Source organism: Watersipora subatra, chromosome 6 (genome assembly GCF_963576615.1).
Source record: "Watersipora subatra chromosome 6, tzWatSuba1.1, whole genome shotgun sequence".
Taxonomy (NCBI): domain Eukaryota; kingdom Metazoa; phylum Bryozoa; class Gymnolaemata; order Cheilostomatida; family Watersiporidae; genus Watersipora; species Watersipora subatra.
Genome location: NC_088713.1, coordinates 33,785,057 through 34,042,044, shown reverse-complemented (window position 1 = coordinate 34,042,044; position 256,988 = coordinate 33,785,057). Strand labels below are relative to the sequence as shown.

The window sequence follows — 256,988 nt, the reverse complement described above, 5'->3', positions numbered from 1 at the left end:
GAGTTGAAATACATATAGCGACTATGTTATGCGCAATGTCGCTAAGGCTTGTGCTTACTGCTTTTCTTGGTGAGTTTAGCGATACGTATAGCTACTACATGTAGCTTACTCAAGTTAGCCAGTGGAAACTACACCCATTGTTCATAAGCTGTTTTTAATACCCGTGCAATGCGGGCATTCAACTAGTATATATATATCCACTAACCTGTATATAATATTTTCAATTACCAATATAGCTGTATATCCAATGATCTATACCTCCAACGACCCATATAATATATTCACACAACCTACATATAATATATCCATAACACCAATATTATGCTTGACAATGCTTCTGTCAAGCTTGTAATCTTGAGATAGTTGTAATGGCTGCACACTTTGGCTTCCCCTCAATTTATTCATCTCATAATGCATTGCGTGGATAAAGCATTCTGTGTTGCAAATAGTATGTCGGCAATGCGTGGGTTATGAGTGTTGGTCTCTCTGCACTATGTAGAGGCTTGTTGATCTATGAATGCTAGTTGAGAATAGACAGAGCCACTTGCCTGTGAGTCTATCATATGCCTCATGCATTTCTCTTATATATCATACTCTTATTGTATATATATCTTGTATATCATACACTTATTGTATATATGTTTTATATACTATACATCTATTTTATATGCACCATACATCTATTGTATATGCACCATACATCTATTTTATATGCACCATACATCTATATATCTATAATACATAAAAGTATTTGGGTAAAGTTTTTTCAATTTTTTGCTACAACCATTGGTTTCATACAGCCAGCGAGCTATCTGCAATCGTCAGGTAGTGTGAATGTGTACAGAGCAGTTGTTTTCATCACTAAATGTTAGGAGGATTAAAAGGATTAACAAGCTAAAAGCTTGAAACTCAAAGTTGGAATTGCTCTCCATAGAGGTATAATTGGCCATTTTGTGTTCTCAAGTAAATATTTGTTTCTGTGTCTACATGATGACATGAGTTCTGATCGTTTATTTAAAGTTGCCTGCTCGGGTCTGAATATAATGTAAAGTTTCTCTGTCTGGCATACGTTACATGTCTTGGTTACGTTGGAGTACGACTGCGCTTTGGTGACAATGTTTCATGATGTTGTATATTTTATATTGTTGCTCTATTGATGCTTAACCCATTATCTTTAAAAGTTTTGCATATTTCTTTTTTATTCTCTCTGTTTGTTGTGGTGTGGTATTAAGTGCCACAAGCCCATCGTCTCTATAAAGTTTGATGGTTTTTCCAAATTTTTTTAGTTAGAGTGCTTAAGAGGAAACTTCCGACCACTTCACAGGTCTCGGCTCCGTCATAAGAACCCATAGTCACGTCAAATTGTTTTTCTGCTGTTTTTTTTTTGCACCATGGTTCGTTATTGTGGAATAACATGGAGCGTTTTGCGTGCATTATAATGTTGCGCTCTTCTTTTGTGATCGTACAATGTTTAGAGGCAAAGTCCAGGGCTTTGTTGAGGAGTTTTTCAGTTATTGATGGGTAGTAGTTCACAATGTCGAAACAGATGAAGTTGAGAGATTTCTTATCTCTGTCGACAGCCTGCACAGTGCCCGTTAAATGGAAAATGCCTTGAGAGCAGCGTCATCTACCAATGCAATGTAACATTTAACAACAAGACAGAAAGCTATATAGCACTCACTGAAGGAAGCGTCAAGACACGATTCTCCAACCAAAAATCATCCTTCACGCACGCAAAAAACCAAAACGCTACTGAGCTGAGCAAATACATATGGCACCTACAGAGCAACAATATAATATATACAACATCATGAAACATTGTCACCAAAGCGCAGTCGTACTCCAACGTAACCAAGACATGTAACTTATGCCAGACAGAGAAACTTTACATTATATTCAGACCCGAGCAGGCAACTTTAAATAAACGATCAGAACTCATGTCATCATGTAGACACAGAAACAAATATTTACTTGAGAACACAAAATGGCCAATTATACCTCTATGGAGAGCAATTCCAACTTTGAGTTTCAAGCTTTTAGCTTGTTAATCCTTTTAATCCTCCTAACATTTAGTGATGAAAACAACTGTTCTGTACACATTCACACTACCTGACGATTGCAGCTAGCTCGCTGGCTGTATGAAACCAATGGTTGTAGTAATAAATTGAATAAACTTTACCCAAATACTTTTATGTATTTTAGCTCTATTTTATATTGAGCACTCTTAGTGTACATATATGAAACAAAGTATACATGCATATATCTATAATATATATATATATATACCATACACCTATAACTGTATGAACTGTTTATAGTTCTGTCTCATTCTTACAGGCGAACATCTCGAAGAGCAGGCTTGGAGGAGGATTTGGAGCATGTCTAGCTCAGATGTCGGAGATGCCGAAGCAGTGGTAGCACCAGATTCATCTCTCCTCATTGGTGGATTATCATTACAATCTTGGCAGATAGTCATATGGGTTGTGGCAGCAGCAGTTTTCTGTGGAGTTCTTCTCGCCCTTGTAGCAGCTTATATCAACTGTGAGTGTGGAGTTGTTTTCCCATTACAGTATTTGTATGATTACCACTGTCATCAACAAGAAAAGTTTGAAATGGATAAGCAGCCTTGACAGTGTCTGAAATTAGCATAGAAAACAGCTGATTCCTAATAGCTATTATGGTTGTTATTATTATGTTATTATTAAAAAGGGTGTGTTAGTAACGCCGGCGTAAAGGTGATGATTATGAACACTGTATGATGAGGTGAACCTATTATTGTCACATGTGTTTTAACTCTGACCAATCAGTGAGATCCTAAAGTTTGCTATAAAACCTTATAGTTATTTTGTCAGCACTGCTGCTTGTTTGATTGCTCACTCACCTTGACTAAGTTTCGATACAGTGATAGTGTAGCAATACACTCCCTTATAGTGTAGCAACACACCCCCTTCTAGTGTAGCAACACACCCCCTTCCAATGTAGCAACACGCCCCTTTCTAGAGTAGCAATACACCCCCTTATATTGTAGCAACACAGCCCCTTCTAGTGTAGCAACACATCCCCTTATAGTGTAGCGACACACCCCCTTATAGTGTAGCGACACACCCCCTTCTAGTGTAGCAACACACCCCCTTATAGTGTAGGGACACACCCCCTTCTAGTGTAGCAACACACCCCCTTCTAGTGTAGCAACACACCCCCTTCCAATGTAGCAACACGCCCCTTTCTAGAGTAGCAATACACCCCCTTATAGTGTAGCGACGCACCCCCTTCCAGTGTAACAATACACCCCTTTATAGTGTAGCGACACACCCCTTATAGTGTAGCAACACACCCCTTCTAGTGTAGCAATACACCCCCTTATAGTGTAGCGACAGACCCCCTTATAATGTAGGGACACACCCCTTTCTAGTGTAGCAACACACCCCTTTTTAGTGTAGCAATACACCCCTTTCTAGAGTAGCAATACACCCCTTTATAGTGTAGCGACACACCCCCTTATAGTGTAGCAACACACCCCTTCTAGTGTAGCAATACACCCCCTTATAGTGTAGCGACAGACCCCCTTATGATGTAGGGACACACCTCTTTCTAGTGTAGCAACACACCCCTTTCTAGTGTAGCAATACACTAAAGATATCCCACTTACCTGTATATAATCAAAGGTTTGATGGCAATTTGATTTTAATAGCAAAAAAACATTAGTTTTGTAGAAACATGTTAAAAAAGCTCTATAGCAAAATATAGCAGATTTACCCTTAAACTACATACTGTTCTTGTTTGTGTAGGACATTGTCCACAAACTTAGTAAGACTTTTGTTGTACAAAACGAAGGTGTTTAATTTTAGATAAAAAATCTCTCAGCCGAGTGTTACCAGAGCCGACTTATCGCAAGTCATCCTTAGCGATACAAAGGGAGGAAATCCTATCAATTGTAAGAGATATCGATAAAGCGTCTGAACTAGCCAACGATCAGCGGAGGACATCAACAACTAGGCAGCAATTCTTGGAAGGGAAGAGAGCGGGTCGGCGGAAAGCCATTGGAGGCTCATCTATAGATGCTGTGGTGAGTTTCTTAATCACTGTCTTTCCAGGCTTTAAATGAGTTTAGAGTTGCTTCTCCTCCAAATCGAAGAAACAAAAAAATCCAAACGCATTTCACATGATTTTGCTTTGCAAAATTAGTGGGAACGCATTAGCTGTGAGCGTATTATTCGGCATCATAGAAATGCTCACTGCTGATGGATCTGAATCGATAATACTATGCGAGGCTCTCCCCTGTGGAGGTAAAATAGTTTTAGCACACTTTAGCACGCAGCCATGCGGGTTCTCTTCTACTGCTACTCACTGCTGTTTCTGCTTGACTTTTTGTGACCTCTGAAGAAAGACGTGTATTCTAAGTGGTATATTCTGTTGATATCTTGTAATATAGAGCACAGTAATAATGAACACAAAAATAAAATTGCGATTCGGCATCCTGGCTTAGTTAGTGCAACTAGTTGATTACGCTTGAATTACAAAATGATCTTGACCCAAAAGAGAGTCTACTTTAACAAGTTTTGTTTCGAGGAAATCGCAAATCGTGAAAGGTTCTGTCGTCCAACTTCGAACCGTTAAAACGGAAGAGTGTGAATTCGTCAGCTTTGGGCAACTTCAAACTGGAAACACGGTGAATATTCTATTTAAAACATTTGAAATATCAGAAAGTAAGTTTCTGCAAGGTTTATCGTTATGTTTGACACACAAGCCGTGTCATGTTTCAAAAGAACAATCGTAGACACTTTAATATTTCTTGTTCTGCATGTCTTTGTCTCTGTGCATCGATTGTCCACTTATTGGCTGATGTTCTCCTAAACCTTGCTACCTGAACAATGAGGGATTACAGCTGCTCTGTAACCATGGTTATGCCAGGCACTGAATTGTATTTAGTGTTTTTCTAACAAATGTTCACAATCAACGCCAAATGAATAGCCATCAAACACTACTCAAAGAATTTTTTTATACTGAGCAAGAAAAAAGTTTACAAAAAAAGGAAGTTAAAACAGAAAAGCTTTTAATACTACTCAGCTTTGTTACCACCCTGGCATGACAATATTGGAGTTTTCAGGAGTCTGAGAGTTTAACCCTTTGATAGATTTACGTGGCCTACATTTTTCAACAGGTGTTTTCACATAATCCATGGGTGTATCTAGTCATTATACAATGTGGAGCAGCTGAAAGGAATGTAAATGTTTTTTCTAGCCACAGGCGGTTAACATGTACAGCTACTGGTGGTCAATTTAGAATAGATCTTTTTGATACCCTATGGTATGCTTTAGACTAAGTTCTACATAGACATACCCTATGGTATGCTTTAGACTAAGTTCTACATAGACATACCCTATGGTATGCATTAGACTAAGTTCTACATAGACATACCCTATGGTATGCATTAGACTAAGTTCTACATAGACAGTGTTATTTATAATGGTTGATACCCTATGGTATGCTTTAGACTAAGTTCTACATAGACATAGTGTTATTTATAATGGTTGTTATAAAAATTTGTTGAAGTATCACTGCAAATTTGTATGCAATGGATTTGAATGCTCCCAGATTTCTGAATAATTTTTGATTTGACCCTTTTCATGCTTCAGCTTTATTGGAAATAAGAATACAATTTATTGTTGTTATAGTTAATTTGTTAAGTTTAATGAGAATACAATTGTTATAAATCTGTTTGTCTACCATTCTTACAAGCAATTCTTACAAGCAACGGTCAAGTTTGATGATTATGGGCATGTGAAACCGGCATCATGACTGTTTTACTTTTTTGTTTTAAGCATTTTAAAAGTTTAAAGGTTATATTTTTGAAGTTTTATGTATCTCATCCAATTATATGTTTTTTTATAATTGTAAAAAGGAGTAAAGGGAGTTATGATCATGACAACAGTTCATGACAACCTATTAAGTTGTAAATTCGAAAAGTTGATCAGAGTTTTGACATTAGTTACCCTAGTAAAACCCAGACTATTCATAAAACTAATACAAATTCCTATTGATGAACTGGTGCTATTGATAGAACTAATGAAGTGCATGCTTTGTTGCTTTCAAAGACAAGCTATGGGCTTCATCAAAATGGTTATTCTATTGATAAAACCATTTGAATCATCGGCTAGTTCTTCCGTTTTTAAAGGCTGGTTCATACCGCGACCCCAACCTTGGATCTGTGCGCTCTGGTGTCACAAACGTTTCAACCCCAAATATTATAGACAAGAAAACAGATCTTTTTAAACTGGACCGAAGACACTGGAATTCTACAGACTCTCTATTTGTTGAGGTATGACAACTCCTTGTTGAGGTATGACAACTCCTGGGTCATGTTATCAGCTTATTTCAATCCGCTTCACCAGGGAATAGAGTTTTTCACACAAGAAACTTTAAATTTGTGAAATTCAAAAAAAATGTTCAGTGTGGGCATATATACAATTTGAATATTTTATTTCGTTTTTATTTCTGCCAAAAAGCAGTTTGAAGCATTTTTTGTGTGTAGACATACCAATAGTTATAATCTTACTGCTGCCTTGTCACTGCCTTAGTTGTCAATTCATCTGAGCTGGAGGTTATTTAATTATGCGAGTAATTTACATGTATAAATCTCAGTGTTTGTCATTCCACCCGTTTGTTGGTCTGTCTGTCTGTCTGTCTGTCCAGTTATACCGATAAAGTTTTAGGAATGAAAAATCCAGTTTTTATTGTAATCCAGGACCTGAACTCAAAACCTTGAGGTCCGCAGACAGGCATGCTAAACCCCTGGCCTATGTGTCCAAATGGCTATAGCGATGAATAATTGTGAACATACTTGTGCACCTGCCAATCTTTAATTCCGATTGGTTAAAATACTCACGCTTGAGCATCACGTTTAAAGATCATGACGCAATCTTTTTCCTAACGCTGGCCTAAGTTGTAATAACAGTTATAAGTTATAATAAAGGTTATAAGTTGTAATAAAGGTTATAAGTTATAATAACGGTTATAAGTTATAATAACGGTTATAAGTTGTAATAAAGGTTATAAGTTATAATAACGGTTATAAGCTGTAATAACGGTTATAAGTTGTAATAATGGTTATAAGTTGTAATAAAGGTTATAAGTTATAATAACGGTTATAAGCTGTAAAAACAGTTATAAGTTATAATAACGGTTATAAGTTATAATAACGGTTATAAGTTGTAAAAACAGTTATAAGTTATAATAACGGTTATAAGTTATAATAACGGTTATAAGTTATAATAACAGTTATAAGTTATAATAATGGATCTTATTATAGTTCTAGCTTAAGTTACTCAAATTCATAGAGTAAAGAAACTTTGCCAATTGAAAATAAATTTCTAATGCAAGATCTTTCTATATTACCTGTGCAATGTCGGGTATTCAGCAGTATATGTATATACATGTATATTAGATGAATGCCCGGTGTTGCCCGGGTAATAAAAGTCTTGGCACAGAAAATTTATTTGTATTTAACATATAGCAACAGTTACTATTCTAACTTTTAAACTTTGTACCATGAGAGAAGTGTTTTGTGCAGTTTAAATAAATTTAAAGAAAAAGTAAACTAACTGTAAAAGTTTTTCGAACTTTGTCAAACAATTTTAACTTTCCAACTTCATATCATGAGGAAAATGTGTTGTGTAGGTCAAATAAATTGAGAAACAAAATAAAGCAACTATAAAAGTGTTTAATGGTTATATACAAATGAGAAATAATTAGCAGGTAATAGCTAAATTAAGTATGTTTTGCTACGATTACAATATGAACTAAAAAAAAACAAAATAAAAGTCCTAAATATGTTGAACTAATAATAAAAAATTCATGCTTTGAAGTGTGTGGGTATAAAAAAAGGTTACTGTTCCACCAGAAGCTATCCATCAAAACTTTGAATATGGCGATACTGGTATCTCTCGATACCGGTACAAATGTAAAAATGAGATATCGGGCTGTCTTTGTCTGACCGAACAGAGCGAGAATGTAGAGGCCATTTCTAACCGGAGAATACAATTGTCTGTATAAAAAGCCTTGACCTCGATTTAGCAATTGAACCTTAGGAAAAACCAGAAATAGAAGTTCACGAAAATACGAAAAAGCATCATGTTTCATAGAATTAAAAGAGTTCATAGAATTTCAATTAATACGTCATTTTGTGAGAGAAAACGGAAAAGGGGTATACGTTGATATAATAAGAGCTATAAATTGTAAGAGCACTTGTAGTCTCGTGGTTAGAGAGTTGGATTACAAACCTGCAGTTGCAATCTTCTCGAGGTTAAGTTTAGCAGAGCGTGAAATTTTAACTCCAAAATTTTAATAGCTGGACATACCGAAGGACGGACAGCTGACAAACTATGAGATTTATATATATAAAATCAAGATTATGTATGTATAAACATAGAAATCTCAATAAAATGTGCTGCAGACCAGTTTTGAACTTGAAACCTCAGATTCTGCAGGCATTTATTCAATACACTGCGCTGTTTAACTGGAGATACTATGGAATAAATTGGGCACATACTTAGAACGTATGCCAATCTTTTATGGCTTTTGGCTTCTGCAGCTAGTGTTATGCGTGAAGCCATACCAAAAGAAAAACTCATGCCCATACAAGAAGAAAAATGCTTAGACTTGCAGTAGCCATCAAGACTATTGCAATTGGTATAGATCTGTGGTAGACTCTGCCATAGAGTTATCTCCCCCTAGAGTGATAACTACAAGTGAGTTTCCGGTGCCAACAAGGAGCGTTTAGGCCACGCCCCTTTTTTGTGCTAGTCAGCCGTAGTGATTGACTAGATCAATAACATCAGCCATGAGAATGATCATAAATTTCCAGTTAAGATAGTAATTAATGCTCATATTAAAGAAATGATGATTATAGTTTATTACTCTAATATATGCTTATCATTTAAAGCAATTCAATACCTACATGCCTTGCAAAGGCACTGAATAGATAGTGTTAAGTAAGTGAGTTAATGCAATCAGTTACTCAAAGGATATACAGCCCCCACACATGGGGAGCTGTATATCATTGGTTACTCATAGATAAGATAGATAGTCATACTGGGGTTGTATTACATTGGTGTGATGGGAAGCCAATCAACTGCCATCAACTGAAAGTATTGACATTGTATGATGATAGAGTGATTCATTGACACCACAGTTCACAAACATCCCTTGCATGTAATATTAGATTTCAATACATATCAATCAAATACATAGACTAGCTTGAAGCAAAGATGTCCACTAGTTAGTGGACATCTTTGCTTGATGTAAGCAAGCAAAAAGCTTGAAAGAGTGGCAAATGTTGTTATATGTTAGATAAAAATAAATTATACTAAATTATAATTATTTAAAAATAAAATATACTTTTTTATTACTTTATTTATTAAATAATTTCTTATTGTAATCATAGTTAAACAGATTACATTTAGCCATTACTTGCTAATTATTTCACATTTACATTTGATCACATTTGCAGTTTCATTTTTCTTCCCAACTCATTTCAACAAAATCTTCTTTCATGATATGAAATTTAAAAGTTGTAGTTGTTTGAAAAAGCTTGAAAACATTTACGGTTGTTTTTATTTTTTCTCTTCTCTTCATTTATTTCAACTACACAAAACACTTCTCATAATATGTAGTTTGAAAGTTAAAGTGGCAAATGTTGTTATATGTTAAATAAAAATAAATTATACTTAATTATACTAAATTATAATTATATGAAAATAAAATTGACTTTTTTATTACCTTATTTATTTAATAATTTTTCATTGTAATCATAGCTAAACAGATTATATTTAGCCATTTATAATTATTTCACATTTACATTTAAACACATTATTTTGCAGTTTCATTTTTCTTCCTAACTGATTTCAATAAAAATCTTCTTTTATGATATGAAATTTAAAAGTTGTAGTTGTTTGAAGAAGCTTGAAAACTTTTACAGTTGCTTTCTTTTTCCTCCTAATTCATTTGAACTGCTTAAAAATATAGTATTTTTTCATGATATGAAGTTTAAAAGTTAAAATGGTAAATGTTATATAAAAATAAATTTTCTGTCCAAAGACTTTTTTATTACTCGGGCAACTCAGGTAGTACAGCTCATAGTTGATGGCAGTCAATTAGCTTCCCATCGCACTAATGTAATACAATCCCAGTATGACTATCTATCTTATCTATGAGTAACTGATTGAATTAACTCACTTAACACTATCTATTCAGTGGCTTTGAAAGTCATGTACAGTAGGTATTAGGGATTACGTGTATGTCACAATTTCCATTTCAATAATTAATTTCCATATTATTTCCATTTCCATAACATTTCTTTACTTCATTTCCATATTAATTCCATTTCCATAACATTTCCATATTATTTCCATTTCCATAACATTGCCATAATTCATTTTGATAACATTTCCAAATTAATTCCATTTCCATAACATTTCCATAATTCATTCAATACCTATTACTTCCATTTCCATAATTTATTTCCATACTAAGTCCATATCCATAACATTTCCATAATTCATTTCGATAACATTTCCAAATTAATTCCATTTCCATAACATTTCCATAATTCATTCCATACCTATTACTTCCATTTCCATAATTTATTTCCATATTAATTTCATTTCCATAACATTTCCATATTATTTCCATTTCCATAACATTTCCATAATTCATTTCGATAACATTTCCAAATTAATTCCATTTCCATAACATTTCCATAATTCATTTCCATATTATTTCCATTTCCATAACATTTCCCTACTTCTGCTCCATATTATTGCCATTTCCATAGCATTTCCATAATTCATTTCTATATTATTTCCATTTCCATACCATTTCCATATTTCTAAAATAAAATTTCCATATCCATTTCCCTAAAATTATGGAAATATTTATGTTTATGGAAATGGATATGGAAAAGTAAACATTTCCATAATATGTTTAGCGATTCTTGGTAGGTATTGAATTGCTTTAAATAATAAGCATATATTAGAGTGATAAACTATAATCATCATTTCTTTAATATGAGCATTAATTACTATCTTAACTGGAAATTCATGATCCTTGTTTAACCCTTCTCATGGCTGATGTTATTGATCTAGTCAATCACTACGACTGACTAGCACAAAAAGGGGCGTGGCCTAAACGCTCCTTGTTGGCACCGGAAACGCACATGTAGTTATCACTCTAGGGAGAGATAACTCTATGGTCCCATATATAAACCCCCAATGATTAGTAGTCGCATATATAAACCTCCAATGATTAGTAGTCCCATATATAAACCCCTAATGGTTAGTAGTCCCATATATAAACCCCCAATGATTAGTAGTCCCATATATAAACCTCTAAGGATTAGTAGTCCCATATATAAACCCCCAATGATTAGTAGTCCCATATATAAACCTCTAATGATTAGTAGTCCCATATATAAACCCCTAATGATTAGTAGTCCCATATATAAACCCCCAATGATTAGTAGTCCCATATATAAACCTCTAAGGATTAGTAGTCCCATATATAAACCCCCAATGATTAGTACAGTTCACCCTCGAGATACGATTACCCTGATATACGATTTTTTCACCTTACGAAGTCAAACATTGTGATATCTTCACCTCGCTATACGAATTTTATTTCACCATACGAATTTGATAAAAGTTTCGCCCGAGTTAAAATTTGGCCGTCGGTGTGCTCATAACACACGTCGAAATAAAAAAGACACCGAAATATGGTTTCCCGAAAACATTCTTAGAACGTTTAGAAGAGACACGATGATCGACTTCTCTCATATCCGCGTGGAAAATTTCGTGTAAAATGCACAAGCGAGAGCAAATATTCATTTGTAGCGTTATTATACCTTTTACTATAAACTTTCAAGTCAGCATACGTATATAACTACAAGTATCTACGTTTAATTCGTTATCTATGGAATCTGAGACCGATACAAACGTTACAAAACGAAGGAAAATTGATTTCTATGTCAACAAAGTTGAATGTCGTAAATAAGAAGAAGGGACCCGTATTATCAACATTGTCAAGGAATATGATCGCAACCAATCAGCATTTGCAATTATTATTAAAACAAGAACTCCATTAAAGCAAGCACAAGAAAGAGCTTCCGACTGAAGATTTGAATGAGCTAGGTCATGCACGCGATCAGCATTCAAAAGGAGCAACCATTTAGTAAAGGCGAGGATGTAGAAGATACAGGAAACCCGCATTCGCAGAAATATTTTATGTGTTTAATTTACTGATGTGGACTGGTACATTAAAACAATGCATGTATAATATATATTATTTATCTCTTGTGTGGCATGTTTTTCATATTTTATTTGTTTCCTTTTGATTTTATGTTTTATTCTCTTGTTTAACCATGTCTTTGCATATGGGCTTGTTATCTTCTACGTGAATACAATTCATCGTATGGAATTATTTTTATGTAACGCATATAACTAGCGGCTCAGGATAGTTGACGCATCCACATTACTTTCTGAAACTTGCTAAAGCCCTGTCCCCCCATAGGGTATAAATACGTACAAACTTTGTACGTATGGTTACATTGATTATTGTGCACATTTCATACAAGACAAACTACTGTACCACATTCTCTGGATCCTTTTACAAGCGCTAGCTAGCAATTTTCTCGTTGAAAAGGTAGAAGAATTGGACAGGAATGGACAACTTCTTTTAGCCTGCTAAAAAATTCCAATTCATTACGTTTTAAATTTATTTTCAAGTGTGCAGCACCATAATTAGCATTGTTACGCTTTTGCCTCATCTCTTTTACTCGCTACATGTACCAGCTAAAGCCACGTTACTCCAAAGGTATGTACGTCCTGTATAGAAAATAACATTTCATTTTTCTTTTCGGTAGCCATTAAATGGTCAAGTGTGTGAGGTGCCGCTTTCTATAACTGCATCGCTCGGCCTTATTGATTTAGGTTGAAAAAGGTTCCAAACAGATAGGCTAAAGTTTATAGTGAAAGTGAAGATAAGAACTGCTGAAGGATAAAATTTCGTGATAAAAAGTTGATACATACTAAAACTTAGTTTTAGGTTTAGCAAGCTAAACTTACTTGAAGTGAATTCAAAGTTTATGTTATGCGTACCTTTTGAAGGCAAGAACTCCTTACCGTACGTACTGCATTTGGTACACACATTATAATTTTGCGTTTTATTGCAGATCATAACCATTAAAATACACTAAATACAATACAGTTACTGTAGGTAACTATAATTACTAAAGTTAACATACTATTTTGTTGCTAATTGTCAATATGTACACATTTTTGTAAAAAAAATTGACGATTTTGACCAGGGGGTGTTTGCATTGTTTAATTACAACGGTCTCTATACCCCGATATACGAATTTTTCACTATACGATGCCAACCCTGGAACGAATTAACATCGTATCTCGAGGGTGCACTGTAGTTGAAATATGGTAAAACAAATTCCAAGGAATAGCTGAGGAATCCTAGATAGCTAATATGTAAAAAGGTTGTATCACAGTGTACTGTGCACATTTTGAAGTAAGACGGTAACTTTTTATGCAAAAACATAAAAACTAAACTTAAAACTAAACATAAAAGTAAACGTAAAAGTAAACAGACCTAAAAAAGTTTTTATACCGTATACATATATACGTAGCTTGATCAATAGTCAGGCTACAGCGTGTCTAGTGTCTAGTAAAATTATTGGTAAGTTATTATTAATAATTTGTTGTAAGTTATTGATAAAAATAGCTGAAGATGAGATATACCGTATTCGTAAAATACACAGCCTTATAGTGTAGCAACACACCCCCTTCTAGTGTAGCAACACAACCCCTTTCACATATTTACATTCAACTGACTTTAGGTAGACACTATTTATTAATGATGTAATTGTGAAAAAGCTTATATGTACTGACTTTCCTTAGTTACCGGTATTTGTCAAATGTCAAGCAGCATACAACTCCAAATTATCGCAGTTAAGCAGTCCTTAAACCACTATGATTTCATAGATAATCATTTGTTTCAGCTTGGAGACATCGACACCAGTCCAGATTCAGTTAGATCCGGTGTGAGTGAAATTCGGACCCCACAAGGAAGCTTCTAGAATAGTTATTAACTCTAGTCATACAGGTGTCGACCTATATAGACTGTAGGGCCAACAAGAGCTGACGAATCACACTTACGGCACATTTATAGTTATCAGTGGCATCAAGTATCATTCACCCAAATAAATAGAATATTTTATGCTATCGTCTGTCTTTGCATGCAATATATATGATATTTACTATAATAAGAGCCGTGTCTGTCCATCGGCTTGTCCAAAACCACGGTAGGAGGTTAGGAAAAATATTACCTTTGTACAGGATTTGAACTTACACCTTTTGGCATAATAGACTAACACACTAACAACCCGACCGATTGACTGCCTTGTGTGTTTCCAGAGTTATCCTGTGCTTGTATAGTTATTACAAATAAAAATCTTTTACGGCTTGCCAGAGTGCTACAATAGTTTATGTGATAGCCAGGTTTTCAACTCTTAATCTTTACCATAATAAGAGCAAGTCATTCCGTCCTCACAGCTAGCCATTTAGAAAAAAAGCATGCAATGCGTACGAGCTCCATACTTTCAGCATAGGAATCAAGCATGCTAACTTGTGCATCATTTGACCAGCCATTTGCACAGCAGAATAGCTGTATGTAAGTTGTTACGCTTATCTCTTACTGCACATAATATTGCCGCGTAAGGTTTTCCTATCATCAACATGAACGCTGTACACGGTTGGAAAACTACCACACTCTACTTTGTAAAGAGGTGTGCGCGCTGCTTAACCAATATTTCAAGAGAGTTGACAGGTTTATCATTTGCCGTTACGCTTGAAGATATTTAATACAATGACCACATTAGAGTTGTCTCAACCTCGCTAGGGGCCTGTGCTAACATGCCAGGTAGTGGAGGATAACTCCTTAGTCTAGAGAAAAAGGTGATTACATTGGATATTCAAACCTGCGAAGCCCCTTATGTTAAATTTAACACATCAAACTTGTTGAAATTATAAATGGCTTTCATATGCACCAATTAATTTGCTAACTCTTTATTATCCCTTGAAGCCCAATGTGTTGTCTTTACCACAAAATTCAAGAAGTTTGATCGGTTGGTTGCTAATGGTGGTTTCCTGTTGATTGGCTTATGGCTTCAAACTGTATGGCATACACGGTGTAAAATAGCTTGATATGTGCCAAATTTTGGAAGGTTACAGGGTTAGTAAAAGTTACACAATCATGGAATTACACAAACAGAACATTCAATGTTCACATTATTGTCAACAGATTTGTGGCAAATACTTGAACAACGCGTTATTCAACTCAGTATATTTGTGTGTTATAAATAGCACAATGGGTCTCAGTGGAATGTCATTGTCATTGAATAGTGAACAGGATTTTCTTTTAGAAGTGCAATAATAATGCTTTACTAGTAATAGTAACTGGCCACCAACTAGTTTATTTTTGAAATTCATTTTTTTAAACTAAACCACAAATGAGGTTCAAATATCTATACCCACAACATAATGGCAGTACGCTTTTCTGAAAACCGGGCTGTTTCTATGCTTTCTACCATGACTAGAATTGAGCCACTTGCTGAAGCAATGCGTTGGAACAAAAACGAAAAGAACACGCGCCTGTATCAATGCCAGCGATCATCAAAAACTAAAATACTAATATGGGATGTGGATTAGCTTGATTTTTTTGGGAGGACTTAGATTTCTCATGAGACCACGGAGGTAGTACATCTTTTGGAATTTTGTAACAGTCGCTGTCGTCATTGCCTGGCTACTCTACCGCCGTGATTGCCGATCACTGGCAATACCAACAAAAGAGGTTATGAGCAGATGTCGTTTCAAGTCAATTGTCGCCAACAACCTCATCAAAGCTGATGCCAGAAAGACATGTAGAGGGCGGCTTTCTACTACTGGAGGTGCCGCATATGATGAGCCAGCTGTAGCAGTTCCACGTAAGCATGCCAACGAGGCACCATGCAAAGACATGAAGCAGGACAGCTATCATCACTGGCCTATAATGGCTGAGAAAAGAGGACAGCGCAATCAGTGTACTGAAAGGCAAAGTTATGGAGCCTTACACTGCCCCTGGTTTGCAATTGCAACCCGAGTTGATAAACCGAGTTATATTTACAAACTCGAGTTTGTAAAAATAAGGTGCAATATACTGGCATTACGGTAGCATAACCATAGATCTGGTTATATTAACAATGGTACACCGACAGGCACCTGTTAGTAGAAATTAAACTATGTATGTACAGTAAAATTAGAACTTATGGCGGATTAGAATGCCCTGGATTTGCAAACCGAATCGATAAACCGATAAACAAAAAATAGATAATATTATATACAATTAAAATGGACGTGTTTATTTTGATTGTTCATGTTTGGCAATGTCGACTGGCGAAATCTTCCATAATCAAGATTTTATTGAGTGGTTGGCGTGTTTGTTTTAAGCCAGGGCTGGGCAAAGTGCGGCTCTATAGCCGCATGTGGCTCTATAGCCGCATGTGACTCTATAGCCGCATGTGCCTCTATAGCCGCATGTGGCTCTATAGCCGCAGGTGGCTCTATAGCCGCATGTGGCTCTATAGCCGCAGGTGGCTCTATAGCCGCATGTGGCTCTATAGCCGCATGTGGCTCTATAGCCGCATGTGGCTCTATAGCCGCATGTGGCTCTTTGCAAATTTTGTTGCGGCTCTTTCAACTCCGTGAAAATTCAAATTCTTTTGACGTATATAAAAATATCCTTATAATATACTGTACAAAACTACATGCATTGTGACATATTAGGCTTATCTAAAAGTGCACTATTACTGCGTTATATATATTACCTACACATGCATCATGAGTCACAATTCATGACATCATGTACATGTAGTTTTTCTGATGTAATAACGTTCATTGCTGACCTAATGAGGATAAAAATAGAATGCTCCAGAAAGGTTCATCAGGAAATCATTTCATCATGATTTCATAATGCTGGCTTATACATAAGATGCTGTGCCTTAGTCGAACATGTCATTTGCAATTGAGCCAATTAATGCAGTGGGGGTAGCAATAGCGTCTTCAACAAAACGAACCATTCCCCAAAGTTACAATGGGAACCTCTCAAAGTAAACAAAATAGAAACAAATCTACAAGAGAATTCCAAGATGAGTGGAACCTGGAAGATGCATTCATTTTTAGGCATGGCAAACCGCAATGTCAATTGTGCCAGAAAACGATCTCCGCTAACAAGAAGACGAACATCAAACGGCATCATGCGACGAAGCACAGAGAGTTTACTGCAACATTTCCACTGGGATCTGTAGCTAAACATCAAAAGCTTGATAAACTTCAAAAATCATTAACTTCTTTAGAAAATATGCTAGTTTCTTTTACAGCTACTGATAAACGCACTACAGAAGCTTCTCTACGAGTCTCAAAGATTCTAGTAAAAGCAATGCTTCCCTATTCTCATGCTGAGATTGTAAAAGAATGCATGGTTGAGGCTATGGAAACACTTTTTCCAGATAAGCGTGATGTGATTGGTAAAGTCAAGGCAATACCACTTTCTAGGAAAACCGCCACTAGTAGAATTGAAAGCATTAATGATCATCTCAGAATGACTTTGCTAACCCATATAAACCAGGCGGATCACTTTTCAATCGCTATTGATGAATCTACTGATATTATGGAAGTAGCTCAATTAGCAGTCTTCATAAGGTATGTAGACTACTGTGTGTACACTAACTACTGGTAATCATTTTTACCATGCATTTGCAAGCTGAAGTCATACAAATGCATTTTAAAAGACAGTAAAGGGAGAACACAACTCTAAGCAGAAAATGTTGCACTTATTTTATGATATTTGTTTCAAAGTGACTAACCCACACATTTATACTACATGCTTCTTTATGAAGCATCAGTATGTTTCTTTATGAAGCATATAGTATTATGCTTTAGTCATATACCCTGTGTTGCAGATTCTTTGATGGTGAAAAAATGAAGGAGGAGCTTCTTACTTTGGTTGGATTAGAAGGAGAAACCACCGGTCAGGCTACCTATGATGCCCTCGTTAAAAGACTTGACAAGATAAAGATACCTCTCCACAAATGCATATCTGTAACAACAGATGGCGCACCAGCCATGGTTGGCAGAGATCAAAGGCTCATAGCTAGATTGAAGAAGGATATGCCATTAATGCTAGCATTCCATTGCATCACCAAACTGTTTTATGCACAAAACTAAATGATCACTTTTAACAACTAATGCGTAAGGCTATGAAGATGATCAACTTCCTCAGAACTCAATCAGCTCTCAGACACGGAAACTTAAGGAAGTTTCTCAAAGAAAGCGATGCCGCTTGTGAAGATTTACTAACATACGATAACATTAGATGGCTAAGTAAGGGAAATTCTCTGTCGAGGTTGTGGAGTATTTGTCAGGAGCTAACCTCAACCTTCTAAATACATGCACAAGCCTGAATGCAAAACAGTTTCAAGAGATGATGAGCTCTTTAAAAGATATGAGTGACCTTGCTTTCCTTGTTGACACCTGTGGCCATTTGAATCTCAAGCTTCAAGAACAAGACTATAATTAATACACTACCAGCTGTTCAAGCTTTCTCCCATAGGTTGGAGTTGTTCATGGTGGATGTGCAAGGTGATACGCTTCACTTTCCTACTCTAAAAGCATTTTTAGATGATGATGAAGAAATGGCGCCTTGTACAGCTGAGTACACTCACTCTTTAGAAAAGCTGCAACAAGAGTTTAGCAATCGATTTAGTCAGTTTCAATCTTTGAAATATATCATACTACTCATAAAAGCACCTCAGAAGGCAAAGCCTAATAGAGAGTGGGTTACTCAGTTGCCATTGAAAAGTGTTAATGTCTCATCTCTACAACTGGAGTTGTGTAACCTAAAAGGTACAGATATAGATGAAATTGAGGAGGGGGTTCTACTTGAAAGCTTCAAGAAAGGCTGAATATCCACAGTTTGCCAACTAGGAAGATGGTTGTACACCGTGTTTGCTGCCACATATATATGTGAATCAGCATTTTCATACACGAATAATATCAAGAGCAAGTTGAGATCCACTTTGACCCAAGATCACTTGTGTCAGCTCCTAAGCATAGCATGCTGCAGTAGAGAGCCAGATTAGCAAGAGATAATGAGCAGCCATAAACAATTCCACGTACCTCACTAAACTGTAAGTTATACAAAGCCCTTTAGGCTCACTTCAACATTATTCAATTTTATTGTAAAAGTATTTTAATAAATAACTTTAATTACAATACCACTACCAAACTTGTATTTTCAGTATGAAATGTTATTCTGATACACATATTATGCGGCTCCCAAAAATCTTGCAACTTTGAAATTTGGCTCTTTGAGAAAAAACTTTGCCCACCCCTGTTTTAAGCATTTGGCAATAATTTTCTCGAGTGCTTGGGTTGACAGTATCTGCAAACATCTGCGGCGCTGGTCTCCTGATGTCAGACAGCTGTAGACGCCATAAAGGTTAGTGTTAGTCGAGTTAACACCTGACCAGGGCTATAATACTGTCATCTGTTGTCATGATGTTCATTCATGTATAAACAAAGAAAGAAACTGCTTTGTAACTTATTGAATAATTTTATTTGAACAATTACTGTATTTCAGCCCTAATTGTTACTATAATTATTTTGTTTGTTACATTCTTGTTAACTTTGTCAATATATTATTAAAATAATATAAATTGAATCCTCTTTAGCCCAACATTTTAAAAAGTCATTGAAAATCTAAAATTAAAATTGAAAATTTTTTCTGACAGCATAAACAAACCAAAACCTGCAGGAAAATTTTTTCACTCACTTCACCTTCACCTTTGGGCTCTGCAGGGTTAACATCCTTATCTACCTGTAACATCTAAATGCGTAGTATTTTTCAAAAAGCTGGTTGGTATATAAATTTTGTGTCGTGTCGAGAATCAGCCTGAATTCTAGCTTCTCTTTATCCTGCAAGCATTCGCTTTACTCGCTCAAATAGATTCAGTCAAAAACTCAGTATTTTAGTTCAGGGATTGCCAGTTGATATCACTTTAAAGGAAATAAAGGTAAGTCTAATAAAGCCATATATGTTCATATAAAAGCCTTGAGATCAATTTTCTCCAATAATCTACATAACTAAGTATTTTAGATCAGGGTACCATATCTCTGACACGTATCAATTATAGGCAAGCAAATACCAAATGAGCAGTTCACTTAGCTAGAGAGGAAGCGTCTTTGAAGGTCGAAAGGGGCGGCATTTAATTTCTGAACAGTATTGTTTATAAACCCAGTAAAGTCTAAAAATATAGCTTGATATGGTATGCCTAATATAGCAGTCAATCAGCTGATAGTGTTATTGTATAAGGAAATGTTCGACTTATGTGGGAACTACATTTATTATTATATCTCCTAAAAAAAATGTGCAGCAAACTTGTAGACAACCAGTTTTATCCTAAAATTCTCTCCTATACTAGATGAGCTCACTTGTAAATGTTCAGAGACATTCTCAAACAGTTTGAGAGAGTAGTTTGTTGTGAAGTAAAAGGGAATGCAGCCTTCTGTTGAGGATATAATTTATAGTTACTGTTTTGAATCTTGAATTTGCTTTCAGGGGTCCATAGGCCAAAGGTCAGACGGATTAGAGCCCACACTATAAGTGACAAGGTAAGACTTCGTTGTATAAATCATAGTAAATAATCACAGCACGCTTTGGATGACATAAACACAGCCCTCGGTCAAGGTGGCCCTCGGCCACCTTCACTGAGGGATGTGTTTATTAATTGACTTAATTATATTGACTTAATAATTGACTCTTGACTTAATTATATTTCACAAAACACAACTGGAGACTGAAATGACTATCTATTTTGCAAAATTTTTCCTTACTATTTCTTCACTGTAAGAGGCTAGATTTCTGTGAACAAGTTTGCCTTTGCTCAGTTATTCCCATTGCGTGCATGTCATATAGCTCACAATGACATCCATTTGGAAACACCTGGATGGAGAGATTATTGATTGTGGCTCATATATTTTATGCCTGGTTTGTTGTAGATTTACTATGTATCACTGGCCATACAACAAGCATCAGCTTGAGAATGACTATCATAGAATAGCATATCTATGGTTCAGTGCAGTACTTGCGACAAGTGATACCACAGGAGATGTATAGCTCTCAAGCTAACAGATATCATCCCCTTTTTACTAACAAATTAACTGATGATTATTGCTGTAGCCCATATTGACAGGGACGGGTGCTTGCAGTAACTGTTTTCATTTCATTTGGCAGATTTCTTATGTCATTTCTAATCTATACTTTTATGCCTGTCTTCTTGTTGAAACAGATTACATATACTCTGTCTTATATACCCACTGATAATAAGTTTCCATTGTGTTCTATATCTACTGTAAATGGTGATGACATACTCCGTGTTGTGCATGCACACCTATTGTGAACAGGTATCAGATACCCTGTGTTGTAGACATGCTGTCAATTGCTACAAGTATTACTTTGCGTTACACATACAGTGTTATTTTGCATCGATACGGACAATGAACATATATCACATACTCTGTTTTGTTGTACATCTACTGTTATTAATGAGTATCACATAGTATTTTTGCGTTACAAAATGCTGCTTTTGTGTGTTGAAACACAATTGTGAATAGTTATCACATACTTTGTATTGTTTTACACCTACTACCGTTTAGTAATAAGTTACCAACTGCTGCAGTAAATACTACATACATAATAGTTTTGTTACAAAATAAAGGGAGCTCCTTTACTTTCAGAAACCTGTCAAACTTATTGTTTAGCCCAGTACATGGAGCCCGGCACATATTTTTGGTTTAATTTTCAAACATCTGTTTTTAAAATTAAAAGTCGTAACAAGAATAGTGTCCGCTATAAGAAAACAACAATCAATTAACACCATAAGACAATATTAGTAACGGTGAATTTCAATTCAGCTCACGTTTTTGCGGTGATAGTGTTTACATGTATCTATAACAACGAGGATGACCAGCGACTCAACTACGGAACCGTTGTAACAGGAAACGTGTTTTTTCCATTACGAACTAGACTCTTCCGTTCCTCATTATCTCCCCTATAAATGGAAAATGGCGCACCGGTCTGCGATAGTATACCGAAAAATTAATGTGTACCTAAAGCACGCGTGATTGAGCTGATAACTTCTCACATACAATAATAGCAGAACTGATAACTCCTCACATTCAATAATAGCAGAGCTGATAGCTGCTCGCATATACAATAATAGCCGAGCTGATAACTCCTCACATACACAATAATAGCAGAGCTGATAACTCCTCACATGTACAATAATAGCAGGTATCATGTAGAGATGCCCCAATTCTAATTTCACCAGCCGATTCAGATACCGATTCGATATACCGATTCTCATTGAAAAATAATCCGATTCAGATTATTTGGGTTGCATAGATAATTGTTTATTTTATTATGTAAATTTAATGCAAAGAAAATATAAATACTGATGTATTATTTGTTTGTATTTATGGAAAAAAGACATACATGTATATACATTCACATACTGCCATACCGTGCGTCTAGTAACAAAACAGTCCATGGTTCTTGAAATCTGTTATTAATAATGGTAATTACTGTTAGTGGTACAGCTTTATCTGTGATAATTAAGTCTTTCTTCTATTGCTGAACGAACTGCTGCGCCTGTACTGTTTAGAGCAAATCATTGTTTCGTTTAATTACCATTAGTGATTCAATTATCTCAGTGAGACGTCTTTATCTTCTATCACTATCGATGTAGCCAGAAGTACTGAAGGACCCACTTGCCACAGATGATGGAGGACAGACTAAATACCGATAAGCCACCGAAGTTATTTTATGCGATACAAACGAGACATCACATCGTCAGGATCAAGAAAGAGATAGATAACTTTGTGCATCGGCTACTCAAATTACTTTCGTAATGCTAGTATATAGAAACATTGCACCGCATTCTTGTTTCTCATGATTGTTCTTTTGTTCGTGATTGGCTGCAATAAATCATAGCACTGTAATTGGGAAATACCGCATTTTGTGATTACGTCGTGACTAAAGCCAAAATATTCCTCAGTTGTGTGTATGTTTATTACGCTATAGACATGAAATAGATTATGTGACAGGCTCGGAATTCATTAGGTAAAAAGAAGGAACTTGTAGCTGATGATTCGTTATTAGTGCAGCAGGCTAAAGTACGGTTTTCTGCTAAATAGTTGACCTGTATAAAGTATCTGAAGTTTTCGATTCTTTTAAAAAAAGATTGGCTGATACCGATTCAGATACTTAACACCCATATCGGCACCAATACCGATTCCGATATTAGAATCGGGGCAACTCTAGTATCATGTATGAATTAATAAATATACCTTGAAGATCTGCTAGTAATTCATAATAAAAAGCAGATAAGTACGTACATAAGTCAGCAACTAGTATATACTATCTGTGTATGTCATCATGGTGTAAGCAAGAGTTAGATTGGAAATTTTATTCCAAAAATTATGAACAAATACAAATTAAATATGTATTACTAGAGCCACGTAACAATAAATTTAAATGCAATAGCTAGTTTGAATAATAAGAGAAACAGGAAGCCGACAATTTACATCATTTTGGGATCGCCTTGTTTTTTTCATGTTGACTGCGAACAAGTTTTGTCGATTTTAGTCTCCAAACATTTTGGCAGTCAGATCACCAACAACGAACAAAATATCAAATATGTAAAAAAAATTCTATATGAATAAAATCTACTAAAATTTGGCATAATCGCATCTTTAATAGCTAATATTGGGTCTGGTTGTTTCATCAGCACAACTCTTTAATGTTATAGATGCATACATAACCTAGTAGGGGTAAGGTACAGACTTCAGATTGCTCCGTATCTAGCATGGCAGAATTGATAACAAACTTAATCATGGAATTGGAAGTGCCAGTGCTTCCTTTGGAAGGCTTCAGAATTGTTTGTGGAGGAACAAACTTGTTGTTGTATAGAAGTATTAGCAAAAGCAGATAGCGTTATGGAGAAACGACTAAACATGGAGACATGCAATATTGCAATGAACATGATACGTAATACATTAGAGGACCAGCAATAAAACAGTCATCATATACTTATCTAGAACCAGCTTATAAACCTCATGTGGAAGTAGCTCATGAGGAAAGGAACATCAATTGATGTGCCAGAAAACCATTAAAAGATGTCAGGCCTGTACCAGACACGACCAAGCCAATCAGAGTTAGTCATCATTTCCAATCAATTCACTTCAATACACTTCCATGACGGACTTGAAACAAGTTCACTCAATTGCTAACCCTCTGCAACATAAAGAACCAAACCGGAGCTCCCCAACACTTTCTCACAGGTTAAAAGAGAATAGCTCCAACGACTCACTCTAGCTACCAGATCGATCAATCTATCTCTCTCTCTTAGTAACCTGCTGAGGCTTCCTCTGCCTGCCGAGGTACATTTCTCTGCCTATGGAGCCTCCTCCAACATCAGCTGATCCTCTTCTACTTCCCTATCTCAACTACAAAGCCTATACATATAGGCATATACATAGGACTGCCATGACTCTCATCGGACTATCGAAACTCTCAGCTGTACAAGACTGAGCAAGCAAACATGGATGACCGTTCGAGTAAGAGTGTAACTTTTGGTGGCTATTTTACCTTTTTTGTCATTAATATTATTGTTTAGAAATTTGTTCGTTGTGTATTTTTTGATTGTTGGATTTATAGAATAAAGAAGTAATATTAACTGGTAAATATCAGTATTGCTAAAAACAGCTCAACACCTCAATAGTACCAGTAATAATCAAATCAGTTCCCACAAGCTAAGCAAAAGTACACAAACTAAACATAGTCAAAATAGAATAATATGACAAAGCAAATTCAACACTGATGTTGTGTGTAGATTTGGATTAGTTATGCGTAACATAATTTCTCCCTAACCACCCATAACAATGTAATCATCCGAGCTAGGTGTAAGGTCTAACAGCCCTATTATATGAAACATAGACCTAGAACTGAGAGTTATTGATAAAGTCTAAACCATAAGACAGTCATTGATAAAGTCTAAACCATTAGACAGTCATTGATAGTCTAAACCATAAGACAGTCATTGGTAAAGTCTAAACCATTAGACAGTCATTGATAAAGTCTAAATCGTAAGACAATCCTTGATAAAGTCTAACGTGCTGTTTGTTTGCGAATGTATCATTGACTTGCTCGTTGCGGGTAATTTAGACCACGAGCCTCTCACAGTCAAACTTACTCTTTTCATAGTAGTGAAGACCCAAAAGCATCTTTTAGTGATCGGTAAACTGCACTGGTGTATCCTGATGGGTTACTACTGCATTCAATGGTATATTTTATTTGACTTTTTATTTAATATAACAATCAGTCAATAGTAGTTATTTGTTCAGCTGTTACTTTGAGTGATAGCCTAGCTCGTCATTCATCTCAAACTGCTCCAATCACAAATCCAGTCACAGTAAAGACAGAACTGTCGTGTCACAGTAAAGACGAAACTGTCGTGTCACAGTAAAGACAGAACTGTCGTGTTCCAGTAAAGACAGAACTGTGGTGTCACAGTAAAGACAGAACTGTCGTGTCACAGTAAAGACGAAACTGTCGTGTCACAGTAAAGACAGAACTGTGGTGTCACAGTAAAGACAGAACTGTAGTGTCACAGTAAAGACAGAACTGTTGTGTCACAGTAAAGATAGAGCTGTCGTGTCACAGTAAAGACAGAACTGTCATGTCACAGTAAAGACAGAACTGCCATGTCACAGTAAAGACAGAACTGTCATGTCACAGTAAAGACAGAGCTGTCATGTCACAGTAAAGACAGAACTGTCATGTCACAGTAAAGACAGAACTGTCATACCACAGTAAAGACAGAGCTGTCATGTCACAGTAAAGACAGAGCTGTCATGTCACAGTGAAGACAGAACTGTCGTGTCACAGTACAGATGGAACCATTGTGCCACAGTAAAGACGGAACCGCCGAATCACAGTAAAGATGGGATTTCCGCATCGCAGTGAGGACAGAAATTTCGTCTCTTGGATTGATGACAGACATAAAACATGTTATCAAGGCACACATATATTCACATGTTATCAAGGCACACATATATTCACATGTTATCAAAGCACACATATATTCACATGTTATCAAGGCACACATATATTCACGATAAGACAGTGCAAAGAATTATATAAAACTAGAGTTGATAAATAATAACAAAGCGCTACCACGGCTCCATGTTGAACTTTGACCTCAAGTAGCTATCGTCATGTTGACATGCTTTCTTTGAGTACGGCCACTTGCTCAGGTAATGCAATATGGGGTGCTGACTGACTCTTACAAGGCTGTTTGACAGATGTTGTAGACTGAGTACAGAGAGAAGCATCAGACTGGCTGACAGTGATGGACGTGGATGAAATCGCCCCATCTTCCTCAGGGGACACAGTTTTCTTAGAAATAGTGGATGATTCATCATCCGACTCAGGGTTACGACCCTGCAATGAGATGCATGACCTTTCATGAACACATTATAGCTATGTCAAGGCTGCTTCACACTATACTACAGTATGTCGGTGTTGAGCAGACAATACTTCGGTGATCGTCTGTGATAACAATGCTCACACTATCACATAGCTATCTGCATTTATATCAAAAAAAGCCCGCGACATAGCGTTCTTGTTACATAACACACTCACGGAAATAAAAAAATACTAGTCTCGCAGCAACTGTCATGGAAGAAAATATAGATCAAGCTATCCGTAACATTGCAAAGGCTGTTGTGGGTGTTCAGCAAATTGTCGAGAAAGTTTGACAGCTGCAATCTTTCCTGTCGTATCCGCCATGGCTCCACGATGTCATCAATTTATGGTGCACATGGTTGAGAGGACAACTCTGCCACACAGTGATACAGCGTAAACCAGCCTTTAGTTAACAACTTGATGATATGGGAATGATGACATAATAATAATAATATATGCTAATCACGCGAAGGCACCCAAAGTCAGCCTTTTACACTATTAGCATAGGAGCATACCATCTTCATGAGTCTGTATGCTGTGAGCAGCTAACTCCAAATTTGATTAGACCTAGCTGACAGGCTTCAAGTAAAGTCAATGCTTGCAAGGAAAAAGAAGGTAGGATTTACGCTGATCCTACACACGAGCATTACAAAATTTGTATATCAGTTTATGCTCAATTAGGGACATTTAAATTCAGCCACTTTCTTCTACATTGAATAAGACAAGCCAAACAACAAAATAAACAAAATACAATTTGTTATCAGAAACATAAATAAAGACATTTTCTTCAAACATCTATGCACTAGTTGAACAAACTAACTGTTGATGCAAATTGTTTGTATCACCTTTCAAAATGACAATACAGTATATCACAATGGCATCTGCTAGCAATTTTGGCTTATTTTAAGTCCTCCGTAGGCTAGTAACAGTGGCTAGTAACAGTGGCTAGTAACAGTGGCTAGTAACAGTGGCTAGTAACAGTGGCTAGTAACAGAGGCTAGTAACAGTGGCTAGTAACAGTGGCTAGTAACAGTGGCTAGTAACAGAGGCTGGTAACAGAGGCTAGTAACAGTGGCTAGTAACAGTGGCTAGTAACAGTGGCTAGTAACAGTGGCTAGTAACAGTGGCTAGTAACAGGTCGTGTTTAAACTACCAAGGTAAATCAAAATTTAAGACAAATTGTATATTCTGTTCACTTGGAATCAGGAGAATTGAATTCTCATTTGATGGTTTGCGAAGAGCACTGCTAGTGAACTGCTAGTGAACAGCTAGTGAACTGCTAGTGAACTGCTGGTAAACTGCTAGTGAACTGCTAGTAAACTGCTAGTGAACTGCTAGTAATAACATAGGATTTGCTCTAAACAAGATGAATAAGACTACTAAGTAAATTTAGCTTCTCTATTTCTAATATGCGAAAAAACAGCTTTTTATGTCTCTAGCCGAGTCAGTGGAAACACAGTGTATGTCTCTAACCGAGTCAGTGGAAACACAGTGCATGTCTCTAACCGAGTCAGTGGAAACACAGTGTATGTCTCTAACCGAGTCAGTGGAGACACAGTGTATATTTCTAGCCGAGTCAGTGGAGACACAGTGTATGTCTCTAACCGAGTCAGTGGAAACACAGTGTATATCTCTAGCCGAGTCAGTGGAAACACAGTGTATGTCTCTAGCCGAGTCAGTGGAGACACAGTGTATGTCTCTAACCGAGTCAGTGGAGACGCAGTGCATGTCTCTAGCCGAGTCAGTGGAAACACAGTGTATGTCTCTAGCCGAGTCAGTGGAAACACAGTGTATGTCTCTAACCGAGTCGGTGGAAACACAGTGCATGTCTCTAACCGAGTCAGTGGAGACACAGTGTATGTCTCTAGCCGAGTCAGTGGAGACACAGTGTATGTCTCTAACCGAGTCAGTGGAGACACAGTGTATGTCTCTAGCCGAGTCAGTGGAGACACAGTGTATGTCTCTAACCGAGTCAGTGGAGACACAGTGCATGTCTCTAGCCGAGTCAGTGGAGACACAGTGTATGTCTCTAACCGAGTCAGTGGAGACACAGTGTATATCTCTAGCCGAGTCAGTGGAAACACAGTGCATGTCTCTAGCCGAGTCAGTGGAGACGCAGTGCATGTCTCTAACCGAGTCAGTGGAGACACAGTGCATGTCTCTAGCCGAGTCAGTGGAGACACAGTGCATGTATCTAGCCGAGTCAGTGGAGACACAGTGTATGTCTCTAGCCGAGTCAGTGGAAACACAGTGTATGTCTCTAACCGAGTCGGTGGAAACACAGTGCTTGTCTCTAGCCGAGTCAGTGGAGACACAGTGTATGTATCTAGCCGAGTCAGTGGAGACACAGTGTATGTCTCTAGCCGAGTCAGTGGAAACACAGTGTATGTCTCTAACCGAGTCGGTGGAAACACAGTGCATGTCTCTAGCCGAGTCAGTGGAGACACAGTGTATGTCTCTAACCGAGTCAGTGGAGACACAGTGCATGTCTCTAGCCGAGTCAGTGGAAACACAGTGCATGTCTCTAGCCGAGTCAGTGGAGACACAGTGTATGTCTCTAACCGAGTCGGTGGAAACACAGTGTATGTCTCTAGCCGAGTCGGTGGAAACACAGTGCATGTATCTAGCCGAGTCAGTGGAGACACAGTGTATGTCTCTAGCCGAGTCAGTGGAGACACAGTGCATGTCTCTAGCCGAGTCAGTGGAGACACAGTGCATGTCTCTAGCCGAGTCAGTGGAGACACAGTGCATGTCTCTAGCCGAGTCAGTGGAGACACAGTGTATGTCTCTAGCCGAGTCAGTGGAGACACAGTGCATGTCTCTAGCCGAGTCAGTGGAGACACAGTGTATGTCTCTAGCCGAGTCAGTGGAGACACAGTGTATGTCTCTAACCGAGTCGGTGGAGACACAGTGCATGTCTCTAACCGAGTCAGTGGAGACACAGTGTATGTCTCTAGCCGAGTCAGTGGAGACACAGTGTATGTCTCTAGCCGAGTCAGTGGAGACACAGTGTATGTCTCTAGCCGAGTCAGTGGAGACACAGTGTATGTCTCTAACCGAGTCAGTGGAGACACAGTGCATGTCTCTAACCGAGCCAGTGGAGACACAGTGTATGTCTCTAGCCGAGTCGGTGGAGACACAGTGTATGTCTCTAGCCGAGTCAGTGGAGACACAGTGTATGTCTCTAACCGAGTCGGTGGAAACACAGTGCATGTCTCTAGCCGAGTCAGTGGAGACACAGTGCATGTCTCTAGCCGAGTCAGTGGAGACACAGTGCATGTATCTAGCCGAGTCAGTGGAAACACAGTGTATGTCTCTAACCGAGTCAGTGGAGACACAGTGTATGTCTCTAAGAACCGAGTCGGTGGAAACACAGTGCATGTCTCTAACCGAGTCAGTGGAGACACAGTGTATGTCTCTAGCCGAGTCAGTGGAGACACAGTGTATGTCTCTAACCGAGTCGGCGGAAACACAGTGCATGTCTCTAGCCGAGTCAGTGGAGACACAGTGTATGTCTCTAACCGAGTCGGTGGAAACACAGTGTATGTCTCTAACCGAGTCAGTGGAAACACAGTGTATGTCTCTAGCCGAGTCAGTGGAGACACAGTGTATGTCTCTAGCCGAGTCAGTGGAAACACAGTGTATGTCTCTAACCGAGTCAGTGGAGACACAGTGCATGTCTCTAGCCGAGTCAGTGGAGACACAGTGCATGTCTCTAGCCGAGTCAGTGGAGACACAGTGTATGTCTCTAGCTGAGTCAGTGGAGACACAGTGTATGTCTCTAGCTGAGTCAGTGGAAACACAGTGTATGTCTCTAGCCGAGTCAGTGGAGACACAGTGCATGTCTCTAGCCGAGTCAGTGGAGACACAGTGCATGTCTCTAGCCGAGTCAGTGGAGACACAGTGCATGTCTCTAGCCGAGTCAGTGGAGACACAGTGTATGTCTCTAGCCGAGTCAGTGGAAACACAGTGTATGTCTCTAGCCGAGTCAGTGGAGACACGGTGTATGTCTCTAGCCGAGTCAGTGGAGACACAGTGTATGTCTCTAGCCGAGTCAGTGGAGACACAGTGTATGTCTCTAACCGAGTCAGTGGAGACACAGTGCATGTCTCTAGCCGAGTCAGTGGAAACACAGTGCATGTCTCTAGCTGAGTCAGTGGAGACACAGTGTATGTCTCTAGCTGAGTCAGTGGAGACACAGTGTATGTCTCTAGCCGAGTCAGTGGAAACACAGTGTATGTCTCTAACCGAGTCGGTGGAAACACAGTGCATGTCTCTAGCCGAGTCAGTGGAGACACAGTGTATGTCTCTAGCTGAGTCAGTGGAGACACAGTGTATGTCTCTAGCCGAGTCAGTGGAAACACAGTGTATGTCTCTAGCCGAGTCAGTGGAGACACAGTGTATGTCTCTAGCTGAGTCAGTGGAGACACAGTGTATGTCTCTAACCGAGTCAGTGGAGACACAGTGCATGTCTCTAGCCGAGTCAGTGGAGACACAGTGCATGTCTCTAGCCGAGTCAGTGGAGACACAGTGCATGTCTCTAACCGAGTCAGTGGAGACACAGTGTATGTCTCTAACCGAGTCAGTGGAGACACAGTGTATGTCTCTAACCGAGTCAGTGGAGACACAGTGCATGTCTCTAGCCGAGTCAGTGGAGACACAGTGCATGTATCTAGCCGAGTCAGTGGAAACACAGTGTATGTCTCTAGCCGAGTCAGTGGAGACACAGTGCATGTCTCTAACCGAGTCAGTGGAGACACAGTGTATGTCTCTAACCGAGTCGGTGGAAACACAGTGCATGTCTCTAGCCGAGTCAGTGGAGACACAGTGTATGTCTCTAACCGAGTCGGTGGAAACACAGTGTATGTCTCTAACCGAGTCAGTGGAAACACAGTGTATGTCTCTAGCCGAGTCAGTGGAGACACAGTGTATATCTCTAGCCGAGTCAGTGGAAACACAGTGTATGTCTCTAGCCGAGTCAGTGGAGACACAGTGTATGTCTCTAACCGAGTCAGTGGAGACGCAGTGCATGTCTCTAGCCGAGTCAGTGGAAACACAGTGTATGTCTCTAGCCGAGTCAGTGGAAACACAGTGTATGTCTCTAACCGAGTCGGTGGAAACACAGTGCATGTCTCTAGCCGAGTCAGTGGAAACACAGTGCATGTCTCTAACCGAGTCGGTGGAAACACAGTGCATGTCTCTAGCCGAGTCAGTGGAGACACAGTGTATGTCTCTAACCGAGTCAGTGGAAACACAGTGTATGTCTCTAGCCGAGTCAGTGGAAACATTCAATTTAACCAAAATAGTAATCAACTAACAGCTGCTGTCGATGTGATTTTGAGAATGCAGTTGACACTGTTTCCATTACGGGAATCATGTGGATTTGGAGTTGTGCACACATTGAGTTACCGTTCGATAACTCGATGTTTCAATGGAAATTCGCGTGTTGCGTTGCGATTAACACGGGTGCTTTGTTAAAAACATGAGATATTTCAAGCTAAAGGTCATAGCGACGGCTATTCGGAACTGCTCAAATCGAAACAAGAATGACTGAAGTGATAAAAACGTTTAAAATGGAATGGCTTGCGCGGCGTTTCTTGCGCATCACTCGCAAGTGCTGCTTCCATCTTTCGCAAGCATAAAACATTGGTTAAGAATGTTTGCAGACTTGCCATTTTCATGTTGCGGATGCAAACTTGATGCGTAGTGATTGAAAGTCATCAAAGACTTTGTATACAATTGGACCAGATTTGAAAGTAACCGGCACTTACAGAGCTGATAATAGCTTCAGGACCTCCGCCATATGTTTCCTTTAAGAAACGCCATGTCGGCCCATTGACCGAGTAGGAATACTGCTGCCTGCCCCTCCTGATGTCGACAGCCTTCTGTGCCGCTATGCTCTTGTTGTCTATCGGGCCGGGTGGTATGCTCACTTGGCCCTACAGTAAATAAACACTCACACTAAAGGTGAAAACACACTAGACGATATTTAGCGCGATATCGCGCTGCGTGGCGGTAATCTGCGCTAGAACTCGCTCATGCAGAGCAATAACGCTAGACTTTCTCTATACAGCTTTATTACTAGCGAGATGCATTTCGATTGGTTGGTTTTCCCCAGAAGACAATTTTATGGCGGGTTATTAATTTTTATCGATGTTCACCAACGTACAGCAGCGATAATTTGCTATTCTGATACTATTGAAACATCATCAAAACGAACACTGAATAGTTCATAAATTTAATAATAGCACTTCCAGTCTTGTACACCATAACAAACAAAAACTACAAATAATCCGAGTTGAAAACTAACATTTGGAGTCAATCGTTGCGCAGGTTGACCATCTTGAGAATGGTAAATATTTAATATAGTAAGTATAAAAAATTACTATAGAATATATACATAAATCGTAAATTATTAGTTAAAAATACAAAAATCGTTTTTTTCTTATTTCTACTTGTAGTGTACAATCCGTGAAAGTGAGAAATTTTAATAACAAAAGCGGCAGTTGTTTACGCTGTTGCCTAGACGGCGCCATATTGACTTACCTAAATTTATTAACTCCGAAGAAACTAATGATACGGTATTTTATTGGCAGTTTGTGAGCGTACCCAAGTTTGCCGGTGAATCGTTCCATGTGTGTTTAGGCAGACGCCAGCGATATCTCCACCTTCCTCATAATGCTCGCGATAAAATCGCCTAGTGTGTTTGGACCATGAGACTTGTTTAAAGTACTAGACTACCTTGAAGGGCACCTTGACTAACTCTAAAGCAAATTCCTTTGCGTGGTAGAATCTAGGGAGACTAGCAGCGGCCACCTTGTTAACCTTTAAACCACTTTGAGTCAACTTTGAATCAACCTGAATACCTCCTGACACTGTCACCAAAACATGCTTATACAACTGTATTAAAATTCACAAACAAATACCATAAATTCCCATGTACAAGCCGCAGCAGCGAACCAAAAATTTTGTTTAAGATTTTAAGCTGCGGCATATACACATATTCTACAAACTATATATATATATGTATAATTATATATATAATTTATATAATATATTATATATATAAATATATATATAATATATATATAAATATATATATATATTTGTTTACTTTTCACTACATTTGAGGTTACGGTACCTTTTTGAATGCGCAAACGCTAAAAATAATTTATTCAACAATAAGATTCTAGGAAATACGCAGTAAGTGTAGTCACGTAATGGGCTTTGTAGTTTTCAAAGCTACATTCACCACTTTCCATTTAAACCCGGCCGGCACACTATTATACCCTTCTTGAAGACATGGGTGACAAAATTTGTTCTCTGATTTGATCATTTGATTTGTTAATTGTTTCCTGTGGTGTGCTGAAGGCGTAAAACATTCTATTCAAAGGCGAGAACACCATTGGTCGATTGCCACTTTGTCTGCCAACGCATACGCGTGGCAGACAGAAATGACAGACTTGGTGAATGACTAACTTAAGGCTAAATTAAGTGTGTTAAATTAGTGAAAAGTAGAAAATCGAAAGAGGGGCTTCTATGTGTTGTACGCTTGTAACTCAAAAACAACTTTCATAACGGCGTATACACGAGGAGTTACAGTAATCATACCGGCTTATACACGAGGAGTTACAGTAATCATAACGGCGTATACATGAAAAGTTACAGTAATCATAACGGCTTATACAGGAGGAGTTACAGTAATCATAACGGCTTATACATGAGAAGTTACAGTAATCATAACGGCTTATACAGGAGGAGTTACAGTAATCATAACGGCTTATACATGAGGAGTTACAGTAATCATACTGGCTTATACACGAGAAGTTACAGTAATCATATAAACAACTAACAGGCCGCAACCTAGTCACTAGTGAGTAAAAAGCCACCATCTTTTAAGTGCATGACTTGAGCAAACTTCTACATTTTAATGCTACTACTGTTGTTCATTATGAATCACATAAAGGTTTGAATTGCAGCACCAAAACAAGAATAACTGTTTATTTATACAGCGAGTCAGCAGCCGAGTTGTTTCCCAAAAAATTTCACTACCACCAGAATAGGAGTTGTCTACACCAGAGTAGGAGTTGTTTACTTGTTTAAGGCTGTTCATGATTTTTGTACTTGTTGAGCTGATTTAACATGACTAAAACTGTGTGGAAAGTCAGTAGCAGACCTACCGTAGCATATCTCAGTAGCAGACCTACCGTAGCATATCTTAGTAGCAGACCTACCGTAGCATATCTCAGTAGCAGACCTACCGTAGCATATCTTAGTAGCAGACCTACCGTAGCATATCTTTCCCACCTCATGAGCCACCTCGCATCTACTGCATATATATGATTCGCCGTGCGATTATAAAGCATACGATATGTGTCGTACTCTTGCCTCTGCCTTCTTGTATTTTCATCGATATTAGCCTGACACGTGGCACATTTGGTAAGGCTGTTGACAGGCGGGCCCCCACCATACCTAATAACATACCACAGCGCTTTTGTCTACATTCTGTGAGCAAATGGAACGCTGAAAGACTGAGAAATTAAACAACTCACTACTTTTGGATGTTAACTAATTGCAGATAACACTTACTATTCATCTCACTACAAATAACACTTACTACTCATTGATGTGAGCTCACTGCAGATAACACTTACTACTCATTGATGTGAGCTCACTGCAGATAACACTTACTACTCATTGATGTGAGCTCACTGCAGATAACACTTACTACTCATTGATGTGAGCTCACTGCAGATAACACTTACTACTCATTGATGTGAGCTCACTGCAGATAACACTTACAGTACTATATCAAATCAAGCAATTCACTACGAAGATATAATCTAGAACCCTTTAACAGATGACACAGACGGACAAAATATGTACTTACCTTATGTAGAGTGACTCCCAATTTTCAGCCGAAAGAGCAACGACCCTTTCATAAACCATACTGTACTCAGTTGGCCGAACAAAGCCGTGCACACATAAAAAATCTGAGCAGTTACTGATTGGCCCTGGATCGACCAATGAGAAGAATTTTAAGAGCCAGAGTTTTGAGATGTAGAACTGGAGAAGGTGGTCGTTCTGGCTGACCTGGAGTTGAGCAAGAAGTCTGAAACAGACCAGAGCATCGCATCATCGAATGCCAGATTATGAGTAGAGAAGTTGAATGTCTAAAACTACAAATCAAGGAGAAACTCATTTTTTAAAATTTCACGGCCATTACGAAGCTCTCCAGTCTCAGACTGCAGTTATCCAGCAAAGAGAAGAAATTCTGGAAGAAAAAATGGTAACCTGTGAATAATTTAAAAGTCACTTCATCTCTAAAATTTGAAGATATCATTCGTAGGAGTCATTATTCCTTGAGAGAAACGAATACAGGTCTACTTCCTGTCTACATAGAATTATGAGACTGCGTGTTATTGAGTGTTATTGAGTGTGTATTATTAATATTGTTAGTGTTATTGAGTTCTATAAGCTTAGAGCTTCAAAATGATATTCAGTTGAAAAGGAATCATGTTATCCTAAGTGCTTTCATAATCGATAAAAAGTAGTTAATAAGGCCTATAATCATGGGACATAAATAGACGACTAGGTTTGAAAGTTTTACTAGACAAAATATTGTCTCACCAAACTGACAAACTGAAGTTGGACGATTTCCTGTCCGCGTACAGACTGAGCTGCATGAGTTCATTTAGCAAAAAGGTCAGTTTAAGGTCAGATGCTTCAAAGTGTTAAACCGCAATATGGCAACCCTAGGCCTTTGTTAGCGTGCATATGACATGACAACTCACTGGTTTCTGAAGGATACACACATAGACGCGTCTTTGCTGTAGAAAAGCACGTAAGCCTCACAGCCCTTAACGACCTGCGACGAGACTTCACATACATACTGGTCGTCGTACTCATACCAGGCCTGATTAGCTGGATGCCTCGCATACGCCTTGTAGTGTCCACCTGAATGAAAAATTCATATGGAGGCTTACATATACATGTACATTGAGATAACTGCAACAGATCGACATAAAATAACTCATAACTTGAGGCACTGACCGGCGAAGGATCCAAGGTGACAGATGACGCCAGTGAGACGGTAGCGGCCATCACAATATGGTTCAGTATCTACAATCAGCACAGATAACATTGCTAGTATTTACAGCACAGGTAACATCGCTAGTATTTACAGCACAGTTAACATCACTAGTATTTACAGCGCAGGTAACATCACTAGTATTTACAGCGCAGGTAACATCGCTAGTATTAACAGCGCAGGTAACATTGCTAGTATTTACAGCACAGGTAACATTGCTAGTATTTACAGTGCAGGTAAAATTGCTAGTATTAACAACACAGGTAACATCGCTAGTATTTACAGCACAGGTAACATTGCTAGTATTTACAGCGCGGGTAACATTGCTAGTATTAACAGCGCAGGTAACATTGCTAGTATTAACAGCGCGGGTAACATTGCTAGTATTTACAGCGCAGGTAACATTGCTAGTATTAACAGCGCAGGTAACATTGCTAGTATTTACAGTGCAGGTAACATTGCTAGTATTTACAGCGCAGGTAACATTGCTAGTATTTACAGCGAAGGTAACATTGCTAGTATTAACAGCGCAGGTAACATTGCTAGTATTAACAACACAGGTAACATCGCTAGTATTTACAGCACAGGTAACATTGCTAGTATTTACAGCGCGGGTAACATTGCTAGTATTAACAGCGCAGGTAACATTGCTAGTATTAACAGCGCGGGTAACATTGCTAGTATTTACAGCGCAGGTAACATTGCTAGTATTAACAGCGCAGGTAACATTGCTAGTATTTACAGTGCAGGTAACATTGCTAGTATTTACAGCGAAGGTAACATTGCTAGTATTAAAAACACATGTAACATCGCTAGTATTTACAGCGCAGGTAACATCGCTAGTATTTACAGCGCAGGTAACATCGCTAGTATTAACAGCGCAGATAACATTGCTAGTATTAACAGCACAGGTAACATTGCTAGTATTAACAGCGCAGGTAACATTGCTAGTATTAACAACACAGGTAACATCGCTAGTATTTGCAGCGCAGGTAACATCGCTAGTATTTACAACGCAGGTAACATCGCTAGTATTAACAGCGCAGGTAACATTGCTAGTATTAACAGCGCAGATAACATTGCTAGTATTAACAGCGCAGGAAACATTGCTAGTATTTACAGCACAGGTAACATTGCTAGTATTTACAGTGCAGGTAACATTGCTAGTATTAACAACACAGGTAACATCGCTAGTATTTACAGTGCGGGTAACATTGCTAGTATTAACAGCGCGGGTAACATTGCTAGTATTAACAACACAGGTAACATCGCTAGTATTTACAGCACAGGTAACATTGCTAGTATTAACAGTGCAGGTAACATTGCTAGTATTAACAACACAGGTAACATCGCTAGTATTTACAGCGCAGGTAACATTGCTAGTATTTACAGCACAGGTAACATTGCTAGTATTTACAGCGCAGGTAACATTGCTAGTATTTACAGTGCAGGTAACATTGCCAGTATTAACAGCGCAGGTAACATCGCTAGTATTTACAGCGCAGGTAACATTGCTAGTATTAACAGCGCAGATAACATTGCTAGTATTAACAGCGCGGGTAACATTGCTAGTATTTACAGCGCAGGTAACATTGCTAGTATTTACAGCGCAGGTAACATTGCTAGTATTAACAGCGCAGGTAACATTGCTAGTATTAACAGCGCGGGTAACATTGCTAGTATTTACAGCGCAGGTAACATTGCTAGTATTAACAGCGCAGGTAACATGGCTAGTATTTACAGTGCAGGTAACATTGCTAATATTAACAACACAGGTAACATTGCTAGTATTAACAGCGCAGGTAACATTGCTAGTACAGTAATCCTCCACTTTTCGCGGTTAATGAAGACCGGCCTCCCCGTGATATGTGAAAAGCCACGAAATAGAAACTAATTTTTAAGGTACATGTATGAGCCAGATTGTAACACCGGAACACTTGAATTGTTTTCTAAACATAATGTATTTACTTCTTATGTAATAAGTAAGTAAATTGAAGTTATCTTGACTGACTTCCAGTTTATATTTCAACTTAGTTCCAGTATTTAAAGCCAGAGAATGCACTTAAGTAGTACAGAATTAGTTTGGACTTCATCTGGCCTGAATACTTGTACTGTGTATACTGTGAATACTGAGTGCTTGTGATCAACTGGGTGGAAAAGGAAGTCACATGTTTGTAAATGTATTCCCTGTATATAATAGCTAAATGCCCGCGTTGCCCGGCGTAATAAAAGTCTTTGCACAGATAATTTATTGTTAATTAACATATAATAAGGTAAGTGTGGAGTTACCATACATATAATAACAGTTACCACTCCAAACTTACCACAGAACCTTCCGTTCCCCCTCAGGTTTTCAAACTTAGTCAAACAACTCTTTCACAACACAAGTCAACTTTCAAACTTCCATATCATAAGGAAAATGTTTTGTGCAAGTCAAATAAATTGAAAAACAAAATAAAACAACTATAAAGGGTTTAGATGTAAATGTGAAATAATTAGCAAGTAATAGCTGAATTGAGTCTGTTTTGCTACGATTACAATATGAGATGATTCGGTAATGATACAATTAATATGAACTGAGAAAACAAAATAAAATTCTGAATACGTTGAATTAATAATAACAATTCGTGCATAGAAATGTGTATATAAAAAAGGTTACTGTTCCACCAGAAGCTGGACTGTGTTTGTCTGGTACATTGCCTGGGGAATGGAGAGAGAATGTAGAGGCTGTTCCTACTCGAGATAACACAATTGTCCGCGTAGAAAGTATTAGCCTGTACTGATTTAGCAATTGAACCTTACGAAAAAATGGAAATAGAAGTGTAACGCACATTTGAAATTGAAATGGCACATTTAAAAATTACAAATTAAAAAAATAGGTAATAGTAGCGAAAATTATTTTTTAAGCAATTTCAAACAACAACATTACTGAGAGCGGTGTACAGGTGGGATGTAGTACTGAGAGCGGAGTACAGGTGGGATGAAACACTCAGAATATCAACGCTGTAAGAATGCCGGCGCAAGTAGCAATTGCATCCGTAACTGATAACTTAAAACCGTTCTCTAGAAATTTCATAGATGTTTTCTGTTAAAGGTTTACTTGCAACAAAATTCACATTACAGTTATTGGGTAACAAAAGGTTCGCCATGTCTTAGTCTGCTGTGTTGAAGGTTCAAAATATGTGGACATGTGATTACAAGCTCTTGAAAGCTTTATTTTGATGACATACTCAACTCGATGTGGTTATTGTATCAAAGGCTCAATATAACACTTCTCGTAGCACTAGTTTATGACAAACACTTCGAGTTCTACAGGAAAGCCCTTATCAAATATAGATGCTCGCTACTTAACAGTTTCGTTTCAGCTTGGTCTAATCATGTAGCTGTAATCTGATCGTGCAAAAAATAATTTTCGCCAAATGGCACGAACAATTTCTGCAGCATTTTCCAACCATCACAGGTGCCCAACAGGCTCCTCGTGTTCATCAAAGGATGATATGCACCCCCCTCGAGCTAAAGTTAAAAAATTAAACTGATTTTTAGGCTAGGTTTTGAGATATCAGTGCTCAAAGTGACAGCATTACAATGATAATGAAATAGATGTGTGAGGACAATAGACATGGTTTTATTGAATGCGTGAAGTTTATTTGTGAAAATATTTCGACGAATGAGGTTGCGTGAAAGTGTAAACAGAAGCCATCGTGTGCAACTATGTCCCATTTGAGCCATTTTGAGAGATTCTGTGACGGCTGCGATTAAATGTTCGTTATTGAGCTTTTAAGAGCTTGTAATCACATTTCCACATATTTTGAACCTACAACACAACAGAGCAAGATATGATGAATCTTTTGATCCAAATAACTGTAATGTAAACTTTGTTGCAAGTCAACCTTTAAAGAACTGTTTACACACAAATGGAGTGTATATATCCTTAATATCTATATATATATAACATCCTTAATATCTAGCCGATATTAAGGATGTTAATACCATATACTAGAAATTCCCTGTCATACAGCCCACGACCCACTTATAATGGAATAAGTGATAACGGAAAAAAGAAATGGCAGTGCTGGTTGTTGAAAAAGTAGTTGTCAGCAGGAATTGGCAGAGTATAGTGTAAATGAAAGTTGTTCGAGATGACATAAAATAAGTTTGAGGGAGCACGACTTCACAAAGGTGCAAATAGCAATTTCAACAAATATAGAAAAGTTAGATAATTTCAGCGTTCTATTAAAGGTCATGCAGTCTAGTCTCCTCTCTTTTACGTTGTAAGATTTGGTCATTGATAGCTAATCGAGTGATGCGCTCCCTAGCGAAGTTGTTATCAAATAAATCATTAATGTTTTGAACTCGAGAGAGAGCAACAGACGATATCCCAGCAGTCATTTCGTGGTGTCCTATATCAATGACAGCCTTAGCCATGGTAAGACCTTGACTCGTTCTCTATGTTGACGTTGACTATGTTCTCGTCATAAAGGGGTATTGTAGTTCAGCCCTAGCTTGTACATAAGTTGGAAAGAATTTCGGCTAACGTTTTAAATAATTTAATGAAACCTTCGGTGAATGGACAAAAAAACATAGGCTGATAAACTGTGTACCACAATTTCTTACCTGTAAATCGGTCTACGCCTCAAACGGTCTATGTTCATTACAGAAACCTTCCGATAAATTCGATTACAAGTAAACAATACCATAGACTAGTGAAATGAGCACGGTTTTCTCATGAAATGCGCACTGCTAAATAGTTCTACTATCTGTCGCACGACTTTATTGGCGTATCGTAGGCCGGTCTTAACTTTTATTAAACCAAGCTTTTCAAGCGTTTTGTGGCGATTTTCGGCCAAATGAATCTGTCTATTTGTGTATATTCCGATCAGATGGGTAAGTTTTAAGATACTGTCGACAATTTACAAAGATTTGGTAACATCTTTAAATAGGCTTATATGTGTTTTGTATCGTTATTATACTTTAACGACTCTACAAAACGATGGTAAAATTTGTTGAAGAGATTTCGAAACAAGGGTTTGCGACGTTGTTGATGAATAATTTTTGTAAGTTGTGTGCACATGCATTTATCATAGAAACTCTCAAACTTCGCTCCGCTCGTTTGGTCGTGGGATTAACGTTGGGCACTGAACACGGTAGCAGCTGTAGTTCTGTAGCCTGTGGCTCAGTGGTTTGGGCATTAGTTTATGGTCAGTAGGCCAGTGAAATGGGTCACATAAGGACCATTGAGGTCTTTGGAAGGGCATCCAACCACAATTGCTCCTGTACTTAGTCGGGTTGTCGGTGACTAAACCTACTCTCCTTATCTGCGCTCTAGAGTGGACGAGAAGAGAGGCTAGAAGCCCTGCAGGACTAAAAACAAAACCTGACAAAGGGCAGAGAAGCTCCTCTGCGAGCCAACAGCCAGCTAGCTAGAGATGGTGCTTCACTAAAAACGCAATGACAATTGTGTTGTATAAAAAGGCAATGGCAAACCACTGTTGAAACCTGCCTAGGAAAGTCATGGTTATAGGAAGTGAGAGAGAACCAAGAGCGCAGTTCTCACACGACATGATACTTAAAGAGACGAGCATATACTGTCACCCGACTGAACACACATTTCTTTGAAATACTAACAATAAGGACACCAACAAATAAATTTGTGACACAGGAACTTAGCGATGACTGCACTGATTGACTCTGAATAATGAAATATACCTTGACTGATTTCAAATTTAAATTATGTCTGAAGTGATACAATCCTAACCACCAGACTCAAAAGTATCCCGATATCAAGTCCCATACTATAATATACAGTAGATGCCTGTCTAACATAAACCCTTTATTATGTCAACTCCACATAACGTAAAGAATTCTATATAACGTAAAGAATTTTATATAATATAAAGAATTCTATATAATGTAAAGAATTCTATATAACGTAAAGCATTCTATATAACGTAAAGAATTTTATATAATGTAAAGAATTCTATATAACGTAAAGAATTCTATATAACGTAAAGAATTCTATATAACGTAAAGAATTCTATGTAGCGTAAAGAATTCTATATAACGTAAAGAATTCTATATAACGTAAAGAATTCTACATAACGTAAAGAATTCTATATAACATAAAGAATTCTATATAATGTAAAGAAATCTATATATAACATAAAGAATTCTATATAACGTAAAGAATTCTATATAACGTAAAGAATTCTATATAACGTAAAGAATTCTATATAACGTAAAGAAATTATGTAAAGTTTTTGTTTTGTATTACATAAGAGATTCCAAGTAACGTAAAGTGTGAAGTCAGTGCAAGTTCTCAAATTCCATTATTAAAATTTAAATTCAAATACTCAAATTCCATTATTCAAATTCAAATACTCAAATTCCATTATTGAAATTCCAATTCAAATACTCAAATTCCATTATTAAAATTCAAATACACAAATTCCGTTATTCAAATTTGATTTGAGTAAGAATCTCATAGTTAGCCTTAAAAGTATCACTTTTACTCACTGCCGCACCTTTACCTCTCTTGGAAGAGAAAAACAACATGTAGGGTATCTTTTAATCTTAATCATTTCATTGTAACATAAACCTCGTAGCCTAGAAACAAAGTGAAACCTCGTGGCCTAGAAACAAAGTGAAACCTCGCGGCCTAGAAACAAAGTGAAACCTCGCGGCCTAGAAACAAAGTGAAACCTCGCGGCCTAGAAACAAAGTGAAACCTCGCGGCCTAGAAACAAAGTGAAACCTCGCGGCCTAGAAACAAAGTGAAAACTCGATTTAAATTGACACGGATGGTGTGGAGCACTCATCAATTTGACATAAAATTACTGTAACTATGAGCTCTAAACTTTATGACAAAAAGGTACAAAAAGGAGAAAAGTTGTCGATACAAATCAATAATACCACAGTTATTGTACGAACAGTTATTGTACGTACAGTTATTGTACGTACAGTTATTGTACGTACAGTTATTGTACGTTACGTACAGTTATTGTACGTACAGTTATTGTACGTACAGTTATTGTACGTTACGTACAGTTATTGTACGTACAGTTATTGTACGTACAGTCATTGTACGTACAGTTATTGTACGTACAGTTATTGTACGTACAGTCATTGTACGTACAGTTATTGTACGTACAGTTATTGTACGTACATTTATTGTACGTACAGTCATTGAATGAAAAGGTTAAGTTTAGTTCTTCCCCATTTGAAGTGCTAAAGGGGCTAAAGGTTTGGAAATATCTTAAAATAGATCATGCAATTTACATGTATTTTCCTGTTCGTATAACGTAAAATCCCTATAACAGTAAATGTTCATGGAAGAGATTAATTGTGTTGTAGGACTGTCTACTGTATATTACAAAACACAATCGACTAGCACAAGTGCCACACCAGATACTCACCTTTTTTGATGTAGGGGGACAGGTCAAGACCCTCAAGGGGAAACGAGACGTGAGTTGTGATTTTGCTCGAGTGCAGGACGTCATGTCGAAATCGTTTAAGGTGGATGCATAGTACCTCGGGCAGAGAGACAATGCTCACTTCTTTTTTACCATTGCGCAGCATTTTACAATTGTCGCAGCTGTACATGTTGTCACCTGCAGTAAAAATACACAAAAATGAGGAAAAAATGATGAAAAATGTAAGAGAAAAGAAGAGATAAAAAGGTGAAAATGATAGCCATTGTGAAGAGAAGAAACAGTGGAAACATGACCCCAATAGTTTGGTCAGGATTACACCATTTTTAACCTACGTCGGTGATATATAGTCATACCCCAACATATGAGTGTCCCAACATAGGAGTGTCCCAACATAGGAGTGTCCCAACATATGAGTGTCCCAACATATGAGTGTCCCAACATATGAGTGTCCCAACATATGAGTGTCCCAACATATGAGTGTCCAAACATATGAGTGTCCAAACAAATGAGTGTCCAAACATATGAGTGTCCCAACACATGAGTGTCCCAACATAGGAGTGTCCCAACATAGGAGTGTCCCAACATAGGAGTGTCCCAACATAGGAGTGTCCCAACATAGGAGTGTCCCAACATATGGGTGTCCCAACATATGAGTGTCCCAACATATGAGTGTCCCAACATATGAGTGTCTCAACATATGAGTGTCTCAACATATGAGTGTCCCAACATATGAGTGTTCCAACATATGAGTGTCTCAACATATGAGTGTCCCAACATATGAGTGTCCCAACATATGAGTGTCCCAACATATGAGTGTTCCAACATATGAGTGACTCAACATATGAGTGTCCCAACATATGAGTGTTCCAACATATGAGTGTCTCAACATATGAGTGTCCCAACATATGAGTGTTCCAACATATGAGTGTTTCAACATATGAGTGTCCCAACAGATGAGGACTTTGAGGTACGATGAATATTTCAAGCAAATCTTTGCCTTAAACCATAACTGTCACGAACAACTTTTATCGTAATTACTAGGTAAATCAGACATGCCGATTCCGATTTTGTACTCAAAATAAAGATTAGTCCACTAACTTTCAGAGTAATGAAGGCTTTTTTACAGCGTTTTAATATCGGTCTCGAAACCAACACGATCTGCCCAACAAGCTCCACCCATAAATACATGACGTAACCTAGCTTTTTAGGAACAGAAGTTACGTAGGGATGTTTAGACCGATTTAGAATAATAGAGATGGGTGTTTTAAAATCCATTAATATCTAAATTCAGCTTTAAAAATAATCTCAGTTTTTTCTTAAAGGTAGATAAGCTATTTAGCATTGCATGTTTAAAAAAGCGCGATAACAACGCTAGCTTGTGATAAAACCGTGCTTTTTGAGCTCATTTTTCTCAGCGTTCAGCCCATTTAAACATCATGTAACAAGCTACGAGCGATTTTAAATAGTTTATATACCTTTCATAAAAAACTGAGATTATTTGACAGGCTGAATTTAGATAACAATGGGTTTTAAGACACCCATCTCTATTATTCTAAATCGGACTAAACATTCCTAACTTCTGTTCCTGAAAAGGTAGGTTTCATCACATATTTATGGGTGGAGCTTGTAATGTGGACTGTGTTGTTTTCGAAACGGATATTGAAACGCTATAAAAAAGCCTAAATGACTTTGAAGGTCAGTAGACCAATCTTTATTTTGAGTACAAAATCGGAATCAGCGTGGCTGATTTACCTAGAATATACGATAAAAGTTGTGCGTGACAGTTATGGTTTAAGGTATGAGGCAAAATTGTGATACGAGCATACGAGACGGTTGTCGATGCTGGCACAAGGTGGTGAGTATGCGAAAGGATGCTTACCAGAACAAAACAGCATCGCTTGGTCGGTTTTGTCAGACCAAGTTGAAAAAGATTTTAAAAGGCCAAAAATGAAGGTGAAAGCAAAAAGAGCCAAAAGATGAAGAAAAGTAAAAACTGGAAATGAAATCAGAATTATGTTTAGCAGACCTAATGTGTGTACAGTAGGTTTAGCAGACCTAATGTGTGTACAGTAGGTTAAGCAGACCTAATGTGTGTACAGTAGGTTAAGCAGACCTAATGTGTGTACAGTAGGTTAAGCTAATTTAAATCAAACTTAGAGTTTATGTTATGTAATATTCATGTTATGTAATATTTATGTTATGTAATGTCACACAAGTGAAGCTTATTACGTGCTGTCATCAAGTCCCTCTGACACCGCCATTAGCAGCTACAATCTGCCTCTAAAGTAAGCTTTATACTGTACATAATAACACTGTACATAATAATGTACATTTTAATGCAAATTATAACTACTAGATAGGTATTTGCTATTTTGTGAGCGTTGAACAATTAAAAACACATTTTCCATTGTAATAACATGTTTTAGGTGGTTTCTTAGAAGAACATATTAATTTGTATTTAGTTGTTTTATATAAGAAAAATTGATTTGAGATACGAGAGAATTAACACATGAGCTCCCGGAAGGCATCAAGTTCAAATGTCAAGGTATGAATGTCCAGTCGATCATCAAAACATTCATTATTACGTACTAACCATGAGATGGAGTATACTAGTAGTAACGGGTAACAACAATTCACTAGATTACGTACTAACCATGAGATGGAGTATACTAGTAATAACGGGTAATAACAATTCAAATAATTCACTATTACTGACTAACCATGAGATGGAGTATACTAGTAATAACGGGTAACAACAATTCACTATTACATACTAACCATGAGATGGAATATACTAGTAGTAACGGGTAACAACAATTCAATATTACATACTACCCATGAGATGGAGTATACTAGTAATAACTGGTAACAACAATTCACTATTACGTACTAACCATGAGATGGAGTATACTAGTAATAACGGGTAACAACAATTCACTATTACATACTAACCATGAGATGGAGTATACTAGTAGTAACGGGTAACAACAATTCAATATTACATATTAACCATGAGATGGAGTATACTAGTAATAACTGGTAACAAAAATTCACTATTACGCACTTACCATGGGATGAAGTATACTAGTAATAACAATTAACAACAATTCACTATTGCACATGAAAATGTAAAAAGACAACTTCTCACCTTTTAGATCATCGACGGAAAATAAAGCGGAAAGACAGTCCTCAAGGGTAACTGTTTCAGAGCTGAGCCAATTCCACCTGAACATATAATTAGTCTATAATTCGTCCACTGCCTACTAACAGGCCTCATGAACACCAGTTACTAGGTACTAGTAGGTACTAGTAGGTACCAGCAAGTAAGTCACAGTAGATAAGTGTGACAAGCAAAAGAGCATTAATTCACGAACACGCAGGCGAGTGATACCTTGATATACTAGTGATACCTCGATATACTAGTGATACCTCGATACACGAGTGATACCTCGATATACGAATGATACCTTGATATACTAGTGATACCTCGATATACTAGTGATACCTCGATATACGAGTGATACCTCGATATACGAGTGATACCTCGATATACGAATGATACCTTGATATACGAATGATATCTCGATATACGAGTGATACCTCGATATACGAGTGATATCTCGATATACGAGTGATACCTCGATATACTAGTGATACCTCGATACACGAGTGATACCTCGATATACGAATGATACCTTGATATACTAGTGATACCTCGATATACTAGTGATACCTCGATATACGAGTGATACCTCGATATACGAGTGATACCTTGATATACGAATGATACCTTGATATACGAGTGATACCTCGATATACGAATGATACCTCGATATACGAGTGATACCTCGATATACGAGTGATACCTCGATATACGAATGATACCTTGATATACGAGTGATACCTCGATATACTAGTGATACCTCGATATACGAGTGATACCTCGATATACGAGTGATATCTCGATATACGAGTGATACCTCGATATACGAGTGATACCTCGATATACGAGTGATACCTCGATATACGAGTGATACCTCGATATACGAGTGATACCTCGATATACGAATGATACCTCGATATACGAGTGATACCTTGATATACGAGTGATACCTCGATATACGAGTGATACCTCGATATACGAGTGATACCTCGATATACGAGTGATACCTCGATATACGAGTGATACCTTGATATACGAGTGATACCTTGATATACGAGTGATACCTCGATATACGAGTGATACCTCGATATACGAGTGATACCTCGATATACGAGTGATACCTCGATATACGAGTGATACCTCGATATACGAGTGATACCTCGATATACGAATGATACCTTGATATACGAGTGATACCTCGATATACTAGTGATACCTCGATATACGAGTGATACCTCGATATACGAGTGATATCTCGATATACGAGTGATACCTCGATATACGAGTGATACCTCGATATACGAGTGATACCTCGATATACGAGTGATACCTCGATATACGAGTGATACCTCGATATACGAATGATACCTCGATATACGAGTGATACCTTGATATACGAGTGATACCTCGATATACGAGTGATACCTCGATATACGAGTGATACCTCGATATACGAGTGATACCTCGATATACGAGTGATACCTTGATATACGAGTGATACCTTGATATACGAGTGATACCTCGATATGCGAGTGATACCTCGATATACGAGTGATACCTCGATATAGGAGTGATACCTTGATATACGAGTGATACCTCGATATACGAATGATACCTCGATATACGAGTGATACCTTGATATACGAGTGATACCTCGATATACGAGTGATACCTCGATATACGAGTGATACCTCGATATACGAGTGATACCTCGATATACTAGTGATACCTCGATACACGAGTGATACCTCGATATACGAGTGATATCTCGATATACGAGTGATACCTCGATATACGAGTGATATCTCGATATACGAGTGATACCTCGATATACGAGTGATACCTTGATATACGAGTGATACTTCGATATACTAGTGATACCTCGATATACGATTGATACCTCGATATACGAGTGATACCTCGATATACGAGTGATACCTCGATATACGAGTGATACCTTGATATACGAGTGATACCTCGATATACGAATGATACCTCGATATACGAGTGATACCTCGATATACGAGTGATACCTCGATATACGAGTGATACCTCGATATACGAGTGATACCTCGATACACGAGTGATACCTCGATATACGAGTGATACCTCGATATACGAGTGATACCTCGATATACTAGTGATACCTCGATATACGAGTGATATCTCGATATACGAGTGATACCTCGATATACGAGTGATACCTTGATATACGAGTGATACCTCGATATACGAGTGATATCTCGATATACGAGTGATACCTCGATATACGAGTGATATCTCGATATACGAGTGATACCTCGATATACGAGTGATACCTCGATATACGAGTGATACCTCGATATACGAGTGATACCTCGATATACTAGTGATACCTTGATATACGAGTGATACCTCGATATACGAGTGATACCTCGATATACGAGTGATACCTCGATATACGAGTGATACCTCGATAGACGAGTGTCCTAACATACGAACAATTTGAAATACAATGACAATACCGAGCAAATTATTGTTTTTGAGATTTAAGACAAATTTGAGATACAAGTATACAAGACGGTTCTCAACGCGGCCGCTAGGTGGCAAGTATGCGAGAGGCCGTTTACGGAAACAGCATCACTAAGTTTTTCTTGTCAATCATTTTGGAAAAGTTTTAAACAGGCCAGTTAAATTATTAAGACGAAAGCAAGTCAAAAAGCAAATCAAAAGGAGCCGAAAGAAGGAAGGTAATAAAATGAAATGATAATTAAGTCTAGTGTAAAAATGAATTTTAATTTTGAGTATGTGTATAGTATGCTAAGTTAATTTAAATTAAATTCAAAGTTTATGTTGCGCAGTGTCAGAAATTTTTTGTGTACCAAATGTGTTGCTGTCGAGTCACTCTCACTTGTTAGCCACTACATTTGTCTCGAAGGTCAGAACTCCACACAGTACTGTACATAGTAATGTTACAATTTATTGCAGATCATAACCATTAAATAGGTATTTGTTACTTTGTGACCGTAGGCGGTGAATTAGAATAGTTAAAATCAAATTTTCCATTGTAATCTTTTTTTCAAATGTTTTAATTAATTTGTATTTAGTTATTTTATATAAAACAATTCGACTTGAGATACGAGTAGATTGACATGAGGTCTTCGAACGTGATAAGCGGCTTGTATCTCAAGGTATTACTGTAGAGCAGTGGTTCCCAACCTAGGGGAATTCCGGGGGGGGGGGGGGGAATTTTAGTTTTTATAATTTCTCATTTTTCGAACGCGCTTTTAAGCCTTAACAAAATTCTAGATGTGTTTTCTCTTCTTATTCCTCTTCTATTACATGTATATTCTGGCTGGGGTAGTAGACCAAGTACCTTTTACTGCACATTCACTGTAATACAGTTTGCATGTAGGTACTGTAAATGCAATAATCTTTGCCAACAATTTGGAAAAAATCCAATAAGCCAGCTTGACCATAATTAATGACCTTAGTAACTAAGGTCAAACTAAGGCTTAGTTTGACATTGTGGTGCTCACAGTGCACATGTATTTGACACAAGGAAACACTCACTTATCAACTACTGCATCACATATAAAAGAAAAAAAATCTGTAAGATTCTTTGTAAAAGTATAATAACATATATGCTCACATTGTTTCCTATTATCACTCATACTATGTCTCACTTGCTTTTCTGCAAATAAGTCACATAATCATGCATCTATTATAGTAATAGATCAAAAAAATATTAATACAGTCCAGATGATTATTATTGTACAAACAGATACTAGGTCATTTATAATATTTTTCAGCCGCCGCTTTATTTTTACAACTATTAATTAGTGCAAGATGTCAAAGGCCAAAAAACGAACCTACACTGAGAGTTACTTGGATTATGGGTTTTCGTATCTTATGAAAAACGGTCTTCGGCTTCCGCAATGTGTGATATGCCTGAAAACTTTGTCAAATGACTCCATGAAACCCTTTCAGTTGAAGCAACACTCACAAAAAATTCACCCCACACTAGCTGAGAATGACCGGGATTACTTTTAGTCCAAAGAGCGGCAAGTAAAGAGAAGTCGACTTGATGCAAGTGGAGATCTCTATGCTCATAGTAATGCAATTATTACAGCTTCATGCGCTGTTTCCTACCATATTACTCAATGTAAAAAGCCACATACAATAAGAGAGACTCTGATCAAGCCATGTATGTTAGACTGCGCATCAATAGTACTTGGAAAACCAGCTGGGCAAAAATTTCAAGATCTCCCACCATCCACCAACACTGTGAAGCGACGCATTGATGATATTGCAGCAAATGTTGAAGAGAAAGTAGTTGCTAAGATTAAAGTATCCCCATTTTGGGCCATACAACTTGATGAGTCAACTGATGTTGCCGGTCTTTCCCAGCTATTGGTGTATGATAGATGTTTGCATGACACATCCATTGAAGAGGAGTTTGTTTTGTCAGCCCTTGCTTAGAACAACTTCAGCAAAAGAAGTGTTAAAAATTTCCTTGAAAAGGCCAAGTTAGGTTGGGAGAAGTTAATAAGTGTATGCACTGATGGAGCACCTGCTATGTTAGGATTTAGATCAGACTTTGTAAGACAGATCAAGCACAAGAACCCTGATATAGAAGGAGTGCATTGCTTCATTCACCGTGAAGCATTAGCATCAAAAACTCTTCTACAAGCGTTGAAATCAAACTTGGATGTGAACATAAAAGTTGTGAATTACACCAAAGCATCAGCACTAAATACCAGATTGTTCTCAGCACTATGTTCTGAAGGTGCTGTCGTGTTTACAACTTTGTTATTTCATACTGAAGTGAGGTGGTTGCCCAAGGGAAACATGTTAGGCAGGCTCTTTGAGCTACGTCCAAGGTTATGAAGTTTCTTGAAAGTAAAGGCCAGCATGAACTTTTAACAGCCATGAAAGCTGATAACTATGTATTTGAGACTGCATACCTGGTTGATAGAATTGCCTTGCTAAGTAAGTTGAACTTGAAGTTACAATGAGCAATCATCATTTCCTTGCCTTTCATGACAGCATTGATGCTTTCAAAGCAAAGCTGGTACTGTGGCATACACGAACCTGAACTAGGAACACCGTATTCTTTTCCCACACTCATTGAATTATTGGAACACAAAACCTGCTCCTGGTAGTCTAGTGGCAACCATTACTGAACACCTGTCCGATTTCATAACAAAATTTGGATGCTACTTCCCCTGAGCTACCTTCAGAAAAAAAGAAGATTCTCAACATCACACGAAATCCATTTAAACGTACTGTTGAAGAAATTCCAGAGGATCTACAATAGGAGTCTGTTGAGTTGGTTAAAGGTTGACTTGCAACAAAATTCACATTACAGTTATTTGGTATCAAAAGATTCACCATGTCTTACTCTGTTGTGTTGTAGGTGCCAAATATGTGGAAATGTGATTACAAGCTCTTAAAAGCTCAAAAACGAAAAGCCGCCGTAGATTGAAATCTCTTTATTTCGATGACATAGCCACGAAATTTGGTTATCGTCTTGTCACATATGTTCTCACGTGAATTGAAAGGCCAATACAAAGCTCAATATAAAACTTATTGTAGTACTAGTTTATGATAAACACTTCAGGTTTTACCGAAGACCCCGTATCAAATATAAATGCTCGCTACTTTACAGTTTTGTTTCGGTTTGGTCTAATCGTCAAATCGTAATCTGATCATGTGACCCAATACTTCGCAAATAATTTTTGCAGCATTTTTCGAATATCACAGGTGACCAACAGGCTCGTCATGATTATCAGACAATGATATGTACTCCTTCGAGCTAAGGTTAAAAAGTTTAATGATTTTTTACGGTAAGTTATAAGATATCAGTTCTAAAAGTGACAGCATTACAATGACGATAAAACAGATACGTAAGAACAATAGACATAGGTTTATTGAATGCGTGAAGTATATTTGTGAAAATATTTCGTCGAATAAGGTTGCAAGAAAGTGTAAACAAAAACCATCTCTCACAACTACATCACATTTGAGCCGTTTTGGTAAGGGAATCCAAACTACGGCGGTCTCGTGTGGCTGCGATTTTCTGTTCGTTTTTGAGCTTTTAAGAGCTTGTAATCACCTTTCCACATATTTTGCACCTACAACACAACAGAGTAAGACATGGTGAATCTTTTCATATCAAATAACGGTAATGTGAATTTTGTTGCAAGTCAACCTTTAACATTTCTGCACTGAAAGATGATCTCAGATCAATGTCTATTGACCAGTTTTGGCTTTCAGCAAGAAACATTTCTCCACTCATTGCTGAAAAAGCAAAGATTTTGATGCCATATAGCTGTACCTACCTACGCGAAGTAGGATTTTCATCAATGCTGCACATTGAAAATGAGAAAATGAATTGACTTGACCTTGAGAGCGACTTGAGATGTGCATTATAAAAAACAAAGCCTGATTTGTGTAAACTTGCACAGAGGCATCAGCAGGAGCGGTCGCATTAAAATTCATAATCTCACCCCACACCCATTGAGTGTACCGAAATAACCATAATGTTGACGTGATTTATTACTATATATGCTACTCTCAGTTATTTAACAAATAAATGTCTATATGCTGCTGACCTACATATATGTACCTGTGTAGCCCTTTCAGTGAATACACTATCATATAGGTTAACACTCCACATTTTCCAGGGGGGGAATTTGTATTTGAAAATTTTGCAAAGGGGTAAAAGCAAAAAAAAAGGTTGGGAACCACTGCTGTAGAGTATTTGAGAGAAGGTTACTTTATATATTACCTGCTCTCTTCTGAAAATGATTGGGAAGAATTTTTTCCGCCTGTTTTTGTGAAGATAATCTAGCCAGGTTTTAAATTGAGACAAACTGATTGGTTGATTCCCTATAGCTTCAAATTTCATCACTACAGAGTATTTCAACTTCGTTTTCACTTTTCCGTTTTACAATTATCTTCATGCTTTTTCCTTAACATCGCTAGCAACTTTGGGATCAATTTTGACTGACAAAGATTCATACAGAATAAACACGATGCAACCATCCGCTGTGACTCCGAAAGCCTGGTTCCCATATAAGTCGCAAAGCACCGGCGTCAGCACCGCAGGCTATTAGCGGTGAAATGGGAACCTACCGCCGGTAGTTGCCGACGACATCGCAATAATTTAGCGCTGTTCAAATTTCGCAAAAAGCCACAGGCAAAACCTTCCCGAAATGCACTGTACGGGTGAAGGTCACCATTATAGAAACGGCGTGGCTAGCGAACATTTTATTTGATTACGCGATTATGTTTAGCGATGCAGCTTATATGTGAACATATGCCGCCGAGCCTAACGTCGCAAAAGTTTTGCTGCGCAAGTTACCGCCGGAGTATCGCAATCGATATGGGAACCAGGCTTTACTTAGCTCACTGTAAACAACAGAGTCTCTCAGATCTCTCTCAGGTCTTGTGGGCAAAGTTCGGCCAATAGTGTATCAGCATCTTAGTGACGCCAACCAAAAGTACGGCATCATAATGACGTATGAAGTGGCGATTGGCGGGTAGTCACACGCACAACTGCCCTGTTTGAATTTTGCAATTTTTGGGCCACAAACCATAAGGCAAGACTAATACCGTCACCATGGTGCAGGAAAAACATCATATTCCTCATCTTAACCTGAAAAACCAAATCCTAGAGCCACCTTATATGGTAGCTCTACTGCATAGAACCAGCTTAGTGTTGCTAGAAATATTTATCGAACTTCTGTAAAAACTACTCATGCTGACAACAAAATCTTACTGTAGGACAATGCGTATGGACAAAACTATAAACAGAGTTCAACAGGTCTTTTTGTTAGGTTTTTCCCCTCCCTTGCACCTAGCATATCTGAAGAAGTTAGTCCTGAAGTGTTAACTTAACGTGGACTTACTTGCTTGCAAAGTTCCAGATATATGATAGCGAGGAGAGGAGTAGCCAGGATAAAAGGCCTTGATTCGTGTCAACAGGTGGGGAGGCAGGTTGAACCACCTCTTTTGACTTGTTGTGCAGCTTCGACAGCTGATCACCGGATGGAATGGGTAGACTGAGATCTTGAAATGCTTCTTTTGTTACTGAAACCTAAAAAAGTGAGTGAGCAACACTGCAAAATTGAGGTCTAAATACCTTTAGGATTCATTTACAGTTATGTTAATGAAGATATTGATGAGTGAAAAATATGCATAAAATAACAATATTTTTCCATAGAGGTATTTTAAGATAGCTTTTTGATTTCCTTGGATGTGCGTTTGGATATTCTCCCTACTACTATAGTATTCCTATACAGTAAACACCTATACAGTGAACGCCTACACAGTAAACATTTATATAGTAAACAACTATACAGTAAACACCTATACAGTAAACACCTATACAGTAAACACCTATACAGCAAACACCTATACAGTAAACCCCTATATAATAAACACCTATACAGTAAACACCTATACAGTAAACACCTATACAGTAAACACCTATACACTAAACATCTATACAGTAAACTCCTATACAGTAAACACCTATACAGTAAACAGCTAGACAGTAGACACCTATACAGCAAACACCTATACAGTAAACACCTATACAGCAAACACCCATATACTGTAAGCTTCTTATAACGATAATTCCACATAACGTAAAGATTTTATGCAAAGTTTTTGTTACGTATTACGTATGAAATTCCATATAAATCGTCAAAATGGTGCTGTCAAGTTCTCAAATTCCATTTGAATAACAAGAATCCTATAGCTAGCCTTAAATATATCATTCCTTCTCTTGCCACACTTGGGAGAGAAAATGGCACACAGGGTTAATGTTGTGTAGGGTAGGGTTGTATGTCTATTATATATACAAATAGCCTTAGGGTTATTATATATACAAATAGCCTGCAGTCTAGCATTTTGGTTGTTTGTGAGAGAGATCATCAGGTGTGCCGCCACAGTTAGTAGCTGCACAACTACTACAGTTAGTAGCTGCACAATTACTACAGTTAGTAGCTACAACTACTACAGTTAGTAGCTGCACAATTACTACAGTTAGTAGCTACAACTACTACAGTTAGTAGCTACAACTACTACAGTTAGTAGCTGCACAACTACTACAGTTAGTAGCTACAACTACTACAGTTAGTAGCTGCACAATTACTACAGTTAGTAGCTACAACTACTACAGTTAGTAGCTGCACAACTACTACAGTTAGTAGCTGCACAACTACTACAGTTAGTAGCTACAACTACTACAGTTAGTAGCTGCACACAGTAGAGTGTCAAGAGTGTCAAGAGTGTCAAGAGTGTTGAGAGTGTTAAGAGTGCCGGTTCACTAATATGAATGTCATGAATTGGAGTCTCGTTGAAATGAATCTTTTATCTCACCTCTAACCCTGGCTTTAGAAAAATGAATGGACAGACAGGCACCACTCTTATGATAGTAAATATATACATATCTTTGTTTGACTTTATTTTAAACATATAAAACACTCATATGTCCATCATAGACCTTGTTGTCCAAAAAAATTAATAAAAATCAAAGTGAAGGTGGGATCTCCCCTTAACATGATGTACTCATGAACCCCTTAATGTAATCATGAACCCCTTAATGTAATCATGAACCCCTTAATGTAATCATGAACCCCTTAATGTACTCATGAACCCCTTAATGTAATCATGAACCCCTTAATGTAATCATGAACCTTTTGATGTAATCATGAACCCCTTAATGTAATCATGAAACCCTTAATGTAATCATGAACCCCTTAATGTAATCATGAACCTTTTGATGTAATCATGAACCCCTTAATGTAATCATGAAACCCTTAATGTAATCATGAACCCCTTAATGTAATCATGAACCCCTTAATATAATCATGAACCCCTTAATGTAATCATGAACCCCTTAATGTAATCATGAACCTTTTGATGTAATCATGAACCCCTTAATGTACTCATGAACCCCTTAATGTAATCATGAACCCCTTAATGTAATCATGAACCTTTTGATGTAATCATGAACCCCTTAATGTAATCATGAAACCCTTAATGTAATCATGAACCCCTTAATGTAATCATGAACCCCTTAATATAATCATGAACCCCTTAATGTAATCATGAACCCTTTAATGTAATCATGAACCCCTTAATATAATCATGAACCCCTTAATGTAATCATGAACCCCTTAATGTAATCATGAACCCCTTAATGTAATCATGAACCCCTTAATGTAATCATGAACCCCTTAATGTAATCATGAACCCCTTAATGTAATCATGAACCCCTTAATGTAATCATGAACCCCTTAATATAATCATGAACCCCTTAATGTAATCATGAACCCCTTAATGTAATCATGAACCCCTTAATGTAATCATGAACCCCTTAATGTAATCATGAACCCCTTAATGTAATCATGAACCCCTTAATGTAATCATGAACCCCTTAATATAATCATGAATCCTGAACCAAGCGAAATTGATAAGAAAAAAGTGAGGTTGTTGATACAAACCAATAATACGATAGTTACTGTACAGTTATTAAATCACTTAAAGGTTGGCTTGCAATAAAATTCACATTACAGTTATTTGGTATGAAAAGATTCACCATGTCTTACTCTGTTGTGTTGTAGGTGCCAAATATGTGGAAATGTGATTACAAGCTCTTTAAAGCTCAAAAGCGAACAGAAAATCACAGCCACACGAGACCGTCGTAGTTTGGATTCTCTTTCCAAAACGGCTCAAATGTGACGTAGTTGTGAAAGATGAAGCGAGTAATGAAGGTTTTGGTTCACCCGAATATCTGGGCATCATTACAGCAAAAAACACGGAGACATTACCAACCTACCCAATATGGTGTACTCTCTGCTCGATGGAAAGCGTGACCGCAGAGACATTATGTCAACAATTAAGTTCATATCATTTCAGAAAAGCTTGGCTGTGTTACACATACCTAGTCGTATCTAGTCAGATACAAGTGGAAAATGTCATACCTTGTCACAGTGGAGACACCGAACACTGCTTTTGATGAGACCATTAAATATGTCAGCTATAATACTGCTGTAGAGTATGGAACGTTGTTCGGACTGGTTCGGGTCGATAGTAGTGTGATAGGGAGGGTCGTAAGTTATCTCTCTTTTTAACTCTTCATGTAATTGGTCAATGAGACAGCGCAGCAGTTCTTGAGTATCCTAGATAAAAGATGACATGAAGATACTATATGAAACAGGAGTTTGGAAACAGAAGACGAGTGTAACACTGTAAAATATGGGCACAGTTGGAAGTACCTGTTGCATATAGCCAGCAAATGTAGAGTTGACCCTCTGTATAGCCCTAAGGAACTCAATAGGGACTGACACCGGCACAGGGTCAGAGCTCCAGAGCTCCTAATGAAAAAAGGTACAATAGCATATATGAAAATTATGAACATGCACAAACCTCTAATTACAATCACCCTAATATATGAATATTATGAACCAGTATTTATTAAGGAGTTACTAATCCGTGACAGTCTAATCTGCTGCGAGAGAGTCTTTCTGCGCTTCATCAACTGCGCTGATGAAGCACAGAAAATATGTAGCTGCACAAATAATTCTGAAATATCGATATGTTATGGCGTCAGTGTACCCAACTGAAGGTCATCCCTCTGAAAGCGATGTTTCTATCCTAACCTCTGATAACTGGCTTCAGACAGACTGACAGACACGACCCTTATTATAGTAAAGACGAGTACCCTGCCAAGCTGGTGGGCATAAAAAGACTGTCAGGTGTAATAACTAACTACACAACTACTCCAAAATGCAGCAAGGCCGTCGATTGATCGAAAGTCATGACTTGGAACTCCGTTGAAGCAAAATTCTATACTAACCTCTGAAACCTGACTTCTATCCACCAGAATGCCTTGAATGCAGTTATTGCACTCACGGCATTCTTTTCGATAACACCAAACAGTGGCTTCCAACAGATGGACAGACACAGGTCTCATTATACTAAAGATATTGTAGAAACATAATAATATTAATCATATATTAAGATGTTAGATATTAGCATATTTAATAACATATAATACAGCTACTTATACTCACTACAAGGATGAATAGAGAGATCTCTGTTAGTTACACCTACTTATACTCACTACAAGGATGAATAGAAAGATCTCTGTTAGTTACACCTACTTATACTCACTACAAGGATGAATAGAAAGATCTCTGTTAGTTACACCTACTTATACTCACTACAAGGATGAATAGAAAGATCTCAGTTACTTACACCTACTTATAGTCACTACAAGCATGAATAGAGAGATCTCTGTTAGTTACACCTACTTATACTTACTACAAGGATGAATAGAGAGATCTCTGTTAGTTACACCTACTTATACTCACTACAAGGATGAATAGAAAGATCTCTGTTAGTTACACCTACTTATACTCACTACAAGGATGAATAGAAAGATCTCAGTTACTTACACCTACTTATAGTCACTACAAGCATGAATAGAGAGATCTCTGTTAGTTACACCTACTTATACTTACTACAAGGATGAATAGAGAGATCTCTGTTAGTTACACCTACTTATACTCACTACAAGGATGAATAGAAAGATCTCAGTTACTTACACCTACTTATAGTCACTACAAGCATGAATAGAGAGATCTCTGTTAGTTACACCTACTTATACTTACTACAAGGATGAATAGAGAGATCTCTGTTAGTTACACCTACTTATACTTACAACAAGGATGAATAGAGAGATCTCTGTTACTTACACCTACTTATACTCACTAACACGATGAATAGAGAGATCTCTGTTAGTTACACCTACTTATACTCACTACAACGATGAATAGAGAGATCTCTGTTACTTACACCTACTTATACTCACTATGAGGATGAATAGAGAGATCTCTGTTAGTTACACCTACTTATACTCACTACAAGGATGAATAGAGAGATCTCTGTTACTTACATCTACTTAAACTCACTACAAGGATGAACAGAGAGATCTCTGTTAGTTACACCTACTTATACACACTACAAGGATGAATAGAGAGATCTCTGTTAGTTACACCTACTTATACTCACTACAAGGATGAATAGAAAGATCTCAGTTACTTACACCTACTTATAGTCACTACAAGCATGAATAGAGAGATCTCTGTTAGTTACACCTACTTATACTTACTACAAGGATGAATAGAGAGATCTCTGTTAGTTACACCTACTTATACTTACTACAAGGATGAATAGAGAGATCTCTGTTACTTACACCTACTTATACTCACTACAACGATGAATAGAGAGATCTCTGTTAGTTACACCTACTTATACTCACTACAACGATGAATAGAGAGATCTCTGTTACTTACACCTACTTATACTCACTATGAGGATGAATAGAGAGATCTCTGTTAGTTACATCTACTTATACTCGCTACAAGGATGAATAGAGAGATCTCTGTTAGTTACACCTACTTATACTCACTACAAGGATGAATAGAGAGATCTCTGTTAGTTACACCTACTTATACTCACTACAAGGATGAATAGAGAGATCTCTGTTACTTACACCTACTTATACTCACTACAACGATGAATAGAGAGATCTCTGTTAGTTACACCTACTTATACTTACTACAAGGATGAATAGAGAGATCTCTGTTACTTACACCTACTTATACTCACTACAAGGATGAATAGAGAGATCTCTGTTAGTTACACCTACTTATACTCACTACAACGATGAATAGAGAGACCTCTGTTACTTACTCCTACTTATACACACACTACAAGGATGAATAGAAAGATCTCTGTTAGTTACACCTACTTATACTCATTACAAGGAAGAATAGAGAGATCTCTGTTAGTTACACCTACTTAAACTCACTACAAGGATGAATAGAAAGATCTCTGTTACTTACACCTACTTATACTCACTACAAGGATGAATAGAGAGATCTCTGTTAGTTACACCTACTTATACTCACTACATGGATGAATAGAGAGATCTCTGTTACTTACACCTACTTAAACTCACTACAAGGATGAACAGAGAGATCTCTGTTAGTTACACCTACTTATACACACTACAAGGATGAATAGAGAGATCTCTGTTAGTTACACCTACTTATACTCACTACAAGGATGAACAAAGAGATCTCTGTTAGTTACACCTACTTATACTCACTACAACGATGAATAGAGAGACCTCTGTTACTTACTCCTACTTATACACACACTACAAGGATAAATAGAGAGATCTCTGTTACTTACACCTACTTATACTCACTACAAAGATGAATAGAAACATATTTGTTAGTTACACCTACATATACTCACTACAAGGATGAATAGAGAGATCTCTGTTAGTTACACCTACTTATAATAATAACAAGGATGAATAGAGGGATAGCATAAGTTGTTAATGCATCCTCAGAATCTTTTCATATAATAGTTTGTTACAATAATTTGAAGTGTTAAAAGCCGTTATTTCCTCTCCACACTGCTATTTGCAATGTGCAATGATTTCAAACTTCTACTCAACCTGGTACGAGGTTAAGTAGAAGTGAGTGACCTACCTTGATTAGGTATTTGTATGCACCTGCAAGCTTCGCTTTCCTGGGGTCAGAAATGTGAGAGTCAACCAAAGTGAGAAAGTATAAGGTCATGGCAGGGCTGAAAAAGGAGGACGAGAAGCTAATAACTAACTACTGTCAAATTTTTGAGCCTTAGAAATGTAGAAAAAACTAGGTGAATTACCGGCGTTGCACAGATGATAAAAAGTATTTGGACTACAATTTTATTTTCATTTAATATATACAACATTTACCATTTTAAATTCTAAACTTCGTATCATGAGAAAAATGTTTTTTGTGATGTTCAAAGGAGTATAGCGAGACAGGAATGCGGCATCCTATTTCACGTCATCGCCCGCGTTGATCCGCAACAGATGTACGTCCAGTAAAACACTTTTCGTATGGTACCTCAATGAGTTCACAATTCCGAGCCCGCATCATTCGCTAAAAACGTAGATACGTTAGAGAGTGACTCGAACCGTGATATATCAGTTTCATGACTCATCAGGTGATCCTTGTCAAGATAACCTAAGTTCAAAACAGCAATGGGCTTGGTTTGGTGCACAACATTTAGGCTACTGAGAAGAGTTACACTCACATGATTTCATATTTAAGAGTTGTATTCCCACGAAAACTTGTGGCAGACACCCTTCCTCAGGCCTACCACACCGAATATTAAATTGTGCAATCATTAAAATTCAAATAATAGACAAAATCTTTTATTTGCCAAAGCGACATACAGGCTATGGTTTGAAAAAAAACAATTTATAAAACCGAGATAGTTACCAGTTGTTGAGACATTGAAAGGAGGCAATTACCAGTTGCTGAGACATTGAAGGGAGACAATTACCAGTTGCTGAGACATTGAAGGGAGACAATTACCAGTCGCTGAGACATTGAAGGGAGACAAATACCAGTCGCTGAGACATTGAAGGGAGACAATTACCAGTTGCTGAGACATTTAAGGGAGACAGTTACCAGTTGCTGAGACATTGAAGGGAGACAATTACCAGTTGCTGAGACATTGAAGGGAGACAATTACCAGTTGCTGAGACATTAAAGGGAGACAATTACCAGTTGCTGAGACATTAAAGGGAGACAATTACCAGTTGCTGAGACATTGAAGGGAGACAATTACCAGTCGCTGAGACATTGAAGGGAGACAATTACCAGTTGCTGAGACATTTAAGGGAGACAGTTACCAGTTGCTGAGACATTGAAGGGAGACAATTACCAGTTGCTGAGACATTGAAGGGAGACAATTACCAGTTGCTGAGACATTGAAGGGAGACAATTACCAGTTGCTGAGATATTGAAGGGAGACAATTACCAGTTGCTGAGACATTGAAGGGAGACAATTACCAGTTGCTGAGACATTGAAGGGCGCTGTTCATATAACATGTATTGCCTAGGTTCCGCAGACCTGTGCGTCCTCTCGGTTTCAGGGCACTCCCAAACATGCTCGTCCCAGCTATAGTATCCCAGTCTACATGCATCATCTGCTGTTTAGGTAGTCTATAAAGGAACTGCTACATTAATTACCCATCAACCCTCTGTAAACCATTTTCAGTGTTAGAATTGCCCTCTCTACAAACTCGCATCTCGTTCAAATATAATAAAGAGAGGAATATGCCTGACTAGTTTGTGGAATGAATAGCGAAAGTTACCATAGAATTTACCATGACACTCTAATAGAGTGTCAATATAAGTCCGTCTGCGCTGGATAATTAAAATAAACCATACTCATGTGCTACAATAGAATACTTCCTACGACTTACATACGCTAAATTGTAAGGGTGATAAGAAAGAAAAAAAAAGATTGTGGCACACTAGACCTAGCCCTAGAGAAGACACTTAGGTCTATACAAGAGTTGAGATAATATTCACACAGAGTTTTTCAGTAAGCAATTGGACAGGTTTGTATGCATCTAAATATTAATCTCAGTGTTTGTCCGCCTGTCTGTCTAGTTATACATGTAGATAGCAATAAAGTTATGGTAATGAAAAACCGCTTCATATTAGCATTGAACTAGAGGAACAGGTCATTAGATAAGCGTGCTATCCACTAGGCCAAGCGGCTGCATTGCTATACAATGAAATAATTATGGTCATACTTATTACACTGGTTAAAATATGCACCCGCGTATTTGAACCAGTAATGAAGTGCTTGCGAAACTACTATTGGTTATATTACTAGCACGCTTGAAGATCATAATTGCCTAAGAGATGATGATGCGTAATCTAATAATTATAAGCTGGCTTCATGACTCTTATTGTAGTGAAGATGTAAACTAACTTAAAGGTTGACTTGCAGCAAAATTCACATTATAATTATTTGGCATCAAAAGGTTCACAATGTCTTACTCTGCTGTGTTGTACGTAGGTGCAAAAAATGTGGAAATGTGATTACAAACTCTTAAAAGCTCAAAAACGAACAGTTATAAAAACGGCCAAAGTTTGGAATCCCTTTATTTTGATGACGTACTTAACTCGACGTGGTTATTGTTTTGACACGTAATGCTATCCCATGAAATAAAAGGCCAATCAAAGGGTTAATATAAATCGTCTCGTAGCACTAGTTTATGACAAACACTTCGGGTTTTACCGGAAAGCCCTTATCAAATATAGGTACTTTACAGTTTCATTTCAGTTATGTCTAATCATTTGGTAATAATCTGATTATGTGGCCCATATTTCTTGCTGAATGACGCGAACAATTTCTGCAGCATTTTTCGACCATCACAGGCGCCCAACAAGCTCCTCGTGTTTATCAGAAAATGATATGCACTCCTCGAGCTAAGGTTAAAATATTAAACTAATTTTTAGGCTAGGTGTTTAGATATCAATGCTTAAAGGTTGACTTGCAACAAAATTCACATTACAGTTATTTGATATGAAAAGATTCACCATGTCTTACTCTGTTGAGTTGTAGGTGCCAAATATGTGGAAATGTGATTACAAGCTCTTAAAAGGTAAAAAACGAACAGTTAATCGCAGCCACACGAGACCACCGTAGTTTGGATTCTCTTTCCAAAACGGCTCAAATGTGACGTAGCTGTGGTAGATGGTTTCTGTTTACACTTTCGTGCAACCGTATTCGTCGAAATATTTTCACAAATGTACTTCACGCATTCAATAAAACCATGTCTATTGTTCTTACGCGTCTGTTTTATCGTCATCGTAATGCTGTCACTTAGCAGTGTTATCCTATAATTTACCGTAAAAATTCATTTAATTTTTTAGCCTTAGCTTGAAGGAGTACATATCATTGTCTGATAATCATGACGAGCCTGTAGGTCACTTGTGGTAATCGAAAAGTGCTGCAGAAATTATTTGTGAAGTATTGGGTCACATGATCAGATTACGACTTGCCGATTAGACCAAACCAAAACAAAACTGTAAAGTAGCGAGCATCTATATTTGATACGGGGTCTTCGGTAAAACCTGAAGTGTTTGTCATAAACTAGTGCTACGATAAGTTTTATATCGAGCTTTTTATTGGCCTTTCAATTCACGTGAGAACATCACATGACAAGACAATATCCAAATTTATTGGCTATGTTATTGAAATAAAGAGATTCCAATCTTCGGAAGCATTTCGTTTTTGAGCTTTTAAGAGCTTGTAATCACTTTTCCACACATTTGGTACCTACAACACAACAGAGCAAGACATGGTGAATCTTTTGATACCAAATAACTGTAATGTGAATTTTGTTGCAAGTCAACCTTTAAAGTGACAGCATTACAATGATAATGAAATAGACGCGTAAGGACAATAGACATGATTTTATTAAATGCGTGAAGTGTACTTGTGAAAATATTTTGAGGAATTCAGTCACTAGCTTGAGTTACTCAAATTCATTGAATAATTATTTTATTTCCCATGCAATGCCAAAGCTGGGCATTCATGTAGTAAATGGGCATTCACGGTACTTCAAGGAATTAAGTCACAATCATTTATAGATTTAGTTCTACGGTCCAGGATAGGGCCTCCCTTGGTCCCCCAACACAGTACTTCTCAGTTAGGTGTAAGTAGTACCTGGTTCTCCCTACACAGTATGTCAGTCAGTGTATAGAGTCCTCACAGCACACCTGACCATCTCTCACAAGCACACCTAATCATGTCTCACAGCACGCCTAACCATCTCTCACAGCACACCTGACCATCTCTCACAGCACCCCTGACAATCTCTCACAGCACCCCTGACAATCTCTCACAGCACCCCTGACCATCTCTCACCGCACACCTAACCATCTCCCACAGCACACTTGACCATCTCTCACAGCACACCTGAACATCTCTCACAGGACACCTGACCATCTCTCACCGCACACCTAACCATCTCTCACAGCACACCTGACCATCTCTCACAGGACAGCTAACCATCTCTCACAGCACACCTGAACATCTCTCACAGCACACCTGACCATCTCTCACAGCAAACCTGACCATCTCTCACAGCACACCTGATCATCTCTCACAGCACACCTGACCATCTCTCACTGCACACCGGACCATCTCTCACAGCACACCTGAACATCTCTCACAGCACACCTGACCATCTCTCACAGCACACCTGACCATCTCTCACAGCACACTTGACCATCTCTCACAGCACACCTGACCATCTCTCACAGCACCCCTGACAATCTCTCACAGCACCCCTGACAATCTCTCACAGCACCCCTGACAATCTCTCACAGCACCCCTGACCATCTCTCACAAGCACACCTGATCATGTCTCACAGCACACCTAACCATCTCTCACAGCACACCTGACCATCTCTCACAGTAAACCTGACCATCTCTCACAGCACACCTGATCATCTCTCACAGCACACCTGACCATCTCTCACTGCACACCGAACCATCTCTCACAGCACACCTGAACATCTCTCACAGGACACCTAACCATCTCTCACAGCACACCTGACCCATCTCTCACAGCACACCTGACCCATCTCTCACAGCACACCTGATCATCTCTCACAGCACACCTGACCATCTCTCACTGCACACCTGACCATCTCTCACAGCACACCTGAACATCTCTCACAGCACACCTGACCATCTCTCACAGCAGCACACCTAACCATCACTCACAGCACACCTAACCATCTTTCACAGCACACCTGACCATCTCTCACAGGACACCTAACCATCTCTCACAGCACACCTGACCATCTCTCACAGCACACTTGACCATCTCTCACAGCACACCTGACCATCTCTCACAGCACCCCTGACAATCTCTCACAGCACCCCTGACAATCTCTCACAGCACCCCTGACAATCTCTCACAGCACCCCTGACCATCTCTCACAAGCACACCTGATCATGTCTCACAGCACACCTAACCATCTCTCACAGCACACCTGACCATCTCTCACAGTAAACCTGACCATCTCTCACAGCACACCTGATCATCTCTCACAGCACACCTGACCATCTCTCACTGCACACCGAACCATCTCTCACAGCACACCTGAACATCTCTCACAGGACACCTAACCATCTCTCACAGCACACCTGACCCATCTCTCACAGCACACCTGACCCATCTCTCACAGCACACCTGATCATCTCTCACAGCACACCTGACCATCTCTCACTGCACACCTGACCATCTCTCACAGCACACCTGAACATCTCTCACAGCACACCTGACCATCTCTCACAGCAGCACACCTAACCATCACTCACAGCACACCTAACCATCTTTCACAGCACACCTGACCATCTCTCACAGGACACCTAACCATCTCTCACAGCACACTAGACTGTGCGGGTCCTAGTTATTATTGGGTAGGTCATTACTTGACAATAATCTGCGTTTGTCATTGTCAAACGATAAGTAGTAAATGATCATGATTAAAATCATCAATTTACGCTGTTTAGAATTATCAACCATTCCTAAAATTAAAAATAATGTTTGTGACGCAAGCTGAAACTTGTCAAGGTTGCACACAGAAGGAAACTAAACTCGTGCAAAATCAAATGCAGAGACAGTAATTCCTCACTTTTCACGGTTAATGAAGACTGACCTCTCCCGTGCCTCACTTTTCACGGTTAATGAAGACTGACCTCCTCCGTGATATGTGAAAATCCGTGAAATAGAAACTAATTTTTAAAGTACATGTACGAGCCAGATTGTAACACCGAAACACTTGAATTGCTTTCTAAAAATAATGTATTCACTACTTATGTAATAAGTAAGTAAATTGAAGCTATCTTGACTGACTTCCAGTTTATACTTAAACTTCAAACCAGAGAATGAACATATGTAGTACAGGCATAAGTTGAATTTCATCTGGTCTGAATTTCGTACTTGTGATCAAGTGGGTTGGTTGTGAGAAGCGTGTGACATGTGTGAGACTCATGTCTTTTACGGATGTATATTTATGTATAGTAAGTTTTTAATTAATTTCCTTTAATTTTGTAAAGAACATTTTCGAACCACAGACTACTGTAACTTCGAAAGACCACGAGGTATTATTGTAATTCATGAGAGTTATATGAACCCTCTCAGTACCTGAATTCTGGGTAATTGTCCCTGCCTTGATAGACCTCACCCCCACAGCTGTGGCACCAGAATCGTCCAGTCTTTGTGTTGACGGCGAGCTGATGATCGCACTCTTGAACATGCTTAATAGAATGGTCTTTATCACCATGGTCTGTATCACCATGGTCACCATGGCAGGAAAGGCAGGTAGCGCAGAGCCAAATATCCTTAGACGGGTGACTGCATGTGTGACACAGCGACTGCATGAGATTGTAAACAGTGTAAACAGTGAAAACAGGAACGCATAAAAGGATTAGCTTATATGAGCAGTAAAAAGAAAGAGAACCCTAAACTAATGCTTCTCAACACTTGAAACTGTTTTGCACACTTTTTGTTTTACTTTCGCTTTGATTTCCGCACGTTCTGTTTACGTAGGATTATGAAGATTCGGTCGCTTCATGCGTAATGCGTAACCGCCTCATGGTTTCCTGTCGAACTCTGAAGTTTCAAATCGATTGCACTAATAGTTCTTGAGATAGTAACCATATAGTATAGATACAGTAACCATATAGTATAGATATAGTAACCATATAGTATAGATACAGTAACCATATAGTATAGATATAGTAACCATATAGTATAGATATAGTAACCATATAGTATAGATACAGTAACCATATAGTATAGATATAGTAACCATATAGTATAGATATAGTAACCATATAGTATAGATATAGTAACCATATAGTATAGATATAGTAACCATATAGTATAGATATAGTAACAATATAGTAGAGAAATAGTAACCATATAGTATAGATATAGTAACAATATAGTAGAGAAATAGTAACAATATAGTATAGATATAGTAACAATATAGTATAGAAATAGTAACAATGTAGTATAGATATAGTAACTATATAGTATAGATATAGTAACCATATAGTATAGATATAGTAACCATATAGTATAGATATAGTAACCATATAGTATAGATATAGTAACCATATAGTATAGATTTGACCTGAAATATTAGTTAATATCAGCAGTCTGAACTTTATATGAAACCCTGTGGACTGTTTACATGGGAATTAAGCATGCCTTAATCTAACGGAAAGTATCAATATTTTTTATCATTTGCGATTGTTTTTGACATTTGAGAGGATCGCTGCCAGGATGTTTCAAGATTAAAATCAACTAAACTTGATCGTGATTTAATGCCCAAATCAAGCGATGGTGCGATTATGAGCTACATAGAGACTGCTGAAAAAGGGACATGTAATGCAACTTGAACGCAAGTTGAACAAGAACGAACTTGAACACTGATATCAACTAACTGATAACTAACTCAGTGTACTACAACCATTACATTACTATCAACTAACTGATAACTAACTCAGTGTACTACAACCATTACGTTACTATCAACTAACTGATAACTAACTCAGTGTACTACAACCATTACGTTACTATCAACTAACTGATAACTAACTCAGCGTACTACAACCATTACGTTACTATCAACTAACTGATAACTAACTCAGTGTACTACAACCATTACGTTACTATCAACTAACTGATAACTAACTCAGTGTACTACAACCATTACGTTACTATCAACTAACTGATAACTAACTCAGTGTACTACAACCATTACGTTACTTCAATTACCTCTAAAACATCAATTTTTTAAAAGTATGTGAAAAAAATGTACTCTACTCGATTTCTGTTTTTTCATCGAATTCTGCAAGCTTGGGACTTGAATATCATATTCAGTTCAAGCTTGGTAGGTACTTGAATATCATATTCAGTTCAAGCTTGGGACTTGAATATCATATTCAGTTCAAAATGACTTGTGCTATTCTAAGTAGTTTCATGGTCAATGAAAAGTTGTCAATACGGTCTAGAATCCAGAGATCGGCTTCGATATACCATCTTGATTATGTTTCAAAGTGTTAAGTATAACAATTCTGCAAACTAAACTAACACTTATAGTAAGGCACGTAAAGATACTTTTCATGAATATTAAAAGGCTAAAATGATAACAGTTAGTGTGTCCATAGCAAAACCATAATCCTAATGTATCATTCAACTTCAAACTCTTTTGACAGCAACTAACATAGAACATAGTAGCAACTAGTATAGAACATAGTAGTAACTAGTATAGAACATAGTAGCAACTAGTATAAAACATAATAATAACTAGTATAGAACATAGTAGCAACTAGTATAGAACATAATAGTAACTAGTATAGAACATAGTAGTAACTAGTATAGAACATAATAGTAACTAGTATAGAACATAGTAGTAACTAGTATAGAACATAGTAGTAACTAGTATAGAACATAATAGTAACTAGTATAGAACATAATAGTAACTAGTATAGAACATAATAGTAACTAGTATAGAACATAGTAGCAACTAGTATAGAACATAGTAGCAACTAGTATAGAACATAGTAGCAACTAGTATAGAACATAGTAGTAACTAGTATAGAACATAATAGTAACTAGTATAGAACATAGTAGCAACTAGTATAGAACATAATAGTAACTAGTATAGAACATAATAGTAACTAGTATAGAACATAATAGTAACTAGTATAGAACATAGTAGTAACTAGTATAGAACATAGTAGTAACTAGTATAGAACATAGTAGTAACTAGTATAGAACATAGTAGTAACTAGTATAGAACATAGTAGTAACTAGTATAGAACATAGTAGCAACTAGTATAGAACATAGTAGTAACTAGTATAGAACATAGTAGTAACTAGTATAGAACATAGTAGTAACTAGTATAGAACATAGTAGTAACTAGTATAGAACATAGTAGTAACTAGTATAGAACATAGTAGCAACTAGTATAGAACATAGTAGTAACTAGTATAGAACATAGTAGTAACTAGTATAGAACATAATAGTAACTAGTATAGAACATAGTAGTAACTAGTATAGAACATAATAGTAACTAGTATAGAACATAATAGTAACTAGTATAGAACATAGTAGCAACTAGTATAGAACATAGTAGTAACTAGTATAGAACATAGTAGTAACTAGTATAGAACATAGTAGTAACTAGTATAGAACATAATAGTAACTAGTATAGAACATAGTAGTAACTAGTATAAAACATAGTAGTAACTAGTATAGAACATAGTAGCAACTAGTATAGAACATAGTAGTAACTAGTATAGAACATAGTAGTAACTAGTATAGAACATAATAGTAACTAGTATAGAACATAGTAGTAACTAGTATAGAACATAATAGTAACTAGTATAGAACATAATAGTAACTAGTATAGAACATAGTAGCAACTAGTATAGAACATAGTAGTAACTAGTATAGAACATAGTAGTAACTAGTATAGAACATAGTAGTAACTAGTATAGAACATAGTAGCAACTAGTATAGAACATAGTAGTAACTAGTATAGAACATAGTAGTAACTAGTATAGAACATAATAGTAACTAGTATAGAACATAGTAGCAACTAGTATAGAACATAATAGTAACTAGTATAGAACATAATAGTAACTAGTATAGAACATAGTAGCAACTAGTATAGAACATAATAGTAACTAGTATAGAACATAGTAGTAACTAGTATAGAACATAGTAGTAACTAGTATAGAACATAGTAGTAACTAGTATAGAACATAGTAGTAACTAGTATAGAACATAGTAGTAACTAGTATAGAACATAGTAGTAACTAGTATAGAACATAATAGTAACTAGTATAGAACATAGTAGTAACTAGTATAGAACATAGTAGCAACTAGTATAGAACATAGTAGCAACTAGTATAGAACATAGTAGTAACTAGTATAGAACATAGTAGTAACTAGTATAGAACATAATAGTAACTAGTATAGAACATAGTAGTAACTAGTATAGAACATAGTAGCAACTAGTGGAAATGAAAACAAAGCCTTAGAAATTCGAAAAGGAAATGACAACAACAAACCTCGCGCTTGGAAAGGATGAAATTCCAAGAGAGGGAGTGATGACAGTTTGTGACGTGTGGGCAAGAACTAGTCTTCTTTCGCCGGCCAGGCATCGTTATCAGTCGCGCATAGCAGGACACTTCAGCTAAAATATAGAATTATCGGGAACTACCTGATAAATATTTACAGTAGCCAGGGGCAACGACAGACATTACTAGTAAATTAATTGTTGGTTTAAAACCGCATTAATAATTATATCATTAATTTTGGTTTTATGAACTTGCATTAATAATTCAATTAATAGACAAACTAGTATAGTTCAATTATTTATTGACCTATTTATTGACCTGGTTATTAGTGGAGCTCAGAAAGCTTTCTGCTCAATACTGAATGATAAATTGCCGAAAATCATTCTACACAGAGAAACTATTTTTAAATTATTTACTTCATAAAGACGGTTTGTAGTACAGGATCATATGCAGTATTCATGCTACTACACTTGCTATTGTTATTACAGTACATATCTCCATAATACGTTTGTTTATTTCTAAGTTGAACTTTAAATAAAAAGCAGTATGAACCCCATTTAAAATAATTTTTCATAAGCCAATAATTAAAGTGGTGCGCAAAATTCGTTGGACCTCTGATTGGCAAACTATAATTCTTATTTATAACATTTTGACTCACTGTGAATTTAGTCAATAAATATACTAAATTAATCCTCATTCTCCATTTTGGCCTTATCTCTAAATATGTAAACCAAACAGTTGTCAAATTATGTTTTTCTGAATGATTATGTAGGCCAATTCTGAACATGTTATTTTTTAACGATTTTGTTATCTTCAAACATTCTTTTAATGGTTGAAGATAACAATCTGTACGGATATATATATATATAACACACAACCATACATGGCTATTTGCTTACTTCAAGTCATACATAGCAAATACATAGGACTGTTTGAGATCGTAGAAAATAATAGAGAATAAACTAAAGATAAAACAAAGAATAATCCTTCTTCCATCCACTTTTTTTCAAGTGTAAACTTTAAAGTTCCTCTGCTTTTAGAATTTTGATAATTGTTTTTTTTTAATAATAACACTCGACAATGCGGTTTTAAAACAGAATAGTCACGATCTTGCCCTGCTCTACGATCTTCACTGGTTTTGGTTAACAAAAGCAAACAGTTAATCTATATACAAAAAATTTGAATATTTGCAAAGGACTAGAAGGAACAGCTTGACTTTGAACGATTCGGTGCTTTCAGTACTTTCAGTACAGTGACAAAGAAAAAATAAAATACTATCTTAGAGGCTAAACTTTCGACGGATTTAAAATATGCTCACAAGCGTGAATTCATCCATATCTATCATATCATCCATATTCATCCATATTCATCCATGCCTCTCTTACGAATAGTCTAGTTAAACACTGTCCAACACTAAAAGGTATATAATAAACTACTATTGAACATCGTATGCTATTGATCAACATCTGATCAATTTTCAACCGTGCTTAATAAATCAACCCACACTGCTTAGGGAGATCTGTATAAAAAGACAAGAACGATTTTAGGCACGCAGTAAAATTGGAGCAATAGACATTTTTGACAGTAGTGGTAGCAATTTGAAAGTATTCGGAAAAAGTCATTATCAGTGTTGTAGGTTTAATTAAATGCTCAGTTCATAATTTTTATTCCATCTGAACTTAGTTTTCTGAGTTCCATTATTTGAAGTGACAGCGGTTGACAGCGGTTTTATATTTACTGAGTTGTAAATATATATACGATGATATATACAAGATGATCCATTACACCCGTAAGCATTACATTAAGCATTACATGGATATTTACTAAAATAAAAATAGATAAATCAAATGAAAAAATATAGTTTTCTTTTTGGCCTGTCGTTTTCCCAATAAAATCAAACAAAAGATTATTTGCAATTTACTTGATGACGCTTGCACCAGTTCATCGAATAAATCTCAGAGTTCGTCTGTATGTCTGTACTTCAGGATGTCCAGCTATAGCTATTAAAATTTTAGGAATTAAATAGACGCTTCATGCTGGATTTGAACTCAGGGAGATTGCAACGGCAAGTTTCAAACCACACATTTAACCATTGAGCTATACAGTCATTAGCATTCCATAGCTCTTATCACATACCATATGCACCTGCTAAATGTGCACTTTTGATTATAAACTAATATTACATGTTGCATTTGTTATTTTTGAATTTGTTTAAAAACTATCTTTTACTACTACTGTCTATTTTTTTAATTTGTAGTTTTTAAATGTGCTGTTTCAATTTCAAATTTGCCGTTACACATCTATTTCCGGATGTTCGTAAGGTTCGACCCATAAAGGCTAATACTTTTTACGTGGATAATTGTATTATCTCGAGTAGGAATGGCCTCTACATTCTCTCTCCGTTTGGTCAGACAAAGTACCAGACAAAGAAAGTCTGTTATGTGATTTTTACATTTGTACCAGATTTTTAAATTTGTGGTATAGAAACCCATAGCAATTATTTAATACAATCACTTCCTAATTCTATTATAAAATGAGAACTTGAATTGATCCAAGCGAAAACAAGAAACGAGAGTGCCTTTTCAGATAGAATATGATTTATTAATTTACATAAAATTAATCATTTATGTCAATATCATATTGGCCAAATTCAACCTTTTCAATAAATTATTTCATCCAACTCCTGTCGACAAGCCTCAATTGTATCTATCGCATGTTCTTTCATACAGCTAGTGACAACTTTCTGATTGCCCTAGTCTAAAAATTCATCTATTGGCACACCTCTGGATTGTTCCTAGCATATCTATTGAGGACTTATTATATGGCGACCAGACCTGACAGGCGTCTTCAAGAATTGGCTTCCCGGCTGTTTTATAAGCAACCAGTTTGGTCAGAGAGGAAATGTTAAAAAGATTTCTGCTTATTAAGCCCAGGGTTTTGTTACTTTTCTTGGCAACTTGTGATGTGTTCATGCCTATAAAATGTGTTCCATATTTTCCATGTGCCTATAAAAGCGCCAAAATATCTTACACTGTTGGCTTGTGGAATAGGATTGCTATTCAGCTCTCAAGTAGAACTGGGAACTGCTACATGTTGTAGCTGTATGTCTATGTGCGTAGTCACAGACTTCATGGTATTGCTTCTACCGCGGTGCTACGCACGTGTTATTGTTTTGCTTTTTGGCCACACCCAATATAAATATAAGAGTCACGCAGGCGCGGCTTTTGGTTTCCTGCTTGGTGACAAAACATGGCCCCCAAAATACTGTCCGAAGGGTAATGTTCAAAATCCTGTTGGTCAGCCTTTAGCTAGTAAGCAACCATAAACCCAAACGCGTTATAGGAACGTCCTTTCTAACCTTCATATGAACACATTTGGTAGGGTTAAAAATCATGCCCCATTGTTCAGATCCGTCATACAGCTTAGGTTATGTTATCTTGAAGACCAGCACTCCGTAATATATATGGTGTTATCTGCATAAAATCGGCAGAATGCGGTGCCCTTAACAGCCAGAATCATGTTGTTCACAAAAGCAATAATAGCAGAGACCCAAAAACTGATCCCTGCGGGGCTCCAGTGGAAACACCAAACAACTCTGACCTTATGCCATTAACAGTAACAAACGAAGTTCGGTTCCTCAATCACATCTCAACCTACTGTCCTATATGAACGCTTAATCCACAAGCCTTGATTTTACTGACAAATACATGATGAGGCACGTTATCAAAAGCCTTGACGAAGTCGAAAATGCTTAGCAATTCTAAAAGTTGAAGCTAAAAATATTTCTTATGAAAACCTTGCTAGACTGCACCTTATACAATGTTTGGGGACGGTGGGGGAAATGAAACGAACGAGTTCAACTAGGAAACTTCAGCTATCGTACGTCCCCGAGTTCCATCCTAGCTCTGGGGTAATTCCTACCTTCAATCGACATTGAACTGTTGCAAAAGGAAAACTTTCTCATGCTTTCATATTTTTATTACATATATTTTGATACATTTAAATTTAAAAATTAATTAATAAATTTAAATTGTGATAATTTTTTATGTTTGTCAACCGATTGTTTTTGAATTGTTTAGGAGTTCATCTTTATAGTTTAACCTATATTCTTTCTTCTTTAACTCGTGCACGGTTGAAAAATGGCAACACAAGCTAAAGTACCGCGAACGGAAAATACTGAAGCTGGTTGGTATTATATGAATGAGTCAATTAGTTATATGGTAGTTTTGTACTTGTTTTGATCATTTGTTAATGTTTATCTATCTGTGGTACACTTATAAGCCATTGTAACAATAAACTGCGTTATGTTAATTTTAGCAGGATGATTCATTCATTTGTCCGCCATGGATGCTCTCACGTCATGCAAAAATTGCCACTGATTAGTGCAATCTAATGTGGTCCTATTTTATGATCTATTTCGTCGATTATTAGTTTTATTGGTGATGTTATAACATTTAACTTCAAAAAAGGATCATTTGCCATCATCTCATGGACAAAAAGAGATGTCATTCACGTTTATTACCTGCATTCGTTGTAGTTGATTGCTGTGTGTACAAATATCAGATAGTTTAAAGATAATATAGCCAGAAATCATATGTGTATACATGCATATTAGCTATAAAGACAATCATAACGCATGTAATGATTAGGTTACAAGTGAATAGTAAAATTCAAGCACCCCGTAGTTATGAACAAAAATCAAATAACCAAGAAAACAACATCTATTAGTCACGGGCTAGCCAACGAAAACAACAGGGTAGACCCACTTTTCGCGGTCTTCCGCACGAATATTAAAAAATACTAACATATGTCAATTCTATCGGCCAAACACAACGTACTAATGGATGAGCAACCTATTAATGTATCTGGATACCTCATATAAAATAAGCCAACCAAGTTACATAATGGTTAATACCCATTTTATCTCTGGAAGTATGCCAGCCCGCGGTTTTTGGCCAAGAATAACCAGGGTTCATTACACACTAAAATGTCTCTCACTGGTTCCGGAGGTTTTATGACATTGCCAAATATAAGCGGATACCATGTGCTAAATGTATTTTTTGGGGGAATTTGTAGCAACCAAGATTTGAGACTAGTTTTTCTCAAAGTACTATCAAGGCTAAACATTTGCGCGAGCCAGTTCTCACTCTTTAAATTCTTACAATGCTACACAATATACACATATATACACATCAGAAATATATTGCATAGGAGAAGCATATTGCGCAGCTGGAAGAACTGAAACCTATTATGGATACACATTACACTATCCGTTCAACACACATGGACCGCATATACAAAAAACATTGTTGCTTATAAGTATCAATGTCATCAATTTTGCTTTATATCTATTGAATATTGAATCTTTATCTGCTTTGCCTACTTCATGCTTTGCCTACTTCTACTTGGTCGCAGCTGCATTTGGTCTTTCATCATCAAAGACTAAAAACTCTACATAGATGGTCATACACGTTTTCATCAATATTCGATAATGTAGTAAAACTGGTCTCCGCCGCTTTTCAAACAGCTTTTACATTCCTATCTTCCTCGAAGCTTGAGTGGAATTGTTTTTAATGATTTAGCCAAGATGTAATAAATAACCTTTTATTTTTTTTGGTTTTTTTAAATCATGTTAAGATACCTTCTGAAAGTGTAGACCTTTTTATCTAGTCTATTGTACCTCGGTCTATCACATTTGTCTGTTATACCTGATATAATAGACATTGCATTAGGAGGAAGAACTTCAGCAATAAAGTTTTGGTGTCTCAGTAAGAAGTTATTAAGATGTTTAGCTATAGAATGCTGGAAACATGGTTAAAACATTTTTAAGACTTTCTTGCAACAAGGACTTAGTCTCTTAGCCAGTTTAATACCTATGGTTTGTTGAAGTATGTGCAATGCTGGGCGGTGCTTTACACTGTGAAGTTAGCCTTAGTATCGAGCAGTAATGCCAAGCATCACATTTTTTAAAATGAACAATAACTAGATTTTTAGGAAGAAATCTAAAAATGTAATAAAAATGCCAATTGGTGCCGTGGTTGTAATCAACCAATTAGATCAGAAATTGTAATCAGAAATTAAACTTTTTCGCTATGGAAAACCTTAATTGTGGTGGTATTTCCTCTTCATTCTGCCGGAAAGCTTTTATAACGACTTGCTTTAGTACTTACACAAAAGCATGGATCACAGAGTTGATAAATTCACCCAAAATTTTGCTACAATAAATTAAGAATGTTGGGTTATCATTTTGTCAAAAAAGCAAACCATTTAGTTTTATTCTTACTCCGGAATTCTCAGCATAATATCACGTTTTCCAAAATATTTTATTTGGGGTGAATAACAAAAAAAATCGTAAACAGCGACCTATATATATATTTCTGCTAGCGAAATTCTGTAACGTTTGGCCTCAAATATTTTTGATAATTATATTTTATATTAGAGAATGAAGGTTTGCATTTTGTATAAGCTGCAGAAATGATAGCATTTTTCTTTTGCAGCCAGTTTTACTACTAAAAACTGAATGTGGCTTCTGTTTGGCAAATGCCACATTTTGTGGCTTTTCTGCTGCCGATTGTCTGCTGATTCCAAACATGTTATATTACATCATTCGCACCCGACTTATTTCCAGGCGATTAGCCACAAATACCGCTCATTTTTCAGAAAGTTGTCATAATTCAAATTGCTACTACAAAAGACAGACTGAAATTATTTACTCATTCAAGTTTCACAATAACCAGCCAAGTCTCCTTTTTTAAATGATATTATATTTATATATATAACTCATATCCCTTTCATGTAGATCTGTGTCTCAAAGAAGGTAGTTTCAGAAAATTTCCGATTTTGAAAAAAATTGTTATTTGCTAAAACAAAGTTAGACTTGCACCATAAAAGTTGCAAAATATACGAAGTTTATACAGTTAGTCATGAACATGAAAATCACGCATCCTCCAAACCAAAACATAGCTAATCTACATGCCAATATAACTCAGATAAACTGTCATAAACATGTTTCAAATAATAAAAATATGTTGAATAACTCTGTTCTTGACTTTTCAGACTTCATCAGACAGCTCTAAGAATCAATATGATCCTATCGAAAGTGAATGATAACTTCAGACTAATTCCGGCTAACTGCCTACAAAGTGCATTTTTATTCGAGCATGGCGATTAAAATTGGCAAACCTGAAATTAATGAAAACTTTAAAACATTAAAACTAATGTTTTAAGTTGATTTATGCAGTTTTTCGCTGTCTTTCCACTTCTGAATCTGAAATTGATCGTGAACGATAAAAGTCGCAACGATGATTTACTGTTCAGGTAGGCCTCGATATGGGTCTAGTATTTTAGTTATAACTTTTTGCCAGAGATATCAATGAGGCATATTTGCAGATTTTACTGATTGACCAGAAAAGTTTTTTTTGAGTAATCAAAGCTCGACTTTTATAATTTAAAAATAACGATACAAGGAGTAGGTAAAGTTCAGAGTCGTGATAATTGGCCTTGGGTGCCTAGCAACGTAATAAATACTCGTCGGGTGCGAATGAGTTAAGGCTATATGACACAAACTCTAGCTTTTACAGCAAAAATACCAAATGTATATCAGCGGAGATTTTTCAGTATGAATTAATTCTGCCAGAACGAGCAAAAGCTCCATGGTGAAAGAGTTGACAGTTATTGCTTGTTCAGTTCACTATTCAGTTTACAATGTCTGTTTTCGTTGCCTACTAAATCACCCATTAAATAAATATACAGTCAAACATGGATAACTCGAACTTCACGGGACCGAGCAAAAGTGTTCGAATTATCAGAGCGTTCAAGTTATCAGAGCACTGTCACAAGTCCATGTATTTACTTATTTATTAGTAGATACATGTACATATGCAAACTATAATATAAATCAAAAGCACAAATGGCTTGTTTCAAATTAAATGCTTCTAATGTAAAGTTTAAAACGTTTTTATCAAAAAGTATAGAGATTTTTCTATCACTTGAGATTGGTTTGTTGTTTGAGGTGATGTTATTGCCAGGACGTTTTTTTAGACTGACATTGGAAAAACTTGATCGTTGTTGAAATGCTCAAAAGAAAAGACATCTTTTTCTTTTGAGCGTTTTACCCACGATCAATTTTGCCGTTTTTTCTTGAAGTTTATGCAAAGATTATCTTACTTTACCTGAGATTCGTTAAGAGCAACACTCCGAGGCAGTTCAATTAAAAGTTTTACGAGGTTTAACGGTACATTGTATATCACTCACGCTTTTTGAATGGATACTTATTGAATGTACACACGTATTCTGTGTTTAGGTCAAACGATGAATAGTTTTTTTTAGCTAAGACAATGTATATGTTTAATAAAAACAATTTTTAAGACGTTTTAAACATTCAACATTCCGACGTTGATTCAACACGGAATCAACGTCGGAAAACTATTCGTCACGGGCTAGCCGGGTCACGCACTCAAGGATTTTCGCCACGCACATACAAAACAACATGCTGTTTTTGTTTTGTATGTGCGTGGCGAAAATCCTTGCGCGCATGAGCCGGCAAGCCCGTGCTATTAATCGTATAGAAGTATAAATCAAATTTGACCAAACCTTTAGAAAAGTCGTTGACAAAATTATTTTGCCGATGGTGGTAATAACAACGCTTATGAATTACGAAAAGATGAGGTTTACCTCTATGGCTTTGAATAAAGTGATTTTCTAAAGCGATAACAACCGTTGGGCAAAAAAACAGTTCGAATTAACAGTGTTGAGTTCGAGTTATCTATAGCAATTTATCATTACGTGGGAACGGACCAAAGAAACCGTTTGAATTAACCATGTGTTCGAGCTATCCGTGGACGAGTTATCCATGTTTGACTGTATAAAAGTTTTGATTGTTTCAAAGCTAATTTTGGGATGGTCTTCATTTTGTTGGTCATGTCTATTTGTTGGTTATAGCAGACCTAGCTGAACAGGAGGCAATAGAAAAAATAGATGATGTACAAAATGAAATAGACAGACTAAATGAGCAGGCCAGCGAAGAAATACTAAAAGTAAGTATCACACCTGAAATCAACACACATCAGCAATGCAAAAAAACGAGGTAAACAGCAAATATCTAAATCCAATTGTTTGTGTATGCTTTTGTCACATTTAACACATTAAATGCAAGTTTCACTGCTCACTCCACGACTAATGTTGTCAAGTATACAATACATCTACAATGGTCTACAATAAACTGGACACTTTTGTTGAAAAACTAAAATTCTTATTTACAGCATTATTACTCATTGGCAATTTAGCCAATAGCCATGTTTATATTAATCCTTATTTTGTCCTTACATCCTTTCAAGTATGTAAACCGAATGGTTATGTAGGATAAATGATAAATTCTAAGCATTTTAATGGTGGAATATAATGATCTGTACAGATATGATCATACCACATTTTTGTATGCTTGTTATGAACATTTGCCCAACGTTTTAAGCAATGTCAACACAATGAGCTTTTTCAATTTGCATTCGTAGCTTGTGTTTCAGGCTACACTGGCTGAAGTATTATTTTGTAGCATAGCAGCATGTGAGTCATCAGTGACTGAAGCGATATGATCATTTCACAACCGCTACAATAATAACTTTTCATATTTTGATAATTACTTTCGGGTTTGCGTCCTTTGGTCTATGCTTAATTAGACAGTCTGCTTATTTGTTCCTGATTACAGTTTAACTGTTGCCTGTGCTGCATCTCATGCGTGCCTATAGAGCAAATTTTATAACAGATTGGTTCATCTAATATTTTTAGAGCTGGTAAAAGTGTAGTATTTTGTATTTAAGCAAGTGTGGTAAAAAACTATAAAAATTAGTGATGAAAATCCATCGTTTGTTTTGACGTCATCAAGCTGTTTGTACATGCGCTCATTCACGAAAAAACTGCGATATTTGTAGAAAACAGTCGTTTTTTAATAGTATTTTTCAGTGTTGTTTTAATGCTATAATAAAAAATTTGTAAACAAAAGCATCGTTTTCAAAAGTTCATTGCAAAAGCTTCATGTTTTTAACGATAAAATTGTCTTATAAAGATGGCCGACAATGATAAAATGACGTCACGGAAAATGAAGGATACATAGCAAGATACAGCTGCCAAAGACTTGTACTCTTTACCGATGCACTCCTGAACAATTGAATGCAATGTAAAGGCAGGCATCATTTTTGTGGTAGATTAGTTTTTGTGATGACTATTAACCCTTTGGCAGGGGAAACGACCAGAATGTCGTTTACCGGTTGCGTGGGGAAACGACATTTATGTCTATTTCGGTAGACGTTTATAAAGCTGTCGCCTAGTAACGTTGAACAAAGGATATGAACACTAGTAAGCTTTAAATATCATCAACAAGATATCGGTCAATGATTTACAATAGGAAACGATTATCTGAAAGGCGTTGCTTTGTGCTAAAAGCTAAACAAATCGCGATTCATTGGAAAAGATTAAAAGTTGGAAAAACCAGTCAACATCGGCTCGACTTTCAAAATGGTAAAATAAAAGATTATTTTATCCTGCGATCATTAGTGATTTTTTGTCTGATCAGAATAAAAATAATTCAAATGATAGTAGTGATGTAAACTTTTTGGACTTTTAATATACTTGGAATATGCAGAGAAAACAATCGTTATGGTGGCTCGCACGGCTACGTTATAGCGTTTGACTCTACCGAAAAAATGCTTCCAAGCATTTCATACAGGGACAATTGCACTTGGTTGTAATTTTTTTTTGAGTAGTAGATATGTGAATGAATGTATATGTACAAAAAATTTTGTTCATACAAATAAATTTAAGATTTGAGCTATGCATGTTCATCAAATATCGATTTTATTGAATTTTCGAAAATAAATTACATGAGTTTCGGTTGTTTTTGGGGGAACTTATACCTGGTCAAAGGGTTAAGCTGACTATAATTATAAGAGAAAATAAATTAACATCGTAATAGTTTTTTGTCTGCAACATTGGCTGTGTTAGTTTGCTCAGTGATCGTCAGTCACATAACCATAGTACTTTAATTAGTGCTTTCACAACACAACTTGTGACATGTGTTAGTTTTCGACTTTCATTTCTGCCTATGTGCATTTGCGTCAGACAATGAGAGGTTATACCTATCATTCGCGTTGCTCCTGTTTACATTGAAGTTGCCTGCTCCATAATGTATTTTGCAAAATTTTCAGATTAGCATCTTTGAAGGTATTTGAAGGTTTGACTGTATGCTTATCGGCTGTAGTTGATAACCGAACTGAAACATGTGACGGTATGTTGGATCATAAAGCAATGTTTGTAATATGTCTGGAAGGAAACAAACAAATATTCTAGGCATGGTTTATGCAGGATTTTAAAGCCTGTAACACAAATGCAGAACTGAGAAAGTTTGAGATGATCCAATATGTTAACAGTATAAACAGCAAGATAGCTGAAATGCTATCTTGCTGAAAGCTTCATGTTTTTAACGATAAAATTGTCTTATAAAGATGGCCGACAATGATTAAATGACGTCACAGAAAATGAAGGATACATAGCAAGATACAGCTGCCAAAGACTTGCCATTTGCTTGTAAACAGTTCTTTAATGATCTATATTAGATTTTAAATCTTATTGTGATTATAGGTCGGAAAAAAACGATTTACAGTTGAGGTTATGGAATATCGTTTCAGATTTGATATATGTTCTTATCCAAATGATTATTGCGCTTTTCACTTTTCAAGTACACTAGCTTTGTTCGCATTTTTAATAATTGATTGCCCTCTGCATGGGGACATCATGCCGATGTCCCCATGTAGAGGGTAAACTAGGTGACTTAATGATCTTACTTGTAAGTATACTTATTAAAGGTTGACTTGCAACAAAACTCACATTACCATTATTTGATATGAAACTATTCACCATGTCTTACTCTGTTGTGTTGAAGGTACAAAATATGTGGAAAGGTGATTACAAGCTCTTAAAAGCTCACAAACGAAAAGAAAATCGCAGCCACACAAGACCGCCGTAGTGTGGATTCCCTTTCCAAAACGGCTCAAATGTGATGTAGTTGTGAGAGATAGTTTCTGTTTACACTTTCTTACAACCTTATTCGTCGAAATATTTTCACAAATGTACTTCACGCATTCAATAAAACCATGTCTATTGTTCTTACGTGTCTGTTTTATCGTCATCATAATGCTGTCACTTTTAGCCCTGATATCTTATAACTTACCGTAAAAAATCGTTAAACTTTTTAACCTTAGCTCGAAGGAGTACATATCATTGTCTGATAATCATGGCGAGCCTGTTGGTCACCTGTAATAATCGAAAAATGCTGCAAAAATTATTTGCGAAGTATTTGGTCACATGATCAGATTACGACTTGACGATTAGACCAAACCGAAACAAAAATGTAAAGTAGTGAGCATCTATATTTGATAGGGGTCTTCTGTAAAACCCGAAGTGTTTGTCATAAACTAGTACTACGATAAGTTTTATATTGAGCTTTGTATTGGCCTTTCAATTCACGTTAGAACATCACGTGACAAGACAATAACTAAATTTCATTGCTACGTCATCGAAATAAGGAGATTCCAATGTACGGCGGCTTTTCGTTTTTGAGCTTTTAAGAGCTTGTAATCACATTTCCGCATATTTGGCCCTTACAGCACAACAGAGTAAGACATGGTGAATCTTTTGATACCAAATAACTGTAATGTGAATTTTATTGCAAGTCAACCTTTAAATAATGTTCAAAAAAATGTTTGAATTGACTTGATTCAAACCCAACAAAATCTCCAAATAATGTGATTTCTTTTGACTGGCTTATAACAACCTTATTTGTGTAAATTTGTGAATTTTGTTGCAAGTCAACCTTTAACACTGTTAAACCATTGGCATAATATACCTATGTTTTGGTAACAAGTATGAAGGAAGCTATTTTAGCAACAGCAAGCTAGCATGGATAACTAGGTGCAAACCAATGCAGCAAACCAATGCAGCAAACCAATGCAGCAAACCAATGCAGCACCTTGTTATTTCATGTACAGATCAAGATTTCTTCAAGACCAACTTCTACATTTAATGTTTGCCTTTGAGGCCTCTTCAAGTCTTCATGGATATAGCAGTATAATAGCACAATTAAAAGGTTACTGCGAATTGTAATCTCTTGAATTGAGTAGGCATGTCTGTAGGAATTAAGTAGGCATGTCTGTAGGAATTGAGTAGGCAATGTCTGTAGGAATTGAGTAGGCATGTCTGTAGGCATGAGTGGGTGTTCTTGGTATGCGGTGTATCTGTACCACATTAATTAGCATAGTTACCTTTACCTCAAGAACTTTGTCTCTAATCTTGCATCACTGCAAAGATCTAGTGCATTCAAGTTTTAAAGCGTGCGCCATTTTTTCGTTTATCACCTAGGGGTGTACCTAGGGGTGTACCAGGCTGGATCGTACCATGTAAAAATCATTCTTAAGACATTTTCCTCGGGTGTACTACTAGTGGGTCACTAAATGTGATGAAAGGCAAAGGGTGCACCCTGCTGCGCATTAATTTGTAAGGCAGATTTTTGCCATGAGTCTGAAGTTACTTTTTTTAATGCGCTGTTCTATTCAAATTCATCATGTTGCAAGCTACAATGTAACATGTGTATCTTCAGTAGGAACTTAATTTTGATGTTATATACCACACAAACTTACTCAAGTGACTAACAACCATTGCATTCTATTTCATAATACCTGATCAACATTGACGTAGATGTTTGTCTATCTCGGCATGAAATGTTCAAAATTTAAATTCACAGTGTTCTCTTAGCAGGGGAATGGTTCCCTAGAATTATTGTAAGATGGTTGCATTTGTTAGTCTTTTCATGACTTCATGGGGTACTTAAAACATGGTTCTCAGGCTTATTCATTCTCTTACAACTCTTGCAGGTTGAACAGAAATACAACAAGCTGAGGCTTCCACATTTCTCTACTAGAAACGAACTCATATCACAGATTCCTGACTTTTGGCTGAACGTCTTTGTTAATCACCCTCAGCTTTCAACCCTACTGACAGAACAAGATGAAGAGGTGTTTACCCCATCTTTGACTTTATTCGTCTTTTAGGCTCCTCTGGCAGTCCTGACAGCCCTTTTGATATAACACTTTTCCTTTTAGGAAACTTGTTATGATTTTAATGACTGCGAGTACTGTTAACTAACTAATGACTGCGAGTACTGTTAACTAACTAATGACTGCGAGTACTGTTAACTAACTATACTTTTTATGTTTGTATGTATTTGGCAAAGTTCTTGAAACTGTGTAGGGTAAAGATTGAATTTACATGCTTCACAAAATTACCAGTCGAAAGAAGACAACCGTGGAGGAATGTGCTATTTACTGACCATGAATTAAGATTTCACTCGTACTAAGCAGTGCTTTGCATGTAGACCTTCGTTGCTTTGGGAAAATGTTTGTATTTGGTCATCATTTGCACTGTATTGTATGAATATTGTATGAATGATCTGTGTCCTGTGAAGTACCTCTTGTCGGCTTGTCGGTTGAGTATTAATGAGGTTTGAGGCTCTCACTGCTTTAGTCGATGTTCCAATATTCTTACATTGTACTTGATCAATTTTGTAGGTTTTACATTACTTGTCGAAAGTGGAGGTTGAGGAATTTGAAGATATAAAATCTGGTTTTTCCGTCACATTGGTAAGCTATAGCATTGTAAAGTTGTCTTTCCTTGCAGCGATGATCAGACAATCGCTAGCTCTAAACTAAATGCTTTTGTTTCGTGAAAAACAGTGAAACTTAAACTTACAATATTAATTGTTCCGGGAGTCTGCCGAGTTTGTCCATCCAGATATGACATCCAGATATGACAGCAAATAGTTCTATAAGAATATAGACTGATTTCCTTTGGTTTATTCCATAGTTTATTTAACACTTCATAATCCTTAATAAATGCTTGTTGGCAGTAGAGCATTACACCCAATCTATATATTTCTCAAAGTGTTTCCCTCCTGCTATAGCTATTAAAATTCTGCAATCTGATGGATTTGAACTCACGAAAAATGTGTCGACAAATTTCCTATCCGGACGTTCCACCACTGAGCTAGAACGACATATTGATCTGAGATGTTTTCATATACCGCATCCTCCAAGAGCTTGGTAATTATTTTAGCAATGTGCCCACGCGTTGCGATGCCCCTGTTAAGAAATATTTTTCGTAAGGTTCAATTACTATACCTTGGGTCAAAGCCAATTCTTCTCATGCGGACAAGTATATCGTCCTCGTATGGTCGTATTCAAAGTTTTGATGGATAGCTTCTGGTAAACAGTAGGCCTAAACTTTTTTTATACGCACTTCTATGCAAGAATTGTTATTATTAATTCCACATATTCAAGATATTTATTTTGTTTTCTCAATTCGTATTAATTGTATCATTACAGTATAATCTTTTATTGTAATCGTAACAAAACTGACTTAATTTAGCTTTCACCTGCTATTTATTTCCTATTTACATCTAAACATTTTTAAAGTCGTTTTATCTTATTGTTTTAATTTATTTGACTTGCACAAAACATTTTCCTCATGATATGAAGTTTTTAAGTTGCTTGACAAAGTTTGAAAACCTTCACAGTTTTATTTTTCTCTTAATTTATTTCAACTACACAAAACACTTTTCTCGTGATGTATAGTTTGAAAGTTAAAAGGGCAAATGTTATATGTTAAATACTAATCAATTTTCTGACCAAAGACTTTTTTATTACCCGGGCAACGCTGAGTCGTACGCCACCGTAAATAGTCACATAGCTAGCAAGTAGTAAAAAATTGTTTCTTTTCGTTAAAATATTATATCTTTGCAGTTTATTATCGCTCAGTTTGTTATTAAGTATCTCACTCCTCACTTGTATCCCACTCCTCATTTGCCCTTCAAAACATGCAGTGTTTCCCGAAAATATAACTTCATATTTTAGAAATTTACACTTTAACAATTATTATGTGTGTTGAACGTTTATCTCTTTGACTGTACATGTTTTTGCAGGTTGTCACACCTAATTTTGCCTTTTATTTTTCAATGGCTGAGATGGTTTACTTGTCAATTATTATTGCTGCCATCACTCGCTTTATTAGGCTAAAATGTTAAAATGCTGCTGAGATGGTCTTTCATTCAAACTTATGCTGTACGTCACTCAAACAATATTGTAGCATTTCAACAAGAACCCCTACTTTGAGAATGCATTCTTGAAGAAGGAATTCCATCTTAATGAATCGGGTGAGCCTTCAGCTAACGCGTCTGGTATACAGTGGAAGGAAGGTGGGTGTCTTATTCGTCTTCTCTCTACTCTCTATATTGTCTTAGTAGAGTTTGTATCCTCCTATTCAGTAACATGCCTTCATAATCCGACACACCGAATGCTCATAGAATACAGAAATATCAGTTGTTATTATCTGTTGTTAAATGCTAGTAATTAATCTGTAATTAAAACAAAACAACTGATCGATCTTGTCTGCATCTTTGCGTTTAATAAAACTTAATGGACTATGTTGTATGACTCGTGTGGAGCAGTGATATTAAGTATGAGCAGTGATATTAAGCACGAGACAGTCCATCATTAGTACTGCCTTTACTACTGATCACATCTGTGATAGCTGTGATAGTTCACCTTTCAGTGCTTCGGTGTCGGAACTGATTGTCTTAAATCATTGCATCAATGACTGTTTCTTCCAATCTCAGTATTTCCTTGTGTCTTGCAGGGTTGGAAAAGCCCGAATAAACCAGGATTTTTTCGTTTTAAACCGGTTTTAAGGTTTATATAATTTGACCAAGGTTTTTGCAATTTCAAGTTTAATTAACATCACTTACTACAGCTGCATGATTGAGTATTGAACATACATACAGTATGTGGAATCATCTATTAAAGATGGTACTGTGGGAGTTGTTATGGAAAAAAAGGAGAGAAAACATGGAAATTTCAGAATGAACCGTTAATCAAACATGAATGAAGAGATACGGAGCATAAATCTCATCACGTAAAGCAAATATATTACATACAGCTATGTGTATAAATAGGAATTTTAATCGTAGTGATTAATTGTGTGGTAGTGAAGAACAGAGCATAATGATCTACAATTGCTAAAATTGATGCAAATTTCTGTAATTGAAGCAAAAATTGGTAATATTGTAGTAGATACAATATGTGAGTGAATATGTACTTAGGTATTGGTCATACCATAAATAAATACAGGTTTCTCAACTTTCTCTGTGCCCAGTCTATTTCTGACTTTTGAATGGATAAATCCAAATGTTAGGAATAATGGCTCAATGTTAGCGCTAACGTTGATTTTTCGAATCACAGTTATAAATTTCTAATTATAAGCAATCCTCTCTCACTGGCCAGACTTGAGAAAGTGTTCATTCATTATTAGAGATGATGATGGAATTAGTATATGTATTTCACATGGTTTCATATTTCACAGGTAAAATAGTCATCATATCATTTGATAAAAGCGATTCAGAGTGAAATTCATTAATTCATAGTTAAGTTGGGATTTCATGTAGTTTCAACTTGAGCTCTACCACCACCTTACTACTATGTGCTAAATTAACTTACTACTAAATCCTTACTACTAAGGGCTAAATAAACTTCTAAAGCTAAATAAATAAACTTCCACATCTGATAACTACATAGAGATGCATTGGTACCAAACAGGAACCACTAGGAGCTGAAATATTATGTTTTTCGCAAAGTATGATTGAAAAAGCCATAAAACAGGTTTTTCTGCTGGTTTTTTTGCAGGACTTGGTTTAAACCCTGGTTTAAATCGAGCCAACCCTATTATCGAGCTTAACATATTGTGTTTTTCACGCAAAAACTAATAAAAGCAACTATGAAAATCGGATTTTTTTTTGGCTGATTTAAACCGAGCTAATCAATCTTGTGTATATATATATACACAAGATTGATTAGCTATATATATCTTGTGTGTATATATATACAGTCAAACATGGATAACTCGAACTTCAAGGGACCGAGCAAAAGTGTTCGAATTATCAGAGCATTTAAGTTATCAGAGCGCTGTCACAAGTCCATATATTTACTTATTTATTAGTAGATACATGTACATATACAAACTATAATATAGATCAAAAGCACAAATGGCTTGTTTCAAATTAAATGCTTCTAATGTAAAGTTTAAAACGTTTTCATGAAAAAGTATAGATTTTTCTATCACTTGAGATTGGTTTGTTGTTTGAGGTGATGTTATTGCCAGGACGTTTTTCAGATTGACATTGGCAAAACTTGATCGTTGTTGAAATGCTCAAAAGAAAAGACATTTTTTTCTTTTGGGGTTTTACCCACGATCAATTTTGCCGTTTTTTCTTAAAGTTTATGCAGATTACCTTACTTTACCTGGGATTCGTTAAGAGCAACACTCCGAGGCAGTTCAATTAGAAGTTTTACGAGGTTTCACGGTACATTTTATATCACTCACGCTTTTTTAATAGATACTTATTGAATGTACACACGTATTCTGTGTTTAGGTCAAACGATGAATAGTTTTTTGTAGCTCAGACAACGTATACTTTTAATTACAACATTTTTTAAGACGTTTTAAACATTCAACATTCCGACGTTGATTCAACACGGAATCAACGTCGGAAAACTATTCATCACGGGCTAGCCGAGTCACGCACTCAAGGATTTTCGCCACGCACATACAAAACAACATGCGATTTTTGTTTTGTATGTGCGTGGCGAAAATTCTTGCGCGCGTGACCCGGCTAGCCTGTGCTATTCATCGTATCGCAGTATAAATCAAATTTCACCAAACTTTTAGAAAAGTCGTTGACAAAAATATTTTGCCGATGGTGGTAATAACGACGCTTATGAATTACGAAAAGATGAAGTTTACCTCTATGGCTTTGAATAAAGTGATTTTCTAAAGCGAAAACAACCGTTTCGGTAGCTGTTGGGCAAAAAAACAGTTCGAATTAACAGTGTTGAGTTCGAGTTATCTATAGCAATTTATCATTACGTGGGAACGGACCAAAGGAAATGTTCGAATTAACCATGTGTTCGAGCTATCCGTGGACGAGTTATCCATGTTTGACTGTATATATACACAAGATATATATATATATATATATACATATATATATATCTTGTGTGTGTATATATATACACACAAGATAAAAATAAATAAAATAACATATATATAAAGTTTAAAAACTTTAACAGTTGTTCTTATTTTCTCTCAAATTATTTCAACTACACGGACACACTTCTCTCATGATATGTAGTTTGAAATTTAGAATGGGAAATGTTGTTATATGTCAAATACAAATCAATTTTCTGTCCAAATAATTTTTTATTACCCGGGCAATGTCGGGTAGCGCAGCTAGTTATTATATATTGGTGATCATTATGAGTAACAAGAGTTAGTGCAAATATGAGCTAGTAACAAACGCATGTCTAATATAATAGTACTCCGCAGCGACTTGTATCCTCTGCAGGTTGTATAGCCTTGAGAGACACGTACAGTGCACCCTCGAGATACGATGTTAATTCGTTCCAGGGTTGGCATTGTATGGTGAAAAAAGCGTATATCCGGGGTATAGAGATCATTGTAATTATACAATGCAAACACCCCCTGGTAAAAATCGTCAATTTTTTTTATAAAAATTTTTACATATTGACAATTAGCAACAAAATAGTATGTTAACTTTAGTAATTATAGTTACCTACAGTAACTGTATTGTATTTAGTGTATTTTAATGGTTATGATCTGCAATAAAACGCAAAATTATAATGTGTGTACCAAATGTAGTACGTACGGTAAGGAGTTCTTGCCTTCAAAAGGTACGCATAACATAAACTTTGAATTCACTTCAAGTAAGTTTAGCTTGCTAAGCCTACACTTAAAACTAAGTTTTAGTATGTATTTTGAACTATTTTACTTAATTTCAAATTTTTATCACGAAATTTTATCCTTCAGCAGTTCCTATCTTCACTTTCACTATCAACTTTAGCCTATCTGGTTGAAACCTTTTTCAACCTAAATCAATAAGGCCGAGCGATGCAGTTATAGAAAGCGGCCTCTCGCACACTTGACCGTTTAATGGCTACCGAAAAGAAAAATAAAATTATATTTTCTATACTGGACGTACATACCTTTAGAGTAACGTGGCTCTAGCTGGTACATGTAACGGGTAAAGCAGAGAGGAGGCAAAAACGTATCCATGCTAATTATGGTGCTGTACACTTGTAAATAAATTTAAAACGTAATGAATTGGAATTTTTTAGCAGGCTAAAATAAGTTGTCCATTCCTGTCCAATTTTTTTACTTTTTCTACAAAAAAATTGATGGTGCAATGCAGAAAATTGCTAGCTAGCTCTTGTAAAAGGATCCAGAGAATGTGGTACAGTAGTTTGTCTTGTATGAAATGTGCACAAGAATCAATGTAACCATACATACAAAGTTTGTACTTATTTATACCCTATGGGGGGGACATGGCTTTAGCAAGTTTCAGAAAGTAGTGCGGATGCGTCAACTATCTTGAGTAGCTAGTTATATGAGTTACATACATACGATGAATTGTATTCACGTAGAAGATAACAAGCCCATATGCAAAGACATGGTTAAACAAGAAAATATAACATAAAATCAAAAGGAAACAAATAAAATATGACAAACGTGCCACACAAGAGATGAATAATATATATTATACATGCATTGTTTTAATGTACCAGTCCACATCAGTAAATTAAACACTTGAAATATTTCTGCGAATGTGGGATTTTCTGTATCTTCTACATCCTCGCCTTTACTAAATGGTTGCTCCTTTTGAATGCTGATCGCGTGCATGACCTAGCTCATTCAAATCTTCAGTCGGAAGCTCTTTCTTGTGCTTGCTTTAATGGAGTTCTTGTTTTAATAATAATTGCAAATGTTGATTGGTTGCGATCATATTCCTTGACAATGTTAATAATACGGGTCCCTTCTTCTTATTTACGACATCCAACTTTGTTGACATAGAAATCATTGTTTCTTCGTTTTGTAACGTTTGTATCGGTCTCAGATTCCATAGATAACGAATTAAATGTAGATAGTTGTAGTTATATACGTATGCTGACTTGAAAGTTTATAGTAAAAGCTATAATAACGCTACAAATGAATATTTGCTCTCGTTTGCGTATTTTACACGAAATTTTCCATGCGGACATGAGAGAAGTCGATCATCGTGTCTCTTCTAAACGTTCTAAGAATGTTTTCGGCAAACTATATTTCGGTGTCTTTTTTATTTCGGCGTGTGTTATGAGCACACCGACGGCCAAATTTTAACTCGGGCAAAACTTTTCTCAAATTCGTATGGTGAAATAAAATTCGTATAGCGAGGTGAAGATATCACAATGTTTGACTTCGTAAGGTGAAAAGATCGTATATCAGAATAATCGTATCTCAAGGGTGCACTGTACAAGCTTCTTGACAATGGCAAAACTATCTTAATCTTTTAGTTGTACATAGCTAGTGACAGCACGTTTGCACAAATGTGGTTTTGTTGTGTCCAGTTTATGAAACTCGTGGCATGTCTAGTAAGTTTGATGATTTGCAGGCAAGGATCTCACAAAGCAAGCGAATGGAGAAAGCAGGAAACGCACCCTCGATTCAGAGTCATTCTTCACCTGGTTTAGCGACACAACCGATGCTGGTGCCGACGAGCTCGGAGAGGTGATGAAGGATGATATCTGGCCAAACCCGTTGCAATACTACCTCTCAAGCGAGCTTGACCCAGTCTCGGGGCAACTCGAAGAGGACGAAGAAGATGACGAGGATTTTGAAGAAGAGGATGATGAAGAAATCCTTGATGAAGAGGTGAGTGTCGTTACTGCATATTCCTGTTGTTGCTGCTTGTATGTCATATTACCTCCAGCCGTAGAGGTTTCATTTCTGTAGTGCAAGCTAATGAGAGAGAATAACTTTGCTTGGTTCAGAGTCTTTGTTATAGTTCAAGCAGCATTTTGGGAGACAAGATTTCTGAACATCAGTACAAAGTAGTTGCTCTGTAATCTTGACAACCTTGAGCAAGTTTAAATAAACAAGCACATCATTTCTGCATATTCCACTGCATCCATTTGGTCTCTCAAATGTTTCTCTGTAGCCCGATGATGGTGAAGAGGAGCCTGAAGACGGAGAAGAAGAAGAAAACTGACTGCCATTCCTCTCTACACACTCAACTGCATAGGTTCTCAGGCTACCTGACAGTCCTAGGCTATAGATTGATTAGTTGTGCACTCTTCATATCCTCTGACAGGATATTTCTAACTTGTTGTCGTCTCCCTTGTAATCTCGGCTCTCAACTCTGTACATACGCAATATCTTTAGACTTTTGTGCCTCCGACGCTGGGTGAAAAATGTTGCCAGGGGAGCTGAGGCTATGAGATGGCAGACACTGGCCAAGTATGCATTTTCTTACAGACACTTTACATATGTTTGCATATATTGTAATATAGGCCTCCAACTTCATGCATAGCCTTTTGTCTTTTCATCTTCGTCTTTGTTGCCTTTCAGCAAGCCATCATAATACACTGACAACAACATCTTTATCCATCTTTAGCATATGACTGGATTTGTTGATGTTTGGTTCCTTGAGCCCAGGATTTTTCACCATAGATGTCATTCACAGAGATTTGTGGTATCATCCATGTTCGACATATCATTGGTATCTATATATTGGTATCTATATATTGGTATCTATATATTGGGATCTATATATTGGTATCTATATATTGGTATCTATATATTGGTATCATAATGGTTGAAACGCTCCTCGTTATACACAATAGTCTTTACATCCGAGTTTTCTTCTGCTTGTCTGTGGCTACTTGAACATCATGGTTGATCTAACTGCAAATTCTTTTTAACAATCATATATTTTGCCAAGTTGATTATCCGTTCAAGCATGTCGTTGCGGGTCGTGGTGCTTGTGCAACATGGACGAGTGCTAAATCACTTACTGATGAGTTTCACTGTTTTAGCTATACATTTTAAAACTACCATAAAAAACCTCCAGAAGTATAAAAATGGCCAAATTCCAACTTTGATATATTTTAAAAACTAAAGTCCGGTCAGTTTTAGTAAAAATCAATCACCTGAAAGATGAATGACGATCAAGGCGCCACATAGAGTAGTAGCGCCACTGAGTAGTAGATCACAGAAAAAATGCTTAAAAATTGTGTCATGGAGACTGACAGCTTGTGCTCTATGAGCTTGTGCCTTGACAGCCTGTGTTCTATGAGCACTGCCTCCTCGTGTTGAATATCAACCACCTCATCCGCAGAACTGACCACCATTACTCTGCAGGTCTGACAAGTTCTGTGAACTGTATCCGGTAATAAAAGGGCCAAGCTAGTTTATACAGATGGTTGAGAGTCCTCAGAGGCTGCCATTGAATCTCCCCGAATATGCAATGGAGAAAAATTTCCTCAAGTCATTAGACAAGACTTTAGTCTGAACATGCATATCAATAAGTATAGATAGTATAATTGCATAAATTTATAGGGATGGGCATATTTAAGCTAATATTTAAGTTTTGATATTGTCTATTCACTGGAAGTGACTTATTGTATCATGCATTTTTTGAGATATCACAAATTTGAAAATTAGTCATTTTCTCATGGTTGAAAATAAGCTTTATTAGCGATGTGCTGTAAGTTATTTGTGCTTGAGAAAATTCAAAGACTGGGTAGTAAATTGCCATCATGTTAGTCACATGAGTCAGTCTAATGCAGACATTAGTTGATATTGCAGTCAGAGTTAGTAAAACTGGCAATATGCCGTATAACTGAAATATCCACTTACTGGCCAAAAGAAGTGATGCAGCCATTGGTCTATATAAATAAAAAGTTGTGTTCGGAATAACTGCTCCAGTATGTGTTGGATAATTTGCAGCTACTGCCAATAGTATAAACTGCAAACAATTTCAGTTTACTGAGCCTAAGCATTGCTAATGATGCTGTGTTGTAGGTAGCCCGTCTTCGCAAAATGTTGTTTATGCGGAGTTGTCCCTCCGTTGAGCGGACGAGGAAAACTCCGCAAAAAACCAACAGTTTATCGAGACAGGCTATGCTGTGGGCTATTGTTACAATAGTAGACAATGAAAAGACAACTTTTTGAAGCAAATTAGTAAAGATTCCCAACATTTTATTGTGAATGCATTCAGCAGTCATGCATACAGTTCAACAGTTATGCATGAAGCACACCGAAGGGATAGAATATTGTCAAGTGAAAAATCTAATCTTTAACCATCAAATAAGTATGTACTAAAAACTAGCGAATGAAGAAATACATAGAAACGCTAAATTTTTGGAAAAGAATGTCACAGTGAAGTTAGAGAAAAAATGAACCAATCCTTGAGGTTGGTGAATACTTTGTGACAGAAATTACAGTTACAGATATCTTGTAATTGTTGGGAAGATAAGGTAGAGCACATGTCCTAGAAGGAGGGCATTGCAGAGGAAGGATACCATCCAAAAAATGCTACGGAACGGCTACAAGAGAGAGCAGTAGGAATTTACTTATTGCAATAAACAATCAGCTGGACAGTAATAAAAAAAGGTTTACTTGTTGCACATTTTAAAACAAGATGCACTACCTTGCTGCAACAATATGTACCTTATTGCAATAAGATTTAATTAATTATCTGATATCCTAGTACAACCTTGAATTTCTCACCTGCAGTTTGAAGTAGTAGGCGAACGTGAAGAGAAGACGACTGAGAGAGAAAGTTATAAAGATGGCCTTAGCATAGAATTGATTAAACTCTGGAGAGCCAACCAGACAGAACACCATGCCGATGAAGTAGAATGGTACAATATTCTCCAAATCGTTAGCGACAATTCTGAAATGAATGGTATAGCAAAACAAGACAAATATAGACAAAACAAGCTGAATCCAAAGCTTATACTGTTGTTTAATTTGTTTAATTACTATGAAAGCTGGCGGGTTGAGAATACAGTATTATCACCATTGCTATTAGCAAATGTTTAAGTATTAATTGGGAAGTTAATTTGCCATAAATCGGAAATATTATTAAAATTTATTACATGTTAAAATGTTATATTTTGTGTTTAATCTTCTACCTAATTATTTTAAAAATTACATTTATTTCAAGATGCATGATGGCAACCAAACCAAAATATATGTAGTTGAGTTGCCAATGCATTATTGTATCAACAAACTTTGTTTTAATTCGGAGTCATCTACTCATGTAACAATCTCATAATTAAACATGTTGATGGTCTGATATTATTACAATGCCTTGTGTACCTTTATAGAGCCTCATTAACTGGTACTAGACATCCTAAATTCTAGATCAAAATTTAAGGCTCTCACCAAGTTACAGCTGAAATGTTGTAAGCAATTCAGGCTTCTTATGGTTTTTGCCAGAGTTATAATCCAAGCAGCTAATTCAGTTTTCATTATTTCCAATCAAACATGCTCAAATATTACACAAAACAAACAACGTCCAGTTTTGAGCACGCCAATTTTTTGTCATAGAGGTCGATACAAACACATTCGAAGAATACAAACACAGCGAAATTTTACTCTGTATGCCACTCACGAAACAAAATACTAGCGAAATATAAGTGTCCTAGGGTATACTTGTACCAAATATATGGATACCAAAAACTTGAAATCTTGCGTACCCTTTTATCTGAGAGGGAAGGGAATAAACAGTATCATCAATGTTTGTGAAAGTCTTTGAGACTGTTTCCAATAAGTCCTATCAGTTCTTTTCCATAAATTAAGACAATTCCCCGAATGCTTTTTAGAAATGTGCTAAATTCTGGCTCTTCAACAAGTGTCCCTAAAGAGCCTCATAGCACTACATCACTGTCTGTTCAAAAGTTCTAGTTTTATTCATCATTCTAACAGACCATCAGTTTGTTTAATAAAATAAACTAGTATTTATTCAACTATTATTATTTATTTACAGTAAAAGGGTGACATTCCCATCAAATGTCAATTATTCGTCAAGGTGTCAGACATATGTTACGAAATACCAATTAGTAGTGAAAGTGTCAAATACCTGTTACAGCGAGCCACCTCCTCATGCTCATTATCATATTTCATTTTCATCACCTCAGCATCTTCAGGGTTAGGGGCAGCCTAAATGTAATGACAACAGATGAGAAGCAGCAACTTCAGGGTTAGGGGCAGCCTAAATGTAATGACAACAGATGAAAAGCAGCAACTTCAGGGTTAGGGGCAGCCTAAATGTAATGACAACAGATGAAAAGCAGCAACTTCAGGGTTAGGGGCAGCCTAAATGTAATGACAACAGATGAGAAGCAGCAACTTCAGGGTTAGGGAGCGGCCTAAATGTAATGACAACAGATGAGAAGCAGCAACTTCAGGGTTAGGGGCAGCCTAAATGTAATGACAACAGATGAGAAACAGCAACTTCAGGGTTAGGGGCAGCCTAAATGTAATGACAACAGATGAAAAGCAGCAACTTCAGGGTTAGGGCAGCCTAAATGTAATGACAACAGATGAGAAGCAGCAACTTCAGGGTTAGGGGCAGCCTAAATGTAATGACAACAGATGAGAAGCAGCAACTTCAGGGTTAGGGGCAGCCTAAATGTAATGACAACAGATGAGAAGCAGCAACTTCAGGGTTAGGGGCAGCCTAAATGTAATAACAACAGATGAGAAGCAGCAACTTCAGGGTTAGGGGCAGCCTAAATGTAATGACAACAGATGAGAAGCAGCAACTTCAGGGTTAGGGGCAGCCTAAATGTAATGACAACAGATGAGAAACAGCAACTTCAGGGTTAGGGGCAGCCTAAATGTAATGACAACAGATGAAAAGCAGCAACTTCAGGGTTAGGGCAGCCTAAATGTAATGACAACAGATGAGAAGCAGCAACTTCAGGGTTAGGGGCAGCCTAAATGTAATGACAACAGATGAGAAGCAGCAACTTCAGGGTTAGGGGCAGCCTAAATGTAATGACAACAGATGAGAAGCAGCAACTTCAGGGTTAGGGGCAGCCTAAATGTAATGACAACAGATGAGAAACAGCAACTTCAGGGTTAGGGGCAGCCTAAATGTAATGACAACAGATGAAAAGCAGCAACTTCAGGGTTAGGGCAGCCTAAATGTAATGACAACAGATGAGAAGCAGCAACTTCAGGGTTAGGGGCAGCCTAAATGTAATGACAACAGATGAAAAGCAGCAACTTCAGGGTTAGGGGCAGCCTAAATGTAATGACAACAGATGAGAAGCAGCAACTTCAGGGTTAGGGAGCGGCCTAAATGTAATGACAACAGATGAGAAGCAGCAACTTCAGGGTTAGGGGCAGCCTAAATGTAATGACAACAGATGAGAAACAGCAACTTCAGGGTTAGGGGCAGCCTAAATGTAATGACAACAGATGAAAAGCAGCAACTTCAGGGTTAGGGCAGCCTAAATGTAATGACAACAGATGAGAAGCAGCAACTTCAGGGTTAGGGGCAGCCTAAATGTAATGACAACAGATGAGAAGCAGCAACTTCAGGGTTAGGGGCAGCCTAAATGTAATGACAACAGATGAGAAGCAGCAACTTCAGGGTTAGGGGCAGCCTAAATGTAATAACAACAGATGAGAAGCAGCAACTTCAGGGTTAGGGGCAGCCTAAATGTAATGACAACAGATGAGAAGCAGCAACTTCAGGGTTAGGGGCAGCCTAAATGTAATGACAACAGATGAGAAACAGCAACTTCAGGGTTAGGGGCAGCCTAAATGTAATGACAACAGATGAAAAGCAGCAACTTCAGGGTTAGGGCAGCCTAAATGTAATGACAACAGATGAGAAGCAGCAACTTCAGGGTTAGGGGCAGCCTAAATGTAATGACAACAGATGAAAAGCAGCAACTTCAGGGTTAGGGGCAGCCTAAATGTAATGACAACAGATGAGAAGCAGCAACTTCAGGGTTAGGGGCAGCCTAAATGTAATGACAACAGATGAGAAACAGCAACTTCAGGGTTAGGGGCAGCCTAAATGTAATGACAACAGATGAAAAGCAGCAACTTCAGGGTTAGGGCAGCCTAAATGTAATGACAACAGATGAGAAGCAGCAACTTCAGGGTTAGGGGCAGCCTAAATGTAATGACAACAGATCAGGGACAGCAACTTCAGGGTTAGGGGCAGCCTAAATGTAATGACAACAGATCAGGGACAGTAAAAACGAATGAGCTGAGAATCGATAGATAAAATGGAAGATGTAATGCTACTCTACAAAGTGTTTCATCATGTGTAGACATGCAAGCTAAACTAATAAAACTGGAAAATAAGCGTCTCACCTTGTGACTCATCCGAACCCTCGTCACTGTGATAATACTCAACAAGACTTTTAGAGACAAAAGAGCTGCGCATATAAAGTACGTGTCCATAACACTCTGCTCGACTTGCTCAAGTAGTTGAAATTGATTCTGTAAAGATCAAGACAAGAAGTATAAGCTAGAAATTCCCCTGTCATACAGCCCACAACCAAAGTGATATTGGAAAAATAAAGGGTACCGCCGGTTGAGAAATGCAATATTAACAGTCAAATGGCACTGCAGTGCAGTAGGAGAACTGCAATGGTAGCTGCAATGGTAGCTGTAATGTACTGGGTGTTATTATGTACAACAAACAGCAATGATGAAAGGAAAAGATTATATGTTTATATCTCTTCCCTGCAATAAAAGAAATGAAATATTACAAGTAAAATGGCAAGCTGATGTGTAATATACACAGGCAGGGGGAGCTGTATATCATTGGTCATAGCAACCAATATCAAGAAGTTGTGACATTTCTCAAGATTTCCGTATTTATATCTAAAAAATTATGCTGAATTTAAAAATCTAAACAGATTTTACCTGGTTGTCATAGAAATAGATGTATATCTAGAAGAAAATGTAGGCCTATTACTTAATTTTGCAGACATTAAAAACGTCTTGGCAGTACCGCGATATTGGGTACAGCCAAATCATCAACAAAATCTTTAGAAAAATAATAACAGTAACATATTGCACACCATCGGCCACTATATACTTCGATCTTGTAAATTCGAATGACTATTCTTTTAATTAACTCTTATAAAATCGAATAATTATTCTTACAATTAAATATTATAATAATCTTCTAAGAATCGTTAGAAAAATATCGTCGTCATTTCCTTTACTTTCACTGCTTTGGACATCAGTTGGAATACCAAAGTACTCATTATAAGTGTCCAAAATGTCAAAGCCCGGTAGAATCGGCAAAAAAGAAACGATTACTTTTCAGTACTTTGACGTTAATTACAGAAACCTTCGGCAATTGGACAATGTCATAGACTGGTGAACTTTGTACGTTTTTCTCATGAAAGGTGCCTCACTTAATGGTTCTACTCTTTGTCACACGGCCTCATTAGCGTTTCGCTGTCCGGTCTCAATTGTGATTAGAAAAAGCTTGTCAAGTTTTTATCGCGATTTTAGGCCAAATTAATCTGTCTACTTATGTATAATCCGATCAGATGGGTTAGTTTTAGGATATTGCAAAAACTTTTCGAAGACTTGGTAACATATTTAAATATTTTTATGTGTTTTGTATCATTATTAAACTTAAACGACTCTACACAAAAGTGGTTAAATTTGTTGATGAGATTTCGGTACAAGGGTTTGGTCACCGCCGTTAACAAATAATTTTTCGGGAGTTGTGTGCACATATGCATTTATAATAAATCTCCCAAACAATCGCTTCGCTCGTGTTTGGTCATGGAATAAACCATTATTTTATTAGTAAGTCATTATTGTAGCTTACCGACGCAAAACATAAACAATCTCCCTTCTTGCCTTGTTGAAGCATTCATTTAATATCATTAGCCTTTATATTAAGAATTTAGAAAACATATTGCAATATATAAATATATATTGCTAAGTTGAAAATTTAAAATTTTTCGATATAAGCGTTAAATGTATGACTCATAAAAAAGAGAAATCAGAAAGTCAATGAATTCAAACAAACTCTATTCCCCAGAATTATGAGCCTTTTTGTCTACCCACTAGTTTATTAGTAAAATAAGTACACAACTTTTTTGTGTGCCAACGTTTTTCTTCATAATCTTTGCGTTATTACTATGAATTATTTTGCTATACCTGAAAAGAGAGCATCTGTAATGTAGTGACGTAGAGTCTGGCTTTTCAAGAACAGCGCGATTGGACATCGCGCTGATGTCTTGAAATTAGACATTCCAAGACATCCGATTAGGCGATTACCAAAAAGCCCACTGATTGTGGCAGGAAAAATATAGTTAGTGATCTGTATTTATGGAAAATAAATTGCCTTTTTTGTAGGCACAATAAAATTACAACATAAAATAAAATTATAATGTACATTTACATGTATAATTATATATTTATATGATTTATACAATACTTACCACTTACTGGCCACTTACCCCCCAGCCATATACCCCCGGACATTTACCCCCTGGTCACATACCCGCCTAGGCTATATACCCCCAGGTCAATTACCCCCAGGTCAATTACCCCCACGTAACACATAATGCAGTTTAATTAAATCAGTTAATTTTTGGTTTAAATCACATGAACCACTTGCTAATTTGTCATGGTTTAATTAGTAGTTAATAATGAATAATTAGAAAGACACTTAAAAATAAATGCATTTATTTACAAACTAATCACGAAATTGTATTTTAATCCAAACAGGCAGTAATTTACATGTATTTGCAAAACATGTACATGTATGGACATTTATTTTTAGACCATCATAAAGTTACACTTGAATATTGTGTGCTATACTACGTGAGAATTCAAGAATTAATCTATTATCATTGTCCGCAACTATTGTTCGTAGTCTCTGCCATATAGCTCGATATTTTGGTCTTTGTGTTGGTGCTGGTTCACCAGCTATCATTTGGGTGATGGCAACTTCCTTTAGTGCTCGCTCTCTATGAAGTATGATCAAGAAATGCCACAAGTTGGGATGGTGGGCACTGATGTTTGCTTACATGTGTCTGTGCCATCCTTAAAAATTACTGTTTGTGCGAGGCAAGGATAAGTGGCCAGGGAGTAAGTGACCTGATACCATTGATATGTATAAACTGAGTATTTAAGATATTGTCTATGATTTACTATAATAACAGAAAAATATTTCAACATAAGCTTCTATAAATACATTCGAAGCGGATCTGCTAAAAATAAGAAAAGTAAAGAGGGCTTTAAAAAGGATAAGACAGAGATATAAACTACCAACAGTTAGAAAATCTAGCTTAACCGGTTCAATTCTAGTAAATTGTGAAGTTCAGCTGCAATAACAATAGAAGCATGAAGGACTTTAAGCTGTGTTAACTGTTTTTTATTTAAACTCGTCTAATAAAAACACAATGAATAAATTAATACTAATTTCAAAATTTATGTTTAAATTTTAAAATTATTTCGAGATTTTCATTAGCTTATTTTCATTAGCGAGAAAATAATTTAAACTTGGAATAAAGTCACTGGTTTGTTGAAATATTACTTAAAATGCACCTGGTAAGCCATTGGGAGCATTTTAATGACGATCTGGCATGAGTTTAGCCAACACGCGTGTACATAACCACAAACCCGGAGTGTGTGTGGTTATGTACTCTGTTAGCAACAGTGGAAATAGCAACAATGTCAGACATATTTACATATAGAAATCAGTCTAAAGCAAAATAACTCATTTATAGATGTGGTTAAGTTAGTTTTATTACTCATTGTACAGATAGCTCCTGTTATTCTTTTGTATTTTATTAAAGTAATTTTGTGTATGTTTTGTGATCGGGTGTTTAGGGCACCTTTAGATACACCATTTATCAACGGTAATAGGTTATGACCTCATTCTAATCACCCATCTTCTCTAATGTAGGAAAATGTAAGCATCCTACCAAATATTTCATAACTCTTTTATTCATATATAATAATGATACAATAATAAAACACAATAATAATAAAATACAATAATAATATACTGTGATAATATGAAAGTATCTAATGATAGCTGCGTGAAAGTTAAGCTGGCAAATTGCTCGATCTTACGGTTGCTTTACTAGTCATTTTTCTTCTTTTGTCCTAGCTTAATGTTTGCTAAATCGTAAGGCTGAGCAAAGCTTTGTCAAATAGACGCCCAAAATGCTCTTCACTTAGCAGAGTATCTACTCATGCTCCTCTATAAATCCATATTCCTAGTCGGCATCCTTTTAGTTCCCGGCCGCGAGAGGAAATTAGCATCCCAAATGAGAACGCGTGCGGGAGGTAGGAATAATGGGTTGTTGGGTTTACCTGCCAGCCAAGTACGCTCATTATCGCCGTTTCTTTAGCAGCTGACGTTTCCGGCGCGAAATTCAGTAAACTCCCGTAAACGCGTTCTAAACTCGTACACTAAACTTGCATCTTCCCCATCTTGGAGAAAAGATTCTTTCAGCAAGCTTGAATCAGACACCTATCATACCATGAGCACTGACCACACATATCATTGTGAAAAACCAGCAGCCAGTCACCAAGAAGTGGGAGTATCAGAATGGGACAGCATTTGTAAAGTAAGGCATAACATGAGCTGAAAATAAGACTCAAGAGACTGTCCTGTGTGGTCTGTCTGTCAGTTCTTTGGTCTTCAGTTAAGTCAGGGGAAGAGTAGAGCAGAGATATAGCAATTTGATTTTTAATTTTGTTTAGAACTACATTGTAACAAAATCAATCACAAACTACTTACTCTACTTGCACTTTGTGTTATCTAACTGAATACTGAACTCGATTTTGCTTGCTCATACCAAGGACAAGCCAAAGAAAATCTCTTCTCATACAATTGCTTTACAGAATAAATATCATATGCCTGCCAAGTACATGTAGTTGCTTCATCATTACTAGTTTGACCAATGTAGTGAGTAGCTGGCGGCAAATGCCCACCAACCTCCCCCAAAATAATGTAATGGGGCAAATGAAATGCATGAATTTTGGGGGATTTTGACAAACCAGGTGTCATATTAAAGCGAAGTACGTTCTAAAAGATGAGCTCATTTATGAAGCGCCGCATGTAATTTGGACAAAGTAGGCTTGACTTAAAAGACTGATTCATAATATAGTGTATCTTTGCTATCAATCATGGTCTGAGTATGATTGTGATGTGTTCACCAATGAAGGTATTTGATGATACTTTTTGTTCTTAGAATATCCTACCTGAAGGTTTTGCCTACCACCTTCTGTAAAGTTCTTCCCAAAAATATGGGAGACCTTTATGTGTGTTTGATTTGACCTGGTTTTAGGAATTGCCTGCTCTGATCACTTGTGAGATTTAATTGGCAAGAAGGAGGTAATTAAGAAGGTTATTTTACACGCACTAATCAGAGTTATTTATTTAATCCAAATGTTAATAATCACAAGGTTAATATCACTAAAAGTTCACAATAGCTGACACAAAATAAAACAAAAGAACAGTAAAAGGATACTTGACCTTAGGTGAGGTCGTATGTAAGAGTAAAATAGCAAAGAAGAAAATATAGAGTAGATACTGCTCTGGAGCTCCATAAACTAATGACACGAAAGAACAACAGACTGAAGAGGGTAGAAGCTATATATATATATATATATATAATGTAAAACCAAAACCAATTAAGCTTTAATATCTATGAAATAACTTTATGGTCAAGTCAGACTAACTTGGAAAACGGATAGCCAAAATGGGTAGAGTTAATTTACTTTGGTTAAATAATTTTGACATAGTCATGACACCCTAGGTAGAATATGTAAATGTTCGTGAGAATTCTTGATGTCCAGGTGTGTTTTCTTACTAAATGTCTTTCTTTTGGTGGAGGGTGTGTCATTGTGTGTGTTCTTCTTTAATATATGTGGGTAAATGTTATGATGAATGTCATGATGAAATGGAATTAGTTAGTTTTGACCATGAGAACCTCAGGCCGTGAGAACCTCACGCTTCTAAAGCACGAGATGGTCCGAATAACCTCCAAGACGAACTTTGTCTTCTCTGTGAAGGAACTAAAATCAAAATCCGATATCTTGGCTTGGAAGGCCTCGTTTCAGGCAAACAACAGATGGCGCACAAAGGAAATCAGGAAGCCTACAGAAAGACTCCTGTTTCGTGTAAGTTAGCACAAGTATAATAGGATTGAAAATACTCTAGTGTTGTTAAACCAGGTTTATCACCAGCCTACAATGTATAACCAGAAGTGCTGGTTGTGACTCAAAAATAGATTCAATCGTTTTCTAACCTCAGCACACTCGAAAGACACAAGACGGGCACAAGACCCGAGTCCGACACACTATACAGTTGTGAAAGAAGAACCTCAAGGGCATTGGATTGGTGCAAGTATAATATACACTGTCATGTTTGTACTCTGTGGATCTAATATATTACTTACCTTTTTCAGCTTAGAGCTGTTTGTCAGCATCAAACACAGTATCAAAACAAGCATAGCTGCAAAAATAAGCAGAAGAGGAAGCGAAAATATTCCAACATAAAAAACACTGGATGCCCAGCCACGCTCACAATAAATTTGAAGCCAAAAAATTATATGCCTCTAAAAGAATTTTGTAACTTGTTAAGCGAATGTTGGACTGAATTCATCAGATTAGTTAATAGAAATAAATATTTTCTGTTTCAAGGGGATCTAGTGAAGCAGTGGTTAAGCTCAATTTAGCCCACAACCACCAAACAGCTTCTGCTGCTTCATATGGAATGAATCGTGTCTCTGAAGAAACCACTAGAGCACTAGAACAGCTTTTTGTTGATGGACATTCTCCGATCTCAGCTCATTTGAAAATGACTGTTGAAGAGGATGTTGTCAAACTTGCGGACAGGTCAATCATCCCATCATCCAAGTTCTGCTCAAGGTATATAATTTGTGTGAAGTAAAGGCCGGTTGAACATTGTTTATACGCTCTGCGTACATTGTCTGACCCATAAATTATTTGATAACCATTCAAATTGCTAGCAATTCTCATATTTTGCTTTTTAGACTTTATAGCAAACTGAAAAAAATCAAATATGGTGAATTTCAAAAGACAACCGCAGAGATGAGAGAGGCTCTGCAAACAAAATTGGAGAATGAGGATGTCCAGTTTTTGACAGATTTCACAGAGAGCAGCCAAATGGTTGTTTCTCTGATAACTCCACTGATGGAGCGTTCACACAATTTAAGGTCAGCTTCTAAACATCACTGTGGCTTTACATAGGTTTAGTCTATGTACAGCATGCACTTACTAGATAGGACATAGTGACCCCAACCACTGATTATATTCCTCTATTAATTGTCATTCAGTGTCATTTATTGTTATTTATCATTTAAATGCGCCTTTATGTTCAAACTGGCAGTGAAAATAACATGCATGGCACATAATCTGTTGCAGAGAGTCTGCAGAGATAGTGTTTTTACATGCCAGTGGTGGAATGGACGGTCACCAGACCCGCCTCTTTCTACTTCTAACCCACTGCCATGGAGGAGTTGTCTAACCCACTGCCATGGAGGAGTTGTCTAACCCACTGCCATGGAGGAGTTGTCTAACCCACTGCCATGGAGGAGTTGTTGTCCCTTTAGGTATGAATAAAATTTAAGTACAATGTAATTCTTCATGCACTAATAACAACCTGATTTGATGTTGTTGTTCAAGACAATGCATGCTATAGTTGCAAAAAGCCATGAAGGTTTTGAAATGCTAGAACATCGAAAAACCCAAACTAAACATATCGTGATTTTATTGCAGGTGCATTTCTGACCACAAGTGAAAGTGAAGATGCCATCACCATGGGGTTAGACCAGATCAAACAGCTTGCTGACAGTTCTGGCTTCTATAACAGAGGTTTGTCATTATTATTTTTTTAAAGATAAGTCATCTGAAACTATAATTCATTGAATGCTGGTACTCGGAAAACAATTTAGGCTGAGAGACAGGTGAAAAAATCCCCACTCTGCTTAGTGGTTAATGAGTGAACTTGGTAGTGCCCAGAACAATGCATTTCACAAATTACGTAAAAACTTCTCTTGGCAATCAGTGTTTTGGCGACAAGGAACCCATCTCTGCCCTTCTTCTTGTTTGGTATGATCAACACCCATCGTTCAACAATTTTAGGCCTAGTTGGACCCAGGTTGTTTATGGTTGATGACTCAAAGGCAGAACATGCGGCCATTAACACTGTGTTTCCAGAAAGTCGAGTGCTGCTTTGCACATTCCACATACAGCAAACGATGTGGAGATGGCTGTGGAACAGCCACAACAAGATCCATTTGAGAGATCGTAACACATGCATGGAACTGTTCCGTAGGCTTCTCTACAGCGATATTGAATCTGAATACATGGAAATGTGTAAGTATAGTTTCTAATGCTATGTATTTGATATTTGTATTATTCAGAAAGTAATTTTCATATACTTACTGATGTTTTGGAGCGAGAGTACTAAATGGAGCAGCAATGATTACCCTGTATTATGGATAATGAAAATAATAAAAGCAGAATATCAGCACCAATCCTTGGTGTTGTTATGTAGATGTTACAGTGCTTATTTGGTGTAATTTTAGCCCAACTATTATTCCCAAAACCACAGGGGGGTTGGGGACTAATAGTTAGGCTAGGTGTAATTCTTTGTAATTTATCTGGCATACTTTAAATGTATATTTGATGATTTGAAACGCAGCCATTAACAGCTTCTTTAATGATTTATGGCTATGAGAGTGACCATTCGTGTCTGGCAAAATATCCAAATTATGCCAATTATCTTGGCAGTTACATGGCAGGCGAAGTCTTTGGGCTTTGTGCCGTCGCCAGTCTCACAAGAGGTGGCTATTAAAATAAGCTTGTTGCATGCAATTCACTGTTCTTGCTTCTGCTCTTCACCTTCTTAGCTGTTTAGGTATATACATGTGCTATGGTCAATTGAATGTGGTTTTGCATTGCATGTCATACATATAGTGTATACCACAAAGTTCAATGCTTGGCATGAGTCTGCAATTGATATTATGTAGAAGAAATTGCATGAAATGTTATTGTCCTTTCATTTGTCTAGTTTATACTCATTTAAGCCTGAATTTTATGGCCTTATAGCTTTATTATATATTGCCTCTTGTATGATTTTATGTGGGCCTGTGCTACCAAATTATTTATTTTATACTTAACATCTATGTTCAATCTTTAAGGTAACAACACCAACAATTTTGTGGAGGCAGCGTTCAGACTTCTCAAGGACACAGTTCTTCATCGAGCTAGAGCGTTTAACCAATGATGTATAAAGCCCCCCCCCCCCCAGGACAGCCGACGGCGCTCATATGGGCGGGGTTTAATGATGGAGCTCTGTTGGGATTAACCCGAACACGGCACCCGAACAAACAAATATGCTGAATAAAGCACCTTGTAAATTTACAAATATTATGAACTATAGTGGTTATTTTAATTATCTGTTGAATTTATTTTGTTGTCAAATAAATATAGTATCCCGATATTGTCACCATTATGATCAGTCCGTTGCCATTCGCAAGCATTCGTGGTATTAATAGTCACAATCGTAAAATAGCTCAAATTCGGTTTTGTATTTAGATTTTGAGTATGAAAACTACACTGCACAGCTTTGCCTGCTGTCCCATCTTATTGGCAAGGTAAAACAATGCATTAACGATGAAAGACTGTCATTTTATATTAGGGGTGGCAAAATATTAATCAAAAACTAGAAAAAAATGCCATTGTTCGGGTAATTATATTCAACTTTAGGCATATACTACGATCTTTACCAATTTTAAAATTACTTAAGGTAGGTAATTTGAAATGTTTTATTTTGCATGGATCCATTATTTTGGTTAGGTATCACCCCTACATTGTAGAAATTCAAGGTTTGCTATTGTGAACCGCGGGGCCTACTGACTGAATGAGCTGATGAAACGATAACAGCGAGTCGTGTTTTCTAAAACAACAAGGCAACGCGACCGCCCCGCGAGAGTTGTGTTTGCTCCGAAACCCAGACTAGCACAATCCTAACGGAGCTCCATCATTAAACCCCGCCCATATGATAGCTGTCGGCTATCCTTGGGGGGCTGTATATCATTGGTTTAACTGTGTCCATTTGACTCAGTATCTGATCACAAAATTTGAGAATTCAATTTGTAACAGACTTCTTGATATTGCCCATGGCAGGACAGAGCTGAGACACAGGAAACGACCTGCAACTTCATCAGCAATAATAAAGCATGTAAGTAGCAAGTGGTACATGAGGTGGATTAGTTCAATTTCTGTTATTGGATGTAATTTTAGAGTAGGGTAAGTTGAGTTACATGGGAGATGTCTTGTGTCGGATTTCTTGATATTCCCATTAAGCGTTCTTCAAGTATAGTAAGTTCTGTTGCAATAATCACCTTACGGTTTTTTATGTATATATAACTTACTTGGTCTTTGCAAAATGTTGGTGACCAGTACGAGGTTGTCATAGGGAAGACCAAGAGACTCGTCCAAGCTGACTTAGGTTTGTGTAGCTGCACTTATGGCAACACAGGAAACCTCTGTAAGCACCTGTGGGCTGTGATGGAGAGTGCATTTGAACGTGGAACAAATGAACACCACTATAAGCCACTCCAGCACCAAAGGTAGGATTTGTTTTGGCTTTCAACAGGTAATACCATAGGTCTAATCACTGCTTAAAATGATAAGAAGTGAACTAGTTTGCTTAGCCTTGTTAGATGTAAAGTTTGACTATTCACAGTGAACTCTCATAAAACATCCTAAACTATTTTACAGGTCAGAAAGCACAGAAAGGCTGGTTGGAGCCGCTCCACCACAATACTTTTATAGATAACAAAATGATTGATACAGAAGGAGAAGTAGAAGAACATCTTGAATATGAAGAGATTGTTAAAAAGTACTGGCCTAGTATTAACCATCAACGCTTCATAAAATGGAGTGGTCAGGTATGACTAACAAAAGTCAGCCATAAAGCTTACTATTACTAAAGATTGGAATTTTTTGAGACCAAGAATTCATTGCAGTACAAAAGTATAAATAATCTTTTTCAACTAGAACCTACTGTACTTGTGTTATACTATATAAAGTTTGGTCATATGTGGGTATGATTACTCAAACACTAAAATTCATTAGGTGGCTTGATATGTTACATTTTGTGTACAATTGTTTTGTTTTTATCATTCTAGCGAGAACAGTTATTCAGAAGTGTATGTGATACCAAAGGTTTCTGAACTACAGCGCCAGAAATGGTAGGCCACGAGACAAGGCATATGATCATCATATTTATACATGTTTTTCATTTATAAGCTATTTTGGCACACATGCCTGTTATGACATGTCAGCAATCATCATGGCATAACATACCTGATGTATATTATTTGCCACTGTGGTGATTGATTTGATAAAATCATGTCAGAAGCCCCTTGTCCTATGTTCTCTGTTCAACAAACTTACCACCTTCTGCTTCTTGCTTCATTGCTCCAGTGGTGTGTTTACTCTCCTGCTCAGTTCATTCAGTAATGATTTCTGCTTCTCAAATTTCTTGTACATTTTATGATTCATGCCGAAGTACATACTCTGTGTGAACAATGATGTTTCAATAGTTGAAAGACAAGATTACATAACACTGGGAGATATTACTGTTTATAATATGCGCATCATGTACATATTATTGAGTTTTTTTTTAAGGCAAGCAGCTATTGATGCATTCCACAAGGACATGTCGGATAAACTCGAAAACTACTATGAGGGGGCTATGTATGGTCCGGCCTTTGAGACCTTGATCGAACGGTGGAAGGCCCAAATAGCAAGTCAGAAAATCACTCTCCTGAACACACCATTGTCTTTAGGAGAAGGATACAGTTTTATGCAAAAGAGGTGAATTTTAGGGTAATTTGGCAGGGTGTAGTATTACCATAGTTTAGGTAACAAGTCAGTCAGTTATACATTAATGTCCAAGCATGCCTCACATGGTATTCAATATTGATAGCCGTTTGATACATGCCTAACTATTAGGCCCCCCCAGCGGTTTTGGGACTAATGGTTTGGCTGGTGTCAGACACTCCTCATCAGATATTCTGGATAAAGTTTTGTGGTTAATCGAGGTATCATCAGATTTATACCATGTAAGACAACGCAAAACATATTTTACATAAAAAGAACAAATATCATAATAATTACAGGACTAAAATTGGAGTGCCGCCTTCAGCAGTGGCCAGAAGAAAAAGGCCACTCGGCACAACAACGAGTCAATGTGGAGGTTCTTGTAGGAAGGCTGCTGAACATGCCTATGGGAAGGAAACCGAGAAGAACCACCCTGCCCCACATAGTTTATCATTCTTTGTGGAAAGAAGGCAAAACTCACTCCAAGAAATGATACCGGTATGTTTATAGGTATAGTCTATGGCTGTGACTTGCGCTTTTAATTAACTGTACTCACCAGAATTTATAAATGATGATGTCTTATGAATGATAATGGTTTCTTGTTTACACGTCCAAAGCTCTGTGAGAATGTCAGCAGGCCATGCATTTTTATTCACAGCTGTCCGATCCACATGTTTGAATGGAACATAGGTGTAAAATATTATAAATCTAAAAAACCATCTCCTTAAATCTTTTATCATTCAATCAATTTTATTGATCAGTTTTAGGAATTACTTTTCATTATTGTTGATAAGATGCATGTGAGTACATTTCGAGTCTCATTTGTTAGTTAACACTTTTGTATACTTTCTGTTAGTAACACTTTCTTTTGTTATTATTGTAGTAAATCTTATGACACACTGAATGATGATCAGTTGCCAGTGGCTCAAGAAGATACCATTACTACATCAGAAAATGTTCCAGCATCTCCTAAATGTGACATTGAAGCTCACCCCTTTGCATTATTTTGTTTTATTATTTTAGGTGTGTTAGGTGTGAGACTTCATCCTCATACAGTCTGAATAGCATCTTACTGAGTATTTCCAAATAAGGTTTTTATATATTAAAACTTATTGAAAGAATACAATGAACATTCCGGATATACATTGTGTTTTCAAACTTAATCTCACATTTTATCCCCTAATCCGCCACATCATAAAGCGGACATGATTCCTGGATGAGGCACAAACATGAGTCTTTTTAATGGTTAACATCAGACATTGTTAGTCAAATTCTACTAATTTATGCTGTAGCAATAGTAAGGATTACGACGCTTTTGGGATTTGTAAAAAGATATAAAGACACAGCCTGGCCAATTGTCCAACTTACTATATTTATTGTACAGCTTGATGATAAAACTGAGCCTCTTGATGAGTTGATGCCTGCATTTATGCCAAGAATTGTCTATATAAGTCACAGCTGACTTGATTTGATCAAGAATTATTGGTTTGATATTGTTACTATTACAACTGATCTGTTTCAAAAGTCACATGATGAAATGTGGATGTGTAAGTGAGTTGAGGCTTGTAAAAATTCTGCACCGGTTGTATAGCAGCAGTGCTATTCATCACTGTAAATAAATCCTTATTAGATCAGCCAAGCCAAAGGCGTTTTTATAGCTTACCACCCAAAGTGAGTATAAGTTCACTCCATTCAATGGTACACACAAAAACTGAGTTAACTTTTGTTCTTGGCGTTGAGAAAAAAGATGATCAGTTCCCAAAATTTACATAATCTGCAGCGACATTGCATTTTTCTATCAAGTGTGTCTACCCTGTTGTTTTTGTTTTGTATGTGCGTGGCGAAAATCTTGCGTGACCCGGCTAGCCCGTGGGAAACAGTATACGTTAGGGTCATGAAATTTGTTACTTGTTCTCAGACGTGACGAAAATGAAAGGGAGTATATGTTAAGGGTTGAGAAACTTAGCAGGAATTTAAACTTTGGTGGTGATGATAACAGGAAAGATTTTGCTTTTGCGATAGCTGTTAATGGACTTAAGGAGTCAACGTTACGTAGGCAATTGATGCAGGAAAGGAATTTAAATTGGACAAGGTTATGTGACATTCTCAGAGCTAGACAACTTGCTCGTGATTCAGAAGCAGTAATAAAAAATGCTAAGGCGAAAGCTAGTGGCACAGAGATTTCAGAAATAGCGGCCATTGTTTCTAGGCAATCTAAAAATAAAACTAGAAGCACTAGTCGCTACACTAGCGAAGGTTTAGAAGTTCATAGAATTTCTAGGAAGGAGTGTTAAGACTATTATGATAATAGGTCCATGCCTAGGTACTCCAAGGTTGGGTGTAGATCTTTAGGTCATGAGTCTACAAGAAATGAATGTAAAAGCCGACATAGAAGCTCTAGTCAGCCTTCTAGGGATTCTAGTGCTGATAGAGATAATTGGCATACTAGATCTAAGGGTTACTTTTCACCTAAGAGTGATAAATGTTACAACTGTGGTAGTTGGCAGCACCGGCTTCGTGGTTGTCCTGATGCTAAGTGATTTACTTGCAATATGAAAGGCCATACTAGTATTGACTGTGCTAGGAATGGTTATGAGGACTCTTGGAGACAAGATCTTAACAGGTATCGCTATGATAGAAGTAGCAGTGGCGAAAGTGACAGGAATATGAACAGAGGTTCAGGTAGAAGAGACAGGGACTACACATGTTCCCGTCATCTTAGTAAGAGTGTAAGGCTTTCTTCATCTGGTCCTAAACGACTAGATGATAAGATAGTAAGAACTTTGAAGGTAAACGATATTGAGGTTGATTTTGTTCTCGACACAGGGGCTGAAGTTTCAGTAATTACCGAAAAAACGGCCAACAGGTTAGATTTACAGTTAAGAGCACCATCAACTGTTTTGACTGCAATAGACGGTTCCGAGTTAAAGGTGGTGGGTAAAGCGGGGGTTCAGTTGAGAAGTAGACACAGGTCTATAGTCACTTAGGTTCATGTTATAAAAGGATTGAGCAAAAACTTCTTGGGCATAAATGAGTTTAGGCAGCTGAAATTGTTGGCTGTTTTAAATGCATTGTGTACAAAAGGTTTTAAGCCAGTTACATCGTTGCCTCCTAGACCTATTACTGCTGGTCTATGTTGGCATCTTTCAGATGATGGCAAGTTGGAAAACTTGACAAATCAATCAAAAGAAAAAAAAAATGGTTAAGGTCCCAGAGATGGGGAAGATAAAGTTCTAGAAGATGTTAGGCTACCTACCTGCTATCCAGGCTAAGGTAAAGTCACTTACAGACAACCAGCTGTCTGTCGGCGGGGAGGCTTTTTCAACCCCCTACACCTCAAATCAGGGAGGTGCAGAGGATGCTGTCTTGACAGCAACCTGTACTAGCCGTGAGATTAGCCATGCCGAAACAGGTGGCATGGTAACCCAAGAAAGGACTTCTTGGGCTGAAGGGATAGAGATACAAAAGGCCAGGATAGAAGGTAAGCCACACTCTGAGGAAGAGTTCAGGATCCAACCTCTGTATGGCTCGGATGACCCGAAGAAGTCTGTAAAAAGAGAGAATAATCAGGACGCTTAGTCAAGGCACGGGAACGGGTAAAAACAGGGGCAGGTATGTACTTGGAACTCGAAGGTTCGAGCCCAACACAACAGGTTAGGGTAGCGAGAGCTGCTATGACCCGAAGAGTAAGTATGGGAAGAGAATGACCCACCCCATACAGGTAAGGCCAATTTCGATTTTAGTACAAGGTTGACATCTGGTTCACAGGCTAGCTCTATGCTCATGTATGTTTACTAGGCTTCCATATAGCACCTTTGGTAAGCTTGCTAACTTATTCCGCTCCCATTGTGACTAACACTTGGCGAGCTCATGATAACTGCAGGCTTTACTAGTGTGCTAGCAGATAGTATACATGCGTGTCAGACTCCGTGTCTGAAGCTTGCTGCTTAACATGATTTCTGGTGGTGGTGAAACCTTTATCCGAGCCCCGATAGTTCCAGTGTCCATGTTCAGGGCCCAAAGAAAAAGAGGGGGTATGTTATATATGCGTCTATGCATACTACAGGTTCCGAGGCTATTATAGAGACTCGCCAATACCGAATCAGGATTAGGACGTCATAAGACGTAAAAGAGCTAGATCGCTGGTGCATACATATATATGGGGATCGCAGACGAGAACACATTATTCAAATCTTCTTCTTACTGGTAAGTGACCAGTAGGAATATAACACCTCTCTGTGTACAATAATCTTATGCAAGATTCTGCAACTATTTATGCACATTTTTGCATAATATCTTATCTTATATTTCTTAACAGTATTGGGTTATTAGTAGTGGGTTATTGCAATATTGCTGTGATAGAATATAGCATTGTGGCCAGTGTCTAATATTAATCATGATTAAATGCAACTGGGCAAGTGCAAGACATGTGACAAAAACAGAAAATTCCTCCGTCAAGTGACCAGGTTCTGAGCCACTCCAGTTATACTCGTCCGAGTGACTGACAGTATGAGCTATAAAAGTGAACAGAAAAGAACCCTAATCCTTGCTAAGATACTTGCGTAGATCCTACTGCATGTATATTATCAACGGGCTCTTGCGCAACGCCCCATTCAAATTAGCTCCGCCTACAATGTTAACTAGTGTAAGAGGAAAGAAAAATTGAATACATGCGTAATCTCAAATTTTCTATAAAGCTGTCTCCAAACAAGTTTTGGTAATTTCTGCTATAATGACATTTTTTGTCTTCTGTCTGATTTAAAATGATTCCTACACATTTTTCAGATGTTAAAATAGGAAATCAGATCTAGTTTGCATGCTTATCTGATTGCAACGCCATCAAGGATTAGGGTACTTTATTCACCCTGTCCCTGGATTCTTCTACTGCTACTACTATTAGTAGAACTAGTAGTAGTGGTAGTCTACTACTAGTAGCACTAGTAGTTTTACCAAAAAGGATAACTATATTGCTTTTTATATGGTATCTGTGCAAACCTGTAATCCTTGCATATTGCACTGCTATACTGTGCAGGATTAGGGTCATATCTGGTACCTGGACAAATCTCTAAGCTTTGCATATGGTATGGCCATACTGCGCAGGATTAGGCTCATATCTGGTACCTATACAGACCTCTAATCTTTGCATATGGTATGGCTATACTGGTCAGGATTATAGTCATATCTATTACCTGTACAAACCTCTAATCCTTGCCTATGGTATGGCCATACTGTGCAGGAATAGGGTCATATCTGGTACCTGTGCAAATCTCTAATCTTTGCATATGGTATGGCTATACTGGGCAGGATTAGGGTCATATCTGGTACCTGTGCAAATCTCTAATCCTTGCCTATGGTATGGCCATACTGTGCAGGATTAGGGTCATATCTGGTACCTGTGCAAATCTCTAATCTTTGCATATGGTATGGCTATACTGGGCAGGATTATAGTCATATTTATTACCTGTACAAACCTCTCATCCTTGCCTATGGTATGGCCATACTGCGCAGGAATAGGTTCATATCTGGTACCTATACAGACCTCTAATCTTTGCATATGGTATGGCTATACTGGGCAGGATTATAGTCATATCTATTACCTGTACAAACCTCTAATTCTTGCCTATGGTATGGCCATACTGTGCAGGAATAGGGTCATATCTGGTACCTGTACAAACCTGTAATCCTTGCATATTGCACGGCTATACTGTGCAGGATTAGGGTTATATCTGGTACCGGTACTGAGCAGGATTATAATAATATACAATAACACTAATAATACGATATCTGTATGTTTTAGTTGAAACATTCAATATGAAGAGCGCTTCACGAAATTTCTGTGTAATGCGGGTCACTACTTCATTCACATTAGGTAACAGCGGGAATGAACGCATATTATTTCCCTTTACTTGTTTTGGTTAACAGTGTAATCTTCATGTACCTGTACATAATTGCCTGAGTTAACCGCATTATTTTTATATACATTTATTTGTGTTTGTTGCACAAAAACATAGCCCATATACATGTGTACTTCATATTTGTTACAGAAACAATCCCAACGAAAGACCAAAGCACTCACAAGGTCCCATAGAAGAAGTTTGAACAGTCTTTTGAAGCGGGTATGTATGGTGGTTTTTAACTATTTAATTTAATATTTGCCAATGTTTGATTTTCCATTTAATTGTATACGATTTTCCGCTGTCATTCTAAACTGGTGACTGGTAACTGGTGACTGGTCTCACCAACATGGCATGCAGCAAATTCTTAGCTGGGTAATTTGCCATATAAGTGACATTGCTCAAGTACAAGGTCTTACTCAATGCACAATATGCCACTAAGATTATGTTAACAAATATTCTAAAAAAGAGAACAGGAGAGCTTGTGTACATGAGTTTGTAAAAATAATAGGTTGCATATAAATAACAAGATAAGATAAATAATCTAATAGCGTGTTCTACCTTCAATTGATTACGTGATTTCCTCTTATATAGGGTGAGAAGTTGGCAGAAAAAGGAGTAGAGGGTCTTGTGGTGGTCCGTCTCAGAAACAAGTTGGTGAAAGTCTGTATGTTTATTTTTAAATATTTAGCATGTCTTTATTTTTAGAAAATAAAACAACAAAGTTGTCAAACTCTACACTGTTTGATATACTTGATAAGATGGCACATATTAGTTAACACCTGGTGGGCATGCATTCTCCGGTGAACTCCAAAAAACAATTTTGCCGGTCATTAATGCAGGCACCCTATAATCAATAACAAAAGATAAACTAGATGTCATGTCCTTCATTTACCTTTATTAGTTTGGCAGAGTCCCAAACTAGTGGCAGCGACCAACTGAGCAGCATTCAGTTTCAAAATATTGAGAAGTTGAGCACCTGTGACATTGATGTCACGACACTAGACAATAAACGAGCTCTCATCAGCTCGTTTGTGAATAAAACTAGTAAGTCATGGAGTTACGTCTGTCTCTTAGAATACTGCTAGGTTTTTTAATGAACAAATTTCAAGAATAATATATTACTCATTTTAAAAATTGCTAGGTGGAAAGCATTTTATAACGGGTGAAATTTTAGTAGATATTATTGAGCTCTTCTATTATATAGGGTTTTCCCATTTATTATATGTTGTCTTCCTATTTTTCTGTGTAAAGGTCATAACCTTAGGAGGCGAAGCATTAGAGTCTGCATATAAGGCAGCACACAAAACATTTTGATTCATTCTTATACTCAGCTAGGTTATATTTTCAACAATAAATAATATAAACGACATAAACTATGAAGCGTTTTATTAATTAATCCTTAATTAACATGGAATTACTAATCGTTTTTGTATATCATGGAATAACCATTCAAGGATTTTATAATATTGTTTGAAGCTTGGTTCCTGAGTCTTGGTTGAGCTACAGTCTTTCTGCAGGCCCAGTGTGAGAACTGGTACCATGGTTATGGAGGCTACGCACTTTCAGAGACAACTCAAGGCTGTCTATATCTGGAACAAATTTCACCTCATTGCTTTCTGGTCAGGACAGAAGTCCTGTGTAATCTATACGCCAAAATTAGCATTTGTTTTTGAGCTCGCATGTTACTGCCACTTACCTTTGTTCGTAGGATCTACAGGCTTAAGAAGCACATGAGCTTTTTAGACAGTCGGCCACCATGGTGGCCGGAAGAAGTACCTTTTGTTGCACCCAACAAGTGGTACGGTAAGTACAAATTTGTGGATGTTAAGTTTATAAATTGACATGTTGGTGTTAGGTTTATAAATTGCATTCAAAAACAAAGCGCTATGTCGTAGTGTAGCGCTAGTGTAGTCGTAGTGTAGCGCTAGTGTAGTGTAGTCGTAGTGTACACCAAAATTGGATCATATACATTTTCCTTTGCAGACAGTATTTTTTTTGCTGGACTCTATTATTTACTTGCCTTACCTATAATTGTGAGATCTTTATTCATTTCAGTTGTAAATGGGAAGACGGTAGCTGTCCACAACAGTGGGACTCTGGCGATAGTGATAAAAGCCTATTACAGACATATAGTAAGTTTACGTACTATACTATCACAAACATTGTACCAAATTGTTAGATTTTAAACATTGTTTATGCATATGTTTAACCAACTACATGCATATAAGTATGATTTGGTATTAGGTTAACAAAGAGATACTGTAAGTATTATTATAACATATAGTTTCTACGTCTCTAACCTATTTCTTCTGCTTGCTAACCGAAACAAGCACTTGAAATAGAAAAAACTCTGCCATGGTGTTGTTTTACTTTTCTATTTTACTGTGACTATGGTAATTAGACCTACATAGCCTTTATTTATCCTCTGGTGTGTGTGATGCTTACACGTATTACTTTCCTCTATATTTTTACGTTGTAAATGAATCAACTTCTAAAATATTTGCTTTGGTTAGATTCAGTGCAGATATTATGACAAAATTATGTTATTTTAAAAACAATTTGCATTGTAGGACTGTTTAGAGGAAAAGGAAATAGTGATACAGCAGAACCATCTAATGACAGACCACTTTTCAGAACTATAACTTGTTTTAGTTCTTGCAAATGAGTTATTCGGCAAGGCCTTTGATAATTTTATCTAAAATTCATACCGGTGAAGATTATTACAGTACAGACGGACGGACACGGCTCTTATTATAGTAAAGATTATTACAGTACAGACAGATGGACACGGCTCTTATTATAGTAAAGATTATTACAGTACAGACAGATGGACACGGCTCTTATTATAGTAAAGATTATTACAGTACAGACAGATGGGCACGGCTCTTATTATAGTAAAGATTATTACAGTGCAGACAGATGGACACTGCTCTTATTATAGTAAAGATTATTCCAGTACAGAAAGATGGACACTGCTTTTATTATAGTAAAGATTATTACAGTACAGACAGATGGACACGGCTCTTATTATAGTAAAGATTATTACAGTACAGACAGATGAGCACGGCTCTTATTATAGTAAAGATTATTACAGTGCAGACAGATGGACACGGCTCTTATTATAGTAAAGATTATTACAGTACAGACAGATGGACACAGCTCTTATTATAGTAAAGATTATCACAGTACAGACAGGTGGACACGGCTCTTACTATGGTAAAGATTATTACAGTGCAGACGGATGGACACGGCTCTTATTATAGTAAAGATTATTACAGTACAGACAGATGGACACAGCTCTTATTATAGTAAAGATTATTACAGTACAGACAGATGGGCACGGCTCTTATTATATTAAAGATTATTACAGTACAGACAGATGGACACGGCTCTTATTATAGTAAAGATTATTACAGTACAGACGGATGGACACTGCTCTTATTATAGTAAAGATTATTACAGTACAGACAGATGGGCACGGCTCTTATTATATTAAAGATTATTACAGTACAGACAGATGGACACGGCTCTTATTATAGTAAAGATTATTACAGTACAGACGGATGGACACTGCTCTTATTATAGTAAAGATTATTACAGTACAGACAGATGGACACAGCTCTTATTATAGTAAAGATTATTACAGTACAGACAGATGGGCATGGCTCTTATTATATTAAAGATTATTACAGTACAGACAGATGGACACGGCTCTTATTATAGTAAAGATTATTACAGTACAGACGGATGGACACTGCTCTTATTATAGTAAAGATTATTACAGTACAGACAGATGGACACGGCTCTTATTATAGTAAAGACTATTACAGTGCAGACATATGGACACTGCTCTTACTATAGTAAAGATTATTACAGTGCAGACAGATGGACACGGCTGTTATTATAGTAAAGATTATTACAGTACAGACAGATGGACACGGCTCTTATTATAGTAAAGATTATTACAGTGCAGACAGATGGACACGGCTCTTATCATAGTAAAGACTGTTCCAGTGCAGACAGATGGACACTGCTCTTATTATAGTAAAGATTGTTACAGTGCAGACAGATGGACACTGCTCTTATTATAGTAAAGATTATTACAGTACAGACGGATGGACACGGCTCTTATTATAGTAAAGACTATTACAGTACAGACAGATGGACACAGCTCTTATTATAGTAAAGATTATTACGGTACAGACAGATGGACACAGCTCTTATTATAGTAAAGACTATTCCAGTGCAGACAGAAGTGCTCAAGTACGCTAGCCATGACATAATTTTATGCACATACAGTACCGAGTGTTAGGTTAATATCAGCTGTAGTTAAAGCATTATAAAAAGACTAATGGTACGTCCTAATACTAAACCAAATGAGAAACATCAAGAAAGTAAAATAACGAATAGATAAAAATACTTAGCCGCTGCCATAATGTATGTTATGGCAGCCTCTAATCTGTTTACCCGTTGGTGTAGGCGCAAAACCTAATTGGAAAAATAAAAAAATTAAAATCTAATTTACTTATTAAAAGCTTATTTTCATTATTAAAAAGGGCACTAGAGAGTAGAGAAAGAGGAAAGGTGAGGAAGTACATCACAAGGTAAACTAGAAATTCCACTGTCATACAGCCCATGACCAAAGTGATATCGGAAAAAAAGAAAGGGTACTGATGTTTGAGAAATGCAATATTAGCAGTCAAATGGCACTGCAGTGCAATAGGATAACTGCAATGGTAGCTGTAATGTACTGGGTGTGGGTGTTGTTATATACAACAAATAGCAATAACGAAAGGAAAAGATTATACGTTTACATCTCTCCCCTGCAATAAGAGAAATGCAATATTGGCCATTGTTAGAAGTAAAATGCGCTGATATTATTAGAATAACCAATATTATTAATATAGTAATAATATAAAAACCAATGCACAATTTTGTTTACATTTCAAAACGTCACAGCTAACAATATCACAAGGTTGCGATATTTATATAGATTTTTAGAAAATCTGTACTACGTAGTTATTTTTCTGTAGTCATCCAAACTTATAATTAATTATTGTAATAATCTCATAAGAACCGTTAAAAATATCATCGTCATTTTCTTTACTTACACTGCGTTGGACATCAGTTAGAATACCAAAGTACTCAAAATTGTCAAAAATGTCAGTTAATTTGAAATCGGCAAAAATGAAACGATTTCAGTACTCCTAACTTAATTACAGAAACCTTCAGCAATTCAACGATGCTATAGACTGGTGAAATGTGCACGTTATTTTTTTCGTGAAATGCGCACGACTGAATTGTGCTATTCTCTGTCGCTCGGCGTTTTAATTTCCAGTCTCAACTTTGATAAAAGGGAGGCTTAGCAAGTTTTAATAACGATTTTCGGCCAAATAAATCTGTCTACTTATGTATAATCCGATCAGATGGGTTAGTTTTAGGAATTTGCGGTAACCTTTCAAAGGCTTGGTAACATATTTAAATAGGTTTATATGCATTTTGTATCATAACATAAACTTAAACGACTTTACAGAAAAATAGTTAAATTTGTTGATAAGATTTCGTTACAAGGGTTTGGTGACGGCCGTTAATGGATAATTTTTCGGGAGTTGTGTGCACATGTGCATTTATTATAAATCTCCCAAACCAATCGCTTCGCTCGTGTTTGGTCTTGGGATTACAGAACCCTTCGGCAATTCGACAATGCTACAGACATGATTCAGTGTCGCTGTTTGAAAGTTGAACATCTTATGTGCCATCTTTATGCCAGGAAACGGGCTTAGCAACCAACGGCGCTGCACTTGTGCATGCGCATGGGTCTTGTTTTCCTGTTGCTTCATACGCAGACACATTCCTTGACATAGGGAGTCACAGGACCATCGCTCGTAATAATAGTAATAAGATGACTGAATAACTGTGTTATGTAACTTGTGTATTGTTAAACTAAAACAAAATTAAAGTATGTCTAGATTGTGTATATCAGCTCATCAACTTGTATATTCTCTGTTGAAAAAGTTGTTAGCTGGTCTTCTTAATCGTTTTTTCAAAGCTGAGTCAGTGCCTGGTTGCAGAAAGCTTGGCTGAGCCAATGCCTGGTTACACAAAGCTTGGCTGAGCCAGTGCCTGGTTACACAAAGCTTGGCCGAGCCAGTGCCTGGTTACACAAATCTTGGCTGAGCCAGTGCCTAGTTACACAAAGCTTGGCCGAGCCAGTGCCTGGTTACACAAATCTTGGCTGAGCCAGTGCCTGGTTACACAAAGCTTGGCTGAGCCAGTGCCTGAATACACAAATCTTGGCCGAGCCAGTGCCTAGTTACACAAATCTTGGCTGAGCCAGTGCCTGGTTACACAAAGCTTGGCTGAGTCAGTGCCTGGTTGCAGAAAGCTTGGCTGAGCCAATGCCTGGTTACACAAAGCTTGGCTGAGCCAGTGCCTGGTTACACAAAGCTTGGCCGAGCCAGTGCCTGGTTACACAAATCTTGGCTGAGCCAGTGCCTAGTTACACAAAGCTTGGCCGAGCCAGTGCCTGGTTACACAAATCTTGGCTGAGCCAGTGCCTGGTTACACAAAGCTTGGCTGAGCCAGTGCCTGAATACACAAATCTTGGCCGAGCCAGTGCCTAGTTACACAAATCTTGGCTGAGCCAGTGCCTGGTTACACAAAGCTTGGCTGAGCCAGTGCCTGGTTGCAGAAAGCTTGGCTGAGCCAGTGCCTGGTTACACAAATCTTGGCTGAGCCAGTGCCTGGTTACACAAAGCTTGGCTGAGCCAGTGCCTGGTTACACAAATCTTGGCTGAGCCAGCGCCTGGTTACACAAAGCTCGGCTGAGCCAGTGCCTGGTTATACAAAGCTTGGCTGAGCCAGTGCCTGGTTACACAAATCTTGGCTGAGCCAGTGCCTGGTTACACAAATCTTGGCTGAGCCAGTGCCTGGTTACACAAAGCTTGGCTGAGCCAGTGCCTGGTTACACAAATCTTGGCCGAGCCAGTGCCTGGTTACACAAAGCTTGGCTGAGCCAGTGCCTGGTTACACAAAGCTTGGCTGAGCCAGTGCCTGGTTACACAAATCTCAGCTGAGCCAGCGCCTGGTTACACAAAGCTCGGCTGAGCCAGTGCCTGGTTACACAAAGCTTGGCTGAGCCAGTGCCTGGTTACACAAAGCTTGGCTGAGCCAGTGCCTGGTTACACAAAGCTTGGCTGAGCCAGTGCCTGGTTACACAAATCTTGGCTGAGCCAGTGCCTGGTTACACAAACTTTTTCTCCTGCACTAAAAAGGGTGTTTTTTCAAGTACACTTATAATCTGTGGAGACTTCTAGTGTGGAAGAAAATTGTTTCACAGGGATTGACTTAAAACTTCATGTTTACTTGTTTTCTTCATAACGGCACCCATCGGCATGCAAATCATCAAATACATGCTGTAATTTGAATCATAATAAGGGCTAATGCTGCCCAAGACAAGACTCTTGTCTCGAATGTTTGAGAATGTCTTAGACACGGTCTAGTTGATATCTCGTCTAAACAATAAATCGAGACGGCACAGTATAGTTTATTTGAAAGTTTGTTTCAAATCATCTAGCTGCAAGGTTAGCAAAGGATTACCTTTCATGATTTCCTACTTTACTGAAGCAGTAGAGCCACAGTTATGGCCACTTACTTCGGAGTTTGTCTGGGAATTATGTTTAGTCTGCTATAAGGGTGCTTCCCTCCAGCTGATTCTGTAAAAGAACTGTCAGCCCTTAGGGACTCTATTGTTTAGAAGTCATTAGCTAAAAACATGGGAGCCTCGAGAAGGCAGAATGGACGGAGGAGAATAGCACAATACAGATAGATAATTGTTTAATAGGACTCAGTTCAAGCGGGGAGAAACCAATTACTCGTAATTTAATTCAGATCTCAGAGTGTTTTTTGTGGCCTCCTGCAAAGTTGACATCAAATTAACGGCTATTATAATCTAGTGCCATTTCCACACAGATTCCCACCTTTACACACGCACACTTCTTTTGCTCTCGCTCGGAGGATTGCAGTTGCCAGTGAAAAATGAGCTGTCATACTTCGTACGGCAGGTAAGTTTATCTACTTTTAGATGTCTTAGTTTACGGTTTGTCTAAGTTTATTGATGTTACAGAGTTATTTATGCTTCACCTTCACAAAGGTCCGAATAAAGTTTTCATTTAATTCTATGTGAAATGCACATAAATGGTTTATTAGTCATATTATTATATTATTACAGTATATTATTATTGTATTTTATTATTATGTTTTATTATTGTATCATTAATATACATGAATAAAAGAGTTATGAAATATTTGGATGCTTACATTTTCCTACAGAGAAGATGGGTGATTAGAATGAGGTCATAACCTATTACCGTTGATAAATGGTGTATCTAAAGGTGCCCTAAACACCCGATCACAGAACATCCGCAAAATTACTTTAATAAAAGAATAACAGGAGTTGTCTGGACAATTAGTAATAAAACTAACTTAACCACATCTATAAATGAATTATTTTGCTTCAGACTGATTTTTATATGTAAATATGTTTGACACTGTTGCTACTTCCACAGTTGCTGACTGATTGCATAACCACATGGGAACCACATACACTTTCATACCGCGTCTAATGATGAAACTGCCAATAACTTACCTTTGTAGCTAAATAAAACTGCTCATTGCTCAAGGAGAGAATCAGATAGCAAAAACTGCTTTACAAGCCAACTGGACCACATTTTATTTCTCGATTTTGAGCGATTCACCTAAAAACTTGCTCATGGAATGCCTAAAAAAGTTCTTTTTATACAAAGCATTTGGTGGAGCAACCCTGATACGTCAGAGCGGTTCATGTAACAAAGCTAAATAAGGTATAGCCGACACTGCAACGGTTTGTCAATGGGCTGTCCTACTGACTCAAGTCTACACTCTATATTTGATGCCGAGTAAAAAAGTTCATCTTGAACTAAAACTAGCGGGTGGAGTGGAGTCTTGATGGAGTGGATTACCTGCTGTCCCAGTCACTCCTGATCTCATCATAGTAATTAGAGAGGTCATGATGTCACCTACGAGCCAGTCAGAACTGGATAGTGATTCAAGGTTTTGGTAATTTTTTTCGAAAGGAACAATTCAATAAGTCATAATATTGTAATCTGAAGTTGTCTTCTCAATCTTACTGGAACTTTTTGTTTCTTTAGAATTAATGAACGAGTACAAGCGCAGGATTTCACTTTATACATACTGTTAAAACTAGGTTTCACTTTATACACACTGTTAAAACTAGGTTTCACCTTATACATACTGTTAAGACTAGGTTTCACTTTATACATACTGTTAAGACTAGATTTCACTTTATACATACTGTTAAGACTAAGTTTCACTTTATACATACTGTTAAGACTAGATTTCACTGTATACATACTGTTAAGACTAGATTTTACTTTATACACACTGTTAAGACTAGGTTTCACTTTATACACACTGTTAAGACTAGGTTTCACTTTGTACATACTATTAAGACTAGGTTTCACTTTATACACACTGTTAAGACTAGGTTTCACTTTGTACATACTATTAAGACTAGGTTTCACTTTATACACACTGTTAAAACTAGGTTTCACTTTATACACACTGTTAAGACTAGGTTTTACTTTATACATACTGTTAAGACTAGGTTTCACTTTATACATACTGTTAAAACTAAGTTTCGCTTTATACATACTGTTAAAACTAGGTTTCACTTTATACATACTGTTAAGACTAGATTTCACTTTATACACACAGTTAAGACTAGATTTCACTTTATACACACTGTTAAGACTAGGTTTCACTTTATACACACTGTTAAGACTAGGTTTCACTTTGTACATACTATTAAGACTAGGTTTCACTTTATACACACTGTTAAGACTAGGTTTCACTTTGTACATACTATTAAGACTAGGTTTCACTTTATACACACTGTTAAAACTAGGTTTCACTTTATACACACTGTTAAGACTAGGTTTTACTTTATACATACTGTTAAGACTAGGTTTCACTTTATACATACTGTTAAAACTAAGTTTCGCTTTATACATACTGTTAAAACTAGGTTTCACTTTATACATACTGTTAAGACTAGATTTCACTTTATACACACAGTTAAGACTAGATTTCACTTTATACATACAGTTAATGTGAATGTAGATGTGTAGATGTAAGTAGATGTGAAATCATTAGCAAGTAATGGCTAAATATAGTCTGTATTGCTACAATTACAATAAAAATTATTTGATATGCATTTATATGATTTTATCTAGAGCTATAATGAAAGCTATCAGCTAGAGCTATAATAAGGGCTATCTGCTAGAGCTATAATAAGAGCTATCAGCTAGAGCTATAATAAAAGCTGTCAGCTAGAGCTATAATAAGAGCTATCAGCTAGAGCTATAATAAGGGCTATCAGCTGGAGCTATAATAAGGGCTATCTGCTAGAGCTATAATAAGAGCTATCAGCTAGAGCTATAATAAAAGCTGTCAGCTAGAGCTATAATAAGAGCTATCAGCTAGAGCTATAATAAGGGCTATCAGCTGGAGCTATAATAAGAGCTATCAGATAGAGCTATAATAAGCGCTATCAGCGAGAGCTATAATAAGTGCTATTAGCTAGAGCTATAATAAGAGCTATCAGCTAGAGCTATAACAAGAACCGGGTCTGTTTATCCATCTGTCCAAAGCCACAGTTGAGTTCAGTGTGTTGTATGAATGGTGAAGTTCAGTGTGTTGTATGAATGGTTAAGTTTACTGTGTTGTATGAATGGTTAAGTTCAGTGTGTTGTATGAATGGTTAAGTTCAGTGTGTTGTATGAATGGTTAAGTTCAGTGTGTTGTATGAATGGTTAAGTTCAGTGTGTTGTATGAATGGTTAAGTTCAGTGTGTTGTATGAATGGTTAAGTTCAGTGTGTTATATGAATGGTTAAGTTCAGTGTGTTGTATGAATGGTTAAGTTCAGTGTGTTGTATGAATGGTTAAGTTCAGTGTGTTGTATGAATGGTTAAGTTCAGTGTGTTGTATGAACGGTTAAGTTCAGTGTGTTGTATGAATAGTTAAGTTCAGTGTGTTGTATGAATGGTTAAGTTCAGTGTGTTGTATGAATGGTTAAGTTCAGTGTGTTGTATGAATGGTTAAGTTCAGTGTGTTGTATGAATGGTTAAGTTCAGTGTGTTGTATGAATAGTTAAGTTCAGTGTGTTGTATGAATGGTTAAGTTCAGTGTGTTGTATGAATGGTTAAGTTCAGTGTGTTGTATGAATGGTTAAGTTCAGTGTGTTGTATGAACGGTTAAGTTCAGTGTGTTGTATGAATAGTTAAGTTCAGTGTGTTGTATGAATGGTTAAGTTCAGTGTGTTGTATGAATAGTTAAGTTCAGTGTGTTGTATGAATGGTTAAGTTCAGTGTGTTGTATGAATGGTTAAGTTTAGTGTGTTCTATGAATGGTTAAGTTCAGTGTGTTGTATGAATGGTTAAGTTCAGTGTGTTGTATGAATGGTTAAGTTCAGTGTGTTGTATGAATGGTTAAGTTCAGTGTTTTGTATGAATGGTTAAGTTTAGTGTGTTCTATGAATGGTTAAGTTCAGTGTGTTGTATGAATGGTTAAGTTCAGTGTGTTGTATGAATGGTTAAGTTCAGTGTGTTGTATGAATGGTTACGTTCAGTGTGTTGTATGAATGGTTAAGTTCAGTGTGTTGTATGAATGGTTAAGTTCAGTGTGTTGTATGAATGGTTAAGTTCAGTGTGTTGTATGAATGGTTAAGTTCAGTGTTTTGTATGAATGGTTAAGTTTAGTGTGTTCTATGAATGGTTAAGTTCAGTGTGTTGTATGAATGGTTAAGTTCAGTGTGTTGTATGAATGGTTAAGTTCAGTGTGTTGTATGAATGGTTAAGTTCAGTGTGTTGTATGAATGGTTAAGTTCAGTGTGTTGTATGAATGGTTAAGTTCAGTGTGTTGTATGAATGGTTAAGTTCAGTGTGTTGTATGAATGGTTAAGTTCAGTGTGTTATATGAATGGTTAAGTTCAGTGTGTTGTATGAATGGTTAAGTTTACTGTGTTGTATGAATGGTTAAGTTCAGTGTGTTGTATGAATGGTTAAGTTCAGTGTGTTGTATGAATGGTTAAGTTCAGTGTGTTGTATGAATGGTGAAGTTCAGTGTGTTGTTTGAATGGTTAAGCTCAAAGCGTTGTATGAATGGTTAAGGTCAGTGTGTTGTATGAATGGTTAAGTTTAGTGTGTTGTATGAATGGTGAAGTTCAGTGTGTTGTATGAATGGTTAGGTTCAGTGTGTTGTATGAATGATAAAGTTTAGTGTGTTGTATGAATGATAAAGTTTAGTGTGTTGTATGAATGGTGAAGTTCAGTGTGTTGTATGAATGGTGAAGTTCAGTATGTTGTATGAATGGTTAAGTTCAGTGTGTTGTATGAATGGTTAAGTTCAGTGTGTTGTATGAATGGTTAAGTTTAGTGTGTTGTATGAATGGTTAAGTTCAGTGTGTTGTATGAATTGAAAAACGGTGGGTGTGGTTTATAAACACTTTACCTGTAACTCAAAAAACTACCTTCAAAGTTTGGGGTGCGGTCTATATATAGTGGCGACTTATAAATGAGGATTTACAGTAATAAACAGTGAGCTGAAGTCTCAGCTTTAGTTGTATTTGCAGTAAAGTTGTAACATGCATGTCTCATTCATTACCTGTACATAAAGTTATATCTAAATTTTCGACCATCATCCGTTTCATAAGACCATCGAATAGCAATTTGTTTAAAATCTGTGACAACTTTTTTTCAAGATAATTAATGTAAATAAGTTTAATCTGTTCTAATTCTAAACAACAACTTTTTAAAGCATTATTCACTATTTTACTTATGTAATAAGAGAACAGGTAATCATATGTAATAAGAGAACAGGTAATCATATGTAATAAGAGAACAGGTAATCATATGTAATAAGAGAACAGGCAATCATATGTAATAAGAGAACAGGTCATTATATGTAATAAGAGAACAGGTGATTATATGTAATAAGAGAACAGGTAATCATATGTAATAAGAGAACAGGTCATTATATGTAATAAGAGAACAGGTGATCATATGTAATAAGAGAACAGGTAATCATATGTAATAAGAGAACAGGTAATCATATGTAATAAGAGAACAGGTAATCATATGTAATAAGAGAACAGGTAATCATATTTAATAAGAGACCGGGTAATCATATGTAATAAGAGAACAGGTAATTATATGTAATAAGAGAACAGGTGATCATATGTAATAAGAGAACAGGTAATCATTTGTAATAAGAGAACAGGTAATCATATGTAATAAGAGAACAGGTGATCATATGTAATAAGAGAACAGGTAATCATATGTAATAAGAGAACAGGCAATCATATGTAATAAGAGAACAGGTCATTATATGTAATAAGAGAACCGGTGATCATATGTAATAAGAGAACAGGTAATCATATGTAATAAGAGAACAGGTAATCATATGTAATAAGAGAACAGGTAATATGTAAAATACAGTGACTGCCACAAGCAATAGATGTGTGTCTGTTAATAGACTAGGTTTTGGAATATGCTGCACAGCTGTATCTGTAGCGACTCATACCACAGCCTCATCCCCTCCCCCTCCCCCCCCCCCCCCCCGTACTCAAGTCTTGTGCACTGTTTACTATATACCATAAACAAAAAAGTGTAAAAATAGACTGTGTTTTATTTTAATAAAATACATCTTATGTAAGATCATGAAAAAAGCATAAAAATGTCGCATGATTTGTTTTTACTAATCTATATGAATCTCAAGTCTGTTATGTGTATGTACAGTTATAGTTACAGTTACACTACTCTGGCACCTTTGTGCTTCTTAATCGCATAATTCTCCCATATACTGATTACTAATGACTATCTCTCGTTGCGGGGAGGGGAGGGGGAGGGGAGGAGGGGGGACTGACAAGCATGCCAGTATAGTATAATTTGACTTAGTATAATATATAGTATATTATATATAGTACATGTATATATATTATATATATATTATATAGTATATGAAGTATATATATTATAATACTATAGTATAATATAACTTACTACTGTATACTGAATGTACTAAAATATAATGTAGGCAGTATTACAATAACTACATTAATAAATCCCACATTTTCTGATTGATTTTATCCAAACTTTCTATGCATGTTCCGTGCTTTCGGCTGCTAAAAATATTTGATTTTAAAACTCTGTCTGTTTCTTGAGAACCTCCCAACCTAATTAAAAAAGAAAGAAACCCGAGCTATCACCAGGCATCACCGAGCCTACCGCTAGTAATATAAAATATAAATAACATATTTATTAATGTAATGTATTATAGTATAACACAACCTAATATAATAATAAAATCCGATGCAATACGATGCAATACAGTGTCTGTTTAATGATATAGTGAAATGCAAGGTGTTATATAGTTAAAGTTTATAATACAATGTGCTGCAATATAATAATAAAATATAAAAAATAGTAAAATATATTATAATATAATACTTGCTGAACTTACAAACACTCTCCTTGTTAAAAAGCCATATTGTTCGTTTGTCGAGTTGATGGTTTTTAATCATAATTTCAATTCTAGTGGCAGCTGAGTTCAGTTGATTAGTAAAAAATTTGCAGTTTAATTTGCAGTTTTTGAATTTTTCAGATAATTTTATCCTGAGTCATCTGTCATCTTATTTGTATATTCTTGTTTTAGTGTGAGAACCAAGTTCCGTTAATCAGGATTATATTGGCGCTTGGTACCTATATGATGACCTTTGTATGACATTAGAAAGCATGTGCTTTGACCTTGCATGACCTTATGTCATGACTAAGATTTGGAAAAATGCCTTTCATTGGATAGCGGAATAAATAGACAGTATAGCAAATCTACTTTGAACATGATAACATTATTGAATTATCGCACTATTTTTGAAATTAATGAGTGGATGAGATCTTTATAGCTTGTCACTAGTGACCTGTTATAATTTACAACCGATAGCTTGTTGTCCTTTTCTTCCAGTAGCATTGTCCAGAATAACTATATTTCGCGCTGACTAGCTTAGTATGGCTTATATGACGAGGTTACAACTGACTAAAGATATCATTCAGGTATTATTGCATCTTCAGGCAGCTACAAAAACTCCATAACCTGTAAGTAGCAGTCAGTTTAGAGTAGCTAACACGAGATACTTATGCCACCTGTCTGCGAGTGTCTCATAACATTCGACATAGCGATGCATTAGCATGATATGACAAGTCATGACAAGTAGTATTCTACAATGCTAAATTTATGTGTATGTGAAAATTAAAAACATGTAAAATGCGGTGAGAGTGTTATGTGAAGATGTGACTGTAACTCACTGACTGTAACTCACTGACTGTAACTCACTGACTGTAACTCACTGATGAGACGTGTGGGTCAAATCTTGATCTACACAACTTACAAACTCCGAGTTAATAAATTCCTTACTGTTTCAATCAGTTATGGCGTATAAAATATTTAATCTTCAAACATCTTCAATCCTCGAGTATAATGCATGCTCATGTTTTTAAGTATTTTTGTTGTACAAACAATGACTCTGTGATCTTGAATGGACATCTCTGAGTCCGGTGGCTAGGAACCCTCGACGACTGGAGACATGTCCAGTTGCGGAAAGAAAGTTGAAAATTCAAATCATTCCTGTCGCCATGGATAGCTTTTTTGAGAGTTGAACCCCAACCTGGTGTTTACAAATCCGTCATTCTAGAGTACAGTTCACTGCTCTAGGGATTATTAGCTCTTAGACGCTGATACATAGACGCTGATACATAGACGCTGATACATAGACACCGAAACGTAGACACCGATGCATAGACACCGATACAGACACCGGTACATAGACACCGATACATAGACACCGATACATAGACACCGATACATAGACACCGATACATGGGCACCGATACATGGACACCGATGCATAGACACCGATACATAGACACCGATGCATAGACACCGATACATAGACACCGATACATAGACACCGACACATGGACATCGATACATGGACACCGATACATAGACACCGACACATGGACAACGATACATGGACACCGATACATAGACCGTGCATATATATGGTGTTTTCTTGTGTGCCGTTGTCCCAGCATTAATGGTATTGCTTTTATCTCGCTGGTGGGAGCAGACAGCAGGTTGACTAGCAACAAAATTCACATTACAGTTATTTGGTATCAAAAGATTCACCATGTCTTACTCTGTTGTGTTGTAGGTGCCAAATACATGGAAATGTGATTACAAGCTCTTAAAAGCTCAAAAACGAAAAGCCGCCGTAGATTGGAATCTTTTTATTTCTCTGACGTAGTCATTACATTTGGTTATCGTCTTGACACGTAATGTTCTCACTGAATTGAAAACACAATAAAAAATTCAATATAAAACATCGTAGCACCAGTTTATGACAAACACTTCGGGTTTTACCGAAGACCCCGTATCAAATATAGATGCTCGCTACTTTACAGTTTTGTTTCGGCATTATTCAATCGTCAAGTCGTAATCTGATCACGTGACCCAATACTTCGCAAATAATTTTGCAGCACTTTTTGAATATCACAGGTGACCAACACCCTCGTCATTATTATCAGACAATGATATGTACTCCTTCGAGCTAAGGTTAAAAAGTTTAACGAGTTTCTACGGTAAGTTATAAGATATCAGTGCTAAAAATGACACCATTACAATGACGATAAAACAGACGCGTAAGAACAATAGACATGGTTTTGAATGCGTGAAGTATATTTGTGACAATATTTCGACGAATGAGGTTGCATGAAAGTGTAAATAGAAACCATCCTGTAACAACTACGTCCCATTTGAGCCGTTTTGGAGAGCGAAACTATGGCGGTCTCGTGTGGCTGCGATTAACTGTTCGTTTTTTATCTTGTAAGAGCGTGTAATCACATTCCCATATATTTCACACCTAGAACACAACTGAGTACGACATGTTGAGTCTTATGATACCATATAACTGTAATGTGAATTTTATTGCAAGTCAACCTTTTTAAATTAAGGGTAGCCTTAGCACAAGTTTCGACAACCAATAATTAAAATTCAACTTTTCATAGAATCACTCGGGGTACTCAATCTATGTTTAAACCAAAGTTACAAGTTAAAATAGCTGAGTTAACTTGTTACGTGACGGGACAACCCAGAGTACCCATAGAGCGATCATTAGCGCTTAAAAAACTGCTTCCTATTCCGTGTTTGCTTTTTCAGAATATCGACTTCTTTGTTGGTATATCAATTTCTCTAACATTTTAGAGTGTCGGGCACAGATTCCAGAATAGAAAGTGACAAACTGAAATTTTTCGAAATGGATGACAACATTCAAAAGATCAAGTTTGAGTGAGTTGCAAAAGTGTTAGATTCTTCCCAACTGATCACACTTCATATCACACTCGGCTAGTTTACTATAGACTACACTCACTAGTTTACTATAATAGACTACACTCGCTAGTTTACTATAATAGACTACACTCGCTAGTTTACTATAATAGACTACACTCACTAGTTTAATATAATAGACTACACTCGCTAGTTTACTATAATAGACTACACTCACTAGTTTACTATAATAGACTACACTCACTAGTTTACTATAATAGACTACACTCACTAGTTTACTATAATAGACTACACTCACTAGTTTACTATAATAGACTACACTCACTAGTTTACTATAATAGACTACACTCGCTAGTTTACTATAGACTACACTCACTAGTTTACTATAATAGACTACACTCACTAGTTTACTATAATAGACTACACTCACTAGTTTACTATAATAGACTACACTCGCTAGTTTACTATAATAGACTACACTCGCTAGTTTACTATAATAGACTACACTCACTAGTTTACTATAATAGACTACACTCGCTAGTTTACTATAATAGACTACACTCGCTAGTTTACTATAATAGACTACACTCACTAGTTTAATATAATAGACTACATTCACTAGTTTACTATAATAGACTACACTCACTAGTTTACTATAATAGTCTACACTCACTAGTTTAATATAATAGACTACACTCGCTAGTTTACTATAATAGACTACACTCACTAGTTTACTATAATAGACTACACTCACTAGTTTACTATAATAGACTACACTCACTAGTTTACTATAATAGACTACACTCACTAGTTTACTATAATGGACTACACTCACTAGTTTAATATAATAGACTACATTCACTAGTTTGCTATAATATATTACACTCACTAGTTTACTATAACAGACTACACTCACTAGTTTAATATAATAGACTACACTCACTAGTTTACTATAATAGACTACACTCACTAGTTTACTATAATATATTACACTCCCTAGTTTACTATAATGGACTATACTCACTAGTTTACTATAATGGACTACACTCACTAGTTTACTATAATAGACTACACTCACTAGTTTACTATAATAGATTGTCTAGACTCAATAGTCTTGTCTAATGAAAGCTTTTTAGCACTTTCTGAAGATGGTTTTGCTTGGCAAGTTTTGGAACTAGGAGCACAATAGTACTAGCAAAACTAATAGTAGTAGTAGTAGTTATAGCAGCAGTAGTAGTAGTTGTAGTAGTAGTAGTCGTATTAGTAGTCGTATTAGCAGTCGTATTAGTAGTCGTATTAGTAGTCGTATTAGTAGTCGTATTAGTAGTCGTATTAGTAGTCGTATTAGTAGTCGTATTAGTAGTCGTATTAGTAGTCATATTAGTAGTCATATTAGTAGTCGTATTAGTAGTCATATTAGTAGTCATATTAGCAGTAGTAGTAGTAGTTGTAGTAGTAGTAGTAGTTATAGTAGTAGTAGTAGTAGTAGTTATAGTAGTAGTAGTTATAGTAGTAGTAGTAGTAGTTGTAGTAGTAGTTATAGTAGTAGTAGTAGTTATAGTAGTAGTAGTAATAATAGTAGTAGTTGTAGTAGTTGTAGTAGTAGTAGTTATAGTAGTAGTAGTAGTAGTTGTAGTAGTAGTTATAGTAGTAGTAGTAGTAGTTATAGTAGTAGTAGTAGTTATAGTAGTAGTTGTAGTAGTTGTAGTAGTAGTAGTTAAAGTAGTAGTAGTAGTAGTTATAGTAATAGTAGTAGTTATAGTAGTAGTAGTAGTTATAGTAGTAGTTGTAGTAGTAGTAGTAGTTATAGTAATAGTAGTTATAGTAGTAGTAACAACCATTTCAGGTCTGTAGAATGAAGGTCTGTAGTTACAGTAAAAGTGAAGGCTTTTCAAGTCGATTTATTATCATGTGTTTTTCCTTAAAAAAGGTTGACTTGCAACAAAATTCACATTACAGTTATTTGATATCAAAAGATTCACCATGTCTTACTCTGTTGTGTTGTAGGTGCCAAATATGTAGGAATGCGATTATAAGCTCTTAAAAGCTCAAAAACGAACAATTAATTGCAGCCACACGAGACCGCCATAGTTTGGGTTCACTTTCCAAAACGGCTCAAATGTGACGTAGCTGTGTTAGATGGTTTCTGTTTACACTTTCATGCAAACTTATTCGTCGAAATATTTCACAAATATACTTCACGCGTTCAATAAAACCATGTCTAATGTTCTTACGCATCTGTTTTATCGTCATTTTAATGCTGTCACTTTTAGCAGTGATATCTTATAACTTACCGTAAAAATTCGTTTAATTTTTTAGCCTTCGCTTGAAGGAGTACATATCATTGTCTGATAATCATCACGAGCCTGTTGGTCACCTGTGATAATCGAAATGTGCTGCAGAAATTATTTGCGAAGTATTGGGTCACAGGATTACAACCTGCCCATTAGACCAAACCGAAACAAAAATGTAAAGTAGCGAGCATCTATATTTGATACGGGGTCTTCGGTAAAACCCCAAGTGTTTGTCATAAACTAGTGCTACGATAAGTTTTATATTGAGCTTTTTATTGCCCTTTCAATACACGGGAGAACATCACGTGACAAGACGATAACCAAATTTCATGGCTGCGTCAGAGAAATAAAGAGATTCCAATCTACGGCGGCTTTTCATTTTTGAGCTTTTAAGAGCTTGCAATCACATTTCCACATATTTTGCACCTTCAACACAACAGAGTAAGACATGGTGAATCTTTTGATACCAAATAACTGTAATGTGAATTTTGTTGCAAGTCAACCTTTAAACTATCTGGAATTGAAGGACCATTTTAAGGGTGAGAGTTCTGCCTTGCTCACTATGATATTCAGTCAATATATTTAAGTTAGTTTTGTGAGTTCAAATAAAACAGTTTTAGTCTATCCAAAGAATTGAGATTAAGAGATTGAGATAGAGATTAACTCAATTACCATTAGATTAAGGTAAGATTACCATGAGGTAAGATTTACTGCATGCGTGGCAGCAGTAAGACTGAAACTCACCAGCTGCTTCAAATTCAATACTAATGTGGAAAATTATAGATATGAGAGAGGAGGATTAATTACGGTTGTTTGATGCTCTTGTACAATGAATGTCAACGTCTCGCACCGGTAACAGGTGCTCATGCTAACGGCATGTCAAGGCAGCATTTATATTCAATGTTTCATTTTCTTTTGCTCAAAAATGTAGATTTGCTCCAATTCCATAAAAGTAATCAGACAAAATTCCGATTGAAAGTTTTTTAATAAATTTATGATACAGACTTTATTAGCTGCTCAACTTCCTCAAGACATGGTCTATAGAAACTCTTGCCATCTGTCGCAGGTGGAGGCGAAGATGGCAGTTCGTTCTACCGACCTGCCTTAGCCTACTGGCTGTTCTTATTTCATTAGCTGCCTTGATTGTGGCGCTCTCACTCTGGCACCACCATAACCAACACACAGGAGGAACAGGTGTTGGTAAGCCTACGAACCTTGGCACAACATCATCATTACAAATACGCAAAGGGCCACCCTTCTCACCCAGCCTTGACAAGTATGTTCTCTCACCATCTTGTGGTCAGTTTCAGACATTCACCCCATCAATATGTCTTTCTAAGGAAAAGCAATGTGCTTTTTTTGCGGGTTACGGGCAAAATTCTCACCGACTCTTCGTATTTTCATTGTTTCAGGAATTATCCATCATATCCAACCAGACAAACTAATACAAATGTTTAACCAGTATCTGTCAGTTCGATTGTCTGTCCATACCATTAAAATTACTGTTTTTGATCATAACAGCATTAGGCTGTTTCTCAGGTAATTCTCCTTTAATTATTGCTATTATTATCATTACTAGTAGCTGAAAGTTCCGTGCCATGTGAGATATCATCATGTGGAATAAATATGGACACAATTATGCTTAGCTACAGCAAGGTATCCAGTGGTGTATATGATAGCATGCTTGCTTGGGAATGTGAATGTGCAAGCTCGATCCCCAGGTAGTGTAATCCTTTTTCCTGACACTCCTGAAGTGGTTTTTGACAGATGGAGAAATGGATACGGCTCTTATTATAGTAAAGATTAGAGCCATCATAGCAAAGGGTTGACCAAGGCGCCTAGCAGTAACTAGTAAGAACATTTGAGCAAAATGTTTTGACCTGGCACTAGGGCTATGATATGAGATAAGGCTAAAATTTGTTCTCTAACTAACCTTGAACAAAACATTTGTTTAAAATAAATTCTTTATTAAAACATTTGTGAAGTAAAAATAAATATACTTCTGTAACAGTATGTTGCAGTTGCCCCAATAATAAATGCACCAGTGTCTTAACTCATTCGCAACCATCGCGAGTTAACTCGCCTTGAAAATTTACCCATTCCATGTACCGTTATTTCTAAGTTATAGAAGAAAATCTTTGATTGGTTATGAAGAGAAGTTTCTGGCCAATCAGAAAAACTCACAAATATGTCTCGATGATATCTCTGGAATAGTTATAACCTAAATAGTAAACCTATATCGGCGTCTACCTTAACCGAAAATCATCATGGCAACTTAAAATTTTATCGCTCGCGCATCAATTTTTTTCAACCCAAGAAGGGATGCAGATTCAGACGTGGTAAGACAATAAAAGACAATAAAAGGCAAAAATTAAATTAAAACATTATTTTAAATGTTTCAAAGTTTTTGTTCACTTTTAATTTTGCCAATTTGAATCGTTATGCTCGAATAAAAATACACTTTTTAGGTAGTCAGCCGTAATCAGAATAAAGTTATCATTCACCTTCGATAAGATCATATTAATTCTTAGAGCCCTCTATGAAGTCTGAAAAGTCGAGAACAAAGCTATTGAATATATTTTTGTTATTTGAAACATGTTTGTGACAGTTTATTTGAGTTATATTGGCATGTAGATTTGCTATGTTTTGGTTTGAAGGATGATACTCTCGAGAAAAAGTTCGAAATTAAAGTTTCATGGTTTTTACGTACATGACTAACTGTTATATATAAAAATATTATTTATAACTTTGCATTGTAGCTAAACAATAATTTTAGGTAGACCTTTATTGTAAAATTCTAACTTTTATAGTATCTTTTTGAAAAATGACTGGTATTTGAAGTATATCGTATGAAAGTTGGTCGATTGTAATATGTATGATCATATGTGAGTATAATATGTATGATCATATGTGAGTACAATATGTATGATCATATATTAGTGTAATATGTATGATCATATGTGAGTGTAATACATATGATCATATATTAGTGTAATATGTATGATCATATGTGAGTGTAATATGTATGATCGTATGTGAGTGTAATATATATGATCATGTGATCAAGTATTGATAAAGTATGAACTTGGAATCACCAGTTAAATCTTCAAATATGTATGTTTATATGCTGTTGTCTAAGAAATTCTTTGGAGTTAAGTGCCTCAACCCCATTAATATATATATCATTTGAAAGGGAAAATTCTGAAGAACAAGATGATGCCAAATATTCAAAAATATTCTCAGATTTTTATCGCTGGGGTGGATCTACCGAAAGGCAGACTTATTGCAGGCTATGAATGTTGTTAGTGAAAATTGATAAAATAGGATACAAACAAACTCTTTTATACAAATTGGTGGCCCTGAAAAGGGCCGTTGGGTTATTGTTGGTCTTCAGAAGGACTGGTAAGGTGTCTTGAGCTGAGCATTAGTATTTTATTGGCCAGCCTTTGTTCTTGATCACCATCTGACACCGTCGAGGCATGCTGTTTACCAACTTTCTGAGCTCTTTAATAGCATCTCAGCATCTCCACGGATTAATATAAATCACTCAGAAATGATTGTGTTAAATCAATCAATGCATTGTTTGAAAGCACATCTTCTGCTGATCAGATTGATATATAATATCTGGCATGGCATCATAATTGGCGAGAAAATAGAAAGCAAATGGAAGATCCATTCGATATAGAGTGAACAAAACAATGTGATTCCAAGTTTATGCACACCACTGTAAATCACTCAGAAATGATTGTGTTAAATCAATCAATGCATTGTTGGAAAGCACATCTTCTGCTGATCAGATTGATATATAATATCTGGCATGGCATCATAATTGGCGAGAAAATAGAAAGCAAATGGAAGATCCATTCGATATAGCGTGAACAAAACAATGTGATTCCAAGTTTATGCACACCACTGTATCTATATATATATTTCTCAAAGTATGTGGATATGTGTGTATGTATGTGTGTTCCTCCAGCTATAGCTATTATTAGAGTAGCCGAGCTGGACAATGCTGATGTAAGGTCATGGAGTGCCTTCGTTAAAAGCCTAGCAGTATGAACTAGCTTAGTGGAATTTTCCATTGGCAATGTGCCAGGCTAATAGCCTGAAAGTTACAGTTGTTTGACAAAGTTTTAAAATCTTGGCATTTGTTTTTATTTTTTTCTTAATTTATTTCAACTACACGACACACTTCTCTCATGATATGTAGTTTGAAAGTTAGAATCAACGACACACTTCTCTCATGATATGTAGTTTGAAAGTTAGAATGGGAAATGTTGTTATATATTAAATACAAATCAACTTTCTGTCCAAAGACTTTTTTTATTACCCGGGCACCGCCGGTAGCACAGCTAGCTGTTGACTATTCTCTCCAGTTTCTAAGATAATGCTTATAGATGTATCAACCTTAGTATTTACATGTATGTTAGCTCTATTTATACTTGAAATATGTCAGGTCATTTTCATTTTGGCAAATGTAAGATCTAATGTGCAAGCCAAACACTTGGAGGACACAACTCTCCAAGACTTAATACTATGCGCAGATTGGTACAGAGCTGAAGTTGTATGTGCCAATTGTAAGTGTATGTGGTTATGCGCCAATTTGGGTTTCTATTGCAGTATTTATTCACAATTAAATACAAAAACTTTCCCTGTAATTAATACCAAGTACAATTCATGATTGAAAGTCAGTTATGCACAGTAGAGCCTTAGAGCTGGAACATCCATGCACTGACGTCTCGCCCAGCTGGATGGCTGTGATTCCATGAACTAAGTCTTTCCAAAGACTGTTTATTTCAGTTCATTACTTCAGCCAGAAATAACACTGTGGTCAAGTTCTAAGAAATTTGATTGCGGTGTTTTGATGATGGCTTTCCTGGCTGAGCAGAGGACAGCTACCTATGTGGTCATGCATACCGCTCGGTGGCATTTTATGAAGGTCTTTCAGCTCACACACCTCATAAATAAACACCATACTAGCTAATAACATTGTGAGATTAACCGATTCATAGAGAGTAACTGCAAAAACATAATGATTATAGTCGAGTCTAATAGAAATATCTAAATATCTGTTCTGAATATAATAGGTTCTGGACTAATAGTTTTAGTGTGAAGCTCTTGTTGCTGAGGAGATGAGACTTTCTGCTTTTGTCTATTTTTGATCCTCCATTACCAAGAATTTCAGTCTGAGTGTCACTAGAAACTTATGTTCTATCAACAACCATTTTTCATTTCTTGTTCATTACGAAATTCTCCGGTATTTGGAAATACCTCAATAACTATCAAGCCAATCAACTCGCTTCACTGCTTGACACAAAAAATGCAATGCTTGTAAATCAAACCAAAATATAGTTTGACTTTTCCAATTTCAGAATGAGCAATTTCAACAACAGCTGATCGTTTATTATGAGCACTTTCTAGATTCCCTGTGTGCACCCTGAAAGGGTGCGTGTGATAGAATATCGAGCAACCATTTCAATTGTAATTGATTGTCTAAGAGCATCTGAGAACAGAACTGTTGACGTGAAAAAGGTACAATGGCAGGGATAACGATATAACGATTGCCCCATAGATAGCTCTGCCCGATGCGAGAGTTTCCTCGTAGTCAACTTCCTGTTTATAGTGTTTGATATTCTCGCTAGCGATAGCTATAAGTTTGTTGTTAATATCCATGCTGATCACACAACTAGGAGTGAAGTCTCTTGCAATCATCAAAGTCACATGCCCTGAAAAAGGGCTGTTAAAATCAAAACGGTCTAGTCAAAAGTCTTCAGTTACCAGAAGTGTTGAGTTACCTAAATATGCAGCAAATTTTAGTAACAAGTCAAAACCTTTACGCATGAATTTTGTCCATTCCTGAACCTATTTCTATGTTCAAACAGTCAAACATTTCATCGATTATTCCTATAGGAATGCACCATAACTTGATTCGGATGTTTTCAAAAGATGTACGTTTGAAGGATTGCTAGAAGAAGGTGATTTGAGGTATATTTGCTAGTGCTGGAAGTCCTGTGCGCCGTGAGGAATCGTCATGCGCCATAACTACCTTAAAACCATCTCAAATAGAACGCCGCTGCAAGAGAAAGGTTGAAACATACAGCGCCATCCTTTAATTGAACGCCACCTCTATTTGACCACCACTTTGATATTGTTTGGTCTTCATGAACTCATAATAGAAAGTAACCAGTAAAGTGACCAATTAATGACTCGGTTTTTCGACTTAATAATGGCTTAATTTCGATACAATTGAAATAATTAATAACTAATATTAATATTAATTTATATATATTAATAACTGTGTCCGAGTAATATATTTTCAGTCAAAGTAGTTCCTTGTTTAACTCAGTCTGATACTTTGACTGTAAATCAAAAACAGTCTAGCAAAAATGCTGAGGCTGAAGGCATTAATGTCGCTCTGTGCGAAGTAGAGTACAAGATATAGGCGATATCAGCGTCGCTTCACCAGTTGTTGTTTGGAATTCATCCTTACGAAATTGTGACGAGCTAGTCGAAAAATACAACTGCCACCTCTAATAAAACATCGCTATAGAGAAAGGAGTGAAAAATAGAGCGTCATGGAATTACACTAGAGGTTTTACAGTATGTGCACAGTTATTCCATGGTATTCCATGTTGCTTCAAGGAGGTGGTGCAGTTGATAGTCTGCCTAGATGAATGGTGGTGGTAAACTGAATACCCGAGTTTGATACCCAAAGGATGCCTTTTTTTAATAACAGATGGATGAACACGGCTCTTATTATAGTAAAAATTACGAGCACTTTTAGATTCTCTGTGCGTACCCTGGAGGGGTATACGTGACAGAATATCGGAAAAAATTCCTGGAATGCAGTAGATGATAAACATTTATTTGTTACTATGCATATCCCGTAAACTTGAAGTTGACCTCTTCATGACCTCTACACGCAGCCTCGCTCTATTGATGACCCATGAGCAAATCAAATGAACCATCAGATAATGACAAATATGCTTGTTATAAGGCTGCATTCGGGTGTCACAGACTAAACCTTTTAAATATCTATAATGAGCTCAGGCTATGGGGTTCTATTGAAGCGTCACCATGTTCCATGCATGCGCTTATCCACTGTCAACTAATGTACTTGAATCGTTTATTGCACATATACATGTACCTGAATTATATATTGCACATATACATGTACCTGAATCATATATTGCACATATACATGTACCTGAATCATATATTACACATATACATGTACCTGAATCATCTATTGCACATATACATGTACCTGAATCATTTATTACACATATGCATGTACCTGAATCATATATTGCACATATACATGTACCTGAATTGTCTATTGCACATATACATGTACCTGAATCATCTATTGCACATATACATGTACCTGAATCATATATTGCACATATACATGTACCTGAATCGTCTATTGCACATATACATGTACCTGAATCATATATTGCACATATACATGTACCTGAATCATTTATTGCACATATACATGTACCTGAATCATCTATTGCACATATACATGTACCTGAATTGTCTATTGCACATATACATGTACCTGAATCGTTTATTGCACATATACATGTACCTGAATCATCTATTGCACATATACATGTACCTGAATCGTCTATTGCACATATACATGTACCTGAATCGTTTATTGCACATATACATGTACCTGAATCATCTATTGCACATATACATGTACCTGAATCATCTATTGCACATATACATGTACGTGAATCATCTATTGCACATATACATGTACCTGAAGCGTCTATTGCACAGATACATGTACCTGAATCATCTATTGCACATATACATGTACCTGAATCGTCTATTGCACATATACATGTACCTGAATCGTTTATTGCACATATACATGTACCTGAATCATCTATTGCACATATACATGTACCTGAATCATCTATTGCACATATACATGTACATGAATCATCTATTGCACATATACATGTACCTAAAGCGTCTATTGCACAGATACATGTACCTGAATCGTCTATTGCACATATACATGTACCTGAATCATCTGTTACACATATGCATGTACCTGAATCATCTATTGCACATATACATGTACCTGAATCGTCTATTGCACATATACATGTACCTGAATCGTCTATTGCACATATACATGTACCTGAATCGTTTATTGCACAGATACATGTACCTGAATCATTTATTACACATATGCATGTACCTGAATCATCTATTGCACATATACATGTACCTGAATCATTTATTGCACATATACATGTACCTGAATCATCTATTGCACATATACATGTACCTGAATCATTTATTGCACATATACATGTACCTGAATCATCTATTGCACATATACATGTACCTGAATCGTCTATTGCACATATACATGTACCTGAATCGTTTATTGCACATATACATGTACCTGAATCATCTATTGCACATATACATGTACCTGAATCATCTGTTACACATATGCATGTACCTGAATCATCTATTGCACATATACATGTACCTGAATCATCTATTGCACATATACATGTACGTGAATCATCTATTGCACATATACATGTACCTGAAGCGTCTATTGCACAGATACATGTACCTGAATCATCTATTGCACATATACATGTACCTGAATCGTCTATTGCACATATACGTACCTGAATCGTCTATTGCACATATACATGTACCTGAATCATCTATTGCACATATACATGTACCTGAATCATCTATTGCACATATACATGTACGTGAATCATCTATTGCACATATACATGTACCTGAATTGTCTATTGCACATATACATGTACCTGAATCGTTTATTGCACATATACATGTACCTGAATCATCTATTGCACATATACATGTACCTGAATCGTCTATTGCACATATACATGTACCTGAATCGTTTATTGCACATATACATGTACCTGAATCATCTATTGCACATATACATGTACCTGAATCATCTATTGCACATATACATGTACGTGAATCATCTATTGCACATATACATGTACCTGAAGCGTCTATTGCACAGATACATGTACCTGAATCATCTATTGCACATATACATGTACCTGAATCGTCTATTGCACATATACATGTACCTGAATCGTTTATTGCACATATACATGTACCTGAATCATCTATTGCACATATACATGTACCTGAATCATCTATTGCACATATACATGTACATGAATCATCTATTGCACATATACATGTACCTAAAGCGTCTATTGCACAGATACATGTACCTGAATCGTCTATTGCACATATACATGTACCTGAATCATCTGTTACACATATGCATGTACCTGAATCATCTATTGCACATATACATGTACCTGAATCGTCTATTGCACATATACATGTACCTGAATCGTCTATTGCACATATACATGTACCTGAATCGTTTATTGCACAGATACATGTACCTGAATCATTTATTACACATATGCATGTACCTGAATCATCTATTGCACATATACATGTACCTGAATCATTTATTGCACATATACATGTACCTGAATCATCTATTGCACATATACATGTACCTGAATCATTTATTGCACATATACATGTACCTGAATCATCTATTGCACATATACATGTACCTGAATCGTCTATTGCACATATACATGTACCTGAATCGTTTATTGCACATATACATGTACCTGAATCATCTATTGCACATATACATGTACCTGAATCATCTGTTACACATATGCATGTACCTGAATCATCTATTGCACATATACATGTACCTGAATCATCTATTGCACATATACATGTACGTGAATCATCTATTGCACATATACATGTACCTGAAGCGTCTATTGCACAGATACATGTACCTGAATCATCTATTGCACATATACATGTACCTGAATCGTCTATTGCACATATACGTACCTGAATCGTCTATTGCACATATACATGTACCTGAATCATCTATTGCACATATACATGTACCTGAATCATCTATTGCACATATACATGTACGTGAATCATCTATTGCACATATACATGTACCTAAAGCGTCTATTGCACAGATACATGTACCTGAATCGTCTATTGCACATATACATGTACCTGAATCATCTGTTACACATATGCATGTACCTGAATCATCTATTGCACATATACATGTACCTGAATCGTCTATTGCACATATACATGTACCTGAATCGTCTATTGCACATATACATGTACCTGAATCGTTTATTGCACAGATACATGTACCTGAATCATTTATTACACATATGCATGTACCTGAATCATCTATTGCACATATACATGTACCTGAATCATTTATTGCACATATACATGTACCTGAATCATCTATTGCACATATACATGTACCTGAATCATTTATTGCACATATACATGTACCTGAATCATCTATTGCACATATACATGTACCTGAATCGTCTATTGCACATATACATGTACCTGAATCGTTTATTGCACATATACATGTACCTGAATCATCTATTGCACATATACATGTACCTGAATCATCTGTTACACATATGCATGTACCTGAATCATCTATTGCACATATACATGTACCTGAATCGTCTATTGCACATATACATGTACCTGAATCATCTATTGCACATATACATGTACCTAAAGCGTCTATTGCACATATACATGTACCTGAATCGTTTATTGCACATATACATGTACCTGAATCATCTATTGCACATATACATGTACCTGAATCATCTATTGCACATATACATGTACGTGAATCATCTATTGCACATATACATGTACCTGAATCGTCTATTGCACATATACATGTACCTGAATCGTCTATTGCACATATACATGTACCTGAATCGTTTATTGCACAGATACATGTACCTGAATCATTTATTACACATATGCATGTACCTGAATCATCTATTGCACATATACATGTACCTGAATCATTTATTGCACATATACATGTACCTGAATCATCTATTGCACATATACATGTACCTGAATCATTTATTGCACATATACATGTACCTGAATCATCTATTGCACATATACATGTACCTGAATCGTCTATTGCACATATACATGTACCTGAATCGTTTATTGCACATATACATGTACCTGAATCATCTATTGCACATATACATGTACCTGAATCATCTGTTACACATATGCATGTACCTGAATCATCTATTGCACATATACATGTACCTGAATCATCTATTGCACATATACATGTACGTGAATCATCTATTGCACATATACATGTACCTGAAGCGTCTATTGCACAGATACATGTACCTGAATCATCTATTGCACATATACATGTACCTGAATCGTCTATTGCACATATACGTACCTGAATCGTTTATTGCACATATACATGTACCTGAATCATCTATTGCACATATACATGTACCTGAATCATCTATTGCACATATACATGTACGTGAATCATCTATTGCACATATACATGTACCTAAAGCGTCTATTGCACAGATACATGTACCTGAATCGTCTATTGCACATATACATGTACCTGAATCATCTGTTACACATATGCATGTACCTGAATCATCTATTGCACATATACATGTACCTGAATCGTCTATTGCACATATACATGTACCTGAATCGTCTATTGCACATATACATGTACCTGAATCGTTTATTGCACAGATACATGTACCTGAATCATTTATTACACATATGCATGTACCTGAATCATCTATTGCACATATACATGTACCTGAATCATTTATTGCACATATACATGTACCTGAATCATCTATTGCACATATACATGTACCTGAATCATTTATTGCACATATACATGTACCTGAATCATCTATTGCACATATACATGTACCTGACTCGTTTATTGCACATATACATGTACCTGAATCGTTTATTGCACATATACATGTACCTGAATCATTTATTGCACATATACATGTACCTGAATCATCTATTGCACATATACATGTACCTGACTCGTTTATTGCACATATACATGTACCTGAATCATCTATTGCACATATACATGTACCTGAATCGTTTATTGCACATATACATGTACCTGAATCATCTATTGCACATATACATGTACCTGAATCATATATTGCACATATACATCTACCTGAATCATCTGTTACACATATGCATGTACCTGAATCATCTATTGCACATATACATGTACTTGAATCGTTTATTGCACATATACATGTACCTGAATCATCTATTGCACATATACATGTACCTGAATCATATATTGCACATATACATGTACCTGAATCATCTGTTACACATATGCATGTACCTGAATCATCTATTGCACATATACATGTACCTGAATCGTCTATTGCACATATACATGTGCCTGAATCGTCTATTGCACATATACATGTACCTGAATCGTTTATTGCACAGATACATGTACCTGAATCATTTATTACACATATGCATGTACCTGAATCATCTATTGCACATATACATGTACCTGAATCATCTATTGCACATATACATGTACCTGAATCGTTTATTGCACATATACATGTACCTGAATTATCTATTGCACATATACATGTACCTGAATCATTTATTGCACATATACATGTACCTGAATCATCTATTGCACATATACATGTAGCTAAATCATCTATTGCACATATACATGTACCTGAATCATCTGTTACACATATACATGTACCTGAATCATCTATTGCACATATACATGTACCTGAATCATCTGTTACACATATACATGTACCTGAATCATCTATTGCACATATACATGTACCTGAATCATTTATTGCACATATACATGTACCTGAATTATCTATTGCACATATACATGTACCTGAATCATCTATTGCACATATACATGTACCTGAATCGTTTATTGCACATATACATGTACCTGAATCGTCTATTGCACATATACATGTACCTGAATCGTCTATTGCACATATACATGTACCTGAATCATCTATTGCACATATACATGTACCTGACTCGTTTATTGCACATATACATGTACCTGAATCGTTTATTGCACATATACATGTACCTGAATCATTTATTGCACATATACATATACCTGAATCGTCTATTGCACATATACATGTACCTGAATCGTTTATTGCACATATACATGTACCCTGAACAAAATAAAATTTACCATTTTCTCCAAACATGATAAGGTGAAGATGTTTGGAATGCATATGCGTCACGCATAGGGAATTTAAAAGCTAGTATTACGCATAATCCTTGAATGGTACTGTTTGAGGCACAGATGCCTCGCGTAGAGATTTGCGCGTTCCAAAAATCACACGACAATTCGATATTACAAAATTTTCAATATCAAATTGAATTGCGATATATTACTATTTACTATTACTATATTACGTAAAAAACATGCAAACTTTTCTTTATATTTTTGGTATTTTTCAACTTAAAAAGTAACTGTTTTGTTTGCGGGATAATTAGAAACATTTATTTCATGTATGCCTGTGGGCATGGAGGGCCATGGGATGAGCATATTATAAGACTAAAAGGCCCATGTGTTTTAGTTCCAGCTTACTCTGAAATTCGTCAGGCATGAGATAAATCATGACATGAAAGCACATAAAGCCATCACTCTGACAATCATTAGTTGTGAGATAAATCGCCATTTATTGATTATATCATTTATACGTTTGGCAATACGCCTTTAAAGGGTGGCAACTTTTAAATCGTCCTTCAAAATGCTAACCAATCAAATTACCATTGCGAAGCTCTAGCCTCGTGCCCTTACCAGTAGATTCTCTTTGGCAAAAAAAGCATTTTTATCTGCTAATAATGTATAGATAGTTATGCTGTATTCATGAACCTATACGGCTAATTGTGTGTAGGTTTATATCACAATCCCTCACATAGACTGTGATGGTTGGAAGTGGTAGCATGCAGGGTAGCTATGTAACTATGTAGCATGCAGGGTAGTTATGTAGCATGCAGAGTAGCTATGTAGCATGCAGAGTAGCTATGTAGCATGCAGGGTAGCTATGTAGAATGCAGGGTAGCTATGTAGAATGCAGGGAAGCTATGTAGCATGCAGAGTAGCTATGTAGCATGCAGGGTAGCTATGTAGAATGCAGGGTAGCTATGTAGAATGCAGGGTAGCTATGTAGCATGCAGAGTAGCTATGTAGCATGCAGGGTAGCTATGTAGCATGCAGAGTAGTTATGTAGCATGCAGGGTAGCTATGTAGAATGCAGGGTAGCTATGATGAAAGTTGTGAGTTCGAGTTTCATTGAAAACAGGTTTTTCTAACCTCCAGGCGTTACTTCAGACAGACGCTTATAGTAAAGATTTTGTAACATTTTGTAATTTTGATAAAATTTGCTAATTACCCTAGGACACTTATATTTCGCTAGTATTTAGTTTCGTGAGTAGCACACAGAGTAAAATTTCGCTGCAACTTATTTTCGCAGCTCTGATGAGTGCGAAAATATAGTGATGTGAAAATAAATACAGTGGAACAAACAAATTAGATTCCTCAGGTCCGGTCCTCTAGTAAAAAAAGTTTTTATATTTGCGACTAGTTTGTATTTGTAACCCGCAGGTATAAATGTATGGCAGAAATCGATAATTCAACGTGATCGCTTGCTGCCATTTGTTTCTTGGACTATCAATGACGTCTCGGTCCTTTCCGTCGTGACCGATATAGTACCAATATTAGATCTCAAGTATTTATAGCAAGCGATGGCCATGGCACGTTTTGAGTTCACAATATTTCAAATTTAAAAAAAAATCAAATACAGTACATGTCTCATAAAAAAGAAAATAGATAACAACCAACATCACAACCAGAACTGTATAACATGGTTGGACCTGGTGAGGGTTGTTATCGTTTTTGGTTGGCAGTAAAATTCATCACTACAATAAGTATTATTTAATTGTATGACTTCACCTACCAGACTTTCATCCTCATCAGTTACAAATTCGGTGACTAAACTGATATCATCATCTTCTTCGTTTGTCTTGGCTTTTCCAAAAAAAATTGTTATCTTAATTTGCTTTGCCATGCTGCTCATTCGGTGTACTAACGAATTTACTAGAAATTTCCCAATGAGCTCAATCACACACAAAATTATCTGCATTTCTAATATCACGATTTTGTTGTGGATATCAATGAACTACAGGGTCGTATTCCCTTGGACAGCTGGCCGGCTAAGACGCCCCAACTTTTTAGGAATTTCATAGTCCAACGGCTATAGAAAGGTTTTTATCGCTGTAGAATATCACTTTATTCGAAGCCATAGATACAAACATCAACTTTTAGTAGTTCTTAGGCGTCATTATTATCTTCATTAGCGGCAAAATATTCTTGTTAACGACTTTTATAAAGGTTTGCAAAATATCAAGTTTTAGCAAACATCTGCTTGCCCATATCCTACTTAATGAACTTGAAATAAAATCGGCAAAAATGATCTTTGTTAAAACGCTTAAAAGAAAAAGATGTCTTCTTTCTGAGCTTTTTAACTGCATACAAGTTTTGCCTGTTTTAATTTTAAAACGTTTTGTCAGTCACATCAGCTAAAACAAAGCAAATCTTGCCAATAAAATTTTTTAAAACTTCACGTGAGAGGCCCGGCTGAGGCCTTACATAAGAGAAACCTGTTGGGAGCTTACAGCACCCCCCCCCTCCTTCTCCACACCCCAGATGTTCATAACTAGTCGTCTAACATTAGCCCCCCAACTTGCAACCAGTGAATACAGGCCTGTGTAGAACATAGCTATTTAATTTCGAATTTTCGCTAGTTCGTTATGATAGTTTAGTTTCGCGCATGAATTTTTCGCGTGATGATGACTCCGCGAAAACGCGAAAGTTAGATGCCGCGAATACTTAAGTGTCCTAGGGTACCGTGTTTATTACTATGCTACTTTTTGGCATTTTTGACATCTATCCTTAGGGACGACTTTCTTAGGGACTATACTTAGGGAATACTTTGGGACGATACTGTACCAGTGATTACTGGTACAGTATCAGTTCATTACAGTGAAAGCCCATTACTGGTACAGTATCAGTTCATTACAGTGAAAGTTCATTACTGGTACAGTATCAGTCCATTACAGTAAAAGCCCATTTCTGGTACAGTAATAGTCCATTGTTGGTACAGTAACAGTCCATTACAATAAAAGCCCATTACTGGTACAGTATCAGTTCATTACAGTGAAAGTCCATTGTTGGTACAGTAACAGTCCATTACAATAAAAGCCCATTACTGGTACAGTATCAGTTCATTACAGTGAAAGCCCATTACTGGTACAGTATCAGTTCATTACAGTGAAAGTTCATTACTGGTACAGTATCAGTCCATTACAGTAAAAGCCCATTTCTGGTACAGTAATAGTCCATTGTTGGTACAGTAACAGTCCATTACAATAAAAGCCCATTACTGGTACAGTATCAGTTCATTACAGTGAAAGTCCATTGCTGGTACAGTATCAGTCCATTACAATAAAAGCCCATTACTGGTACAGTATCAGTTCATTACAGTGAAAGTCCATTGTTGGTACAGTAACAGTCCATTACAATAAAAGCCCATTACTGGTACAGTATCAGTTCATTACAGTGAAAGTCCATTGCTGGTACAGTATCAGTCAATTACTGCACTTTTACTGGTCTTCTGTCTCAACCTTTTGCCAAGCAAGTTTGTGCCATGAATGGAGGTTCAATGAAAATAGGCCTCCTAAAAAGCTGTAGCAATTACTTTTCATGCCTCAATCATTAAGAACTTAATCTAGACATTCTGTTGGTAAGCTTTTTTCAATGATGAAAACAGCAGGTGTCCTGCCAGCTATTATAATTTATACTATTTTATAGCCAAAAAATACCTCAGTGAAGACTAGTTAATATGTATTCAGCATTCAGCCAAATATTCTTTTATTACTGTCTCAAATTTTGCCAATCTAGTGAGAGAGTGCACAGAAAAACAACATTGAATCAAGTCCATTTTAGCATGAAAATGTCATTCTAACAGTAATCTGGCAAATAACAATGAATGAGCTTTTTAAATTTATTAAATTTAACTCATTGTGCATCGTGAGCCGATTGATGCCGACTTGAGTAGACTTGGCAGACCTGGGTATACTTGGCGGACTTGAGTAGACTTAGCAGACTACTTGCAGACTTAGCAGACTTGAGTAGACTTATCACACTTCAGTAGAGTTAGCAGACTTGAGTAGACTTATCACACTTCAGTAGAGTTAGCAGACTTCAGTAGACCTATCTTATAAGACTTGAGTAAACTTATCAGACTTGAGTAGACTTAGCAGACTTGAGTAGACTTTTCAGACTTCAGTAGAGTTAGCAGACTCGAGTAGACTTATCAGACTTGAATAGACTTAGCATACTTGAGTAGACTTAGCAGACTTGAGTAGACTTATCAAACTTGAGTAGACTTAGCATACTTGAGTAGACTTATCAGACTTGAGTAGACTTAGCATACTTGAGTAGACTTAGCAGACTTGAGTAGACTTAGCAGACTTGAGTAGACTTAGCATACTTGAGTAGACTTAGCATACTTGAGTAGACTTAGCAGACTTGAGTAGACTTAGCAGACTTGAGTAGACTTAGCATACTTGAGTAGACTTAGCATACTTGAGTAGACTTAGCATACTTGAGTAAACTTAGCATACTTGAGTAGACTTAGCAGACTTGAGTAGACTTATCAGACTTGAGTAGACTTATCAGACTTGAGTAGACTTAGCAGAAAGGCTTTTGATTAGTAATTTATTAATTAGCTTTTTGTTTCAGCGCTAAAGCAAAATGAAGCAAACATCGGCTTACATTGAGCCAATAGAAAACATGTTTACAGCCCACTCTGAGCTGAGCTTTGACTTAACAAAAACATTCAATTTTGATTGTAACTTCTTCTTTGCAATACCCAGCCGTGACAGAAACATTACAGCTGCTCGAGCTTCACTTATTGTAAATACTGATATGCTTCTAATGATTCTCTACTGGGTCTAATAACAGAGATTGTTTTACTTTCAACAACAACAACAATAACAGCAACAACAACGACAATAATAATAATTCTGTTAGCTAAAGTAATAATGGTAAGTCGGAGCTCAAGTTGTTGGTAAAGGAAGGTGCTAAGAAAGTGTTTGAGCTCATTTTGCACAAGCTTTTCTAGACTTGTTTTAATATCGCGTGCTATAAAACTGATGCTTATTAATTTGGCAATCAAACCTTTTTCATAGACCTCATAGCTCAAAAATTATAAACAGTTATGACTATTGTCAAATATTAGGTTTTATGGAATATTTATTTATGTCCCAGTTAAACAGAGTAGAAAAAGAAAGTTAAGAAACTATCATTCATTCATCAAGAACCTCATCAAACTTTACAAAGTTGGAATGTATTTTTGTTTTTATTTCAAATAGGATTCTGGGTAATCTTTTTTCCATGTTTTAATAACCAGGAAAAATGCAGCTCTAATTTTGATGTCACCGGTTCAACAATGGCTAAAGTCATTTTCATAAAATTTTCAACTAGTTGCACCAATGTTTTTACCTCTACTATCTGAGTATTATTGATTCGAATCCATCAGCAATGAGTGTTTTTATAACGTCAATTCGTACGCTCACGTTAGGTGCCTTCACACTAATTTAGCGCAAAGAAATGTCGTCGAATACGTTCGGAATTTACTTTTTTTATTTGAAATAGAAGCATTTTCAAACCAAGCAAAGAAACAGTTATTCATTTTTTTATCAAAAGATACAGAAACCATTTTACAAAATTTTCTGATTCCTGCAAGAAAACAGAGCTATTAAACAACAAATATAAATAAAGAGATATTTCCACTGTTGTACTTCAATCACTTATGAGAAACTTTAGGAATCTGCAAAGTTCAAACTCAATGCAGTAAAAAACCATAAGCAGGGTGGTGATAACTCCGGTGCTGAATGGTCAATAGGAAACCTTTCGACTATATGTTGTCTGGAAATTGGACTATCAAAAAAAGCTTCCTAATAGTTTATATAGAAACAATAATAATAATGATCTTTACAATAATAAGAGCAGTAACAATAATGTCCATTCATTTGCTCGTCATCCGGAGCCACTGCTGGAAGCTAGGAAAAAAGGGCATTGTGCAGGATTTGATCCTGCAAGTTTACACTCTGCCCCATGGCACGCTACCACCTGACCATCTCTTAGAGCACAGTAGACCTCTACTAGTACCTCTCTAGGTACTAGTATATCTATAATAGACATTAGCCAATTTGTGTTGCTGGTTATTACTCCTGGTATTCTTTTAGTGCAGAGTTGTCCTCCCGCTTAGAGAAACTTTGGAGTGAAGTTGCAATGCTTACATCAGTAGTATCCACTTTAGAGCCTTCGATCATGGCTGACTTGAGTAACTCATCAATTCGATTCGAGAGAGGCAGCACTTATGTGCACTGGGGTCGCAGCGAATGCAATGGAGATGCTGAATTGGTCTACTCAGGTAAAATATAGCACTATTTGCCTTAAAGTACGTCAATTACACTGTTCTTTAAAAATATGCTATAAAAATTTTTTTTTGAAAACATTAACTCTTAGGACTCTGCATGAACCTTTCTGATCTCTCTGAGCTGCTCCTGCTCCATGTTGCTTAACATGGAAAATATTCACTGTGATACGAAAAATCTTTACTATATTATGAGTCGTGTCTCCCTGTACGGCTGAAACCACGATAAGATCATTAAAAAAAGGTTTCCTCAAACAAGTATTGAGCTCACATATTCCAATTTGCAAGCAAGCGCACTACCAACCGCACCACTTGACCACCATTAAACAACTACACAGCTCGCATACTAATTGTAAACATGACAGTCTCTCAGCCTACTGCCATCATACTAGTGAGTTGTCATATATGAACCATGTTGTCCGTCTAATGTCTTGCTAAGAGCAGTGAGAAGAAAGTTTGGCCCATGTGGGAATTGTTTGTTTGTTTTATTTACATTAAATCATAACATAACAAGATGATAGAAAAGGTGCAATGAAGGCTCAAATGCGCAGTAGCGCGGCTATTCGAGGCGCGGAGCCCGAGTTAACGATTGAGATTGTTTATGAAGAAAACATGGTTGTCTAAAAAAAAGAATCGAAACAAATCTATTCTAAAGAGTCCAGTAAGTACTGCTTCAAAGCAGCCCTAAAACCATCATGACTATCAATTTTTCATAGCTAAATTGGCAAGGAATTTCATGCTGATGACAAGCATGGCCAGCAGTAAGGAGGATGGAAGAGGTATTGAAAATATGGAATGACGATTGACAATGTGTTGACAAGTTAGTTTGAGATTTAAATTGAGTAAAAGCTAAAAGACATTCTTAGTTAGTATAGGCAAAACATAAGATTTTTTAAGCAAAGGAGTTGATGAAAATAGGAGTTTTTATGATATACTATTATAAGCAATTGCTTCTGGATGGCCAAAGCATTTCTCCATGCTTCCAAGCGAGAAGCTATTTTAGTGTTGAATAGAGTATTATGTAAAAGCGAAAGAGGCGTTTCTGGTAAGATCAATTAGGCCTAGTAAATAAGTTACAAGCTTTGGCGGAGTTGTTTTTTCAATAATTCTACATGCCTTGACCAGTTTAGTGTAATATCTATTGTAATGCCTAAAAATTTTATGCTATCCATCATTTGTATGTTTGTATGTTTGTCCATTCATGGAAACGTTTTTTGGTAACCAGCAGGCCCGTATTCCCAGGGGCGGCTGGCCGGATGAGCCGCCCAAACTTTTTAGGAATTTTCCACGGCTAAGTACAGTCAAACCCGGATAACTCGCCCTCGCATAAAATGTAACATTTCATCCCGAACACGAGGTTAACTCGAACGGATTTGTTTGGTCCGTTCCCACGCAATGATGAATTGCTTTAGATAACTCCAGCTCAACATCATTTACTCGAACAGTTATTTGCTCATCAGCTTTAGAGACGGTTTTTATCGTTGTAAAATATCACTTTATTCAAAGCCATGGAGACAAACATCAACTTTTAGTAGTTCTTAGACGTCATTATTATCATCATCAGTGGCAAAATATTCTTGTTAGCGACCTTTATAAAGGTTTGCAAAAGGTCAAGTTTTACCAAACATCTGCTTGGCCATGTCCCATCGAAAGCGTGGAAACCTCCGTGTAAACTTAAAATGAAATTGGCAAAATTGATCTTTGTTAAATTGCTCAAAAGAAAAAGATCTCGTTTTTCTGAGCCTTTTAACTGCGGTCAAGTTTTGCCTAATTTAATCTAAAAACGTTCCGGCAGTCACATCACCAAAAACAAAACAAATCTCAAAAGATAGAAAAATGTTCATACTTTCTGATAAATTTGTTTAAAACTTCACATGAGAGGCGCCGCTGGAGGCCCCCCATAAGAGAAACCTGTTGGGGGACTTACGCCGCCCCCTCCACACCTCCAGGTGTTCATAACTAGTCGCCTAACATTAGCCGCCCCAACTTGCAGCCAGTGAATACAGGCTTGGTAATCAGAATTGATTTTGTAGATTTTGAATAACTATGAAATTAGTCTTGTCAACATTCAATGTTAGTTTGTTTTGGTCACACCAATTAGCTATCGCGTCTAATTCTCTGTTTTTTGTAGCTATATCTTTATTCAAGTTTTTAGCGGTATAAAATAAGTTAGTATCATCAGCAAACAAAACAGTCTTAAAGTTATTAGTACTTTTTACAAAATCATTTATATATAACAAAAATAGTGTTGATCCAAGAATGGCTTTTTGTGGCACTCTACATTTAATTACTAAAAGTTGGGATATTTTCTGTGCATTTTAAAAACGATTTGATAGATAATTTTGAATTAATTATAAACACGAATGAAAAAAATTTAATTGCTTAAGCTTATTAATGAAATAGAGTGATCTATTGTATCAAAAACCTTTGAGAAGTCAATGGATATAAAACAGATAGGCTATTATTTAAAGCTGCAACAGTGGCATCACTGTTGTATGAGGCCACTGTTGCACGGTATCATACAACAGTGATGCCATATGTTGTGTAACTCCCACAATACAACAGTGATGCCATATGTTGTGTTACTCCCACAATACAACAGTGATGCCATATGTTGATGTTACTCCCACAATACAACAGTGATGCCATATGTTGTGTTACTCCCACAATACAACAGTGATGCCATATGTTGTGTTACTCCCACAATACAACAGTGATGCCATATGTTGTGTTACTCCGACAATACAACAGTGATGCCATATGTTGTGTTACTGCCACAATACAACAGTGATACCATATGTTGTGTTACTGCCACAATACAACAGTGATGCCATATGTTGTGTTACTCCCACAATACAACAGTGATGCCATATGTTGGGTTACTCCCACAATACAACAGTGATGCCATATGTTGTGTTACTCCCACAATACAACAGTGATGCCATATGTTGTGTTACTCCCACAATACAACAGTGATGCCATATGTTGTGTTACTCCCACAATACAACAGGGATGCCATATGTTGTGTTACTCCCACAATACAACAGGGATGCCATATGTTGATGTTACTCCCGCAATACAACAGTGATGCCATATGTTGTGTTACTCCCACAATACAACAGTAATGCCATATGTTGTGTTACTCCCACAATACAACAGGGATGCCATATGTTGATGTTACTCCCACAATACAACAGTGATGCCATATGTTGTGTTACTCCCACAATACAACAGGGATGCCATATGTTGTGTTACTCCCACAATACAACAGTGATGCCATGCGCAGACTGCCATGAATGCACAGCGAAATATTAGATAACTTTCACAGCTGCAATCTTTCCCGGCATACCCCGTTGCCTCTATGATGCACATGGTTGCCTCTATGGTGCACATGGTTGACGAATAATCACTGAGAGGACAACCCCGACAACAGCGATACAGTGTAAACCATTCTTTAAGCGTGAGCCAATGCCAAGTGTTCATGCAGGGCTATTGGCACTGTCACTGTATGACTCATCATTGCTTACTGTCACTGTGAACTCTTAGTAATACTCTCTGCCCATAGTTGCTAGTTGCTGGAAGTACATCTCTAGTTTTTTCTTATCTGCTCAGGTTTTGCTGCCGGCTCTCCGACAGCAACAGAGAGGATGTCAGGTGGAGGTGTGCAGTACCTGTGTTTACCGAATCAACCTGAATATAACAGATTTGACATGTCCAATGATACTCTGGCCTTTGGCTGGGTAAGTCGCATGGGATCTAACTGGAGATGAAACTTTTGTAGGCAGTATTTATAAGAAAACCTGTAACGCGATTCGCACCACTTTTAATGTGAATAGAGTTAATAACAATGGAAGGCAGGGAAAATATTTATTATAATAAGATCCGTGTCTCTTCATCCATTCGTCTGTCTGTTCGTCTGTATGAAGCCAAACTTACAGCATAAGAAAAAAGATTGCGTTCAACAGGATGTAACCACGGGACTTTTGGATTGGTAGACCAACACTCTACCACCTGCACTAATCAGCCACGTTTCCAAATTGTGGTACAATTGTGCAGCTACTTACTACACCTAACCATAGATATAACTAACCCATAAATAATAAATAGATATATAATAGGATTTATTATATCTATGCACCTGATAATCTCTCACAACACACTGCCAGGGTATTAGTTCATACAAAGCTTGGTTATATATTAGGAAAATATGTTGCATCATACAGGATTTGAACTCAGAACATTCATCTTAGTGGACTCACACGCTAACGGTATAAAAGCTTTCACATGGTAGCGGACTGTCAGGGTGGGAGTACTAGTAACTTATATATAGGTATACGAGCTCTCACATGGTAGCAGACTGTCAGGGTGGGAGTACTAGTAACTTATATATGGGTATAAGAGCTCTCACATGGCAGCGGACTGTCACGGTAGGAGTACTAGTAACTTATATATGGGTATAAGAGCTCTCACATGGCAGCGGACTGTCACGGTAAAAGTACTAGGAACTAGTAAACTAGTAAGCACGAGATTGCTGTGACCATCTTGTCAAAATTCAAAATTTAAAAATTTCAAACTTTATATAGCACAACCACGAGGCGTGAGTGTAAACCTCCCCATCTTGTTGGTGGCTCACAGTCTAGCTAAGAATCTGTTAACAGGTAATAAACTAGTTCTGACATTTTAGATTTATGGAGCTGAATACATGTCGAGCAAAACAAAGATTTTTCCTGATGAAATGCATGGACAGAATGTGCCCTGCGGGGTGTGTCACTCTCCCCGATCTGCTCATGTAAGTTATCGGGCTAATAATAACTTTGCGTCTACACACTAGCAGTATTTGTTACAATTTTAAGCTTGTTCCTAACACAATCTCGGGCTATAGTGCTAACACAATCTTGGGCTATAGTGCTAACTGTAAGTTTAGACAAGTGAAAGGATTTTAGAGGTATCTAGATTCGGATGTCGGCTAGAACCAAGCTTGTAATTGCCTCCCTTGACACTTTATTTGCACTGTTCATATGTAAGCTTGCGTAAAGAGGTAAATAAAAATTTTTGAATGTGTAGATATCTATAAGATAACTATAACAAAATTTTTTTATTCTTTTTTAAATAGGTGATTTAAAACTTAAAAGTTGGGTAAAGATAAAATTTTCTATTTTTCAACAACAAAGCAGCGAGTTGAGCTGCTCTGAGTTGTATCACTTTGCAAAATCGGTAATTTGTTTGCACACTTTTTTTTTTCGCAATAACCAGCTATTTTTCGCAATAACCAGGCTTCACAAATCAATGGATGAAGATGGTTTCTTGAGTAGCAATAATAGTGACAGCAATTATTCTATTCTTAGCAGTGATAATAATAATGATATGAGCTATAATAATAAGATAATGAGATAATAATAATGATAATGATAGTAAAAGTGCACACTCTTCTGGCTCACAACATGCTCAACTTGTTGTGGGATGTGCTGAAAAAGTGTCCGCGCTCATCTGCAACCTTGTTTTTATGGCATCAGTTAATGTAAAATTTTATGCTGATTAATTTGGTACCAGAATATTTTCCATAGACATTGAGGTTTAAAAGTTGTGAAAACTCATATGCACTCTTTATGTCAAATATTATGCTTTACTGAATATTTAATTATATCACGGTAAAAATAATACTTGGGAAGAGAAAGAGTTAGATCTGACAAAAAAGTGATTTGAGCACAGCTTCGTGGTTTAGTACTCAGAGACAAGCGAACCAATAAAATCTACAATTACAAATATACATGAGATAATTGACACATTATTTTATCTATACACATCTAGATGTTGCTACCTGCGAGGCGAACCTGCCCAGACACTTGGACTATGGAATATGAAGGCTACCTTATGTCCAGCTATATCACAAATCAAAGAGCAACATTCGAATGTGTCGACCATATGCCCGAAGGAATAAATGGTAAATTCTGCCTGATGAATCTATGCTCAAATTATTTGGTAGTTGTTTGCTCATGAATTTTTATAATTTTAGCCTTAAAAGTTGTTCATTGTGCAGTTAGATGAGTTTCACTTAAGGATTAAATTTTCAAGTAACTTTCATAGAGACATCTTCATGTACGTTAGAGTCTGCGGACAGTGTTACCTATAGGAAGTGAAAAGCTGTAATGTCGATAGCTCTATGAAGACAACTCTATGCTTTAGGTACGGAGGGTATAGATGGCGGAGCGCTGTTTTATCACATAGCAGGATACTGCCAAGGACCAGGCAGTCTGCAGCGCTGCCCACCATATGTTCATGCGAGAGAGCTAACTTGCGCCATATGCACCAAATAACCCTCCACCATGTCTAGTCAGGAATGACATCTGTATTTGAACACTCTCTGATAACTGCCAAAAGCTACGTCTCTGGCTCAAATGCAAAACGTTTCACAAACTATTGTGTGTGGAGCACCCATGATGCAGTATTATCCATAGACAGAATTACATATTTGATTTAATCTTAAGATTAATTTTTGCATGGTGTTTGAATGACGCTCTGGTAAAGTAATAGTGAGAATCCGAATCCTGCTTTTACCGATATTTTATAATTTAAAATGTATTCATGGCTGAAGAGTATCATATAGCAGACTAGAGGATGGGAACTTCAAATACTATGATTAGCGCCATTAGAACTCCTCCCTAAAGAACTTATTGTGTCAGAGGATGATTCACTCACTGAAGCTCTTGCCATCTGTGCGATGCACTTCCTTATACCTGAAAATTTCAAGGCTGGGCTATGACCAGTGTCAGTGTGTACAACTGGTCTTGATTCCCTTCAAATTTTATACAATAACTTGAAATGCTAGACAGCCTTCTAGAAGCTTCTGGCACTGATTAATCTCAGTACTGCGTGCTTAAATATTATACCTGGACGACTCCCTTCTTGGAATATAAATGAAGACACAGCAAAGCTTGACCTAACCATCAAAGAGTGTTATAACGGCCATCTGTATCTATCCACTCGCGGCCATCTATGTCTATCAACTCGCATAGTTTTTTATATTTGTCTGACGATGATGCTGGAAAGTGTTTCACAGCTGATTAGTGCCCTATGTTTGTGTTTGGTTTATTTTTATTTTGGTTACTTCGATACCAGTTTATGTATGCCTGTTGCTATTCAATAAATTTGTGTATACTCATTTTTCTTTTGTAAAGCCTTAATGATTATTCAATACCAAGGAAAAACAACTCTTATCCCATTCCAGATCAGTAAGCCCTAGGTCCACCATTGCTCTTGTAAACTTTCATCACGAAGAATAGGATTTAGTACAGACTTAACTTCAAATGAAACTCTAAACTAGTGACTAGTGAAAAAATGTTGGAGGACATATATAAATATATAATCAAATATATAAATGTATTTACATATTCGCATATATAATTCAAGAATGTAAATTTATTTATAAAAAAATCTAAGCAAAGATATGTCCATGAACTATTCTCAAGGTTTGCATAGATTTTGGATGAGATAGTAGTTAGACTCCTAGTATTTTACCGCTGATATAGCAAGGAAAGATAACAAGACAATTGAGAAGACAACTTCAACAGTTTGTATTTCTGTACAAATGATGTCAAATAATTAGTTGATAAATTTGCTAAGTGAAAACTATTCTGCATTTGAAGCGTAATAAAGTAACATGAGACTTAAGCATACTATTGCCGGTTTAAAGTCAGGATGACTGACTACAACATATTCAAACAGGATCAAATGAAGAAAATATTATTTTTAAACACAAAAAAATATCTAAACATACTCCTGGTGCAAAATATGATGAAAAGCTTATATTAGGACCAGCCAACAGTTGAACTGTTAAAAAAACTCACAAATGTTAACAAATACCAGATATCAGTTTTTCTCTTTATTTGCTGGTAATAAATAATAAAAACACACAAGTGCAAATGTATAACTAGTACGTATTTCTGTAGCATTACACTATAGCATTAGTATGTATTAATATAAGATAAATAATACTAACATAAAAATGCTTGCTAACCCGCTGTTTCTTTAGTCTCATTTCAACAATGAAAACTCGAGCTACAACGAAAGCTCGCTTGTCTAGAGTTTTCGTCTATCCCAATAAGGAGCCTACATTAGAAATCCTGGCAACCTGCAATGCAGTAGGTAGGAATTATGCAAATTCAAAGAATCATGATAGATGCATCAGATGTATATACATTATATATAAAATATATACTATATATATGATATATATATAATATTACATATTCATTACGTATATTATATTGCATATAATATAAATATATTATATGTAATGCATAAATAAATATAAATGATATACATGTACCCTAAAACCTCTATTTGAATGCAACCTTGTTAGAGCGCTACCTCTAATAGAACACCACTACATGAGAAAGGTTGCAAAATACAACCTTGAACGCTTCAAAGTCGGAATTAATTTTTATTTTTGAGCAATTTAACAATTTTTAAAAGTCGACAGGACAGGATCAAATTTAATCTTTTTCAACTTGAGAAGTAATCAATATTTCTTTAAACTGAAAAGTCCATCCTATTCAGCAAAATCTTACTAATGATATATAGAATAGCTAAATACTAAATTCTTCCGTTGCATAAAAAAACTGGGAAAAAATTGTTTGGAAAAATAATTTCTTAATCAATCAACTTCTGAAACCAAAAGTTGGGTGCGAGTAAGTTACCAGTCAGATCGATTGATCAAAAGCTTGGCTAAAACACTTTTGAATGGTTGCAGAAGAACCAGAAACTTCTGGAAATTTCACATAACAAAATTCACGCTGATTATGTTAACTGTTTTATGGCAATGAAATAATTAAACTGGATACTAGGTTCTCGCAATTTAGCTTTCGTTTTTTATTGCCGACTATAAAAAATAACCAGTTAATTTTCAGGTATAAAATTTCAAAGACTGTTTCTTGTAAAGGATTTTACAGAAAATTTTGTGGAAAGCAAAGATTTTTTATTTTAGTCATATTAAAATATTTTGCAATATTTTTTCAGACAGCAGAATAGATCTTGCTGTCTAGAAAAAGATGTGAAGAAAAAGAAAACAATGAAAAGCATCAACGCAAATTAACATTTGAGGTGTTGAGATGTGCGCTATTACGTATTACTATTACGTATTACGTATATATATATTGGTACCTAGTCAATCTAGTTCACCTGTCAGATATTGTCAGTTGTGCCGACAAAGCGCAGAAAATAAATAGCAGATTCATAAATGTATGTGATTAAAGTTGATCAGTTGCAGCAGACGTTGAAGTCTTCAGACATCTAGAGTTCTTCTATCGGATATCGAATTATTGATGTTATCGAATTATCAAACTGAATGTCACGAGTCAAAATGTCAAGTCATATCAAGTCAAATGTTTATATGTCAAAAGCTATATTTTATCCTAATCTTGAACACTGCTCTTAACAGTACAGATACACTTTTGCTTTATGTATTTGATTTTTGCCATAAAAAATATTTTGCAATAATTTTCTTTGCAGATCTTGCTGTCTAGGAAAGGACGGATGCAGATTAACATTATGGGAAATTAACTTATTGGGTATGGGAAATTAACTTGTACCTTAATTATGAACCACAAACATGAACCATACACCGAGTGAAATTGATAATGTAAAATCCCTACAACGTTAACGTTCCCGGAAAGGATTAGTTATGCTATAGCAGCGTCTATGTATATATATAATATATTATATATTTAATACAATATATTATAAATATATTATACCGTAAATTCTGGTGCACCAGTCAACTGGCGTATAAGTCGAGGTCTAAAAATAGGTTTGAAAATCCTTGTTTTGATATATACCTACCATATGCGTCTCCTTTCTAAGTTATTTCTGACTCAAATCGTTTGTTTGCTAATAGTTCAGTCGGCATCTATGGGTGGGCAATGCGTAGCAGAAAAAATGGCATTCAAAATGCCATTAGCAAAAACGCCTGTGTTTTTTTTGTGCCGTCGGCAATACTTACAACAATTAACAAAAAAACGAGCGATTACACTTGTGGCGAAAAACAATACTCAACGATCGTATTGGCACGCCTCAACAACAGAACTAAACTGTCTCATTTGATAATATGTACGTTTTAACAATATCAAGTAAATTACCTAAGTGTAGGCTTGTAGGCAGATACTACGTAAAAAACATTAAAATTATTCCAGAAGAGAATTCTAGCGATGACAATTTGAATGGTGAAGAGATGACACTTCTAGTGAAAACCACAAGGCGCAAAAAACAATCGCTTGCTGCCATTTGTTTCTTAGACTATCAATGACTGCAAGGTCCCTCCGGCCGTGACTCATGCAGTACCAATATGAGATCTCAAGTATTTATAGCACGCGGTGGCCATGGCTCCGGGTTGTTATTGTTTTTGGTTGGTAATAAAATTCATCACTACAATAATTATTATTAAATTTTATGACTTTCCCTACCAGACTTTCATCCTCATCAGTTACAAATTCAGTTACTAAACTAATATCATCATCTTCCTCATTTGTCTAGGCTTTTCCAAAAAAAACCTGTTATCGTAATTTGCTTTGCCATGCTGCTCAATCGGTGTATTAGCTATAACGAGTTTAGCAAAAATTGCCCAATGAGCCGACCACACACGAAAAATGCCTGCATTTCTAATACGTATGATGATTTTATTGTGAATATTAATGACCAAAGCTATTTAATTTCGTGTTTTCGCTCGTTCGTTATGATAGTTTAGTTTCGCTCATGAAAATTTCACGAAAGGATGACTCCGCAAAAAGGCGAAAGTTAGATGAGGCGAATATATAGGTGTCCTAGGATATAAATTAAGTAATTAGTCTGTAATGAGACAAGTTATCTTCAATAGATCAGCTTAAAATGAAAGTTGGTATAAATGATGTGAATTCAAAATAACAAATGTACAAAGAAGCGCTTATGCTATTCCTTCCATTAAGCAATTTGGAAACGTTACCCATATAGTCATCCACACAGACATCCTACACTACTCGCCCGTCATATTTGTATGTGTATGTCAATGTTATAATATGTGTATGATGGTGTTTGAAACGGGAATTTACTAGAATTCGTGTTATGAAAAACGTAAGTATAAGTCGAGGATGGACTTTAAAGCTTGAAACTTGGTCTCAAATTTTCAACTTATACAGACGGTTCCCAACCTACGAACGAGTTACGCTCCGAACGATTGTTCGTAAGGTGAATTTGTTTGTAAGTTGCTCAGTGCTATATTTTGTATTATAATTTATGTTTAAGGCCTATATAAGTATATTGAAGGTTTATATAAGTATGTTTAAGGCTTGTACAGTATAAGTAACCCATATTGGTTTGTACTGAAAAAAAATTTAATAAAATGGAAATAATACTTTGGTGGACGCCGGGTCATGACACTGCATTTCTTATTTATTGTATGTTTTGTCCTTTTTATTACATTGTAGTTTTAATCGTTACGCTATCACTTATCGTTGTTGTCTTATTTTTTTGTATGTGTTGTCCGTTTATTATATCATTGTTTCACTCGTTATGCTATTGTTATATCTGATATACCGTCATAACACTATCACTTATCGTCACTTATATTGTTGTCCTACCAATGCGCTAGCGGTCCTATTTATTCACCTTGTTAGCCGGTGTTCTTACCATTTGCCGTTAGCTGGAGCAGTTGATATTGTATATATCTATATATAGCAGTTGATATTATTGTATATATCTATATATAGCAGTTGATATTGTATATATCTATATATAGCAGTTGATATTATTGTATATATCTATATATAGCAGTTGATATTGTATATATCTATATATAGCAGTTGATATTGTATATATCTATATATAGCAGTTGATATTGTATATATCTATATATAGCAGTTGATATTGTATATATCTATATATAGCAGTTGATATTATTGTATATATCTATATATAGCAGTTGATATTGTATATATCTATATATAGCAGTTGATATTATTGTATATAAAGGAGTGCGCTCAGTTAGTTGAACAGAGCAGATAGCTGTACACTCATCGGCTAGTGAAATTTCCTTTGCTAATTAAAAGCTGAATGAAACTACACGCACTCTCTTCTCTTTATTTATTAGTCTAGATCGTGCCAAATAAAGGCTGGCAAATCCCTTTACAATACGTACAGTAAAAATAAAAAAGTTCTTTGCGCACTAGAGGTGCGCACGTTCACGCACCTATGCAGTGCAACGAACTGGGCGGAGAAAGTTAGATGCTGGGTGGTGCTTCTGAGTAGTGCCTATGCGCAGACCTGTTCGTATGTACCGTTGTTCGTAACTCGAATGTTCGTAAGTAGGGAACCGTCTGTACGCTGCAATTTACGATATATTTAATATGTATAATATATATTAGATATATATATTACTGTAAAATCTTTAACCAAACACCACCTTTATTTGAAAGCTACCTCTATTTGACCGCCACTATAAGACAAAGGCTGAAAAATTGAGTGTCGTCAGGTAGTCGGCAGATGTCGTCACAAAAGGTTAATGCACGACCACTAGCCAACTTGTCCGAATGTCTATTTTTATAGTTTTGCTAAATAGCACCGGCCTTTCATATATATATAGCATCGTTTCAGTTATGCTGTCACCGGCCAATTGTTTATCCAATGCCTGAGCAGTCTCTCCATCAGATAAGATCGCTGCGCCGTTTAGAAACTACGGCCAGTCCTTTTGCATACTAAATGCCCTGAATATCGGCTGAATATAATCCTTCGATTTGATAATTGTGGATGTATTTCTGTCATATTGCTCAGCTAGCTCAATCACGCATACACATTTTGCATATTTTTCAATAATTTTCCGTTTAATATCAACTGTTATCATTCGCTTTTTCTTTGCATTATCTTTCATTTTACTGGCAAACTTTCGGTCAACGCAGAGTACTTTTAATTCACATAATTCTGCACTGAAAATCGCACAAAAAACATTGCTTGGTAAACAAGCATCAGTCACCACCAACAACCGAACAGAGATGACATATGTCGGCTTGACTCAAAATACTTTCAAAACTAGATACACCAACCATAAGGCTTCATTCAACCATACATCAAAAAGGAATGCCACTGAGCTAAGCAAATATATATGGCAACTAAAGGATAGCGGATTAGACTACAACATCAAATGGTCAATCTTAAAAACTGTTAGACCTTATAGCCCTATCACTAAGAGATGCGAGCTTTGTATATCACTGCGTTTCCATGACCCGCATAATTCGCAAATTAGAGCCAATCCGCAAGATAACCGCGTCATGGAAACGGCATAAATCCGCAAGCTATCCGCATAAATTCGCAAGCTAAGCCAGTTTTGCGATCCGCAAAACTTTATCGAATCCATCGTGCTTGCGAATCATGGAAACGGTACTTGCTATTAATGCGCATTTGATTATCGTTGGCTATTACATTAAAAACATTTTCACGCTTCAGTCGTTTTTATTTCGATTTCAGCAGTCTCAATGCGCCAACGTTCCGAACGATCGCTGCTAAGCTAAGCGTGACAAGACTGCTTAGCTATTTATAGAGTCATTAATTAGGCTAATACTTGACCTACGGGGTCAAGTACTGGTGTTAAATCCACATCGCCAGGTGTTCATTGAAACGCTCGATTGCTAAGTAACTCAACTTGCGGATCGTTCGAATTATGGGAATCATGCGGATTAAGCGAGTCATGGAAACATAGTGTATGGGAGAAGTATTACATAATATGCAAGCCTCAATTAGCCACCTTGAATAAGCGCAACGAAATTTTATCCAGTTGCCGTCATGCCAATAAATTTCTGCTAAGAAACAGTGTCACTCTAGCTTTTAGCGCTTATACAGCTTTACTGCTAGTAGAATATTTTTTTTGACATTTTATCTGAAGAGTGCAAGCCTACCGCACGAAACTTTAAGTAATAAAATGTTTTAATTAAACTTGTAGTTTTTTTAGTACGCATAGTTTTATATCAGCTCTGTTTTTACTCTAAACATTGAGCACTCTTTTTACTAATGTGTATCAATATAACTTTTATATATATATATACATATATATAAATAGGCTAATACTTGGCACCTAAAGTAGCCTATGTGTGCAATACAGTAGCACCAAGTAAAATGTTTACCAATGCAAGCTCGCTAGAAAAAGGGAGTTTATTTAATGATAGAATCATTTAATGACCTTTGACCTTTAACGGGCCTTCAAAATGTCACATTAGAGATAACTTGTATTTTGGTAGATTTTTTTAGAAAGTATCGGTGTTTTTTTTAATCATTTGTGATTGCTTTTTGTATTTAAGGTGATCTGACTGTCAAGCTGTTTCCCGATTAAAATCCACATAACTTGATCGCGGTTAAAATGCTCAGATGAAACAATTTGCGAAATACGTGCGAAATATTTCTAGTCACTGTCATTACTATCATATCAGCTATTGCATTCAAGTTGCAGCCCTATGCCTCTCGAGTATGGTAAAAATATAAAGAGGCAGCATATTATTCTTAATCCATAAAAGGTATTTAGTACTGCACCAACCTGTCTTCAACCTGTTAGTGTCTGCCTTTATCAAAGGATCTCCGTCTGGTTTCAACAACGGGCCAATTCATTCTGACAGTTGACCAGAGCAATTCTGGCAAGAGATACAACTTCTCCTGTCTGTTGAGCGCTGTTGCTTATTAAATTTTCAAGCGCAGCCATTCCTCCTTCATTCTTTAGGAGATGGCAGTATCTTGTGGCTGCGCAATTAGCAGAACACAAGGTAAATGGGACCAACGATACTAGATAATAGAGAGACAGCAGGACACGCACTACGAATATGTGGTAAATTGTAAACTCGGCTCTAGCCTGAGATCCATGAGATAAGAAGGTAAACAGACATACGCTGAATAGTAGTCAGACTGCAGAGAACCCAACAAGCCCACTGCCTCACTTCAACCGTGTGTTCACATTTTAGGAGCTTCAGGATGGGAGCGAACGACCTGCAAGGAACACGTTTATACAATAAACCTCATTATATTTCTTATTTTTTCCATTTGATTCTGAACTGCAAACTAAACAAGACAGTCTCCCAAAATACCGTTGATAGAATATGAGTCACCGAATACAAAGTACAAGCAAAAAAGTATTCATGTTGCTGTCGGGATGTCGGTATGTTAGTGCTGGTGATATAACTGTCTATCTACTTTGATACTTCTATACTCGGGCTGGTACCACTGCCATTGCCCAGAGGTCCTCGTATCTTAGAAATTTCAAGTCATAACAGCTCAAGGAACAGTAGAACTCATGAATATCTTAGATAACGATACAAGCTTTATCATAAGCAGGAAGCTTGCCCAGTACAGGTAGTTGATGCACCTGTAGTTGATGCAGCGCTCAGAATCCAAGTCCCACCTCGCCATAGCCTCGACAAGCGATGCTCGGATCTGAGACCTGGCTCTTGACTCTTCCTCCAGGTCCACTGCAGGTGTGCTCTTGACATCCACTGCAGTAAGTAACCAATATTTAATAGCAAACATTTTCCATTTTTTTAGACTTATTAGACGATTTCGAGATTTGTTTAAAAAGCAGGATTAAGGGCATCACAGTCACAGTGTGCTTGTACACTGACTCACGTAACCAAATATAGCAAACTGCGATATTATAATCATATTATTATTATAATCATGTTATTATTATAATCATGGTATTATTATCATAAACATGTTATTATTATAATCATGTTATCATTATAATCATATCATTATTATAATCATGTTATTATTATAATCATGTTGTTATTATTATAATCATGTTATTATTATTATTATAATCATGTTATTATTATAATCATATTATTATTATAATCATGTTATTATTATAATCATGGTATTATTATCATAAACATGTTATTATTATAATCATGCTATTATTATAATCATGTTATTATTATTATAATCATGTTATTATTATAATCATGTTATTATTATAATCATGTTATTATTATAATCATGTTATTATTATAATCATGTCATTATTATAATCATGTCATTATTATAATCATGGTATTATTATCATAAACATGTTATTATTATAATCATGCTATTATTATAATCATGGTATTATTATGATAAACATGTTATTATTATAATCATGCTATTATTATTATAACCATGTTATAACAATTGTTCTTTTACTCAGCAAAGATGTTGATTTGTGGAATGAGAGGAGTTATGGAATTATTAGCTGATAAACTGAATATCTGGGTTTGATTCCCATGTGGGACCGTCGGTGGGACCGTCGGTGGGACCGTCGGTGGGACATCTTAACGCTTTTAGCTTTTAGCCTGGCTTCTGATGAATGCACGGTTGCACGCGGCTCATATTATAGTAATGAACACTTATGACCACGCAAAGTGCTGAAGCTTAAAGCACATAAATTTCATAATTTTTTTATTGTAGATTTCAATACATCAGAGTCTTGGCTTTCGAATGAGCTATTGTTTGCCATGGTGAGACAGACATTGGGTGGTGTTTATAGGATTTCCCTAGAGCTCAACCGCGAAAATGTTTACTGGCATAGTCTCGAAAATTGTGACGTCACAATTCTCATATTCGTTGTGGTGTGCTCTTACTGCTTATTTATCAACTACAAAAGTGACGATAATGACCCTAGTGGCAGGTGAAGGTAGGACATCTCCAGAGAACGAATGAAAATGACAAAGGAATCAGTGTCATTAGTTGTCTATGTACATATTATTTCTATGATAAGTAACTCAGACTCCAAGAACCATACTATATTTTCCCGATGATATTATGCACTAGCTCTTTATTTTTAATGCGATGTTAAGGGTGCCGACTGAGACTAATTAATTTCAAGCATTGCGTGCAGACCTGTCAACCTGGTGCTATGCAAATGAAGGAGGAATTAGTGTCTAAAGCCTCGCACCAGTGGACAAGTTGTTAAATGGGGACCAGGCAGGTTAACATTAGATTTCAGCTCTACAATTATGCTTAACTCACACCCCAACTACCCTTAGTGCTTGATGTAATGAGGGCAGGACTGTATCTACCTGTTTGAAAATAGTATTGCGGGGAGAGTCCGAGAGGGGTGCCAAGCGCCCCTCTCGGCGGGGAAGGGAGTCCGGGGGTTCTCCCCCGGGAAATTTTATAGTGTAACTAGTCAAAATGGTGCAAATCTAGCACACTTGGCTCCCGATGGGGCCCATGTTCTAACAGCAAATTTGACATTATAAACCGGTTTTCTAAATATAAAACTTTTTATTAAGATTGTCTTTAACAACACTTATTAAAAATATAATGTCAATGAAAGCTGTTAAAGGGGTTGGCCACAGCTAGCATGAGGTAGAATTATCACCAGGTACAATGCTGAATGGTGTAGGAGACGAGTAGTCACCTATGAAATGATCTTCAAACCAAAGCATAGCATATCTACATGCCAATATAACTCACACTGTCATAAACATGTTTCACATAATAAAAATATGTTCAGTAACTCTGTTCTTGACGTTTCAGACTTCATAGTCAGGTCTAAGAATCCATATGATCTAATCAAGATTGAATGACAGCTTTAGTCTGACTACGGCTGACAGCCTAAAAAGTGCATTTTCATTCGAGCATAACGATTCAAACTGACAAAATTAAAAGTTAATATGAACTTTGAAACATTAAAAATAATGTTTTGATTTGATTTATGCAGTTTTTCAGTGTCTTACCCTTTCTGAATCTGCATATTTACTTCTGAAGTTGAAAATATTGATAGCGAACGATAAAATTTAAAGTGACCGCGATGATTTCCGGTTTAGCTAGATGTCAAAAAAAGTGTAGTATTTTAGTTATAACTTTTGCCAAAGACATCATTGAGGCATATTTGTACGTTTGTTTGATTAGCCGGAAATTCTTTTTCTAACTAATCGAAAATATTCTTCTGTAATTTAAAAATAACAATACAAGGAATAGATAAAATTCAAAGTCAAGATAACTCACGTTGGGTGCCTAGCAACGTTATAAATACAGGAGTTAACTCCGTCGGGTGCGAATGAGTTGAGCTCTTGCGGGCCACATAAAATGACGTGGTGGGACACATGTGGCCCGCGAGCCCGTGATTGACACTTGTGTTCTAGAGCACAAAACATAAATCCGGGAATTTAACGGGAGGTTTTATTTTTGCGGGAGGGTAATCTCAATTCCGGGAGGGTCCCGTGAAACCCACGCAACCCGCAGGTCATAATTTAATCGATGTGATTTCATAACCTTTATCAACGACAGTACATTTATTGAAGCATAATTAATTAACCCAGAACATGTGTTTGTATTGGTCGGCGTTAGCTCGATCGCTGGCATTGTTGATTATCTAGAATCTTAGTTTATTATTAGCACTCTCCGGGATTAACAGCACAGATTGTCACAGAAAAACGCAGCCTCAATGGCAGCTAAAGGGATCGACGAGCTAAGGCTAAATGAGAATTATGACGCCACATTTTGAGTACCTGAACCAAGTGTCTTTTTTTGCAGGACGTACTTTTGACACCCCATTTTTCATAGATCTATTATTCTTTGTGTATTGAATATAGGCTCATTCGAAAGCCAAGACTGATGTATTGAAATATATAATAAAAAATTATGTAATTTATGTGCTTTAACTGAATGTTATGGTGACAGATAGCAACTTTACTACTCATAAATTCAGTCTGGTGCGAAAGAAGCGAGCGAGTACACTCCCATTTCATCACATAGTCATACTGCCTGCTAGTTTGTATTTTGATTGCCAGTTCAACCGACAGCGCCAAACTAAGAAATTTAAACCTACTACGCTAGAATAAAAACTGACTCACAGTTCTCTAGCCCTTCCGAATCGCTGCCCTCAGAAGAACTGTCCATCATATGACGGGGAGGCTCATCAACCTCATGGATACGCCGAAGTCGTTCACCTGTCTCGTCACCTCCCTCCTGTGAGCTCGAGCTCGTTGAACATTTACTCCAGATAGCCTGAGTATCATTGCCATCAAAGAGAATGTGACAGATGATACCAGCAGAGTGATAATTTACCTCCATACCTTTTTCAGCAGATTCCAGCACCTCCCTGAAATATTTACCAACAACTCCATTAGGACAATAAGGACCATAAGTTCTTTTAAGGATGAACTCACACAGAATTTTATTAGATTTTATCATAAAGCATCGGCATTTTTTATTATCCGCGATTGTTGTGGATTTTTGCGGTGACCTGACTGCCAGGATGTTTCAAGATTAAAACCGACAAAACTTGAGCGCGGTTAAAATGCTCAGAAAAAAGATACGTATAGAATAAGTTCACTAGTTGCTACCATATAGCTAGTTGCTACAGCTGATATCAACTATTGCATTCAAGTTGCAGCGTTAACTGTCGACAGTCGTTAGTCTTGTTGTCCCACAGTATACAGTGCACCCTCAGGATACGATTAGCCTGATATACAGGGCACCCTCAGGATACGATCACCTGATATACAGTGCACCCTCAGGATACTATCACCTGATATACAGTGCACCCTCAGAATACGATTACCTGACATACAGGGCACCCTCAGGATACGATTACCTGATATACAGTGCACCCTCAGGATACGATTACCCTGATATACAGGGCACCCTCAGGATACGATTACCCTGACATACAGTGCACCCTCAGGATACTATCACCCTGATATACAGTGCACCCTCAGAATACGATTACCCTGACATACAGGGCACCCTCAGGATACGATTAACCTGATATACAGTGCACCCTCAGAATACGATTACCCTGACATACAGGGCACCCTCAGAATACGATTACCCTGATATACAGTGCACCCTCAGGATACGATTAGCCTGATATACAGGGCACCCTCAGGATACGATCACCTGATATACAGTGCACCCTCAGGATACTATCACTCTAATATACAGTGCACCCTGAGAATACGATTACCTGATATAAAGGGCACCCTCAGAATACGATTACCTGACATACAGGGCACCCTCAGGATACGATTACCTGATATACAGTGCACCCTCAGGATACGATTACCCTGATATACAGGGCACCCTCAGGATACGATTACCCTGATATACAGTGCACCCTCAGGATACTATCACCCTGATATACAGTGCACCCTCAGAATACGATTACCCTGACATACAGGGCACCCTCAGGATACGATTAACCTGATATACAGTGCACCCTCAGAATACGATTACCCTGACATACAGGGCACCCTCAGAATACGATTACCCTGATATACAGTGCACCCTCAGGATACGATCACCTGATATACAGTGCACCCTCAGGATACTATCACCCTGATATACAGTGCACCCTCAGAATACGATTACCCTGACATACAGGGCACCCTCAGGATACGATTAACCTGATATACAGTGCACCCTCAGAATACGATTACCCTGTTATCCGATTTTTTCACCTTACAAAATGGAACATGATAATTTTTTTACCTCACCGTACGAATCTTATTTCACCATAATTTAACAAAATTTTCGCTCGAGTTCAAATTTGGCAGTCGGTGTGCTTATTGCCAACCTTGGAATGGATTAAAATCGTATTTGAGGGTGAATTATTATATTATATACTATTTGAGGGTGCATCATTATATTATATATTATTTGAGGGTGCATTATTATATTATATATTATTTGAGGGTGCATCATTATATTATATATTATTTGAGGGTGCATCATTATATTATACATTATATTATTTGAGGGTGCATCATTATATTATATATTATATTATTTGAGGGTGCATTATTATATTATATATTATATTATTTGAGGGTGCATCATTATATTATATATTATTTGAGGGTGCATTACTATATTATATATTATATTATTTGAGGGTGCATCATTATATTATATATTATTAGAGGGTGCATTATTATATTATATATTAATTGAGGGTGTATTATTATATTATATATTATTTGAGGGTGCAATATTATATTATATATTATTTGAGGGTGCATCATTATATTATATATTATTTGAGGGTGCATTATTATATTATATATTATATTATTTGAGGATGCATTATTATATTATATCATTTGAGGGTGCATTATTATATTACATATTATTTGAGGGTGCATGATTATATTATATATTATATTATTTGAGGATGCATTATTATATTATATATTATACTATTTGAGGGTGCATTATCATATTATATATTATTTGAGGGTGCATTATTATATTATATTATTTGAGGGTGCATTATGATATTATATTATTTGAGGGTGCATTATTATATTATATATTATACTATTTGAGGGTGCATTATTATATTATATATTATTTGAGGATGCATTATTATATTATATATTATACTATTTGAGGGTGCATTATTATATTATATATTATTTGAGGGTGCATTATTATATTATATTATTTGAGGGTGCATTATGATATTATATTATTTGAGGGTGCATTATTATATTATGTATTATATTATTTGAGGGTGCATTATTATATTATATATTATTTGAGGGTGCATTATTATATTATATTATTTGAGGGTAAATTATTACATTATATTATTTGAGGGTGTATTATTATATCATATTATTTGAGGGTACATATTATATTAATTGAGGGTGCACTGTATTATAATGTTTGATAGACAACTGGGAGCAAGCTTACCAAAGGAGGGAGAGCAGAGCTGGCTGACAGAGACGAAGCCTTAGCGCTTGTACCTCGGCCACATTTCCCTGTGAATGGATAATATATCAACTATAGTATATCAGCTTACCTACATTACATACAATAAAGTGCATAACGATTCTATCCAACTTGGTGTGTGGTTCCTATCAATTTCTATTTAAAGATCATGAAATATTAGAATAGGTCATCAAGTAGAAAGATATAAGCAGTATATCTGTCTAGAAAATGTTCCAACAACCCAAGTATGTTTCTAATGCTGCAGTAGACATATTACAGACATATCCACAACCCAAGTATGTTTCTAATGCTGCAGTAGACATATTACAGACATATCAACAACCCAAGTATGTTTCTAATGCTGCAGTAGACATATTACGGAAATATCAACAACCCAAATATGTTTCTGGTGATATGTTTGACCTATATTACAGACATATCAACAACCCAAGTATGTTTTTCGTGATATGTTTGACCTATATTACAGACATATCAACAACCCAAGTATGTTTCTAATGCTGCAGTAGACATATTACAGACTTATCAACAACCCAAGTATGTTTCTAATGCTGCAGTAGACATATTACAGACATATCAACAACCCAAGTATGTTTCTAATGCTGCAGTAGACATATTACGGAAATATCAACAACCCAAGTATGTTTCTCGTGATATGTTTGACCTATATTACAAACATATCAACAACCCAAATATGTTTCTCATGATATGTTTGACCTATATTACAGACATATCAACAACCCAAGTATGTTTCTCGTGATATGTTTGACCTATATTACAGACATATCAACAACCCAAGTATGTTTCTAATGCTGCAGTAGACATATTACAGACTTATCAACAACCCAAGTATGTTTCTAATGCTGCAGTAGACATATTACAGACATATCAACAACCCAAGTATGTTTCTAATGCTGCAGTAGACATATTACAGACATATCAACAACCCAAGTATGTTTCTTGTGATATGTTTGACCTATATTACAGACATATCAACAACCCAAGTATGTTTCTAATGCTGCAGTAGACATATTACAAACATATCAACAACCCAAGTATGTTTCTAATGCTGCAGTAGACATATTACAGAAATATCAACAACCCAAGTATGTTTTTAATGCTGCGGTAGACATATTACGGACATATCAACAACCCAAGTATGTTTCTAATGCTGCAGTAGACATATTACGGACATATCAACAACCCAAGTATGTTTCTAATGCTGCAGTAGACATATTACAGACATATCAACAACCCAAGTATGTTTCTAATGCTGCAGTAGACATATTACAGACTTATCAACAACCCAAGTATGTTTCTAATGCTGCAGTAGACATATTACAGACATATCAACAACCCAAGTATGTTTCTAATGCTGCAGTAGACATATTACAGACATATCAACAACCCAAGTATGTTTCTTGTGATATGTTTGACCTATATTACAGACATATCAACAACCCAAGTATGTTTCTAATGCTGCAGTAGACATATTACAAACATATCAACAACCCAAGTATGTTTCTAATGCTGCAGTAGACATATTACAGAAATATCAACAACCCAAGTATGTTTTTAATGCTGCGGTAGACATATTACGGACATATCAACAACCCAAGTATGTTTCTAATGCTGCAGTAGACATATTACGGACATATCAACAACCCAAGTATGTTTCTAATGCTGCAGTAGACATATTACAGACATATCAACAACCCAAGTATGTTTCTAATGCTGCAGTAGACATATTACAGACATATCAACAGCCCAAGTATGTTTCTAATGCTGCAGTAGACATATTACGGACATATCAACAACCCAAGTATGTTTCTAATGCTGCAGCAGACATATTACGGACATATCAACAACCCAAGTATGTTTCTAATGCTGCAGTAGACATATTACGGACATATCAACAACCCAAGTATGTTTCTCGTGATATGTTTGACCTATATTACAGACATATCAACAACGTAAGTATGTTTCTCGTGATATGTTTGACCTATATTACAGACATATCAACAACCCAAGTATGTTTCTCGTGATATGTTTGACCTATATTACAGACATATCAACAACCCAAATATGTTTCTCGTGATATGTTTGACCTATATTACAGACATATCAACAACCCAAGTATGTTTCTTGTGATATGTTTGACCTATATTACAGACATATCAACAACCCAAGTATGTTTCTAATGCTGCAGTAGACATATTACAAACATATCAACAACCCAAGTATGTTTCTAATGCTGCAGTAGACATATTACAGAAATATCAACAACCCAAGTATGTTTTTAATGCTGCGGTAGACATATTACGGACATATCAACAACCCAAGTATGTTTCTAATGCTGCAGTAGACATATTACGGACATATCAACAACCCAAGTATGTTTCTAATGCTGCAGTAGACATATTACAGACATATCAACAACCCAAGTATGTTTCTAATGCTGCAGTAGACATATTACAGACGTATCAACAGCCCAAGTATGTTTCTAATGCTGCAGTAGACATATTACGGACATATCAACAACCCAAGTATGTTTCTAATGCTGCAGTAGACATATTACGGACATATCAACAACCCAAGTATGTTTCTAATGCTGCAGTAGACATATTACGGACATATCAACAACCCAAGTATGTTTCTCGTGATATGTTTGACCTATATTACAGACATATCAACAACGTAAGTATGTTTCTCGTGATATGTTTGACCTATATTACAGACATATCAACAACCCAAGTATGTTTCTCGTGATATGTTTGACCTATATTACAGACATATCAACAACCCAAGTATGTTTCTCGTGATATGTTTGACCTATATTACAGCCATATCAACAACCCAAGTATGTTTCTCGTGATATGTTTGACCTATATTACAGACATATTAACAACCCAAGTATGTTTCTCGTGATATGTTTGACCTATATTACAGACATACCAATGAGCCGAGCATGTTTCTGAGAAGTTCTTCTCTCAGATCCCTCTCACTCTCTCGGGCAGACAAACAAAATGTGTAATAGCAGTCAAGGAAGAGATCTATACCTCCGCAATCAATAAACTGTCTACAATTGTCGGATGTTTCATCTGCAATAAATATGTTTTTTGGGTGAATAGTGAATATTCAAAAATTCAAACATAATTCCGGCCATTTTTGTTATTCCTTTTATAAATCACATATTTCAAAAGATGGGATAATTATCATATCCGTCCAAAACTCATCCAAAGTTATAAGTTATAACAATAGAATTCTGCTGCTATCTGCTGCCATCTGCGGCTATGAGGTTATTCAGCTCTCAGAATTCCATTCTGAAACATTCTACCCGTCACATCGCATAAAGTTAATCTAATAACTCCATAGAGCTATTTACGGCATCCTACCTGTTACATTCCATAGAGCTGTCCAAGATAGGTTCAATTGATTGTCAGGCGAATCATTTCGAAGTTTTGCCCGTATCAAATTACACAGCACCTGAAAGTTAAGCAAGAGGCACACTGTAAACCATCAAACATGATCCCATCAGCTCGGAAAAGGATTTGTCTCCCAACATTTCTGTAGCAGCTGTCGCGGTGAGTCATTTATTCTTCGAAACTTTGAAAGCTGGTCTTATATAGCAGCGGAACCCTGATCCTAGACAGCAGTACAAACTTACCATCGACTGTCAAAGCACTCAGAATAGCATAATCTATTCTGAGGTGTTGTGAGCTGAGTATCATTTTGAAGCTCTATTTTTGTAGAATACAATTAGGAAAACTCTGAGTAAATAGTTTTTATTGCACACTCTCAAAAGTGTCAGATGTTTCGGAGGTAATAGAAAAAACTAATAAACCACCTTCATTGTCCTCTGTCCACAAATAAGTCAAGGTGATGTATAAAGTGAGTGTATTTTGTGACATGTATTTTAAAAAATTTGTTATGAGCAAACCTCCAAGCATAACCAGTGTTATTATAATAGTTATAGATGGTCACGAATTATCTTGGGTCTAGGCTTCAAAGAGTTCAAACATATATACATACTAGATGAATGCCCGGTGTTGCCTGGGTAATAAAAAAGTCTGCACAAAAAATTTATTTTTACTTAGCATACAATTTGTATAACAATATTTACCATTCAAACTTTCAAACTTCATATTATGAGAAAAGTGTTTTGTGTAGTTCAAATAAATAATAATCATGAATTTGTTGAATTAACGATAACAATGGAGTATATAGTAATAGTATAGTAATAGTATATAAGAGTGTGTGTATAAAAAGGTTACAGTTCCACCAGAAGCTATCCATCAAAACTTTGAATACGACAATACTGGTACCTCTCGATACTGGTACAGATGCATAACAGGGAAGGACACGAGGGTACAAGTTGGACCAAACCAAAAGGCAATTCCTACACAACAAAAAACTTTATGCGGGAAGTTTTCAGTCTTTACAGTTTTAGTGGAAATTGAAGGAAATTGATGGCGTTGTAAAATTTGAAATAGACACGGCACATTTAAAGATGACAAATCCAAAATAGGTAATAATGGTATAAAATAGGTATAAATATGAAATTATTAATAAAAAAATTAATTATTATTACATGGGTATTAATAAAAAATTATATTTTAAAAAATTGTTTAAAGAAAAACAAATGCAAAAAGTAATATTAATAATAAAAAGTACATATTTAGCAATCATGCAATCGCGAAAAAGATAAATAAGATAGTTGAAAACGATAAGAACGGGTTACCATAGGGGTTACGTTACGCGCGGTTACGTTACGCGTGGTTGTTTGTAGACTTGTGATTTGAATGCCACAAGTTCAATTCCAGTGCGAAACGATTTCAATCTCTATAACTATACTTAGCGACGACGTATATATACATATAGGTCACGATCACAGAAATCATGGTTAAGTCGCAAATCACGAAGTTGAATTTTCTGACTTTGACGCTGCACTAACTGAAGTTATAATATTGGTAACGATTTTTGTAACACGTGCATCTGGACCAATCAAAGAGCGATCTTTCTAAATCTGAAGTCAGTTTAGCCAATAGAAGTATTTAACTCTCAGAAAAAACCTTAAAACCGTTGCTATGCTAAACAGGAAATACTGAAAAATGGCATCCGATAAAAGTAATCGTTTCTTTTTTGCCGATTTTAAAAATATTTCTGACATTTGGGCACTTACAATGAGTACTTTGATATTCCAATTGATGTCAAAAACAGTGAAAGTAAATCGAATGACGATGATATTTTCCTAATGATTCTTACAAGATTACTACAGTATTTAATTATAAGAATAATTATTCGATTTTATAAGTTTATTATAAGATTTAATTATAAGAATAATTATTCGAATTTACAAAATCAAAGTATATAGTGACCGATATTGGGCAATATGTTACTGTTATTATTTTTCTAAAGATTTTGTTGATGGTGCTACGGCTGTGCTCAATATTGCGGTACTGCCAAGCCGTTTTTAATATCTGCAAAATTAAGTTATAGGCCTACATTTTCTTATAGATATACAGCTATTCCCATGAAAACCAACTAAAATCTGTTTAGATTTTTAAAATCAGCATAATCTTTTGCAAATAAATACAGAAATCTAGATAAATATCACAACTTCTTGATATTGGTTGCTACGACGTTTTGAAATGTAAACAAAATTGTGCATTGGTTTTCGTTTCTCAAACTTTAACACCAGTTTTCTCAGAACTATGTTTCCACACTAATGGTAAACATGCATTCAGTTTATTGATCATAAAATCTGCTGTAATTAAGCTAAAATCAAATTTTTGTGTGTAAAATAACTGAGAATTTTCTCTTTCTGCTAGTGTAGATAATTCCAGATCTCACACACCAACTGAACCATGGTTTCTGAGAACATGGCCCATATGTATACATATATACACTGTATATACATACATACATATCTATACCGTACAGGATGAAAATATTCGCGGAGATAAATTTCGTGCAAACAGCCTTTTTCATGCAATCAAAATCACTGTCTATTAAGAGTTAACTATATTGCAGCTAGCAATAGAGTTAACCTTTCACGTGCGTAAACCACGTGTTTAGGTTTCTATTTAACTGACAACTACGAGTCGATCATGGAAATTAATTGGTTAATTATGGAAAAACGTATCTGCACTGCAAATCAAATACGTACTAATGTCCAGATCATTATCATCCTTAACTTCGGTATTAGAGGTGTTAGAGATGTAGTCGACTTCAATGTAAATGTAAAAGCGATTTTTGCGATGACAACGCCATGCCGAATAACTTGTGACAACCTTGAATAACTTTGTAAGTGTGATGCATTGGCAATGAGGTTGACTCAGAACCCCTGCGATGATTTTAAAAAAATTTGCAAATCAGCTACGTTTAGTATTTATGCCTGGCGGCTAGTTTTCAATTTGAGGCAGTAGTTATTCTCCCTTGTGTTTAAAAATAGAACTAACTATTCGCGGAATTTAATAATTCGCGGAGAAGACTGTTCATGAAATCGCGAATCATTAAATCCATCGAATATTTTCATCCTGTAGGGTACATATAAATATATATAGTATACATACGTAGCATACATATGTATACTATACAAGTATATATACATAACTAGAGTGTTAGAATAGGCTATCTGTACTTATCGTCAGGTGAATGCAAAAGCACAAAACAGAACTGTAGTGACTCCAGAGAGAACACTAACAATATAAGCACGGTTAACCTATTGACATCAAACTATTGATATCAACCTCGTCTTGTCATCAACTAAATGCATGCAATAATCTTTTATCCATGTACACAGATATTATACACACTGAATTTTTCCTATCTTTCCATTTTCTCTTATCATCCGACGTTCACATTCTTAGTGGCTTAAACCACCGAGCAGCAAATTTATATTTTGCTGCTAATAGTCAGTCTAATATGTTCAGTAAATCATGTTCTAATAAAGTCAGTCTAATATGTATTATCTAAAGTAGTCCCTTGTCTAACTCAGTCTGCTAATCTGTCAGTCTAATATGTATTATCTAAAGTAGTCTCTTGTCTAACTCGGTCTGATAATCTGTCAGTCTAATATGTATTATCTAAAGTAGTCCCTTGTCTAACTTGGTCTGATAATCTGTCAGTCTAATATGTATTATCTAAAGTAGTCCCTTGTCTAACTCAGTCTGATAATCAGTCAGTCTATTATGTATTATCTAAAGTAGTTCCTTGTCTAACTCAGTCTGATAATCAGTCAGTCTAATATGTATTATCTAAAGTAGTCCCTTGTCTAACTCGGTCTGATAATCTGTCAGTCTAATATGTATTATTTAAAGTAGTCCCTTGTCTAACTCGGTCTGATAATCAGTCAGTCTAATATGTATTATCTAAAGTAGTCCCATGTCTAACTCAGTCTGATAATCCGTCAGTCTAATATGTATTATCTAAAGTAGTCTCTTGTCTAACTCAGTCTGATAATCAGTCAGTCTAATATGTATTATCTAAAGTAGTCCCTTGTCTAACTCAGACTGATAATCAGTCAGTCTAATATGTATTATCTAAAGTAGTCCCTTGTCTAACTCAGTCTGATAATCTGTCAGTCTAATATGTATTATCTAAAGTAGTCCCTTGTCTAACTCGGTCTGATAATCAGTCAGTCTAATATGTATTATCTAAAGTAGTCCCTTGTCTAACTCAGTCTGATAATCAGTCAGTCTAATATGTATTATCTAAAGTAGTTCCTTGTCTAACTCAGTCTGATAATCAGTCAGTCTAATATGTATTATCTAAAGTAGTCCCTTGTCTCACTCAGTCTGATAATCTGTCAGTCTAATATGTATTATCTAAAGTAGTCCCTTGTCCAACTCAGTCTGATAATCTGTCAGTCTAATATGTATTATCTAAAGTAGTCTCTTGTCTAACTCAGTCTGATAATCTGTCAGTCTAATATGTATTATCTAAAGTAGTCCCTTGTCTAACTCAGTCTGATAATCAGTCAGTCTAATATGTATTATCTAAAGTAGTCCCTTGTCCAACTCGGTCTGATAATCTGTCAGTCTAATATGTATTATGTAAAGTAGTGTCTTGTCTAACTCAGTCTGATAATCTGTCAGTCTAATATGTATTATGTAAAGTAGTCTCTTGTCTAACTCGGTCTGATAAATTCCAATGTATACATAAATGATGACGCTGATGTCATTAATGTTGCTCTGCCTGTGGGAGAGTCTAAAAAGTAGGCAACATAAATGACACTACGCCCGTCAAGGTGTTAAATCTTTCGCTACGGATAATAATAACTCGCCTCAGTACTGATACACAGATTACAGAGATAAAAGAACCACCTAACAATTTGACCAAATAAATTTAGGATTCTGGGCTATTATGTCGCCAAAACCAGTTAGCTTTATTTTCACTCAAAATTTGAGAGCAAATATCAGTTTCAAAATTTTGTTACTTTCCGTTGAGGACGGATGAAAAGAAACATCCGGCCTGTAAACATACGACAGATGTAAACAGTGGCCTAAATGTAAACATACGACAGATGTAAACAGTGGCCTAAATGTATTTTTGCTAGTGAAACTCTCCAACATTGGGCAGTAGATATTTCTGATAACTATATTTTTATATTAGATTGATATGAGAGAATGAGGGTCCGCATTTTGGTCAGACTGCAAAAACAATAGCAGTTTTCGATAGCAATTTTACTAATTTAAAAAACTAAACATGGCTTTTGGGTCAAAAGAATTGATTCCTGTGCAGTATTTTCTATTGATTTCAAAAAACTTTTGATAAAAGTTATACGAAAGGAGCTAGGTTTTAAAGCAAAAACTCTGAGTGTATGTCAGCAAATATTTCGTAATAAAAAAGTAAATATATCAAAAGAGATTTGTGATTAAAAGAGAAGTGCTACCTCAATGACAGCGAGCTCTCCAAGCAGCTTCTTGCCAGAATCGTCTCCCCTGAGCATTTTATTGAGAAAGGCAAGGGCAAGCCTTACCAAGAACTCATCGTCCTCAAGATCAGGGCTACGGATGATTTCAAGAAGGGTCTCTGACAGACTTCTGTATATGAACCGCTATAACAATGCGAGTCATCATGTAAGGGAAGACACTTTGCAATAAGGCAGATGGTTGGATTCCAACAATCTAGGTATAAAACAATCAGATGACCTTGATTAAATGAGAGATGCATGAAACAACTGGTCTAATCATAAGAGAGGACTCGTAATTCATAATGAATAGACAGACAGCTATTGTGTTAGTCCATTTAACAAAGTAAGAGAGGACAACTTGCAGTTTGTCAGGTCAAACACAAATAGTATGTGTAATGACCCGTGTTTTGCCCAAAAGCATTGTAGCAAATGAAGCTACCGCTTTTATATGCCAGCGAGGAGTTGAGGCTATTTGATTCAAGCTAAAAGCACCACCAGTTTCCTTAAACGTAACGTAAGGACTGCGCAAGATTAAATGTCAAGAGGACATTCTTTGAGGAATGAGGTATGCTCCATAAACTTGGAGTTATCATCTATACGCGCATGTGTTGAAGAATATAGGATTGACACTATAATTACGCTATCTGTGACCAATAAAGCATTTCAACATAAATTTCAACACATTTGTTCTAAAACAAAGCTTAGATTATCCTAGACTAAAACATAAAAGAGGCAAGCCTTGTGCGTATTTTGGGCGGCATATTTCAATACAAGTCCTGCATGTATCGTCTGACCTCAATGGTTTTGATTACAATATGCTGTTATAAAGGCTGTTGTAAAGTGATTGCGACAGAAATCAAGTTGTTTGAAAACATTTTTACAATATTTACACCATAAATTGTAAACTGAAAATCAGGTAATATATAAAGCACCATAAATATATCACAAATACTCTATCCATACTATATACAAATAATATCTATAGAAATAACTGGGAATTTAATGCAAATTCTACCTAAATAAGCCTCATGTCCTTTGATGTGAATCGAGAACATGGAAAAACGGAATTTGAATTTAAAATATTTCTAAAAAGAGTTGAATTTTTCGAAGAGAGAGAAAGTGAGAGGGACCGCGGAGAGAAAGTGAGAGGGACCGCGGAGAGAAAGTGAGAGGGACCGCGGAGAGAAAGTGAGAGGGACCGCGGAGAGAAAGTGAGAGGGACCGCGGAGAGAAAGTGAGAGGGACCGCGGAGAGAAAGTGAGAGGGACCGCGGAGAGAAAGTGAGAGAGACCGCGGGGAGAAAGTGAGAGGGACCGCGGAGAGAAAGTGAGAGGGACCGCGGGGAGAAAGTGAGAGGGACCGCGGAGAGAAAGTGAGAGGGACCGCGGAGAGAAAGTGAGAGGGACCGCGGAGAGAAAGTGAGAGGGACCGCGGAGAGAAAGTGAGAGAGACCGCGGGGAGAAAGTGAGAGGGACCGCGGGGAGAAAGTGAGAGGGACCGCGGGGAGAAAGTGAGAGGGACCGCGGAGAGAAAGTGAGAGGGACCGCGGAGAGAAAGTGAGAGGGACCGCGGAGAGAAAGTGAGAGGGACCGCGGAGAGAAAGTGAGAGGGACCGCGGAGAGAAAGTGAGAGGGACCGCGGAGAGAAAGTGAGAGAGACCGCGGGGAGAAAGTGAGAGGGACCGCGGGGAGAAAGTGAGAGGGACCGCGGGGAGAAAGTGAGAGGGACCGCGGAGAGAAAGTGAGAGGGACCGCGGAGAGAAAGTGAGAGGGACCGCGGAGAGAAAGTGAGAGGGACCGCGGAGAGAAAGTGAGAGGGACCGCGGAGAGAAAGTGAGAGGGACCGCGGGGAGAAAGTGAGAGGGACCGCGGAGAGAAAGTGAGAGGGACCGCGGAGAGAAAGTGAGAGGGACCGCGGGGAGAAAGTGAGAGGGACCGCGGGGAGAAAGTGAGAGGGACCGCGGAGAGAAAGTGAGAGGGACCGCGGAGAGAAAGTGAGAGAGACCGCGGGGAGAAAGTGAGAGGGACCGCGGGGAGAAAGTGAGAGGGACCGCGGAGAGAAAGTGAGAGGGACCGTGGAGAGAAAGTGAGAGGGACCGCGGAGAGAAAGTGAGAGGGACCGCGGAGAGAAAGTGAGAGGGACCGCGGAGAGAAAGTGAGAGGGACCGCGGGGAGAAAGTGAGAGGGACCGCGGAGAGAAAGTGAGAGGGACCGCAGGGAGAAAGTGAGAGGGACCGCGGAGAGAAAGTGAGAGGGACCGCGGAGAGAAAGTGAGAGGGACCGCGGAGAGAAAGTGAGAGGGACCGCGGAGAGAAAGTGAGAGGGACCGCAGGGAGAAAGTGAGAGGGACCGTGGGAAGAAAGTGAGAGGGACCGCGGAGAGAAAATGAGAGAGACCGCGGAGAGAAAGTGAGAGGGACCGCGGAGAGAAAATGAGAGGGACCGCGAAGAGAAAGTGAGAGGGACCGCGAAGAGAAAGTGAGAGGGACCGCGGAGAGAAAGTGAGAGGGACCGCGGAGAGAAAGTGAGAGGGACCGCGGAGAGAAAGGAGAAGGACCGCGGAGAGAAAGTGAGAGGGACCGCGGGGAGAAAGTGAGAGGGACCGTGGAGGGAAAGTGAGAGGGACCGCGGGGAGAAAGTGAGAGGGACCGCGGGAAGAAAGTGAGAGGGACCGTGGGGAGAAAGTAAAAATGAGTGCAGGAGAGTGAAGAAAGAAGAAGAGAAGGAGAAAAAATAGAGGGATGTGAGAGAGAAAAGACAAAAAAAGAGACAGAAAGAGGAAGCTGAAGGTTAATGAGCTTTGTTGGAGTTATCCCGACTCATCTAGTAGATGTTCTGATAACTCAAATGTTTCAAATTATAGTCCAGCATCTGAAGCAAAACATCTCAAATTCTTTGTTTAAATTCTAATTTGTTCGTAATTTGAAACGTTCAAAAATAAAGAATGAACTCTACTTAAAAATCTAAAACTGCACCAGCCTCTCAAGGCACCCAACTGAGGCATTCAACGGCAGCATGAGATACAATAAGTCAGCAGCAATATTCTGACTTCCTGAATGTAATTAACATCCAACAACCAACACACTCGTACACACAGCCTGATGGCTTGGAGAGATTGCTGATACCTACACGCAAGGAGAGACAACTCACCACATCTTTTGGAATATCCAGGTAGTATAATGCCAAAAGCGCATGCTTTGTGAGCTGTCAATTAAGAAAAGAATGTAACGATGAAGGTAACCACAGAAGTAAACAAGATAAAATTATTAGAGTATTATCTATGAAATTACTAAAGGATCTGAATGATAGATCAAACGTATAAAATCGTATCATAGACAAGAGAACTGCCTGACTCTGGAGGTACCAGAAGGTCAGAAGTAAAGGTCTAGTGTAGGTGTAGCTGAGTAGTTAGTCTAGTTGTAGTCTAGCTACTACACTCAGCAAAAACATAAATTTAAAAGCAAGTATGATATAAAATGATGACATAAACCAAGTTTGCTACCAGTTTACAAGTTAGCTTTGATTACCAGGTGCTGCATCTGATTTCACCAATTTATATTTCATTCATATATATTTTTCGCAGATAAAAGAAGTTTAGCTATAAAAATGGAAAGTATTTACAAACTGCACAATTATGCAAACTGGAGAATACTGATTATTCCTAAAACTGGACATTAACATCAAGTATTGTAGATTCTTGCATATAGACTGATCCTAGAAAAACAGCCCTAAAATGGTGAATTTTATAACAAATAATGCATATAAGCCTTGCAAACCGTAACAGGTGGTAAACACTCATCACTGCAAAAAGGTCGCAGAAAAAATTTAAGACATTGCGTACCACGATTGGCGTCAACAAAGCGTTTGCATATCACCAAGAGCCGCCCGGATCAGTCTTTGCAGGATATGTTTCTGGTTAATGAGTGGTTGGTTAACTAGTAGTTGGTTAACTAGTAGTTGGTTAACTAGTAGTTGGTTAACTAGTAGTTGGTTAACTAGTAGTTGGTTAACTAGTAGTTGGTTAACTAGTAGTTGGTTAACTAGTAGTTGGTTAACTAGTAGTTGGTTAACTAGTAGTTGGTTAACTAGTAGTTGGTTAACTAGTAGTTGGTTAACTAGTAGTTGGTTAACTAGTAGTTGGTTAACTAGTAGTTGGTTAACTAGTAGTTGGTTAACTAGTAGTTGGTTAACTAGTAGTTGGTTAACTAGTAGTTGGTTAACTAGTAGTTGGTTAACTAGTAGTTGGTTAACTAGTAGTTGGTTGTATCGTGTCTGCATTTAAACAAAATAAATAACCATCGGTCTGCACTGAGCTAATAGAAAATGTATTTACAGTTCACGCTGAGCATAGTTTGGCTTCGCAGAAACTCCATTTTTTGTCACAATTTTTTCTTCGTGATGACCAGCCGTGTCAGACACATTACAGTTACGCAGCTTTCACTAGTTGTAAATAAAGGGGCTCCTGATGATTATCTATTGAGCGATAGTACTTCTGTTAATTTATTTTTACAGTAATAATACTGCCTCAAGTAATAACTCGCCAGGCTAGGAACTTGTTAACCATGGTAGTAGTAAAAAGGCATAAAGGTTCAGCTTGTAGTTTGAGTTGTAGTTGCTGGAACTAAGTTAGCATGTCATTTCATTTGAGTGCGATCTGAGTTATACTTGTATAAGCCAACCCGAAACTAAAAAAACTATTGAAAAACACAGTTTTAAGGTTTAATTTGTCATCAGAATCCATAGATGACAAACTAATGTGTCTAGGAAATAGATTGCACGATTCTCACAGCGCTCTGAGCATAAAATCTGAATATCATTGTCTTTGTTTAGCAATTTATAATATGCAGAGAGAAAGTGAAACGCACTAGAGACAAAATCAGACGATACTACGCTGAAACAAAAAAAATAGAGTTAACCATAGAGGTAACATACATTGCTATTTTCTAAACCTTGGAGCAGTGTATTGTGTAGGACTCTAACAGTTTTACGCAAAATTCTGGCTGAAATATATTGATGTGCTTTAACATCAGGGTGCTGTCGGCTCTCTGGATATATTAGGTAACACATGGTGGCACTGCAAAACAAACACGATAGAGTAACACATCTATGAGTTTGGGCGTCCCAAGCAATAAACAAATAGTTCAAACATACAAATATACCCTTAGGATACGATTACCCTGATATATGATTCTTTTATCTCATGAAGTGGAACATGATGATTTTTTCACCTCACCATACGGACCTTATTTCACCGTATGAATTCAACTAAATTTTCGCCCGAGTTCAAATTTGCCAGTCGGTGCGCTTATTACCTACATTAGATAACAAAGACCCCAAAATCCAACGAAAATATTTTTACAACACTTGAAAAAAACATGATGATCGATTTCTCTCCTTTCAGCAACTCTCGTATATAAAATGGTAATATTTTCCTTTTAAAACCAAGAACAAAGTTGGAGTTGCAATCCCTTCGAGCAGAAGGTCAGTGGTCAGACAATTTCTCTTAACCTGCTAACAAAGATCTACTTCATTACGCAAACAGCATCATTCGGGCTTTTTTGACGAATTAGGTTGAAAGATGTTTTAAACAAGTTCACTAAAAGTTGATGTGAAAAAGAAGACAGAAACGGATGTGATAAAATTTTAGTGATAAAAAGTTGAAATCCAGTAAAATAGTTGAAAATACATACTAAAACTTAGCTTTAAGTGTGTGTGTTTAGTAAGCTAAATTCATCCAAGGTGAAGTCAAAGTTTATGTTATATGTAAGTACTACGTACTACCTTACTAACTATGCACGTACATAGTTACTACGGTTGACATACTATTTTGTTACTAATTTATAATATGTACAACACTTATATAAAAATTTGACAATTTTTACCAGGGGATGTTTGCATTATATAATTACTATGGTTTCTATACCCATACATATGATTTTTTCACCATACGTTTCCAACACTGGAACGGATCAGGATCATATACTGAGAGTGCACTGTAAAAACTATCAGTAACTATCATACAACCATCAGTAACAATCATACGACTATCAGTAACAATCATACGACTATCAGTAACTATCATACAACTATCAGTAACTATCATACAACTATCAGTAACTATCATACAACTATCAGTAACTATCATACAACTACCATACAGACCTTGCTATAAGCAACAGGCCTAAGTCATGTTGGTGCATTCTGAGCAACTCGGCAATGATGGACACAAGTTCTGGATAGTAGTTCAGCTCCACACTTTTGAGCTTGAGAAGGTCGTGAAGAGACTGTAGGGACCAGATCAAATAAAGCCGTCTGTGTCTGTAGGCACGCAGTGATTCGAGAATCTGTTTGATGTCACTGTCTCCTGACACCTATAAGCGCAACGAATGAAACACCGTCATTGGTTTGAACGCATACCTCCATTTCCCAATGTACATATGCCAATTAAAACGAATAATATGAAAATGAACAATTTAGTTGATGTTTAGCTAGCAATTTAAACTTCGCAAATATTTAAGCACTCCAAATAGCGCAATTAGTCTTTTCAATTCATTACTAAACCAGGGCAATATCAATTCAAGATATTGGTTGGCAGAGACTATTTTTTATGTTATATGTTTATTTAATTTATGTTATATGTTTATTTATTTTATTTTATATGTTTATTTATTTTATTTTATATGTTTATTTAATTTATTTTATATGTTTATTTAATTTATTTTATATGTTTATTTAACCCACTCAGGACTGTTCCCGAATACATCGGGAAGAGTTGTGCTCTCCAGGGCCCATTCCCGAAGTACTCGGGTTAAACTTTGATTTGCTCTATTGCTTAGCTGTTTAGGTACATCGGTTTTATTCATTCACCAAACAAAGTTTAAGAGTCTGGGCATCATTTTGATACCAAATATGTGATTGGACAAGAAAGTTTTAACTAACAAATTATGTGATAGATATCAACTGTTTTGGAAATTTGATGATCGCCATTTTTTGAAAAGGTTTATGCGAACGATGGCAAAATTCTTAAGTGAATTAGATGCGGTAATCAGCTCAGGGGAAGAAAATAGCAAAAAAAGTAATGTTCAAGAAGAAAATGAGAATTTTCTGATGAAAGAAGGTAAGTTTTATGTGGCTATTTATAGAATTTTACCGAAAAAAAACGATAAAAAGCCGAAATTTTTCTTGTGAATTTCTAACAAACTTTCTTCTAACAGTGTAAGATATGGATTTTTTTCATGATACACATGATTATAACATTTTCAATCCAATAAAATTTAGATCTTTTTGCAGCATGAACTCATCACTCTATTACCCCATAATAAACAATAGTTTTATGATTTCCTTGTAAAACTACAAGATAATAAAAATTTCTTATTTCATTTATATCCAATTGTTCAACCCGCAATTAGTCAAGCATATAGTTCTCAACCTCAACATCTACTATAAACTAGCCCCAACCACTAGGCTCTAATATTGGTCGATAGGGGACACTTACCACAGTAATCATCTTCATGACTTTTTGTGTTTATATTTACAGTATCAAAAAATATTTGCAATTTGTATTACCAATTGTTAGCTGCAGTAGACTACTTATTTTCAATTTGTTATCAGGTATTTACCCTGAAAAGCTACTAAAGCACAATTTTTTTAGGCTGTATCATATTTGCTACATGAAGGTGAAGACAGTCAAGGGCTTGTGAGTGATGATGCCGTTGATGATGAGCCTAGGGCTTCAACACCAATATCTGATGAATACTGCATCAACTAACTTATAATGGCAGCAAATATGCATGTGTAGTTGGCAACAAATAACTCTCACCGTGTCATAATTTTTTAATGAACACACCCTTATTATACATGTATATATTGTTTCGTTTTCATGCATATTCATTTTTACTGTATTTTTTACAATATATTTTACTGTATTTTTACACCTATTTTTTTGCTGGTAATTGATTTTCTGTTAGCTGGTAACTTGAGTATTTTATGCATAATATATTCATAATAACCTCTGCAATGCATTTCAATATAAATTAACAAATTGTTTGATTATATAATTGATAAAACTGTCAGTGACGTAGTGTTGGTTAGAAGCTAGTAACACCTGTTCTATTGCTCGGAATTGAGAAATCTTTTTTTTTATTTGCTGCTGATAAAGTTTGCTATCAATCTAACATAGGTCCAACAATTTCAGTATCAAAAAACTGCTTGTTAGCTGCTACGAAACATGAAAAACAATTTTGATAAAAAAAGTTCACAGAATTAATAAAAATTGTGGTCAGTAGAATTTGTAAAGGTGCACAAAAATTTATATCACATTGTAGCCTGGAATGTCTTTGTTAAGCTGCAAAAAACAAATCAAAATTATTTTAAAAAGAACTCTAGTTATACACAATTTTGTGTAGCTCTATTTTAATTGTAAGGCTAGTGAAAAATTAATTAGGCTGGGGGAGCAGTCAACCAATAACTAATTAGTCCTGAATGGGTTAATTTATGTTATATGTTTATTTATTTTATATGTTTATTTAATTTATTTTATATGTTTATTTAATTTATGTTATATGTTTATTTAAATTATGTTATATGTTTATTTATTTTATGTTATATGTTTATTTAATTTATTTTATATGTTTATTTAATTTATTTTATATGTTTATTTAATTTATGTTATATGTTTATTGATTTTATGTTATATGTTTTGTTAATTTAGATTAAATTGAATCGAAGAATATCGCATCGTAATGACTAATTTTATAAAACTGAAAATGTTTGAGAAACTTTATTTTCAAACCCTTCACCTAGATGTCACATGTTACATAGTCTAGATACCAAACCCAAACAATTCTCCTGAGTTGTTTACAACAGAGTCAGTGCTCTTATATTCATCTCCTATTACTCCTGCCTCGTTGCCTCATTAATGTCTAAGTTTGAATCCAGTGCGATGCAATGTTTTTCCCAACATTTAACTGTTGCTTAGGACACACAGACATAAATCTTATTATAGTAAATATTTCAGAAGTCGCATGCGTGAGACGATGAAAAGAGTGAAGTCAATGTTAAACTTGAAAGGAGTTTGAACATTGGAAAAAGTGAGCTATTAGCCGGGGAACATCTTAGACTATGATCCAGATTTGCAAAAACAAACATCGCTAGGCCAGCTTGCACCTGTATCGAAGGTTAACTACAGTCGTGTGTGAAATAAACTGGACACTTGTGTTGGAAAAATCTTACTTCCAACATTATTACTAATTGTGAATTTAGTCAATAGCCATAAATTATTTATTAAATTGATCCTTATTTTGTCTTAATTTCAAATATGTAAACTAAACAGCTGTAAATAATATTTTTAAATGATTTTGTAGGCTAAATTCTGAACCTGTCATTTTTCCTATGATTGAAGATAACCATCTGTACAGATATTACCACACCACATACATGGCTATTCGACCATTTATTTAGCATATACTTGGAATAAGCACATAATTGTTATTAACCCACTAATATACATACATAATATAACACATTACTAAGTGTACGAATTTGAAGAGTTGTCCTACTTTTTAAATAGATTATATGACTAAAATATGTGTTTAACACTAACCCTGCTCGCAGGAAGATTCTCTCGCTCCGATGGTCGATCATCACATCTTAATAGACCCAAAAATTGGAAGTGTCGGCCTTCCAGCGCAGGAATTGGTGTATCTCTGGTAACGACATCAAAGTTCACTTTTACAACCATGCTTATAAAGGAATCACAAACATACTACAGCCTGTCTCTCTCCTGGTTCTCTCTCCCCTCTCCCTACCTCTCTCTCACTTCTATCCATCGTTGTCGAGAGCTAGAATATTTTTCCAGATAACTTACTCTTTATATACATCTTTTAACATGCTCAATTATATACATGTTTATATACATGTTTATATTATACACACTTATATACATGCTTATAGCGAATAACATTCTTTATTATTATATAAAACTAAACCCGTTAAAACCGGACTTTGGAGTTACCCGAGGTTAAAAAAAATTAACTCAATGGAGCACAAAGCATGATCAGCTACTCAAACTCTAAGGCTAATAAATATACAAATGTGGTCTTTGTAGAAAATAAATCACTAACACAAAACGCTGTTTTATTCATCATAGAAGGTATTAATTGTTGCAATGATCTCTTCACCGAACATGAATATTACCGTAAAACCTCTATTTGAACGTTATAGTGCTGCATTGTTCAAATTTTTCCCTATAGTGGTGTTTTATTAGAGGTGACATTCAAATAGAGGGCAGTGCTGGTATTTTTCGACTAGCTCGTCAGATGCTAATGTCACCTATATTTTGCACTCTCTTTCAGGCGAAGCGACATTAATGCCGTTGGCCTCATGATTTTTGCTAAACCATTTTTCATATACACATAAGTATGAGACAGAGTTAAACAAGGAGCTACTTTAAGGAAAACATGAACCGGATACAGTTATTACTTACAGTGAAACTCGGATAACTTAAACTTCAAGGGACCAAACGAAAGTGTTCGAGTTATTAGAGCGTTCAAGTTATCAGGACAGTCATAAGTGCACGTATTTATCAGTAGATATATGTACATATACAAACTATATATCAATCAAAAGCATAGATTGCTTGTTGCAAGTTAAAGGGTGTCTCGTGTGAAGTTTTAAATATTTTTAATCAGAAAGTATAGATATTTTTCTATAACTTGAGATTTGTTTGTTGCTTTAGGTGATGTGACTGCCAGGACGTTCTCAGATTAAAATTGGCAAAAGTTGATCGCGGTTAAAACGCTCAGAAAAAATACATACGTATTTTTCTACCGAGCGTTTTAACCAAGATCAATTTTGCAGTAAGTCAGTTATTACAAAACTGCTTTACTATTAAAAACCCATTATCAATTTTGCCGATTTTACTTTAAATTTATCCGAATAGCACCTCGCTTTTCGTGCTTTCGGAGGGCTTCTCGCTAATCGGATGTTTGGTAAAATTTGATTTTTGCAAACCTTTAGAAAAGTCGTTAATGAAAATATTTTACCGATGTTGGTAATAACGAGGCCTAAGAACTACTAAAAGTCGATGTTTATCTCTATGGCTTGGAATAAAGTGATATTCTAAAGCGATAGTAACAACCGTCTCGATAGCCGTTTGGCAAAAAACTGTTCGAGTTAACAGAGTTTCGGTTGAGTTATCTAAAGCCATTTATCATTGTGTGGGAACGGACCAAACAAATACGTTGAGTTAACCGTGTTTTCGAGTTATCCGAGGGCGAGTTATCTGAGTTTCACTGTATTTTGATTGTGTCGCTTTCAAAGTATTAAGGAAAATAACGTTAAGCTTTGGAGTTAGAAAACTGACTTGGGTACGCCATGACAATGACTGCTATCACATTGTACAGTGTTCCTTAAGAGTATTTCTCTTCGATCCTCGACATGCTTTAAAGTTTTCAGGTAAAATTGTAAACCAATGTAATGGAGGAATCTAAAGACAATGGATATGATTTAGACTTTGGTAACTTCGAATCAGAGTCTAGTTCTGATGATCGTGCTGATTGATCTTCTCAGATACACCCTCATGGCAACCACTACAGCAACAATAAAAGAATTAATTGTTATTGATCTAACCGAGTTATTACTAGTAATATTTTGTGGAAACTTTTTTACTGATCACTTGCTACTATGGGTTTGTAAAGAGCAAAGAATGTCAACGTGACAGTCAACATAGAGGTGGAGCTCAATTACAATCTGGCAAGTTGTATTTTTCAACCCTTCCCCTATAGTGACATTTTATTAAAAGTGGCAGTCAAATAAAGGCGCTAAAATAGAGATTTCACGGTAATTTTTGTGAAATCTCTTTAACCATATAAATAAATATATACCATCTGATATAAATTGGATATCTGAGAGTATCTTACTTTTTCTTGTCGAAAGGTTCAAGTAGAGTCTTTCAAACCGAAAAACTTGTAAAACGGAAAAGTAAAAACGAAGTTGAAATACTCTGTAGTGATGAAATTTGAAGCTAATGTCTCAAGCTAGTCTCAATGTAAAACCTTGCTAGATTTTCTTCACACAAACATGCAGAAAACATTCTTCCGAGTCATATTATGAACAGTATTAATGGTAGGTATACGGGTCATTTCATAAATATTTTGATGAGCTGCCAGAAACCGGCCTCTTTGGATAGGTATTTCTCCAAAAGCATCGATGTTACGAAGTGAGGATAGGATAGTACGGTGATATCGTCATAAAGCGATATATTTGTACGATCCTATCCCGGCATGAATTAATGCCTTACCCCAGGGTTCTAATGCACCTTTTACAATTCATAGGGTTTACCTTGTCACATCAGGAGAGAAGCACGCGAGGTGTGTGCATGAGAGATCAAGAGAAGTGAGATGAGGAAGCTCAGAAAGGAGTCTCTGAAGAGCATTCCGCTGTGAGTCTTTAGAGGGCATTTGTACATGCCGTTGTGAGCCTACTGTGGACACATCTAGATGTCTATGAACATACGCAGGCTAATAATATATAATAATACATCTATTTTCTCTGACAGTACTAGAGAATTCAAACTGGTTCTTAATTTTCATTTAAAGGTTGACTTGCAACAAAATTCACATTACAGTTGTTTGATATCAAAAGACTCAGCATGTCTTACTCTGTTGTGTTGTAGGTGCCAAATATGTGGGAATGTGATTACAAGCTCTTGAAAGCTAAAAAACGAACAGTTAATCACAGCCACACGGGACCGCCGTAGTTTGGATTTTCTTTCCAAAACGGCTCAAATGTGACGTAGTTGTGAGAGATGGTTTCTGTTTACACTTTCATGTAACCTTATTCGTCGAAATATTTTCACAAATATACTTCACGCATTCAATAAAACCATGTCTATTGTTCTTATGCGTCTGTTTTATTGTCATTGTAATGCTGTCACCTTTAAACAGTGATATCTTATAACTTACCGTAAAAATTCAGTTAATTTTTTAGCCTTACCTCGAAGGAGTACATATCATTGTCTAATAATAATAACGAGCCAGTAGGTCACCTGTGATAATCGAAAAGTGGTGCAAAAACTAGTTGCGAAGTATTGGGTCACATGATCAGATTACGAATTGCCGCTTAGACCAGGCCGAAACAAAACTGTAAAGTAGCGAGCATCTATATTTGATACGGGGTCTTCGGTACAACACGAAGTGTTTGTCATAAACTAGTGCTACGATATGTTTATATTGAGCTTTTTATTGGCCTTTCCTGTCACATGAGAACATCACGTGACAAGACAATAACCAAATTTCATGGCTACGTCAGAGAAATAGATTCCAATCTACGGCGGCTTTTCGTTTTTGAGCTTTTAAGAGCTTGTAATCACTTTTCCACACATTTGGCACCTACAACACAACAGAGTAAGACATGGTGGATCTTTTGATACCAAATAACTGTAATGTGAATTTTGTTGCAAGTCAGCCTTTAAGGGTTCTTCATTGACAAATGCTCAACTTTGGTACATCCATGGACTATTCTTACAATTTCTGAAAGTATTCTAAAGTCAAATTACTCTAAAATACTACAAAAGTAAGCGTGTGGTCATATTTAGTGCACAAAGGCATTAGTGCCTTTAACCCGATAACAAAAAGTGATATATGAAATACAATTGAGAGAAATGTAACAAACATGTCACAAGTATTTTAAGCACTAAAAGAAAGTCAGTACTAGAGACATGCTTGTGTTGTTTAAGATCTAGTTTCTAGATTTAGTAAGAACTAGATCTTAAACATAGTGTTAGTTTAAGAAAACTGTGCTTGTAAACCTAAACTGTATTTTCAGTTTGTTTATTTTGAATTTATTCACTAATTTGTTTTTTCCCCTGTTTTTGTCTATGAGGAAAATAAAAAACTTCACTTTCTGTTACTGCATAAATTTCTCAGAGCTTATCTATTTATTATTATTTATCTATTTATTATTATTTATCTATTTATTATTATTATTATTTATTATTATTATTAATCTATTTATTATTATTATTTATATATTTATTATTATTATTATTTATTATTATTTATCTATTTATTAGTATTATTATTTATTATTATTAATCTATTTATTATTATTATTTATCTATTTATTAGTATTATTATTTATTATTATTTATCTATTTATTATTAATCTATTTATTATTATTATTTATCTATTTATTAGTATTATTATTTATTATTATTATTAATCTATTTATTATTATTATTTATCTATTTATTAGTATTATTATTTATTATTATTTATCTATTTATTATTATTTATCTATTTATTATTATTATTTATATATTTATTATTATTATTTATCTATTTATTATTAATCTATTTATTATTATTATTTATCTATTTATTAGTATTATTATTTATTATTATTATTAATCTATTTATTATTATTATTTATCTATTTATTAGTATTATTATTTATTATTATTTATCTATTTATTATTATTATTTATCTATTTATTCTCTGCTACACCAAAGTAGTCCTTGAATAAGATCCGATCATAAATTTTCTAAAGGCTCTTATGATTGACTAAGAAGCCACAATCATACTGTTGAACCGCACACAGGGGGTATAATGCAACTTACTGGCGGCATATTGAGCGGCATGCACCTAGCAAGTGACAAACTGAGTGACATGCACCTAACGAGTGACAAACTGAGTGACATGCACCTAGCAAGTAAGCGAGCAGTCCATATAGCAAAAATCAACAAAGGTGAAAATCTAAATAAACCTGAAAGTAATTTATTAGGCAATCTTTAAAGATGTGATTGCGTCACATTTTCATTGATTATATCAGAAAGTATTGGTTTTTTCTATCAGTTGATATGTTTTTGGTTGTTTTAGGCGATCTCATTGTCAAGATATTTGAAGATTAAAATGAACAAAAATTGATTGCGGTAAAAACACTCAGAAAAAAAGATGTGCCCAGACTTGCCCAGAATGATGAATATATTGAAACAATCTGTCTCTCTCTATCTCTTGTATTCACATTGGCTATTGCGATAAATGTTTAGTCCTACGTGGCTCTATTGGCATATATTTTATTTTGTATTAGCTCATGATTGCTAAGATAAAATTTTAAATCTAGCTACGGATAAATTATTATAAATGTCTATAACGCTGCAAATAGGGAAATTAAAAATTTGTCATATTAGTTTCCTCTAAATGCTGTGTAAACATTTGTGTCATGACTGCGATTATGCCAGTCTATGGTAACTAGGTCATCGAGTTGATTTATTTCATCGCAGACTTTGTATCATCAAAGTTCTCAGTTGCTAATCACACCGGACACTAGTTACTAAAAAAATAAGCCGCATTTTTGAAAAGAATACAATCGAATAAATGGCGAAACGAACTGACTGCATCCCTAAAAAAGTCATCTATAGTCAACATGATCTAATCATTATTAGTAACAATTTGTAGAAAAAGATTTACTGGCCACATTTGATTAGTTGATTCGAGTACTGAGCAAATGGTTTTATGAGTTGACCGAAATAGTGAAACAAAAACATCAATTTTTTGACATCAATTAATCCACCGATTTTGGCAAAAGGTTAATAAAGCCATTTTTGCACTTGGTTGGCGGTTTGTGGACCTGTTTTCACTTAATAGGGTGGAGCATAAGACTTTTGAGGCCTTATTATTTGGTCCGTCGGAATTGAGTCGAGCTATGCAAAGGTACATGTCCATACAGCTCTAATTACACTTCAAAAATCCATTTATCAGATGATATTTCAGCACAGGTGGCAACAGGGCTATGATATATTCAATATGTTCTGCAAATCATGTTTTGCATTATCTTCAACAATATTATTTCATTATATAATTTTTACCTCAAAAATTTTTCATCTCATCATAAAGTTTTTATTAAAAACATCCATCCAAGTTGTAGCCACACATAGTTTCAGCTCATATAATAAGACAAATTAATCTACTGCAGCACACTCAAACAAAACATATCATGGTATCTTCAGCGCACATTCATGTCTCTCTTTCTCATTTGTGGCAGTTTCCAGACTGACACAGCTGCTTCCGCTGGTGGCACCACATAAACATCCTGTAATCAATAAAACAAATGTAATACATATATATATGTCTTCAATAAATATTTCATTCTAATGCATATCTACTGAAAGCTTTCAAACTGGGAGTTGGATAGATTGCGAGTGTAATTTTAAAAATGAATAAGTATGCCAAGCCAACAATTCAAAGCTTTGTTTCTGAGAGTTAAAGATGAGCATTGATCAATCGATAATCAATAATCGATATGTCTCACTTTTGATAAATGAGAAAGTTCTCCTCACTTTATATGTGGAAGAATTGAACAATAACTCTAATCATGAATCTAATTTACTAGCTAACACTGCCAAAAAATTTGAAGCAAATAGTATAGCTAGGTGAAAGGATAAAAAAGTTGTGAAACAATGATTGGTGATGGCAAAAAGTTATAATTCTTTTAATTAGTAAATGTACTCATGAGTAGTAAAATTATTACCTTTAGTATATTTAACAGTTGTTCATCAATCTAGGCCATTATATTGCTAGATGCCATAGATTAATTAAGAAGCTGTCAATTTAAAAATCAACACTAACAATCAACGTTTATTCAGTAGCAAGAACTCCCTGTGCATCTGTATTACGCACGCGTGCACAGGGAGTTACATTGTAGTCTCAAACAGGGAAATATAATCTGAATGTAAACTCAACAGTATATAGGACTCAAAGTTGAAGATAAATTTACCTCCATTCTCCCATCTTCCTCTGCAGCATAACGGTGCTGACGCCTGTCGGCTCAAACCGTAAGCTGTCTGCCCGCAACTTTAACCACCAGATGCTCAAAAAACTCTGAGTCACCTTCGCAGAAACTGGAAGCATTATTACAATTATCTTGTTCGTCAATAAAACGCGTCGATGCAGTAATTCAGTAAATTAACGATGTCATTTGATTCAGTAAATATCGATGTCGATGTGCGGTCTAGTAATTGAGTAAAATCTCTAACTTCAAGATCACAAACAACGCGTTTTACGAATGATAACATTTATTATGATCTATGTAAAAATTTTGTGCTGATGATTGGCTAATGAAAAGATCTTGTATTTATCGCTCGTGGACTCTTTTCACATGTATCACTACACACGTCACGAATAAATTATTCGCTCGAATCTGAGCGTTTGAAAAAATGATCTCATTTATACGCTTATTTCTGGACAGGGTTGGTCTACAAAGACAAAAATGAGGTCAAACTGTAGCTGATGTTTTAGCCTTTTATTGATCTTAATTTCATTTGATCGACATTTCTGATGCAATCACATCTTTAACAAGACTCTTACAGACAATATGACAGTGTATGATGGGATAGAGGAGGGCAATAAAGGAATACATTTGGATTAATGTAGAGGGCAGCCACCAGCGCATAAATGATCACTGCGAGTGTAAGTGTTGCACCATATATCTAGCATACAATATTTAGTTTAGAGCAGGAGCCTTAAGCATTATGGAGCCAGTTGTACAATGAAGAGCACAATGGACAGTTAGTGACAAGTGGATAGAGGACAGTTAATGACAAGTGGATGCAGGACAGTTAGTGATAAGTGGATAGAAGACAGTTAATGACAAGTGGATGCAGGACAGTTAGTGATAAGTGGATAGAAGACAGTTAATGACAAGTGGATGCAGGACAGTTAGTGATAAGTGGATAGAGGACAGTTAATGACAAGTGGATAGAGGGCAGTTGGTGACAAGGAAATACAGAACAGTTAGTGATAAGTGGATAGGGGACAGTTAGTGACACAAGTGGATACAGGACAGTTAGTTACAAGTGGATAGAGGACAGCTAGTGACAAGTGAATAGAGGGCAGTTAGTGACAAGTGGATAGAAGACAGTTAGTGATAAGTGGATAGAGGACAGTTAGTGACAAGTGGATAGAGGACAGTTAGTGACAAGTGAATGTAAAAACTCGTAAAGCCCAAAGTTAATGACTGTAAAGCAATGAGCATACTAAGAACGTCAATGTCAAGGTTACTTACCTGAGGGACTTTAGTTGAGCAAGTGGTAAGAGGTAATGGTGCATATCTGTGCCATAAGCTATGACATTGTGAAGTGTCAAACTGGATAAGTGCTCAAGCTGCTTCAGACACGTAAGGAACTCCATATCACTTTTAGTGTTGAATATAGTGAAACTATCAGACAAGTCGAGATGCTACAATGAATTGCAGAAACTAATAACCACTTGTACCAGACTGTCAGCAAACACACGTTCATCTCGGTCTTGAGGTAATACAGTGAAAAAAAACTAACAAAAAACTACACTAGACTAGGATAGAAACGTGGGCTCAATAAATATCAAAACTATGTAACCTAAAGTGACTTTGCTGCTTAAGGTCTAAAGCAACAGCGAAAAAACGCCATGGCGCTCAGAGCCATAAAAAAAACAAATACATTTGGGTTCTCGACTGGCAATGAACCATTCTTAAAACGTGATGTAACCAGAATTTCAGTGTAAGTCGGAGCAGCACAAATAAATTACCCTACAGCATATGTACTGTAAAGTAATTCACTATCATAAACTGTAACTGATATCATAAAAAAGTACTCTGTTAGAAAAATAGAAAACAACTTCTTAACAAATGAATTGAAGTAAATTTTAATAAAATGGTGTACACAGCCAAAATCGGGTATTATTGAAACTTACACAACAAAGCATGATAATCCGAGGCATGCTAAGAACCAGCTCACAATTCTTTAAATTGCTTACGATGCACATGAATTGAGACAGCATGGCACTTAATATCATTATTACATGTATTTTATATCATTATTTTTTTATCAGTCCTCAAAACAGCATAACCACAGATTGTCGTAACCTGAAAACTCGCTGTATTGTTAAAATGACTGCAGAATTCATGTAAATGTATATTCTTCATTATTCAGTCAATAAATAGTGAACATGTTGAAAAGTGAACTTCTAATTACAACATACAGTGAAACTCGGATATATCGAACACATGGTTAACTCGAATGGATTTGCTAGGTCCGTTCCCACGCAATGATAAATGGCTTTAGATAACTCGACCGAAACTCTGTTAACTCGATCAGTTTTTTGCCAAACGGCTACCGAGACGGTTGTTACTATCGCTTTAGAATATCACTTTATTCCAAGCCATAAATATAAACATCGACTTTTAGTAGTTCTTAGGCCTCGTTATTACCAACATCAGCAAATATTTTCATTAACGACTTTTCTAAAGGTTTGCAAAAATCAAATTTTACCAAACATCCGCTTAGCGAGAAGCCCTCCGAATGCATGAAAAGCGAGGTAAAATTTGGATAACTTTAAAGTAATATCGGCAAAATTGATAATGGGTTTTTAATAGTAAAGCAGTTTTGTAATAACTGACTTACTGCAAAATTGATCTTGGTTAAAACGCTCGGTAGAAAAATACGTATGTATTTTTTCTGAGCGTTTTAACCGCGATCAAGTTTTGTCAATTTTAATCTGAGAACGTCCTGGCAGTCACATCACCTAAAGCAACAAACAAATCTCAAGTGATAGTAAAATATCTATACTTTCTGATTAAAAATATTTAAAACTTCACACGAGAGACCCTTTAACTTGCAACAAGCAATCTATGCTTTTGATTGATATATAGTTTGTATATGTACATGTATCTACTGATAAATACGTGCACTTATGACTGTCCTGATAACTTGAACGCTCTAATAACTCGAACACTTTTGCTCGGTCCCTTGAAGTTTGAGTTATCCATGTTTCACTGTATAAGTTTAAAAGGTGTAATAAAATAACAGTAATATAATAACAATAATACAATAACAATAATCCCACGACCAAACACGAGCGAAGCGATTGTTTGGGAGCTTTATGATAAATGCATATGTGCACACAACCCACGAAAATTATTCATGAATGGCAGTCCCAAATCCTTGTGCCCAAATCTCATCAACAAATTTAACCATTGTTCTATGGAGTCGTTTAAGTATAATAACGATACACAACACATATAAACCTATTTAAACATGTTACCAAGTCTTCATCATTTGTAGACAATATCCTAAAACTAACCCATTTGATCGGATTATACATAAATAGACAGATTAATTTGGCCTAAAATCGCCATTAAAACTTGAGAAGCCTTTTTTAATCAAAATTAAGACCAGCCAACGAAACGCCGATAAGGCCGGACGACAGAGAGTAGAACCATCAAGTGGTGCGCATTTCATGAGAAAAACGTGCACATTTTACCAATCTATGGCACTGTCCAATTGCCAAAGGTTTCTGTAATTAACGTAGAAGTACTGAAATATAATCGTTTCTTTTTTGCCGATTTCAAAGTAACTGACATTTTGGACACTTCTGAGTACTTTGGTGTTCTAACTGATGCCCAAAGCAGTGAAAGTAAAGGAAACGACGATGATATTTTTTCAACGATTCTTATGAGATTATTACGATATTTAATTATAAGAATAATTATTCGATTTTATAAGATTTAGTTATAAGAATAATCCTTCAAATTTACAAGATCGAAGTATATAGTGACCGATATTGTGCAATATGTTACTTTTATTATTTTTCTAAAGATTTTGTTGGTGCTGCGGCTGTGCCCGATATCGCGGCGCTGCCGAGCCGTTTTTAATATCTGCAAAATTAATTTATAGGCCTACACTTTCTTATAGATATACAGCTATTTCTATGACAACTCTATGAAAACCAACTAAAACCTGTTTAGATTTTTAAATTCAGCATAATTTTTTGCATGTAAATACAAAAACCTAGATAAATAACACAACTTCTTGATATTTGTTGCTATGACGTTTTGAAATGTAAACAAAATTGTGCATTGGTTTTTGGTTCTCAAACTTAAACACCAGTTTTTTAAGACTATGTTTTCGCACTAATGGTAAACATGCATTCAGTTTATTGACCATAAAATCTGCTGCAATTAGGCTGAAATCAAATTTTTTTTCGCAAAATAACTGAGAATTGTCTCCTTCTGCTAGTGTAGATAACTCTAAATCTCACGCACCAAACTTAACCATGGTTTCTGCGATCCTGACCCATTTCTTCACTTTGGTTACAGATCGCTGTCAAAACCATTCCGGATTCAACACAACCAACTTTCAAACTGTGTATATTACACAACAGCTTGCCATTTTACTTCTAATATTGCATTTCTCCTATTGCAGGGAGAGATATAAACATATAATCTTTTCCTTTCATTATTGCTGTTTGTTGTATATAATAACACCCACACCCAGTACATTACAGCTGCCATTGCAGTTCTCCTATTGCACTGCAGTGCCATTTGACTGCTAATATTGCATTTCTCAACAATCAGTACCCTTTCTTTTTTCCAATATCACTTTGGTCGTGGGCTGTATGGCAGGGGAATTTCTAGTATAATAACAGTAATATAATAACAGTAATATAATATAAGGCTATCATATAAAACTGTATCAGCTTACCCGGAGATTTGTGAGACGAGAGAGGAATTGCTCAGCTAAGGTCACATTCGATATGGCATTCACATGCAAACGCAGAACCCTCAATGTATCAGCATTCGCTAGCTTCTCAAATGCTTCTGGCAAAGATCCTTCAAAAACCAAACGATTCAAAAACCAGACGGTTCCCTACTTATGAACATTCGAGTTACGAACAACGGTACATACGAACAGGTCTGAGCCAATGTCCGCCGCTAATTCCGACGGTATTATCGATGTATTAGTGGCGGAAATAGGCACTACTCAGAAGCACCACCCAGCATCCACCTTTCTCTGCCCAGTTCGTTGCAGTGCATAAGTGCGTGAACGTATCTCAAGTGCGCAAAGAACGTTTTTATTTATACTGTACATATTGTAAAGGAATTTTCCGGCCTTTATTTGACACGATTTAGACTAATAAACAAAGAGAAGAGAGTGCGTGTAGTTTCATTCAGCTTTTTATTAGCGAAGGAAATTTCACTAGCCGAGGAGCGTACGACTATCTGCTCTGCTCAACTAATTAGTGAGCGGGCTCCTTTATATACAATAATATCAACCGTTCTGGCTAATGGCAAACGGTAAGAACACCGGCTAAAAAGGTGAATAAATAGGACCGCTCATGCTTTGGTATGACAACAATATAAGTAACGATAAGTGATAGTGTTATGACGGGATATCAGATATAACAATAGCATAACGAGTGAAACAACGATATAATAAAAAGACAACACATACAAAAAAATAAGACAACAATGATAAGTGACAGCATAAAGATTAAAACAACAATATAATAAAAAGGGCAAGACATACAATAAATAAGAAATGCAGTGTCATGGCCCGACGTCCACCAAAGTATTATCTCCATTTTATTAAATTTTTTTTTTCAGTACAAACCAATGCAGGTTACTTATACAAGCCTTAAACATACTTACATAAACCTTCAATATACTTAAATAGGCATTCAACATAAATTATAATACAAAATATAGCACTGAAGCAACTTACGAACAAATTCACCTTACGAACAATCGTTCGGAACGTAACTCGTTCGTAGGTTGGGAACCGTCTGTATAGTTAGGTTATGATCAAGTTACAGTTGGTAATCAACTCTCTCCAACACAATTCATGACTGGCTTATCACGACACTTAGTCAACAGGATGCACCCGTGGAGCATGGGGCGTGGTAAAGATAACACTATGACAAGATGCACCCGTATCGCTAAACAAGAAACCCATAGAAATCTCTGATTATGTATGATAACTTTATCACTATGGGCAGCCTTTATAATGGCTAGCCTTAATACTTCTAAAAACATCGATCACAGAATGCATATTGGATATTGGACTACCATTCCACTAAAAAAATGAACATATTAATTTCAATTTACTCGATGGGGGTTTGGGTTTTGGTCAAACTGCGAAAGCGACAGCCTTTCTTTTGCTGCCAGTGTCACCAAACTAACAAAGTTTTACACATGGCTTTAGTTTGTCAATTGCATTGAATATTGTGCAGAATTTTTTACCGACTCAAAAAAGCTGAATTACTAGATTTAGTAGATTTCATTAGTAATTATCAGTATTTTTCGACCCTTCGCAATGGTTTTTGATGTTAGAGGTGATCTGACTGCCAAAATGTTTCAAGATTAAAATCGACAAAACTTGATCAGTTAAAACGCTTAGATCAAGTGTAAATGCGATTATGTCTAGAGTTGCAAAGAGACTGACTGAGTAAAGACGCCTAACACTTTAACATGAACACAAAAGTTGCCATCGCAACGATAGCAACTAGTGACTTCATGTAATTTTGTTCGCATTTTTTTCTAAGCTTTTTAATCGCAATCAGGTTTTAAAGATGTTCATTTGAACCATCTGAAGTCGGATCACCAAAAACATCAAAAACAATCGCAAAGGATAGAAAAATAGCAATACTTTGATGAAATCTACAAAACTTTTGTATACACCTAATTGAACGCCACTCTTGAACGCCACACCACAATTGGCACTCTATTTTTCAACTTTTCTTCTAGGGGCATTCAATTAGAGGATCAAATTTTTTTTAAATAACTCATCTGAATTTTGGTGAAGCGGAATGTGGCCCTCTCCTTCAGGTGGACCGATATTAAACCTTTTGCGATAAATCTGCTAACTTACCTCTAACTTGTCAGAGATCTTTAAATAAAATATTCATTGGGAGGCTGAGAAATATCTCTACCAGTTGATAGATATCTATTGCTATGATATCTATTGTGATATCTATTGCTTGCAATTAATCTGCGATGATATTATAGCTTGTGCCCTGCTTTGCAATTTGTTAGAGCTTTCAATTTGTCATTTCATTCTAAATTTGAAGGCATATTTTTACTTTATATTTAACACCGTCTGGTTGTTTAATACCTTCCACAACGCCTTCTGACCTCAACTCATCTTCCACAACGCCTTCTGACCTCAACTCATCTTCCACAACGCCTTCTGACCTCAACTCATCTTTTGCACTGCCGAACTAGTCAATATTGGTCCAATATTATAATAGTCCAAACAATTTTTTGGCAGAGCAAAACTTTTACTCTGAAGCTTTTACGCGTTACTTTTGTGCTAAAATCTAAAACGCGTATAAGTTTTGCTCGCTAAACGTAACCTTTGGCCCAAAACTAGTCGTTCATCTACCACCGTAAATTTAAACCATTTTTTGATATACATGTACTTCGAATATCAAAACCACGTTAAACAAGGAACTACTAATAGCTTTTAAAGTTTTAACGAAAACAAAAATGCAAAGTTTTGGAGTGTGACAACGAGAGATTTAATTGTTATTTATATAAACGATTCTTTATTAATACAATTTTGTGGACACTTTTATACTGACCAAATGATATTATGGGTTTATAAAGACCAATGATGGTCATAGTGGTGGTCAAATGGGGGCGGCATTCAACTAGAGTGGCACTCTATTTTTCAACTTTTCTCTCAGGGTGGCGGTTAATTGGAGGTGGCGTTCAAATAGAGGTGGCGTTCAAATAGAGGCGGCGTTCAAATAGAGGCGGCGTTTGATTAGAGATTTTACGGTAAGTTCACCTTTAAAGCTCTATGACAAAATTTTTCACATTGCTTTAACAGCAAAAGCAGTGAGTATACATCTGCAAAAGTTATTCGACGTTAATGAGATCTGTTAGAATGAGCAAAAGATTCTCTAGTGAAAGTGTCAAACCATAACTGTCATGTACATCTTTTATCGTAGTTTCTAGGTAAATCAGCCGCGCTGATTCCGATTTTGTACTCAAAGTAAAGATTGGCCCACTAACCTTCAAAGTCATTTAGGCTTTTTTAAAGGGTTTCAATATCCGTTTCAAAAACAACACAATCGGCATTACAAGCTCCGCCCATAAATATGTGACGAAACTTAGCTTTTTAGCTTATTACTAATTGCTAATTAGCTTATGACTAATTTAAATATTAATGGATTTTAAAACACCCATCTCTATTATTCTAAATTGGTCTAAACATCCCGATGTAACTTCTGTTCCTAAAAAGCTAGGTTACGTCACGTATTTATGGGCGGAGCTTGTGCCGATCGTGTTGTTTTCGAGACCGATATTAAAACGCTGCAAAAAGGCCTTCATTACTCTGAAAGATTAGTGTACTAATCTTTATTTTGAGTAAAAAATCGGAATCAGCGTGTCTGATTTACCTAGTAAATACGATAAAAGTTGTACGTGACAGTTAGGTTTAAGCCTATTTCATGAGTTCCAACTTAAGATTCAGATGCGCAGAAACAGCAGACTCAACCTATGAACTCTACATAAATAGCTGCTGACAATTGATTTTGTAGCCAAATACAGGCAGCTGCCATCTCTCACCTTCAGATGCGGAACTTGCTGGTGTAAATAGGTATCTGGAGGCACTGCCCAAAATTAGTACCTGAGAAAATACAGATATTTTGTCTCATGAACAAAATACATCTTACAGAATCGTATTGCTCTATGATGTCGACAGACAGACAGACACTACATAAGCTGCGGGTTAATTCGATTCCATTTCCAAATCATGGTGAATCCTCAAGATGGGAAAGCCAAAAATCCGCAAGTCAAATAAGTTCAAATTACCCGCAAACTCTTATCGAATATTTAATGCTTGTAAAAGCTGCGCGAGAAATGCCGGCACAAGCTGCTCCATTTTAAACATTTTAGTCATTCCTATTTCGAAAGCAGCCGGTAAGCGAGACAATAGTGCGCTGCTATGACATCTGGCTTAGAATTTACTATCCTTTTAACATAGGGCCCGTGTTAATCCGTGTTAATCCGCAGCATGAGAGTCACACGGTAACTCAACGTGAGCGCAAATCCAAATCTGCATCCTCCGCACTATGACAACATAGTCATAGTATTATTACATTAGTATTAGTATCATGTTTACATGCTTCAAATGTGTCAAGAGTTGCTTCTACGAATCATAGAAACGGTTAAATTCGAATGCATTCAATACCAATTCGCAAGACAAATTTGAGTGAAGTCATTCGCTGTGAGTGTACTAGTTGACATCATAAAAATGCTCGCTGCTGATGTACCTAAATCAATAATGCTTAGATGAAGTCCCTCCGCTGAAATTTAAAAAGGATTCGCACCTTGATTAATTGCAATTAGTCATCCTGGCTTTATTCGTGCAACCAGTTGACTACGCATGAATTGAAAAGTAACCTTGACCTGAAAGTGAGTCAACTTTAACTACTTTTTTTGAGGAATACATTACAAATCTTGGAAATATCTACATAGCGCAACTCACAATTGGTGAAATGATAGGGTGCAAATTCTTTGGCAGTGAGCAACTTCGAAGACATTCAAAGGAAACGGCGTTAGTGAGCGCTACGTATATCTTGAGGCTAACATAGCATTGTGAGATATTAAACACAAGTGTCAGGTAGGGCTCTATTAGCTTCAATTATGAGAAATAAAGCATAGGTAAACGCTGTTGTGATATGACGAGTTATTCCTCACTCACCTGCAAGGTAGGGGCCATTTTTCCTATATGACTGGATGATGTACCAGTAATGTTTGAGCAGTTGTGAATGTCTACAAAGTAAGAGGTGGTTACTTTAACTCGGCTTTCAAAATCACATTTTACTTCAGAAAATTAGAAGAAATAACGCAGCCTCTTAGAATCAGCATCAGGGTAATAATAATAATCTACTATACAGACGGCAAAAAATCTGTCTATATATTTGTGTGTGTGTGTGTGTGTGCGTGCGTGTGTTTAGCCACCTTATAGAGCAGTCTTTCCTCGATTCGGTGGTACGAGGTGAACTGAATTAATATGAGTATTGTGTTTTTCGGATTATTAGCCGTTACTTTTTTCGGCTCAGGTTAATGCGCCCTAGCGGTGAAAGAAAAAGCCACAGAATAGACACACCCGTATATAAGCCGCATGGCTCAAATCATCAATGCGGTTTATATACGGGTGGGGCTATTTTGTGGCTTTTTCTTTTAACGCTAGGGCCCATTAACCTGTTGTTATAATAACTTGTAATGACATGTGATTTCATTTGTCCTTTTATGTCCTTGTCCTGTTTATCCTTTGCCTGTACTTATTGACCTATGAGTTAGACCTTACTGTCTGAGTTCCCTTCGTGAAAATACGTTATGCCTTATGTTATGCTAGTCAGTCAGTTGTTCAGAATATATGCAAGCAGCAACAACACAGTGCACTGAATTCACGTTTAAACATAACCGGAATCTCCGGTTAGTGCGCATCCAGCGGTGAAAGGAAAAGCGAAACAATGCCTAACAGTACTGGTTAAAAAACGTCGGTTAATATGAAACAGTGAGTACTACAACTACGAGTACTACAGCTACTAAAAATCTTGCATGGATACTCCGAGCATTGCGATAGGCGACGGTGAGAAGAAAGAGAGCAGCTGGTATCAACTTACTGCGATCACATTTTAGCCATGGCCAGCTGTACATTGCCTGCTCAAAAGTAGGCACAAGCCGAAAACTGTTTGTTCATACACTCGACAGAAAAACAAAAAATGTTGTCTATTCGCAAGTGTTGCGTTGAATTAACATTGTATTATTGCCATTATTGTTATGTCATGCTTGCATTGAATTAGCATTTTGTTATTGGTATGTCAGGCTATGTTCTTCATGTTCTGCTATACCTACGTGTTATCCACATGCAGCATTTTCTAACATATTTTTCAGCACATATATACTTTCATGCATTCGTTTTCGTCACTGTATCTCATAAAAAGGCTATCATGTTGGCATTATGTTTTATTATTGTAAGGTGCTAATGCTGTCTGCCTTGACATCATACTGTCTGTGGTGTTATACATATTAATTTTATCGACACAACCTCATTACTGTTTGTATATACCATGTCAAAACACAGGCTATAGGCGAAGAACTGGTGAGCCATGATTAGTGTTTTAAGCATGTAGAAGTCTCCATTCAATAAATGCTGGCGATAGCAAAATATTTTGTTGAATTTCTTGAAAGATGCAAAATTTTTCAATACTGTCAGTTTGAAGAACTTCAGTTTGCCTAGCAATGTCAATTTCATTATCAATTCTCTATACAAAAATAGGACAACTCCAATTTGAGTGGTTTGAGACTGATGCATTGTAGACTAGCTGTAAAACACATTGCAGATTTCCATTGTTCTCCCCAACATTATTGAAATGTATGGCTGCATATGTGTATGCATACTATGATCAGGGCAACAATTTCAGTAAACTGCATATTTGGAGTTGTTTTACAGTACAAAAGACAACTCTCAATAAACCTCTTGCTATACGTGAATCTGTTTCCGTGGATGGGTAATGCAACTAGCAGTTCGGGTTTGTGGCCGTGGCGTCACTCGGGGAGGTGCGTGAGATCTTTTTCGCCCCGCGTGCGACGGGAGTCTCCAGGCACGGCGCTCCGGATGAACGAGTTGGTGAGTGTGAGGCGATTGATTGCAAAGTGATTGAGTGCTAGGCAATTGATTGCGAGGCAATTGATTGCGAGGCGATAGAGTGAGAGGCAAGTGCAAGGCGATTGATTGTGAGGCGGATTGATTGCAAGGCGAGTGCAAGCGTGCGATTAATTGTGAGGCGAGTGCAAGCGCAGCATTGTCAACTGCTTGGCAGGTAAAGCCTGGTTGGTCAGGTTGGGGCCTCGGCGGCAAAAGCACGCGATCGTCAAGTGCAAATATACATGGGTATAAACGGATGCATTAATCTAGACGCATGAACCTAGAATATTTACTAGCTTTTGCACGCATCTAGCTGTAAGACACATTGCAGATTTTTTATTGTTCTCCCCAACATTATTGAAATGTATGACTGCATGTGTGTATGCATAGTCTGATCAGGGCAACCATTTCAGTAGACTGCATATTTGAAGTGGTTTTACAGTATGAAAGAAAACTCTCAATAAACCGCTTGCTGTACATGAATCGGTTCCCGGAGACGGGTAATGCGGTTAGTCAGATACATGTATATATATATTGTCAATATATATATACATGTATATATATATTGACAATATGTATATATATATACATGTATAGACATACATGTATATATATATATGATATATATATATATATATATATATATATCATATATACATGGCTGACATAGTGAAATAATATATATGGCTGACATAGTGAAATGAAATATATGGCTGACATGGTGAAATGATATATATGGCTGACATGGTGAAATGATATATATGGCTGACATGGTGAAATATTATATATGGCTGACATGGTGAAATGTTATATATGGCTGACATGGTGAAATATTATATATGGCTGACATGGTGAAATGTTATATATGGCTGGCATGGTGAAACGTTATATATAGCTAATGACTAAATTAACAAAGAGTAACCATGTTGTAAATGAGTAATTTGAGTTTTTCAATGAAAGGTCAAACATACTTTACACAATACTCCAAGCCATTCAGTAGACATCAAGACTTACCAAGTGACTCTATTGAATGCTCTGAGAGGTATGAGAGTCCATCGTCCGAGACATCGGAGTTGCTGAGGTCAATTCTGCTGACCCTGACCCGAGAGCAGTCTTTCAGCATGTACACAAGCTCGTCAGATATCTGGAGACCATCTCTGATGTATGTATCAAGTATATCTGTAATGATTGCTTGCAAAGAAGCAATGGTTTACCTACTGAGAGCATATCTTAATCATATGCTTACTCTGAGTGAAGAAATATCTTTATTATATCTACATGTAGTTCTTGCTAGTTCATACAAAAGGTGAACATGATCTTCTGATATATTTTTTAGAAAACTATGACTAAGTGTACAGTCAAGGCTCAAAATACAAAGTCACCCAGCTTCAATGTCACAATTGTCACATTTGTCACAATTGTCCTAAACTGGAATAAAAATACCTTAGATTTTGTTTTAGAGTCTAAACAGTGATTCTCAGCAAGAGTTTGATCAAACCCGAGAAATTTGGTGTGTCAGTATAAGGAGTTTGGTGTGTCAGTATAAGGGATCTCTCAGAAGCATCAACAGAAGTCAAACTGATTTGCACGGTCTCGTCTTTATGGAGAATATGTACATGCAATTTGTTGTGAGTTCACGCATTTTATCAGTTTTGTTCTTTGAACACAGTCATGTTAGCGCACAGTTCATTTTGTGCCCCAGTAAAACATATACCTGTGTCTTGAATGTGAAAAAAACTTTTTATTTTTATAAAAAAAGAGTTTGATGAAAGTGCCTGTGAAACTGGTGGAGTTCAGTGCATCCAACAAGGTTAAGAACCACTACTCTAAAAGTTTAAAGCTAAAAACGCTATTTTATTCTAAACTAGCGGAATTGCCGGCATTGCACGGGTATTAAAAAACCAGCTTATAAACAATGAAAGGTAATGTAGTTGCCTGCCACTTGCCATTAGCCTAGCACATTGATACTGGCTAATTTGAGTAAGCTTACTAATAAGAGCTAGCTACTTGATCTTTTGGAAAAACAAGCATAAAATTATGTTGCGCCGTAATGGAGAGCAGTAGGATGATTTCACCCACACAGCGAAATAAAGCGCCCAAAGAATCCAACAATCTCGCGTAGCTAACTTGGTAAGACGTTTGCCTAGGAGCAAACCTTCTGTGATACAGATTCTTCATTCCAATATTTTAATAGCTATAGCCGGACAAACTGAAGGACACACAAACTTTAAAATTTATATACAGTGAAACTCGGATAACTCAAACTTCAAGGGACCGAGCAAAAGTGTTCGAATTATCAGAGTGTTCAAGTTATCAGAGCACTGTCACAAGTCCATGTATTTACTTATTTATTAGTAGATACATGAACATATACAAACTATAATATAAATCAAAAGCACAAATGGCTTGTTTCAAATTAAATGCTTCTAATGTAAAGTTTAAAACGTTTTTATCAAAAAGTATAGAGATTTTTCTATCACTTGAGATTGGTTTGTTGTTTGAGGTGATGTTATTGCCAGGACGTTTTTAGATTGACATTGGCAAAACTTGATCGTTGCTGAAATGCTCAAAGAAAAGACATCTTTTTCTTTTGAGCGTTTTACCCACGATCAATTTTGCCGATCTTTCTTGAAGTTTATGGAAAGATTACCTTACTTTACCTGGGATTCGTTAAGAGCAACACTCCGAGGCAGTTCAATTAAAAGTTTTACGAGGTTTTACGGTACATTGTATATCACTCACGCTTTTTGAATGGATACTTATTGAATGTACACACGTATTTTGTGTTTAGGTCAAACGATGAATAGTTTTTTTAGCTAAGACAAAGTATACGTTTGATTTCAACAATTTTTAAGACGTTTTAAACATTCAACATTCCGACGTTAATTCAACACGGAATCAACGTCGGAAAACTATTCATCACGGGCTAGCCGGGTCACGCACTCAAGGATTTTCGCCACGCAAATACAAAACAAAAACAACATGCTGTTTTTGTTTTGTATGTGCGTGGCGAAAATCCTTGCGCCCGTGACCCGGCTAGCCCGTTCTATTCATTGTATAGCAGTGAAAATCAAATTTCACTAAACCTTTAGAACAGTCGTTGACAAAAATATTTTGCCGATGGAGGTAATAACGACGCTTATGAATTACGAAAAGTTGAGGTTTACCTCTATGGCTTGGAATAAAGTGATTTTCTAAAGCGATAGCAACCGTTTCAGTAGCCGTTGGGCAAAAAACAGTTCGTTATAACAGTGTTGAATTCGAGTTATATAGAGCCATTTATCATTGCGTGGGAATGGACCAAGCAAACCCAGTCGAGTTAATCATGTGTTCGCTATACCCGAGGGCGAGTTATCCTTGTTTCACTGTATATAGATACAGAAGACACAGAACTTAAAACACAGCTAGAAACTAGTTTTATCTTGCTTATAATTATTATAACTCTAAATTATACAACTGATGAAAACAAAAGACTTTCCATTTACAAACCTTCGCTATATATATCTATATATATATCTATATATATAGATTGCATTAATTGCGAGAGACCGAATTACCCAAACTACTTTTTAATGAGTTCATTTCAAAACGTTTTGACTAAAATCAATTCATCATTACATAGTGGCAGATGTAAACACCAAACAACTACTAGCATATATGAATACATAAACCTTTACCACTAACTTCAGCCGCAGCATAAATTATTGCATATTCAAAGTTGGAAAAAAATCATTTCTTTGAAAAAAATCCTATCTTTTCATTAAAAATTGTTTTCCGCTATTCATCATCAATTTGCTTTTTCCACTCATACAAATGTCTGTGAATTGCATTTCACATCAGATTGCTGGCCCATCTTTAATCTTGCTCATAAGCCCTAACTTCAAAAGTCCTTTTGTAATATCGCTCAGTACATGCAGCCAATTGTCTCCACCTCTTCTTTACAGGCTTGATACATGCTTCAAAACAATATTGTTCGTTAAGAAACACTGGTTTTTGCAAAATTATGAAAATAAATCATATAATTCATGACTTTTTTTCTTGAAAAAAATCCTTTTTTTTTCAAAAAAAATCAAGATTTAAATAAACGATTCAGGTCATTTAATTATATCATGACAACCCTGTGCATATTTGTTCAATATTTATCAAATATACTTCCGGCTTCCAACCTGCTGACGTCTCACGACAGTAAAAATAACTCACTGTCCATAAGAGTATTGGTGAGAAAATGAAGGCTTTTTTTCAACTCCAACACTCCATGGTGGCTATTATAAGATGCTATAGTTTCTCTCAGGTCAAATGCAATCCTTTCTTCACAGAGAGTAGACAACTTCTCAGGGGTGAAGGTGAACGCAAGTTCCGTCATGTTCCCTGAAATCTAAAAACATTTCTTCAATTGAAATTTTCATTTTAGTTTGTGCGTTAAGCCATTACGATTTCAGGAAAGAAAATCAATGGTAATTTTGTTATCTATAAATGCAAAGAGAAGCGATTAGCATCTAATATACCCACTAAATTAGTCACACTGACTCTTGTTATATGTAGAGAAAGGAATGGATATATTAAACTGAAAGAACTATATGAATAGAATATAATAAATATATATAAATATAAACAGACCACATTTTTTCTGTATCAACAGAGGCTCAAATTTTAGTAAGGAGACAAGAAAAGGCTAAGAATATAAAACATGCGGAGCTGCCATCCCAACCACAAGCTTGACGAAATGTAACCAAATGATGATTTTATAACGACCTCTACCACACATCAGTTTTAGTTTATGGCATTCAAGTTCATACTATATAATAACAATGGTCTCATCAGGCGATTCTCAAGTCCCATAATAACCCTTGGTACTTCAGTAAACCTGTACATTGGTAAATCCCTAGTAGCTTGGGGAGCATGAAGTAGCTCATGTGAGTAACTCATAAACAGAGTAAAATTGATAAGCAAAAATAAAAGACTTGATACAAACAATTAATACTCTGCTTTATGGCGCCTTGCAGTGCCTCGCGTTGCGTGTTCACAACTCGAGTTGTGAACACGCAACGCGACTTTGTAAAAGTAAGGTGCAATATATTGGTATTACGGTAGCATAACCTTAAATCTGGTTATATTAACAATGGTACATCAATAGGCACCCGTTAGCTAATAGAAATTAAACTATGTGTGTATGTACTGTAAAACTAAAGCTAATGGCGAATTATAGTGTGCCGAGTTTGCAATTCGAGTTGTACAACTCGAGTTGTGTAACTCGAGTTGTACAACTCGAGTTGCAAACTCGAGTTGTGTAAATATAACTCGAGTTGTACAACTCGAGTTGTACAACTCGAGTTAATCAAAACCTAAGCCGAGTTCTTTCAACAGCAACTCGAGTTCAACAACTCGGCTTGAGTACATCGTTTCATTTTCTCTAGCTATATGGAATTTTTTTTTGTGCATCATTAAACGCCGATGAAATAATTTCTATGTTCATTCTCAGTGTTCATTCAGTTTCTTGTCAGGTTCTAGAGAGATAACTCTTTTTTCGTTTGAAAAAGAAGTGGCCCAGCTCCCACATAGATTGTTTTTTAGTTTGCTTCTTACATTCTACATTTGTTTTTGTTTCGTTATATTTATAAAAATAAACATGCGCAAATATCGCCAATATATATAATTTAAATGTGTATATATATTTAAATTATTATTATTAAACTTCTGTAAATGTTCTGTAAATGAGACACCCCAATTAGTCACTTTGCTTTTTTACAAACCCGTGTTAGTTTTGCGTAACACAACTCGAGTTCATCAAAAACTTAGGCCGAGTTGTACAACTCGGCAACTCGAGTTGTACAACTCGGGTTGTGAACACCCAACGCGAGGCACTGTAAGGCGCCATACTGCTTACTGTGCAGCCTTTATATTTAAAAAGGTAAGTGCAGTCTCTTCTTTTGAAAGGGCCAAAGGAGTGAATTTGGGATAATTTTAAAACGCGGCAATTTAGCCCTATTTTATTGTATAAAGTCATAGATATAGTAAACCCTAGATTGGCGAATAGCCATCATTACAATGGAGCAAAAGTGAGGCCTATAATTGGCTGTTGTTTTCACGACGTTACGTCGTAGTGATGTGCATCACAGCATCAAAGCCTTCAATTGAGCAATAAGTTTAGTAGTGGAAGCAGTTTTCCACGTTCACACATAGAGAGCTATGGTATCACACAGAGAGCTTTTAAACAAGTAACATCACAGACAATAACATATATGTCGTATTACATAACCTCAATCAAGGTTTTACATGTACAGTGCATGCCAACAGTCTACTCAAAACTATAGTAAATCGCTATACTAAAATCAGAATACACTATGCCGCTTCAAAGCAGGAATCTAGTTCAACCAACCTTAGACAAAAACTATCTCGTCTAGTTACTTTCAGTCATGTCTAACGGGTGTTTAATACAGTGGTCCAGCGTAACTGCTTCTAAATCTCATTTGATTCATTAGTTTGCTATTAGTTTAATTTCTATTTGGTCAGTTGTTGTATTATCATTGATATAGAAGTTTCTAAATCATTGGTATTATTCATTACCATGTGTGTAAGATTCTTGCCTTTCTCATCCAAAGTCATTACAGCCATACTTCGACTTACGAGCTTAATGTGTTCAGAGATTGAGCTCGTATGTCAATTTACTCGCATGTTGGTGCAATTTATTTATATATAGAACAATTAAATATATATTGATTGGTTTCCATACTTTAAAAATGCAAATAAAACACTCAAAACAATATATTGTAACAGAAAGAACATGTTGGTTATTGTCCTAACTTACCACATGCTTTCAAAAAGCAACAAATAAAAAGTAATGCAAGGAAATGTGATCAATTAAAAGTAAAATTAAATACATACAATAGCAGCTAATGCTAGCATTTGCCAGAGAGGGAGAGATAAGTTATTCTTCCTTACAACAGTTGACTTTGAAAAATTTGGATTTTATCCAAGTCTTAAAAGACAAACTTAAAAGCAAACCTAAAAGCAAACTTTAGTCTTTAACTTAACGTAATTAAAATTTCTTCGGCGTTCATAGTTTTAAGTTTCTCGTTGGTTAGCTAATTTTTCTTTTGTTTCGCTCTCACGACCAGCTGTCCGTTTTAAGAGAAACCTATCTAAGGACGCTTGCCTTTGTCGCCCTTTCAACATGTTGCGATCAGGACAAACACAGGTGTCGTCACCAAGGGTTAATGCACGACCACTAGCCAACTTGTCCGAATGTCTATTTTTTATAGTCTTGATAGATAGCACCGGCCTTTTTACGTAGCATCGTTTCAGTTACGCAGTCACCGGCCAATTGTTTGTCTTTCATCTAACGCCTGAGCAGTCTCTCCATCAGCGGTCGTGAAGATCGCTGCGTCGTTTAGAAACTATGGTTAGTCCTTTTGCAAACTAAATGCCTTGAATATAATCCTTGTGTTTGATAATTGTGGATGTATTTCTGTCATATTGCTGAGCTAGCTCAATCACGCATAGATATTTTGCACATTTTTCAATAATTGTCCGTTTAATATCAATTGTTATCATTCGCTTTTTCTTTGCATTATCTATCCTTTTACTGGCAAACTTTCGGTCTACACACGGTACTTCTAATTCACATCATTCAGCACTGAAAATCGCGCACAAAAACATGGTACAAAAGTATAATCTGAGCAGTTGAAAAATACAGAGTGATGCTGTTCTCATAAAAAAACCTCCGACATATGTACTTGGCAACTGACTCACGTGCTCGTATCTCAAACATGGCTCGTATGTTAGTGCTGAAACTTGCTTAAAAGCTGGCTCGTACCTCAAGTTTCTTGTACATTAGGGCACTCGTAAGTTGAAGTATTACTGTATATAAGTTTTACATATTTTCAATAAAATATGCAGTCTCAGATGCACAAACTATGGAAACATTGAGCAGTTTTTAGTGCTAAGTCAATAGGAGTTAGTAGATCAGCTGATTGCTTTGCACATCACCATGACGTTGCGTCATGCTAATTATAGGCCTCACTTGTTTTGATTATTCGCATATCTAGGGTTTACTATATCTATGGTATAAAGTACATGTAAAATACCTGTAATGTAAATGTTCCCAAAATTAATTATTTACATTACATTATAAGAGCTTCTAGTCTATTTGTATTTATAATACCATGATATTCTTTGATATATTCTCTGCAAGGCATTATATTACAATATAATGCATTGCATGGGGTGTTAGTTATAGTATAGTACATGTATGTTTTGCTATATTATATTGTTTTCTATTATATGAGAATATAATACTTTATATTAAATGTTAGTATAGGTTGCTACATTGTGCTATATTATATTGTGCTATATTATAATGCATGTTAATGAATAAATTTTAATGATGTACTATAATCTAATGTCTAAATCTACCGCCGAATCCCAGCTCCCCAACCTCTTACACTCATGTACCACGATCTATCTCATAAAACAACAGAATTTTAATGAAAGCAAATATTGGTTTCATTAGAAACACATATGAAACCAAAATTGACTTTGAGAAACTAATATTGAAGAGGAATTGTTCTAAACTTAAAGAAAAATAACATTTAAAGCTTACATAGCAAAACTAAAACTGAAGTCAATAATGTTTTGTACCATTTTATATGCATTTTATTATGTCATATATTATAGATATTAAAATTTTATGATATTGTGATATATCTTGATGATATATATATATATACATACATATATATATATCACAAGATATATTGTGATATATATTGATATGTATAAACAGAAATTATTTGGTAAATGCACACGTTTTGCCAATATGTAAAGCTATGTAGATTAGTTGAACTATCGATGTTCTAGAACACTCTAATGGTCTTAGTTTCGTATGTTGTTGATTGCGTAGTGCTTAGTCTTAATGCAGTTTTCACGGTTAATATTGAGTACTACTGTCTGTATAGGATGGCAGAAACTGTCAATCTTAGCTAACAACTCCTTGATGACCGACACAGAAATAAGCGATAACAAAAGGTGCCTGAATTCATGTTCAATGATAATGTAGACGTAGACATTAAAGATGTGGTTGCGTCAAAAAATTCGATTTAATGAAATTAAGACCCATAAAAGGCTAAAACATCAGCTACAATTTGATGCCATTTTTGTCTTTGTAGACCAACCCTGTCCAGAGATATATGCGTTTGAATGAGGCCCTCTTTTAAAAAGCTCACGTTCCAGCGGGTGTTTCTTTCGTGACGTCACAAGCAATATAATCTGAAAAGAAACCACGAGCGATAAATATGAGGTCGCTCCCTTAGCCAATCATCAGCGCGAAATTTTTATACAGGCCGTAATAAATGTTATCACTCGTAAAACGTGTTGTCTGTGATCTCAAATTTAGGGATTTTACTCTATTATTAAATCGCATGGACATTGATATTTACTAAATTAATTAACATCGTTACTTTAATGAATTACTCGATCGACACGATTATTGGCGAACAACATACATGTAATAATGTTATTGAAAAATTGCTGTAAAGTAACTGCGAAGGTGACTCCGAGTTTTCTTGGCATCAGGTGGTTAAAGTTCTACGGAGGAAGCTCGGAGAATGGAGGTAAATTTATCTTTTACTTTGAGTCTCCTATAGAGTTTCCTGTTGAGTTTACATTCAGATTATATTTCCCTGTTTGAGGCTAAAATGTAATTCCTGCGCGTGCGAGATACGTATGTACAGTAAGCTCTTGACGGCTTCTTTTTAATCTTTAGCATCTAGCTATACAATGGCTTAGATTGATGAACATACTAAAGGTAATATTTTAGTACTCATTAATACATGTACTAATTGATAAAATTGTAATTTTTTGCTATCACTAATCATCGTTTTATATTTCTTTATCGGTTCACCTAACTACATTCGCTTCAAATTTTCTGTGGCATCTTTATCTAGTAAATTACATTTATGATTTGACATTAGATGTTCACTTTTCACTTGTAGAAAGTGAAGAAAATCGATTGATCAATGCAAATCTTTAATTTCCAGAACCAAAGCTTCGAATCGTTGGCTTGGTGTACTTGTGCCTTTGTTAAACATTTATTCGTTTTTAAAATCACACTCGCAATCTATTTAATTCCCAATTTGGAAGCTGTCAATAGATACGCTTTAGAATGACATATCTATGAATGACATATATTTATTGCATTTGTTTTACTGATTACAGAATGTTTATGTCGTCCCACCAGCCGAAGAAGCTTTGTCAGTGTGGAAACTGCCATAAAGGGGAAAGAGAGACTTGAATGTGTGCTGCATAAACCATGATGTTTTGTTTGAGTTTGTTGCAGTAAATGAATTTGTCTTATTGTATCAGCTAAAACTATGTGAGTGGCCACGACTTGATGAATATTTTTAATAAAAGCTTTATGCCGAGATGAAAATATTTTTGCTTGTAAAAATTATATAATAAAATAATATTGTTGAAGATAATGCAAAACATGATTTGCAGAATATTGTAGTGAATTGGATATGGTATATGGATGTCCGCAGAACTGGAGAATGTGAGTTCAAATCCAGTTTGCAGCAAACTTCTCATCCTTAAAACTCTATCCCTATCTATATTCTTTTCAAAGACGCGGCTTGCTTATTTCACTTCAATAGTATTCGGTAAAAATACTACTAGTAAGAAACTAGTACGTAGACGGTGTAGGCAATGATATACAGCCCCGCCCCAAGGATAGGCGACGGACATAATGTGGGCGGGACTTATGGGAGGCTGTATATCGTTAGTGTGGGTAGCTGCGAAACTGTGCTGATACAAAGACCTCATTCTACATAGTTAGCTTGACAGAATTACCGTAGACCGGTAGAATTGGTAGTCGGTACCCAAATGTTTACACAACATTTGGAGAAAGTGAGTAGAACAAATTTTCAATTTTCGTTATTTGAGGCCTTTGAAACATTCATAATAATGCATCTGTAAAAGGATTTAAAATTTTATTCTAGCCAGCATGAGCAAATACAAAAGAAGATATATGCCAATAGAGCCGCGTAAGACTAGACTTTTATCGCAAATAGCCAATGTGAATACGAGAGATACAGACAGGTTGTATAACGCGTGACATCATTTTGGGCAAGTCTGGGCACGTTTTTGTGGCCTGAGCGTTTTTACCGCGATCAGACTTTTTTGATTTTAATCTTCAAATATCTTGGCAATGAGATCGCGTAACACAACAAACAACATATCAACTGATAGAGAAAAAAAACTTTCTTTTTAAGATCAACTCAAATTTGACGCAACCACATCTTTAAAGAATAGAGAAAGCATAATATTATTATGCTTTATTAGTTATCTTGAGGTGTTGACTGATGTTCTAAAAAAAGAATCAAGGAGATTGACCCACTAGAAGCTGAGATATAGCCAGCCAAACACAGGTCTACCTAATAAAGAATCAGAGGAAAACCCTTCGAAAATCCCGAAAACTGTGACGTATAAAATCGACTTAATGTTCATGTGCCGGAGTTGTCCACCCTTACCGCCGTTACGTATAATGATTGTTTTGGCTACGAAATGTGAAAAGCTTCTCGCGATAGTAAATAATTTACAGACTAGCTCTGGTTTCTCAAGAAAATCAAGCAAACATTGTGTGGTAAAGGCATTTGCCCACAACCCCTCGCCGTGATTTGTCAAAACAGAAGAGCATATTTTAACTATTGTGCTTCAAATTTTAACTCGATCTCCACGGATATGCTCCGAAGATCCTCTGTTCAACGAACGGCGCGTGTATAGTCTATATGCGACATCCGCGATTGCAAGTCGATTGCAAGTCGTTTAGAATAAGAAATGAGAATGTGAATTTTTGTTCATTCATCATTTTTCTATTGTGTATCTACTGCAGCATTTAGTTGATTTTCATGATTATCGTCACTATTAACAGACTGTAAGTTCACTACAGCCATAATCTTAAAAAGAATAACTTGACCGTGCTGCTCTTGCTGTAAAAAAGAAAACGATAACTTTTGATTTGATTTTTCTATTGATCTATTATCTTATCTATGATTATTTTTTATGATTAATATTATAATCATAATGCATATTATACAAAATAATAATATAACTGCGTATAGAATAAATGATGTAACTAATATAATTTGTAGAAAGTGACAGCAGAAAGTTGCGAAATAATAGATGCGTGTAATTATTTTATTCTAAAACTAATCTACACGTCAGAGGGACTGGTTCGGAATTCTCAGAGCAATGATTGTTAGGCCCAATTTGATTGTTCTATACTTCCAGGGATTAAACCAATTAAAACGCCGTGATTGTTAAAGGAGAGCGCATTAGTTGGCTTAATTGACCAATGGCGCACAAGTCGATTTCATACGTCATATATTGATGATTACCAAAACACTTATGTTTTTTGGTAGACCTGTGTTTGGCTGGCTATATCTCAGCTTCTGGTTGGTCAATCTCCTTGATTCTTTTTTTAGAACATCAGTCAACACCTCAAGATAAACAATAAAGCATAAAAATATTATGCTTTCTCTATTCTTTAAGTCAAACTTAACTCATGAAATCAGGAGAGCTTGAACAAAGACATGTTCTAAACATTACAGTATGTCTGTAAATCATGCAAATGTCAAAGAGCTGAAAGGTTTGAACAGAGGACCAAAAATTTGAGAATTATTCAAAAGGGATGAGAAAGAGACACAATATCATTATTAACGAGTCTGCTCCAGCATCTTCAACAAACTGCAGACACAAGCTTGACGTGATATCTAAACGATATCTAAACCATCTAAACGAAGAGAAATCAATTATTCTGACTAAAAGTAAAGAAGTAAAATAAACAGCCCCTAACAAGTGGCAGACTTTGTTAGGGGCTGTAACAACCCCACATATATGTGGGGTTGTATATTGTTGTATCACACACACACGCACGCACGCACGCACGCACGCACGCACACACACACACATTATATGTGGGGTGTGTGATACAACACCCCACATATATTGCAAATATGATCGCTAATGAATATATTTTCACGGTATTATATTTTATTTGTAGGCTTGATTATTCCTTCCCCCTCTCCTGGCTGCACTTTAATGTCTATAAAGAAGTAGGTTGCGCTTATATAACGTTTTTACCTACTTGTGCAAACAGCAAAGGCAAGCTAGCTAAGCATCTAGCCACAAACAAATATATGTTTAATATTTATAGCTGCCTTCTAGCATCACTCATTCACTTTCTAAATTTAATTGTTAATCATAGCTAACGTCTTTCCGTTGTTATATCTGATATCAGCAATGTACAGATAGACATGAAGAGAATAACAAGTTACAGCACCCTTGCAAATTTCATTACAGATTGTCATGATCTACAAATTCCAGAGATGAGATGATCACCATTACAAACCAACTTCCAGATTCAACCTACCCATTGTACTATTAGGAGATTGAAAACTTGGCATAAGGAAAGATTGTAGTTATAGCCCAGACTATAACAACTTGTGTCATGCGATATCAAGATCCACATTTAGCGCCAATCTACACTAGACCTGGGATTATGATTAGAGATTACACTGTTGAAATCTCCACTGACAGAAAACAACAAGAAGTAGTCAGAAACCCTCAAACTACCAGATTCACAATAAAGACCTGAAAAATATAGTGTATCACTCCTGGACACTAAGGCTGATACTGAATCAATATAAAAGGAAGACTATTCCTTTATGATCTTCACTCTTTCTATACTTCATAGCTTCATCATGACAGACGTGTCAGCAAAACCAATAGAAGAGCCGATTATTGAGAGAACAATAGGTTGACTGTATTTCAAGTCTCAGACATTTACTTTCTATTTTTATAATTTAGTCTAACTATTATTTTATTTATTATTAGTCTAACGGTATAACTATTATTTCTGTTTCTTGTTCGTAAAATATACATAGGGTTATCGAAAAACCCCTTGACGTTGTTTACTCAAGGAATTTAATATATTTTGAAACTGTAGTTCTAAAGTGCAGCATCCGGAAAGGTCAACAGTCAACTGTATGATCTGAATCACATTAATCAACAAGATAAATTGATTAAAACAGTCAATAAACAAGATCAGACCTTATGTAGGAGCTATTAGCAATAACTACTTGAAATTGTAGAATAAATTGCCTACTGCCTATGTAGAATGTACAGCCTATTGCAATGCTTCCATGATGTCATGCTTGATGCAATGACTTGGTGTTAGACTATGTATATGGACGATTCAGTTGCGTTTTGAATTTGAATAAAAGTACCAAGGCTCTGTTGCTTACTGAGTGTTTGATAAACATACCACAAGCTATTTCGGCAAAACTGTGACAATAATGGCAGTAAAACTTTCAGACTTGATTAAAACCTATGAAGACGTAGAGAAGAGTGGTGACTTTTCTGAGTGGTGTGACAAGTTGGAGCTTGCAGCTGAGCTGCAGAATATTACGGAGTTAAAATCTTTTGTCCCACTCTTTCTGTCTGGACCGGCATTCGCCATTTATAAACAACTGTCAGCCGACACTAAAAAGGATTATGCACTGACTAAACAGGAGCTATTGACTGCTTTTGGAGTAAATAACTTTTGCGCACATGGACAACTACAAAGAAGGATATGCAAAGAAGGAGAAACTGTTTATGTTTACCTGGCAGATTTGCGTAGGCTAGTAGCTCTGATTGGCCAAACAGTACCAGAACCCTTGTTGAAGTAGAGGTGGAGGTAATGTTGATGTTCACAATGGTGTTAAGTTTGGTGGTGAAGTGTCAGTGATAAGTGTTGGCACAAGACACAAGAGTAGTTTAGAGATTGATGATAAAGATTTCACAGCATGGTTTGATGGTAGTGCATGGTTTGTCAAATGGAAATGGAAAGATGATGAACCGATTCTACAAAATCATTGATCTGAATACAAGATAAATGATGATGACAGAAAAGAGTTTGATGAAGAAGTGCAACGCTGGATAGATGATGAATGGCTGGAGTTATATGATAGCACAGTCCATGGCCATGCAGAAAGGATAATTCCATTAATGGCTGCAAAACAACCAAACAAGCCCAATAAGATTCGCCCTGTTATGGATTACCGTGAACTAAACAACTATATTCACAGTAATCCAGATGTTGAGACTGCAATTTGCCAAGAAAAACTGCGCAATTGGAGGTTAGGGGGAAGCAAAGCATGTCTGTTAGATTTGAAGAAGGCTTATCTACAAATTCATATGGAGCCCAGTCTGAAAATATTCCAGGCAGTGAAGTACAGAGGTAAAACGTATGTAATGACACGCATAGGATTTGGTTTGAATGTTGCTCCCAAGATAATGTCCAAGATCATAGATAAAGTGCTCTCATTGGATGAACAGATTTGTGATGGAACTGATCACTACATTGATGACATTTGGGTAAATGAGGAGGTGGTTCAAGCTGATGTTGTTAGAGCTCACTTACTAAGGTTTGGACTTGTCGCAAAAGACCCATTGACGCTATCAGATACTCGTGTGTTGGGTCTTAGAGTAAACAACGCAGAAGATGATCTGTACAACTGGAAGCGAGATGGTGAGTTGCCTGTAGTTTCAGAAAAGGTTGCAAAAAGAGACATTTTTCCATTTGTGGCAAACTAGATGGACATTACCCAGTTGCTGGATGGTTAAGAGTTGCTTGTAGCTATGTAAAGAAATTGACTAATGACATAGACTGGTCTGAAACAGTTCCTAGTTCTGTGAAATCTTTGTTGGATGAAATATTTCATAAAGTAAAAAAGCAAGACCCAGTGAGAGGTAAGTGGGATGTCAAGAAGACCTCTCAGTGTACTATGTGGTGTGACGCCAGCAACTTGGCTCTCGGAGTGTCTCTGGAGGTAGATGGTTACACTGTTGAGGATGCAGCATGGCTACGTAAAAAGGATGATGGTGCTCATATAAATGTTGCTGAGCTAGAAGCTGCATTGAAAGGAATCAACCTAGAGCTAAAGTGGAAAATGACAAATGTGCAAGTGATTACAGATTCAGCTACTGTTTATGGGTGGATAAATTCAGTGAAAGAAGATACCAAAAGGCCTAAGGTTACTGGCCTCAGTGAGTTGATCATTCGATGTAGACTTGGAATTATTGGTCAGCTGATTGATGAATACGGGTTAACACTAATGATCAAACTTGTTCCATCAGGTGAGAACAAGTCGGATGTCCTAACCAGAGTACCAAAAAAATGGCTACAAGTTGTTGCATGCTCAGGGGTTGTACTTTCTAACACAGATGAGATAGAAGACGTAAAGAAAGTTCATCAAGACCACTGCTTTGGTGTCAGCAAAACCCTGTACTTGGCACAGAAAAAGCTTGGACGAACAATCAAGAAAGACATAGTTCAGCAAGTAGTGAAAACTTGTCTTATGTGTAACAGTGTAGATCCTCATCTAATCAAATGGGATCATGGTCAGCTAAACGTAGCAAATGTATGGAAGCGCCTTGCATCAGATACTACTCATGTAAACGGTCGACCTTATCTGACTATTGTTGATTGTGAGCCTAGCAGGTTTTCTCTTTGGTTCAAACTGGCTAATGAAACATCAGACGTAGTAATCAAACAGTTGGACAATGTGTTTCTAAGGCCTCCTAACGAGTTTCTGAGTGACAATGGCCCATGTTTCACAAGCGCCAGAATGAAAGAGTTTCTGCAGATATGGAGTGTAGAGCAGATCCTCAGCTGTGCCTATAAACCAACCGGAAATGGAATAATTGGAAGACATCACCGTACTATAAAAAGAGCAGTCATGAGAACTGGTAAAGGACCTGAAGAAATGGCATATTGGTATAACAATTCACCAAACTCCAATGGTATAGTGCCTGTGGAAGAACTATACAGCTATCGCAGTGACTTAGCAGAGGCGACCAAATCGACAGAAATACCATAAAAGCTTAGTGACAATAGAGACTGCAGCGTTAACCCATACAAAGTTGGAGACACTGTTTATGTCAAGCCAGTTAATGCTAGGTGCTTTGATAAGTGGAAATGCCGAAAAGTGACAAAGATAAATTCTAGCACTTTGGTTGAAGTCGATGGCACAAATAGGCATGTGTCTGACCTTAGATTGGCTCATCAAGACGACATTGCAGATGGTATACATGTATCAACTAGGCCAACTAGAGAGCCTAATCAGGTCGAAGTTGAGTTTAGTACTTCAGACCTGCTTTTGATAACAGTACTCAGTTGAATCGAGAGCCTGTTGACTCTGATTTCGATCAAAATAGTGACTTTGAAAACAGACCTGTTCGAGATAGACGTCTTCCTAAGTGGTTATCAAATCTTGTGCTGTAATGGTTGTACAAGTCAGTTAATCCTGAGATCTATTAGATTTTATGCTGTATGGTTTAACAACAGTTGATCTTGAGACCAAGAGGGGATGTAGAATAAATTGTCTACTGCCTATGTAGAATGTACAGCCTATTGCAATGCTTACATTACGTCATGCTTGGTGCAATGACTTGGTGTTAGACTATGTATTTGGACGATTCAGTTGCGTTTTGAATTTGAATAAAAGTACCACTGCTCTGTTGCTTACTGAGTGTTTGATAAACATACTACAAACTGTAAGATCTGAATCACATTAATCAACAAGACAAATTGATTAAAACAGTCAATAAACAAGATCAGACCTTATCTATGAGCTATTAGCCATAACTACTCAAAAGCAGCCCACCTGCGTTAAAAAAAAACTGAGCCTATCTCAATACGCTGTAAAGTGGTAGGATAATCCAATTCTATTAATTACTAACGCAATTCGGTTAAATCATGTAGACCAGAACAATAGGACAAAGTTGAGAGACAAAAGAGGACGCGTTCCCGCAAATGAAAAGGTGGTTTAAAAGGTGGTGGTATAACCAAATACAGTTAATAGCATAGTCAAAAAAGTTAAGTCATACCCACAGCCGTGGATATGAAACAATATTATTCATTTTAGCCTATCTAACTATTAGGTGTATACCACCAGTTTAGCTAGTTGACGCACGAAAATAAGAGACGAGTGATTTAGCTGGCTGTGATAGCTGGCTACGTGCACCCAGTGTTGTATAGGGTGTATGCAGTGTCGTCCCTATACGACACTTCATGCACCTTACTCACGTTGTCGCGTTTTCCAACCACTTTATTAATTCCATTATTTACATTTTTCGCCAAGTTCAACGTTTGATTATTGTAATTAGGTAGCTCATGGTGGGAGCGTCTTGTTTATTACCGTCTCTGCGCTCTTCATGTTTGGCAGTAAATTTGCAATGTTTGACTGTGTTTGGCAATAGCAACTTCAGCATTTGTTGCATTGTCCGTTTCCATTGTTGTGGAAGTCAATCTTTTAAACAATATTTTAAATTCGATTTTTTTATGGAAAACCGCTATAGTTACCCCACTACACCAGGGTGGTGATAAAAATAATTCATCTAATTATAGACCCATATCTGTACTTCTTATACTTTCTAAAATTTTTGAAAGACATATACTTACTGCCCTTCAAATACACTTAGATAGCAACAAAACTGTAAGCAGCTTACTGTCAGGATTTGGAAAAAACCACTCCTGCATCACTACCATTCATCATCTCTACTCCACTTGTCAAACATGGTCAAAAACAAAAACACTTTAGTCATTATTTTTCTTGACTCTCAAAAGGCTTGGTTAATGAACATGGCTTGGTTAATGGCTTGGACATGGTTAATAATAATATTCTTATTTCAAAACTTGCAAACATAGGAATAACTGGTAAATTTCTTGACACCATCAGGTCATATCTGAATGGACGGCACCAATGCGTGAAAATAAAGAATATCTGCTTAGATGCTCTTCTTATAGCTACTGGCGTTCCACAAGGTTCAATTCTTGCACCCACACTGTTTCAAATTTTTATAAATGATTTACTTAAATTACCACTCCACAGCACACCTCATGCTTATGCTGACGATACTTCATTCTCTATATCTAAAACTGACCCTTCATGCCTCCAATCTAAAATAAATTCAGACCTAAGACTTATCCAACAGTGTTGTGTGACAAATCAGATGCCTCTTAATATTTCGAAATCTCATTATATCTTAGTAAATCCACCATTGAATTTCCCTCTGACAATTTCTATATTCGACTGTACCCTAACAAGACAATCTACTTCTAAACTACTTGGCTTTATCATCAAAGACTCTTTGTCATGGCTAGACCACGTTTCATTTGTTTCAAATAAAATTTCATCTAACCTACGTTTATTTTATAACATTCGTCATCTTATGAACTTTGATACTGCCAGACTATATTACTATAATTTTATCCATTCCTATCTTATATATGGCATACATGTGTTCTACTCTACAACAGCTGTAAGATATACCAACCCACTATTTATGTTACAAAAAAGCTTTACGACTTATATGCAAATACCTAAACCTACCCCATAAAAACCATCCCTTACCATCTACAAACTTAATAACAAGCACTACTGGTGTTCTTCCCTTACCTAAGCTATCACAGTACTTTACCTGCCTCACTGCTCATTCAATACTCCACGATGACTGCCCTAAATATTTCAGCTATAGCTTTCAAACCATAAACCATGGTCACAAAACCAGGACCAGATTTAAATTACGTAGTGCCATAAACCACATCAAACTCAACAGTAACCTGCTAAATTCATTTAATAACCTCTGTACTCATTTAAGAACTCTTCCTCTGCAATCTTTTAAAACAACTCAAACTACACCTACTATCCTCTGACCAATAACACCATTCACCATATAGACTTACCTATTTTAACATTTTTATATTACACATTGTTTTCTTAACTAGAAATGTGTTGTCATAGATATGCATAACTATTTTCACAGAGATTTTATTTGTCCACTTTTTGTTGAAACAATACTCATATCAATCATCAAGCTCGCGTTTTATGTATTTTATGCATTCAGTTCTTATTATTATATTAGTTAAACTATTCACTAGTTTTTAATTAGACTATTATAGTTTCTTTGCATTCTTTTTTATTTTTTTGTTGTACACTGCTTTTTAGTTAGTTTACTTGCTGTGGTACCTTGTGGAAAACATATTGTAAAATATGGCTATTGATTACCACAATAAAGATTGTTCATATATATAAGTCGGCCCCGACTAGCCACTTGCAACTGGGTTCTGCGTACAAGTTGCATTACACTGAGTGAGTAATAGCTCTCATGCACAACTGTAATTGTTGCAAGCAATGTGTCTGGTGAATAATGGCTCTTTATTTACACAAGCTCTATAAGCGTGAAAAGATAGAACAATTAGATACAATTCACTACAATCAAGCGTAATGCTGGAATGAGTTACATATAATAAATACTCAAACAGTTACACTTGGAAATGTAAGAATGTCAAGACATATATGTTACTATGTATACTCAAAGCTGCATAGAGATAAGTTAAAGGTTGACTTGCAATAAAATTCACATTACAAGTATTTGGTATCAAAAGATTCACCATGTCTTACTCTGTTGTGTTAAAGGTGCCACATATGTGGAAATGTGATTAAAAACTCTTAAAAGCTCAAAAACGAAAAGCCGCCGTAGATTGGAATATCATTATTTCGATGACGTAGTCATAAAATTTGGTTATTGTCTTGTCACATGATGTTCTCACGTGAATTGAAAGGCCAATAAAAAGCTCAATATAAAACTTATCGTAGCACTAGTTTATGACAAACACTTCGGGTTTTACCGAAGACCCCGTATCAAATATAGATGCTCGCTACTTTACAGTTTTGTTTCGGCTTGGTCTAATTGGCAAATTGTAATCTGATCATGTGACCCAATACTTCGCAAATGATTTCTGCAGCACCTTTCGATTATCACAAGTTACCAACAGGCTCGTCATGATTATCAGACAATGATATGTACTCCTTCGAGCTGAGGTTAAAAAATTAAACGAGTTTTTACAGTAAGTTATAAGATATCACTGCTAAAAGTGACAGCATTACAATGACGATAAAACAGACGCGTAAGAACAATAGACATGGTTTTATTGAATGCGTGAAGTATATTTGTAAAAATATTTCGACGAATAAGGTTGCATGAAAGTGTAAACAAAAACCATCTACCACAACTACGTCACACTTGAGCAGTTTTGGAAAGAGAATCCTAACTAAAATACCTAACAATGACCCAACCCCTTTAGCAGTTCTCATTCACATTATATTTTTAATAATCGTTGTTAAAGACAATCTCAATAAACAGTTTTATATTAGAAAACTGGATTATATGTCTGATTTATTATGTCAAATTTGCTGTTAGAACATGTGCCCCATCAGGAGCCAAGTGTGCTAGGTTTTCACCATTTTGACTAGTTATACTAAAACATTTTCTGGGAGAAAACCCCGAACCCCATCACCCCCCCTCCCACCGAGAGGGCGCTTGGCACTTCTCTTGGACTCTCCCTGCTGTACCATTTTCAAACAGGTGGATACTTCCCTGCCAATGACAGTGGTCCTAAGTGACAGAGTTCTGATATCCCATAGTCTAAGTTAAGCCGGTTATGTAACAGTGGAGCACATGAGGTTCGACATATTTACCGTATGTCTAGGTTTGTTGGGTCTTCTGGAAGCAAATAGACCACAGTCAACGCCATATTTAGCTTATGTAAACTAATACGAATAACCAATTATACATCCACAATTATTCCTTGTTTCTGTATTATACTGTATGTGTAGCCACTATTTAATCATGTGTTGAGGGCAGGCCTGTTTTTCATTACAAACTCTCATGTACCTAGCTATTATTTTTAACCTGGTTGAACTTGCTACTTGGCACATCCTCTAAGACAAGGATGTCAAACTCAATTGTACAAGGGGCCAACATTCAAAACACACTTTAAGTCGGGGGGGGGGGAGTGGCCGAACAGGATCAACATTCATATAACACGCTAAAACTAAATGCTTTTGGAATATGAATAAAAACAGACAGAACTATTATTCTGAAACAAACTTAACCCCACAGAGCCCCCTGTGATGCATACGTAACATAACATTTGAGCAGCTGTGGTGCCTTGTAAAATTATCATTTTCTTATTCAATTTATCTAGAGTACATAAACTGTCCTATATTTTACATACATAGACAAATTTTCCCTAGTATACTGGGTTGTGCATTCATAGCCCGTCCTGAAAAAGAGCAGGTGCCACATTGCCAGCCACTGACACGAAATGGCTAGAATCTTCAAATAATCTCGATTCCAAAGTGCAATTCCACTGCCAAAATCATCCTTAATATTGCTTAACAGGATCTGTACTTTACTCAAAATATTTATGTAATAAATCCTTTGATGTCTTGGTTCTTTTCATAAGCAAAATTAATTCATGTTACACCGGTGTAACAGTGGGCCTTTGTTCTCATTTCCTGCACTTCCTAGCTTATAGTTGAATTATGGCTGACAAACATGCATTGTAAAACTAATCTGCATTGGCTAATATGTAGTAACAATAATATGCAGTGGTGAAGTAGAAATGCCATCTAATTATGTAGTTCTTTCTGTGTTTAAACTGAGGGTCGTCGCCGATACAAATGGATTATCAAGTAAGGTAAAGGTGTATATTTTTTGCACCAAGTGAGTTGTTTTGACAATGGTATATAAGTTGAGGAGAACTTGAGAAGAGCATAGTCACATTCTGTAGTTGAGCATAGTGAGTTCTGTGAAATAGTCCAGTGTAATTAAATTTGTGAATTTTGTTGGTAACCAACATGGCTTCTTGATCTCGCGTGAAAGTAGAGGATATACTAAAAATTGTTGATGGCGACGACAGTGAAATTGAAGATTATGAGGAGAGTGATTCAGATGAAGATTGGCATCTAGACTTGCAGGTATTTAGTTGTGAATGCTTTATATGTAGGCGTAAGCACAGCTGGTCTCGATATAATTGCTGCTTTAGGGTGCTAAACCTGTCCTTCGACAACAAAATTTACATCTATAACATTGTTTCTTGATCTACTGTAGACTATTGGTTGTAATGATTGCGAGCCAAGTGATGAAGAACCTTTATGTAACACAGTGCAGGCAACTGAACCTACAGCCAGCAATGTACCAAAAGGAGTCCGGCCCTCATACCGCTGGAGGAAAAAGGTCTTTCAACCACCAATTTTGGCATTCACCGGTGCCAAGATGGAGGCTCCAGCTAACCAGAATATAAAAACACCATATCAGTACTTCCAACAATTTGTGACTGCTGATATGATTGATGGCATGGTTGACAATACCAACCTCTACAGCACACAAAAAATGGGAAAAAGCATCAACACCACGAAGAAAGAAGTAGAGCAGATGATGGGAATGTATTTTCATATGGGCCTTGTACGAATGAGCAGCGTGAGACAATACTGGAAACAAGGTACCAACTATGTACCAGTAAGTAGTGTAATGCCACGAAATAGGTTCCAACAGCTTGCTACCCAACTGTACTTTGTCAACAATAGCAGCATATTAGATGAACAGAAGAAAGACAAGCTTTGGAAAATTCGACCATGGTTAGACAGTCTGAGGGATCAGTGCCTAAAAGTAACAGCGGAAGAGCGCAACTCAATTGATGAAATGATGGTACAGTATCGAGGAACAACCAGCCCAATCAGGCAGTATATAAAAAGCAAACCACTTCTATGGGCATTCAAGGTATGGGGTAGAGCTGGTACCAGTGGAATGCTCTTTTACTTTGACATTTATCAAAGTGGCGATGGCACCCGAAGCCATCTTGGCCAAGGTGGAGATGTAGTGATGAAGCTAGTCTTTACACTAGAAAAGAATTCAAACTATAAGATCTATGCAGACAATTTATTTACCAGCGTTCCACTCCTGGAGAAACTTTTAGGGTGAGGATTACAGAACACTGGCACTGTCAGACAGAATCGGCTTCCAAACTGTAACATCAAAGGTTAAAAAGAGCTCAAGAAGGAAGGCAGAGGGTCATTTGACTTTCGAGTCGAAGACACTCACAACATTTCGGCTGTTAGATGGTTTGACAACCGAGCAGTGACATTGCTCTCGGCCCATACCTGTGTAGAGCCACTGCGCATGTCTGGAAAATGGAAAAAAAGGCAAAGAAAAGGATTGATGTTTCCATGCCTGCAATTGTGGCAGATTACAACAACCACATGGGTGGTATTGACATACTCGACTCCTTTCTGGCAAAGTACCGATTTAGAATACGGTATAGGAGATGGTATATCTACCTCTTTTGGCATTTTCTCTCCATGGCTCTGGTCAATAGTTGGCTAATGTACAGGCGAGAATGCCGCTTGTTGCAGTTTCCAGACACACAAATGCTCCCGCAACGCAAGTTTTAGGCAATAGTAGCTGAGTGCCTGGTATCAGTTGACAGCGACAAGAAGCGTGGCCGACACACATCTTTTAACCCGCTGATAACCAAGCAAAAGGTTGTGAACATTCCATGTGCTGATGTGAGAAAAGATCAAGTGGTCCATTGGCTGGCAAAGAATGAAAAGAGAAGAAGGTGTAGGCTGTGTGAAATAAATAACACTAACACAATGTGCAGTAAATGTGGTGTGCGGTTGTGCTTTGTGGACAGATGTAATTGTTTCGTGGACTTCCACGCGTAAGAGTTGTCATGTACATGATTCAAAAAGGTCCTGCTCAACTGTAACAGTTCACAATCTTATTTTCCTATCATTTATGTCATTTCAGTGATACTGGCACATGCAATTTTATAATTATAATAAAACATTCAATATTCAACTCTTGCTCTTAATTTACACTGTAATGCCCAATGTGACATATTCGTCACAAAGCAAAAAACATTTAAAAAAGTCATGATGAATTTTTTTCTTTTTATTCTTGCAAAAAGGAAGCTGAAACAACCTAGATTACAAAAGAAAACTTTTTTTTATCATGGCTTCAACCACCTGGGTTCTGCGGGGTTAAACCGTAAAGCTCTTAAACCACAAACTCTTAAAAGCTCAAAAACGAACAGTTAGAAAAAGTGGTTGTAGATTGGAATTCCATATTTTGACGACGTATTCAACTCGACGTGATTATTGTTTTGACACATGATGTCATCACGTGAAATCAAATGCCAATAAAAGGCTCAATATAAAATGTCTCGTAGCACTAGTTTATGACAAACACTTCGGGTTTTACTGAAGACCACGTATCAAATATAGATGCTCGCTACTTTGCAGTTTTGTTTCGGCTTGCTCTAATCGTCTAGTTGTAATCTGATCATGCGACCCATACTTCCTGCCAATTTTACTTCCTGTGAATTTAGTTGCAAGTCAACCTTTGAATTACTTCTAATTACATGTAATTTTTTTGCTCTTCATAAAAATATCCTGTTAAAAATAAAATTCAAATTTCTTTGCTCTTATGTCAATGTATATAAAAAATAAACTTAAGTATTCGAAAAATATTTTGCTCTCCTTAAAAATATCTCCTAGCAAAATTATACAAGTTAGAAATATGAACATGCTAAAAAATCTGGAAATATACATAAAATGTGTGCTGTTCAGCAATTACAATTTAAATCATTCAGTTTTCTTTGCTCTTATGACCTTGATCTGATTATATGATCTGACCGAAACATCAAATTTAGTGTGGAGAATGTCCTTGGTTGTGGAGAGTATTAAGATGTACAGCAGGTACTCATCAGGCTAACGGCTATTTTCATAATATCTTGTAATAGCTAGACTTAATTGATGTGAGAAGTACGCGGCAAGGCAGGTGAAGCGTTGAATTACGGGATCTGCAGTTCTGTGCAGTATTATGTCATCATCGCTTCATTTGTGGGCAATGAATTATATATGTATAATCTACAAAGATTTTGCAGGCCAGGTAAGATTGCAAGGTGGGCCGAATATGGCCCACAGGCCGTGAGTTTGACACATGTGCTCTAAGATACAAATACCCTTCATGTATGGATATGTTCACTCTTGTGCACAATACAAAACATGCTGCAACCTTCGCTTGATCTTTCTACGAACATCAACTAGCTCGACTTCACCTGAATTGCACCAACATACACATTGCACCAACATACACAATGCACCAGCACACACATTGCACCAGCATACACATTGCACCAGCAAGCATCATTTCCATTAAGCAAATAAGCTGACAATCTCTCAGATGACACCAACATCTCATATTTTAACAGCATCACATTGCACCAGCAGGATCTCTCTGGTCATTTTCACTTGTCAGGACCCAAAGGAAGTGGTATTTTTTCCTTACCAAAACAGCAACAAGTTAGGAGTCGCGATCCCTTTAAAACAGAAGGTCAGGGATCAGACAACCCCTCCAAGCGCATTAAACTAAATCCACTTCATAGCCTTTCTTCTATCTACATATATATTTTTCAAAGTTTGTCATCAGTCTGTCATCTGTCTTTGTGTATGTCCAGCAATAGCTATTAAAATTTTGGAATTGAAATTTCACATTCTGCTGAACTTACGCTGATGAAGTTTGACACCACAGTTTTGTAATTCAACGCTCTAACCACAAGACCACGAAAGCTCTTAGAATTTATCGCTTTTACCACATAGCGTATACATCTTTACCACATAGCGTATACATCTTTACCACATAGCGTATACATCTTTACCACATAGCGTATACATCTTTACCACATAGCGTATACATTTTTTACCACATAGCGTATACATCTTTACCACATAGCGTATACATTTTTTACCACATAGCGTATACATCTTTTGCTGTTGTCACACCCAAAATGACGTTTTACTTGAAACTTTATTAACTCTATGAAACGCGATACTTTTTCGCGTTTTCGTAAACTTCTATTTCCGGTTTTTTGCAAAGTTCATTTGCTAAATCGCAGTGAAGGTCAATACTTTTCATGCGGACATATGTATAAACTCGAGTAGGAATGAGCACTACATTCTCTCACTGTTCGGTCAGACAAAGGCAGTCTGATATTCCATTTTTATTATATCATTGACATTAATATCCCAGAGTCGAGAGGTACCAGTATCGTCGTATTCAAAGCTTTGATGGACTAGCTTATGCTGGAACAGTAACCTTTTTTATACACACACTTCTATGCATGAATTGTTATTATTAATTCAACATATTCAGAATTTTTATTTTGTTTTCTCAGTTAGTATTAATTGTATCATTACCAAATCAGCTTTTATTGTAATCGTAGTAAAACTGACTTAATTTAGCTATTATTTCCTAATTATTTCTTGCTAATTATTTCACATTTACATTTAAACATTTTTATAGTTGTTTTATTTTTTTAGATTTATTTGACTTGCACAAAACATTTTCCTTGTGAAATGAAGTTTGAAAGTTACAAAGCCACACGGCGTTGCTCGTGTAATAGAAGAGTATTTGGACAGAAAATTGATTTGTATTTAACATAATTATAAAAACATTTGCCATTCTAACTTTCAAACTAGATGTCATGAGAAAAGTTTTTTGTCTTATAAACAATGAAAAGTAGTGAGAGCTTTGCTATTAGCCAGTTTAATAATGTGAGCGAACGGCTTCTCGTGACGTTATGCTATGACCCGCATCATAATGTATGTAAAGCAGTTAGGTATTGCTCTAATATAATGAATAGCAGGCTATGATATTGGCAGGCTAGCAATTCGACTTCCGTAGTCTAGTGGGCTAGGCATAAGACTGGTAAACAACCAAGTCCGAGATCGAATCCTATTCGGTACGGAATATTTATTCCAAGATTTTAAGATCTATAGCCAGATTTCCGACGGAGTTTGAGAAATATATATATAGACTACCTGTACCACCTGGTGTTGTTCAGGTAATAAGGAAGTCTTTGGACAGAAATTTGATTTGTATTTAACATATAACAATGTTTCCCATTCTCACTTTCAAACTACATATCATGAGAAAAGTGTTTTGTGTAGTTGAAATAAAGTAAGAGAAAAATAGAAAACAAATGTAAAGGTTTTAAAAATTTGTCAAACAACTGTACATTTTAAGCTAGTAGCCTGGCATATTGCCAATGGAAAATTCCACTAAGCTAGTTAATAAGGCTAGGCTTCCAATGATGGTACTCCATGGCTTTGCGTCTGTATTGTTGTCCAGCTCCGCTGTTCTAATAATAGCTATAGCCGGAAAACCAACAGACATACTTTGAGAAATATATATATAGATTGATAATAGTGATGATAGATAATAATTTTAGTGATTTAGTCTAGATATAGTCTCGTTTCATTTTGTTTTTAACTAATTCTTAAATGCATTTTACAATTCTAAACAGTTCTAAATGATACGATGCTAAGATTTTTTGTTTTATTATTATAATTATTCTATTGCTTTTCCTCTATTTTAGAAAATAATTTATGAAAAATTATAGTTGCTGGATATTCCGATTGTTAGATTGATGAAAAGTGTTATTTTTCATGCATTAAATAGTATTTCTCTCAAATAATTCGCAGACTTTAAGAATTAACTCTCTGTAACAGTATCAGTCAGTGACTCATAGAATAAAGTATAATATTGCTGCAATCATTTAAACGTTGCTTCATATTTCATAGATGTATTTTCATGAAAGGTAGTAAAACTAGGTGGAGGTGAGACATATGCTTGGCTAACGGGGTGCTATTGTTGCCACAAGATTTTTCGTCTACTTTTCAGTTTGTTGTTAGAATATGAACGTTTTGCTATATATACATAGTAGCTGCATCACCCATTCACGGGAACAGATTCATGTACAGCCAGAGGTTTATTGAGAGTTGTCTTTCATACTGTAAAACGACTCCAAATATGCAGTCTACTGAAATTGTTGTGCTGATCAGACTACGTATACACATATGCTGTCTGATATATGTCTGATACATGTCAATAATGTTGGGGAGAACAATGGAAATCTGCAATGTGTTTACAGCTAGTCTATAATGCATCAATCTTAAACCACTCAAATTGGAGTTGTCCTGTTTTTGTACAGAGAACTGATAATAAAAATGACATTGCTAGGCAAACTGAAGTTCTTCAAACTGGCAATATTGAAAAATTTTGCATCTTCTAGGAAATTCTACAAGATATTTTGCTATTGCACTGCTGAGCTATCATCAGCATTTATTGAATGGAGACTTTTACATGCTTAAAACCCTACTCATGGCTTATCAGTTCTTCGTCTATAGTCTGTGTTTTGACATGGTATATACAAACAGGGCAACAGTAATGTGGTTGTGTTGATAAAATTTTTATTATCACTAAAATTTACATGTATAACAGCACAGACAGTATGATGTTGTAGCAGATACAGCATTAGCACCTTACATTAATATAACATAATGCCAACATGATAGCCTTTTTATGAGATACAATAAGGAAACCGAATGCATGAAAATGTATATATACTGAATAGTATGTTAAAAAATGCTGCATGTGGATAATATGTAAGTTTAGAAGAACATAACATAATGTTAATTCAATGCAAGCATGACATAACAATAACACAATGTTAGTTCAAAGCAACACTGGCGGATAGACAACATTTTTTGTTTTTCTGTCGAGTGTATGAACAAACAGTTTTCGGCTTGTGCCTACTTTTGAGCAGGCAGCATACAGCTGGCCACGGTTAAAGCAGGGTGACAGTAAGTCGATACTAGCTGCTTTAAGGGACTGACCTTGCGACTTGTTGATGGTCATAGCGAAGCAGACTCTGATGGGGAACTGAATCCTTTTAATATCAAATGGTAGGTTCGTTGGAATAATCGCGATCCTTGGAATGAAAATAGATTCTCCTCTACCAGATGCTGAAATTATTTTGCCCTGGATTACGTGCGAAAACATTTGCGTAACAATTAACCGAGTGCCATTACACAACTTTGGAGGATTGAGGTAGCAAAGAAGCATGATTGGTGTTCCTATCTTTAGCCGCAAGTTATGAGCAGGCAGTTCCGGGCAAGTCCAGTGAGTTTAAGAATTCCAGAGGGTATTCTACAGCAGCGTCATCAATCAACGCCGCATAAACAGAAGTGAAGGTTTTTCAATAGCCAGGTATTTGAGCTAAAAGCTGTGAGTTCATGGCAGCTGCGTCATTCTGAAGGCAAAGAATAGCTCGCTCAGATAACCAATCAACATCTTGGAACTTCTGTCGCAGATTAGGGTAAACTTTCTCCTGAAGTTGCTCAGTTGAATCCACACAAGTGCCGTAGCCTTCAAGTGACACCAAATCATCCTCAGCACTGACTGGCAAATGCCCTTAACCAATACGCAGCAGTCTAACAGTGAAATGTGCGCTTGTTTCATCGCCAAAAATAGCGGCAAGCTTGTTTCTTGTCAAATGCAGCTGCACAACGCACAAGCATGATGATTTGATGCATATGTTTATCTCATCAAATTTCCAGAAAGTAAAAGAGTTACCTCACCCAGAAGTCTATTATTTTCACGTAAGTCCTTTAGTGTAAGGTTTAGAGCTTCAAATGTGAGCTTGTGCGACATTGTGCACTCAATCTACACTATAAGAACACATTGTTGCAGAAGTTGGGCAATTTCGCTGTTCTTTTTGATACTGCACAGAGGAGTCTCAGTTCTGGCCAAATTAAGAGACAGTTTCAGTGCTGAATGCGCAGTGCAGCCACCGGGGAGTAAGGTAGCGGCAATGCCAGATGAAGCTTGCATCAAGGCAATTTTTCCAGACTCTCGGACTTTCGCCAATATAAGATTAGTGACGAAGGTTTTGCCGGTCCCACCTGGTGCGCGAAGAAACACCATACCGCCACTACTTTAATCAATTTTCTCCAAAACTGTGTGATATGCAGCTCTTTGCTCTTCCAGAAGCAGTGGTTCATTGGTTTCAACATGGCAACATAACTCTCCACAGTCGTATGCTGTTTCACGCAATATTTCCCTGCACATGACAGGTTGCTCCACTCCAGCAGACCTGGGAAGTCCATAAACTGAGAGGTTGTTGTTTGTGACCTCAAGCACTTGGTCCTCGATAAATATAAGAGCAATATTGAACATTCTATATGTGAAATGCAGTCGTTGATCCCGAAGCATTTGTCGCTCATGAAACAGGATGTCTTCAGCCAAATGTTCTTTAAACTCTTGCCACAGCTGAAGAGGGTCAGAAAGCTGGCAGGTGCTCAACATCATAGCAAACAACTTGAGCAGTTGGGCAGGTGACCGTACAGTTGCAGCTTCTTCCAGTGCCTCCCTTCACTGTGTATCATCTACAAATAGCCTCAAACGCTGGCATGCTTCATGGAAAGTGGCACAAACATGACCTTCATGTGATGCTGGGCCAACCATGTGATGCAGCAAGATTTGAAGAAAGAAACATTCACGATTGTTGAGGTGAACAGTGTGAACCCGTGCTAGGGTAACAGTTCGATATATGCCAAGATGATCAGGCACTGCAGCTCCTTGACCTCATCTCTTCCAGCATTTTGTGGATGCATCAAAGGTGTAAAAGACTTGCAATTGACAGTAGAGAAGCCTTCTGGCAAAATCATCAAGTGTACAAAGCTTGAGAAAGACTAAGGGTAGTGTCACATGGTTCTTGAAGTTGTTGCTGAAGATTTGCTTCAGTGAAATGCACTCTCTGGCCATTCTTGAGATGGACCTTCAGAGCTGGACAGTCGGGTGTCGTGCATGAATGGGGAGACTGAAGATGCGCGACATTGCTTCATTTGCACTGATGTACCTTCTACTCTCATAGCGAGATACTTCATCAACCTGCGCTCCATCTCTTTCCAAACCGAACACTGCTTGATCACTACCCTTGTTGACATATTTGCTTACATTGCTTATTTGCTTAAATATGTCTTACTCTGTTGTGTTGTAGCTGCCAAATATGTGGAAATGTGATTACAAGCTCTTAAAAGCTCTAAAACGAAAAGCCGCCGTAGATTGGAATCTGTTTATTTTTCTGACGTGGTCATTACATTTGGTTATTGTCTTGTCACATGATGTTTTCACAGAAATTGAAAGGCCAATAAAAAGCTCAATATAAAACTAATGGTAGCACTAGTTTATGACAAACACTTCAGGTTTTACTGAAGACCCCGTATCAAATATAGATGCTCGCTACTTGACAGTTTTGTTTCGGCTTGGTCTAATCGGCAAGTCGTAATCTGATCATGTGACCCAATACTTCGCAAATGATTTCTGCAGCACCTTTCGATTATCACAAGTTACCAACAGGCTCGTCATGATTATCAGACAACTATATGTACTCTTTCGAGCTAAGGCTAAAAAATTAAATGAATTTTTACAGTGAGTTATAAGATATCAGTGCTAAAAGTGACAGCATTACAATGACGATAAAACAGACGTGTAAGAACAATAGACATTGTTTTATTGAATGCGTGAAGTATATTTGTGAAAATATTTCGATGAATGAGGTTGCGTGAAAGTGTAAACAAAAACCATCGCGTACAGCTATGTCCTATTTGAGCAGTTTTGGAAAGAGAATCTAAACTACGGCAGTCTCGTGTGGCTGCGATTAACTGATCATTTTTTAGCTTTTAAGAGCTTGTAATCACTTTCCCACATATTTTGCACCTACAACACAACAGAGTAAGACATGGTGAATCTTTTGATACCAAATAACTGTAATGTGAATTTTGTTGCAAGTCAAGCAAAGGGCAGTAAGGCACTATCTATCTATTGTCCAAAGTGATTTCATAGGCCTCCCAGCAGCTCGCAATGTTTGTTGTTTGGTAAAACCTCCATCACCAGCAGAATGACAACGATATAATGGATACCCATCTATGCCAGTAGCTGTATCTTTTATGAGAGCCTTAGGGTACTTCTTGGTACACGTGCAGTCTTTCATGCAGGGTGACAATGTTGAATAGCTCATGGTCTTCTACTCGATTTGGTATTTCCGCAGAAATGACACAATCAACCTGTTTTGGCCTGATGCGATCGCATAACCAAATTAGAATGTGTGCATGGAGGGAGTCCATGCTTCTGCCATTCAATTGCTTACATATGGCATCGCACAGCACCAAATATTGCACCTGTGGTGATGTAATCCATTGGTTGTTTTAGTTTTAGGTGAAGCACTCTTGCAACCACATCGTGTCTGTCATAGCTTTACTGACCAGGCAGCAATTCATTGGGAATCTCATCCCACTTGCTGCTGAGGTAAATGTGATGATGAGGTCTAGTCTGCCGTAATGTCACCCATATGTCATGGCATCCTGTGTACGCTTGTGCATGTAGCGTGAGCCACCAGTAAAAGACGAAAATAAAATCACCATCTGACCTAGTTGGTTTGCTTGTGATCATCAGCCGCTGCATCACGAAGGTGGATGTAGTCATCAGCTCTTAGCTGTGTCTGATTGTGGCGGATAAAGCTAAATTTTTCAGTTATAACTTTAGCGTACCTGTCGACTACAAACTGCAAAAACGGCTGTCGGCACCTGTGAATGTAGTTGAAACTACTATTACGAACCATCAGTCTGCTAGCATGAAAATCCATAGCAGAAACCTTTCGTAGACCTAACTGTTCTGTGCGAATGTCAGTCTGTTGCAGCTGAAAGTTGTAACCGTCGTCACCTCGCCAGAAAATGAGTGGATATTGTAGTTATAGTACTGTATATAGTACTGTACATATGATATTGGCGTGATACTATGATACGTATAGATACTGGCGTCATATGCTCTGTGTGTCTCAGACATCCTCTGCAGTTCATTGCTACGTAACTGCAGAACAATATCCCGCCTTTCATACAGCTGTCCAACTATTTGAATGGCAACATCATCAATGACAGGCGCATTGAATCTTCTTTCATGCTTTCCAACAGGGTGTTTGTCGGCATAAATGACAATTCGCAAGTCATTCGTGTATCCAGGCAGCCTTTCGCGAGCCATTTTGAAATCACGCATATATTTATTTTGCTCGTGTAGAACATCCTGCAGCTCTTGGATTATTTTTAATCGCACTCCTTCAACAATACCACCCCGACATTCTGCCTCCCTGCTGGTCACCCATGAAATAGATTTGAAGGAACTGTGGTTGCTTACCCGGTATCGGAAGCAAGGATTCAATCAGATGGTAGACTTGACCTTAAAACTTGCGTTAAATCCAGGCTCATCAATTGTTTTAGCTCCAAATGATGTCAATTGAAAACAGCTATTATACTTTCGTATTTTCCCTCAAAAATGTTCAGAATGAGGATTTTCGTCTTGGAATAGGTGAGTCAATACAGGTGGAATATCCTCAGAGAGTGGTTGTAGGCGAACTTTCCCATCGTTGCAACAAATGCCTGGCTTCCCATTTTTCCAACGTAAGGCAGTACATCTGGAGCATTTTTTAGTCATTCGTCCCATAACAAATTTTTGATGGGCCCTATACTGTGTTGCAGGATTGTAGTCAAGTGCGAAGTTTTCTGCCCATGCGCGGCGCCTGGTAGGTTGTGGCAGCAGAGCAGCTACTGTAGTTAGTGCATCTTGCTGTTTGTTGCCACTGAGTTTGCTCTGGAAATTCAGCTCACCAAGCAGCTGCTGTAGCTAGTGCATCGTGTTCTTGTCGCCGCTGCATCTGCTCAGTGCTTTCTGCACGTCTGGCAGCTGTAGCAGCTGCTCTAAGCCGTTTGAGCTGCTGCTGGGTCGGCTCAACAGTCTCTGCACTTCTAGCAGCTGCAGCATCTATTCTGGCCTGCTCTCGTCGTAGCTGTATTTGAGATATATTTTCAATTGGCAGCGTTTCTAAAAGTGAAGGAGATGATGTGCTTTTTTGTAATATACCCTGCTCTCTTTCTTCTCACCGTCGCCTATTGCAATGCTTGGAGTACCCGTGCAAGTTCTGTAGTAGTAAGTTACAGTACGCGTAGCTGGAAAAAAATTAGTAACTCAGCTGCGGAAGGAAATGAACATGTTTACTATCACGAACAGTGGCAAATTTAACCTTTTTTTATAAATAGTGAAGGTGTGGCAATTCATAGACAGTACAACATTGAATGAGTACTTGCCTTTTTGAAGTAAAAATTTATTAGGTAATTTTCGACACGAAAATAATTGTCTAGGTAGCCGGAAGAAACAAATGTTCACGTGGCCCATGCATCAATTCTTGCGCACATTGGCAGTAAATATTAATTACATGTAATGTACTGTTCATCAATTTATTTAATGAGTAGTAAACTTTATTTAATTTTATTAATTTATTTACTATTCATATTAATTCAGTTCGCTTTGTACTACCGAATCAACAAAAGGAAAGACTGCTCTATAGGGTGGATGACCACACCCGCACGCACACAAATATACAGACAGATTTTTTGCCGTGTATATAGTAGATTATATAAATATATCAATCCAACAACTAGTATGAGCAGCAGCAGCTACAAATATTCAAGTATACACAGTTAAATTTCAGTTAGATTTAGTGCGAGAACTCTGGAAAATTCCTCCCTTTTCTCTGTATGTTGTTCATTGAACGCACTTGTTTAGTTTGCAGCGTATGACTTTTTGGCTATGACTTTTAGTTTTAGTGTTTTTAAAGATGTGATTGCATCGAGTTTCAGTAGATTTTATCGCATGGTATCAAAATTTTTCTATCATTTGAGATTTCGTTACTTGTTGTTGGTGATCCGACTTAACAGGTTGTTTTCAGACTAAAATTAAACAAACTTCTCTTTCATCTAGCTTGCGCTCATCTTTCGCTTAAAGATATATTGATAGCCTGGATATATTGATAGCCTGGATATATTGATAGCCTGGATATATTGATAGCCTGGATATATTGATAGCCAGGATATATTGATAGCCTGGATATATTGATAGCCTGGATATATTGATAGCTTGGATATATTGATAGCCTGAATATATTGATAGCCTGGATATATTGATAGCCTGGATATATTGATAGCCTGGATATATTGATAGCCTGGATATATTGATAGCCTGGATATATTGATAGCCTGGATATATTGATAGCCTGGATATATTGATAGCCTGGATATATTGATAGCCTGGATATATTGATAGCCTGGATATATTGATAACCTGGATATATTGATAGACTGGATATATTGATAGCCTGAATATATTGATAGCCTGGATATATTGATAGCCTGGATATATTGATAGCCTGGATATATTGATAGCCTGGATATATTGATAGCCTGGATATATTGATAGCCTGGATATATTGATAGCCTGGATATATTGATAGACTGGATATATTGATAGCTTGGATATATTTATAGCCTGGATATATTGATAGAATTCTGCCTCAACTTCTGCAACCTGCATTCGTGTTTTAGCAATTTGGACAGAACTTTACATTTACCGTAAACTTTTAATTCAATGCCATGGTGCTCTATTTTTCAATCCTTTTCTAGTGGCGTTCAAATGGAGGCTGGCGTTGTATTTTTCAAATGGCTCGTCAGGATTTTGCAAAGATAAATTTACTCCTTTTTTAGGCAAAGCAAATGTTGCCTATATTTTGCCTTTTTTCGGTGGAGCAATGTTAAACCTTTTGGATGCGATAAATCTGCTAACTTACCTCTAACTTAACTTGTCAACGATCTCTAAATAAAATTTGTGTTGGGAAGCTGAGAGATATCTCTACTAGTTGCTATCTATTGCTTGCAATTAATCTGTGATGATATTATAACTTGTGCCTTGCTTTACCATTTGTTAGAGCTTTCAACTTTTTATTTTGTTCTAAATTTGAAGGAATATTGTTATCTTATATTTAACAATGTTGAATAAAAGCTCATTGCACTTGTTAATGTCTGCTAAAGTTGGCAGCCAAAACTAGCATTTTATGTACAATAGAGGAGGAGTTATGAGCATCGATCCATTGTAAGCCGTGTTAAGATAATCGCAAGGATGCTATTAAATAATATGCTATAACTTCGCTAATTTATAAGTTATATAATGATTATCGATCAAATGCTACAAATGTATATACTCATGAACAAGTGACATAAATAAACCATACTTATATTACATGCAGAAACACAAGTTAACGTTTTTAAAACAAAAATATTTCCATCATTGGCTAGGATAGCTGCGTTCTGATTGTTGCTTTCGATGGAACGAGCTTCTTCTGGTTGTCCAATCCCTTCCACAATGTTTTCTCACTTCAACTCTTATTCTGCACTGCTGAAATAGTGCAGAGCAATACTTACTCGCGTTGCATTTAGTACAAATGGGACTTATAACTCACCACTAGCAGACTTATAACTCACCACTAGCAGACTTATAACTCACCACTAGCAGACTTATAACTCACCACTAGCAGACTTATAACTCACCACTAGCCACCGACAGGTATTTCTACAAATAGACTCACTGAAAGGATTAATAGAAGGTATTGAATGGTCTGTCTCTAAATAGACTTGCTGGCAATACTATAACATTTAACATATACCATCTTCAGTTAATTTAAAGGCTTAGCATAAATAATAGACACATTGCATTTACCTTCTGCTAAATGTAAATATCATTGTGCGGCTGCAATGTTGACTAAACAGGCTAGTTGAGTATAATTTACTTGCCCACCAAACGTTTGAAAAGCGCTTTTGATAATAACTGAGGAAGATACCACCATCGTATCTTCGACTTTTATCTGTGACCTTTGGAGTTGTTAGCTCATTTTTTGTAAAGAATAGACAACTCTTTGTATAGCAGCGACAGTTTGTCAGGTTTTTTCAAAACATTTCCTTAACTCATTGCGTTGAAACATTTGGTGGTTATTAGCTTTCTGATAATCTGGTGCGGTTGCTAATATCAATAAATACTCTGACAGTCTGGTGAAAAAATGTCAGGTGTGTCTAAAACACAGAGAATAAGTGTATATACAATAATTCTAAAACATTTGAGGGCGAATGCTTAATGCAGGTGGTAGTGCGCTAGTTGCTATGATGAAAGTTGCGAGTTCTGATCTTGCATGATGTGGTCTTTTTTCCAACCTCTTCTCAAGGCTTATTTTAGTAGATTAGCACCCTGACAGTCCGTTGTGGTAATAAGAATAAGTACATGTGTACAGCAATAATTCACAAATTGTGGAGGATGAATGATTGACACAGGTGATATTGTGGAGGGTGAATGATTGACACAGGTGATATTGTAGAGGGTGAATGATTGACGCAGGTGATATTTTGGAGGATGAATGATTGTCACAGGTGATATTGTGGAGGATGAATGATTGACACAGGTGGTATTGTGGAGGATGAATGATTCACACAGGTGATATTGTTGAGTATGAATGATTGACACAAGTGGTTTTGTGGAGGATGAATGATTGACACAGGTGATATTGTGGAGGATGAATGATTGGCACAGGTGATATTGAGGAGGATGAATGGTTGACACAGGTGGTATTGTAGAGGATGAATGATTGACACAGGTGGTATTGTGGAGGATGAATGATTGACACAGGTGGTATTGTGGAGGATGAATTATTGACACAGGTGGTATTGTGGAGGATGAATGATTGGCGCAGGTGATATTGTGGAGGATGAATGATTGACACAAGTGGTATTGTGGAGGATGACTGATTGACACAGGTGATATTGTTGAGGATGAATGATTGACACAGGTGATATTGTGGAGGATGAATGATTGACACAGGTGGTATTGTAGAGGATGAATGATTGACACAGGTGGTATCGTGGAGGATGAATGATTGACACAGGTGATATTGTGGAGGATGAATGATTGTCACAGGTGGTATTGTGGAGGATGAATGATTGGCGCAGGTGATATTGTGGAGGATGAATGATTGACACAGGTGGTATTGTGGAGGATGAATGATTGACACAGGTGATATTGTGGAGGATGAATGATTGACACAGGTGATATTATGGAGGATGAATGATTGACACAGGTGGTATCGTGGAGGATGAATGATTGACACAGGTGATATTGTGGAGGATGACTGATTGACACAGGTGATATTGTGGAGGATGAATGATTGACACAGGTGGTATTGTAGAGGATGAATGATTGACACAGGTGATATTGTGGAGGATGAATGATTGTCACAGGTGGTATTGTGGAGGATGAATGATTGGCGCAGGTGGTATTGTGGAGGATGAATGATTCACACAGGTGATATTGTTGAGTATGAATGATTGACACAAGTGGTTTTGTGGAGGATGAATGATTGACACAGGTGATATTGTGGAGGATGAATGATTGGCGCAGGTGATATTGAGGAGGATGAATGGTTGACACAGGTGGTATTGTAGAGGATGAATGATTGACACAGGTGGTATTGTGGAGGATGAATGATTGACACAGGTGGTATTGTGGAGGATGAATTATTGACACAGGTGGTATTGTGGAGGATGAATGATTGGCGCAGGTGATATTGTGGAGGATGAATGATTGACACAAGTGGTATTGTGGAGGATGACTGATTGACACAGGTGATATTGTTGAGGATGAATGATTGACACAGGTGATATTGTGGAGGATGAATGATTGACACAGGTGGTATTGTAGAGGATGAATGATTGACACAGGTGGTATCGTGGAGGATGAATGATTGACACAGGTGATATTGTGGAGGATGAATGATTGTCACAGGTGGTATTGTGGAGGATGAATGATTGGCGCAGGTGATATTGTGGAGGATGAATGATTGACACAGGTGGTATTGTGGAGGATGAATGATTGACACAGGTGATATTGTGGAGGATGAATGATTGACACAGGTGATATTATGGAGGATGAATGATTGACACAGGTGGTATCGTGGAGGATGAATGATTGGCGCAGGTGATATTGTGGAGGATGAATGATTGACACAAGTGGTATTGTGGAGGATGACTGATTGACACAGGTGATATTGTTGAGGATGAATGATTGACACAGGTGATATTGTGGAGGATGAATGATTGACACAGGTGGTATTGTAGAGGATGAATGATTGACACAGGTGGTATCGTGGAGGATGAATGATTGACACAGGTGATATTGTGGAGGATGAATGATTGTCACAGGTGGTATTGTGGAGGATGAATGATTGGCGCAGGTGATATTGTGGAGGATGAATGATTGACACAGGTGGTATTGTGGAGGATGAATGATTGACACAGGTGATATTGTGGAGGATGAATGATTGACACAGGTGATATTATGGAGGATGAATGATTGACACAGGTGATATTGTGGAGGATGACTGATTGACACAGGTGGTATTGTAGAGGATGAATGATTGACACAGGTGGTATTGTGGAGGATGAATGATTGACACAGGTGGTATTGTGGAGGAAGAATTATTGACACAGGTGGTATTGTTGAGGATGAATGATTGGCGCAGGTGATATTGTGGAGGATGAATGATTGACACAAGTGGTATTGTGGAGGATGACCGATTGACACAGGTGATATTGTTGAGGATGAATGATTGACACAGGTGATATTGTGGAGGATGAATGATTGACACAGGTGGTATTGTAGAGGATGAATGATTGACACAGGTGGTATCGTGGAGGATGAATGATTCACACAGGTGATATTGTGGAGGAT

At 36.5% G+C, this 256,988-nt stretch overlaps 8 protein-coding genes and 1 long non-coding RNA gene across 13 annotated transcripts; 6 read left to right on the top strand and 3 right to left on the bottom strand.

The window, feature by feature from the left end:
* Nucleotides 1-2,343: 2,343 nt before the first annotated feature.
* Nucleotides 2,344-14,190, top strand: LOC137398736 (uncharacterized). Its single transcript, XM_068084927.1, has 4 exons — nucleotides 2,344-2,541; nucleotides 3,849-4,066; nucleotides 6,176-6,319; nucleotides 14,060-14,190. Exons 1-4 carry the CDS (start codon nucleotides 2,379-2,381, stop codon nucleotides 14,135-14,137), a joined length of 603 nt encoding a protein of 200 aa, XP_067941028.1. The 5' UTR covers nucleotides 2,344-2,378; the 3' UTR covers nucleotides 14,138-14,190.
* Nucleotides 14,191-26,229: 12,039 nt separating this feature from the next.
* Nucleotides 26,230-76,327, bottom strand: LOC137398606 (ubiquitin carboxyl-terminal hydrolase 20-like). 2 transcript variants are annotated; one of them, XM_068084773.1, is made up of 16 exons: nucleotides 76,222-76,327; nucleotides 72,402-72,526; nucleotides 68,457-68,686; nucleotides 63,286-63,438; nucleotides 61,927-62,023; nucleotides 58,636-58,734; nucleotides 58,342-58,539; nucleotides 55,258-55,445; nucleotides 47,348-47,424; nucleotides 44,182-44,376; nucleotides 36,733-36,801; nucleotides 36,474-36,636; nucleotides 35,570-35,791; nucleotides 34,968-35,151; nucleotides 32,451-32,618; nucleotides 26,230-26,655 (listed from the first exon to the last, which is right to left on the bottom strand). In XM_068084773.1, exons 2-16 carry the CDS (start codon nucleotides 72,492-72,494, stop codon nucleotides 26,428-26,430), a joined length of 2,364 nt encoding a protein of 787 aa, XP_067940874.1. In that variant the 5' UTR covers nucleotides 72,495-72,526; nucleotides 76,222-76,327; the 3' UTR covers nucleotides 26,230-26,427. The 2 variants fall into 2 exon arrangements, with proteins under 2 accessions (XP_067940874.1, XP_067940875.1); XM_068084774.1 differs by lacking the exon at nucleotides 58,636-58,734.
* Nucleotides 76,328-76,510: 183 nt separating this feature from the next.
* LOC137398933 (protein SET-like) lies at nucleotides 76,511-94,996 on the top strand. The gene is made up of 7 exons (XM_068085094.1): nucleotides 76,511-76,595; nucleotides 81,351-81,445; nucleotides 86,330-86,470; nucleotides 87,023-87,094; nucleotides 88,596-88,704; nucleotides 94,006-94,265; nucleotides 94,552-94,996. Exons 1-7 carry the CDS (start codon nucleotides 76,550-76,552, stop codon nucleotides 94,600-94,602), a joined length of 774 nt encoding a protein of 257 aa, XP_067941195.1. The 5' UTR covers nucleotides 76,511-76,549; the 3' UTR covers nucleotides 94,603-94,996.
* A 1,580-nt stretch (nucleotides 94,997-96,576) lies between these two features.
* On the bottom strand, nucleotides 96,577-104,646 carry LOC137398687 (prostaglandin E synthase-like). The gene is made up of 5 exons (XM_068084878.1): nucleotides 104,481-104,646; nucleotides 100,737-100,865; nucleotides 98,482-98,561; nucleotides 97,125-97,290; nucleotides 96,577-96,940 (listed from the first exon to the last, which is right to left on the bottom strand). The coding sequence occupies exons 1-5, from the start codon at nucleotides 104,496-104,498 to the stop codon at nucleotides 96,839-96,841; spliced, it is 495 nt and encodes a 164-aa protein (XP_067940979.1). The 5' UTR covers nucleotides 104,499-104,646; the 3' UTR covers nucleotides 96,577-96,838.
* A 1,477-nt stretch (nucleotides 104,647-106,123) lies between these two features.
* On the top strand, nucleotides 106,124-113,527 carry LOC137398638 (uncharacterized). Of its 2 annotated transcripts, none has more exons than XR_010978983.1 (12): nucleotides 106,124-107,288; nucleotides 107,414-107,596; nucleotides 107,805-107,992; nucleotides 108,159-108,254; nucleotides 108,525-108,758; nucleotides 109,586-110,628; nucleotides 110,866-111,019; nucleotides 111,171-111,340; nucleotides 111,581-111,643; nucleotides 112,083-112,271; nucleotides 112,577-112,775; nucleotides 113,161-113,527. XR_010978983.1 is itself a non-coding variant. In XM_068084817.1 (12 exons), the coding sequence occupies exons 7-12, from the start codon at nucleotides 110,986-110,988 to the stop codon at nucleotides 113,161-113,163; spliced, it is 609 nt and encodes a 202-aa protein (XP_067940918.1). In that variant the 5' UTR covers nucleotides 106,124-107,288; nucleotides 107,414-107,596; nucleotides 107,805-107,992; nucleotides 108,159-108,254; nucleotides 108,525-108,758; nucleotides 109,586-110,628; nucleotides 110,866-110,985; the 3' UTR covers nucleotides 113,164-113,527. The 2 variants fall into 2 exon arrangements, 1 of the variants encoding a protein (XP_067940918.1); XM_068084817.1 differs by having other exon boundaries at nucleotides 111,171-111,291.
* A 12,613-nt stretch (nucleotides 113,528-126,140) lies between these two features.
* Nucleotides 126,141-164,596, top strand: LOC137398672 (uncharacterized). 2 transcript variants are annotated; one of them, XM_068084854.1, is made up of 8 exons: nucleotides 126,141-126,237; nucleotides 135,549-135,632; nucleotides 138,993-139,202; nucleotides 157,247-157,434; nucleotides 161,050-161,177; nucleotides 162,122-162,226; nucleotides 163,246-163,378; nucleotides 163,621-164,596. In XM_068084854.1, the coding sequence occupies exons 1-8, from the start codon at nucleotides 126,212-126,214 to the stop codon at nucleotides 163,749-163,751; spliced, it is 1,005 nt and encodes a 334-aa protein (XP_067940955.1). In that variant the 5' UTR covers nucleotides 126,141-126,211; the 3' UTR covers nucleotides 163,752-164,596. The 2 variants fall into 2 exon arrangements, with proteins under 2 accessions (XP_067940955.1, XP_067940956.1); XM_068084855.1 differs by lacking the exon at nucleotides 126,141-126,237 and adding an exon at nucleotides 133,317-133,381.
* Nucleotides 164,597-164,984: 388 nt separating this feature from the next.
* On the bottom strand, nucleotides 164,985-220,918 carry LOC137398599 (protein zer-1 homolog). Of its 2 annotated transcripts, XM_068084763.1 has the most exons (20): nucleotides 220,749-220,918; nucleotides 217,563-217,727; nucleotides 214,596-214,666; nucleotides 213,458-213,518; nucleotides 209,589-209,716; nucleotides 206,135-206,307; nucleotides 200,412-200,573; nucleotides 197,674-197,776; nucleotides 194,235-194,443; nucleotides 193,005-193,146; nucleotides 191,223-191,276; nucleotides 188,054-188,218; nucleotides 182,553-182,643; nucleotides 182,113-182,258; nucleotides 179,122-179,189; nucleotides 176,277-176,524; nucleotides 172,802-172,928; nucleotides 172,328-172,425; nucleotides 171,983-172,182; nucleotides 164,985-165,565 (listed from the first exon to the last, which is right to left on the bottom strand). In XM_068084763.1, the coding sequence occupies exons 1-19, from the start codon at nucleotides 220,909-220,911 to the stop codon at nucleotides 172,034-172,036; spliced, it is 2,523 nt and encodes an 840-aa protein (XP_067940864.1). In that variant the 5' UTR covers nucleotides 220,912-220,918; the 3' UTR covers nucleotides 164,985-165,565; nucleotides 171,983-172,033. The 2 variants fall into 2 exon arrangements, with proteins under 2 accessions (XP_067940864.1, XP_067940865.1); XM_068084764.1 differs by lacking the exon at nucleotides 191,223-191,276.
* LOC137398600 (uncharacterized) lies at nucleotides 214,504-230,439 on the top strand. Its single transcript, XR_010978976.1, has 3 exons — nucleotides 214,504-214,514; nucleotides 229,603-229,654; nucleotides 229,902-230,439. It is a non-coding gene; the product is annotated as an uncharacterized lncRNA (long non-coding RNA).
* Nucleotides 230,440-239,055: 8,616 nt separating this feature from the next.
* On the top strand, nucleotides 239,056-240,413 carry LOC137398209 (piggyBac transposable element-derived protein 3-like). Its single transcript, XM_068084316.1, has 2 exons — nucleotides 239,056-239,130; nucleotides 239,544-240,413. The coding sequence occupies exons 1-2, from the start codon at nucleotides 239,056-239,058 to the stop codon at nucleotides 240,411-240,413; spliced, it is 945 nt and encodes a 314-aa protein (XP_067940417.1).
* Nucleotides 240,414-256,988: the final 16,575 nt, after the last annotated feature.

Excerpts from the sequence above, each read along its gene's own strand:
- LOC137398599 (XM_068084763.1), bottom strand. The coding sequence starts at position 220,911 with ATGACGGAACTTGCGTTCACCTTCACCCCTGAGAAGTTGTCTACTCTC. Across the intron at positions 214,667-217,562 it reads GCATTCAATAGAGTCACTTG|ACATTCACAACTGCTCAAAC; the intron begins GTAAGTCTTGAT and ends CTTACTTTGTAG. Across the intron at positions 182,644-188,053 it reads GAGAGCTCGCTGTCATTGAG|GTGCTGTGTAATTTGATACG; the intron begins GTAGCACTTCTC and ends CTTAACTTTCAG.
- LOC137398638 (XM_068084817.1), top strand. The coding sequence starts at position 110,986 with ATGAACACCACTATAAGCCACTCCAGCACCAAAG. Across the intron at positions 111,020-111,170 it reads AAGCCACTCCAGCACCAAAG|GTCAGAAAGCACAGAAAGGC; the intron begins GTAGGATTTGTT and ends ACTATTTTACAG. Across the intron at positions 111,644-112,082 it reads GAACTACAGCGCCAGAAATG|GCAAGCAGCTATTGATGCAT; the intron begins GTAGGCCACGAG and ends TTTTTTTTTAAG.
- LOC137398209 (XM_068084316.1), top strand. The coding sequence starts at position 239,056 with ATGCCATCTAATTATGTAGTTCTTTCTGTGTTTAAACTGAGGGTCGTC. Across the intron at positions 239,131-239,543 it reads CAAATGGATTATCAAGTAAG|ACTATTGGTTGTAATGATTG; the intron begins GTAAAGGTGTAT and ends GATCTACTGTAG.
- LOC137398933 (XM_068085094.1), top strand. The coding sequence starts at position 76,550 with ATGGCAACACAAGCTAAAGTACCGCGAACGGAAAATACTGAAGCTG. Across the intron at positions 86,471-87,022 it reads TGACAGAACAAGATGAAGAG|GTTTTACATTACTTGTCGAA; the intron begins GTGTTTACCCCA and ends TCAATTTTGTAG. Across the intron at positions 94,266-94,551 it reads AAGAAATCCTTGATGAAGAG|CCCGATGATGGTGAAGAGGA; the intron begins GTGAGTGTCGTT and ends GTTTCTCTGTAG.
- LOC137398687 (XM_068084878.1), bottom strand. Across the intron at positions 98,562-100,736 it reads GGGTTCGGATGAGTCACAAG|GCTGCCCCTAACCCTGAAGA; the intron begins GTGAGACGCTTA and ends CATTACATTTAG. Across the intron at positions 97,291-98,481 it reads GAGGTGGCTCGCTGTAACAG|AATTGTCGCTAACGATTTGG; the intron begins GTATTTGACACT and ends CATTCATTTCAG.
- LOC137398736 (XM_068084927.1), top strand. The coding sequence starts at position 2,379 with ATGTCTAGCTCAGATGTCGGAGATGCCGAAGCAGTGGTAGCACCAGAT. Across the intron at positions 2,542-3,848 it reads TGTAGCAGCTTATATCAACT|ATAAAAAATCTCTCAGCCGA; the intron begins GTGAGTGTGGAG and ends GTTTAATTTTAG. Across the intron at positions 4,067-6,175 it reads GCTCATCTATAGATGCTGTG|GCTGGTTCATACCGCGACCC; the intron begins GTGAGTTTCTTA and ends CCGTTTTTAAAG.
- LOC137398672 (XM_068084854.1), top strand. The coding sequence starts at position 126,212 with ATGAGCTGTCATACTTCGTACGGCAG. Across the intron at positions 135,633-138,992 it reads ATTCAAAAGATCAAGTTTGA|GTGGAGGCGAAGATGGCAGT; the intron begins GTGAGTTGCAAA and ends CATCTGTCGCAG. Across the intron at positions 157,435-161,049 it reads TGCTGAATTGGTCTACTCAG|GTTTTGCTGCCGGCTCTCCG; the intron begins GTAAAATATAGC and ends TTATCTGCTCAG.
- LOC137398606 (XM_068084773.1), bottom strand. The coding sequence starts at position 72,494 with ATGCCTGGCCGGCGAAAGAAGACTAGTTCTTGCCCACACGTCACAAAC. Across the intron at positions 36,802-44,181 it reads GTCCCCCTACATCAAAAAAG|ATACTGAACCATATTGTGAT; the intron begins GTGAGTATCTGG and ends TGCTGATTGTAG. Across the intron at positions 26,656-32,450 it reads CTGAAGCTATTATCAGCTCT|GGTCGTAACCCTGAGTCGGA; the intron begins GTAAGTGCCGGT and ends ATCTCATTGCAG.